This window comes from Pristiophorus japonicus, chromosome 6, assembly GCF_044704955.1.
Source record: "Pristiophorus japonicus isolate sPriJap1 chromosome 6, sPriJap1.hap1, whole genome shotgun sequence".
Taxonomy (NCBI): Eukaryota; Metazoa; Chordata; class Chondrichthyes; family Pristiophoridae; genus Pristiophorus; species Pristiophorus japonicus.
The window spans coordinates 70,037,086-70,288,059 of NC_091982.1; the positions used below are offsets into that span (position 1 = coordinate 70,037,086).

Here is a 250,974-nt window from a genome sequence, read left to right on the forward strand (position 1 = left end):
GGGGGGGAGTGGGAGTGGGGGTGGGGGGGAGGGGGAGTGGGAGTGGGGGTGGGGGGAGGGGGAGTGGGAGTGGGGGGAGGGGGAGTGGGAGTGGGGGGAGGGGGAGTGGGAGTGGGGGGAGGGGGAGTGGGAGTGGGGGGAGGGGGAGTGGGAGTGGGAGTGGGGGGCGTGGGATACCTGCCTGAGCCAAACTGATGCTGCTCCGCAGAGCCTGGGTGACCGGTCTGGGCGGGTATGAATCTGGGCCACCAGACAATGCAGCAGCCGCCGGGCACATACCCCACACACCCGGGGGGCCGGGCACGTACCCCACACACCCCGCGGGGGCCGGGCACATATCCCACACAATGCCTCACCTTAATGCCGTAGGGCGGCTCGTCGAAGGTCACCAGCATGTACCTGTCGCCGCGGCTGGCCGGGTCGCGGGCCCGCAGCTGTGGGGAGAGAGGGCAGTGAGTGAGGGTAATGGAGGCCGGGGATACGGGCCCGCCCGGCTTGCCGGCGGTGCATCTCCACATTCAATGGTTTTTATTTTACCTTCATGAAAATCTCCACAGCGCCTTTAGCGATGTCCAGGTAGGTGGTGCCCAGGGCGGTGCGCTGGCTCATCGAGCCCGACGTGTCTACCAGGAAAAGGAGAATGGGCATCTTGCGGCCGGGCCGGGGAGGGAGGCCGAAGGAGGGAGACGAGGCCGGGACCGGGTGAGGGGAAAGGGGTCGATCGAGGTGAGGGAGGCCGGGGTATTCCAGGCCGGGCTCGGGCTGTGGCTAGGCCGGGGGAAAGGGAGGGACGGGGACCGGGCCGGGGTGAGGGAGCCTGGGCCAGGCCGGGGGGAAGGGAGGGACGGGGACCGGGTCGGGGTGAAGGAGGCTGGGCTGGGCCGGGCCGGGCCGGGCCGGGGTATTCCGGGGGGGGGAAGAGAGGGAGGGACGGAGGCCGGGCAGGGCTGAGGCAGGCCTGGGTGTGCCGGGCCGCCGCCGTTCTAACTGACTCGGAGTCCACGAGGGACACGCGCGCTCGATCTCTCGGACACGCGCTCCGCCTCCCCGAGCGCGGCCCACAGAAGGGGGCGGGGTATCATTGGCGGCTGACTGCGCCTGCATATTCAGCCGAGGATTCTGGGTGTTGTAGTCTCTCACGAAACAAGACAATCAGTGTGGCACCGAGCCTCACAGGGAGAATCAGGGAGGGCTTGGGCAGGGAGGTAAGTTTTAAGCAGCGTCTAAGAGGAGGAGAGAGAGGCAGAGAGGTTCAGGGTGGGAGTTCCAGAGCTTGGGGCCCAGGCAACTGAAGGTACGACCACCAATGGTGGAGCGATTATAATCAGGGATGGTCAGGAGAGCAGAATTAGAGAAACATAGAAAATAGGTGCAGGAGTAGGCCATTTGGTACTCAAGCCTGCACCACCATTCAATAAGATCATGGCTGATCATTCCCTCAGTACCCCTTTCCTGTTTCTCTCCATACCCCTTGATCCGAGGTTCCGGGGTTTGGCGCCGATGAGGAATTCCGTCCGAACGGAGGTCAGTTTGGACGGGATCTCCCCACGTGCTTGAGCCTCCTCGACACACCTAACGGAGTCAGGGCCCAGAGCCCAACAGCTCTACAACTATTTTGAGCATACTCACAGGTGTACTCATTACACCCATAGAAAACAGGTGTGGCAGGGGAAGCCAGCCCGTTCGCTTCAGCTTGTTAAAGGTATATTGCTGTATCGCTTAGCAATTGATGGGTTTTTGCACCATTCTGTCGGATTAAAGAAGTAAGGGAAATTTTGGGAGCCTTCCTGACAATGCTGCCTTAAAAAAAAACTGTGATCAGCACATTATTTGGCACACCGCTTTATTTGCATGCGCTGGAGGGTGAGGGATCAAGTTGGCAGAGCTCTGTCGCATCTCCCGGCTTTCAGCGCACATTCGCAATCAATTGTTACAGGAGTGCGGCCTAATGGCTTATGGTACTGGACAAGCAACCAACAATCCCAGCATGGCAAGTGGTAAAACTGAATCCGAAAATGGGTCCGGTACCGGAAAATGACCTTTATGAAAGCTGACGGATTGTTGTAAAAGTGCACGTGATTCACAAACGTACGTTCGGGAAGTGAGCCTGCCACACTCTACCTGGTCTGGCCTACATGTGCCTCCAGGTCCATGCCGTGCGGTCGGCTCTTGGGACAGGCAATAGGCGCAGCTTTGCTGGTGTAACCTATGTCCCCCGAGAACAAATGAGGAAAATGAAGCATTACCAATGCATTGTTTGGCGGGACCGGTGATCTCAACATTTTCCTTGTGGAAAGCAGCCTGCAACAAGAAAGGGCCCTATACTTCCACCATGTAGCAGCATTCCCATAAGTGCATGGGGTGTGATTGGCTGCACTCATGGGGCCATACATTCCCCCTCCCCCAACCCCACCCCCCCACCCTTTCAGAAGAATGAGAGAGGATCTCATAGAAACGTTTAAAATTCTGACGGGTTTCGACAGGTTCGATGCAGGAAGAATGTTCCCGATGTTGGGGAAGTCCAGAACCAGGGGTCACCGTCTAAGGATAAGAGGTAAGCCATTTCGAACCGAGATGAGGAGAAACTTCTTCACCCAGAGAGTGGTGAACCTGTGGAATTCTCTACCACAGAAAGTTGTTGAGGCCAATTCACTAAATATATTCAAAAAGGAGTTAGATGTCATCCTTACTACTATAGGGATCAAGGGGTATGGCGAGAAAGCAGGAATGGGATACTGAAGTTGCATGTTCAGCCATGAACTCATTGAATGGCGGTGCAGGCTCGAAGGGCCGAATGGCCTACTCCTGCACATATTTTCTATGTTTCTATGATCCCCTTAGCGTTAGGGCCATATCTAACTCCCTCTTGAATATATCCAATGAATTGGCATCAATAACTCTGCGGCAGGGAATTCCACAGGTTAACAACTCTCTGAGTGAAGAAGTTTCTCCTCATCTCAGTCCTAAATGGCCTACCCCTTATCCTAAGACTGTGTCCCCTGGTTCTGGACTTCCCCAACATCGGGAACAATCTACCCGCATCTAACCTGTCCAGTCCTGTCAGAATTTTATACATTTCTATGAGATCCCCTCTCATCCTTCTAAACTCCAGTGAATACAGGCCCGGTTGATCCAGTCTCTCCTCATATGACTGTCCAGCCATCCCTGGAATTAGTCTGGTGAACCTTCGCTACACTCCCTCAATAGCAAGAACGTCCTTCCTCAGATTAGGAGACCAAAACTGAACACAATATTCCAGGTGAGGCCTCACCAAGGCCCTGTACAACTGCAGTAAAACCTACCTGCTCTGATACTGAAATCCTCTAGCTATGAAGACCAACATGCCATTTGCCGCCTTCACCGTCTGCTGTACCTGCATGCCAACTTTCAATGACGAATGTACCGTGACACCCAGGTCTCATTGCATCTACCCTTTGCTGCACTCCCTCAATAGCAAGAACGTCCTGCCTCAGATTAGGAGACCAACTCTTTTGGTTGGACACAAAATTAAACAATTAAATCAAGTGCCCCCTGATCTGGGCGACAATCGATAAGGTGCCACACAAAAGGTTACTGCAGAAGATAAAGGTACGCGGAGTCAGTGGAAATGTATTAGCATGGATCGAGAATTGGCTGGCTAACAGAAAACAGAGAGTCGGGATAAATGGGTCCTTTTCGGGTTGGAAATCGGTGGTTAGTGGATCGGTGCTGGGACCACAACTGTTTACAATATACATAGATGACCTGGAAGAGGGGACAGAGTGTAGTGTAACAAAATTTGCAGATGACACAAATATTAGTGGGAAAGCGGGTTGTGTAGAGGACACAGAGAGGCTGCAAAGAGATTTAGATAGGTTAAGCGAATGGGCTAAGGTTTGGCAGATGGAATACAATGTCGGAAAATGTGAGGTCATCCACCTTGGAAAAAAAACTGTAAAAAGGGAATATTATTTGAATGGGGAGAAATTACAACATGCTGCGGTGCAGAGGAACCTGGGGGTCCTTGTGCATGAATCCCAAAAAGTTAGTTTGCAGGTACAGCAGGTAATCAGGAAGGCGAATGGAATGTTGGCCTTCATTGCAAGAGGGATGGAGTACAAAAGCAGGGAGGTCCTGCTGCAACTGTACAGAGTATTGGTGAGGCCGCACCTGAAGTACAGCGTGCAGTTTTGGTCACCTTACTTAAGGAAGGATATACTAGCTTTGGAGGGGGTACAGAGACGATTCACTAGGCTGATTCCGGAGATGAGGGGGTTACCTTATGATGATAGATTGAGTAGACTGGGTCTTTACTCGTTGGAGTTCAGAAGGATGAGGGGTGATCTTATAGAAACATTTAAAATAATGAAAGGGATAGACAAGATAGAGGCAGAGAGGTTGTTTCCACTGGTCAGGGAGACTAGAACTAGGGGGCACTGTCTCATAATACGGGGGAGCCAATTTAAAACCGAGTTGAGAAGGAATTTCTTCTCCCAGAGGGTTGTGAATCTGTGGAATTCTCTGCCCAAGGAAGCAGTTGAGGCTAGCTTATTGAATGTATTCAAATCACAGATAGATCGATTTTTAACCAATAAGGGAATTAAGGGTTATGGGGAGCGGGCGGGTAAGTGGAGCTGAGTCCACGGCCAGATCAGCCATGATCTTGTTGAATGGCGGAGCAGGCTCGAGGGTCTAGATGGCCGACTCCTGTTCCTAATTCTTAAGTTCTTATGACACTCCAACACTTATCAAGGCCCTTTGTTGTTTTTTCTGGTTTTTTTTTTATTTTTTTGTGTTTTTTTCTTGTTTCTTTTGGGCACTAAAACATACATTATACAAGTGCCCCCTATAAAAGGGGAGGGGGACACTAAAAACCGGCAATAACACAAATTAAACTTTAAAACATGTAAAATCAAATTAAAATTTGGTTGCCGGGGGTGATGATGCACTCCAGTCCCTCCGGTGCCTACCTCTAGATTAGGAGACCAAAACTGAACACAATATTCCAGGTGAGGCCTCACCAAGGCCCTGCACAACTGCAGTAAGACCTCACTGCTCCTGTACTCAAATCCCCTAGCTATGAAGGCCAACATACCATTTACCTTCTTCACCGCCTGCTGTACCTGTATGCCAACTTGCAATGACTGATGTACCATGACACCCAGGTCTCATTGCACCTCCCCTTTTCCTAATCTGCCGCCATTCAGATAATAGTCTGCCTTCACATTTACCCACATTGTACTGCACCTGCCATGCATTTGCCACTCACCTAACCTGTCCAAATAACCCTGCAATCTTTTAGCGTCCTCCTCACAGCTCACACTGCCACCCAATTTAGTGTCATCTGCAAACTTGGAGATATTACACTCAATTCCTTCATCTAAATCATTAATGTATATTGTAAATAGCTGGGGTCCCAGCACTGAGCCCTGTGGCACTCCACTAGTAACTGCCTGCCATTCTGAAAAGGATCCGTTTATCCCGACTCTCTGCTTCCTGTCTGCCAACCAGTTCTCTATCCAGGTCAGTACATTACCCCAATCTCTTATGTGGGACCTTGTCAAAAGCCTTTTGATACTCCAAATATACCACATCCACTGGTTCTCCCTTGTACACTCTACTAATTACATCCTCAAAAAAATTCTAGAAGATTTGTCAAGCATGATTTCCTTTTCATAAATCCATGTTAACTTGTACCAATCCTGTCACTGCTTTCAAAATGCACTATTATTTCATCTTTAATAATGGATTCCAACATTTTCCCCACTATTGATGTCAGGCTAACCGGTCTATAATTACCCGTTTTCTCTCTCCCTCCATTTTTTTAAAGTGGTGTTACATTAGCTACCCTCCAGTCCATAGGAACTGATCCAGAGTCGATAGACTGTTGGAACATGATCACCACTATTTTTAAGACCACTTCCTTAAGTACTCTGAGATGCAGACTATCAGGCCCCATGGATTTATCGGCCTTCAATCCCATCTATTTCTCTAACACAATTTCCCGACTAATAAGGATATCCTTCAGTTCCTCCTTCTCACTAGACCCTCGGTCCTCTAGTACGTCCGGAAGGTTATTTTTGTCTTCCTTCGTGAAGACAGAACCAAAGTATTTGTTCAATTGGTCTGCCATTTCTTTGTTCCCCATTATAAATTCACCTGAATCTGACTGCAAGAGGAAAAGATTGTCTTCACTAATCTTTTCCTCTTCACATATCTATAGAAGCTTTTGCAGTCAGTTTTTATGTTCCCAGCAAGCTTCCTCTCATACTCTTTCCCCCTCCTAATTAAACCCTTTGTCCTCCTCTGCTGAATTCTAAATTTCTCCAAGTCATCAGGTTTGCTGCTTTTTCTGGCCAATTTATATGCCTCTTCCTTGGATTTCCCTTGTTAGCCACGGTTGAGCCACCTTCCCCGCTTTATTTTTACTCCAGACAGGGATGTACAATTGTTGAAGTTCAGCCATGTGATCTTTAAATGTTTGCCATTGCCTATCCACCGTCAACCCTTTAAATATCATTTGCCAGTCTATTCTAGCCAATTCACGTCTCATACCATCGAAGTTACCTTTCCTTAAGTTCAGGACCCTTGTTTCTGAATTAACTGTGTCACTCTCACCTTAATAAAGAATTCTACCATATTATGGTCACTCTTCCCCAAGAGGCCTCGCACAACAAGATTGCTAATTAGTCCTTTCTCATTACACATCACCCAGTCTAGGATAGCCACCCCTCTAGTTGGCTCCTCGACATATTGGTCCAGAAAACCATCCCTAATACACTCCAGGAAATCCTCCTCCACCGTATTGCTACCAGTTTGGCTAGCCCAATCTATATGTAGATTAAAGTCGCCCATGATGACTGCTGTACCTTTATTGCATGCATCTCTAATTTCTTGTTTGATGCTGTCCCCAACTACTGTTTGGTGGTCTGTACACAACTCCCACTAGCATTTTCTGCCCTTTGGTATTCCGCAGCTCCACCCATACAGATTCCACATCATCCAAGCTAATGTCCTTCCTTACTATTGCGTTAATTTCCTCTTTAACCAGCAACGCTACCCCACCTCCTTTTCCTTTCTGTCTATTCTTCCTGAATGCTGAATACCCCTGGATGTTGAGTTCCCAGCCTTGGTCACCCTGAAGCCATGTCTCCGTGATGCCAATTATATCATATTCATCAATTGCTGCCTGTGCAATTAATTTGTCCACCTTATTACGAATACTTCTCGCATTGAGGCACAGAGCCTTCAGGCTTGTCTTTTTAACACACTTTGACCTTTTAGAATTTTGTTGCAATGTGGCCCATTTTGATTTTTGCCTTGGGTTTCTCTGCCCTCCACTTTTACTTTTCTTCTTTCTATATTTTGCTTCTGCCCCCATTCTACTTCACTCTGTCTCCCTGCATAGGTTCCCATCCCCCTTCCATATTAGTTTAACCCCTCCCCAACAGTACGAGCAAACACTCACTCTAGGACATTGGTTCCAGTCCTGCCCAAGTGCAGACCGTCCGGTTTGTACTGGTCCCACCTCCCCCAGAACCGGTTCCAATGTCTTAGGAATTTGAATCCCTCCCTTCTGCATCACTCCTCAAGCCATGTATTAATCTGAGCTATCCTGCAATTCCTACTCTGACTAGCACGTGGCACTGGTAGCAATCCTGGGATTACTACCTTTGAGGTCCTACTTTTTAATTTAACTACTAGCTCCCTAAATTCAGCTTGGAGGACCTCATCCCATTTTTTACCTCTATCGTTGGTACCTATATGCACCACAACAACTGGCTGTTCACCCTTCCCCTTCAAAATGTTCTGCAACCGCTCCGAGACATCCTTGACCTTTGCACCAGGGAGGAGCGCAGACATCTCGGAGGTCTGGAGCATCAGTTGATGACTATCTTATATTTATGCCCCCTTGTTCTGGACTCAGCAACAAATGGAAATAGTTTGTCTACATGTACCCTACCAAACCCCTTCAATATTTTAAAGAGCTCTATCCTGTGTTCTTTTTTGCAGAAGATAGAGCCCCAGACTGCTCAGTCTATCCTGATCGTTGCATCCTCTCAATTCTGGTAACATCCTTGCAAATATTTTCTAGTGGTTCTATATCCTTCTTCTCGTATGGAGACCAGAACAACACACAGTGCACTGTGTGGCCTAACCAAAACTCTATATACATTTAACACTGCCTCCCTGCTTTTATAAACATAGAAAATAGGAGCAGTAGCAGGCCATTCGGCCCTTCGAGTCTGCACCGCCATTCAGTATGATCATAGCTGATCCTCTATCTCAATGCCATATTCCTGCTCTTTCCCCATATCCCTTGATGTATTTTGTGTCTAGAAATCATATCTGGTACTTTGTTTATGACCTTATCAACTTGTGTTACTACTTTAGTGATTTATGTCTTTTGATTCCCAGATCGCTTTGCTCCTCAAACCCCATTTAGTTTCTTACCTTCAAAAGAAATAATAAGCCTCCTTATTCCTCCTACCAAATTGAACCACCTTATACTTTGCAATATTGAAGTTCAGCTGCCATTGATCTGCCCACTCTGTAAACCTGTATATGTTTCCTGTATTTTGATGTAGTCCTCCAAATAATTTGCTATACCTCCCAATTCAGTGTCATCAGCCAATTTTGACATCATACCTCCTATTCCCGAGTCCAAATCATTGATGTATTTGGTGAACAACAGTGGTCTCAGCACCGATCCCTAGGGGACACCAGTTCCTACTGTTAAGTATTGAATAACTCCATGAGTCTAAGTATGGTGAGCTAGTTCAGGCCTAACCTTACTCCAGTTTATTTATTCTCAAAGAGAGGATTCAACATGGTTGCCAACATTATATACACGGCTTGCACGTGTCTGCCAGTGATCATTAGGACTCCGACAGTCGCGCCCTCCAGTGGCAGGTAAAACTCAGTTAACATACATAACGTAATTCCCCCCCAAAGTCTTTGGTACAGGTTGTATTTACAAGTTGAGACGGTCCGGGGCCTTCCGCTATCTGGTTGATCTTCTCAGTACGACCTAAGCTTGGGTGAGTTAGTAGGACCATTGCTGCATTGCGGAGCAGTCGGTCTGACAGGACTGTCGGGGATGGTAGGTTCATCTTCGTGAATGACACAAGGGTCAACTGATGGTTGGATGTGTGTTGGTTGGTCGATGATGATGTCATCTTCAATATGTTCTGGGTTGCCTATGAATCGCAGTTTGGTTTGCTCGATGTGCCTCTTGCACATTTGGCCATTTAACAGTTTGACTACAAACACCCTGTTCCCCTCCATGGCCAAAGCCATGCCAGCAACCCACTTTGGACCATGACCATAATTCAGGGCAAACACAGGGTCATGAACAGCAATGTCACGTGATACGGCTGCGCAATCGTGGTACCATTGCGGCCATTGCCTTCTGGTTTTGACATGATCATTCATTGAGATACAGGTGTACAAGGGAGAGCCTGGTTTTGAGGCCTCTCTTCATTAACAGCTTAGCAGGAGGGACCCCGGTGAGCGAGTGGGGTCTCGTCCGGTAACTAAGCAGAATGCAGGACAAGCAGGTCTGTAGGGAGCCGTGAGTCACGCGTTTTAGGCTCTGCTTAATGGTTTGGACAGCCCGCTACGCTTGACCATTTGAAAGGGGCAGATCTGACATGCTTGATGCCATTACAGGTCATAAACTTGTGGAACTCCGAATTGGTGAAACACGGTCCATTGTCGCTGACAAGGACATCGGGCAGGGCATGGGTGGTGAACATGGCCCAGAGGCTTTCAATAGTGGCTGTGGATGCGCTGGATGACATGATTACGTATTCAATCCATTTGGAGTAAGCGTCCACTATCACTAAAAACATTTTGCCGAGAAAGGGGCCGGCAAAGTCTATGTGGATCCTTGACCACGGTTTGGATGCTCATGGCCACAGACTCAGCGGAGCCTCCATATGTGCGTTACTCAGTTGCATGCAAGTATTGCACTGATGCACGCATGACTCCAAGTCCGAGTCAATGCCAGGCCACCAAACGTGAGACCTTCATCATGACAATGCCTGGGTTGGTACTGTGTAAATCTCGTACAAAAGTTCCTCTGCCTTTTTTTGGCATAACAACACGATTACCCCATAACAGACAATCAGACGGAATAGACAATTCATCTTTGCGACAGCTATAAGGCTTAATTTCATCCTGCATTTCCGTGGGAATGGCAGACTAATTTCCATTTAGGACACACCTTTTAATGCTTGACAGTACAGGATCCCTGGCTGGTCCAGGTCCTAATTTGGCGAGCCATGATGGGTGACCCCTTGCTCTCGAAGGCATCCATGACCAGCAGCAAGTCTGCGGGTTGCGGCATTTCCACCCCGGTTGTGGGCAATAGTAGCCGGCTAAGCGCATCCGCACAGTTTTCAGTGCCTGGTCTGTGGCGGATGACATAATCATAAGCGGATAATGTCAGTGCCCATCTTTGGATGCGAGACGAGGCATTGGGGTTGATACCTTTGTTCTCAGAAAACAATGAAATGAGTGGCTTGTGGTCTGTTTCAAGCTCAAACCGAAGCCCAAACAGGTATTGGTGCATTTTCCTAACCCCATATACGCATGCTAAAGCCTCTTTCTCTACCATACTATAGGCTCTTTCAGCCTTAGACAGACTTCTGGATACGTATGCAACTGGTTGGAGTTTGCCTGATACATTGGCTTGCTGGAGGAGCACAAAACCGACCCCATATGATGAGGAGTTGCAGGCCAGCACTAACCGCTTACATGGGTCATAGTGTACCAGTAATTTATTGGAACATAGCAGGTTCCTGGCCTTCTCAAAAGCTCTGACTTAAGATTTGCCCCAAACCCAGTCATTACCCTTTCTCAGCAACATGTGCAAGGGCTCCAGCAATGTGCTCAAATTGGTAGAAAGCTACCGAACTATTTGAGAAGACCCAGGAACACGCAGCTTGGTCACACTCTGGGTCTGGGTGCATTCTTGATGACCTCTGTCTTCGAGTCCGTAGGCCTGATGCCATCTGCTGCAATCTTTCTCCCCAGGAATTCGACTTTTGGTGCCATGAAAACGCACTTGGAGCGTTTTAGCCTGAGTCCCACTCTGTCCAGATGACGTAGAGCCTCTTCCAGGTTGTGCAGGTGTTCGGTGACACCAGGATGTCATCTTGGAACACGACGGTTCTCAGGACAGACTTCAGCAAACTCTCCTGCAGCAAACTGACTGCAAAAGCTTGTATAGATATGTGAAGAGAAAAAGATTAGTGAAGACAAATGTAGGTCCCTTGCAGTCAGAATCAATTGAATTTATAATGGGGAACAAAGAAATGGCAGACCAATTGAACAAATACTTTGGTTCTGTCTTCACGAAGGAAGACAAAAATAACCTTCCGGAAATACTTGGGAACCGAGGATCTAGCGAGAAGGAGGAACTGAAGGAAATCCTTATTAGTCAGGAAATTGTGTTAGGGAAATTGATGGGATTGAAAGCCGACAAATCCCCAGCGACTGGTAGTCTGCATCCCAGAGTACTTAAGGAAATGGCCCTAGAAATAGTGGATGCATTGGTGGTCATTTTCCAACATTCTATAGACTCTGGATCAGTTCCAATGGATTGGAGGGTAGCTAATGTAATCCCACTTTTTAAAAAAGGAGGGAGAGAGAAAACAGGGAATTATAGACCAGTTAGCCTGACAGTGGGGAAAATATTGGAATCAATTATTAAAGATGTAATAGCAGCGCATTTGGAAAGCAGTGACAGGATCGGTCCAAGTCAGCATGGATTTATGAAAGGGAAATCATGCTTGACAAATCTTCTAGGATTTTTTGAGAATGTAACTAGTAGAGTGGACAAGGGAGAACCAGTAGATGTGGTGTATTTGGACTTTCAAAAGGCTTTTGACAAGGTTCCCCACAAGAGATTAGTGTGCAAAATTAAAGCACATGTTTTGGGGGTAATGTGGATAGAGAACTGGTTAGCAGACAGGAAGTAAAGAGTAAGAATAAACGGGTCCTTTACAGAATGACAGGCAGTGACCAGTGGGGTGCCGCAGGGTTCAGTGCTGGGATCCCAGCTATTTAGAATATACATTAATGATTTGGACGAAGGAATTGAATGTAATATCTCCAAGTTTGCAGATGACACTAAGCTGGACGGCACTGTGAGCTGTGAGGAAACATAGAAACATAGAAACATAGAAAATAGTTGCAGGCGTAGGCCATTCGGCTCTTTGAACCTGCACCACCATTCAATAAGATCATGGCTGATCATTCCTTCAGTACCCCTTTCCTGCTTTCTCTCCATATCCCTTGATCCCTTTCGCCGTAAGGGCCATATCTAACTCCCTCTTGAATATATCCAATGAACTGGCATCAACAACTCCCTGCGGCAGGGAATTCCACAGGTTAACAACTCTCTGAGTGAAGAAGTTTCTCCTCGTCTCAGTCCTAAATGACCTGCCCCTTATCCTAAGACTGCGTCCCCTGGTTCTAGACTTCCCCAACATCGGGAGCATTCTTCCTGCATCTAGCCTGTCCAGTCCAGTCAGAATCTTATATATTTCTATGAGATAAGAACATAAGAATTAGGAACAGGAGTAGGCCATCTAGCCCCTCGAGCCTGCTCTGCCATTCAACAAGATCATGGCTGAGCTGGCCGTGGACTCAGCTCTACTTACCCGCCCGCTCCCCATAACCCTTAATTGCCTTATTAGTTAAAAATCTATCTATCTGTGACTTGAATACATTCAATGAGCTAGCCTCAACTGCTTCCTTGGGCAGAGAATTCCACAGATTCACAACCCTCTGGGAGAAGAAATTCCTTCTCAACTCAGTTTTAAATTGGCTCCTCCGTATTTTGAGGCTGTGCCCCCTAGTTCTAGTCTCCCTGACCAGTGGAAACAACCTCTCTGCCTCTATCTTGTCTATCCCTTTCATTATTTTAAATGTTTCTATAAGATCACCCCTCATCCTTCTGAACTCCAACGAGTAAAGACCCAGTCTACTCAATCTATCATCATAAGGTAACCCCCTCATCTCCAGAATCAGCCTAGTGAATCGTCTCTGTACACCCTCCAAAGCCAGTATATCCTTCCTTAAGTAAGGTGACCAAAACTGCACGCAGTACTCCAGGTGCGGCCTCACCAATGCCCTATACAGTTGCAGAAGGACCTCCCTGCTTTTGTACTCCATCCCTCTCGCAATGAAGGCCAACATTCCATTCGCCTTCCTGATTACCTGCTGCACCTGCAAACTAACTTTTTGGGATTCATGCACAAGGAAGGGGGTCGTTCAACCTGACTGCCTGGTCTTCCGCGCATACATCCGGTCCAGGGTGTCCTTGGAGATGGAGCACGCGGTGTCCACCGGTACGCTCGCGGCCTTCCGCGAGAGGTGGGCACCGGAGGGACTGGAGTGCATCATCACGCCCGGCAACCAAATTTTAATTTGATTTTACGTTTTAAAGTTTAATTTGTTTTAATTGCCGGTGTTTTTAGTGTCCCCTTCCCTTTTGTAGGGGGCACTGGGGAAAAATTGGGATTTTAGTGCCCAAAAAAAAACCAAAAAAAAGAAGAAAAAAAAAAACCCAAAAAAAGGAAACAAAGGGCCTTGTAAATGTCTGGTGTGTCACCCAGGTCGGGTGGCACGGTTTAATGTGTTTTGTTTTGCAGATAAACTCCAAAAAGAGTTTCATGCACAAGGAAGGGGGTCGTTCAACCTGACTGCCTGCCTCTCTTCCGCGCATACATCCGGTCCAGGGTGTCCTTGGAGATGGAGCACGCGGTGTCCACCGGTACGCTCGCGGCCTTCCGCGAGAGGTGGGCACCGGAGGGACTGGAGTGCATCATCACGCCCGGCAACCAAATTTTAATTTGATTTTACGTTTTAAAGTTTAATTTGTTTTAATTGCCGGTGCTTTTAGTGTCCCCCTCCCCTTTTATAGGGGGCACGGAAAAAAAAAAAGTGATATTAGTGCCCAAAAAAAAGAAAAACACAAAAAAAAAACCAAAAAAGGAAAAAAGGGCCTTGTAAATGTCTGGTGTGTCATCCAGGGCGGGTGGCACGGATTAATGTTTATGTTTTTTCAGGTAAACTCCAAAAGACTTTCATGCACAAGGAAGGGGGTCGTTCAACCTGACTGCCTGCCTCTCTTCCGCGCGTACATCCGTGCCAGGGTGTCCTTGGAGATGGAGCACGCGGTGTCCACTGGTACGCTCGCGGCCTTCTGCGAGAGGTGGGCACCGGAGGGACTGGAGTGCATTATCACGCCCGGCAACCAAATTTTAATTTGATTTTATGTTTTAAAGTTTAATTTGTTTTTAATTGCCAGTGTTTTTTAGTGTCCCCCTCCCCTTTTATAGGGGGCACTTAGAGAAAAAAATAATATGATTTTAGTGCCCAAAAAAAAAACTTTAAAAAAAAATACAAAAAAAAATGGGCGTTGTAAATGTTTGGTGCGTCCCCCAGATCGGGGGGACACGATTTAATGTTTTTGTTTTCCCCAAAAAGAGTTTCATGCACAAGGACCCCCAGGTCCCTCTGCACCGCAGCATGTTGTAATTTCTCCCCATTCAAATAATATACCCTTTTACTGTTTTTTTTCCCAAGGTGAATGACCTCACACTTTCCGACATTGTATTCCATCTGCCAAACCTTAGCCCATTCGCTTAACCTATCTAAATCTCTTTGCAGCCTCTCTGTGTTCTCGACACAACCCGCTTTCTCACTAATCTTTGTGTCATCCACAAATTTTGTTACACTACACTCTGTCCCCTCTTCCAGGTCATCTATGTATATTGTAAACAGTTGTGGTCCCAGCACCGATTCCTGTGGCACACCACTAACCACCGATTTCCAATCCGAAAAGGACCCATTTATCCCGACCCTCTGCTTTCTGTTAGCCAGCCAATTCTCTATCCATGCTAATACATTTCCACTGACCCCGCATACCTTTATCTTCTGCAGTAACCTTGTGTGTGGCATCTTATCGAATGCCTTTTGAAAATCTAAATACACCACATCCATCGGTACACCTCTATCCACCATGCTCGTTATATCCTCAAAGAATGATTTCCCCTTCATGAATCCATGCTGCGTCTGCTTGATTGCACTATTCCTATCTAGATATCCCGCTATTTCTTCCTTAATGATAGTTTCAAGCATTTTCCCCACTACAGATGTTAAACTAACCGGCCTATAGTTACCTGCCTTTTGTCTGCCCCCTTTTTTAAACAGAGGCGTTACATTAGCTGCTTTCCAATCCGCTGGTACCTCCCCAGAGTCCAGAGAATTTTGGTAGATTATAACGAATGCATCTGCTATAACTTCTGCCATCTCTTTTAATACCCTGGGATGCATTTCATCAGGACCAGGGTCTTGTCTACCTTGAGTCCCATTAGCCTGTCCAGCACTACCCCTCTAGTGATAGCAATTGTCTCCAGGTCCTCCCTTCCCACATTCCTGTGACCAGCAATTTCTGGCATGGTTTCTGTGTCTTCCACTGTGAAGACCGAAGCAAAATAATTGTTTAAGGTCTCAGCCATTTCCACATTTCCCATTATTAAATCCCCCTTCTCATCTTCTAAGGGACCAATATTTACTTTAGTCACTCTTTTCCGTTTTATATATCTGTAAAAGCTTTTACTATCCGTTTTTATGTTTTGCGCAAGTTTACCTTCGAAATCTATCTTTCCTTTCTTTATTGCTTTCTTAGTCATTCTTTGCTGTCGTTTAAAATTTTCCCAATCTTCTAGTTTCCCACTAACCTTGGCCACCTTATACGCATTGGTTTTTATTTTGATATTCTCCTTAATTTCCCTGGTTATCCACGGCTGGTTATTCCTTCTCTTACCGCCCTTCTTTTTCATTGGAATATATTTTTGTTGAGCACTATGAAAGAGCTCCTTAAAAGTCCTCCACTGTTCCTCAATTGTGCTACCGTTTAGTCTGTGTTTCCAGTCTACTTTAGCCAACTCTGCCCTCATTCCACTATAGTCCCCTTTGTTTAAGCATAGTATGCTCGTTTGAGACACTACTTCCTCACCCTCAATCTGTATTACAAATTCAACCATACTGTGATCACTCATTCCAAGAGGATCTTTTACTAGGAGATCGTTTATTATTCCTGTCTCATTACACAGGACCAGATCTAAGATAGCTTGCTCCCTTGCAGGTTCTGTAACATACTGTTCTAAGAAACAATCCGTATGCATTCTATGAATTCCTCCTCCAGGCTACCCCGTGCGATTTGAGTTAACCAATCGATATGTAGGTTAAAATTCCCCATGATTACTGCCGTTCCTTTTTCACATGCCTCCATTATTTCCTTGATTATTGCCCACCCCACCGTGAAGTTATTATTTGGGGGCCTATAAACTACGCCCACAATGACTTTTTCCCCTTACTATCTTTAATCTCCACCCACAATGATTCAACATTTTGTTCATTAGAGCCAATATCATCTCTCACTGCCCTGATATCATCCTTTATTAACAGAGCTACCCCACCTCCTTTCCCTTCTTGTCTATCTTTCCGAATCGTCAGATAGCCCTCTATGTTTAATTCCCAGTCTTGGCCACCCTGCAACCACGTTTCTGTAATGGCCACCAAATCATACCCATTTGTAATGATTTTGCCGTCAACTCATTTACTTTATTTCGAATGCTGCGTGCGTTTAGGTAGAGTGTTTTAATACTAGTTTTTAATCCATGATTTTTAGTTTTGACCCCCTCCTGCAGCCCCTTTACATTCAGTGGCCCTTTTTGGTTTTTGCCTTGGGTTTCTCTGCCCTCCACTTTTACTCATCTCCTTTCTGTCTTTTGCTTTTGTCTCCTTTTTGTTTCCCTCTGTCTCCCTGCATTGGTTCCCATCCCCCTGCCACATTAGTTTAACTCCTCCCCAACAGCACCAGCAAACACTCCCCCTAGGACATTGGTTCCGGTCCTGCCTAGGTGCAGACCGTCCGGTTTGTACTGGTCCCACCTCCCTCAGAACCGGTTCCAATGCCCCAGGAATTTGAATCCCTCCCTGCTGCACCACTGCTCAAGCCACATATTCATCTGAGCTATCCTGCGATTCCTACTCTGACTAGCACATGGCACTGGTAGCAATCCTGAGATTACTACTTTTAAGGTCCTACGTTTTAATTTAGCTCCTAGATCCCCTCTCATCCTTCTAAACTCCTGTGAATAAAGGCCTAGTTGATCCAGTCTCTCCCTGGAATCAGTCTGGTGAACCTTCGCTGCACTCCCTCAATAGCAAGAACGTCCTTCCTCAGATTAGGAGACCAAAACTGAACACAAAATTACAGGTGGGGCCTCACCAAGGCCCTGTACAACTGCTGAAAAACTTCCCTGCTCTTATACTCAAATCCCCTTGCTATGAAGGCCAACATACCATTTGCCTTCTTCACCGCCTGCTGTACCTGCATGCCAACTTTCAATGACTGATGTACCATGACACCCAGGTCTCGCTGCACCTCCCCTTTTCCTAATCTGCCGCCATTCAGATAAGGAGGATGCTAAGAGGCTACAGGGTGACTTGGACAGGTTAGGTGAGTGGGCAAATGCATGGCAGATGCAGTATAATGTAGATAAATGTGAGGTTATCCATTTTGCTGGCAAAAACAGGAAGGCAGAATCTTATCTGAATGGTGACAGATTAGGAAAAGGGAAGGTGCAATGAGACCTGGGTGTCATGGTACATCAGTCATTGAAAGTTGGCATGCAGGTACAGCAGGCGGTGAAGAAGGCAAATGGCATGTTGGCCTTCATGGCAAGAGGATTTGAGTATAGGAGCAAGGAGGTCTTACTGTAGATGTACAGGGCCTTGGTGAGGCCACATCTTGAATATTGTGTACAGTTTTGGTCTCCTAATCTGAGGAAGGACATTCTTGCTATTGAGGGAGTGCAGCGAAGGTTCACCAGACTGATTCCTGGGATGGCAGGACTGACAGATGAAGAAAGACTGGATCGACTAGGCTTATATTCACTGGAATTTAGAAGAATCAGAGGGGATCTCATTGAAACATATACAATTCTGACTGGTTTGGACAGGTTAGATGCAGGAAGAATGTTCCCGATGTTTGGGGAGTCCAGAACCAGGAGGTCACAGTCTAAGGATAAGGGGTATGCCATTTAGGACCAAGATGAGGAGAAACTTTTTCACTCAGAGAATTGTGAACCTGTGGAATTCTCTACCACAGAAAGTTGTTGAGGCCAGTTTGTTAGATATATTCAAAAGGGAGTTAGATGTGGCCCTTACGGCTAAAGGGATCAAGGGGTATGGAGAGAAAGCAGGAATGAGGTACTGAAGTTGCATGATCAGCCATGATCATATTGACTGGTGGTGCAGGCTCGAAGGGCTGAATGGCCTACTCCTGCACCTATTTTCTATGTTTCTATGTTTTTCTGAAATATGGCTGCTGCCAAGCAAATTCCAAAAGGACATCTGTGGTATATAAACAGTCCTTTGTGTGTGTTGATGCACGTCAGTTTTTTCGAAGATTCAACCAGCTCCTGTGTCATGTAAGCAGAGGTCAGGTCCAATTTGGTGAACGACTTCCCCCCCCCCCCCACTAGCATTGCAACAGGTCGTCAGCCTTGGGTAATGGGTACTGATCCTGTATCGAGACTTGGTTGATCGTTACCTTGTAGTCGCCGCAGATCCTGACCGTGCCATCACTTTTTAACACCGGGGCAATTGGACTGGCCCATTCGCTGAACTCGACTGGTGATATGATTCCTTCCCATTGAAGTCTGTCCCGTACGATCTCAACCTTCTCCCTCATCATGTATGGAACCGCCCGAGCCTTGTGATGGACAGGGCTTGCATCCGGGCCTCGGTGGATCTGCACCTTGGCTCCCATGAAGTTGCCTATGCCTGGTTTGAACGAGGGAAACGTGCTCAGCACTTGAGCACATGAACCATCATCCACTGATAATAAGGCTTTAATATTGTTCCAGTTCCATTTAAATTTTTCAAGCCAACTCCTGCCGAATAGCGTTGGGCTATTGCCTGGAATGATCCACAATGATAAATCATGCACCGCTCCATCGTACGATACATTTACTGCCGCGCTGCCAATGACTGGTATGAGCTTTTTGGTGTAGGTACACAGTTTCACATTGATTGGGCTCAGTTTGGGTCTTTTTGCCTTAGTGTCCCACAGCTTTTCGAAAGCCCTCTGACTCATTATTGACTGGCTCGCACCCGTGTCCAATTCCATGGATACTGGAACCCCATTTAATTTAACTTCCAGCATCATCGGAGGACTTTTGGTATAAGAATGTACCCCATACACTTCTTCATCCTGTACCTCAGGTTGAGTTGCCTGTACCGCCGATCATTCTCAGCCACGTGGTGTATCGCAGCACGCTTGCTCAGTTGTGGACACATTCGCTGAAGGTGCCCCATTGTTGCATAGCCTTTGCACACGTATTGCTTGAGTCGGCATTGATGGGCCCGATGATAGCCTCCGCAACGCCAACAAGGCGAGATTTGATTCACCCCCGATGGCGGACTTTGAGCAATTACAGGTCGTACTAACACGGACGAGTAGGCCCTGCCATGTGCAGCTCTGCCTGCCGACGATATTATTTTATGCACAGTACTTGCCGGTGTGTTTTGATGTTGGGAAGATATCTGTTTCGAGTTTTCGTCCGTGGACATGCATGCCTGGGTGATTGTAATGGCCCTGCTCAGGTCTAGAGATTCATCAGCCAGCAGCTTTCGAAGGATGACCTCGTGGCCAATACCAAGCACGAAAATGTCCCGCAGCATTTCCTCCAACGTAGCTCCGAAGTTGCATGGCCCAGCGAGACGGCTCAGGTCCGTGACAAATTCCGCCACTTCCTGGCCCTCAGAGCGATTGTGCTTCTAGAAACGGTACCTCGCCATGATGATGCTTTCCTTCAGTTTAAAGTGTTTCCGAACCAGCGTACACAATTCATCGTAAGTCTCATCCATTGGTCAAGTCGGTGAGAGTAGATTCTTGATAAGGCCATAAATTTTTGACCCACAAACGGTGAGGAGAACCGCCCTGCGCTTAATTGCATTATCGGTTCCTTCCAATCTGTTGGCTACGAAGTACTGGTTGAGGCGATCAGTGAAATCCTCCCAGTCTTCCCCTTCCATGAATCTCTCCAAAATTCCAACAGACATGGTTCCGTGAAAGGTCGTATTTTTAACTCGTCGCCAATTGTTAAGTATCGAATAACTCCACGAGACTAAGTATGGTGAGTTAGTTCAGGCATAACCTTACTCCAGTTTATTTATTCTCAAAGAGAGGATGCAACATGGCTGCCAACATTATATACACGGCTTGCACGTGTCTGCCAGTGACCATTAGGACTCTGACAGTCGCGCCCTCCGGTAGCAGGTAAAACCCAGTTAACATACATAAAACTTACTTTCTGCCAATCTGAAACACTTCCCTTAACTCCTACCCTCCGTTTTTTAACCATCTTTCAATCAATTTACCAACTGGCTCCTGACTCCACAACCCCCGACCTTCATCATCAGGCTCTTACATGGCACCTTATCGAAGGCCTTCTGAATGATAAAAGTGAACCAACCTGCTGTGCTGCAAACTGCTGTGGAGCAGGAGTGGAGGAAACTCCATTTTCACAGAAGCTGGCAGCGCAATGCAAATAGGCCAGTCAATGGTTAGAAATATACAGTGCGCAGACTGGAGGAATGATTTTGAAAGTATTAATTTGCACTGTCCACTATCTGAGGATTGTTCATCAGAGTGACTGTAAATTGTGTCCTTCACATTTCCTCATTGTCAGTGGACAAAGCAAGTTAAAACTTTCAAAATCATTCCTCCGAGCTTAGTATTGTTAAAGAGGCACTTAACCATTGATTGGCCTACTTAAACTGTTCCAAAAATACTGTACTGTTAAGAATCCAAACCATCTGTTGTCAGTTACAGTGACAATGCTAAAAGGATATTTTACAACACAGCCGTGTTGCATCTGTGTGACAGTTTGTACTGCAGAAGGCAAAATACTTTGCTTTTCTAAAATGAGTGCCTCATTTGTTGAGCTCCAGCGGGTGATGCAGGTATCCTGCTTTCTCGGTGCACCGAGTGACAGCAGCACCATCCCCTGTACAGTCCTTCCTGATTAATGCTGTGTCATAGGAAGAAAGGGAGAGCCTCGGTCTTTCCCTCGGGCAGCAAGGGTTAGAGTTAGGGTATCCTCCAGCAAATGTGGTCAGCTGTCGCTGAGGACTGTGGGAGCTGACTTCTGTCCCAACATGAGCTGGGGAGTTAAATGATACAGGGAAAGCCTGTATTTCAAAAATACTGCCCCTGATCCTCTGACATGATTCCTACCAGAGCAGCTTTTACTTTCCCACATGGAAGATTTACTTGCTCAGATGCAGAGGAAGTCTTTGCAACCTTGATGATTAACAAGGAGATGAAAATAAATCTTCTGCCTTCCACCCTATCACAGACCTTCCCTTTTGTTCTTTCCTCCCCTCCTGCCTTTCCCTGCACTTCCTTAAGAATCTGTTACATCTCAAACTTTTCCAGTTCTGACGAAGTGTCACAGATCCGAAATGTTAACTCTGTTTCTCTCCACAGATGGTGCCTCACCTTCAGATTCCAGCATCTGCAGTGTTTTACTTTTGTGTTGTGACGAAAATAGCTGCCTGATATCAAAAAGCACATGGTGATTACAACAACAACAACTTGTATTTATAGAGCACCTTTAACGTAGTGAAACATCCCAAGGTACTTCTGACGAGTATTATGAGATTAAAAAATTTGTTGTGACATAAAATAAAACCATCATTGCATTCAGGAAGCTTACACAACAGCTGAAACTGTCTTCTACATGTACGCAACCAAGGGAAGAACTTACCATATTTAGAATTCAACCCCATTCAACCCTGCGATTATAATTACTGAGAGATAGCATATAAAGCACAGTAACGGGAGCTTCCATCTAGGATTCTGGCCAAAGGGCAGGTGAAGCACACACTTCCTCGCTTGTTGTACAACACTCACTGCTACATTTCTAGAACTTTTCCAACTTTTGTACCCAGTTTATGGTGGTTGTTGTATCTTAAATCATTCTCAAACATAAGCTGCATACCTTTCAGAGATTTGATCCTTACCTTGAGATCAAGGTAAATGTTCAAGAAAGAAAGGAAGATTTGCATTTATGTAGCGCCTTTCTTGACCACCGGACGTCTCCCAAAGCGCTTTACAGCCAATGAAGTATTTATGGAGTATAGTCACTGTTGTAATCGCTTCTCTTAGGCAGTCCCTCGGAATCGAGGATGACTTGCTTCCACACTAAATGAGTTCTCAGGTGACTGATAAGTCCGATGCGGGAGCTACAGTCTCTGTCGCAGGGTGGGCAGACAGTGGTTGAAGTGCTTGGGTTGTCATGCGCTCCTTCCGCCGTTTGCATTTGGTCTCCGCTTGCTCCCAGCGAAGAGACTCGAAGTGTTCGGCGCCTTCCCAGATTATTCTCTTCTACTTTGAGCGATCTTGCGCCATGGATTCCCAGGTGTTGGTGGGGATATTGCACTTCTTCAAGGAGGCTTTGGGGGTGTCCTTGAAGCGTTTCCCCTGCCCACCTGGGGCTCATTTGCCACGTCGGAGCTCTGAGTATTGTTTTGGGAGTCTCAACTGTTGTAATGTGGGAAACGCAGCAGCCAATTTGCGCACAGTAAGCTCCCACAAACAGTATTGTGATGATGACCAGAAAATCTGTTTTTGTTATGTTGATTAAGGGATAAATATTGGCTAGGACACCATGGATAACTCCCCTGTTCTTCAGTGCCATGGGATCTTTTACATCCACCTGAGAGGGCAGACAGGGCCTCAGTTTAACATCACATACGAAAGACAGCACTTCCGACTGTGCAACACTCCCTCAACACTGCACTGGAGTGTCAGCCTAGATTTTTTATGTGCTCAAATTCCTGGAGTGGGACTTGAACCCACAACCTTCTAACTCAGAGATGAGTGTGCTACCCACTGAACCACAGCTGACACTCAACAATATTTCTCCCTGTGTGATTACAACGTGACACGTTTACATAGACAGTTGCAATTTTAAATGCAGACATGGGGATTTATATAATGGAAATATAAAAATAAGGTCAGCATAGAAACATAGAAACATAGAAAATAGGTGCAGGAGTAGGCCATTCGGCCCGTCGAGCCTGCACCACCATTCAATAAGATCATGGCTGATCACCCACCCCAGCACCTCCCCCCCACGCCCCCTCCACACCCCCCGACCCCCCCCAGCTGCAAGGACCACATCCAACTCCCTCCTGAACACATCCAATGAACTGGCATCAACAACTCTCCGCGGCAGGGAACCCCACAGGCCAACAACTCCCCGAGTGAAGAAGTCTCTCCCAATCCCAGCCCCAAACAGCCCAACCCCCATCCCAAGGGCGTGCCCCCCCCCCGGCTCCGGACCCACCCAACACCGGGAACACTTCCCCCGCACCCTACCCACCCCGTCCCGTCAGAATCCTTCCCAAATACCACACACCTCCGGATGTCGAGCCCCCAGCCCCGGCCACCCCGGAGCCACGCCCCCGCGACGCCAACCACACCACATCCACCAACCGCCATCTGCGCAGTCAACCCGTCCACCCCACTCTGAACACTCCCCGCACCGAGGCACAGAGCCCCTAGGCCCGCCCCTCTAACACACTTCGCCCCCCCCAGACCTCCGCTGCAATGTGGCCCCTTCTGTCCCCCGCCCTGGGTTTCTCCGCCCCCCACCTCCACCACTCTCCCCTCCATCCCCCGCCCCCGTCTCCCCTCAACTTCCCTCTGCCTCCCCGCACAGGCTCCCATCTTGGGGGCGGTAACCTTCTGGGGCAGGGACTCTTAGCCCCCAGCGTGGAAGTCCTGCTCCTGCCACAGAATTGGCCTTACCACCCCTCAATGGAAGCGGTCTGCAATTTCCCACACTCCACTTCCTTTGGGGGCAGCTACCGGGGCACGACTGGATGCTCCTGTGACAGTTGGAACTGGTGCTCTCCACTCTCCCGTCCTGTGACAGTTGGAACTGGTGCTCTCCACTCTCCCGTCCTGCGACGGTTGGAACTGGTGCTCTCCACTCTCCCGTCCTGTTACAGTTGGAACTGGTGCTCTCCACTCTCCCGTCCTGCGACAGTTGGAACTGGTGCTCTCCACTCTCCCGTCCTGCGACAGTTGGAACTGGTGCTCTCCACTCTCCCGTCCTGCGACAGTTTGAACTGGTGCTCTCCACTCTCCCGTCCTGCGACAGTTGGAACTGGTGCTCTTCAGTCTCCCGTCCTGTGACAGTTGGAACTGGTGCTCTCCACTCTCCCGTCCTGCGACAGTTGGAACTGGTGCTCTCCACTCTCCCGTCCTGCGACAGTTTGAACTGGTGCTCTCCACTCTCCCATCCTGCGACAGTTGGAACTGGTGCTCTCCACTCTCCCGTCCTGCGACAGTTGGAACTGGTGCTCTCCACTCTCCCGTCCTGCGACAGTTGGAACTGGTGCTCTCCACTCTCCACTCCACTCCGGTCATTACTTTCCCACTGGCCCAGTTAGTGCTGGTTTGTGAGCAGGCTGGGGGTGGGGCCGGTGCTGAGGAGGCAATTCCAATGTGATTGGTTTGCCCTTTCTCCTCAGAAACTGCATCAGGCAATGTATCACTTTGATATGGAGACTCAATTACATCGTCATGTCTTGATCCAGTTATCCCCCGATCTCTAACCCCTTCCTTCACCTAAAGACTACACTTGGTCATGACTGTCCATGGGCAATGTTACAGGAAATCTTACACCTGCATGCACTTCATGCCTGCACAATTTGATTTTATGTTGTCATGTTTTTGCCAGAGTTTATACATTAACTTTTTCCCATTATACATTCCTATACAAACATATGATGTGTTTTGCCGATGTGAATGTGTACGCAATCTGGTCATCAATATCCCACAAACCACTCATGCTGCTTTTTGAAAACTGTTTTATCAATAACTGAAATTTCTAATGTCCAAAATAAGTGTTTCAACAAAATTTAAAAAAATACATATTTCACAATAAGATTATTAAATTTATTTACTTATGTCTTTTAATGCTTTCATTAAAGTTTTTACTTGAAACCTCAGCCTCTCCCAAAAGCCTAGGCTTGGACTTGATATTTTTGCCTAGACCTGTGACTCTGTGACCTGAATTTGCATTGTGCAGTATACATAATTTCCCAGTGCCAATGAGTCAATTGTATGGATATAATACATTATAGAATGCATTATCACCTTCCAGTAGAGGTCACAGGGGAGGGATGTGCTGTTGAAGTAGAATTAGCAAGTTGCGGCAGTGCATCCTGTAGACAGTACACAGTGTAGCCACAGTATGCCAGTGGTACAGTGGCAGAGACACCAATGCTTGGTCCTCAGTTGTGAGGAGGGGAGATTTCAGTCTTCTGAACATTGATTGGGACAAACAACTCGGACAGCTTGTATATGAGCAGGAACTCATTGAAGTCATCCGAGGCTTGTATCTTTGTATCTAACACAACATGTGAATGAACCGATGGGGAAGGATAGATGCAATTCCGGGGGGGTGGGGGTGTGGGTGGTGGTGGGTCAATACTGGATTTGGGATTAACTAATGAGAGTGGAGGTAAGCCGTGTAGTTTTAAGGGAACATTTGGGAGCTAGTGACTATAATGTTGTTACTTTAGGGTACAGATGAGGACAGAATGTAAAAGGAAGCAGGTAAGATTGTAAATTTTAGACAAGGGAAATTTTAGACAACTGTTGTAAGGGAAGGCACAAAATTATTACAATGGGAGGAAATGTTCAGCAGAGAGGATGTGAAAGCAAAACTGGAAGTTTTAAAAGTAGATTTAAAAAAATGCAAAAACATTTGATACCTGAAATAAGTCCTGGGCAAAATAAGAGTAGAGCCAGCTGTGTAACTAAGGGAGGGATGAAAGGCAATGGGCCAGGTCCAACACCGCCCCATCCTCTGTCATCGAACTACAGTACGCGGACGACGCTTGCGTCTGCGCACATTCAGAGACTGAACTCGAAATCATAGTCAACATCTTCACTGAGGCATACAAAAGCATAGGCCTTACACTAAACATCCGTTAGACAAAGGTCCTCCACCAACCTGACCCCGCCACACAGCACTGCCCCCCAGTCATCAAGATCCACGGCACGGCCCTGGACAATGTGGACCACTTTCCATACCTCGGGAGCCTATTATCAGCAAGGGCAGACATCGGCGACGAGGTTCAACACCGCCTCCAGTGCACCAGTGCAGCCTTCGGTTGCCTGAGGAAGAGAGTGTTTGAAGATCAGGCCCTCAAATCTGCCACTAAGCTCATGGTCTACAGGACTGTAGTGATACCTGCCCACCTGTATGGCTCAGAGATGTGGACCATATACAGTAGATACCTCAAATCACTGGAGAAATACCACCAACGATCCTGCAAATCCCCTGGGAGGACAGACGCACCAACGTTAGCGTCCTCAATCAGGCCAACATCCCCAGCCTCGAAGCACTGACCACACTTGACCAGCTCTGTTGGGCGGGTCACATTGTTCGCATGCCTGACACAAGACTCCCAAAGCAAGCGCTCTACTCGGAACACCTACACAGCAAACGAGCCCCAGGTGGACAGAGGAAACACTTCAAAGCCTCCTTGATAAAATGCAACATCTCCACTGAAACCTGGGAGTCCCTGGCCAAACATCACCCTAAGTGGAGGGAGAGCAGCCGGGAGGGTGCTGAGCACCTCGAGACTTGTCGCCGAGAGCATGCAGAAAACAAACGCAGGCAGTGGAAGGAGCGTGCGGCAAACCAAACTCCCCACCCACCCACCCTTTCCTTCAATGATCGTCTGTCCCACCTGTGACAGAGACTGTAATTCCTGTATTGGACTGTTCAGTCACCTGAGAACTCACTTTTAGAGTGGAAGCAAACCTTCCTCAATTTCGAGGGCCTGCCTATGATGATGAAAGGCATTGGAAAGAAGGCAGAAGTGTATAAACCTTTAAAATGTTAAAGAAAGGAAGGGGATAGAGAGACAGGCTGAGGAATACAAAGAACAGCAAATCCTTCATGTCCGAAACAATAAGTCGGTATGGAGAAATATTGGGTCTCTTGCAAATGACAGTGGGGAGGTTGTGTTTGAGGCAGGGAAGTTGCTGAAATACTAAACCACAACTTTGCAAAAGAGATCTAAATGGAACAGAGGAGAAGATTAGTGAAGACAAACGAAAGATTAGTCAAGACAAACGTAGGTCCCTTGCAGTCAGATTCAGGTGAAATTATAATGGGGAACAAAGAAATGGCAGACCAATTGAACAAATACTTTAGTTCTGTCTTCACGAAGGAAGACACAAATAACCTTCCAGAAGTACTAGGGGACCGAGGGTCTAGTGAGAAGGAGGAACTGAAGGATATCCTTATTAGGCGGGAAATTGTGTTGGGGAAATTGATGGGATTGAAGGCCGATAAATCCCCGGGGTCTGATAGTCTGCATCCCATAGTACTTAAGGAAGTGGCCCTAGAAATAGTGGATGCATTGGTGATCATTTTCCAACAGTCTATCGACTCTGGATCAGTTCCTATGGACTGGAGGGTAGCTAATGTAACACCACTTTTTAAAAAGGAGAGAGGAAACGGGTAATTATAGGCCGATTAGCAAGAGATCAGTAATGGGGAAAATATTGGAATCAATTATTAAGGATGAAATAGCAGCGCATTTGGAAAGCAGTGACAAGATCGGTCCAAGTCAGCATGGATTTATGAAGGGGAAATCATGCTTGACAAATCTTCTGGAATTTTTTGAGGATGTAACTAGTAGAGTGGACAAGGGAGAAGCAGTGGATGTGGTGTATTTGGACTTTCAAAAGGCTTTTGACAAGGTCCCACACAAGAGATTGATGTGCAAAATCAAAGCACATGGTATTGGGGGTAATATACTGACGTGGATAGGGAATTGGTTGGCAGACAGGAAGCAGAGAGTCGGGATAAACGGGTCCTTTTCAGAATGGCAGGCAGTGACTAGTGGAGTGCCGCAGGGCTCAGTGCTGAGACCCTAGCTCTTTACAATATACATCAATGATTTGGATGAAGGAATTGAATGTAATATCTCCAAGTTTGCAGATGACACTAAACTGGATGGCGGTGTGAGCTGTGATGGGATGCTAAGAGGTTGCAGGGTGACTTGGACAGGTTAGGTGAGTGGGCAAATGCATGGCAGATGCAGTATAATGTGGATAAATGTGAGGTTATCCACTTTGGGGGCAAAAACGCAAAGACAGAATATTATCTGAATGGCGGCAGATTAGGAAAAGGGGAGTTGAAACGAGACCTGGGTGTCATGGTTCATCAGTCATTGAAAGTTGGCATACAGGTACAGCAGGCGGTGAAGAAGACAAATGGTATGTTGGCCTTCATAGCTAGGGGATTTGAGTATAGGAGCAGGGAGGTCTTACTGCAGTTGTACAGGGCCTTGGTGAGGCCTCACCTGGAATATTGTGTTCAGTTTTAGTCTCCTAATCTGAGGAAGGACGTTCTTGCTATTGAGGGAGTGCAGCGAAGGTTCAGCAGACTGATTTCCAGGATGGCAGGACTGACATATGCGGAGAGACTGGATCAACTGGGCCTTTATACATTGGAGTTTAGAAGGGTGAGAGGGGATCTCATTGAAACATATAAGATTCTGACTGGACGGGACTGGTTAGATGCAGGTAGAATGTTCCCGATGTTGGGGAAGTCCAGAACCAGGGGGACACAGTCTTAGGATAAGGGGTAGGCCATTTAGGACTGAGATGAGGAGAAACTTCTTCACTCTAAGAGTTGTTAACCTATGGAATTCCCTGCCACAGAGAGTTGTTGATGCCAGTTCATTGGATATATTCAAGAGGGAGTTAGATGTGGCCCTTACCGTTAAGGGATCAAGGGGTATGGAGAGAAAACAGGAAAGGGGTACTGAAGGAATGATCAGCCATGATCTTATTGAATGGTGGTGCAGGCTCGAAGGGCCGAATGGCCTACTCCTGCACCTATTTTCTATGTTTCTATGAAATGCCAAAGATGAAGATGCAATTTAATGGTGAGTAGAAACTCAAAACCTTAAAGATCACAAGGGAAGCTCGAAACAGATGGACCTCACAATAGGTTCCATTCTGGGCTAAGGCGATGGTGACTCCTCCCCCTGATACTTCCCATGGACCACAAGACTCCGGTTACATCCCACAGGTTTGAAAAGAAGCAAACGTGACTCCCATTTTAAAAAGGGAAAGGTAAGGACAAATTACAGATGTGTAAGTCTTATCTTGATTGCGGGGAAATTGTTTTGAGGATTAGCAGATAATGCTTCATCAATTTTTTGGGTTTCCTTGCGGTTACCAGTGGATCGAAAGGCGTTTGACACTGTCCCACATAATAGACTCCTGCTTAAATGGCAATGTATTGGACTGCATTCGAGGTTTGCTGGTTGGCAGACAACAGCGAGTGCTAGGGCAGGTATCCAGCTGGCAGCTGGTTCTTTGTTGTGTGTCACAATGGTCAGTATTGGAACCACTGCCACTATAATTTTAATAAATCATTTAGAAGATGGGTCAAAGACATTGACACCTAAATGGGAACAGTGGCAAATGCTGATTATCAATGTGACAAATCCAAAAGGATCTAAAGCAGCTGGGACTGTGGGCAAAGAAGTGTCAGATACAGTTTAATACAAAGAAGTGTGAAGTTATGAGATTTGGCAGAGGGATCATGTACTAAACGGAAATTAGTTATTTTGCCAATCACCTTAAATCTGTGCCTTCTGGTTACTGACCCTCCCACTGGAAACAGTTTCTTCTTATTTATTCTATCAAAACCCTTCATGATTTTGAACACCTCTATTAAATCTCTTAACCTTCTCTGCTCTAAGAACAACCCCAGCTTCTCTAGTCTCTCCACATAACTGAAGTCCCTTATCCCTGGAATTATTCCAGTCAATCTCCTCTGCATCCTTTCCAAGGCCTTGACATCCTTCCTAAAGTCCGGTGCCCAGAATTGGCCACAATACTCCACTGGGGTTTCACCAGTGTTTTATAAAGGTTCGCACAACTTTCTGGCTTTTAAACTCTATGCCTTTATTTTTAAAGCCAAGAATCCCATATGCTTTTTTAACCACCTTCTCAACTTGTTCTGCCACCTTCAAAAGCTTGTGTACATACAGCCCCAGGTCTCTCTGTTCCTGCACCCCCTTTAAAATTGTACCATTTTGTTTATATTGCCTCTCCTTCTTCCTACCAAAATGAATCACTTCTCATTTCTCTGCGTTAAATGTCATCCACCATGTTCTGCCCATTTCACCTGTCTGTCCTCCTGAAGCCTGTTCGTATCCTCCGATGGGGTTTTGTGGTGTCCCTGCACCCTGCTACAAAATCACACGAGGCATGTACTGCAGACACAGTCACTACATGACCTTCCTTTATTCCCAGGACCAAGAAGTGATGACCCTGTGTGGGACCTCCCTTTAAATACCTGAATGCCCAGGTGAGGAGTGTCTCCCACAAGTTCACCCCCTGTGGTCAAGGTGTGCATTTCTAGGATATATGTACAGTATGCAGTGGTTACATGAAGGTTACAGTTACATGAAGGTTACAGTTGTATGATGTTTACATACATGACATCACCTCCCCCCTCATGTCTTTTTGTGTCAAAGGTCAAGTCTTTCAGGTGGTCGACGCTCTCTTGTGGAGTGCCGCAGTTGGGGCTCTGGTGGCTGAGCCTTGGCATGCGTCTCTGTCACCTGAGGTGATTCCGGCCTGTCCGGGCTGGCCGCAGGGACTGTGCATGCTGGTGAATGTCCTTGTTGCTCATCCACTGGCAGTGGTGTGGGTGACATCTCATGCTCTTCCTCAGGTTCCTCAGTGTCTATGCTGAACCTTTTCTTTACTTGGTCCAAATGTTTGCGGCATATCTGCCCATTGTTGAGTCTGACCACTATGACCCTATTCCCCTCTTTGCCAATTACGGTGCCCTCAAGCCACTTGGGTCCCAAAGCATGGTTAAGAACAAATACCGGGTCATCCATTTCTATACATCTCCCCCTTGAGTTTCGATCATGGCACTCGGTTTGGCACTGGCGCTTGCCCTCAACAATGTCTGCCAGGGCTGGATGAATGAGGGACAGCCGCGATTTAAACGTGCATTTCATGAGGAGTTCCGCTGGTGGGACTCCCGTGAGCGAGTGCGGGGGGACCTATATAGGCCAGCAGGAGGCGCGATATGCAGTACTGAAGGGAGGGTCCTTGGATACGGAGCATGTCTTGTTTTATGACTTGGACCGCATATTCCGCCTGGCCATTGGAAGCCAGCTTGAACGGCGCTATCCGGACGTGTTTGATACCATTACCCAACATAAACTCCTGGAATTCATGGCTGGTAAAGCACAGACTATTGTCGCTGACCAGAATGTCCGGCAAGCCGTGGGTCGCGAAAACCATACGCAGACTCTCCACGGTGATGGTTGTCGTGCATGAGTTTAATATGATGCACTCGATCCATTTCGAGTATGCATCGACAACAATCAGGAATACTTTTTCCATGAACGGGCCCGTAGTCTACGTGAATACGTGACCATGCCCTAGTGGGCCAGGGCCACGGGCTGAGTGGAGCTTCCCTGGGGGCATTGCCCAGCTGGGCGCACGTCATGCACCTGCGAACCCAGTGTTCCAGGTCTGAGTCAATTCCCGGCCACCATACATGTGACCAGGCAATAGCCTTCATTAGCACGATGTCAGGGTGCTCGCTGTGGAGTTCCCTGATGAATGCTTCCCTTCCTTTCTGGGGCATGACTACCCGGCTGCCCCATAGCAGGCAGTCGGCTTGGATGGAGAGCTCATCCATCCGTCTGTGAAACGGTCTGACTTCCTCGGGGCACACCCAGTGTGCGGGCGCCCAATCCCCAGTCAGAACACATTTCTTTATCATAGACAGAAGGGGGTCTCTGTTGGTCCAGATTTTGATCTGGCGGGCTGTGATAGGGGAGCCTGCGTGTCAAAAGCCTTGACGGCCATGACCATCTCCGCGCTTTGCTCCGACGCCCCCTCCGTAGTGGCCAGTGCGAGCCTGCTGAGCGCGTGAGCGTAATTTTCGGTGTCTGGCCGGTGCCGTATGGTGTAGTCATATGCAGCCAGCGTGAGAGCCCATCGCTGTATGCGAGCTGACGCATTGGCATTGACAGCCTTGCTGTCGGACAACAGGGATGTTAACGGCTTATGGTCCCTTTCTAACTCGAACCGTCTACCGAAAAGGTACTGGTGTATCTTTTTCACCCCGTAAACACAAGCGAGTGCTTCCTTTTCGACCATGCCGTTTCCATGCTCTGCCTGGGAGAGCGACCTGGAGACATAAGCCACCGGTTGGAGTCGGCCTTCATCATTACCCTGCTGCAACACACACCCAACCCTGTAGGATGATGCATCACACGTTAAAACCAGTTTTTTACAGGGGTCGTACAAGGTCAACAGCTTGTTAAAACAAAACAGGTTCCTCGCCCTATTGAAAGCCCGTTCTTGACAGTCCCCCCAAAACCATTCACAACCTTTACACAGGAGCACGTGTAACGGCTCCAACAATGTGCTTAAGTTCGGCAGAAAGTTCCCGGAATAGTTCAAAAGTCCCAGGAATGATCGCAACTCTGATGTGTTGCCGGACCTGGGCGCACGATGGATCGGCTCCATTTTAGATTCGGTGGGCCGGATCCCGTCTGCGGCAACCCTCCTGCCCAAAAACTCGACCTCTGGGGCCAAAAACACACACTTGGCCTTTGTCAGCTGTAAGCCCACCCGGTCCAGTCGGCGTAGCACCTCCTCCAGGTTGTGGAGGTGTTCCTCGGTGTCTCGACCCATTATTAGGATGTTATCTTGGAATACCATTGTTCCAGGAATGGACTTGAGCAAGCTTTCCATGTTCCTCTGAAAGATAGCAGCCACCGAACGAATGCCAAACGGACACCTGTTGTAGATAAATAACCCCTTGTGCGTCGTGATGGTGGTCAGAAGCTTGGATTCTTCAGCCAGTTCCTGAGTCATGTAGGCCGAAGTGAGGTCCAACTTAGTGAACAGCTTGCCACCTGCCAGCATGGCAAAAAGGTCCACCGTTCTCGGGAGCGGGTATTGGTCCTGCAGTGACACTCGGTTGATGGTGGCCTTGTAGTCGCCACAAATCCTGACCGAGCCATCCGCTTTAAGGACAGGAACGATGGGGCTCGCCCAGTCACTGAATTCCACGGGCGAAATTATGCCCTCTCTGAGCAGCCTGTCCAATTCACTTTTCTCACGCATCACATATGGCACCGCTTTGGCTTTGTGGTGCACTGATCTGTCGTCCTGGGTGATGCGTATCACTACTTTGGTGCCCTTGAAAGTTCTGACACTGGGTTGAAACAGTGACCCAAATTTTTGTAGGACCTGTGAGCATGAACTTGGCTCCACAGATGAAATGGCGTGCACATCCCCCCATTTCCAGTTCATCTCGGCTAGCCAGCTCCTCCCCAAACGCGCGGGGCCATTTCCCAGGACAATCCAAAGTGGCAGCCGGTTCTGTGATTCATTATGTGTTACCACCAAGTTTGTACTGCCTAGTACTGGGATGATCTCTTTGGTGTATGTCCATTGCTGCGTGTCAATGCGTTCCAGTTTGGGCCTGCTAGCTCTGTGTGGCCATAGTCTCTCAAATTGTTGGGCGCTCATAAGTGACTAGCTGGCTCCTGTGTCCAGCTTATGTGCACCGGGATGCCATTCAATAAAACTTTCATCATCATGGGTGGCGTTTTGGTGTATGAGCTGTGGACGTCAGCCACATGAACCTGCTGAACCTCAGCATCCATGGTTTTGCCCCAAGCATCATCTTGCATTGCAGATCCCTTGTCAGTTCCTCTGTCTCATAGATTAGCCTCGCTACAGCCTTTCTGCACATTCTGGCCAAATGTCCACCGACGTTACAATTCCTACAGATAAATTGCTGGAACCTGCAGCTTTTCGCAGTATGTCTACCCCCGCACCGCCAGCATGAGCTGAGGTTGTTGTCAATTAAAGGACTGTTACCAGACATTCCTCTCTGATTGTCCCTTTGGTTGTTTCTAAGCACTCTGATGGTGGGTGTCAATGGTCCCATCACGGGACGCATTGTTCCTTGTGATGGCGTGAATTGCTGATCCCCTTTCCATTGTCCCTGTTGCGGGCCCACCCTTGAGTTTGTTGCAGCATGGGTGGTTTCAAAATGCCTTTGCCTGCCAGCGGGGTCCTGAGCCGCATTCACCATATTAACTCCCTGGTCCATCGCCACATTGGAACCAGGGCTATGCGCGTAAATTAGCTTGGTCTCCTCTTCCCCTGCTATGAAGGTCTGAGCTATCAACGCCGCCCTTTCTAAAGTCAAGTCCTTGGTCTCTATGAGCTTCCTGAAAATCCCGGCATGACTAATGCCCTCAATGAAGAAATCCCTTAACATCTCCCCCCTGCAGGAGTCTGTGAACTTACAGAGGCTGGCTAAGCGCTGCAGGTCCGCAACGATGTCCGAGATGTTTTGTCCCTCCCGACGCAGGTGTGTATAGAACCGTTGCCGAGCCATGTGTACGCTACTGATGCTCACTGATCAGCTGGCTGAGCTCTTCAAAGGACTTGTCCGCCGGCTTCTGGGGTGCGAGCAGGTCTTTCATCAGCGCATACGTCTGTGGTCCGCAGCTAGTCAGTAGATGCGCCCTCCGCTTGTCAGCCGCTGCCGCTCCCAGCCAGTCCTTCATGACAAAGCTCTGCTGGAGTCTCTCCACGAAATTGTCCCAGTCCTCACCCACGCAGTAATGTTCCTCTGTGCTACCGGTGGCCATCCTCGTGGTTCGGTGATTTCTGTTTCTCGTCGCCAAATGTGGTGTCCCTGCACCCTGCTACAAAATCACGCGAGGCATGTACTGCAGACACAGTTACTACGTGACCTTCCTTTATTCCCAGGACCAAGAAGTGATGAGCCTGCGTGGGACCTCCCTTTAAATACCTGAATGCCCAGGTGAGGAGTGTCTCCCACAAGTTCACCCCGTGGTCAAGGTGTGCATTTCTAGGATATATGTACAGTGTGCAGTGGTTACATGAAGGTTGCAGTTACATGAAGGTTACAGTTGTATGATGGTTACATACATGACACTCCTCATTGTTGATTGCAGTTCTGTGTTTTGTGTCACCTGCAAGTCCAGGTCCAGGTTATTAATATATATCAAAAAGAGCAGTGGTCCTAATCCAGACCCCTGGGGAACAGCACTGTATACCATCCTCTAGTCACATTGAACAACCTTAGAATTGGAGCTGGTCCATTCAGGGGTGATGTCAGGTAGCACTTCTTCACACAAAGAGTGCTGGAAATCTGGAACTCTCTCCCCCAAAAGGCTGTTGAGGCTGGGGGTCAATTGAAAATTTCAAAACTTAGATTTGTAAGTTTTTGTTGGGAAAGGTATTAAAGTCTACAAAACCAAAATGGAGTTAAGGTACAGATCAGCCATGATCTCATTTGTTATCTATGTATACTATAGATATACTCTCTGTGTAGTCACTGTATAGTTGCATAAGATGGAGACTTGTTTACCGGAGGTACCATCAACAAGGTTCACACTGTATACACTATGCTGGCACCACCAGAGGGTGCAACTGGTGGAGGCCCAGGGGTTACCTTTACACCACAGTTACCCAGGTATAAAAGGGAGTCCACCATGTGGTATCTTCACTCTGGAGTTATATTAAATGGACGAAGATCACTACAGTTCAAGTACAATACTTTGCCTCGTGGAGTCATTATCAGAGCATCTAAAGACGTAACATCATTGAATGGAGGAACTTGAGGGGCTGAATGGCTTCCTTTCTGAGCAGTCACTACTGCATCTGCAGAGTTCAAGCATCTCAAAACTGAACCAATTAAGATTGCAATGTGAGCGAGAGAGACTTTCGGCACTAGCAGACACTTCATTCAAGCAAAGAATCAGTTGGCAGCATCCGTGTTCAAAGTTAATTGAAGATTTTGCAGCCCAGTTTAACCTGAGCATTCGATTCGCCATGATTTCTTTCTCGCAAGAGTACAGCGTGTAATTACTTTCCAGTACAGTACGGTGATTAATGTTACTGCATTTTCCCCAAAGTTACAATCAGTAATTTTTAGAAAGGGTTACCGATTATCCCAACTAATTATTCCCATCAACCGTCCACCCTCCTTACCGCCACCCCAAAGTTCTGTCTCCTCTGCTGGTAACAAAGCTGCTGAAATAAAGCGGGCAGTTTGTTCATCGGAGATTGGCTCTGCTGCCCCCCGGCCATCTCACTGACCCCCCCCATCACACAGCTCCATTCTCCCCCCCATCACACTGCCCCCCCGCACAGTGCACTGCCCCTACCCCCCACAGTGCCCTGCCCCTCCCCCCCACAGTGCCCTGCCCTTTCCCCCGCCCCTCCCCGTGTCCTCCTCCACAGTGCCCTGCCCCTCCCCCACACAGTGCCCTACACCCCCCCCCTCACACAGTACCCGCCCCCTCCCCCCCACACAGTGCCCTGCTCCCCCCCCCACAGTGACCTGCCCCTCCCCGCGGTGGCCCAGCTGCCCAGTGACGTCAGTGCGGGAGCGGGGGTCCTCCACTATCCCGGCGGCCCCGCGGCACAGCAGCGCTGCCGAGAAGCGGAGCCCGGTAAGCGGGGCCGGGGTCGTGACAGGCGGGCGGGGGGCTCAGAGCCACGAGCCACCCACAGGCCGGCTGTGAGAGCCGGGCGAGACCGAGGAGCGGCTCGGGGACGGGAGACTGGGCGAGGGCGGCGGAGGCCCGGTGACGACATGGGCTGTCAGTAAAGCCGGGGCCTGGCAGCTCCCTCACTCGCGGGTTGGAGTCCCGCTCCCGAGGCAGTGCCGAGTGAGCGAGGGGTGTTTTACTGCCCCTCCGACAGTGCGGCACTCCCTCGGCACCGCCCCCCCGACAGCGCGGCGCTCCGTCAGCACCGCCCCCCCCCCCCCCGACAGCGCGGCGCTCCGTCAGCACCGCCCCCCCCGACAGCGCGGCGCTCCGTCAGCACCGCCCCCCCAACAGCGCGGCGCTCCGTCAGCACCGCCCCCCCCCGACAGCACGACGCTCCGTCAGCACCGCCCCCCCCCCCCGACAGCGCGACGCTCCGTCAGCACCGCCCCCCCCGACAGCGCGGCGCTCCGTCAGCACCGCCCCCCCCGACAGCGCGCCGCTCCGTCAGCATCGACCCTCCAACAGCGCGACGCAACTTGCCTTTATATAGCACCTTTTAATGTAGTAAAACATCCCAAGGAGCCTCACCGGAGCGATTATCAAACAAAATCTGACACCGAGCCACATAAGAAGATATTAGCGCAGGTGACCAAAAGCTTTGTCAAAGAGGTAGGTTTTAAGGAGCGTCTTAAAGCAGGATAGAGAGGGGGAGAGATTTCGGGAGGGAATTCCAGAGCTTAGGGCCCAGGCAGCTGAAGGCACGGCTGCCAATGGTATGGGGATTAAAATTGGGATGTGTAATAGGCCTGAATTGGAGGAGCGCAAATATTTGAGGGTTTTGTTTTTATTCGTTCCTGGGAATGCCAGTGTTTCTTGCCCATCCCTAGTTGCCCTTGAGAAGGTGGCGGTGAGCCGCCGCCTTGAACCGCTGCAGTCTGTGTGGTGAAGGTGCTCCCACAATGCTGTTGGGGAGGGAGTGCCAGGATTTTGACATAGCGACGATGAAGAAACGGCGATATACTTCCAAGTCAGGATGGTGTGTGCCTTGGACGGGAACTTGGAGGTGGTGGTGTTCCCATGCGCCTGCTGCCCTTGTCTTTCTAGGTGGTAGAGGTCGCGGGTTTGGGAGTTGCTGCCGAAGAAGCCTTGGTGAGTTGGTAGATGGTACACACTGCAGCCACGGTGCGCCGGTGGTGGAGGGAGTGAATGTTGAAGGTGGTGGATGGGGTGCCAATCAAGCAGGCTGTTTTGTCCTGGATGGCGTCGAGCTTCTTGAGTGTTATTGGAGCTGCACTCATCCAGGCAAGTGGAGAGTATTCCATCACACTCCTGACTTGTGCCTTGTAGATGGTGGAAAGGCTTTGGGGAGTCAGGAGGTGAGACACTCGCCGCAGAATACCCAACCTCTGACCTGCTCTTGTTGCCACAGTATTTATGTGGCTGGTCTAGTTAAGCTTCTGGTCAATGGTGACCCCCAGGATGTTGATGGTGGGGGAATTGGCGATGGTAATGCCGTTGACAGTCAAGGGGAGGTGGTTAGACTCTCTCGTTGGAGATGGTCATTGCCTGGCACTTGTTACTTACCAGCCCAAGCCTGAATGCAGGCAGGCATGGACTGCTTCATGATCAGGAGTTGAGAGGGCTGTCGATCAGCGGCAGGTGATTGGAGCTTAGCTACAGATCAGCCATGATTTAATTGAATGGCAGAACAGGCTTGAAGGGCTGAATGGTCTCCCATTCTTGTGTTCCTGCTCCAAATATCCCGTGCCTTCACGCCTGGCCTCATAGAAAAATAGAAATTTACAGCGCAGAAGGAGGCCATTTCGACCTGTCGTGTCCGTGCCAACCGACCAAGAGCTATCCGGCCTAAACACACTTTCCAGCTCTAGGTCCGTAGCCCTGTAGCTTCAAATGCACATCCAAGTACTTTTTAAATGTGCTGAGGGTTTCTGCCTCTATCACCCTTTAAGGCAGTGAGTTCCAGACCCCCACCACCCTCTGGTGAAAATAATTTCCCCTCAAATCCCCTCTAAACCTCCTACTAATTACTTTAAATCTGTGCCCCCTGGTTGTTGACCCTTCTGCTAAGGGAAACAGGTCCTTCCTATCCACTCTATCTAGGCGGTCACCACACGTTAAAAAAATCCACACGCAGGCATCTTCCACACAAGATTTAGTTCGGGACCTGGAATTTTCGGTCCTTCATTGAAGCACCTGTGAACTTTTTGACGTGGAAACAAGTCATCCTCGATTTGAGAGACTGCCTATGATGATGATGATCTAGGCCCCACATAATTTTATACACCTCAAGAAGGTCTCCCCTCCGCTGTTCCAAAGAAAACAGCCACAGCCTATCTTTCCAACCCAATCTTTCCTCATAGCTAAAACTCTCCAGTCCAGGCAACATCCTAGTAAATCTCCTCTGTACCTTCTCTGGTGCAATCACATCTTTCCTGTAATGTGGTGACCAAACTGTGCACACTACTCTAGCTGTGGCCTAACCAGTGTTTTATACAGTTCAAGCATAACCCCCTGCTCTTGTATTCTATGCCTCGACTAATAAAGGCAAGTATTCCGTATGCCGCCTTAACCACCTTATCTACCTGGCCTGCTACCTTCAGAAATTTGTGAACATGTACTCCAAGGTCCCTTTATTCGCTGCGCAGCAGGGTGGGAGGTGGGAACCTGTCTTCCACGTACGGACGCATCTGATGGAATCACGTGGGCCTGGATGACCAATAACTATCTAGTATTTTCATTGATAAAAATGGGAGCTCTGTATGGGCTCCCATTACTATCAATGAGAATAACCCCCGAAAACACCGAAACACAGCACAATAAATAAAAAAAACACCATGTATTTAAAATTAATTGAAACTAAATGTTTTAAAAAAAAATACATCTTAAAACACTTTTTGAATTTTTTTTTAATAGTGTTAAAAATAAAATAAGGTTTTAATATAAAAATTAATGATAAAACATAGAAAGACTAAATTTAAAGTGTTACGCTGGTAAAAGTAAGCTATACGCCTGCTTTAACTAAGCGTAAAGGTTTGAAGGACATTCGCCTGGCAAAAGTTGGGCATTGTCCTTCCTGCGGGGATGCGTAGAATCTGTCAGAAGAAATTTTGCTAGATTGGAAAAACCGGTTTTCGGCGCATTGTGCCACAAGAACCAGCTTTTGCGCACTTCATACGCACCCAGCTAGGCTGCAATTTATATTCCCTTGCCTTGTTAGCCCTCCCCAAATGCATTACCTCACACTTCTCCGGATTGAATTCCATTTGCCACTGTTCTGCCCACCTGACCAGTTCCTATATCCTCCTGCAGTCTGCAGCTTTCTTCTTCATTATCAACCACACAGCCTATTTTTATATTATCTGCAAACTTCTTAATCATACCTCCTACATTCAAGTCTTAATCATTGATATATACCACAAAAAGCAAGGAACCTAGTACTGAACCCTGCGGAATCCAGCTGGAAACAGCCTTCTGTTCAAAAAACACCCATCAACCAATTACCCTTTGCTTCCTGCCTCTGAGCCAATTTTGGATCCAACTTGCCATTTTGCCCTGGATCCCATGGGCTTTTACTTTCGTGACCAGTCTGCCATGTGGAACTTTATCAAAAGCTTTGCTAAATTCATATAATCTACATCAAACGCACTGCCCTCATCGACCCTCCTGGTTACCTCCTCTCAAAATTCAATCAAGTTAGTCAGACACGACCTTCCCTTAATAAATCCATGAATGTCATTGATTAATCTGTGAAGATTTACCCTGTCCCTCAGGATTTTTTCCATTAATTTTCCCACCACCGTGGTTAGGCTGACTGGCCTGTAATTACTCGGTCTATCTCTTTCTCCCTTTTTAAACAAAGGTACAATGTTACCAGTCCTCCAGCACCACACCTATAGCCAGAGAGGATTGGAAAATGATGCTCAGAGCCTCTGCTATTTCCTCTTTTGCTTCTCTTAACAACCTGGGATACATTTCATCCGGGCCTGGGGATTTATCTACTTTCAAAGCTGCTAAACCTCGAAATACTTCCTCTCTAACGATGTTTATTTCTTCTAATATTTCACACTCCACCTCCCTGATTGCAATGTTTGCTGTGCACCTCATGTTTGTGAAAACAGAAAAAGAAAGACTTGGATTTATATAGCACCTTTCACAACCACCGGACTTCTCAAAGCATTTTACAGCCAATAAAGTACTTTTGTAATGTGGGAAACGGGTCAGCCAATTTGTGCATAGCAAGCTCCCACAAACAACAGTGTGATGATTGACCAGATACTTTACAGACGTAAAGTATTCGATAAGAACCATATCCACGTCTTCTGCCTCCACACACCAATTATCTTTATGGTCTCTAATAGGCCTTACTCTTTCTTTAGTTATCCTCTTAATGTATTTATAAACATCTTTGGGTTTTCCTTGATTTTACTTGCTAACATTTTTTCATGCTCTCTTTGCTTTCTTGATTTCCTTTTTAATTTCACCCCGGCACTTTCTATACTCCTCTAGGGTTTCTGCAGTATTGAGCCCTCGGTATCTGTCATAAGCCTCTCTTTTTTTCTTTATCTTGCCCTGTTAGGTATGGAAGAACTCCACAAGACTGAGTACTGTGAGCTAAAACTGATGTGATCTTAGTCTCTTTAATACAACTCCAGAGTGCCTAAGCAGCATGACAGCCAACCTTTTATACTCCCTTGCACGAGGTGTGCAGGTGACCCTTGGGCCTCCAACAGTTGCGCCCTCCGGTGGCAAGTCTTACACAGTTACAATGTTTACATACATAACATCACTCACCAAGTTATTTACAAGTTGAGATGATGTGGGGCCCTACGCTCCCTGGTTGATTATCTGAGTTCAAACTCTTGGCATGGGTGAGTTGGTTGGACCATTGCTGCACTGCGGCGCGGCTGGTCTGATCGGACTGTTGGGAATGGTGGGTTCATCCTCTTGCTGGTTGGGTGCGTGTTGGTGGATCGATGATGGTGATGTCCTCTTCAGGTTGTTCCTGGTTGTCGGTGAACCGTAGTTTGGTCTGATCCAAATGCTTTCTGCACATTTGTCCATTCAACAGTTTGACTATAAACACTCTATTCCCCTTCTTGGCCAAGACGGTGCCAGCAACCCATTTAGGACCATGACCGTAATTCAGAACAAACACAGTCACTAACATCAATATCGCGCGATCGTGGCACATGTTTTGCCGGTGACGCCGGGTTTCCACATGATCATTTAGATCCGGGTGGACTAGGGAGAGCCTGGTTTTGAGTGCTCTCTTCATTAACAATTCTGTAGGGGGAACCCCAGTGAGCGAGTGGGGTCGCGTCCGGTAGCTGAGCAGAACCCGAGATAAGTGGGTCTGCAAGGAGCCTTCCGTCACGCGTTTCAAGCTGTGCTTGATAGTTTGGACTGCCCGTTCGACGCGGGCTTAAACGGGGCAGACCTGACATGCTTGATGCCATTGCGGGTCATAAACTCGTTGAATTCCAAGCTGGTGAAACACGGTCCATTGTCACTGACAAGGACGCCGGGCAAGCCATGGGTGACGAACATAGCCCGGAGGCTTTCAATGGTGGTAGGGTTGTGCTGGATGACATGATTATGCATTCAATCCAATTAGAGTAAGCGTCCACTACAACTAAAAACATCTTTCCGAGAAAGAGGCCTGCAAAATCTATGTAGATCCTGGACCACGGTTTGGAGGGCCATGACCACAGACTCAATGGAGCCTCCCTTAGTGCATTGCTCAGTTGTGAGCACGTGTTGCATTGGTGTATGCATGACTCTAAGTTCGAGTCAATGCCGGACCACCAAACTTGCGACCTGGCTATAGCCTTCATCATGACTATTCCTGGGTGGGTACTGTGTAAGTCGCGTATGAACATTTCCCTGCCTTTTTTTGGCAAAACCATGCGATTACCATATAGGAGGCAATCCGACTGGATGGACATTTCATCTTTGCATCAGTGAAACGGCTTAATTTCATCTTGCATCTCCCCGGGAATGGCCGACCAGCTCCCATTGAGGACGCAACCTTTTACAAGTGATAGCACAGCATCCTGGCTGGTCCAGGTTCTGATCTGGTGAGCAGTGACTGGTGACTCCTCGCTCTCAAAAGCATCCATGACCAGGAGCAAGTCTGCGTGCTTCGCCATTTCCACCCCTGTGAGTGGGCAATGGTAGCCGACTGAGGGCATCACCACAGTTCTCTGTGCCTGGTCTGTGGCGGATAACATAGTCATAGGCGGACAGTGTTAATGTCCATCTTTGGATGCGGGACAAAGCATTGGTGTTTATACCTTTGCTTTCTGAATACAGTGAAATGAGCGGTTTGTGGTCGGTTTCAAGCTCACACCGAAGTCCAAATAGGTATTGGTGCATTTTCTTAACTCCATATACACATGCTAACGCCTCTTTCTCGACCATACTATAGGCTCTCTCAGCCTTAGACAGACTTCTAGACGCGTATGCAAGTTTGCTCGATACATTGGTTTGCTGTAACACACAGCCGACCCTGTACGAAGATGCATCACAAGCTAGCACTAATCGTTTACACGGGTCATACAGTACGTAACTTATTAGAACAAAGTAGGTTTCTGGCCTTCTCAAAGGCTGTCTCTTGAGATTTACCCCAAACCCAGTCACCACCCTTACGTAGCAACATGTGCACCAGTTCCAGCAAAGTGCTTAACCCGACTAGAAAGTTACCAAAATAGTTGAGGAATCCCAGGAACGAATGCAGCTCTTGTCACATTCTGTGGTCTGGGTGCATTCTTGATGGCCTCCGTCTTAGAGTTCGTGGGTCTGATGCCGTCTGCCGCAATCTTTCTCCCCAAAAATGCGACCTCTGGCGCCAGGAAAACACACTTGGAGTGTTTCAGCCTGAGTCCCACTCTGTCTAGTCGACTTAGAACCTCTTCCAGGTTGTGTAGATGTTCGATGGTGTCATGACCGGTGATCAGGGTGTCGTCTTGAAACATAACGGTGCGCGGAACCGATTTCAGTAGACTCTCCATGTTCTTCTGGAAGATGGCAGCAGCGAACCGCTCGAGCCTTGTGATGAATAGGCCATGCATCAGGGACTGGATGGATCTGCACTTTGGCGCCTGTGAAGTTGCCGATGTCTGGTTCTAATAGCGACGGAAACTTGGGCGCACGAGGCATCAGGCACTGAAGATAGTGCTTTGATGTCGTCCCTGTTCCATCGAATCTTTCCCAGCCAGCTTCTGCCGAATAGCATTGGGTCATTGCCTGGTACAATCCACAGTGATAAATCATGCACAACTCCATCGTATGATACCTTAACTGTCGCACTGCCAGTGGCTGGTATGAGCTTTTTGGTGTAGGTGCGCAGCTTTGTCTGAATCGGGCTCAGTTTGGGCGTTTGTGCCTTGTTGCCCCACAGTTTCTCAAAAGCCTTCTGGCTCATAATTGACTGACTTGCCCCCGTGTCCAACTCCATTGATACCAGAATACCGTTCAATTTGACTTTCAGCATAATAGGAATCTCTTGGTGGTGAAGGTGTGTGCCCCATACACTTCTTCCTCCAGTTGAGTTGCCTCTCTTGTTTATTCTGCGTGATCCGCACCAGATCGATCATCGACTCTGCCACGTGGTGAGTCGCAGCACTCTTGCACATTCGCTGGAGCTGCCCCATTGTTTCGCAGCCTTTGCACACGTCGTGCTTGAATCGACATTGATGGGCTCAATGATTACCCCCATAGCGCCAACATGGTGCTAATGGATTTGCATTCACGCCTGATGGCGGACACTGAGTCATCCTAGGTCTTGCAGCTGCAGATGTGTAGGCCCTGCCATATGCAGTTCTGCCTGCTAGCAACGTTATTTTATGCACAGTACTTGCCGGTGAGCTTCGATGCTGGGAAGATATTATAACTCGTGAATATGAATGCCTGGGCTATCGTAATGGCCTTGCTTAGGTCTAGGGATTCGGCGGACAGCAGCTTTTGAAGAATGACCTCGTGGCCGATTCCAAGCACAAAAAAGTCCCGCAGCATTTTCCCCCAAAATCCAACAATTCGCAAGTTCCCGCAAGGGGTCTCAGGTCGGCGACATAACTCGCTACGTCCTGACCCTCGGAGCGGTGCTGCGTGTAGAAGCGATACCTGGCCATTAAGACGCTCTCCTTCGGCTTGAGATGGTTCCGAACCAGCTTACACAATTCTGAATGTGTCTTCTCCGCTGGCTTCTCCGGTGCTAGCAGATTCTTGATGAGGCCGTATATTGTGGACCCACACACAGTGAGGAGAATCGCCCTGCACTTGATCGCTTTATCGTCCCCATCCAGCTCATTGGCCACGAAGTACTGGTCAATATGCTCAGCGAAGGCTTCCCAATCATCACTCTCTACAAATCTCTCTCAAATACCAACGGCAGCCATGATCGCGTGAAAATTCGTAATCTGTTACTCATCGCTAATTGTTAGGTATGGAGGAACTCCACAAGACTGAGTACTGTGAACTAAAACTGATGTGACCTCAGTTTCTTTAATACGACTCCAGAGTGCCTAAGCAGCATGGTAGACAACCTTTTATACTCCCTTGCACAAGGTGTGCAGGTGACCCTTGGGCCTCCAACAGTTGCGCCCTCTGGTGTTTTACATACGTAACATACCCTGTATGTCCTTTGACATCCAGGGGACTCTAGATTTGTTCTTTAAGTGATCATACTTGCTCTGAACCCTCACTATCTCCTCCTTGAATGCGTCCCACTGCTCTGACACTGATTTAACTTTCAGTAGCTGTTTCTAGTCCACCTTGGCGAAATCACATCTCAGCTTAGTAAAATTGGCATTCCTCCCAATTGAGAACTTTTATTCCTGATCTATTTTTGTCCTTTTACATAACTACCCTAAATCTAACTGAATTATGATCACTAGCACCAAAATGCCCTCCCATCTTCGATGTTGTGCCGTGGGATCTTTTACCCCCACCTGAGATGGGGCCTTGGTTTAACGTCTCGCCCTGTAACATGCCACAGGAGATAACTAGTATTAGAACATTCTTTATTCAAATTGTGTTCTGTTTGGAATGATCCACCTTGTCAGATAGAGTCAAAGACGTAGGAATGTTTAGAATTCAGTTGCTCCCAAATTGGGTGTGTTTGAGAAAGAAAGACTTGCATTTATATAGCCCCAAATGTCACAACCACCGGACGTCCCAAAGTACTTTACAGCCATTGAAGTACTTTTGGAATGCAGTCAATGGTAATGTAGGATACGTGGCAGCCAATTTGTGCACAACAAACTCCCACAAAACAGCAAAGTGATAATGACGAGATAATCTGTTTTGTTGTTGGTTGAGGGATAAATATTGGCCAGGACACCAGAGTTAACTCCTCTGCTCCTCTTTGAAATAGTGTCATAGGATCTTTTGCGTCCACCTGAGAGAGCAGACGGGGCCTCGGTTTAACTTCTCATCTGAAAGAAGTATTAGAATACTAATGGGAATAAGCTTAGAACATAAGAAATAGTAGGAGTAGCCTATATGACCCTTCGAACCTGCTCCGCCATTCAATAAGATCATGGCTGATCGTCGACCTCAACTCCTTCCATGCACGATCTCCATATCCCTTGATTCCCTGAGAGTCCAAAAATCTATCGATCTCAGGCTTGAATATACTCAACGACTGAGCACCCACCGCCCTTGGGTAGAGAATTCCAAAGATTCACAACCCTCTGAGTGAAGAAATTTCTCCTCATCTGAGTCTTAAATGGCCAACCCTTATCCTGAGATATGCACTCTAGTTGTAGACTCTCCAGGCAGAGGAAACAACCTCTCAGCTTCTACCTTGTCAATCCCCCTCAGAATCATGTGCTTCAATGAAATCGCCCCTCATTCTTCTAAACTCCAGAAAGTATAGGCTCAATCTCTCCTCATAGGACAACCCTCTCATCCCAGGAATCAATCTCGTAAATCTTCGTTGCACCGCTTCTAAGGCAAGTATATCCTTCCTCAGATAAGGAGACCATAATTGTGCACAGTATAATACTGCTGAATTGTCAACACGGGTTGTTTGGTAGATGTGTAGCGAAATGGCTGCTTGTTTGAGAGCGATTGGATGCTTATGACGTCAGTTCTCATCCTGGAACTGCATCAAAAGGCGATTTAAAAATTGATCAGCATCGTTATTGTGCAATGTTCTAATATATGCCTCTGTGAATTTCATTCTAAAAACCATCTTTTTTTGTATTTACAGGCATGTCAAAATGTTCAGAGGACTGTAAAAAGCGTGAAATTTTAAAGGGGTTTAAGTGAACAAGAACATTGAAAACATTCAGCGCCAATGCAGCATCATAGGCAACAGCCAGAACTTGTGGAAGGAAATCTTCCCGTCTTTGTATTCCCAACAGAACTGATATTTTATGCGGATGATCAGTCAACACATAAACAAGTGTTGACTCTTTACAACCCTTACGAGTTTGCCTTGAAATTCAAAGGTATACCTGCATTATCATATTGACTTACGGTAAATGCCTATTATTTGGTGAGGCTACTTTAATGTGCTAACACTTTGTCCTTGTGCTTTCAGTTCTGTGCACAGCCCCAAACAAATATGTTGTTGTTGATGCTGCGGGTGCAGTGAAGCCTCAGTGCTGTGTCGACATGTAAGTGAAGACTGTTTGTCACATTAAACCGTTACTTTACTGTGGTGCTCAGGGAGCATTGGGTAGATATTAATGTTAAGGGTGGGTGTTCCAAGGCTGCAACACAGTCGAGGAGGGTTTATGGCTTAGACTGAAGGAGTGAAATCTGTTCTCTTTTTACAATTATCATTGACCATGACACAAGCCGAGACAGAACTTGCCTTTTATAGTCTCAGTAAAAATCAGGAAATTAAAGGTGCATGTAACAAGGGTAATACAGTAATCATGGGGGACTTCAATCGACATATAGGCCCCAAGTTTCCACATGATTTGCTCCTGATTTTTAGGAGCAACTGGTGTAGAATGGAGTATCTTAGAAATCGGAATTCTCGTTATTTAGTTTGCTCCAGTTCTAGTCAGTTAGAACAGTTTCACTTTGGAACAGAATTTTTTATTCAAAAGGGGGCGTGTCCGGCCACTTACGCCTGTTTTCAAAGTTTCGTCAGTGAAAACTTACTCCAAACTAACTTAGAATGGAGTAAGTGAAGATTTTTGTACGCTCAAAAAAACCTTGTCTACACTTTAGAAAATCAGGCGTAGGTTACAAATCAGGCGTAGGGAATGGTGGGGGGGGTGTTTAAAGGGAAGTTTACAAACATTAAACACTTCAGTTTTACAAATGAAGAGCCATCATCAATAATAAATGATAAATACATCAATAAATCAATCAAAAAAAATTAATAAATTTTTTTTTAAAATCAATAAATAAAACATTTTCTACTTACCGACTGCAGCACCGGGAGCCCTCCAACAGTGTGCTGGGATGCCCCCCTCAGTGTGTCTCTGTCAGTGTCTCTATCTCGTCTGTCTGTGTGTCTCTCATTCTCTGTCTGTCAGTGTCTGTGTTTCTGACAGCGAGGGGAGGAGGGGGGTAGAGGGAGAGAAGCAGGGGGAGGGATGGGGAAGAAGGGGGAGGGATGGGGAGAAGGGGGAGGAATGGGGGGGGAGGGAGGGAGAAGGGGGGATGGGGGGAGGGAGGGAGAAGGGGGGATGGGGGAAGGGGATAAAGGGGAGATGGGGGGGAAGGAGATTGGGGGGGGGGGGAAGGGGGTTGGGGGGGGGGGGGAGGCTGGGAGGCTGAACGGGCCGGGCCCGAGACTTCAAGCAGGGCCCGTCCCCAGCACCAGATTTACAGGTAGGTAGCGTTGGGTTGGGTCGGGGGGATGGTGGGAGGGAGTTCGGTTCGGGTCGGGGGGGGAGGGAGGGAGGGAGGGAGAGGGAGGTCAGGTCGGGGAGAGTGAGGTCAGGTCGGATCCAGGCGTGGGGGGGGGGGTCCGGTCTGGGGGGCGGGGGTTGGTCCGGTCCGGGTGGGGGGGGGGGAGCGGGGTGTCAGGTCCAGTCTGGAGGCGGGAGTCGAGTCGGGTCGGGAGGAAGCAGGAGCTGGCCGTGGGAGGAGCCTTATTCATGCAGCCCCAGTGAGGCCATTCGGCCAGTGCTAGGGGCTGCGTGCTTCGGCCCCTCCCACACAGTTTCGGGCGCCTGGAGCTACTGCACTTGCGCGCCCACTGTAGCGCGCATGTGCAGAGGTCCCAGCACTGTTTTCGGCGCAGGGACCTGGCTCCGCCCCCTACAGCTCCTGCTGCGCTGCGCCGAGTGCCAGAGGACCTGCAGGGAGGTGGAGAATCTGGAGGTTTTTTTTTAGGTGCACTTTGTGGCGCGAAAAACGGGTGTCCAGGTCAGGACTGCGCCGTTCTAGGCGCGGCTTGAAACTTGGGCCCATAGACTGGGCAAACCAAATATGCAGTAATCTTGTAGAGGACGAATTCATGGAATGTATGCAAGATGGTTTTCTAGATCAGTATGTTGAGGAGCCAACAAGGGAACAGGCTATTTTAGATCTAGTACTGTTCAATGAGAAATGGTTAATTAATAACCTTATAGTAAAGAGGCCTTTAGGGAAGAGTGACCATAACATGATAGAATTTTATATTGAGTTTGAAAGTGATATAGTTAAATCCGAATCTAGGGTCTTCAATCTATACAAAGCAAACTACGTGGTATGAGGGGCGAGTTGGCTAAGGTAGATTGGGAAACTACATTAAAAGGTTTGACGGTAGACAAGCAATGGCTACCATTTAAATAATTAATACATGATTTACAACAAATATACATTCCTTTAAGGCACAAAAACCCCACAGGAAAAGTGGCACAGCCATGGCTAACAAGAGAAGTTAAAAATAGTATTAGATCAAAGGAAGAGACTTATAATGTTGCCAAAAAAGAGCAGTAAGCCTGAGGATTGGGAGGATTTTAGAATTCAGTAAAGGAGGACTGAGAACTTGATAAAGGCAAAATAGAATATGAGAGTAAATTAGCGAGAGACATAAAAACAGACAATAAAAGCTTCTATAAGTATGTAAAAAGATTAGCGAAAGTAAATATCGGTCCCTTACAGGCTGAGACAGGAGAAATTATAATGAGGAATAAGAAAATGGCAGAGAAATTAAACAAATACTTTGTGTCTGTCTTCACGGAAGAAGACACACAACCAATGTATCCACTATCTCTATAGCCACCTCTTTCAAAATCCTAGGTTGTAACTAGTAGAATAGATAAGGGGAACCAGTGGGTGTATTTGGATTTTCAGAAGGCATTCGATAAGGTGCCACACAAGAGATTATTAAACAAAATTAGGGCTCATGGGATTGGGGGTAATATACTAGCCTGGATTGAGGATTGGTTAACAGACAGAAAACGAAGAATAGGAATAAACGGGTCATTTTCGGGTGGCAGGCTGTAACTAGTGGGGTGCCGCAAGGATCGGTGCTTAGGCCCCAGCTATTCACAATCTATATCAATGATTTGGATGAGGGGACCAAATGTAATATATCCAAGTTTGCTGATGATACAAAGCTAGGCGGGAATGTAAGTTGTGAGGAGGATGCAAAGAGGCTTCAAGGGGATATAGACAGGCTGAGTGAGTGGGCAAGAACTTGGCAAATGGAATATAATGTGGAGAAATGTGAAATTATTCACTTTGGTAGGAAAAATAGAAAAGCAGTGTATTTTTTTTAAATGGTGAGAGATTGGGAAATGTTGGTGTTCAGAGGGACCTGGGTGTTCTTGTACACCAGTCACTGAAAGTTAACCTGCAGGTACAGCAAGCTATTAAGAAAGCAAATGATATGTTGGCCTTTATTACAAGAGGATTTGAGTATAAGAGTAAAGGCATCTTACTGCAATTATACAGGGCCCCGGTGAGACCGCACCTGGAGTATTGTGTACAGTTTGGGTCTCCTTACCGAAGGAAGGATATACTTGCCATAGAGGGAGTGCAACAAAGGTTCACCAGACTGATTCCTGGGGTGGGGAGATTGTCCTATGAGGAGAGATTGAGTACAATTGGCCCATATTCTCTAGAGTTTAGAAGAATCAGAGGTGATCTCATTGAAACATACAAAATTCTTACAGGGCTTGATAAGGAAGATGCAGGGAGGATGTTTCCTCTGGCTGGGGAGTCTAAAACCAGGGGTCACATTCTCAGAATAAGGGGTCGGCCATTTAGGAGAAACTTCTTCACTGTTGTAGGGGCTGTGAATCTTGCAGGCTCAGTCTTTGAGCATATTCAACACGCAGATCGCTAGATTTTCGAATATTAAGGGAATCAGTGCAGGAAAGTGGAGTTCAAGTAGAAGATCAGCCATGATCTTACTGAATGGCAGAGCAAGCTCAATGGGCTGAATGGCCTACTCCTGCTCCTAATTCTTATGTTTTTATGTCCCTAAGTGCATAATCTCAGTGCAGCACTCCCTCAGTCCTGCCCCTCCAACAGTGCAATGCTCCCTCAGTAGAGACATTCTGGGGGAGAGGATGAACAGCCAGAGGTTGTAACAAGAACATCAGAAATAGGAGCAGGAGTAGGCCATTTGGCCTCTCAAGCCTGCTCCGCCATTCAATAAGATCATGGCTGATCTGATCTTGGACTCGGCTCCACTTCCCTGCCCGCTCCACAAAACCCTTTATTCCCTTATTGCTCAAAAATCTGTCTCTCTCCGTCTTAAATATATTCAAAGACCCAGCTTCCACAACTCTCACAACGTGGATTTACAACCCTCTGAGAGAAGAAATTCTTCTTCATCTCGGTTTTAAATGGGCAGCCCCTTATTCCAAGACTATGTCTCCTAGTTTTAGTTTCCCCAATGAATGGAAATATCCTTTCTGCATCCACCTTGTCGAGCCCATTCATTACCTTGTATGTTTCGATAAGATCACCTCTCATTCTTCTGAACTCCAATGTGTATAGGCCCAACCTACTCAGTTAGCCTGTCTATATCCCTTTGCAGATTTTTTGTGTCCTCCTCGCAATTTGCTTTCCCACCCATCTTTGTATCGTCAGCAAACTTGGCTACATTACATAGGTTCCTTCATCCAAGTCATTAATATAGATTGTAAATAGTTGAGGCCCCAGCACCAATCCCTGCGGCATCCCATTCGGTACTGTTTGCCAACCAGAGAATGAACCATTTATCCCGACTCTCTGTTTTCTGTTCATTAGCCAATCCTCTATCCATGCTAATGGCCCAGAAATTCCGGCCCCCCGGGTCCGCATGCACTGAAAACCGGCTTTTCCGATCTGTCGAGCTGGAGCTTGACAGATCCTCCACATCTCGGGAGCGAGGACATTCACATGGGCAAGATTGTGGGATTTGAGCAAATGTCCTCAAAACTTTCGTGCCTGATAAAAGCATGCGCATAGCCTACTTTTATAAGCATAAGAGTTTTAAAATACATAAAAACATAATAAAAAATTTTTTAAAACACGTTTTACTGTTTAAAAACCCTCCCCACTACGGTAAGTTTATTTTAGACCATAATTTTAAAAAAACATTTTTTAATTCGAAAAAATATATTTTTTTGTAATACATAAATAACTTCAATTTAACTTAATAAAAATATGTGGTGTATTCTTTGTCTTTTTTATTAAAGTTTTGTGTGTTTAGGGGGGGGTTTCTCATTCATAATAATGGGAACTCCAACTTACGGAGTTCCCATTATTATGAATGAGAACGTTCTTTACTGATTGGTTGCCCAGAACCATGTGGCTGCAGCTCCCGCCCTGCGCACGTCCTGGCGTACACGCTGCGGCGCTCAGTCAGTGGCCTCAGGACCGGGACACAGCAGGAACAGGTAGGTCCGCATCTTTTAAAACTTTTTTACCCGATCGCCCGCAGGAAGCAGCCGAGCGGGATTTCTGGGCCACTATATTACCCCCAACCCTGTGAACTTTTATCTTCTGCAGTAACCTTTTATGTGGCACCTTCGAACATAAGAACATAAGAAATAGAAGCAGGAGGAGGCCATTCGGCCCCTCGAGCCTGCTCCGACATTTAATAAGATCATGGCTGATCTGATCATGGACTCAGCTCCACTTCCCCGTCCGCTCACCATAACCCCTTATCCCCTTATCGCTCAAGAAACTCTCTATTTCTGTCTTAAATTTATTCAATGTCCCAGCTTCCACAGCTCTCTGAGGCAGCAAATTCCACAGATTTACAACCCTCTGAGGGAAGAAATTTCTCCTCATCTCTGTTTTAAATGGGTGGCCCCTTATACTCAGATCATGCCCCCTAGTTCTAATCTACCCCATCAGTGGAAACATCCTCTCTGCATTCACCTTGTCAAGCCCCCTCATAATCTTATACGTTTCGATAAGATCATCTCTCATTCTTCTGAATTCCAATGAGTAGAGGCCCAACCTACTCAACCTTTCCTCATAAGTCAGCCTCCTCATCCCCGGAATCAACCTAGTGAACCTTCTCTGAATTGCCTCCAAAGCAAGTATATCCTTTCGTAAATATGGAAACCAAAACTGTACACCGTATTCCAGGTGTGGCCTCACCAATACCTTGTATAGCTGTAGTAAGACTTACCTACTTTTACACTCCATCCTCTTTTCAATAAAGGCCAAGATATCATTGGCCTTCCTGATCACTTGCTGTACCTGCATACTATCCTTTTGTGTTTCATGCACAAGTACCCCCAGGTCCTGCTGTACTGTGGCACTTTGCAATCTTTCTCCATTTAACTAATAACTTGCTCTTTGATTTTTTTTCTGCCAAAGTGCATGACCTCACACTTTCTGACATTATACTCCATCTGCCAAATTTTTGCCATTCACTTAGCCTGTCTATGTCTGTTTGCAGATTTTTTGTGTCCTCCTGACACATTGCTTTTCCTCCCATCTTTGTATCATCAGCAAACTTGGCTGCGTTACACTCAGTCCCTTCTTCCAAGTCGTTGATATAGATTGTAAATAGTTGGAGTCCCAGCACTGATATCTGCGGCACCCCACTAGTTACTGGTTGCCAACCAGAGAATGAACCATTTATCCCGACTCTCTGTTCTCTGTTAGTTAGCAATCCTCTATCCATGCTAATGTATTACCCCCAACCCTGTGAACCTTTACCTTGTGCACCTTTTATGTGACACCTTATCGAATGTCTTCTGGAAATTCAAATACACCACATCCACTGGTTCCCCCTTATCCACCCTGCTCATTACATCCTCAAAGAACTCCAGTAAATTGGTCAAACGTGATTTCCCTTTCATAAAACAGTGGTCCATATCGGTACCAGTGACATAGGTAGAAAGACGGATAAGGTCCTAGAGGCAGAGTTTAGGGAGCTAGGAGAGAGATTAAAAAGCAGGACCTCAAAGATCGTAATCTCCGGGTTACTGCCGGTGCCACATGCTAGTGAGTACAAGTACAGAAATAGGAGGATAGAGAAGATGAATGCGGGAGGGTTTTAGATTCCTGAGGCATTGGGACCGTTTCTGGGGAAGGTGGGACCTGTACAAGTCGGACGGGGTGCACCTCTAGCGAGCCTGGACCAATATCCTTGCTAGTGCTGTTGGGGAGGGTTTAAACTAGCTTGGCAGGGGGATGGGAACCGCATTGGGGAAAGAAGCAAAGAAGGAAATGGGCAGCAGAAAAATAGAAAGTGAATTTGGAAGACAGAGGAAAGAAGGACTGGAAAATAGACAACAAGGGAGTTTGGCACCACTAAATGCTATAAACTTCAATGCAAGGAGTTTAGGGAATAAGGCAGATGAGCTGAGAGCACAGATAGACACTTGGGAGTGCAATATTATAGCTATTACTGAGACATGGCTGAAAGAGGGGCAGGTATGGCAGCTCAACATTCCTGGTTACAGGGTTTACAGACTGATAGAGAGGGGGTAAAAAGGAGTGGGGGTCACAGTATTGATTAAAGAAACAATTACAGCTGTGAGGAGGGATGGATGATATGTTACAAGGATTATCAAATGAGGCCATATGGGTTGAATTGAAGAGTTCAGAACTTGGTTTTGGGGAATGAAGCTGGGCAGGTGGAAGGGGTATCAGTGGGAGAGCATTTTGGTGCTAGTGATCATAATTCAGTAAGATTTAGGGTAGTTAAGGAAAAAGGTGGACCAGGAAAAATTTTTCTCAATTGGGGTAAAACCAATTTTGCTGAGCTAAGATGGGATTTGGCCATAGTGGACTGGAAACGGTTACTTGATGGTAAATCAGTGTCAGAGCAGTGGGAGGCAAAGAGGAGATCCTGAGTGTTCCTTTAAAGAAAAAGGATGGAGATAACCAATCTAGAGGCCCCTGAATGTCAAGGGATGTACAGGGTAGGATAAAGAAAAAAAGGGAGGCTAATGCAAGATACTGAGGGCTCAATACTGCAGAAACCCCAGGGGAGCACAAAAAGTGCAGGGGTACAATTTTAAAAAAAAATCAGGAAAGCAAACAGAGAGAGCATGAAAGAATGTTGGTAAGTAAAATCAGGGGAAACCCAAAGATATTTATAAATACATTAAGAGCAAGAGGATAACTAGAGAAAGAGTGGGGCCTATTAGAGACCATAAAGGAAATCTGTGTGTGAAGGCGGAAGATGTAGGTATGATTCTTAAGGAATACTTTGCATCTGTTTTTATAAGAGTGGGTCAATGCAGACTGGTGTGGTGCCAGATGACTGTTAATGTTAGGAGGGGGAAAATAGAGTATGAGAGTAAGCTTGCAGAGAACATAAAAACTGACTGCAAAAGCTTCTATAGATGTGTGACGAGAGAAAAATTAGTGAAGACGAATGTAGGTCCCTTGCAATCAGAATGGGGAACAAAGAAATGGCAGACCAATTGAACAAATACTTTGGTTCTGTCTTCACTAAGGAAGACACGAATAACCTCCCGAAAATAATAGGGGACCGAGGGTCTCGCGAGAAGGGGGAACTGAGGGAAATCCTTATTAGTCAGGAAATGGTGTTGGGGAAATTGAAGGGACTGAAGGCCGATTAGTCCCCAGGGCCTGATAGTCTGCATCCCAGAGTACTTAAGGAAGTGGCCCTAGAAATAGTAGATGCATTGGTGGTCATTTTCCAACATTCCATGGACTCTGGTTCAGTTCCTATGGATGGGAGGGTGGCTAATGTAACCCCACTTTTTAAAAAAAGGAGGGAGAGAGAAAATAGGAAATTATACACCAGTTAACCTGACATTGGTGGTGGGGAAAATGCTGGAATCAATTATTAAGGATGAAATAACAGCGCATTTGGAAAGCAGTGACGGGATCGGCCCAAGTCAGCATGGATTTATGAAAGGGAAATCATGCTTGACAAATCTTCTAGAATTTTTTGAGAATGTAACGAGTAGAGTGGACAAGGAAGAACCAGTAGATGTGTATTTGGACTTTCAAAAGGCTTTTGACAAGGTCCCACGCAAGAGATTAGTGGCAAAAATTAACGCACATGGTATTTGGGGTAATGTATTGAAGTGGATAGAGAACTGGTTGGCAGACAGGAAGCAAAGAGTAGGAATAAACGGGTTCTTTTCAGAATGGCAGGCAGTGACTAGTGGGGTGCTGCAGGGTTCAGTGCTGGAACCCCAGCTATTTACAATATACATTAATGATTTAGACAAAGGAATTGAATGTAATATCTCCACGTTTGCAGATGACACTAAGCTGGATGGTGGCGTGAGCTGTGAGGAGGATGCTAAGAGGCTGCAGGGTGACTTGGACAGGTTAGGTGAATGGGCAAATGTATGGCAGATGCAGTATAATGTGGATAAGTGTGAGGTTATCCACTTTGCTGGCAAAAACAGGAAGGCAGATTATTATCTGAATGGTGACAGATTATTAAAATAGGAGGTGCAATGAGACCTGGGTGTCATGGTACATCAGTCATTGAAGGTAGGCATGCAGGTACAGCAGGCAGTAAAGAAAGCTAATGGCATGCTACCTTCGTAGCGAGGGGATTTGAGTATAGGAGCAAGGAGGTCTTACTGCAGCTGTACAGGGCCTTGGTGAGACCACACCTTGAGTATTGTGTGCAGTTTTGGTCTCCTAACCTGAGGAAGGACATTCTTGCTTTTGAGGGAGTGCAGTGAAGGTTCACCAGACTGATTCCCGGGATGGCAGGACTGACATATGAAGAAGGACTGGATCGACTAGGCTTATAGTCACCGGAATTTAGAAGAATGAGAGGGGATCTCATAGAAGTATATAAAATTCTGACGGGATTGGACAGGTTAGATGCAGGAAGAGTGTTCCCGATGTTGGGGAAGTCCAGAACCAAGGGTCACAGTCTCAGGATAAGGGGTAACCCATTTAGAACCGAGATGAGCAGAAACTTCTTCACTCAGAGAATTGTGAACCTGTGGAATTCTCTACCACGGAAAGTTGTTGAGGCCAGTTCGTTAGATATATTCAAGAGGGTGTTAGATCTGGCCCTTATGGCTAAAGGGATCAAGGGGTATGGAGAGAAAGCAGGAATGGGGTACTGAAGTTGCATGATCAGCCATGATATTGAATGGTGGTGCAGGCTCGAAGGGCCGAATGGCCTACTCCTGCATCTATTTTCTATGCTGCTGCTGATGGCCCACAGCGCCTCATGGATGCCCAGTTTTGAGCTGCTGGATCTGTTCTGAATCTATCCCATTTAGCACGGTAGTAGTGCCACACAACACGATGGATGGTGTCCTCAGTCTGAAGACAGGACTTTGTCTCCGCAATGACCGTGCGGTGGTCACTGCTACCAATGCTGTCATGGACAGATACATCTGTGACCGGTAGATTGGTGAGGACGAGGTCAAGTAGGTTTATCCCTCGTGTTGGTTCTCTCATCACCTGCTGTAGGCCCAGTCTGGCAGCTATGTCCTTCAGACTCGGCCAGCTCGGTCAGTAGTGGTGCTACCGAGCCACTCTTGATGATGGACATTGAAGTCCCCCACCCAGATTATATTCTGTGTCCTTGCTACTCTCCGTGCTTCTTCCAAGTGGTGTTCAACATGGAGGAGTACTGATTCATCAGCTGAGGGAGGGCGCTAGGTGGTAATCAGCAGGAGGTTTCCTTGCCCATGCTTGACCTGAAGCCATCAGACTTCATGGGTTTTGGAGTCAATGTTGAGGACTCCCAGGGCCACTCCCTCCCGACTGTACACCACTGTGCCGCCACCTCGGGTGGGTCTGTCCTGCCCGTGGGACAGGACATACCCAGGGATGGTGATGGAGGAGTCTGGGACATTGGCTGAAAGGTAGGATTCTGTGAGTATGACTATGTCAGGCTGTTGCTTGACCAGTCTGTGGGACAGCTCTCCCTATTGTGGCACAAGTCCCCAGATTTTATTGAGGAGCACTTTGCCGGGTCGACTGGGCTGGGTGGGCTGTTGTCGTGTCCGTAGCCGCTGCCGAGGTCGATGCCGGGTGGTCCGTCGGGTTTTATTCTTAATGTTTTCTGTAGCGGTTTGTTACAACCGAGTGTCTCGCTGGACCATTTCAGAGGGCAGTTAGTCAACCACATTGTTGTGGGTCTGGAGTCACATATTGGCCAGACTGAGTAAGGACGGCAGATTTCCTTCCCTAAAGGACATTAGTGAACCAGATGGGTTTTTATGACAATCCTGTAGTTTCACGGTCACCAGAACTGACACTAGCTTTTTGTTCCAGATTTTTTAAAAAATGGAACAATTCCCCAGGTGCCAAGATGGCTACTCATATCTCCAGATTATTAGTCTCGTAACTTAACCACTATGCTACTGTTCTGCCTTTAGCTCGCAGTTGGCCCCAGTGCAGCGTGGTTTATTGAGGGGTGCCCTGATCCTGTAGTTCGCAGCCGTTAAGGATGTTTTATTCAATGAAACACAAGAACTGTTCTCTCTCTCTCGCTCTCTCTCCAGCGTTATTCGCCATAGAGACGTGCGGCCTTGCCATTATGGTGTCATAGACAAATTCCGACTGCAAGTGTCGGAACAAAGCCAGCGTAAAGCACTGGGCAAAAAGGAGGTGATTTCTGTTCTCCTCCCATCGACAAAAGAGCAACAGCAAAAGGAGGAAGAGGAAAAGCACATCAAGGAGCACCTGGCAGAAGCTGTGTTTTTTGAACAGACCTCATTTCAGCAGGGTAACTGAATCTTGTAGCTTCATCTGTCTGTGTCAACATTTTGACCGCGCTACCACAGGGAGTGGTTGAGGCGAATAGTATCGATGCATTTAAGGGGAGGCTAAATAAACATGAGGGAGAAAGGAATCGAAGGATATGCTGATGGGGTGAGAAGAAGAGGGGTGGGAGGAGGCTCATGTGGATCATAAACACCAGCATGGACCGAATGGCCTGTTTCTGTGCTTTACATTGCATGTAATATATACCGGCCGTTCTCCCCTGGCATTGTGAGCGGTACGTCAGAAGTTTAACTGGTTTATAAGTACAGGAGCCTTATACCGTGCATCACAGAATGCTGCTGAGGTGTAACGGCTAATTCTTTTATGGTCACCAGGTACGTTCGAGGCTAATTGTCATTGGGCAGGTCCTGAGCTCAGTGAGGGGCTATGTTCTGTTGTGAGGAAACTGTTTCTGTCGATTGGCAGGTGATGACAGCCCCTTGTGCCTCTTTCTCTGTCTTTGCCAATATGGTGCACAGCACACTCCTGGCTCGCAATGTGTGCACAGTATGGTGCACAGCACACTCCTGGCTCGCAATGTGTGCACAGTATGGTGCACAGCACACTCCTGGCTCGCAATGTGTGCACAATATGGTACACAGCACACTCCTGGCTTGCAATGTGTACACAGTATGGTGCACAGCACACTCCTGGCTCGCAATGTGTGCACAATATGGTACACAGCACACTCCTGGCTCGCAATGTGTGCACAGCGCACTCCTGGCTCGCAATGTGTGCACAGCGCACTCCTGGCTCGCAATGTGTGCACAGTATGGTGCACAGCACACTCCTGGCTCACAATGTGTGCACAGTATGGTGGACAGCACACTCCTGGCTCGCAATGTGTGCATAGGCACAGCCACCATGTTGGATGCTTAGACACCTGAAAAATGGGTGTGAATGCCATCAAATTTCTGAGTCGATGTAACTAAATTGCTCCATGAAAATGGAATTTCATTTCTAATGTTTTTAAGAAGATATTGTAGCTCTTTCCAGAAACTTGCAGTCGACATAAGTGAATGCTGTCCCCAGCTGATCATAAACATCACATGCTTTCAATTCCTGCCCTTTCCCCTGGGTGCTGTTACACTGCCACCCCCACCCCCCCCGTGCTTCACGCAAGTGGCCTCACACCTGAGTCAGGAAGAGCTGTGTGACCACAGGAGGCATAACAGCCAAGTCAGGTCCGGCCCTCTCCTGACAGTGACTCGTGTGCAGGGGGTCATAGAAACATAGAAAATAGGTGCAGGAGTAGGCCATTCAGCCCTTCGAGCCTGCACCGCCATTCAATAAGATCATGGCTGATCATTCCCTCAGTACCCTTTCCTGCTTTCTCTCCATACCCCTTGATCCCTTTAGCCATAAGGGCCATATCTAACTCCCTCTTGCATATATCCAACGAACTGGCATCAACAACTCTCTGTGGTAGGGAATTCCACTGGTTAACAACTCTCTGAGTGAAGAAGTTTCTCCCTAAATGGCTTGCCCCTTATCCTTAGACTGTGTCCTCTGGTTCTGGACTTCCCTAAGAGATTAATGAAGACAAACGTAGGTCCTTTGCAGTCAGATTCAGGTGAATTTATAATGGGGAACAAAGAAATGGCAGACCAATTGAACAAATACTTTGGTTCTGTCTTCACGAAGGAAAACACAAATAACCTTCCGGAAGTACGAGGGGACCGAGGGTCTAGTGAGGAGGAGGAACTGAAGGATATCCTTATTAGGCGGGAAATTGTGTTCGGGAAATTGATGGGATTGAAGGCCGATAAATCCCCGGAGCCTGATAGTCTGCATCCCAGAGTACTTAAGGAAGTGGCCCTAGAAATAGTGGATGCATTGATGATCATTTTCCAACAGTCTATCGACTCTGGATCAGTTCCTATGGACTGGAGGGTAGCTAATGTAACACCACTTTTTAAAAAGGGAGGGAGAGAGAAAGCGGGTAATTATAGACCGGTTAGCCTGACATCAGTAGTGGGGAAAATGTTGGAATCAATTATTAAGAATGAAATAGCAGCGCATTTGGAAAGCAGTGACAGGATCGGTCCAAGTCAGCATGGATTTATGAAAGGGAAATCATGCTTGACAAATCTTCTGGAATTTTTTGAGGATATAACTATTCGAGTGGATAATGGAGATCCAGTGGATGTGGTGTATTTGGACTTCCAAAAGGCTTTTGACAAGGTCCCACACAAGAGATTGGTGTGCAAAATCAATGCACATGGTATTGGGGGTAATATACTGACGTGGATAGAGAACTGGTTGGCAGACAGGAAGCAGAGAGTCGGGATAAACGGGTCCTTTTCAGAATGGCAGGCAGTGACTAGTGGAGTGCCGCAGGGCTCAGTGCTGGGACCCCAGCTCTTTACAATATACATCAATGATTTAGATGAAGGAATTGAGTGTAATATCTCCAAGTTTGCAGATGACGCTAAACTGGGTGGCGGTGTGAGCTGTGAGGAGGATGCTAAGAGGTTGCAGGGTGACTTGGACAGGTTAGGTGAGTAGGCAAATGCATGGCAGATGCAGTATAATGTGGAAAAATGTGAGGTTATCCACTTTGGGGGCAAAAACACAAAGACAGAATATTATCTGAATGGCGGCAGATTAGGAAAAGGGGAGTTGCAACGAGACCTGGGTGTCATGGTTCATCAGTCATTGAAAGTTGGCATACAGGTACAGCAGGCGGTGAAGAAGGCAAATGGTATGTTGGCCTTCATAGCAGGGGATTTGAGTATAGGAGCAGGGAGGTCATACTGCTGTTGCAGGACCTTGGTGAGGCCTGGAATATTGTGTTCAGTTTTGGTCTCCTAATCTGAGGAAGGACATTCTTACTATTAAGGGAGTGCAGCGAAGGTTCACCAGACTAATTCCAGGGATGGCTGGACTGTCATATGAGGAGAGACTGGATCAACTGGGCCTTTATTCACTGGAGTTTAGAAGGATGAGAGGGGATCTCATAGAAACATACAAGATTCCGGCGGGACAGGACAGGTTAGATGCAGGTAGAATGTTCCCGATGTTGGGGAAGTCTAGAACCAAGGGACACAGTCTTAGGATAAGGGGTAGACCATTTAGGACTGAGATGAGGAGAAACTTCTTCACTCAGAGTTGTTAACCTGTGGAATTCCCTGCCACAGAGAGTTGTTGATGCCAGTTTGTTGGATATATTCAAGAGGGAATTAGATATGGCCCTTAAGGCTAAGGGGATCAAGGGATATGGAGAGAAAGCAGGAAAGGGGTACTGAGGGAATGATCAGCCATGATATTGAATGGTAGTGCAGGCTCGAAGGGCCAAATGGCCTACTCCTGCACCTATTTTCTATGTTTCCCCAACATCGGGAACATTCTTCTTGCATCTGACCTGTCCAGTCCCGTCAGTATTTTATATGTTTCTATGAGGTCCCCTCTCATCCTTCTAAACTCCAGTGAATACAGGCCCAGTCGATCCAGTCTCTCCTCATATGTCAGTTCTGCCATCCCGGAAATCAGTCTGGTGAACCTTCGCTGCAGTCCCTTAATAGCAAGAACGTCCTTCCTCAGATTAGGAGACCAAAACTGAACACAATATTCCAGGTGAGGCCTCACCAAGGCAGTAAGACCTCCCTGTTCTTATACTCAAATCCCCTAGTTATGTAGGCCAATATACCATTTGCCGCCTTCACCGCCTGCTGTACCTGCATGCCAACTTTCAATGACTGATGTATCATGACACGCAGGTCTCGTTGCACCTCCCCTTTTCCTAATCTGCCACCATTCAGATAAATCTGCCTTCGTGTTTTTGCTCCCAAAGTGGATAACCTCACATTTATCCACATTATACTGCATCTGTCATGCATTTGCCCACTCACCTAACCTGTCCAAGTCGCCCTGCAGCCTCTTATCGTCCTCCTAACATCTCACACTGCCACCCAGCTTAGTGTCATCTGCAAACTTGGAGATATTACTCAATTCCTTCACCTAAATCATTGATGTATATTGTAAATAGCTGGTGTCCCAGCACTGAGTCCTGCGGCACCCCACTAGTCACTGCCTGCCATTCTGAAAAGGAATCGTTTATTCTGACTCTCTGCTTCCTGTCTGCAAACCAGTTCTCTATCCACATCAGTACATTACCCCCAATACCATGTGCTTTAATTTTGCACACAAATCTCTTGTGTGGGACTTTGTCAAAAGCCCTTTGAAAGTCCAAATACACCACATCCAATAGTTCTCCCTTGTCCACTCTACTAGTTACATCCTCAAAAAATTCTAGAAGATTTGTCAAGCAGGATTTCCCTTTCATAAATCCATGCTGACTTGGACCGATCCTGTCACTGCTTTCCAAATGCGCTGCTATTTCATCTTTAATAATTGATTCCAACATTTTCCCCACTACTGATGTCAGGCTAACCGGTCTATAGTTACCCGTTTTCTCTCCCTCCTTTTTTTAAAAAAGTGGTGTTACATTAGCTACCCTCCAGTCCCTAGGAACTGATCCAGAGTCGATAGATTGTTGGAAAATTATCACCAATGCATCACTATTTCTAGGGCCACTTCCGTAAGTAGTCTGGGATGCAGACTATCAAGCCCCGGGGATTTATCAGCCTTCAATCCCATCAATTTCCCTAACTCAATTTCCTGCCTAATAAGGATTTCCTTCAGTTCCTCCTTCTCACTAGACCCTCGGTCCCCTAGTATTTCCGGAAGGTTATTTGTGTCTTCCTTCGTGAAGACAGAACCAAAGTATTTGTTCAACTGGTCTGCCATTTCTTTGCTCCCCATTATAAATTCACCTGAATCTTCACTAATCTTTTTCTCTTCACATATCTATAGAAGCTTTTGCAGTCAGTTTTTATGTTCCCAGCAAGCTTGCTCTCATACTCTATTTTCCCTCTCCTAATTAAACCCTTTGTCTTCCTCTGCTGAATTCTAAATTTCTCCCTGTCCTCAGGTTTGCAGCTTTTTCTGGCCAATTTATATGCCTCTTCCTTGGATTTAACACTATCCTTAATTTCCCGTTAGCCACGGTTGAGCCACCTTCCCCGTTTTATTTTAACACTATCCTTAATTGCCCTTGTTGGCCCCGGTTGAATCACCTTCCCCGTTTTATTTTTACTCCAGACAGGGATGTACAATTGTTGAAGTTCATCCATGTGATCTTTAAATGTTTGCCATTGTCTATCCACCGTCAACCCTTTAAGTATCATTTGCCAGTCTATTCTAGCCAATTCACGTCTCAAACCATCGAAGTTACCTTTCCTTAAGTTCAGGACCCTAGTCTCTGAATTAACTCTGTCACTCTCCATTGGCTAGCGATAGGGAACAACAAGTCGGTCTGTACCTCCGGTACCCAGCACAAGCCAGGATTCACCGAGCGAGCATTGCATTCACTTACTGAGCCTGGTGAACGATGTGTAAGAAAACCTTTGTCTTTTCCCTATACCATTGCAGCATTTAAAGAAGTGGTGATGACTTTAAACACTGTGCTTGTGGAATATACCAATAGTGGGTAGGAAACTGTTCCAGACCAGGCAGGCAGGTTATCCAGTGAAACGATTAAAGCCCGAACACAATATTGATGTTTGATCTCTCTCTGTCTGTGCTGTGTAAGAATGGCCTCTGGATGATTCTATACCTTACTCTATATATCTAATTCATTTTCAGAATCCAGAACTGCCTCTTCGGGACCGAGTTTACTTACCGTCTTCCTGGGAATCATCTGCATTGCAGCATTAATGTTACCGACACTCGGAGAAGCAGAATCTCTGGTGCCTGTCTACCTCCACTTAAGTGTCAATCAGAAGTTAGTCGCTGCTTACGTTTTAGGTAAGCACATTTTATTTTAAACACAGAGAAGTAAATCGAATCCACTGGTGAATGCTATTGAAACCCGAAACAACACCTAAGATTCTAGATTTGGGTACGGCGACTTCCAACAGGATGTGACAGTGACTGTCCTCCATAAACAGGGACAATCTGTTCGCGGGTCAGTGGGAGGTGTTCAAAAATAATGTAAGGTGATACAGAACCGGTTTATACCCGAGGGGAGCTCGACTTGCCAAAAAAAACCAACCATGGATAACTAAAGAGGTAAAGGACAGCATAAAACTAAAGGAAAAAGCATACACAAATGCAAAAACTATCAGCGATCCTGGCGAATGGGAGAGATTCAGAGAACAGCAAAGGGTCACAAAACAGACAGTAAGAGCCACAGAAAGGGAGTCTGAAAAGAAACTCGCAAGGGATTTCAAAATCAACACAATTATATTAGGAAAAAGAGGGTGATCAGGAGCAATGTTGGCCTCTTTAAAAACTGAAGGTGCTGATATTGTCATTGATAATAAGGAAATGGCGGACATGTTGAATAATGACTTTGCCTCAGTATTTACAGTAGAGGAAGAGGATAGCATGCCAGAAATCCCAAGGAAACAATACTGAATCAGGGACAGGGACTCACCAAAATTAACTTAAGCAAAATAGCAGAAATGAAGCAAATAATGGCACTAAAGAGTGACAAGTCCCCAGGACCAGTTGGTTTCCATCCCAGGGTTTAAAGGAAGTAGGTGAGCACATTGCAGATGCCCGAACTATAATCTTCCAAAGTTCTCTCCATTCAGGAACCATCCCTTTCGATTGGAAAGTTGTACATGTCACTCTGCTATTTAATGGAGTGACAGGGAAACCAGGGAATTATAGACCAGTAACCCTAACGTCTGTTGTCAGGAAATTACTAAAGCCAATAATTAAGGACAGTGTGACTGAACACCTCACATTTTCAGTTGATCAGAGAGAGCCAGCATGGATTTGTGAAAGGTCAGTCACACCTGACAAACCTGATTGAAGTTTTTGAAGAGGTGACTAAAGTACTGGGCAGGGGAATGTCTATGGATGTTGTTTGTATGGACTTCCAGAAGGCATTTGATAAAGTCCCACATAAGAGACTGTAAATAAGGTCGAAGCCCACAGAATTGAAGGCAAGTTATTGACCTGGTTAGGAAGTTGGCTGAGCGGTAGAAGACAGAGAGTAGGGATAATGGGCAGGTACTCGAATTGGCGGGATGTGACTAGTGGTGTCCCGCAAGGATCTATGTTGGAGCCTCAAGTATTCACAATATTTATTAATGACTTAGATGATGGGATAGATAGCCACATATCCAAATTTGCCAATGATACAAAGATAGGCGGCATTGTAGGCCGTGTAGGTGAAAACATAAAATGACACAGGGATATCGACAGTGAATGAGCAAAACTCTGACAAATGGATTTCAATGGCAAATGTGAGGTCATCCACTTTTGACCTAAAATGGAGAGAACAGGGAGCTTTCTAAATGGTGAAAGGCTAAACACAGTGGGGGTCCAGGTACATAGATCATTAAATGTCATGGACAGGGACAGAAAATAATCAAAAGGCTAATGGGATGCTGATCCAGAGCACTAGAATACAAGGGGGTAGAAGTTGGGCTGCAGCTGTACAGAGCCCTGGTTAGACCACACCTGGAGCACTGTGAGCCGTTCTGGGCACCACACCTTCAGGAGGATATATTGGCCTTGGAGGGAGTGCAGCGTGGGTTTACCAGAATGATACCCGGATTCCAAGGGTTAAGTTATAAGGAGAGATTACGCAGATTAAGGTTGTATTCCCTAGAATTTAGATGGTTAAAGGGTGATCTGATCGAAGTTTTCAAGACATTAAGGGGAACAGATAGGGTAGATGGAGAGACACTGTTCCTGTTGGTTGGGGATTCTAGGACGAGTTAAAAAATTAGAGCCAGTCCTTTCAGAGATGAAATTAGGAAACACTTTTACACACAAAGGTGGTAGAAGTTTGGAGCTCTCTTCTGCAATTGGTGCTAGATCAATTCATTTTAAATCGGAAATAAATATCTTTCTGTTAACCAAAGGTATTAAGGGATATGGGCCAATGGCGGGTATATGGAGTTAGGTCACAGATCAGCCATGATCTTATTGAATGGCGGGACAGGCTCGAGGGGCTGAATGGCCTCTTCCTGTTCCTATGTTCTGAAATGTTTATCTGATGCCATGCTGTAAACACCAACAACTTACAGGATTAACCGTCATTGGAATTTAAATCTCTTGTCATTTTAACAGTAGTTTACACACGGGTGCCATTGTTGTATGTTTGCCTTTCGTGGCATGTGATCAAAGAATTTAGCTGTACAGAAAGAGGCCATTTGGTCCATTACGGTTGTACATGCTCTTTAACAACATAAGAATTAGGAGCAGGAGCCGGCCATTCGGCCCCTGAAGCCTGCTCCGCCATTCAATGAGATCATGGCTGATCTTCGGCGTCAGCTCCACTTTCCCGGCCAATCCCCATATCCCTTGATATTCCGTGGAGTCCAAAAATCTATCGAACTCAGCCTTGAATATACTCTGATTCAACATCCACAGCTCTCTGGGGCAGAGAATTCCAAAGACAACCCTCTGAGTGAAGAAATTCCTCCTCATCTCAGTCCGAAATAGCTAACCCCTTAGCCTGAGACGGTGACTCCTGATTCTAGACTCCCCAGCCCGGGGGAAACAATATCTCAGCATCTACCCCGTCAATCCCCCTCAGAATATTGTATGTTTCAATGCAATCACCTCTCATTCTTCTAAACTCCAGAGAGTATTGGCCCAATCTACTCAATCTCTCCTCGTAGGACAACCCTCTCATCCCAGGAATCAATCTAGTGAACCTTCGTTGCATCGCCTCTAAGGCAAATGTATCCTTCCACAGATGAGACCAAAAGTGGTCCAAATCTTTGAAAGAGCAGTCCACTTCATCCTGTTGTGAAACGATAAACACCTGGAATTTCCTACAATCTCGCAATAAAACACCAGTGTAATGACTATTTTCGCTAAAAAATTTCGAGTAAATTCTACCTAGAGTAATCTCTCTGCCTGTCCAGTGTATTCACTGACTCTCTGCCTGTCCAGTGTATTCACTGACTCTCTGCCTATGCAGTATCAAAATCATAGGCAATTCCTCGAAATCGAGGAAGACTTGCTTCCACTCTAAAAGTGAGTTCTCAGGTGGCTGAACAGTCCAATGTGGGAATTACAGGTGGGACAGACAGTGGTTGAAGGAAAGGGTGGGTGGGGAGTCTGGTTTGCTGCACGTTCTTTCCGCTGCCTGCGCTTGTTTTCTGCATGCTCTCGGTGACGAGACTCGAGGTGCACAGCACCCTTCCTCCACTTAGGGTGGTCTTTGGCCAGGGATTCCCAGGTATCGGTGGGGATGTTGCACTTTATCAGGGAGACTTTGAGGGTGTCCTTGAAACGTTTCCTCTGCACAAGGCGGACTACCTGATACAGGTAATCAACACCTCGCCCTTCGCCCTCCGTATAACGACCACCGAATCAAACAAACGAAACCTTCAGTTAACCGGCTTTATTTTGAGCAAATGCAAGGGAGAGTTCAATTGTTGAATCTTTGAAGTACAAAAGATTTCAAATATAATTTATGCAGGTTTTGGAGAGGAGCTGCCCTCCTACAAAATCATTGATAGGTCTATTGCTATCAGCGGAGTTACATTGATTTGTCGACTCTGAGTGGTACATGCAATTGTCCATCTCCCATCATATGTTATTATCTTGTTCCATGATTTGCACTTTGCCATAGTCTATATGACGCCTGAAGTAACTGTTCCCAAAATACTGGCTTTCTTATCTCTTCCTCAGAGACTTCTAATAGAAATTGTAACTGCTGACTTTGGCTGTTAATGCGTTATACGTGGGCTATACCTACATAAGCAAGTGTTACATACGTAGGCAATTCCTCAGACCCTCCTAATACTAATTGATTCACCACGTTCAGCATTGTGTTGTGACCACCTATCTGTTTGCTCTTTGCCTGCTACAATTCTATATCCCTTACAATTCCCTCTTATGGCCCTTGGCTATATGCCCAAGATAGGCCATTTCCCAATTAATTCCTCACGGGTGAGCTTCCAGGGTTGTCCTTTTGCTTGGGTAGCACTACTTCCCGAGTTGCAGGACCTATCTGCTGGCTTTCCCCTCGAGGTTATACTAAATAAGTCCTTTATGTCGGACTGTCTATATTCCCTTTATTCAATATTCTAACTATAGTATGGGCTAGGACCTGCCTCTTACGTAAGTCACACTTCTAACCGGATAATACTAGCAAGCTGAGTTCCCTTGCACTACAACCAGTACATTGAGTCCAGCATAGTTTGTATACAAGTTCTTTCTAGCCAACATTTTCTCAGTGTTCAAATTCTGCCCCACCTGGATTATCCTCTGTTTCTTTTATCTTTCCTCTACCTGGGGTCTTCTCTATGTTGTCGAATTCTCTTTCATTGTGTCCAATTCAGTCGAGCTTGTTCCTCATTCAGTTCGAGAATCGGTTTTCCTTGCGGCCCGATGGCCTTTGCATAACCACCTCGGGTAATGTCCATCATCCTTTAGTTCAGGGGTTATAATAAACCCGTTTATATCTGTCTCATCAAGCGGAGTAAAGCAGAAGTCAGTATCCATAATGGTGCATGAGGTGTTCCTTCTTCATTTCAGTTGCCGTGGTGCTTACACACCAGTCTCCATTTCCTCGTGGAACAGCGATAATTTCGTAGTCCTGTGTTAGGGGGGTGATAATCAAGGTGCACCCGTCCACTTGGTCATATCCACAGTCATCTTTGATCATTCGTAGTGGATCTCGACATAAAGCAACTTGGTTATTTTTATAATAATCATCTATGCTGAAACTCTTAGTACTGTTGTTCTCTTCAGTTACATTTCTGGTTTGTCATGGTACCGCATGCGAGTTTCTCCTACATTTCTCTCCAACAATCCCTGTAAGGTTCGTGTTAGGGCGTCGACTCAATCATCTATAGTGTTTATCGTCGCAACTCCCGCCGCGTATCCCGCGCCTACCATTTCTAGTATCCCTCTTTTTCCCTGGTCCTGCTTTTTACCTGACCCTCTTTCCACATTAAACTTCATGGTTTTTGATTCAGGGCCTTCAAGTGCTCGCAGGGTCAGGTTTTTATACAGGCTTATAGTGTTTAACCCGCAGAAGTTGGGGATGGTTATTTAGGAATACAGTAATTATTCACTGACGTACCCCGAAGTCTGCCTTATTATCAATCTCCCTTTTGCCCCAACGTTCATAGTTGGACACGTTTGTGGTGGTCGGGGCCCTGGGAGTGCTCACTGTTGCTAAAGTCGTGGGTGGGTCCGTGTTGGTGGGTCTATCTCGGGAGATACCCCTCCACCACCATTCATAGATGTTGAGTGAAATCTGCATCCCCTTCCCCCGGGGGCAGTATCTCTGTCCCTCCTGGTTATAAAACACACCGTGGTCTTATTCCCACTAATTATTGGTCACGTATTACTGGCACATCCCCAATGTTGTTTCGCTTCCTCGTTACGTTGTTTTGTGCCCGTTATTTAAGTCTACTGTTGCTCCGTGCGTCACCATCAGTGTTTTTGTTCCTTTATTAAATTAATGTCGCCCAAGTCCCTGCAATACAGGCCTTGCCGTCCCTCAACCTGTTGTCCTTGATATGAGGCTGCGTTACCCCACATTGTTTCCATGAGCACCAGAGTCCTGCAAAAAAACAATATTTCCCGGTTGTCACCAGTTAGTTAGTGACCATGCTTTTTTAACTACGCAGGTGCACATGTCCCTTACCATCCTCACCATCACCTGATTGGTCCCTTTGGGGTATTTGGACCTTCTGTTCCTTAGTGTCGTTCTCGAAGTCCTTGATTACTTGCTGATCTCTAGCCTGTGCTTTTAAGTCATGTAACTGCTTACAGAGTTCCATCACAACCTCCGTATCCTGTCCTTCGTCCTCGTTTCCTGTAACCAAGACTTCTGGAAGTCTCATTTTTGCCTAATCCCTAGTAAAGCACAGGCCCGTTTCATTATTCCCTGTGAAGTGTGTACCTTGATCTGAGTCCAGCTACAGTGGCATTCCCCATCGGGTTATTATTTCTTCTGCTAGGATCCTGGCCACGGTTTCTGCTGAACAATTTCTAGTGGCGAAAGCTTCTACCCACTTCTACCCTATTATAACTAGGCAGAATGTCTTCCCCTTGTTGCTGGGTAATGGTTTAGCAAAATCTATGTCCTATTCTGACCTTTACTTTCCCCCTGGGTTGTATTTTGCATATGTCAGGCACCTTCTACAGTGGTTCTCGATATCTCTACCCATTCCCTTCCACCACCAGCATCTGGACATCGAGCTTATCATGTTGGTTCTACCTGCATGGACATACCCGTGGTATAAATTTAGTAGGCTCCCCTGGATGCATTCCGGGGCCACCACATTCCCATCTTTCCTCCATATCCCATTGGTCCTTTGTTGGGCCCCTCTCTGCTTCCACCCCTCCTTTTCCTGTGGAGTGACTTCTCCCTGTACCTTAAGCATGTTTACTTCCTCAGGCCCGATTGTATATGCTCCGATTTGGGCTTCCCCGGCCAGTGTACCTGTCTCTGCCACCCGCGTGGCTGCTTCGTCTGCCCATGCATTCCCCTGTTGATGTTGATCGGTAATGTTTATGTGTGCTTTGACCTTTATTATCGCACACTCTTGGGGTAGGAGGGAGGCTTCCACTAATCATGCACTACTCCAAAAGCATATCGACTGTCTGTATAGATGTTTACTCCGTTTCCCCTAGCCAGCCTCAGAGCCTCGGTGAGAGCCACCAATTCAGCCACTTGAGCTGATAAGCCCCCTTCTAGCCGTCCTTCCCTTCGAACCTGTCCGCTGCTATCCCTTCCGTGGTGTCCCATATAGCGCCGAGATCCATGTCTGCCTCCTCAAGCCTGACTACTTCCCTCGTCTTCTCTTGTCGGGCTACACTGATGCTCCTCTCCCTGCGTAATGATCCACCCTGCAGGGTTGTTACAGTTGTCTTTTATTGTTACCGTCCCATGAGGGGGTAAGAGCATGCTTCCCACCTCATCCTTCGCGTGTCGGAGACCGGTTTTAGCCTTCCTGTGTTAAGCAATTCTACTAAGGTATGCTGGGTATGTGTCCCGACATTACTATGCCACTGGCCTATGCCTGTCCCCATGTAATGATCTTTACTGTGGTGGGTATAGATGTGGAAGGGCCTATTCTGGTCGGGTAATCCCAGGGCTAGAGCACTTGTAAGAGCTTGTTTTTCTTGCATAGTTGAATAGCCCTAGTACCTGCCTGACCCCTTTCAGGGTTCCTGGCCTGGGCATTAATCGAATTGCTTCCTTTCTGTCCTCTGGCATCGGTCTCTTCCCCTTGGGATATTATGTATCCTAGATATGTTACTTCGCTCCTTCCCACCTGCACCTTCCTAGGATGTATTTTTAATCCTGTGCTCTGTAGAGCTCCTCGCACTGTAGTTAAAGCTAGTACGTGTTGTTGTTCTGTACTGAAGGCAATAAGGAGATCATCCACATACTGCAAAAGGGTGCTCCCTTCTTTGCCTGTTGGGGACCTCGCCTTCTTGCACCTCCTTCCTTATTGCAGCTAAAACGGGAGCTACGTGGGGGTGTGTTTCCTCCCCCTTCGTCTCTGCTGCTACCGTCGCTGCTATTTTTGCTATCTTCTCCCTTTGTTCTGACTTTAACTCCTCTACGTGTTCTGCCCACTCCAAAGTTTCATCCCACACTCTAAATCCCAACTTAATTATCTTTTGATGGGCTTCTCCTAGCCCGTCTTTAAACATCCCGTGCTTGAGGAATTCCAATTTTTGTATTTTTTGCTATGGCTGTGCACTGCACTATCTGTCCGGTCCTGTCTTTTATCTCTTCCAGCTTATTTATCTTAGCTTCTAACTCTTTAATTTATTTTCTTTGCATATCTATTCTTCTTCTAACTATCCCATCATTTCCTCTGTCTATCAGGTGAGTTTTCTGGCTGCCATCCTTGCTTTTTCATTTCTTTTTATTAAGAAACCCAAATTAATAATGTCCAGTATAAAACAGCTGTCAGTGGAAAGGGTTAACTCCTTTGCAGGTTTGTAAGCAGGCCTGACGTCATTATGTGATTTCACGTAATTTTTTAAACCTTTCCCGATATCAGAATTTTCCCCCCAAGTCTTTGTGCCTTCAAAACGTGCTTAGAAATTAGGAATCCATTAAAACAGCAGAAATCATTAGTACAGCTGTCATTGGCTTTGAATAAAACATTCTCATCGGGAAAGACAGCATTTTAGATTAAACTCTTAATTGTTTCTAAACTTCCAATTCAAATACTTGCCAAAGGTTTTTTTTAATTGATTTAAAACGAGACCACACATTTTTAATAGCTATTTTGTTTACTGAAATCCAATTTAAAATAAAGTACTGGCAAACTGTGGCTTATTTTTCTTAGCTCTGTAAATCATAGTCAAAACAATCAGGGAAACCGCCACACTTTTTACATTTTCACACAAGCTATATACATTCCAGCATTTCGTTTAAGGTCCTGTTCACTGAGCGAATCTTATTTCTCTCAGCAAAAAAGCTAAAACTTCCATGCCGATTCCATTCCCAGTTTTTTTCCCCCTACCTTTGCTGAGTTCACATAGCTTAGATCTTTTCCCTTCGTTATCTCCAAACCCCCTCCTGCTTGTTTAGACTGTTCAGGACTTTTCCTCGATAAGCACCGTCCATTTTGAAAAGGTTTTCAAACCCGAAATTTAAATCTCCTTTACTGCAGTGAAACTTTCTCATAATTTAAAATCATTATCAACATAGTGTCTTTTATCTCTTTTCCAAAATTCACACTTCGAAACAAAGCTGAGATTTCACTGTGGCCATTATGAAAATTTGGCTTTCATTGGTTAATTACCCTCCAATTAAACCAATATCTTTTTCACAGCCAATATCAACTAGTATCCAGTAAGTTATGTCTTTTTCCATTTTAAATGTCCTTTCTTCAAATTAGTTTTTATATCTAACAAATATTTTATAGAGAGTTTGTGTCTCCGTGAATTGTAAATTTAAACTACCTAACACAATTGCAAACACTTTTTTTCCAATTCGACGTTCAATGGTTTCCTTTAGCAGCTGTAGCTTTCAAGGTTGCATCTTTTATCTTGATAAACAAGCTGTCCTTTGTGAATTCAACAGCCAAGAAAGCTTCTACGCGAGCACTTTCACTTAAAGACAGGCATTCACACCAAATACAGCTTATCCTCTGTTTTTTCAGCAACTTAATGCATGCTATTTTTCGTCAGGGTACGTTTACCCCTCTACCAGATTCCGTGTACTGTTTCGAAGCCCTTGGACCCCTCTAATGTCCGGCCGGACTAATAATACTGCTTGCCTCCCTAATCTAGTTACTCCAACTGGAAGTGTCGGTTTTATTTTTCGTCTGGGTACGTTTTTTCGTCTTTCCTGCTAGCATTTATACCCGACACCCTTTTGGTCCATCCTCAGAGACCCCCCATTGGTCTTCATTTTATCCCACTGGCCAGTTTTCCTAAACATCCTGGGGTCCCATTTTTTTAGGTTGTAGTTCTTTTTCAGGAAGTTGTTGAGGCCAATTCACTAAATATATTCAAAAAGGAGTTAGATGTAGTCCTTACTACTAGGGGGATCAAGGGGTATGGCGAGAAAGCAGGAATGGGGTACTGACGTTGCATGTTCAGCCATGAACTCATTGAATGGCGGTGCAGGCTCGAAGGGCTGAATGGCCTACTCCTGCACCTATTTTTTAAGTTTCTATCCCTTTAGCCATAAGGGCCATATCTAACTCCCTCTTGAATATATCCAATGAACTGGCATCAACAACTCTCTGCGTCAGGGAATTCCACAGGTTAACAACTCTGAGTGAAGAAGTTTCTCCTCATCTCAGTTCTAAATGGCCTAGCCCTTATCCTAAGACTGTGTCCCCTGGTTCTGGACTTCCCCAATATCGGGAACAATCTTTCCACATCTGACCTGTCCAGTCCTGTCAGAATCTTATGTTTCTATGAGATCCTCTCTCATCCTTCTAAACTGCAGTGTATAAAGGCCCAGTTGATCAAGTCTCTCCTCATATGTCCGTCCAGCCATCCCGGGAATCAGTCTGGTGAACCTTTGCTGCACTCCCTCAATAGCAAGAATGTCCTTCCTCAGATTAGGAAACCAAAACTGAACACCATATTCCAGGTGGGGCCTCAGATATAAAAACGATTTACATCTGCTTGTTTCAATGAATTCATTTTCTTCTTAATTAAAATGTTATGGATGCTATGAGTTTGCAGATACCAACATATTTCATTGCTTCTTCAGCACGTGTCCAAGTCTTTTTTTTTGTTTTTCTTCAATTTCATTATCTGAATCGCTCATCTTTTCGTCAGATTTGTCTTTATTGGTGACTAAGTTCCTCGTCCATTTAAGTTTGTGTTACATCTGTTTTGATGTCAATATGTATCCACTTAACAATGTCACCTTCTGCTAGGGATTTAAGTGCGTTTGTTTCGTGTGCACTGTAGCCCGTACATAAAACCTTCGAATTCTTCGTCATCAGAAGCACGGTCTTCGAATATGATATTGGGCCACAACTTGCGCTAACAACCCTTCAATGTAGCGTTTTTTGCTTCTCTCCATGCCAGCGAGCATGCAAAGATGGCATCTTTAATAATGTATGCTCTCTGGCAATCAGTGATTGATTGATCGCTATTAATTAATTTGCACATCAAGTTGTGACACCCTGATCCATAGGTTGAATGAGCGAGGTCACATTGGGGGGCAGATAGCATGCAAAGATGTTGCCACAACTAGACACTAATTTTGACTCATGCGGGTGTGCTCTGCAATTGTCCAGAAGCAGCACACACTTTCCATTAGGTTTGCCTGTTTTCTTCGTTTTCTCGAGCTTGAGGGACGAATTCTGTTGAAAACCATTCCATGAATATGTCCTTGTCCATCCACGCACTTTTCTGAGCCTTATAGCTAACTGGTAAATGAGCAATTCCTTTTAAAGCACATGGTTTCCTTGATTTGCCTATCACTAAAAGTGGAAGTCTATGTTCTCCAGAGGCATTGGCACAATTCAAGATCGTTAACCTCTCCTTATTCATTTTAAAGCCTACAGCTTCCTTCTCTCCTGCTACAGCCAACGTAGCAGTTGGCAAACACCACCATAGTAAGCCAGTCTCATCGGCGTTGTATATTTGATCTGCAGTCAATTTCATTTCCTGCACCATTTCAGCAAAATGTTCTTGAATAATTCTGTGCGGCCTCATTGTCTGCTGATCTTTTCTCGCCCCGACACATCCAGCTGGCGAATGCCGAGGCGATGCTTAAAACGTGTGAGCCAGCCTTCTGTTCAGTTAGATTTATTCTTATCTTGAAGTCCTTGGTCTTTGCTGTAATCATTGGCCCTGAAATTGCCACACCATCTGACCGCTTCAAAGAAAACCATTCATAAAGCACCTGGTCTAGTTTGTCAAGCTTCGGCTTTCGCAAATTCTTGTGGGACATTGCCTTGACGGAAGATTCAGAAGCATCAGTGAAACTTTCTAAATCTTTCTTTGCTTCTTGATATCGTAAATTGTTGATGATCCAACTTCATGTTCGTCCATCAAAGTACGCACACTTCTGTCAGCTTCAGACTTCTTTATCATTTCTAATTTCTGCTGAATGCTCAATATTTTTTGCTTCCTTTTCGTGTCACAAGACATTTTAAATTATACATCCGACTGCTTGAACTGCCTTCAATGCGTGTGGCAGTTGCAAAGTGAGAGAGTAGTCCACGCCTGCGTCACTTAGTGTGTAATTGAGCAACCTGTTCACGTTTGCGATAGTTGAAGTGAGTGAGATATTCACATGTGTGACAGTTATTTTAAATTCCGTTACAACGGGTTTTCCGTTACACGCGTATCCGGATAAACGAGAGTTTCCTATATATTTAATTAACTGAATTTAAATGCCCTCAGCTGCCGTGGTGGATTACTGGCCCAGTAACATAACCATGATACTACCGTACCCCATCTCCTTACCTACTTGCCATAGAGGGAGTACAACAAAGGTTCACCAGACTGATTCCTGGGATGGGCGATTTCCCTATGAGGAGAGATTGAGTAGACTAGACCTATATTCCCTGGATTTTAGAAGAATGAGAGGTGATCTCATTGAAACATATAAAATTCTTACAGGGCTTGACAAGATAGATGCAGGGAGGACATTTCCCCTGACACGAGAGTCCACATCTAGGATAAGGGGTTGGCCAGTTAGGACTGAGATGAGGAGAAATTTCTTCACAGGGTGGTGAATCTTTGGAATTCTCTACCCCAGAGGGCTGTGGATGCTCAGCCGTTGATTATATTCAAGACAGTGATCGATAGATTTTTGGATATTAAGGGAATCAAGGGATATAGGGATAATTCAGGAAAATGGAGTTGAGGTAGAAGATCAGCCATGATATTAAATAGTGGAGCAGGCTCGAGGGGCCGAATGGCCTACTCCTGTTCCTAATTCTGATATGTTCTAACATCTAAAAGGCGGTAATACAGATTGAGATGTTAAATAGTTTGATTTCTAACTAATTTCACGCTTTAATGGACAAAGTAAATCAGAATTGTACTTTAGACGTTCAGCCAATGAGTTACAAGGTGTGATGGTCATTAATATCTTGGCGTTCCACATCTGACTCCAGTCCAAGATAAATGTGCCCACCATCCAGTTGCCAATTGCCTGCCACTCCCTCACTATCTTGTCACCAATTGGTCCCACTTCATGTGCTATTGACTGTATGACAGGGAACTGTTATGTTTGTAAACATTATCAATGTGTAAGACTTGCCACCAGGGGGGGCGCACTTGTGGGAGACCCGAGGGTCACCTGCACACCTTGGGCAAACAGGTATAAAAGGCAGTCCACCACGCTGCTTCCTCACTCTGGAGTTACAATAAAGAGACCAAGGTCACAACAGTTTGAGCTTAAGATATGCAGTCTTGTGGAATTATTCTAAACGTAACAATTGGCGACGAATAACGGATCACGAACTTTCACGGGGTTATGGCTGCCGTTGGTATTCTTGAGAGATTTGTTAAGGTGATAATTGGGAAGCCTTCGTTGAGCGTCTTGACCAGTACACCGTAGCCAATGAGCTGGAAAAGGAAGAAACCGCAGTCAAGCGCAGGGCGATTTTTCTCACCGTTTGCGGGTCCACGATATATGGCCTCATCAAAAATTTTCTAGCACCGATGAAACCAACGGAGAAACGTAGAAAATAGGTGCAGGAGCAGGTCATTCGGACCTTTTGAGTCTGCACCACCATTCAATGTGATCATGGCTGATCATGAAACTTCAGTACCCCACTCCTGTCTTCTCTCCATACCCCTTGATCCCCTTAGCCGTAAGGGCCAACGAACTGGACTCAACAATTTTCTGTGCTAGAGAATTCCATAGGTTCACAATTCTCTGGGTGAAAAAGTTTCTCCTCATCTCGGTCCTAAATGGCTTATGAAGAGTTGTGCATCTCAAGCCGAAGGAGAGCATCTTGATGGCCAGTTATCACTTTTATACACACCACCACTCCGAGGGCCAGGACGTGGCGAGCTATGTCGCCGACCTAAGACACCTTGCGGGACCATGCGTATTTGCTGGATTTTTGGGAGAAGTGTTGCGAGACTTCTTCGTGCTTGGAATCGGCCACGAGGTCATTCTTCGCAAACTGCTGTTGTTAATACGGATTCTTTTTCCCTCAATCTGTTTCAGCGAATACACTGACACGAACACCTTGTTGCCTTTTCTGTAAAAAACCTTTATTGAAGATTCTCCGGCCGGGACTTGTCAAGACAAAGGAACACTCTCAATCAGAGCTTGTTCACCTCCCTCTGGACAAGCCCCTTTACAGCGCGAAAACACAGCAGTTATACATTTTTCAAAACATAACACATTTGATTAGCACTTGGTCTATCCACTCCCTTTCTGCCTCCCCCCCCCCCCCCCCCGAGTATGTCCAATGGCAGGCGAGGAAGTCTCCTAATTAGGGCTGGCCCCAAGGTCAGCTTGTTTATAGCTTCGTTACATTACCCTTCCTTATCAGTAAAAACCATTACGTTACCCTTTCCTATCCGTGATTGCTTTTTTCGCATGACCCGCGTTTAACCTCAACTCTTAGTAACCCTTTTTTTTTCTGTCGATTCTGCAATTGTCTGCATCTTGACATTTCTTTAGCTATTTTCCCATGATTCCCTATCTCCATCCCTCTGCCACATTCACAATCCTTCTGTACAAATTCTCATTCCCCCCTTTTATCATTCCATGATAACCCTGGTGACTATTCCAGGAGTATTGCATTCAGCCGTTCGCACTCTCTTTCCTGATCCTCCTTGTTGTCATCGAGTAGGTCTTTAGTTTGCTGGACCATAATCCGGGAGCCCATGGCCACAAGAGGGTTTGCTAACCTTGCCATCATGACTTTACAACAAAGGTTAAAGCAACCGATAATCAAGCAACAGGTAATTATTACTACGATGAGAATAATTGCCCCATGCATTAGATAGGATCCCCAGGATCCCCCTAATAGCTAATCAAACCAGCTCGATCCTCCTGCTGGCCTGGATAACTTCTTTACTTCCTGTCTAATGTGATCAACGAGATTTGTTATGTTTTCTGAACTATCGGGAATGTAAGTGCAACATTCAGATCCTATCAGGGCACATGTCCCCCCTTTCTCAGCCAACAGGTAATCGAGGGCCATTCGGTTTTGTAATGCTACGGTCCATATTGCTACCATTTTGGCTGTGATGTCCTCCAGAGCTTCAGCAGTATAGTTAGCTATCTGTTCCAATACCCTCTCTAGGTTCTGTACTTCATCCATGGTGCGTCCTATCCCGTATGGGAACATCATGACCCCAAAGAACCTCTCGGCTGGGGTGAGGGCTTGCCTGTGTCGGCTGGAGGCATGTGCTTCCGCCAGGGTACGTGTTTGCCGCACAAATGGCACCGCATATCCCAAATAGCAGGACCCCGTCTATCGCCTGGGTAACCAGGGATATGCCCTATGCCCGCACACAAAATACGTGCCGTTATACGCTGCCTTTTCATATATTGTGTCGGGGTCCTAAGACTGGGCCCACAGACCTCCACCTGTTTTATTCGGAAGGCAAGAGAGGATCGTGACCCGTGCGCCTGTTGTAATGTTGAGGTTGTGTGGACAATCGCTGTACCCTATGATCTGTCCCTTTCTGCTGGTGTTGTTTCGGGTTAAACATATGGTCCCGGTTGGCCTCCCGATCCCCGAGGTATTGGTCAGGACGAGGTATGGGGGTTCCTTTTTATGGTCATAGGATGGTTGGTACCATCCCTGGAACGTTTGACTAATGGGGTACCCAGCACTCTCACTCGGTGACGTCCCCGTGGACACACGGTAGCGGTATGATGCTCCTCCTGCCCTCCGTGATCCTTCTCTTGACCCGTCTTTCATCCTTCGTATTTGCATTGGCCCCCCTCCTCTCATGCTATTCTGGCTCAGAAGCCACTTGACAGTCTCAGTTAGGGTCAGTGGAACGGGGCGCAAAGGAATTCCCCCTTTGGAATGTATAGAGATATGTGGGCACACCCAGCAACTAGAAAAGTTCCCATTTCGCGCATAAACATAAGACATATACAAAAAGGTGTTTACATGGAGCTCTCGCTTCAGTCTCACTTCCCACGCGCCGCACTTGACTTACACCAACGCTACTATACAGACTGTGACACATAGACAGTTTCATCTTATCGCTCTAGGTTAACAATTACTCGAGAACAAAATGTTTCTTGTAGCATCTCTATGGACAAGGATAAATAGTTTAAATAGTTTGCTGATTCAAAGAGTTCGGTTTTCTCGCCTCTCTTCTCGGGTCACCGTCGGTGTAGCTGGTTGTCTATCACTACGGGCAGGGATTCAAACTGTTCTCCTCGGGACCCACTCGGTTAGTCAGGATGCTCCTAGGAAGAACCTTATTCAGCTATGGAGAAGAGGAAGTCTGGAACAGAAACAGGGGTTAGGACAACCAGTAAAATAGGTTCGTTATGGGGTGATAAGTTTACAGTGGTGCAGGTGAACCCAGGCGCTTCTCCCCTCACCCTTAGCTGCAGTGGGGGTAGTGAGTAACACCTGAAAAGGCCCCTCCCACCGTGGCTCTCGTCCCTTTCGAATCCATTTCTTAATCAGGACATACTTCCCTGGTGCCACGAGAGACGATTCGGGCAAAACTGGGAAGTCGAGGTGAGCATCTCGAACCTGGTTGTGGGCTATTCGCAGAGCCTGAGTCAGGGAAAGAACATAGGTAGTCATTTCCTCAGTCATGTGGTGGAATTGGACAGTGGAGGGGACATTCTGATTCCATGGGGTCCTAAGGGGCCTTCCATAAATGACCTCAGCGGGGGTCAGTCTAGCCTTACCAGCGGGGGTAGTTCGGATCTGGAATAATGCTATAGGAAGGAGTTTGAGCCAATTGAGTCCGGTCGAGGCTACCAATTTTGCAAGCTTGGTTTTAAGAGTTTGATTAGCACGCTCAACTAGTCCCGCAGCTTGGGGTCGGTAGGCACAATGCAGCTGCTGGTTAATGTGCATCTGGGAACAGAATTCCTTGTTAACTTGGCCAATAAAGTGAGGGCCATTGTTGGAACTCAGTCGAGCTGGGATACCATATCTAGAAACGATTTCCCTCATTAACACTTTAACAACAGTTTGAGCCTTATTGTCCAGGGTAGGGTAAGCCTCGATCCATTTGCTAAACACATCTACTATTACTAACACTGAACTCTTTGCAACTCAATGTAGTCCAACTGCAAGGTCTCAAAGGGACCTTCGGGTAGGGGCGTCTTACCCCAATCACAGGGGACTCCCTTCCCCGAATTATGCTGTTGACAAAAAAGGCAGCGACTACTGATGTTCTGGGCCAGCGCCTGGAGTCTAGGGTGCCACCAAGTGGCCAAAAGCGTGTCACTTGTTGTCCTTGCTCCACAATGAGTAGCAAAGTGCATACATTCAATAACCCATAGGGCCAACTCGTCAGACATGCAAGTCTGTTCCGCGGGAGTGGTCCAGAGTCTAGAAACATTGTCATAAGTACATCCATAATCTTTCCACAACAGTTTATCTTTTCAGGAGCGTCCTCCTGTGCTTTAATGACATCTTGGATGGTTGGCATTGGTTTTTCCGAGGCTAACTTATCCTTTGCAGGATTTTTAGTTTGACTCATCATTCTGGGCACCACCTGTTTGGCCTCTCTGTCAGCACAGCGGTTTCCTATGTCAACCGGAGATTTTCTGATAGTGTGGGCGGTACACTTGACAATGGCAATACACTTGGGGAGCATGAGGGCCTGCAACAAGTCTGATACTAGTTGCCTATGGGATATTTCATTTCCATTTGAGGTCAAGAATCCCCTGTTTTTCCATAATTGCCCGAATCATGGGCTACCCCAAAGGCATACCTAGAGTCGGTATAGATATTGACCTTGAGGTCTTTAGCTAAGATACAGGCTTGAGTGAGGGCGAATAGTTCAGCTTGTTGAGCGGAATAGGCGGTCTCAAAGGCGGCAGATTCCAGGACCCGATTCTCCTGGTTTACTATGGCGTATCCCGAAATTCGTCCGCCTTCTGGGTCAATGGAAGACCTTCCGTCAACATACATAATACAGTCAGGGTCCTCCATTGGTACATCAACTAAATCTTCCCTAACTGAGGTGGTCTCTTGAATTAAAGATAGACAGTCGTGACTTGGTTCTTCCTCATCTTGGGGTGGCTCGGTAAGAAAACAGGCCGGATTAATGGCAGTACAGTGCCGAAAGGTCAGCTTAGGATTATTTAGTAGGTAGATCTCATATCTGCTTTGCCTGGTAAGATGTTGAGTCTGCAGTTGACCCAGGAGTGCAGCTGCGGAGTGAGAGGTATATACAACAATATCCTGCTGGAGGGTCAGGTTAGCGGCGGATTGGAGACTATTGTAGATGGCAGTTAATATTTGAGTACAGGGTGTCCCAAGGCAACGGGGTCTATTTTGGAAGAATAGTAAGCAACGGGACTATGCTTATCCCCATGTCTCTGAGTTAGGATGGCATTGGCACAGCCCTTCAAGATCGTACAGTATAGTTGAAAGAGCCGATCATAGAGGGGTCGGCCCAAAGCTGGAGCTTGTAGCAGGGCTGTCTTTAGTTCCTTGAAGGCTTGGACGTCTGTGGCTTCTATTTCAAAGATGCCTTCCTTGGTTGTGTACGGTGTGAGGTACTTGGTCATCAGGGCAACATTAGGTATCCAGGATCTACAGTAATTGATCATCCCCAACCATTGCCGCATTTGTTTCGCTGTGCTAGGGACTGGAAACTGACAGATGGGTTCGACCCGGCTAGTCTCCAGGGCTCGATGGGTCCCTGATAGAATAACCCCTAGAAATTTGACTTGGGGCTGGCCAATTTTGACCTTCGATGGTGAGACTATGTATCCCAGGGAGGACAAGTACTTCAGCAGAGTTAGCGACTGTAGCTGTTTTTGCAGGCACCTCGAGAACAGGGTTGGGGAGTGGATGAATCCTTGGGGGAGTCTGGTCCAGGTATATTGCTGTCCTTGGTTAGTAAAGGCGAACAGGTACTGACTCGTCTGGGCCAATGGCAAGGCGAAGAAGGCGATTTGAAGGTCCATCAGTGCGAAGACCTTGGCATTTGCCGGGATCAACGACAGTATCTGTGCTGGGTTGGGAACCAGGGCGTGTAGGGGCTGGATGATGGCATTAATGGCTCGAAGGTCCTGGACCAAGCGGAACTGGTTTGGTTTGCCCGGCTTAGGGACTGCCAATATCGGTGTTTTACATGGGGAGTGACATTGAACCAAAATCCCCTGTTCCACAAGGCCCTTAATCAATTTATGAATACTCGGTATTGCCTGTGGCTTCAGTGGATACTGACGAATGGAGGGCCAGTCCGCACCGTCCTGTACTAGGATCTCGATCGGGTCGATTGGCGTATAGCCCACTTGGGAGGGGTCCTCTGCCCATACATGAGGATCCACATAGTCGGGCACGTTAGCGCCAGTGTGGTGGTGCAGTGTCGTTAGGACCACTTTGGGGTTCCTGTAAAATTGGACCGTTCGGCCATGTCCCACAATTTGCAAGTCTGGACTAGTAGGGTCAGCCTCGTCTATAGCTTGGCGTACCATGATTCCTAAATCTTTGGCATGGTGGGGAGGTAATACTTCACGAGTCACATGTGGTGCCACCGTCGGGGGCTGTCGCCACAGATTCCTATCCATTTCCACAAAATCCGCCTCCCCCTCCGGTCCAGTCACTCTGGCCCTTAAGAGGATTTCCCACTCTTCTCCTCAGTGATCTTGATAAAGGTTCTGGAGATCCTGATTCTTGCCACTAGGATCATTGGCTAGGGTCGCATGATAGGGCGCCTGGGGCAGATCCAAGGACCACCATTGAGGGGTCCGGGTGGTGTAACACTGCTGTTTAAAGGTTCCCTGTTTTACAATGATCCCATCATCTCCACACTCTAGATGTAACTGAAATTTGCAGAGGAGGTCCCTAGCCATCAAGTTACAGTCCAGATTGGTTGTGATAACAAATCGATGTTCCACAGATTCTTCCTTGTAAATTACTTTAACTGGTTCTGACACCAGGAATGTTGAGACTTGTCCCAGGAACCCTGACAGTCCCCGTGTCTCGGTAGAGGCAGGGAGTTTAAGCTTCGACTGCACAGAAGACATAGAGGCTCCTGTATCTATTAAGAAGGGTTGCCACTCATTTTGAATCTTTAAGGATATCATCGGTTCCTCATCCGAGGAGGGTCCTTGTACAGTCAAGCTACATGGTCATTACTGATGTTCGGGTGGCGGTTGGGCAAAGGGGTTGGTCTGGGAGAAGTTAGTATAAGATCCCCTCCCCTTGCCATCCTCCTCTTCCTCCCCTTCTTCTTCCTTGCCGACCGGAGGGACACTCCCTACTCCAGTGACCTTCTTGCCCACAATTAAAGCATCCATTTCGTCTTCCCCAGCCCTGACCTCTTCCCATACCAGGTCGGGGACAATAGGGCGGTCCGTAATTCGCAGGGCCCAGACCATTTGGATGTTTGGTATAACCGTATCCCTGGTTATCCACCCAACCCTGCACGCAATACTGCGGTTCCATCTGGTATCCCCTTGGGTCGGGTTTTGGTCCTTCCACCCGAGAGGGCTCTTCCTTTTTCGTTACGTATTCAGTCTTGACCCTGGTTGGGGGCGCATTTCCTCCTTCTCCCTTTCTTTCCTGCCAATAATATTTCACGGCTCTCTCCATCTGGGCCTTACTATTATCTACCCAATTCATGTTATTGGTCCGGATGGCGTGCGCCACCAAATGAGGCAAACACTGGAGTAGGATGGCGCAGAATTGAGGTGAATTATCTCCCGCCCGGAAGGCATTATCTCCCGATTGGCCTCCGTATATTTCAACGAACCTTTCCATAAATTCGTCAGCGTTTTCGTCTCGTTTGGGTTTGGTTTCTAATACATTGGCCATACTGATAGGCTTCTGAAGGGTAGTACCGAGAGCAGTAAAAACAGCGTTTTGGTCATTGTTGGGATGTGCGGCTAGCAGGGCGGCATGGTCGGCAAAATTCAAATAGGTTAAGAACCGGGCATGCTCGATAGGACTTAAAGTCTGTTGGACCAAGGACCACAAGACCCTTGATTCCGCATTGTAGACCGCAATTGTAGTTCGGAGATAGTCTACAAACTTGACAGGTTCTCTTTTGCGATCGGGCATACTGGCTAGGATAGCCATGATTTCGTTTGGCTTCCAGGGCACATATACCTGAATGGTAGGGTTAGCAGCAACGTTTGCAGGATTAGGATTTGGCATGGCTCGGACCGGGAGTTGTTGCCTAGGTTTCGGGGCAGGGGTGTCAGTTTCGGAGGCAGTTTCCCAATTTGAAGTATGTCCTGAGCCCATGGAGCTAGTGCTTGTACTGCAGCTATGAGTGCTGGGTCGTCGGCGACAGCGTCGAGGTTCTGACTTTGAGCGAGGCTTGCGAGGGCGCCTGCGTCGTCTCTCTGGACTGGGAGTTTGATCGGCCGGGCCACGATTTTCACGCTCTTTCGTTCGGGACCGAGTTCTGGCCGCCACTGGATCGGCCCAGGGACCTGTTGGGACTGGTGGGGGTGGAGCTGTCGGTGGGGGGTTAGGTGGTACCTCTCCTCCCGTGGTGGGGGTTACCGAGGAGGGGGTTGTGGTAAGGGACCAGGAGGTCTGGCTACGGGAGGCGCCGTCGGGCGCCGAATCAGTGACCATTCTTCAATTTCGTCATCAGCCTCGGTTATTGCAAGGCCAACCATTTGACTACGTAGTCTGTCAATACCCTTCTCAGAGGTCCCAGTGGAACTCTTAGTACGTTTTCCGTGCGCGCACTCTTTCTTTAAGACATCCAGGGGTTTAACATGTCCTCCCTTCGTCAATGATAGTCCTAATTTAGTGGCGTTTTCCTGTCAACTTGACAGAAGTGATGCATCTTTTAGTTTTTGACAATATTGTCTCCATGTGGCAATTAAGCTTTTATCCCTTTTTCCTCGTCCCTTTTTCCAAATTAATTCCTGTGCTCTTTTTGCCACCTCTACACTCTTAGTGCCCCCTAGGGGCCATTGATCATCTCCTAACAATTTGTTCAAGGCTCCTGATAACTGTCTAAATTGCTCAGCCTTTTCAGGGAATTCTTCGCATAACTTCTGTAGTGGGCTGCATCCGTAGTTTTTATCTAAATGATTGCCCATTCCCGCGTCGCCCCGCGGTAAAGAAATATTTTATCCTTACACAATTCCTTTTATCCTTACACAATTCCTCGCGTCGCCCTGCGATAAAAGAATACTTTATCTTACCCAGAGCCTAGGCAGACCAAGTGATATACAAGGTCGACACCGTACCTGGCATAAGTACAATTTAGTTTTACACAATTTCCCTTTCCCTCCGTGTCGCCCTGCGGTGTTCCTATTCGCGTCGCCCCGCGATAGTCTATTTAAGTCCAATCAGCGCCTAGACGGGCCAAGTGAAATACAAGATCGACGTCGTACCTGACTCGGACACTTATTTCCTAAGTTAAAAGGTATTCGCCAGATTGACCTGGATCTCGTTCAGACGCTACCTGAGAACCAGCGAGTGGCAAAACTTTCTTCAGACTTTTGGGACTGGAGGAAACCGAGGTGGTATTTAAAAGGTACTCACTCCGATGGCTATTTTCCTCCCGTCTCGTCCGAGGCTAGTTCGGCTCTTAATTCGCAAGTCCCCGGCGGTCGTCCGTTGAGATCCCACTTCTGATACCAAATGTTAATACGGATTCTTTTTCCCTCAATCTGTTTCAGCGAATACACTGACACGAACACCTTGTAGCCTTTTCTGTAAAAGACCTTTATTGAAGATTCTCCGGCCGGGACTTGTCAAGACAAAGGAACAATCTCAATCAGAGCTTGTTCACCTCCCTCTGGACAAGCCCCTTTACAGCGCGAAAACACAGCAGTTATACATTTTTCAAAACATAACACATTTGATTAGCACTTGGTCTATCCACTCCCTTTCTGCCTCCCCCCCGAGTATGTCCAATGGCAGGCGAGGAAGTCTCCTAATTAGGGCTGGCCCCAAGGTCAGCTTGTTTATAGCTTTGTTACATTATCCTTCCATTACGTTACCCTTTCCTATCCGTGATTGCTTTTTGCGCATGACCCGCGTGTAACCCTTTTTTTTCTGTCGATTCTGCAATTGTCTGCATCTTGACATTTCTTTAGCTATTTTCCCATGATTCCCTATCTCCAACCCTCTGCCACATTCACAATCCTTCTGTACACATTCTCACTGTCTGCTGAATCCCGAGATCTGAGCAAGGCCATCACGATAGCCCAGGCTTTTATGTCCACGAACGATAACACTAAACAGATATCATTGCAGCATCGGAACTCACTGGCAAGTACTGTGCATAAAATAACACCTTCAGCAGGCAGAACTGTACATGGCAGGGCCTACATGCCCGTAGAGGTCAAACCTAGGATGACTCGGAGCCCGCCGTGGGACGTGAATGCGAATCCATTAGCACCATGTTGGCGCTGTGGGGGTAATCATCGAGCCCATCAATGTCGATTCAAGCACTAAGTGTGCAAAGGCTGCGGAACAATGGGGCACCTCACAGAATGTGCAGACGTGGCAGAGTCGGCAGAAGATGACCGATACGGCGTGGATTTCGCTGAACGAGTAAGAGAGGCAACTCAACCCGAGGCTGAAGAGGAAGTGTATGGGGTATACACCTTCACCACCAAAAGCCCTCCGATAATGTTAAAAGTCAAATTAAACGGCATTCCAGTTTCCATGGAATTGGACATGGGGATAAATCAGTCAATTATGAGCCAGAAGGCTTTTGAGGAACTGTGGGACAACAAGGCACAAAGGCCAAAACTAAGCCTGATCCACACCAAGCTGCGCACTTAGACCAAAGAGCTCATACCAGTCATTGGCAGTGCAGCAGTGAAAATAGAAACATAGAAACATAGAAAATAGGTGCAGGAGCAGGCCATTCAGCCCTTCTAGCCTGCACCGCCATTCAATGAGTTCATGGCTGAACATGAAACTTCAGTACCCCCTTCCTGCTTTCTCGCCATAACCCTTGATCCCCCGAGTAGTAAGGACTTCATCTAACTCCCTTTTGAATATATTTAGTGAATTGGCCTCAACTACTTTCTGTGGTAGAGAATTCCACAGGTTCACCACTCTCTGGGTGAAGAAGTTTCTCCTCATCTCGGTCCTAAATGGCTTACCCCTTATCCTCAGACTGTGACCCCTGGTTCTGGACTTCCCCAACATTGGGAACATTCTTTCTGCATCTAACCTGTCTAAACCCGTCAGAATTTTAAACGTTTCTATGAGGTATGATGGAGCAGTGCAGGATTTACCACTATGGATTGTACCAGGCAATGGCCCTACACTGTTCGGCAGAAGCTGGCTAAGAAAGATCCGATGGAACTGGGATGACATCAAAGCACTGTCTTCGGAGGATGACGCCTTGTGCGCCCAAGTGCTAAACAAATTCCCGTCGTTATTCGGGCCAGGCATCGGCAACTTCACAGGCACCAAAGTGCAGATCCATCTAGTCCCTGATGCACGACCTGTTCATCACAAGGTCCGAGCGGTTCCATACATGATGCGAGAGAAAGTCGAGATCGAGCTGGACAGACTTCAACGAGAGGGGATCATATCGCCGGTCGAGTTCAACGAGTGGGCCAGTCCAATTGTTCCGGTGTTGAAAAGCGACGGGACGGTCAGAATCTGCGGGGACTACAAGGTAATGATCAACCGAGTCTTGTTACAGGACCAGTACCCACTACCCAAAGCGGATGACCTGTTTGCAACGCTAGCAGGGAGGGGAAGTCGTTCATCAAGCTGGATCTAACCTCTGCTTATATGACACAGGAGCTGGCTGAACCTTCAGAAAAATTGACCTGCATCAACACACACAGAGGACTGTTCATATACCACAGATGCCCCTTTGGGATTCGCTTGGCTGCGGCCAGCTTCCAGAGGAACATGGAGAGTTTGCTGAAATCAGTTCCGCACACCATGGTGTTTCAAGATGACATCCTGATCACTGGCCACAACACCACCGAACACTTGCACAACCTGGAAGAGGTTCTCAAGCGACTGGACAGAGTGGGACTCGGGCTGAAACGCTCCAAATGTGTTTTCCTGGCGTCAGAGGTCGAATTTCTGGGGAGGTAGATTGCGGCGGATGGCATCAGACCCACGGACTCCAAGATGGAGGCCATCAAGAATGCTCCCAGACCACAGAATATGATGGAGCTGCACTCGTTCCTGGGACGATTCCAACTATTTTGGTAACTTTCTATCAGGGTTGAGCACTTTGCTGGAACCATTGCACTTATTGCTACGCAAGGGTGACGACTGGGTTTAGGGTAAATCTCGAGAGACAGCCTTTAATAAGGCCAGAAACCTGCTTTGTTCTAACAAGTTACTTGTATTGTATGGCCCATGTAAACGTTTAGTACTAGCTTGTGATGCATCTTCGTACGGGGTCGGTTGTGTGTTACAGTAAGCAAATGTGTCAGGCAAACTGCAACCGGTTGCATATGCATCCAGAAGTTTATCTGAGGCTGAAAGAGCCTACAGTATGGTTGAGAAAGAAGCATGAGCATGCGTATAGGGGTTAAGAAAATGCACCAATAACTATTCGGACTCCGATTCGAGCTCGAAACCGACCACAAACCGTTCATTTCGCTGTTCTCAGAAAGCAAAGGTATTAATACCAATGCTTCGTCCCGCATCCAATGACGGGCACTAACGTTATCTGCGTATGATTATGTAATCCGCCACAGACCAGGCACTGAGAACTGTGCGGATGCCCTCATTCGGCTACCATTGCCCACCATCAGGGTGGAAATGGCGCAACCCGCAGACTTGCTTCTTGTAATGGATGCTTTTGAGAGTGAGGGTCACCCGTCACGGCTCGCCAGATCAGGACCTGGATTAGCCAGGATCCTGTGCTATCACTAGTAAAAAGCTGTGTCCTCAATGGGAGCTGGTCGGCGGTCCCAGGGGAAAGGCAAGATGAAATCAAGCCGTTCGACTGACACAAGGATGAAATGTCCATCCATTTGAACTGCCTCCTATGGGGGAATCATGTAATTTTGCCAAAAAAAGACAGGGAAACGTTTATACGCGACCTTCACAGTACCCACCCAGACATAGTCATGATGAAGGCTATCGCCAGATCGCACGTTTGGTGGCCTGGCATTGACTCGGAATTGGAATCATGCATACACCAATGCAGCACTTGCTCACAGTTGAGCAATGCACCAAGGGAGGCCCCACTGAGTCTGTGGTCATGGCCCTCCAAACCATGGTCCAGGATCCACATAGATTTCCTAGTAGCAGTGGACGCTTACTCTAAATGGATTGAATGTATAATAATGTTGTCATGTACGTCCACTGCCACCATTGAAAGCCTCTGGGCCATGTTCGCCACCCATGGTTTGCCTGACGTCCTTGTTTGTGACAATGGACCATGTTTCACCAGCTCGGAATTCAACGAGTTCATGACCCTCAATGGCATCAAGCATGTCAGGTCTGCGCCGTTTAAGCCCGCATCCAATGGTCAAGCAGAACGGGCAGTCCAAACCATCAAGCAGAGCTTGAAATGCGTGACTGACGGTTCTCTGCAGACCCGGCTATCTCAGATTCTGCTCAGCTACCGCACGCGACCCCATTCGCTTACTGAGGTTCCCCCTGCAGAATTGTTAATGAAGAGAGCACTCAAAACCAGGCTCTCCTTAGTCCACCCGGATCTCAATGATCATGTAGAAACCCGGCATCACCGGCATAACATGTACCACGATCACGCGGCTGTATCATGTGACATTGAAGTTAATGACCCTGTGTTTGTTCTTAATTACGGTCATGGTCCTAAATGGGTCTCTGGCACTGTGTTAGCCAAGGAGGGGAATAGAGTGTTAGACTTTTGAATGGACAAACATGCAGAAAGCACTTGGATCAGACCAAACTGCGGTTCACTGACAACCAAGAACAGTTTGAAGAGGACATTACCATCATTGATCCACCAACACACACCCAACCAGCAGTCGATCTCGCGGTCAACCACGAGGATGAACCCACCATGCCCGACAGTCCGATCAGACCAGCCACACCGCAGTGCAGCAATGATCCGATCGACTCACCCATGCCAGGACTTCAACTCGAGCGATCAGCCCGGGAACGCAGAGCCCCGGATCGCCTCAACTTGGAAATAACTTGTACATAAGACTTTGCGGGGGGGGTGGAGGGAATGATGTTATGTATGTAAACATTACCAATATGCAACACTTGTCACCAGGGGGCGCACTTGTGAGAGACCCAAGGGTCACCTGTACACCTTGGGCAAGCAGATATAAAAGGCAGTCTACCATGCTGCCTCCTCACTTTGGAGTTACAATAAAGAGACCAAGGTCACAACAGTTTGAGCTTAAGATATACAGTCTTGTGGAGTTATTCTAAACATAACAGGAACATCATTATTGTAGTTCATACAGTGATGTGGTGTCAGCTTGACCTAGTTGCTGGGACTTGATGGTTCGCTTGCCCTAGTACCCAGGATAACAAACCGAAACACCATCTTAGTGTTGCTTTAGCTACTGCTCCTGTCCCACATCTCCACACATCACTGAGTCTTTGAGAAAGATGATAAAAAAAAACCTTTGTCCTAAATTCAAATGGAGCTGCCAATCAGACGCACCTTAGCTAATCACACAGCATGGTTAGGTTTGAATTGTCTGGCTTGGCTCGTCCCTCAATCAGGTTGCTTAGAGGCAGTCAACTGGTCTTCAAAACCAAGGCGAGGAAATGAGGATGTGTGGCTGGTTTTGAATCTCCTTGTGGACTGTGACTGAATTAAAGGGGGCGGTATCCAGTGAAAACTGTTCTTGTTAAATGAGATGTTAAATTGAGGCCTGTCCAGATGGAACCAAGAGATCCCAGGGCACTATTCGGAGAGGAATAGGGAGTTCTCCTGGTTTCGGAACCCACACTTTCTCCCTCAACAGCACCAAAACAGATCAAGTGGTCAGTATTTAATTTGCTGTTTGTGGGATCTTGCTGTGTGCAAGTTAGCTGCCACATTTTCCTGCAGATCAATGACTGACTGTACCGGAAAAGTACTTCATTAGTCCTGAGGATGTGAAAGGCATTATATAAATGCGCCTTCTCTCTAAACAAAAACAAATCTTTATTTCAGGTCTTGTGACCATGGTTATCCTACGGACATGAAAAGGTACAGTCCAGGTGAAATGAAGGAGTGAGAGTGTGGACTGATCCATTCGTTGTTCAGAGGCACGGACTGGACCCGGGGGCCTGTCATCATTTTCAGGATCTGAAGGCAGGCAGCAGGAGCACGTGTTGCAAACTGCATGGGTTTAGCAGAATTTCCTGCATTTTAATGTTTACGCAAGACTTTGAGGCAAGACCTTCACGTGCAAAACTGCAACCTCATTGTCCCAAAACACCTAGTCAATAAGCTCTTTGTTTTAATTGCTCTGAATAAGTTTGGATAAACGGTTTCCTATGTATATAGAACTTTTATTAATTGAACATCATTTGTTACTTTCAGCTCCCTGCCTGTGGAGCTGTTCAATGTAATCATGTGGTAATGTGTCCTTCATCCCGGGCAAGCACTCGAGGAAAGGCTTTGGTCCATCAGCAAAACCAGTCAGTATTCCTGAACAACAGCACATGTAATGCTGCCAGGGATTGGCTGAACCCAGTGCAAGATGCCCAGGGATTGGCTGGACCCAGTGGAAGATGCCCAGGGATTGGCTGGACCCAGTGGAAGATGCCTAGGGATTGGCTGTGCCCAGTGCAAGGCGCCCAGGGATTGGATGTGCCCAGGGATTGGCTGTGCCAAGTGCAAGGTGCCCAGGGATTGGCTGTGCCCAGTGTAAGGTACCCAGGGATTGGCTGTGCCCAGTGAAGTGTACTGTGCTGAAAATTATTTTAAAACAAGCATGTTAATTCTGTAAAGTTGTATATGCTGTTGTGACAATGGATGCACACCTGAAACACTAACCTGTCTCTCCACAGAATCTGGTGCATCCACTGCGTAATTCTAGCATTTTCTGATTTTATTTCAAGTGCATGCGACAAATTTTAATTAGGATTGTTATCAAATAGCCTAAATTACGAATTCAAACCACCGTGTCAGTTGTGGCTCAGTGGGCAGCACTTGCCGCTGAGTCAGTAGGTCATGAGTCCAAGTCCCACTCCAGAGACTTGAGCACATAATCCAGGCTGACCCTCCAATGCAGTACTGAGGGAGCGCCGCACTGTCGGAGGGGCAGTACTGAGGGAGCGCCGCACTGTCGGAGGGGCAGTACTGAGGGAGCGCCGCACTGTCGGAGGGGCAGTACTGAGGGAGTGCCTCACTGTCGGAAGGGCAGTACTGAAGGAGCGCTGTACTTTCGGAGGGACAGTTCTGAGGCAGCGGCACACTGTCGGAGAGGCAGTACTGAGGAAGCGCTGCACTGTCGGAGGGGCAGTACTGAGGGAGCGCCGCACTGTCGGAGGGGCAGTACTGAGGGAGCGCCGCACTGTCGGAGGGGCAGTACTAAGGGAGCGCCGCACTGTCGGAGGGGCAGTACTGAGGGAGCGCCGCACTGTCGGAGGGGCAGTACTAAGGGAGCGCCGCACTGTCGGAGGGGCAGTACTGAGGGAGCGCCGCACTGTCGGAGGGGCAGTACTGAGGGAGCGCCGCACTGTCGGAGGGGCAGTACTGAGGGAGCGCCGCACTGTCGGAGGGGCAGTACTGAGGGAGTGCCGCACTGTCGGAGGGGCAGTACTGAGGGAGCGCCGCACTGTCGGAGGGGCAATACTGAGGGACTGTTGGAGGGGCAGTACTGAGGGAGCGCCATACTGTCGGAGGGGCAGTATTGAGGGAGCGCCGCAGTGTCGGAGGGGCACTACTGAGGGAGCGCCGCACTGTCGGAGGGGCAGTACTGAGGGAGAGACGTAGTGTCGAAGGTGCCGTGTTTCAGTTGAAATATTAAACTGCCTGTTGCAGTGGATGTAAAAGATAAATCAGCCCCATCAAAAAACAAATTATCTGGCCATTAATCTCATTGCTGTTGGCGGGAGCTTGCTGTGTGCAAATTGGCTGCCGCATTACATCAGTGACGACACTTCGAAAAAAACTTCACCAATGTTTGCTTCTTTTTGAACCAGTCCATATACATTGTATAAATGAATGACTGGGTAATGCAGCAGCTACCCTCATTCACTGTGCAGAGTACAAGTGGACGAGGCATGTTATTTTGAAGGGAACATTAATTTTCCTCATTGGCAATAGGTCCACCTTATATAGTTCATTGTGAGATTAGATTTAATGTGCATTTAGTTTTGAGAGAGCCAGTCGTAAGTATATGATTAGTGCAGCACTACACTGCGCATCACCTGCTAGTAGAATTAGCTTCATTATCTGAAAGGCCCGGTTCGAAGGCTCATGCTGAGGCATGTTGTCGGCTCCAGTGACTGTCTCGGGAGACTCTCGTCCGTTGCATGAGGCGCCTTCTCAGTGGGTACAGCTGAGCAATGATGTGGGTCGTAGCACTGGTTACCAGAGGGGCCCCCCATCTCTCGCAGGGTCGCCTCCCCCGGGCTCATACAGGTACATCAGTGAACCACATTCACATTGACCAGTGTGTCTCTCCCCCAGCCTGCCCACATCGAGCAGTCCTTTTATCTGGATGCTGCAGCAGGGTGTTGGCCCCCCTGAGCTTGGGAGCGGGGAAATCGGCTGGGGGTCTAATTCAAGATTGTTATCCAGAGCCCCAACCAAGGGAATGCTGGATTCCGAGTGTCAGGAGAAACTGTGATGCCTTTCATGATCAACTGTCATGCCTAGAGGCACAAAATATGGCCACTTGGCTGCGATATGTGGGGGAGAGGGCTAGTGGTGCCAATAGAATTCGATTGCCACAATCAGCAATCGAAGAAAGTGAGGAAACTGGGGTTATAAATGAAAATTAATTAACCCACTGTACTACCCCTCCTGCCCACTGCCCTTTGTGCTGGGAAAGAAGTTATACCGTTGTTTGTGCAACCTTCCTGTCGGGGGCCTGTGTCTAAACCTGTTTTCCAGTGAAGGATAGATCTGCAGCACCCCTTTAACTGCTGTCTCAGTGAGCCCAGTGCCCAGGCTGCTCCGCTGTTGGCTCCTCTTCAAAACAATGAACACATTTAAAAAGGAATTGTTTAAAACAATTGTCAGGTCTTCTGCAAAGAAATTTCATAAACTTCTGAGTTAAATTGTGTTCTAAATTGTTATGAATACCGAGGCAGATTGTGACCACTCAGTGTATGGAAATAAAGTAGGAGGCAAATTGCGAACCACGAGGGAGGCACTGCCCCATCAAGAGCTCACAGGAAGTGAACTGTGCTGTGCAAACTCACATTCTGCAGACTTTGTGTGTTTAAAGGTCATTTATGTTTTCTTTTTTTTAAAAAAGACAGTACCAGTATGACAATTTGTAAATGTTTACATCATGATTTGTACAATTTATTTAAACATTTTAATAAAGTTATTTTTGAGAACAGATTTTAATATTTTGTTTTTTCCATTATTGAGAGAATGGCACCTTTTTATTTCTGACTCCTTTAACTGATGTGTGTTAACTGATGGACTGGTTGGGCCGAATGGCCTGTTTCTGTGCTGTGTATCCTATGTGTCAGCTGTAGCTCAGTGGGTAGCACTCTTGGCTGAGTCGGAAGGTTGTGGGTTCAAGTCCCACGCCAGGGACTTGAGCACAAAAATCAAGGCTGACACTCCAGTGCAGTGCTGAGGGAGCTCTGCACTGTCAGAGGTGCCGTCTTTCAGATGAGACATTAAACCGAGGCCCCGTTTGCTCTCTCCAGTGGACGTAAAAGTTCCCACCATGCTATTTTGAAGAAAAGCAGGGGAGTTATTCCCGGGGTCCTGGCCAATATTTATCCCTCAATCAACATAAAAACAGATTATCTGGTCATTATTACATTACAGCATCGGGAGCTTGCTGTGTGCAAATTGGCTGCTGCATTTCCCACATTACAACAGTGACAATACCCCAAAACTACTTCATTGGCTGTAAAGTGCTTTGAGATGTCCGGTGGTCATGAAAAGCCCTAGATAAATCCAAGTCTTTTGTTTTTTCGATAGGATTACATAAATACTGAGTTGGAGAATTGCACCACCCAACATTACCACAAGGCGGCGGCTTTTCTAGCAAAATATACAGGACCAGATTTTCAATCTGATAAAGGAAACACAAACCCCTAAAGAAATGAGGTTCTTCAGTGTAAATACAAAGGGGAAAATTGAATCATTTCTCTGATTTGTAGGCACCACATTTCACCAGTAACAGCACAAACTGGGCTTGGCACCATTTGATTTATTCCCTGCATCTTGTTTGCTGGATTAACAAGTACCTGACACCGCAGCAGAAAACATGTGAAGAACTCGTAGATTTTAATTAAAAAGATTTCTCTTGTTAAAATGAACCACTAACGCAGTGTTTCAAAGAATGGCATGCTCCAACTCTCTGTAATGTTAGGAACATGGGAACAGGAGGAAGCCATTCAGCCCTTCGAGCCTGGTTAATTAGATCACGGCTGATCTGTATCTTAACTCTATTTACCCGCCTTGGTTAGAATCATAGAAATTTACAGCATGAAAGGAGGCCATTTCGGCCCATCGTGTCTGTGCCGGCCAACAAGAAGCTATCCAGCCTGATCCCACTTTTCAGCTCTAGGTCCGTAGCCCTGTAGGTTACAGCACTTCAGGTGCACATCCAAGTACTTTTTAAATGTGGTAAGGGTTTCTGCCTCTACCACCCTTTCAGGCAGTGAGTTCCAGGGCCCCACAACACTCAGCTTGAAGAAATTTCCCCTCAAATCCCCTCTAAACCTTCTACCAATTACTTTAAATTTATGCCCCCTGGTTGTTGACGCCTCTGCTAAAGGAAATAGGTCCTTCCTATCCACTCTATCCGGGCCCCTCACCCCTCAGCCTCCTCTGTTCCAAAGAAAACAAACCCAGCCTATCCAATCTTTCTTCATAGCTAAAATTCTCCACTCCCAGCAACTTCCTCGTAAATCTGCTCTGTACCCTCTCCAGTACAATCACATCTTTCCTGTAATGCGGTGACCAGAACTGCACGCAGTACTCTAGCTGTGACCTAACTAGTGTTTTATACAGTTCAAGCATAACCCCCTCCCTGCTCTTGTCTTTATTAACCGAGGCATAGAATACAAGTATTCCGCATGCCTCATTAACCACCTTATCTACCTGTCCTGCTACCTTCAGGGATCTGTGGACATGCACTCCAAGGTCGCTTTGTTCCTCTACACTTCTCAGTGTCCTACCATTTAATGTCTATTCCCTTTCCTTGTTAGCCAAATGCATTACCTCACACTTCTCCAGATTGAATTCCATTTGTCCCTGTTGTGCCCACCTGACCAGTTGATTGTGTGGTTGATAATGCTGTAGACTGCAGGAAGACATCAGCCAATTTTATTATCAACAAACTTCTTAATTATACCCCCTATATTCAAGTCTAGATCATTGATGTGTACCTCAAAAAGCAAGGGACCCAGTACTGATCCCTGCAGAACCCACTGGATACAGCCTTCCAGTCACAAAAACACCCATCAACCATTACCCTCTGCTTCCTGCCTGTGAGCCAATTTTGGATCCAACTTGCCACTTTGCCCTGGATCCCATGGGCTTTTACTTTCGTGACCAGTCTGCCATGTGGGACCTTATCAAAAGCCTTGCTAAAATCCATATACACTACATCATACGCACTACCCTCATCGACCTGTCTTGTTACCTTCTCAAAAAATTCAATCAAGTTAGTTAGAACTTCTCTTAACAAATCCATGCTCACTATCCTTCATTAATCCATGTCTTTTTAAATGAAGATTTATCCTGTCCTTCAGAATTTTTTCCAATAATTTTCCAATAAGGCTGACCGGCCTGTAATTACTTGGTCTATCCCTTTCTCCCTTTTTAAACAAAGATACAACATTTGCAGTCCTCCTGTCCTCTGGCACCGTGCCTGGATCCAGAGAGGATTGGAAAATGGTCAAAGCCTCTGCTATTTCCTTTTTTGCTTCTCTTAACAGCCTGGGATACATTTCATCCGGGCCTGGGGACTATCCACTTTCAAAGGTGCTAAACCCCAATACCTCCTCTCTCACTATGTTTATTTCATCTAATATTTCATACTCCTCCCCAATAGCAATGTCTGCATTCCCCCCTCTCCTTTGTGAAAACAGATGCAAAATATTCACTAAGAACCATACCCACATCTCCCGCCTCCACACACAGATTACCCTCATGGTCTCTAATAAGCCCTACCCTTTCTTTAGTTATCCTCTTGCTCTTAATATATTTATAAAACATCTTTGGGTTTTCCTTGATTTTACGCTAAGAATGTTTCATACTCTCTTTGCTTTCCAAATATCCTTTTTAATTTCACCCCTGGACTTTCTATAGTCCTCTAGAGATTCTATCGTATTCAGCCCTTGGTATCTGTATAAACCTCCCTTTCTTTCTTTATCGGACCCTGTATGTCCCTTGACATCGAGGATGATCTAGATTTTTTTTAAGGGCATATATTTGGCCTGAACCCTACAGATCTCCTTGAATGCCTCCCACTGCTCTGGCACTGATTTACCTTCAAGTCGGCGAGAGGTGAGGGGCCTACTAAAGTCCCAGCAGTGTCGGGAGCAGCAGTCGGGAGGCCGAGTGGCGAGAGGCGAGAGGCCTACTAAAGGCCCAGCGGCAAGCTACTGCAGGGAGAAAGGGCAAAAAGGAATTTAAAAGAAATTGAAAGGTGACGTCACAGCCAATGAGGTAAGTGTTTGGCTGGTGATTGGTGAGTAGTTTTTCTTTATCTTTATCTTTTTCTTATCAGTAAGTAACCTTTGGCATAGTTGCCAAGTTAAATTCATTTAAGGGTTAAGTCATGGCAGGAGAGCCCAGTCCCCTGTCATGCTCCTCCTGTGCTATGTGTAAAATCAGGGACAGTGTCCCTGACCACTGTGTGCAGGAAATGTATCCTGCTGCAGCTCCTGACAGACTGCATTGCAGCACTGGAGCTGCGCATGGATTCACTCTGGAGCATCCGCGATGCTGAGGATGTCATGAATAGCACGTTTAGTGAGTTGGTCACACCGCAGGTAAAGGTTACAAAGGCAGATAGGGAATGGGTGACCATCAAGCAGAACAGTAATAGGAAGACAGTGCAGGAGTCCCATGCGGTCATCTCCCTCCAAAACCAATACACCGTTTTGGGTACTGTTGAGGGGAAATGGCTCATCAGGGGAAGGCAGCAGCAGCCAAGTTCATGGCACGTGGGTGGCTTTGCTGCACAGGAGGGCAGGAAAAAGAATGGGAGAGCTATAGTGGTAGGGGATTCTATTGTAAGGGGAATAGATAGGCGTTTCTGTGGTCGCAACCAAGACTCCAGGATGGTATGTTGCCTCCCTGGTGCAAGGGTCAAGGATGTCTTGGAGCGGCTGCAGGGCATTCTGGAGGGGGAAGGTGAGCAGCCAGTTGTCGTGGTACATATAGGTACCAACAATATAAGTAAAAAACAGGATGAGGTCCTACAAGCTGAATTTAGGGAACTAGGAGTTAAATTAAAAAGTCGGACCTCAAAGGTAGTAATCTCAGGATTGCTACCAGTGCCATGTGCTAGTCAGAATAGGAATGGCAGGATAGCTAAGATGAATATGTGGCTTGAGGAGTGGTGCAGGAGGGAGGGATTCAAATTCTTGGAACATTGGAACTGGTTCTGGGGGAGGTGGGACCAGTCCAAACTGGACGGTCTGCACGTGGGCAGGGCTGGAACCAATGTCCTTGGGGGAGGGGTTAAACTAATATGGCAGGGGGATGGGAACCTATGCAGGGAGACAGAGGGAAGTAAAATGGGGCAGAAGCAAAAGATAGAAAGAAGAAAAGTAAAAGTGGAGGGTAGAGAAACCCAAGGCAAAAATCAAAAAGGGCCACATTACAGCAAAATTCTAAAGGGACAAAGTGTGTTTAAAAAGACAAGCCTGAAGGCTCTGTGTCTCAATGCGAGGAGTATTCATAATAAGGTGGATGAATTAACTGCGCAGGCAGCTATTAATAAATATGATATAATTGGGATTACAGAGACATGGCTCCAGGGTGACTAAGGCTGGGAACTCAACATCCAGGGGTATTCAACATTCAGGAAGGATAGACAGAAAGGAAAAGGAGGTGGGGTAGTGTTGCTGGTTAAAGAGGAAATTAATGCAACAGTAAGGAAGGACATTAGCTTGGATAATGTGGAATTTGTATGGGTGGAGCTGCGGAATACCAAAGGGCAGAAAACGCTAGTGGAAGTTGTGTACAGACCACCAAACAGTCGTAGTGAGGTTGGGGACAGCATCAAACAAGAAATTAGGGATGCGTGCAATAAAGGTACAGCAGTTATCATGGGTGACTTTAATCTACATATAGATTGGCCTGACCAAACTGGTAGCAATATGGTGGAGGAGGATTTCCTGGAGTGTATTGGGGATGGTTTTCCAGACCAATATGTCGAGGAACCAACTAGAGGGCTGGCCATCCTAGATTGGGTGATGTGTAATGAGAAAGGACTAATTAGCAATCTTGTTGTGCAAGGCCCCTTGTGGAAGAGTGACCACAATATGGTAGAATTCTTTATTAAGATGGAGAGTGACACAGTTAATTTAGAGACTAGGATCCTGAACTTAAGGAAAGGCGACTTCGATGGTATGAGGCGTGAATTGGCTAGAATAAACTGGCGAATTATACTTAAAGGGTTGACGGTGGATAGGCAATGGCAAACATTTAAAGATCACATGGAGTAAAAATAAAACTGGGAAGGTGGCTCAACCGTGGTTAACAAGGGAAATTAGGGATAGTGTTAAATCCAAGAAAGAGGCATATAAATTGGCCAGAAAAAGCAGCAAACCTGATGAGTGGGAGAAAGTTAGAATTCAGCAGAGGAGGACAAAGGGTTTAATTAGGAGGGGGAAAATAGAGTGAGAGGAAACTTGCTGGGAACATAAAAACTGACTGCAAAAGCTATATGTGAAGAGAAAAAGATTAGTGAAGACAAACATAGGTCCCTTGCAGATAGGATCAGGTGAATTTATAATGGGGAACAAAGAAATGGCAGACCAGTTGAACAAATACTTTGGTTCTGTCTTCGTGAAGACAGAACCAAATAACCTTCCGGAAATACTAGGGGACCGAGGGTCTAGCAAGAAGGAAGAACTGAAGGAAATCCTTATTAGTCAGGAAATGGTCTTAGGGAAATTGATGGGATTGAAGGCTGATAAATCCCCAGGGCCTGATAGTCTGCATCCCAGAGTACTTAAGGAAGTGGCCCTAGAAATAGTGGATGCATTGGTGGTCATTTTCCAACAGTCTATCAACTCTGGATCAGTTCCTATGGACTGGAGGGTAGTTAATGTAACACCACTTTTTAAAAATGGAGAGAGAAAATGGGGAATTATCGACCGGTTAGCTTAACATCGGTAGTGGGGAAAAAGTTGGAACCAATTATTAAAGATGAAATAGTAGCACATTTGGAAAGCAGTGACAGGATCGGTTCAAGTCAGCATGGATTTATGAAAGGGAAATCATGCTTGACAAATCTTCTGGAATTTTTTTGAGGATGCAACTAGTAGAGTGGACAGGGGAGAACCAGTAGATGTGGTGTATTTGGACTTTCAAAAGGCTTTTGACAAGGTCCCACACAAGAGATTAGTGTGCAAAATCAATGCACATGGTATTGGGGGTAATATACTGACGTGGATCGAGAACTGGTTGGCAGACAGGAAGCAGAGTCGGGATAAACGGGTCCTTTTCAGAATGGCAGGCAGTGACTAGTGGGGGGCCGCGGGGCTTAGTGCTGGGAACTCAGCTATTTACAATATACATTAATGATTTAGATGAAGGAATTGAGTGTAATATCTCCAAGTTTGCAGATGACACTAAGCTGGATGGCAGTCTGCTAAAAGGCTGCAGGGTGACTTGGACAGGTTGGGTGAGTGGGCAATTGCATGGCAGATGCAATATAATGTGGATAAATGTGAGGTTATCCACTTTGGTGGCAAAAACAGGGAGGCAGAATATTATCTGAATGGCGACAGATTAGGAAAAGGGTAGGTGCAATGAGACCTGGGTGTCACGGTACATTAGTCATTGAAAGTTGGCATGCAGGTACAGCAGACGGTGAAGGCGGCAAATGGCATGTTGGCCTTCATAGCTAGAGGATTTCAGTATCGGAGCAGGTAGGTTTTACTGCCGTTGTACAGGGCCTTGGTGAGGCCTCAGCTGGAATATTGTGTTCAGTTTTGGTCTCCTAATCTGAAGGACGTTCTTGCTCTTGAGGGAGTGCAGCGAAGGTTCACCAGACTGATTCCCGGGTGGCAGGACTAACATATGAGGAGAGACTGGATCGACTGTATTCACTGGAGTTTAGAAGAATGAGAGGGGATCTCATAGAAACATATAAAATTCTGATGGGGTTGGACAGGTTAGAGGCAGGAAGAATGTTCCCAATACTGGGGAAGTCCAGAACCAGGGGTCACATTCTAAGGATAAGGGGTAAACCATTTAGGACCGAGATGAGGAGAAACTTCTTCACTCAGAGAATTGTTAACCTGTGGAATTCTCTACCGCAGAAAGTTGTTGAGGCCAGTTCGTTAGATATATTCAAGAGGGAGTTAGATATGACCCTTACAGCTAAAGGGATCAAGGGGTATGGAGAGAAAGCAGGAAAGGGGTTCTTAGGTAAATGATCAGCCATGATCTTATTGAATGTGGTGCAGGCTCGAAGGGCTGAATGGCCTACTCCTGCACCTATTTTTCTATATTTCTAAGTAGCTGTTTCCAGTCCACTTTGGCTAAATCACATCTCAGTTTAGCAAAGTTGGCTTTTCCTCAATTTGGAACTTTTACTCCTGGTCTATCCTTGTCCTTTTCCATAACTATCTTAAATCTAACTGAATTATGGTCACAAGCACCTAAATACTCTCCCACTGACACCCCTTCCACCTGTCCAGCTTCATTCCCTAAAATTAAATCCAGAACCGCCCCCTCTCGTGTTGGGCTTGTTACCTACTGGCTAAAAAAGTTCTTTTGAATACATTTGAGGAATTCCTCACTCTCTCTACCCTTCACATTAATGTCCCAGTTAACATTAGGATAGTTGAAATCCCCTAACATTACTGCCCTATAGTTTTTGCAATTCTCAAAAATTTGCCTACATATTTGCTCTTCTATCTCCCTCTCACTGTTTGGGGGTCTATAGTACACTCCCAGCAGTGTGATCGCTCCTTTTTTGTCTTTCAGTTCGACCCATATGGCCTCATTTGATGATCCTTCTTAACATACCATCCCGCCTCACAGCTGTAATTGTTTCTTTAATCAATACAGCGAGCCCCCTCCCTCCCTCCCCCCTATCCTGTAACCAGGAATGTTGAGCTGCCCTACCTGCCTCTTTTAGCCATGTCTCTGTAATAGTTACAATATCATATTATTGCTCTACCATTCCTTCCTCCCTCTTCACCACTCCCCACCCCCCCTTGCAGCCGAGCCACTAGTGGTGCAGTGGACTTGGCTCTGGCTGCACTCCCCAGAGGCACCATCGCCCTCACCAGTACTTGGAAGAGAATACCGGTTGGTGAGTGAGATGGACTCAGGGGATTCCTGCACTACCTGTCTAGTCCTCTTCTGTCTGGCGATCACCCACTCCCTCTCTGCCTGCACACTCTCACGCTGTGGGGTGACCACCTCTAGAAACGTGCAATCCACGTAGCTTTCAGCCTCGCAGATGTACCGCCGCCACTCAAGCTCCAAAACAGGGAGCTCGAGTTGGTGCACACATGGTCATCGCAGCTCCGCGAAGCGTCCAGGACGTCCCATATGCCACAGGATGTGCAATCCACAGGACAGCTGACCTGCCATGCCTCTAGTTAGACTTGGAACTATCGAGCAGAAACAAATTCTAAACCTTAGCAAAACGCACCCAGACACTACTCAGCAATCGACTGATTTAATTAATTAGGTTTTTTTAGATTAAATCTGTAACCCTTAATACCCATACCCAACAAAAATCTCTCAATACAAAAGCAAAATACTGCAGATGCTGAAATCTGAACTAAAAACAGAAAATGCTGCAAATCTCAGCGGGTCAGGCCGCATCTGTGGAGAGAAACAGAGTTAACGTTTCGGGTCTGTGACCCTTCATCAGCACAGGAAAAGTTCAAAATCTAGCAATTTCAGTTTGGAAATGTTCAACTGACCCCCAGCCTCAGCAGCTTTCTGGGGGAAAGTTCCCGATTCCCACTGCCCTTTGTGTGAAGAAGTGCTTCCTGACATCACACTGAACGGCCTGGCTCGAATTTTAAGGTTATGTGATGGGAAGAAGGGACAGTCTCTGCCGTCTGTAACACTCTGTGCAGTGGGGTGCAAGATACTTGTTACTGGTAGATACAAGCTCTGTAATCCATCAGGCAGGCCTCTTTGCACCTTAACATCTACATGTGCAGCTATTATTCTCTGCACTTTTCATGGTTTTATTTTTAATTCCTTCAATGACTTGCAATCTTCATCACTGATAAACACGAGAGGATTCACTCTCAGAACATTATCTGCGTCGTGCGATGAACTTCAGTCTGCAGCCATTCTGTTCCAGCGATATCCCACAATCAGCCGACAGCAGCAGCCTATTTATTCTCTTCTAACTGAAGATGGAAATGTCCAGAAGATGAGAAGGCAGTTGTGGAACGCAGACAGTGCACTGGAATCTCTGCATCAGCTCGTGATCAAGGCCAGTGACAATGTAACAATCAGCACAATGTTAAATAGCAACCAGTCGCAGAAAGATTATCACAAATGCAGATCAAAGTGAAGCTACAGAATCTTTTTATATATACAATATATATATATTTTCAATCAATACAGTATTTCAGAACTCAGCAGTCCCCCTTTGTGAACCCTTGATGCAGATAAAGATGTTGCTAATCAGGATCCAGATAAAGATGTTGCTAATCAGGATCAGCCAAGTGTCCTGGGAAGCAAGGTATAAATCAGGTGGTAACTCCACACAGCAAAATGAAACACGTCTTTACACAACATTCGATCACCACATGGGCAGGGAAAGATCAGAAAATAACAAAATCAAGTTCATGGCAAGACAACAAATCGAGTGTGAGACCACTCATCATTTACTTTACCAGAAGCACGCAAACCGGTTTACGGTATCTATGAATTATACACATACCAATGTTGTGATTACTGTGATGGCAGCTTGGATAGATGTGAAGCACGGTATTAAATTAGGCCAATAGTCTGGTATGTTACACTATGCACAGTTTTGTTAATAGAGTGATTATGAAGACCCACACAGGTGCCTGACAATACAGGTAACTGCGAGACTCTGCTAAAGGTGCTTCTGCAACAATCATTCAATAAAGAAACAACTAAAGTAACTGGATCTGTACAAAAGGACGAAAGGAAATCAAACCCCTTCGATCCACACTGCCACCTCTCCCATTATAGCAAAAATACTATCACCCACTTCCAGGCTGCAATCTCACCATTAACATTTCTGTCATTCAAGCCCAGCATAGAAATCTACTCAACAACGGCTTCAAAATAAATTCAAGTCACGAACCATTTACATTTAGTGCTATTAATAAAAAGTAACACTCCTAAGTATTTGAAAAGGACTGTGTTGTGAAAGTAAAAGTCAGAAGCTTATGATTCTGGCAGGAGAGGTTTCAGAGTCTCTCGGATTCCACGTTTTGGTGCAAAAATTAAATGAACAATTGAGGGAAAAAAAATAAAAAGGGAGAAAATATTTCTCAGAACGACTACAACCAGTTCATTAACACCGACACCTTTCTACACAATGACAGATATTAATGGCACCGCACATTTTACACCAGGTTACAATTGATGCAGACTCTGCTCAGTTTCCAATCGGTCACTTTGTTGAAAGTCCAGAGCCCGCGGTGAAAGACGAGCAGGAATCAGACGTGGTCACTGGTGACTCTCTCACCACGCTGGACTTTGCCGGTGAATCCTGGCTTGAACTCCCATTGCTGCTGTTGCCGTCCAGGCAGTCTGCCGAAAGACTGAGGAACACGTCACCGCTTCGAACCCCACTGCAAAATCAACAAGACAATGGTAAAGCACAACACCAAACAATGTAAAAGTCAGCCAGCTTTTAGCAAAAGGAACCCGGCTGATTTTTCTCAAAACCCGGGGGCAGTGAGATGACCTGAACCAGGACTGAGCAGCAATGTACCCGGATCAGGCCCAGCTGATCCCCACGGAGTTTCTTAGAGTCGGATCCACAGCAGGGCAGTTTTATTCTTTATTCATTCCCAGGACGAGGCCGGCATTTATTGCCCGACCCTATCAGCCCTGAGAAGGTGGAGTGAGTCTGCTCCTAGAACCGCTGCAGTCTGTGGTGTTGCTGGTCCCGCAATAAGCCCCGTTATGCTATGCCACAGGCTGCATTTATAATTCTACATTCAGCAAAACTCCATCTGACTCCTGCTGCAACCGGGCAAGTGTCAAAGACCAGGCTGGAGAGAGACCGGAGTTAAAACATTGAGAGGGGGAAGCGAGGTGAGGCCGGAGGGGATGGCAGGCCAGGAGAGGTGGTTAGGATAATACGAACACAGGAAAATATTCATCTTAATTAAAGGTGCACAACGGAATGCACTATATAAATTTAGCTTCATGTATAGACCAGTAAACTCTATCAGGATATTTCTGTGTGTGTGTGCAAGTGTAAGTCAGGAGTGTGATGGAATACTCTGCACTTGCCTGGATGAGTGCAGCTCCAACAACACTCAAGAAGCTCGACAACATCCAGGACAAAGCAGCCGCTTGATCGGCACCCCATCCACAATTTTCAACATTCACTCCCTCCTCCACCACTGGCGCACCGTGGCTGCAGTGTGTACCATCTACAAGATGCACTGCAGCAACTCGTCGAGGCTTCTTCAGCAGCACCTCCCAAACCCACGACCTCTACCACCTAGAAGGACAAAGGCAGCAGGCGCATGGGAATACCATCACCTCCATGTTCCCCCCCAGTTACACACCATCCTGACTTGGAAATATATCGGTCGTTCCTTCATCGTTGCTGGGTCACAATCCTGGAACTCCCTCCCTAACAGCACTGTGGGAGCACCTTCACCACACGGACTGCAGCGGTTCAAAGTAGCGGTCTGAATGTGCGTGCATGGGCATGTCTCCCTCTGTTCTCGGGGCGGGGGCCGGCCGGGGGCTGGGCGAAGCAGGTCTCAGGCGAACTGGTTGCAGGTTTGTGACAGGAAGCACCAACGACTGTTGGAGATATACCAGGACAGCTGCAGCTTGTTCTGGTGCTGAATCAGAGCAGCTACATAGAAATTTACAGCAAGGAAGGAGGCCATTTGGCCCATCGTGTTTCTGCCTCTACCACCATTTCAGGAAGTGAGTTCCAGACCTCCTCCTATCAATGACTTTAAATCTATGCCCCCTGGTTGATGATCCCCTAAGGTATGTAGGTCCTTCCTATCCGCTCTGTCTAGGCCCCTCATAATCTTACACACCTCAATCTCCCCTCAGTCTCCTCTGCTCCACAGAAAACGCCAGCCTATCCAATCTTTCCTTATGGTTAAAATTCTCCAGACCAGGTAACACCCCCATAAATCTCCTCTGTACCCACTCCAGTACAATCACATCTTTCCTGTAATGCAGGGGCCAGAACTGCACACAGTACCCCAAGCAGTGGCCTAACTAGTGTTTTATACAGTTCAAGCATAACCTCCCTGCCTCAGCTAATAAAGGCAAGTATTCCGTATTCCTTCTTAACCACATTATCTACCTGGTCTGCTACCTTCAGGGATCTGTGGACATGCACTCCAAGGTCCCTTTGTTCCTTTAACTGGTAGGACACTGAGAAGTGTAATGTGTATTCCCTTGCTGGGTTCTCCGGATTGAATTCCATTTGCCACTGTTCTGCCCACCTGACCAGTCCATTGATATCTCCCTGCAGTCTACAGCTTTCTTCCTCACTAACCACACGGCCAATTTTTGTATCATCTGCAAACTTAATCATGCCCCCTATATTGAAGTCTAAATCGTTGATATATAGCACAAATTGAAAGAAAAAGCATACAATGTTGTGAAGATTAGTGATAGGCCAGAAGATTGGGAAAATTTTAGAAACCAGCAAAGGATGACTAAAAATATAATAAAGAGGGAGAACATAGATTATGAAACTAGCAAGAAATATAAAAACAAACAGTAAGAGCTTCGACAGGTATATAAAAAGCAAAAAAGTGGCTAAAGTAAACGTTGGTCCCTTAGAGGATGAGACTGGGGAATTAATAATGGGGAACAGGGAAATGGCAGAGACTTTAAACAAAAATGTTGTATCCGTCTTCACATTAGAAGACACTAAAAGCATCAATAATAGTGGATAACCAAGGGGCTTGAGGGAGGGAGGTAATTAAAACAATCACTAGAGAAAAAGTACCAGGCAAACTAATGGGACTAAAGGCGGACAAGTCCCCTGGACCTGATGGTTTGCATCCTAGGGTCTTGCATTGGTTGTAATCTACCAAAATTCTTATCTATCTCCCGAATTATAGAGTCCCCTATCACTACCACATTTCTATCCTGCTCTCCACCCCCCACTTGGACAGCCTTCTGAGCCATGGTGCCAGAAACATAGAAAATAGGTGCAGGAGTAGGCAATTCGGCCCTACGAGCCTGCACCGCCATTCAATAAGATCATGGCTGATCATTCCCTCAGTACCCCTTTCCTGCTTTCTCTCCATACCCCTTGATCCCTTTAGCCATAAGGGCCATATCTAACTCCCTCTTGAATATATCCAATGAATTGACATCAACAACACTCTGCGACAGGGAATTCCACAGGTTAACAACTCTCTGAGTGAAGAAGTTTCTCCTCATCTCAGTCCTAAATGGCTTACTCCTTATCCTAAGATTATGTCCCCATTATGTTCAATTGGTCTGCCATTTCTTTGTTCCCCATTATAAATTCACCTGAATCCGACTGCAAGGGACCTACATTTGTCTGCATTGTGGCTGTCCTTCCCGCTGTCATTCTCCTTGTCCTCACAGGTAGCGAGTACATCGAGCTGTTGGTCAGGATCAGTGTCTGCAGGACCTCCTTCTCAACCTCTCCTAAATCCCCGCTACCCAGCTCCGTAACAGGCACACCCTCCCCTACCTGAACCTGTGCTTTCCTCTGGGGTGTGACTGTATTCTGGATAAAATTGTCCAGAAATTTCTCCCCCTCCCTTATGTGTCGGAGTGTCTCCAGCGAGGACTCTGAGCCGGAGAGTTTCGAGATGGAGACATCTCGAACTATAAGGGAGTCAAGGGTTATGGGGAACAGGCAGGACAGTGGCGTTGAGGCCAAGATCAGCCATGATCTTATTGAATGGCGGAGCAAAGCTCGAGGGACCGTATGGCCTACTCCTATCTCTTAAGTTCTTACGTAAAAAGCAAGCGACCTAGTACTGGGAACCCCACTGGAAACAGCCTTCCAGTCACAAAAACATCCATTGACCATTACCCTTTGCTTCCTGCCACTGAGCCAATTTTGGATCCAAATTGCCACTTTGCCCTGGATCCCATGGGCTTTTACTTTTCTGACCTGTCCGTCGTGTGGCAAAGCCTCGCTAAAATCCATGTAGACGACATCAAACGTGCTACCCTCATCAATCCTCCTCAAAAAATTAAATCAAGTTAGTCAGACACGACCTTCCCTTAACAAATCCATGCTGACTGGCCTTCTGTTGCCTGAGCCCTAAGCTCTGGAATTCCCTACCTCCCTGCTTCTCTACCCTTTTTTTCCTCCTTCAAGATGCTCCTTAAAACATACCCCTTTGGATCAAGCTTTTGGTCAACTGCGCTAATTTCTATTTATGCAGCTCGTTGCCAAATTTTTATCTCATAATTCTCCTGTGAAGCGCCTTGGGACATTTCACTACGTGAAAGGTGCTATACAAATACAAGTTGTTGTTGTCCTTGATTAATCTACGCCTTTCTAAATGACGATTAATACTGTCCCATTTTAGGACAGATTGCCTCATCAAATCTCCCCCTCCCTTAAACCCCCAGAGGAAAAATCTTTCTGAATACCAGCTCAGAAAAAATGAATGGAATAGACAAGAGTAAGTGAAGGTGTTGTTGGTCTGGGTGCTTACCCGGAGACAAATTCTGGCGATTGAGAGACGTCAGATGACAGCATGTTGGTGGTTCCTTGGAAAAGACGCTTTGGTTGGCTTTCGGATTCCATCTCACCTGGAATTACAAATAAAGACCAATCATTGGAGCTGCAGACACCGTTTCCCTCTGCAAACAGGCTCAGCTGTGGCTCAGTGGGCAGCACTCTCACCTCGGAGTCAGAAGGTTGTGGGTTCAAGTCCCACTCCAGGGAGTTGAACATAAATCTACCTGACACTCCAGTGTAGTGCTGAGGGAGTACTGCACTGTCGGAGTTACCGTCTTTCGGATGAGTCGTTAAACTGAAGATCCTTCTGCTCTCTCAGATGGATGTTAAGAATCCCACGGCACTATTTCAAAGAGCAGTATATAAGTTCGTTCCAGTGTCATGGGCAACATTTATCCCTCAACCAACATCACTAAAAGCCATTATCTGCTCATTATCACATTGCTGTTTATGAGAGCTTGCTGTGTGCAAATTGGCTGCCCAGTTTCCTACATTACAACAGTGACTACACTTCAAAAGTATTTCATTGGTTGTAAAACGCTTTGGGATGTCCTGAGGGTGCTATAGAAATACATGTCTTTCGTTCAAATAAGTGCCAACATTGGGAAGATTACAAGTCACCATCGCAGAGTGAAAGATGAAAGATTTTAGTTATTCATTCTCGGAATGTGGACGTCGCTGGCAAGGTCGGCATTTATTGCCCATCTCTAATTGCCCCTTGAGAAGGTGGTGGTGAGTCACCTTCTTGAACCACTGCAGTCCGTGTGGTGAAGGTGCTCCCACAGTGCTGTTAGGGAGGGAGTTCCAGGATTTTGACCCAGCAACGATGAAGGAACGGTGATATCTTTCAAATTTAGGATGATGTGTGACTTGGAGGGGAACTTGGATGTGGTGGTGTTCCCATGCGCCTGCTGCCCTTGTCCTTTCAAGTGGTGGTGGTGGCGGGTTTGGGAAGTGCTGCCGAAGAATCCTTGGTGAGTTGTTGTAGTGCATCTTGTAGATGGTACACACTACAGCCACACGGTGGTGGAGGGAGTGAATGTTGAAGGTGGTGGATGGGGTGCCAATCAAGCGGGCTGCTTTGTCCTGGATGGTGTTGCGCTTCTTGAGTGTTGTTGGAGCTGCACTCATCCAGACAAGTGCAGAGTATTCCATCACATGCCTGACCTGTGCCTTGTAGATGGTGGAAAGGCTTTGGGGAGTCAGGAGGTGAGACACTCGCAGCACAATCATAGAATAGAATCATAGAAAAGTATGACACAGAATGAAGCCATTCGGCCCATCGTGTCCATGTCGGTCGAAAAAGAGCTACCCAGCCTAATCCCACCTTCCAGCACTAGGGGCTCAATTTTCCCCAAAGCTTTTTTTTGGTGTAGTTGAAGAGTTACACGTTTTTTTGGTGCCCAAGTATGCCAAAAAAACATGTTCAAAGTTTCCCCATTTGATCTCTTCATTTTGGTGCAGCCTAACCTGTCCTTTAGTTTTGGGGGTGGAACCTTGCTCTGTGCCAAAAAGATCGGGTTGCCACGGTAACCAGGGACACAATGCGGGCTGAGGTTGTAAAGTGAAACATACAGGCAGCTCATAACACATTAAAATACATTGCAGCAACTTGCCTCCAATTATTAAAGTCCCCCACCCACCCCCAGATGCCGGTGCCGATTCCCGACCCTATCCCAGGCCGAAGGGCCTCCAGGTCCACTCCCCCGTCCCTATCCCAAGCCGAAGGGCCTCCCGGTCCGCTCTCCCATCCCTATCCCAAGCTGAAGGGCCTCCCGGTCCGCTCCCCCATCCCTAGCCCTGGCCGAAGGACCTCCCAGTCCGCTCCCCCATCCCTAGCCCTGGCCGAAGGACCTCCCGGTCCACTCCCCCATCCCTAGCCCTGGCCGAAGGACCTCCCGGTCTGCTCCCCCATCCCTAGCCCTGGCCGAAGGACCTCCCGGTCCGCTCCCCCATCCCTATCCCAAGCCGAAGGGCCTCCCGGTCCGCTCTCCCATCCCTATCCCAACCCGAAGGGCCTCCCGGTCCGCTCCCCCTTCCCTAGCCGAAGGACCTCCCGGTCCGCTCCCCCTTCCCTAGCCCTGGCCGAAGGACCTCCTGGTCCGCTCCCCCGCCCCTATCCCAGGCCGAAAGGCCCCTCGGTCCGCTCCCCCGCCCCTATCCCAGGCCAAAAGGCCCCTCAGTCCGCTCCCCCGCCCCTATCCCAGGCCAAAGGGCCTCCCGGTCTGCTCCCCCGCCCCTAGCCGAGTGGCCTCCCGGTCCGCTCCCCCACCTTATCCCAGGCCAAATGGCCACCTCCCTCCCGGTCCCCGCACCTAACTATACCCGAAAGGCTTCACCCCCTCTCTCTCCCCTTTCCTGCTGCTGCTGTCCGGGCATCTGCTGCACTTACTTGGGCCGATTTTCTAACTCTCCGGAAGGTTTTTCTGCAGAGGCCACATACGCTGGCCTAAGCACAACTTGAGTAACTCTCAGCTGTCCAAACTTCACTAAACGGCCAGAATTGGTGTAGGTGGCAGGTTATGCCCCCCTTTGGCTGAAAGAAAACCTAAAAAAATGGTAACTAACAGTTACGCTGGTGCAAATTGATCGGGGAAACCGTGGTTTTTAAAAAAAAAACTTAGGCCAAAAAACACAGCCTGCTCCAAAAAAATGGCGCAAATCACTGGGGACAATTGAGCCCAATGTCCGTAGCCCTGCAAGTCACGACTCTTTAAGGGCACATCCAAGTACATTTCAAATATGATGAGAGTTTCTGCCTTTACCACTCTTTCAGGCATTGAGTTCCAAACCCCCACCTCCTTCTGGGTGACATTTTTTTTTCTCATCTCCCCTCTAAATCCTTCTACCAACTTTAAATCTATCCCCCCTGCTGTTGATTCCTCTGCTAAGGAAAATAGACCCTTCCTATCCACTCTATCTACACCCTCATAATTTTATACAGCGCAATTAAATCTCCCCTCAGCCTCCTCTGTTCCAAAGAAAACAACCCCAGCCTATCCAAGCTTCCCTAATAGCTAAAATTCTCCAGTCCTGGCAACATCTTCATAAATCTCCTCTGTACCCTCTCTAGTGCAATCACACCTTTCCTATAATGTGGTGACCAGAACTACACGCAGTACTCAAGCTGTGGCCTAACTAGTGTTTTATATAGTTCAAACATAACCTCCCAGCTTTTATATCCTATGCCTCGGCTAATAAAGGAAAGCATTCCGTAAGCCTTTTTAACTTCCTTATTGACCTTTAGGATCTGCAGACCTGCATGTCAAGGCCCCTCTGTTCCTCTACACCCCTCAGTATCCTCCCATTTATTGTGTATTCCCTTTCCTTGTTGCCCATCCCCAAATGCATTACCTCACACTTTTCCAGATTGAATTCCATTTTCCACTTTTCTGCCCAACTGACCAGTCCATCGAGATCTTCCTGCAGTCAAGAGCTTTCCTCCTCACCGTCAATCACATGGCCAATTTTTGTATCATCTGTAAATTTCTTTACTATGCCCCCTACATTTAAGTATAAATCATCAATATATACTACAAAAAGCACAGGACCTCGCACTGAGCCCTGTGGAACCCCACTGGAAACAGCCTTCCAATAACAAAAACATCCATTAACCATTACCCTTTGCTTCCTGCCTCTGAGCCAATTTTGGATCCAACTTGCCACTTTGCCCTGGACCCCTAAGGCTTTTACCTTCGTGACCAGTCTACCATTTGGGACCTTATCAAAAGCCTTGCTAAAGTCCATATACACTACATCAAACGCACTACACTCATCGACCCTCCTCAAAAATTTCAATCGTTAGTCAGACATGACCTTCTCTTAACAAATCCATGCTGACTGTCCTTGAAAGTGTAGGGGTGAAATTAAAAAGGAAATTAGGAAAGCAAAGAAAGAGCAAGGGAAACCCAAAGATGGTTTATAAATACATTAGCAGCAAGAGGATAACTAAACAAAGAGTAGGGCCTATTAGAGACCTTAATGGTAATGTGTGTAGAAGTGGGAGACGTGGGTATGGTTCTTAATGGATACTTTGCGTCTGTTTTCACCAGAGAGGGGGGTGCTGCAGACATTGCAATCAGGGAGCAGGAGTGTGAAATATTAGATGAAATAAACATAGTGAGAGAGGAAGTATTAAGGGGTAGAGCAGCTTTGAAAGTGGATAAGTCCCCAGGTCCAGATGAAATGTATACCAGGCTGTTAAGAGAAGCAAAAGAGGAAATAGCAGAGGCTTTGACCATTTTCCAATCCTCTCTGGCTTCAGGTGTGGTGCCAGAGAACTGGAGGACTGCTAATGTGGTACCTTTGTTTAAGAAGGGAGAAAGGGATAGACCGAGTAATTACGGGCCAGTCAGCTTAACGTCGGTGGTGGGAAAACTATTGGAAAAAATTCTGAAGGACACGGATAAATCAAGGACAGTCAGCATGGATTTGTGAAGGGAAGGTCGTGTCCGACTAACTTGATTGAATTTTTTGAGGAAGTAACAAGGAGGGTCGATGAGGGTAGTGCGTTTGATGTAGCATACATGGATTTCAGCAAGGCTTTTGATAAGGTCCCACATGGCAGACTGGTCACAAAAGTAAAAGCCCATGGGATCCAGGGCAGAGTGGCAAGTTGGATCCAAAATTGGCTCAGAGGCAGGAAGCAGCGGATAATGGTTAATGGATGTTTTTGTGACTGGAAGGCTGTTTCCAGTGGGGTTCCACAGGGCTCAGTACAGGGTCCCTTGCTTTTTGTGGTATATATCAATGATTTAGACTTGAATGTAGGGGGTATGATTAAGAAGTTTGCAGATGATACAGAAATTAGCTGTGTGGTTAATAATGAAGAAGAAAGCTGTAGACTGCAGGAAGATATCAATGAACTGGTCAGGTGGGCAGAACAGTGGCAAATGGTATTCAATCCAGAGAAGTGTGAGGTAATGCATTTGGGGGAGGGCTAACAAGGAAAGGGAATACACATTAAATGGTAGGATACTGAGAAGTGTAGAGGAACAAAGGGACCTTGGAGTGCATGTCCACAGATCCCTGAAGATAGCAGCCCAGGTAGATAAGGTGGATAAAAAGGCATATGGAATGCTTGCCTTTATTAGCTGAGGCATGAAATACAAGAGCAGGGAGGTGATGCTTGAACTGTACAAAACACTAGTTAGGCCACAGCTAGAGTACTGCGTGCCGTTCTGGTCATCACATTACAGGAAAGATGTGATTGCACTGGAGAGGGTACAGAGGAGATTGGCGAATATGTTGCCTGGACTGGAGAATTTTATCTATGAGGAAAGATTGGATAGACTAGGTTTGTTTTTTTTGCAACAGAGGAGGCTGAGGGGAGACCTTATTGAGGTGTATAAAATTATGAGGGGCCTGGATAGAGTGAATAGGAAGGATCTATTTTCCTTAACAGAGGGGTCAACAACCAGGGGGCATAGATTTAAAGTAATTGGTAGGAGGTTTAGGGGGGATTTGAGGGGAAATATTTTCACCCAGAGGGTGGTGGGCGTCTGTAACTCACTGCCTGAAATGGTGGTAGAGGCAGAAACCCTCATCCCATTTAAAAAGTACTTGGATGTGCACTTGGAAGTGCCGTAACCTACAGGGCTCCGGATCGAGAGTTGGAAAGTGGGATTACGCTGGATAGCTCTTTATCGGCCGGTGCAGACACGATTCTATGATTAATCTGTGTCTCTCTAAATGAAGGTTTATACTGTCCCTCAGAACTGATTCCAGTAATTTGCGCACCACCGAGTTTAAACTAACTGGCCTGTAATTATTTGGTTTATCCCTTCCTCCCTTTTTAAACAAAGGTACAACGTTAGCAGTTCTCCAATCCTCTGGCACCACCCCTGTAGCCAGGGAGGTTTGGAAAATGATGGTCAGAGCCTCCGCAATTTCCTCCCTTGTTTCTTTTAATAGCCTAGCATATATTTCATCTGGTCCTGGCGATTTTTGTACTTTCAAGGATGCTAAACCACTTAATACTTCCTCTCTTACGATGTTTATCCTGTCCAATATTTCACTCTCTTTTTCCTGAACTTCAACGTCGGCATCTTTCCCCTCTTGTGAAGATAGCCGCACATATGCATTAAGTACCTTACCCATGTCCTCTGCCTCCACACATAGATCACCAGTTTGGTCCCTGACAGGCCCTACTCTTTCCTTAGAATACCCAGTCTCTCGCCTGCTCTTGTTGCCACAGTGTGGCTGGTCCAGTTAAGTTTCTGGTCAGTTGCGACCCCCAGGATGTTGGTGGTGTCTGATTTGGCGATGGTATTGCTGTTGAATGTCAAGGGGAGGTCGACAGACTCTATTGCTGGAGATGGCCATTGGCTGGCACTCAAGTGGCGCGAATGTTACCTGCCTCTTATCAGCCCAAGCCTGAATGCCACCCAGGTCTTGCTGCAGGCGGGCACGAAATGCTTCATTATCTGAATTTTGTATTCATCTAACAGCTTTCACCTCCCTAGGAACCCCAATGAATTTTTTTGGGTGGAATGGGGGGGGTGGGGGGGAGTGGTTTGGCACTCTTGTTTGCATACAGCAAGAACGAACAAACAGCAATGAGAGAAATAATTACTGAATAGGCTTTGGTAAAGTTGGTTGAGAGATAAACTTTGGCCAGGACACCGTGGAGAAATGCCCTGCTCTTCTCCCAATAGTGCATTGGGATCTTTTACATCCACCTGAATAGGTCAAAAGACCTTCCTATTTACTGCACTGGTTTCAGACTGGATTCCGTGCTCAAGTCTCAGAGTGGGGTTTGAACCCACGACCTATTGACTCTGAGACAATCAACTGGACATTTCATGGCACTAGACAACAATAGAATCAGCATTTAAAAAAGACAAACAGGCTTGTGTTGATGGAGTTACTACCTTTCCTTTTCAAAGGCCCCAGTGCACTCGGCCTGATGCAGTTGATCGGGCTTTGGCTCCTCCTCCTGAAACCGCAACAGACAGCGATACATTAAAACTATACTCTGATCCGGCCTGACAATTTCAAAACTCCTTTATTAACCCAAGACATGAATAAAACCAGGCAATCTGCAGGAGCCCCGCTACATGGGGGCTTTGATGGGCAGTAATTCTAGGTGCAATGATTACTCTCGATTGTGAACAGGAGGAATCCCCGAGATTACAACACAGGACACGCCAGGATGTTTGTAAAACAATATATTTCAGAACTTTAAATTTAGCAATACTTTCAAATTCATTTTTGCAAAAAGGAATCTTATTCTTTGACGTAAAATACAAAATGTACAATTTACACAAGAACCTTTAGGTTCAAATATGTGAGATAATAAAGCACTGCTGTAAACTCAGAAGTCACGTGGCCCCCCAGTGATGTCACACATTACAAAGAACAAGCTGAACACTGTCCCAGTGAAAACAGGGAACTGGAATAACTATTAAATACGCTGATGGTAGATGCTTGAACTGAGTCGCGAATGCTCACAAACCTCCCCCCCTTCCCTGTTGTGTTTTTAATAACAAAAATCGCACATCAACAGGTATGTAAAAGATTGGCAGTCTTCAAAGTAGAAAAGTCACCCGGTCCAGACGGTCCATCAATGTTCCCTCTATTTTCTTGTGAGTGCGTGGCCCCTTTAAGCGGCTGCACAGTCCATTCAATTTTTCGCCCATGTGGGTTTTTCCAGTTAAAAGCCGGTGAGCGGCCTGCACGGCTTCATTGGAACATTGCAATGCATCCGAGGTTACTGAAGGAAGTAAGGGTGGAAATTGCAGAGGCTCTGGCCACAATCTTCCAATCCTCCTTGGATATGGGGGTGGTGGTAGAGGACTGGAGCATTGCAAACATGACACCCCTGCTTAAAAAAGAGCAATAAACCCAACAACTACAGACCAGTCAGTTTAACTTCAGTGATGGGGGAAACTTTCAGAAACAATAATCCGGGACCAAATTCATTGGAATTTGGAAAACTATGGGTTAATAAATGAAAGTCAGCACAGATTTGTTACAGGCAAATAGTGTTGACTAGATCGATCGAGTTCTTTGATGAAGTAACGGGGAGGGGTGATGAGGTTACTGTGGTTGATGAGTATATGGACTTTCAAAAAGCATTTGACCATGTACCACATAATAGACTTGTTCGCAAAACTGATACCCATGGGATTAAAGGGAGAGTGGCTGAGGGACAGGAAGCAGAGAGTAGTGGTGAACAGGTGTTTCTCAACCTGGAGAGAAGTGTGCAGTGCTGTTCCTCGCGATATTAGGACCACTGCTCTTTTGATGTCTATCAATGAGATGGACTTGGGTATACAGGGCACCATTTCAAAGTCAACAGTGAGGAGGAAAGTAACAGATCTCAGGAGGTCATAGACAGATCAGGGAAATAGGCAGACACATGGCAATACTGCATTCGCAACACTTCAAAGAAATATTAACAAAATATTCGTGATTCGACACAATTCTGATGAGACAGCACTTACGTGGCGAACCTTCGTGTTGGGCTGGGGTTGGGACTCGGAGGGAGGCCATTACTACTCACAAAAATCTGCAAGGAAGGCGAGAAGCATTGCTGGGGGAGGAGGAAAAGTGACAATTCATCAATCTGTAACAGGAAATCCAATCTTGCCAGCAGTGAGTAGGAAGGCTGTAGTGTGTGTAGAGGCTGAATTATATCTAAGAATGCAGACGATTGTACGAAAGGTTGCACCAAATATTCTTCCTATTAATTCAACCTCCACATGCAAATTAATTATGTCAAAGCTGCTGACATGGGTAACTTGAGATTTAATTTGGAGCTCAATTTATCAAACAGAACACCTAGCAATATTTATTGAAAGTTTGCAAATCATCTGCGTCGCAGAACAAGTCGCCAAGAGAATACTTTGCCACTGGAGTTGCCTGGATCATAATTCGGTACCGAACACAAGAAGCTCGTGCTCATCAGGCAACTATGGCTCAGTGGGTAGAATGCTCACCTCTTAATCAGAAGTTCGTGGGTTCAAGTCCCTCTCCAGAGACAGAAGGAGCGGCGCGCCGTCGGAGGGGCGGCACTGAGGGAGCGCCGCGTTGTCGGAGGGGCGGTACTGAGGGAGTGCTGCGCTGTCGGAGGGGCGGTACTGAGGGAGCGCCACGCTCTTTTGAATGAGACGTTAAACTGAGGCCCCGGTTGCCCTTTCAGGTGGACATAAAAGATTCCAGGACACTATTTCCAAGAAGAGCAGGGGAATTATCCCCGTGTCCTGGGGTCAATATTTATCCCTCATCCAACATGACCGAAACAGATTATCTGGTCATCATCACATTGCTGTTTGTGGGATCTTGCTGTGTGCACACTGGTTGCTCTGTTTCCTATATTACAACAATGACTACACTTCAAAAGAACTTCATTGACTGTAAAGCACTTTGGGACGTCCTGAGATGCTATATAAATGCAAGAATTTTCTTTTTTTAAATGATACTTTGCCTAATATTTTGCTGCCAAACAAGACAATACTAGCTCGATCAGTTGAGCCTCTGATTGTCGCAGAGTTTGCTGTGGAAAGACGGTGGAGACTGACGTGTCCATTGGCAGTTGCAGGATATCTAATGCCAAGATTGATGCAGGCACCAGGTGTGTTGCAGGCTTTGGCACACCCATAATCAGTGAAATCCTCTCTCCACGGCACTGTCTTTAGCGTGCTGGGCAATGTCAGCATGGAGCTGCTACAAGTCAGGGTGCGCTCAGAACACACCCCAGAGTTCCAGCTCTGACCCATGTTGCCATAGCAACAGAGCAGAAGCTACGCCAACCCCACAGGGGGAAGATGGGGCAATTACACAAATCCTGAGGGGTACTGGCTTGGACACGCTGTTGTGAGGCAGTTACATTAACACTGGGGATCTCGGTTGGCTGCAAGGAGCTTGGGGAGCTTCCCTGAACTCAGAATGGTCCTGGCCCACAGCAGTGCCACTGGTCAGTCACAGAGCGCGGGATGGCCGAGCGGGGGCTGGGAGAGCGGGGGATGGGAGAGCGCGGCGCACAATCTAGCTTTTCCTTGAAGTTTGGGTCTGTGGCCCATTGCTGGGGTCTTCCTCCCAATCTCCCCATCTCATCTCCCCCCCCCCGCCCCCGCCCAAATCATTACCTCCCGATCTCCCCCACCCATCACCTGATTTCCCCCCCATAACCCCTCCCCTCTTGATTCACCCTCCCCCGATTCCCCCCCAAACCCATACATCAATAATACCCCCCACACCCTGCCCCCGATATCCCCCCCACGCTCTGCCCCCCCGATCCACGCCCTGCCCGAGCCCTGCTCCCGATCCCGCCCGAACCCCGCCAACCCCCATGCCCAATACACCTCCACGTCCCGCCCCCGATAGCCCCCCCACGTCCTGCCCTCGATACCCCCCATGCCCCGCCCCCGATACCCACCATGCCCCGCCCCCGATAACCCCCCAAGCCACGCCCCTGAACCCTCCACGCCACGCCCCCGATCCCTCCCACGCCCCCGATCCCTCCCCTGATGTGCACAAAATGAAAGTGTTTTTTAAATTTTTTTACGAAGAATGGGCTGTAAATGGTAAACGCTGGGAGCAGGATTACGCGATGACATCCTGTCAGCTCCCCCTACATGTGGTTTCTGCACAATGCGCTCCTAATTACATCAGCTGGGTTCACACTTCGAAGGAAAGTTATATAAATGCCGATATTTTCTCTTTATGATCAGAACATTTACTTTCTGTAATGACTCCTACCTTTCCGATCCCTCTGGTTGGTGAAGGAGCTGGTGACACTGGAATGAAGTCAATGCGCTTTGGTGAGGCAGATTTATCCAGATCATTGTCACTCTGGGGGAAACACAACATTCACCGTGAATAAATCTATGGCAGGACAGGCCTGAACAAAGCTCCATATTCTATGTGGCCAGACAACAATCTCAGGTTGCCGCACACACAGTGCTCCCTATAATACGGCAAGGGTATTCACTGAACCAACACACAGTTCATTATACAACCCCAGCACAAGTATTTCACAGAGTACAACAAATCTCTCATTTTAAACAGATTGTGTGGTGAATGTCTCCTGGTAGGTGAACCGGGTAGGGCAGGCCTCCGGTGGTCTGGGGTACCGGGAGGAGGGGGGCGGGGAAATTGATGGGGGGTGGGGTGGGGAAGAGAACCGATGGGGAGGGGCGAGGGGGGGGCCAGACACCGATTGGGGGGGGCGGGAGAGTGACCCCCTCAGTGACACGGGGAGAGTGACCCCCTCACTGACACGGGGACGGGGCATGGGGAGACTGTCTCCTCACGGCGAGGACTGTGCACTGTACCTGTCTCAATGAGTGACCTAGTGCCTGTGCATCTGATTGGTTTCCATTTCTTTGGGGCCGGTGAACCAGGTTAATCCGACACTGCTCACAAAGCTGTGCCCATGATGAAATTGCTTGGACACTAGTCAATTTATTCCAAGGGATTAGAATAAGCGCTTTAAGCTTTCTTCCTGCCTTATCTGATCACATCTGGAGATCTCAGCCTCTGATAACTAACAGGTACAGAAGAGGAAGATTTAAAAAAAAATCTGTTACTTAAAAGAATCTAAAAAGGATGACTATCTCAAGGAGCACAGCACGCCACCAGGGGGTAGCTGCAGTTAGAGCCACCTACAAGAGCTCAATGACTAAGGACATTTCATCCACTGGTACACGGATCACTCACCAAGTTCAAGCTTTCCTCCCATGAAACGCTCATCTGCATCGCTGCCTGTACTCCCCTGTGTACAAAACAAACTGGGTCAGCACCAAATTTAGAGACAATTCAGTGGTGTTTTGCTCCCCTCCCCTCCGCTCCGGTAAATCTAAACCATACATGATACAAGAGGCAGCAATAACCAGAGAATCTGCAGCAGTTTGTAAATACAGAACACAGAGTGAGCACATAAGGATAAGAGAAAAGAAGAATAAGGAGTAGGCCATTCGGCCCCTCGAGCCTGCTCCACCATTCAATAAGATCATGGCTGACCTTCGACCTCAACTCCACTTTCCCGCAGTATCCCCATATGCACTGATTCCCTTAATATCTAAAAATCCATCGATCTCTGTCTTGAATATACTCAAAGACTGAGCCTCCACAGCCCTCTGGGGAAGAGAATTCCAAAGATTCACCACCCCCTGAGTGAAGAAATTTCTCCTCATCTCAGTCTTAAATGGCCGACCCCTTATCCGGAGACTGTGACCCCTGGTTCTAGACTCCCCAGCCCGGGGAAAGCACCCTCCCTGCATCTACCCTGTCAAACCCTGTAAGAATTTTGTGTGTTTCAATGAGATCACCTCTCATTCTTCTAAACTCTAGAGAATATCAGCCTAGTCTGCTCAATCTCTCCTTATAGGACAATCCCTCCATCCCAGGAATCAGTCTGGTGAACCTTCGTTGCACTCCCTCTATGGCAAGTATATTCTTCCTTAGGTAGGGAGACCAAAACTGTACACAATACTCCAGGTGCGGTCTCACCAGGGCCCTATATAATTGCAGTAAGACGTCTTTAATCTTATACTCAAATCCTCTTGTAATAAAGGCCAACAGACCATTTGCCTTCTTAATTGCTTGGTGTACCTGCATGTTAACTTTGTGATTGGTGTACAAGGACACCCAGGTCCCTCTGAACACCAACATTTCCCAATCTCTCACCATTTAAAAAATACTCTGCTTTTCTATTTTTCTACCAAAGTGGATAACTTCACATTATATTCCATTTGCAATGTTCTTGCCCTCTCACTCAGCCTGTCTATATCCCCTTGAAGCACCTTTGCATGCTCCTCACAACTTACATTCCCACCTAGCTTTGTATCATCAGCAAACTTGGATATATTACATTTGATGTCCTCATCTAAATCATTGATATAAATTGTGAATAGCTGGGGCCCCAGCACCGATCCTTGTGGCACCCCACTAGTTACAGCCTGCCAACCCGAAAATGACCCGTTTATTCCTACTCTCTGTTTTCTGTCTGTTAATTAGTCCTCAATCCATGCTAGTATATTACCCCCAATTCCATAAGCCCTCATTTTGTTCAATAACCTCTTGTGTGGCATTTTATTAAATGCCTTCTGAAAATCCAAATACACCACATCCACCGGTTCCCCCTCATCTATTCTGCTAGTTACAACCTCAATATCAGATTGGTCAAACATGATTTTCCTTTCATAAATCCGTGTTGACTCTGCCCAATCCTATTATTATTTTCTAAGTGCCCTGTTACCACGTCTTTAATAATAGATTCCAGCATTTTCCCTACGACTGATGTCAGGCTAACTGGTCTGCAGTTCCCCGTTTTCTCTCTCTCTAAGAGCAAGAGCAGAGTGCTGATCCTAGAGATCGGGCACTCGGTGACGTTACTAAAACACTTTCCCCTTTAAGCAACAGGTACTCTAAATGACTAAAATCTTTTGGAAATTACAGAGACTAGCTAGATTATCCTGAGTTAAAAAAATACAGTTGCAGATACTAACCAACTAGTGGTACCCAAAGATTCCAATTTTAATCCTAAATAAAGATGCAGCAACTTGCTCCAATCTTACCTCTCGTGCGCTGTCTCTCTGTTCATGAGATCCATTCCTTCTTCCTATTTAAAACAAACACAAGAAGTGCCACAAGAATGAGAGTCTATTTTGATACATTTGCAGCCACAGAGATAATAACAGGAGCGTGAGCCAACTCTCTGACGGGAGAGCCGTCTTGCACGTGAGTGTCTGCAGGTTCGATACGCAGCCAGCGCACTTCATGTGAACAAACTTCACCAAATCCCAGTCAGTCCTGCTGCTTTATTCCAACCTCTAAATGCCTCCAAAAATCTGTGCAATTAATCTCTAACTGACCTCAGGGAAGCGCAGCACTTGAACTTTGCCACCTTGAAGGGACGCGATGGGTTAGCACCTCAGCAGTAGAATCATACCAAGGTGCACCCCGTAGTGCAACATCCTGTTCTTCAGCAACGGATCCAGTCACTGACCACGAACAATGCCACAGGTTTTATATAAATTGGGGTCATCGGGAGCTGCAGTCTCAACAAGAAATCTATTCTGCAGATAGCAGCAGCTGATAACCTCCAGTGACAGGCAGATCAATGCCGGGAGACTGTCACCTTCCCTCCACATTCAAAGTGTCAGCTGTGGCTTAGTGGGTAGCACCCTTACCTCGGAGTCAGAAGGTTGTGGGTTCAAGTCCCACTCCAGAGACTTGAGCACAAAAGAAATCTAGGCTGACACTGCAGTGCTGAGGGAGCGCTGCACTGTTGCCGGGGCTGTCTTTTGGATGAGACATTAAACTGAGGTCCCTTCTGCTCTCTCAGGTGGACGATAAAGATCCTATGGCACTATTCTGAAGTAAAGCATAGGAGTTCTCCTCAGTGTCCTGGTCAATATTTATCCGTCAAAAACATCACTTGGAAAAAAAAACATTATCTGGTCATTATCACATTACTGTTTGTGGGAGTTTGCTGTGCGCAAATTGGCTGCCACGTTTTGTACATTACAACAGTGACTACACTTCAAAAGTATTTCATTGGCTGTAAAGCACTTTGAGATGTTCAGTGGTCGTGAAAGGCGCTATATAAATTCAAGTCTTCCTTTCTTGCCATCTACAAGATCATTCTAAACAATTGCAGTCTAGTGTCAAGGTTAGGAGAGAGAAGTTTCAAAATGTGGAACAGGAGAGGTTTACAGCATAGGAGGGCATTCAGCCCATGGTGTCAGTATGAGCTCTTTGCTAGAGGCGTCCATTTCTAATCCCACTGCTCCCCTTGCCCAAAAGCCCTGTATCTTCCTCTGCTTCAAACATGTATCTACTCTTCCCGTAAAAATACACAATGATTCATGCCAGTGATTGGAACATAAAGTAACAAAACTATGCTGACAAATAAAATGAAACACTGCAATTCAGCCGTAATTGGACAATACATATTGTTAATTATTGCTCTTTGACTCCAGGACGATGCAGTAACACCTCCAGACACAAAAGAACACATTAGCACATAGTTTGCCCTGCCCTCCGCTGAATTGAGGGTGTACAACACATCGTCCCTGACCCTCACCCACGTCTTCCCATATTTAATTCCTGGGCCTGTGACAATAGGAGTGGCCAGACAGCCTTCGAACACTGTCAGAATGTGAGAATACCAGTACATCAATTCCAAAATACACACACTGCCCTTTGGGTCTGTGTGTGTGGGAGAAATGCAAGACTACAGACCAGCAACAGTCCAAGCCTGGACAATAGCTGGTAATCACTCAAGCAATCAACCCATTCCTTGAATAACTGAATTGCATTTCCCCATCATGTTGGGATAAATGACCCAAGACACGCTAGCTGCTAATTAGTGGAATCCATTGAATGAGGGATTTATCTGCTGTGCAAGCCTTGGAACAGGAGGAGGCCCTTCAGCCCCTCGAGCCTGTTCCACCATTCTAATAGAAACATAGATAATAGGAGCAGTAGTAGGCCATTCGGCCCTTCGAGTCTGCACCGCCATTCAATATGGCTGATCCTCTATCTCAACATCATATTCACACTTTTCCCCCATACCCCTTGATGCCTTTTGTGTCTAGAAATCTACCTATCTTCCTCTTAAATATATTCAGTGACCTGGCCTCCACAGCCTTCTGTGGTAGAGAATTCCACAGGTTCATTACCCTCAGTGAAAACATTTCTCCTCATCTCTGTCCTAAATTTCCTACCCCGTATCCTGAGACTGAGCCCTTGTTCTAGACTTCCCAGCCAGGGGAAACATCCTCCCCGCATCCAGTCTGTCCAACCCAGTCAGAATTTTATACGTCTCAATGAGATCCCCCCTCATTCTAATAGATCATGGTTCATCTGTACCTCAACTCCATTTACGCACCTTTGTTCCATCTCCCTTGATGCCCTTACCCAACAAAGATCTATCAATCGCATGCTATCATAAACATCACACAAACAAAGCATATTTATATAAAGCTTCTGACCACCACTGCGAACGACGAAATTGTGGAACGTACAATGGCCTTCATGCTGCCCCTCACACAAGTAAATTCAGGCGGGCACTGTATTATCCTTCACACTGTGAGCACTGTAATCATCATCATAGGCAGTCCCTTGGAGTTGAGGATGACTTGCTTCCACACTAAACAGGAGTTCTCAGGTGACTGAAGAGACCAATGCGAGACCTACAGTTGTCACAGGTGGGGCATACGGTGGTTGAAGGAACGGGTGGGTGGGGTGGGCCTGGGTTGCCGTGTGCTCCTTCCGCTGTCTACACTTGGCTTCAGCTTGCTCTCGGCGATGAGACTCGAGGTGCTCAGTGCCCTCTCCTGGATGCTTTTCCTCCACTTTGGGCAGACTTGGGCCAGGGACTCCCAGGTGTCGGTGGGGATGTTACATTTTTTCCAAGGAGGCTTTGAGGATGTCTTTGAAACATTTCCACTGCCCACCTGGGGCTCGCTTGCCGTGTCGGAGCTCCGAGTAGAGCGCTTGTTTTGGGACTCTTGTGTCAGGCATGTGGACGATGTGGTCCGTCCAGCGGAGCTGATCGAGCGTGGTCAGTGCTTCGATGTTGGGGATATTGGCCTGAGCGAGAACACCGACGCTGGTGCGCCTATCCTGCCAATGGATTTGTAGGATCTTGCGGAGGCAGCTTTGGTGGTACTTCTCCAGTGCTTTCAGGTGCCTATTGTACATAGTCCATGTCTCTGAGCCATATAGGAGGGCAGGCATCACCACTGCTCTGTAGACCATGAACTTGGTGCCGGGTTTGAGGTCCTGGTCTTCAAACACTCTCTTCCTCGGGTGACTGAAGGCTGCACTGGCACACTGAAGGCGGTGTTGGACGTCGTCGTTGATGTCTGCCCTTGTTGACAGCAGGCTCCCGAGGAATGGAAAATAGTCCACGTTATCCAAGGTCTCATCGTGGATTTTGATAACCGAGGTGGCAGCACTGTGTGGTGGGAGCAGGTTGGTAGAGGACCTTTGTCCTACGGATGTTTAGTGTAAGGCCCATACTCTTGTACGCTACGGTGATGGCTTAGAGTTCGGCCTATGAGTGTGCACAGACGCAAGCGTCGTCTGTATATTGTAATTCAATGACAGAGGATGGGACGACCTTGGGTCTGACCTGGAGGCGGTGGAGGTTGAACAGATTCCCGTTTCTCCTGTAATTTAGCTCCACTCCAGCAGGAAACTTGCTGAGGGGGAGATGGAGCATTGCAGCAAGGAAGATCGAGAAGAGCGTTGGTGCGATGACACACCTTGTTTGACCCCGGTCTGAACGTGGAATGGGTCTGTGATGGATCCGTTGGTCAGGATCACGGCTTGCATGTCATCATGGAGCAGGCGGCGGATGGTGACAAACCTTTGAGGGCAGCCAAATCTGGGGAGGACACTCCATAATCCCTCACGGTTGACAGTGTCGAAGGCTTTTGTGAGGTCAAAGGCCATGTACAAGGGTTGGTGCTGTTCCCTGCATTTCTCTTGTATCTGCCGCGTAGTGAAGATCATGTCCATTGTGCCCCTTAGTGGGCAGAATTTGCTATGCGACTCTGGGAGGAGCTCTTCAACCACAGGGGGAAGGCAATTGATGAGGATTCTTGCGATGACTTTCCCAGTGGTCGACAGCAGGGAGATTCCTCTGTAGTTACCTCAATCGGACTTGTCCAGAACTCTATACTATCCTTTACACTGCACACTGTGAGCACTGTGCTATCCTTTATACTGCACTGTTTCCAATACATAACGAGGCTCCAATTTCTGGGCAATCAATATTTGGTGTCACTTGCAAGGCCATTGGAAAGAGCAGGTCTGATGATATTAGGGCCGAGCCCGGATTTCAGTGTAATCGCAGCTGGTACAAAGCTCACTTCTTCAATCTTTTTTGAATTTTAATTCAGAGAGGAAAGCTGCCAATGGTATTTAAAATCATGCAGGGTTTCAATATGATAAATCTTGTAAAACTATTTCCACTGATTAACGATATGTTTACTAGAGAGCATAGATTTAAACTCACCAAATGAACAAGGAGAGCGTTATTTGAACATTGGGTGCCTGACCAGAAGCAGAATCCGATAATAGCTTTTAAAAGGAAAGATAATGGGGCTAAAATTCCGGCCTTGCCGGGTCCGGATGAAGAGTTCATGGACCCAGTGAGGCCTCGCAAAAGCCAGTTTATGGCGCGCAATGCGCATGTGCTGAAAAGCAGCTTTTCCGATCTGTCAAAATTTCTCTCGACAGATCCTCCGCATCCCCACAGGAAGGACATCCACGTGGGCGAGATCGAGTTATTTGCCCATTTCTTGCCCAGCAAATGTCCTTAAAACTTTTACGCCTGCTGAAAGCAAGCGCATAGCCTACTTTTACCAGGATAAGAGTTTTAAAACACCTAAAAATATTTAAACACACATTTTTAGAGTGGGCGCCCTGTCCATTAAGGTGTTTATAAAAGACACAAAAAGAAATCCCAAAAATATATATTTTTTCAAAAAACATTTGATTATTTTCAATTGGTTTTGGAATGGGGGTGTTTTTTGTTGTGTTGTGATTGGGTTTTTTCCCCCTCATTGATAGCAATGAGAACTCGGAGTTACGGAGTTCCCATTACTATCAATGAGAATACGGTACCGTGATTGGTTGTCCAGGCCCATGTGATTCTCTTCTCCGTGTGTACCTGGAAGACGAGGACGCGCTCCAATGCGCGGGAAGAGAAGGCCTCCCACCGCAATTGAAGGCGCCAGGTACATTTGTAGAAAAATTTCGGGTCGGAGGAGTTTGCCCGAAGGAAGCCTCCGACTGGAATTTCAGGGCCAATAACTCTTTGTAAAAGACTTTAAATGGATGTGGGGAAAGGCTGGTGAGCAGAAGTGTCTGTGATTAACTCTAGTTCTCTGCTCCCAATATATGGCCAAGCGTGGCTCAGTGTACGTAGCGCTTGAGTCCTACAATCACAGAGAATCCACCACACTTGGTTCGAGGGATGGGTGAGAATAACATGGATGTTACAGGTGAGCCCCACCAGTTATCAGACATACCATACAGCACCTTGTAAACTCGACAGGCACAACCAACGGCAGAATATCAGGTCAGACACTATTTTAAACTGATTTCCTTTTGATTATTTCTGCATTTACAGTAGAACACTAGTTTGTAAACATAACTATTCCAAGCAGTTGGGATAGGGCTGAATATCTATCGCAAGTCTTGCACTTCCTGTCCACAAACCTTACTTCCAGATAATGATTTTTGGTTGCACTTTTCTATCACCATTTACAATTGTAAAGGACTATGTCAACATTTCCCATTGGGTTTTGCCAATGGTCACATTGCTGTTGCGGTCCCCGGTCACTAGGTGGCTCTATAGAATGAGTTTCTGAAAATTCTCTCCCAACTCTGTCACCATTGTGTACATAAAATCAACTGGTGCTCATCGCCAACCCTGGGCTATTCTGGGATTTGTTAAAGACTCAAAGTACAATATTTTACTGTCTTCAGTTAAGGCTACAAGGCTATTTTATCCCAGAAGCACGAGGGGATGTGTTACAGGTCAGTGCATCTATACAAAACAAAAACAGGTACATAAACTCCATCAATCCACCTCTGCATGCATGATTTATAGGATCTAATACACACCATCGTACATTTGTAGGATCTAATACACACCATCGTACATTTATAGGATCTAATACACACCATCGTACATTGCAGTGCACACTGATAGGTATTTTACTTTTCATCTGTAAATTAATTTTACATTTTGGGTGTCTCTTACAGATGAGAACTCGATAATAAATAGTTTACTAAACAAAAAGTCCCCAGCAAATGAATACTGTGATATCAGGAGCATCTCCCACACTCTGAAACCAGACACTGCAGCGTATGACTGAATACTTAATCCCCGTACTGAAACTGTCTTTTACAAATCTCTCGGTTCTAGTGCTGAGCTAGTGTGCACCTGCTTTACCTGTTTGATCTGATGCAGCCTGCTGCTGGGGATACGAACTGGTGATGAGGGGACAATCTAGAAAACAAAAGTAAGAGAAACACTAACAAGTGCAAATTCTTCATTACAAATTTTACAGAACTTTAACATTTCATTTTTTGAAATGATATTTTTGGGTGAATTTTTATGCTCACACTGTCAACACTGGGGGATAGAGCACTTTCTGTTGTTCGGTACGCGCTGTCATTTGCAAGCACTCGAGGTTAGGCACAGCACAGCTTCCCGAGCTCCACCCAGATCCTCTCGCTGCCCATGTCCACACCTGCCATCTGTATGTAGTCACCCTGTGCCACCGACTCGTGCCCACCCCAAGCTAATTCAACCCATGAGCCTTGTGCAGACTTTATTCCATCGGTCTCGGACATAGTGATGATTGGACAGTGTGGTGATGCAGTGCGTCACTTCATCACTTTCACCTTCATGTGCATATAATGGATGGGCCAACACGAGACAACCCCAACAGGTACCGGCTTCTCAAACATTTGACCAGAGGTTATTGGGAGCTCACACAGACTTGGACTGAGTGGATCGAGAGTCCAATGGGCAACCCTGAGCTCTTCCATAACCAACTGCATTCCCCAATTCTACTAAAGCAAGTGATGCTTTAAATCTTCATATAAAAGGGAGAGAGTTCCTTTCTTGACACAGTCCTCTTAGACTGCAGTCAATAGTTAGCTCTGCCTGACTTAGCTAAACTAGTAAATGCCCAGGGCCCACTGGTAGCGGTGGGCCAACGGTGAACTATTCCACGTCAACAAGTGGACTGAGCATCAAGTTTAATGGAGTCAGAAATGATTAGTAGATTTAACCCCATTACAGGTACACGAATCCTTCGGGATTGTTTTAACACGGTGAAATTGTAAACATCGCACAATGGCGCGCACACAGGAGATTACGCTGTTGCATTAGGTGCAGGAAGTGGCTGCTGAGTAGGCTTGTCTTTACCTGACTGTGTCGGTTCATGACAGTAGTGCTGTTCCTCCGATTGCGCAGGGCATCTGGTTGAAAAACCTGAGAGTTGTCACTAAAACAAACAAGAGAAATCATTAGTGTGATTCCCATCATCAGGCATCAACCCTCTCAGAAAGAATTGGGAAGAGATCCATTTAAATGTTGGATTTTTAAAGCAGAGTGTGTTCACATCTGTCTGAAAAGAAAGCACTGAGACAACAGGTGGTTAAAATTCTAATCGGCTACTAACTGAAATCGGTTCCCAAAGACTGAAACCAATAACTAATTAGCCGATAAACACCTGAGACCCAACAAATCCAACCGGTGCAGAACTGCATTCAACAGAGCCAACAGAATATGAAGCCATAGAGCAACAACATGTCAAAGTCACAAAACTTTACAGAGCTCTAGTTCACCCACACCTTGAGCACCGTGTCCAGCTCTGGTCAGACCCACCTTGAGCACTGTGTTAGTTCTGGTCAGACCCACCTTGAGCACCGTGTCCAGCTCTGGTCAGACCCACCCTGAGCACCGTGTCCAGTTCTGGCCAGTCCCACCTTGAGCACAGTGTCCAGCTCTGGTCAGACCCACCTTGAGCAAAAATCTATCAGTCTTAAGAACATAGGAAACATGGCTGATCTTCTACATCAACTCCACTTTCCCGCCCTATCCCCATATCGCTTGATTCTCTTAGTGCCCAAAAACTCAATATACTCAAAGACTGAGCATCCACAGCCCTCTGGGACAGAGAATTCCAAAGATCCACAACTCCGTGAAGAAATTCCTCCTCATCTCAGTCCTAAATGGCCGACCCCTTATCCTGAGACTGTGATCCCTAGTTCTAGACTCTCCAGCCCGGGGGAAACAACATCTCAGCATCTACTCTGTCAAGACCTCTAAGAATTTTATACGTTTCAATGAGATCACTTCTCGTTCTTCTAAACTCCAGAGTATAGGCCCAATGTACTCAATCTCTCCTCATAAGACAACCCTCTCAACCCAGGAATCAATCTAGTGAACCTTTGTTGCACTCCCTCTAAGGAAAGTAATATATCCTTCCTTAGGTAAGGAGACCAAAACTGTACACAATACTCCAAGTGCGGTCTCACCAGGGCCCTATATAATTGCAGTAAGACATCTTTACTCTTATACTCAAATCCTCTTGTAATAAAGGCTAACATACTATTTGCTTCCCTAATTGCTTGCTGTACCTTCATGTTAACTTTCATGTACAAAAACTCCTAAATCCCTCTTGACCCCAAATCCCTCTGAAACCCTCGAAAACTTCAATTGACCCCCCAGCCCCCACAGGCGATTGGGGGGGGGGGGGGGGGGGAAAGAGAATGCTCCTGATTCCCACTGCCCTTTATGTGATACAGTGCTTTGAGATTTCACTCCGAAAGGGACTTCAAGGCCACTCTGGATTGATGAACCAAGATGCCTAAAACTGCCTTGCTGATCTGTAAATATTCTGTAATCTAGTGAAGTAAAATAACTGATGCCCAACAGCTTCTCCCCTCGCCCCCGCCCAAAGAACATACAAACAAGAGCAAAACAAGCTCCACAAGTTAACTCATTCTGAAGTTAAGGGCAGCATCATTGGTAAAAGAAACTTTCTTGATCAGGATTGGGTCTGAATTTCCGGTCTCCAGCCATACTGCACCTTCCGGACAGCACACAGAGTGAGGAATGTGAGCCACTCGCATCATTCCAAGCTTAAAGTAGTTGTTTGTAGAAGGTGACTTCGAGAGCGTGTAACAAGCACAAGTTGGCAATCCAGTTGTCTGATCTAATCGCCCAGTCATATTCCCATGGTCACGAGCCCACCTCTTAACATACTGGCCTCAATCATAGGGTAACTGATGAACAAAGTTCAAATTATCTCTCTCCCTGACCTACATTGGCTCCTGGTCAGGCAATGCATCAATTTTAAAATTCTGATCCTTGTTTTCAAATCCCTCCATGGTCTCGCTCCTCATCTCTGTAATCTCCTTCAGCCCCACCCGAGATCTCTGCGCTCCTCCAATTCTGGCCTCTTGAGCATCCCGGATTTTAATCTCTCCACCATAGGCGGCTATGCCTTCAGCTGCCTGGGCCCTAAGCTCTGAAATTACCTCCCTAAACCTCTCCGCCTCTCTACCCTCCTTTAAGATGCTCCTTAAAACCTACCTCTTTGAACAAGCTTTTGGTTATCTGCCCTAATATCTCACGTGGCTTGATGTCAAATTGTGTTTAATCATGCTCCTGTGAAGCGCATTGGGATGTTTTACTACATTAAAGGTGCTATGTAAATTCAAGTTGTTGTTGTTATTGTCTGCCAGTTTCTGAGCCAGGAGCCAGCGATGTACCACTGCACGAGGACAGAACTTCCATAGCCAACACTATCCTCTCCTCACCAACTTGATCTCAGTTCAGCTTTAACACGGCACACAACAATCTAATGGTGTTTTTCTGCCAATTTTAATCAGGATTTAAAACATAGTGATGGTAGGAAATGTAACAAAAATCACACCCAACTCTGACTTGTTCAATCGACTGTTAGACGAACTGCAAGAATCGTCAGCAGTGAACTCTGGGAGCACTAACAAATTTTAATACAATTTGGATGAGACACTAGCCTAACTAAAAGGCTTTTAAAGTCCTAAATTAAGTTCTCAAGACTTCAGCATGCTTTTTATTAAGATGAAGGGCAGCCAATTCTGCACCATACAAGGGATAAAACTCCACAGGACCAGGTTCAACTGGCAGAGACGCAACATGAAATCAGAGCGCCTCGCACACTACAATCCACAAGTACCAACATTTCTTCACTATCAAATCTAAATTAAAACAAAGAGAATGACTTGGGTAACTCACTTACAGAACCCTCCCCAGTGAGTTACCACAGTGATTCTCCCTCGAGATTCCAAATGCACAACCAGTACAACTAGCATATTAGCAAGACTCAAATCATTGCATCCAGCAAAGGCCCATTTTGGCCGGGGATCAGACCATGCTACATCCCCACTAAGGCCATTGTTCTTTATTTCAGGGAGCTGCTACATGCAAGAGTTGAAGGGAACACATCAAATTCAACTTAAAGAATGATCCTGCCAGAGAATCGGAGTAAGCCTGTATTTGAGCTCTCAGTCCCAAGGACAGGCTGGCACTAATGCTGCCCCCAGCCACATGGCGCTGCCCAGACCCAAGGGCAAGCTGCGTGGCACTGCCCAGACCCAGGGGCAAGCTGCGTGGCACTGCCCAGACCCGGGGGCAAGCTGCGTGGCACTGCCCAGACCCAGGGGCAAGAACAAAAAGTTAACAGAACAATGAAGGAGAAAACCACTAATTGCAGGCACCTTGGACCTCGGAGAAACTAAACTGCTTCAAATAGCAGTCCTGTACTTCCCCATTCTCCATCCTGGAAGCACATGACAAGGTTGGATGCTGGGTTCGGAGTGCTCTGTGCACACCTAACCTCAGTAAGTAGGTTGGTTAATCCCTCAGTGAGGGACCTGATTACAAAAGGGGTAAGTCGAACTAGACACAGAACAAAAAAAAGCAAAATTGTTGATTCCACTAAAGCCAAAAGCTAGAAGATTGTTCAAAAATTCAACTGAAGCGGAAACTGCAGCCAACCAAACGAGCTGTCAGAGCTGTGACAAGACTGGTGCAACTGTTAGTGGGCAGAGTGCATCTCCGTCTCGAACTGCTTCACCGGACTGGAGATCCCAGACTGGTTCACATACTTGCACGCAACTGGAGATCACTGGGTAGCTGTGTGCCTGTTACACATCTGTTTAAATCCCTCCATGGCCTCGCCCCTCCTTATCTCAGCAATCTCCTCCAGCCCTACAATCCTGATCTTTGTTCCTCTGACTATGGCCTTGTACAGTCCCCCTCCCTTCAGTCGTCTGCGCCTGATACTCTGGAGTGCCCTCCTTGAACCCGTATGTTCCTCTCCCCTCTGACCAAGCTGTTGACCACCTCCCCTAATCTCTCCTTCTTTGGCTTGGCCTCCATTTCCTGTATGCCTCTGTGAAGCACTCCAAGGTGCTATATAAATGCAAGTAAGTTCCTGTAAACATGTCCTTTCCAGCATGTCCTGGTCTTGCTCTGTAACTTCAAATCTGGCAACTTGTTAAATAAAGAACTCTTGACAACAAAGTGGAGTTAAATCAGCCAGTGGAACAGAGGCCGTTAGAGAGCCGCCCCGCACCTCCACACTGAACTATTTGTGTCTCAGTGACCAGGGGGATGTGTACGTGAATCAACTTCAGAATCCACATCCAACAATCTGTAATCAGAGGTCCAAATGGGAATCTCCTGCTTCTTCCCCGGGAACATCGCTGATCCACTGGCAAATAAATTAACTGCACCTACTCAAATTATCAAACCTTCCAGAAAATCGAGTCTCGCACAACAACAGTCTGATATCGCACTCTATGTCCCCCTCTACCCATCGCCTGATGGCAAGATGAGAACACAGTCAATAAAACCATTCATAATAATACCAATTTGAACAAGACCAAAGATGGTCCTGATAACAAACTCGAGACGAGGCATTGGGGATAAACAAGATTGGTTTGAATATCCAGTATTCCCAATGCAACATCACAAGCCTTACACTGCAGGACTTCACTCCGTTTCCCGAATTACCCACTCCATGCCAATCTACACAAGCTCCATACAGGCTCTGTACCATTCGAATCAACGTGCCTGCTTCCTCCTGTTTACAACCACGCACGCCTCACTCGGCTCACTGACCAAGATTGGCTACCGATAGGATTTAAAATCCTGACACTCATGTTTAAACCCCTCCGCCACCTTGCTCCCTCACCATCTCTGTCACTGGCTCCTCCCAAAACAATGCCTTCTTGATTCCAGCCACTTGGGCATCGCCCTCCCTTTACCCCATTAGCGGCTGTACTTTCTGCGGTCGAGCCCATTCTCTGCGATACCCTCCCTCCGCCCTTAACACCTCCCCCTGAAACCCCAACCCCGCCCCCTAAACCACAACCCCTCCCCTAATCCATCCCCAAAACCCCTCCCCCCGAAACCCCATCCCCACAAACCCCAACTCCTCCCCCTAACCCCAACTCCTCCCCTAAACACCTCCCCCTAAACCCCAACTCCTCCCCCCTAAACCCCTCCCCCAACCCCCAACTCCTCCCCCCAAAACATCTCCCCCAACCCCTCCCCCTAAACATCTCCCCAAACCCCTCCCCCAACACCCCCTAAACACCTCCCCCAATCCGCAACTCCTTCCCCTAAACCCCAACACAACCCCAACTCCTCCCCCCTAAATCCCAACCCCTCTAAACCCCTCCCCCACCCCAACTCCTCCCCCTAAACCACAACCCCTCCCCCTAACACCCAACTCCTCCCCCCCAACCCCCACCCCTCCCCTCCACCGCTAACCCCAACTCCTCCCCACTAAACCCTTTCCCCTGAACCCCCTCCCCCTCCCCCCAAACCTCCCCACCCCAACCCTGCACCCTAAACCCCAACCCTCCTTCTTCTTAAACCCCTCCTCCCCAACCCCTCCACCCTCAACTGCTCCACCTTCCTAAATCAGAATAAGGGGCTGCCCATTTAAAACAGAAATGAGGAAGAATATCTTTGCTCAGAGGGCTGTGAATGTTTGGAATTCTGTACCCCAGAGAGCTGTGGAGGTTGGGTCATTGACTATATTTAAGGTGGAGATAGATAGATTTTTGAGCGATAAGGGAGTCAAGGGTAATGGGGAGTGAGCAGGGAAGTGGAGCTGAGGCCAAGATCAGATCAGCCATGATCGTATTGAATGGCGGAGCAGGCTCGAGAGGCCAAATGGCCGACTCCTGCGCCTATTTCGTATAACCCCTCCTTTCCCCGCCCCACTCTCTGCTATACTCTCCCTAACCCCCCCCAGCCCCATCCCTCTCAATCCCCTCTCCCTCAACCCCTTATCACTCACTTCGAGACCCTGCCTAAACCCGCTGCTTTGACCCAGTGATTGGCAACTCACTCCTTTTTTAGCTCAGCTTCCATTTTTCCTGACACTTCTGTGCAGCTCCTCATAACATCTCCCTACGATTAAATAAGTTGAACTATGTTAACGCATAGTGTCTTTCTCTATCTCCCCACAGTTAAAGCTGCTATCTATTTTAAAACAAGTTGTTGCTGCATAACAATTAAGTAATTTGGCAGCTCTGACATCACAAACAAGTGATGTTCTGCTGGTTACAAACATCAGATCAGCAAGGTTCAAAATCTGCCTTAAAATCACAAATCATTCTTAACTTTACCTTCCAAAACATCAATGGATGAATTGAGAATGGAAGCAATGAAGATGGTGGTCCTACAAACAATCATTTGCACCTTACTCTCTGGCACAGCACTGGGAAATATAGAATCACAGAATCATACGGTACTGCGTGCAGTCCTGGTCACCGCATTTACAGAAAAGATGTGATTGCACTGGAGAGGGTACAGAGATTAGCGAGGATGTTGCCTGGACTGGAGAATTTTAGCTTTAAGGAAAGATTGGGTAGGCTGGTTTGTTTTCTTTGGAACAGAGGAGGCCGAGTGGAGACCTTATTGAGGTTTATAAAATTATGAGGGGCCGAGATAGAGTGGATAGGAAGAGGGGTCAACAACCAGAGGGCATAGATTTAAAGTAATTGGGGGGAGGTTTCGAGGAGATTTGAGGAGAACCTTTTTCACCCAGAGGGTGGTGGGGGTCTGGAACTCACTGCCTGAAAAGGTGGTAGAGGCAGAAACCCTCACCACATTTAAAAAGTACTTGGATGTGCACTTGAAGTTCCGTAACCTACAGGGCTGTCGACTGAGAGCTGGAAAATGGGATTAGGCTGGAGAGCTCTTTGTTGGCCAGCGCGGACACGATGAGCCGAATGGCCTCCTTCCATGCTGTAAATTTCTATGATTCTATGAGAATCATTGGAGGCCCACCGTGCCTGTGCCGGCTCTGTGAAGGAGCTATCCAGTTCGTTCCACTCCCTGCTCTTTCCCCATAGCCCTGCCAATCTTTTTCCTTCAAAGTATTTATCCAATTCTCTTTTGAAAGTTACTCGTCATCATAGGCAGTCCCTCGAAATCGCGGAATTGCTTCCACTCTAAAAGTGAGTTCTCAGGTGACTGAATAGTCCAATACGGGAATTACAGTCTCTGTCACAGGTGGGACAAACAGTGGTTGAGGGAAAGGGTGGGTGGGACTGGTTTGCCGCATGCTCCTTCCGCTGCCTGCGCTTGATTTCTGCATGCTCTCGGCGACGAGACTCGAGGTGCTCGGCGCCCTCCCGGATGGTCTTCCTCCACTTAGAACGGTCTTGGGCCAGGGACTCCCAGGTGTCGGTGGGGATGTTGTACTTTATCAAGGAGGCTTTGAGGGTGTCTTTGAAGCGTTTCCTCTGCCCATCTGGGGCTCGCTTGCCGTGTAGAAGCTCCGAGTAGAGCACTTGCTTTGGGAGTCTCATGTCGGGCATGCAAACAATGTGGCCCACCCAACGAAGCTGGTCGAGTGTGGTCAGTGCTTCGATGCTGAGGTGTTGGCCTGAGCGAGAACACTGACATTGGTGCGTCTGTCCTCCAATGGATTTGCAGGATCTTGCAGAGGCAGCGCTGGTGGTACTTCTCCAGTGCTTTGAGGTGTCTACAGTATATGGTCCATGTCTCTGAGCCATACAGGAGGGCGGGTATCACTACTGCCCTGTAGACCATAAGCTTGTTACTACTGAATCTGCTTCCACCGCCCTTTCAGGCAGCTCATGCCAGATCACGTCGCTGTGTAAAAAAATGTTCCTCATCACCCCTCTAATCTTTTACCAATCACATTAAATCTGCGTCCTCTGATTACCGACCCCTGTTACTCTTATTTACTCCAGCAAAACCATTCATGATTTTGAACACCTCTATCAAATTGCCTCTTAACCTTCTCTGCTCCAAGGAGAACAACCCCAGCTTCTCCAGTCTCTCCACATACTGCCCACAACCAAGTAATATCGAGTGAGCACAGTGATTTGTCTAATATCCAGTCACTGACTAGTAAGTCAAGGAACCAACAACTTGTATTTATATAGCGCCTTTAACGTAGTGAAATGTCCCAAAGCATTTACAGGAGTATAAGACAACAAAGAATTTGACACGAGCCACACAAGGCGAAATTAGGGCAGGTGACCAAAAGCTGGGTCAAAGAGGTAGGTTTTAAGGGGCATCTTAAAGGAATGGAGAGAGGTAGAGACGTTTAGGGAGGGAGTTCCAGAGCTTGGGGCCTAAGCAACAGAAGGCATGGCCACCAATGGTTGAGCAATTATAATCAGGGATGCTCAAGAGGGCAGAATTAGAGGTGCACAGATATCTCAGGGGGTTGTGGGGCTGGAGGAAATTACAGAGATAGGGAGAGGCGAGGCCATGGAGGATTTGAAAACAAGGATGAGAATTTTGAAATCGAGCGTAGCTTAACTGGGAGCCAATGTCGGTCAGTGAGCAGGACTTGGTGCGAGTTAGGACACGGGCAGTGAGCACAGGGGGTGATGGGTGATCAGGAGTTGCTGCGAGTTAGGGCAGCCGAGCTTTGGATGACCTCCAAGTTTACGTAGGGTAGAATGTGGGAGGCCAGCCAGGAATGCTTTGGAATAGTCAAGTCTAGTGGTAACAAAGGCATGAATGAAGGCTTCAGCAGCAGATGAGCTGAGGATGGGACAGAGACGGGCGATGTTACGGAGATGGAAATAGGTGGTATAAGTTATGCTGCGGATATGTGGTCGGAAGCTCATTTTAGGGTAAAATATGACACCAAGGTTGCCAAGAGTCTGGTTCAGCCTCAGATAGATGCTATGGAGAGGGATGGAGTCAGTGGCTAGCGAACTGAATTTGTGGCAGGGACCGAAAACAATGGCTTATTTAATTGGAAAAAATTTCTGCTCATCCAGATTGGATGTCGGACAAGCAGTCTGACAATTTAGAGACGGAGGAGGGGTCGAGAAAAGTGGTGGTGAGGTAGAGCTGGATGTCGTCAGTGTACATGTGGATACTGATGTTGTGTTTTCAGATGATGTCGACAAGGGGCAACATGTAGATGAGAAATAGGAGGGGGCCAAGGATAGGTCCTTGGGGGGCACCAGAGGTAACGATGCGGGGGCAGGTAGAGAAGCCGTTGCAGGTGATTCTCTGGCTACGATTAGATAGATAAGAATGGAACCAGGCGAGTGCAGTCCCACCCAGCTGGACGATGGAGAGGCGTTGGAGAAGGATGGAGTGGTCCACGATGTCAAAGGCTGCAGACAGGTCGAGGAGGACGAGGAGGGATAGTTTACCTTTGTCACAGTCACAAAGGATGTTATTTGTAACTTTGATGAGAGCTGTTTCGGTACTGTGGCAGGGGCAGAAACCTAATTGGAGGAATTCAAACATGGAGCTGTGGGAAAGATGGGCACGGATTTGGGAGGCGACAACACGTTCAAGGACTTGAGAGGAAATGGAAGTTGGGATGAGGCGGTAGGTTGTAAGGACGGAGGGGTAGGTGTTTTTTTTTTGAGGAGAGGGGTGATGGCAGCAGATTTGAGGGAGAGGGGAACAGTAACCGAGGAGAAAGAACCGTTAACAATGTCGGCTAACATGGGAGCCAGAAAAGGAAGTTGGGTGGTATGCAGTTTGGTGGGAATAGGGTCAAGGGAGCAGGAAGTGGGTCTCATGGACAGGATGAGCGCGGAAAAGTCATGAGAGGAGATCGGAGAGAAACTGGAGATATGTGAGGTCAGGGATAGGGGAAGAAAGGGAAGAGGCAGAGGCGGCTGAACAGATGGTCTCAATCTTAGAGACAAAGAAGTCCATGAGCTCCTCACACTTGTTGTTGGAGGTGAGAGAGGAGGAGACAGGGGAGAAGGGTTTAAGACTACGGTTAGCAGTGAAGAATAGTAGCTGGGGTTTATCTTTGCATTCCAGAATGATTCTGGAATAGTGAGCAGTTTTGGCAGAGAACAGCAGGACCCGATGATGTTATACGTGCTCCAGCCAGATCAAACAATGAGGGAACAGGCTATTTTAGATCTAGTATTGTGCAATGAGACAGGATTAATTAACAACCTTGTAGTAAGAAGCCTCTGGTGAAGAGTGGTCATAATATGATAGAATTTGACATTGAGTTTGAGGGTGATTTAAGTTAAATCCGAAACTAGGCTCTTAAATCTGAACAAAGCAAACTACATAGGTATGAGAGGCGAGTTGGCTAAGGTAGGTTGGGAAACTAAATTAAAAGATATGATGGTAGACAAACAATGCCAAACATTTAAAGAAATAATTCATAATTCATAATGTATATACATGCCCTTAAGAAAAACCCACAGGAAAAACGATCTGACCGTGGCTAACAAGAGAAATTCAAGATAGTATTAAAGGAAGAGGCTTATAATGTTGCCAAAGAGCAGTAAGTCTGAGGATTGGGAGGATTTTAGAATTCAGCAAAGGATGACCAAGAAATTGATAAAGGAAGAGACATTGGCTACGAAAGTAGACTAGCAAAAGACACAGATTGTAAAAGCTTCTATAGGTATGTAAAAAGGAAGAGATCAGTTAAAGTCAGTCGGGGAGCGGCAGCGTCGAGGAGGAGCCAGCCGGTGCAGTTGCAGCAGGGAGAGTAGGCAAAAAAGTAGAAAGAAATTGAAGTGTGACATCACAGCCAAGGGGGTAAGTGATTGGCTGGTGATTGGTGAGTAGTTTTTCTTCTATTTCTTTTCCTTTATCAGTAGGTAACCTTTATCATTGTTGCCAAATTAAGTTAATTTAAGGGTTAAGTCATGGCAGGAGAGCTCAGACACGTGCCATGCTCTTCCTGTGCTGTGTGAGGACTCAGGGAAGCTTCCAGTGTCCCTGACAATTACATGTGCAGGAAGTGTATCCTGCTGCAGCTCCTGACAGACCGCATTGCGGCACTGGAGCTGCGCATGGATTCACTCTGGAGCATCCGCGATGCTGAGGATATTGTAAATAGCACGTTTAGTGAGTTGGTCACACCGCAGGCAAAGGTTACAAAGGCAGAGAGGGAATGGGTAACCAGCAGGAAGAGCAATGGAAGGAAGGTAGTGCAGGGGTCCCCCTGTGGTCACCCCCCTGCAAAACAGATACACCGTTTTGGGTACTGTTGGGGGAGATGGCTCATCAGGGGAGGGCAGCAGCAGCCAAATTCATGGCACCATGGGTGGCTCTGCTGCACAGGAGGGCAGGAAAAAGAGTGGGAGAGCTATAGTGGTAGGGGATTCTATTGTAAGGGGAATAGGTGTTTCTGTGGTCGCAACTGAGACTCCAGGATGGTAAGTTGCCTCTCTGGTGCAAGGGTCAAGGATGTCTCAGAGCGGCTGCAGGGCATTCTGGAGTGGGAGGGTGAACAGCCAGTTGTCGTGGTGCATATAGGTACCAACGATATAGGTAAAAAACGGGATGAGGTTCTACAAGTTGAATTTAGGGAGCTAGGAGTTAAATTAAAAAGCAGGACCTCAAAAGCTAGTAATCTCAGGATTGCTACCAGTGCCACGTGCGAGTCAGAGTAGAAATAGCAGGATAGCTAAGATGAATGCATGGCTTGAGGAGTGGTGCAGGAGGGAGGGATTCAAATTCCTGAGGCATTGGAACTGGTTCTAGGGGAGATGGGACCAGTACAAACCAGACGGTCTGCACCTGGGCAGGACCGGAACCAATGTCCTAGGGGGAGTTTTTGCTAGTACTGTTGGGGAGGGGTTAAACTAATATGGCAGGGGGATGGGAACCTATGCAGGGAGACAGAGGGAAGTAAAATGGGGGCAGAAGCAAAAGAGAGAAAGAAAAGTAAAAGTGGAGGGCAGAGAAACCCAAGGCAAAAATCAAAAAGGGCTACATTACAGCAAAATTCGAAAGGGACAAAGTGTGTTAAAAAGACAAGCCTGAAGACTCTGTGCCTCAATGCAAGGAATATTCGTAATAAGGTGGACGAATTAACTGTGCAGGCAGCCAAACTGGTAGCAATACGGTGGAGGAGGATTTCCTGGAGTGTATAAGGTAAGGGATGGTTTTCTAGACCAATATGTCAAGGAACCAACTAGAGGGGTGGCTATCCTAGACTGGGTGATGTGTAATGAGAAAGGACTAATTAGCAATCTTGTTGTGCGAGACCCCTTGGGGAAGAGTGACCATAATACGGTAGAATTCTTTATTAAGATGGAGAGTGACACAGTTGATTCAGAGACTAGGGTCCTGAACTTAAGGAAAGGTAACTTCGATGGTATGAGACGTGAATTGGCTAGAATAGACTGGCGAATGATACTTAAAGGGTTGATGGTGGATAGGCAAAGGCAAACATTTATGGATCACATGGATGAACTTCGACAATTGTATATCTGTCTTCACGGAAGACACAAAAAACATTCTGAAAATAGTGGGGAAACCAAGGGTCTAGTGAGAATGAGGAACTGAAAGAAATTAGTATTAGTAAAGAAATAGTGCTGGGGAAATTAATGGGACTAAAAGCCGACAAATCCCCTAGACCTGATGGCCTACACCCTAGGGTTTTGAAAGAGGTGACTATAGAGATAGTGGATGCATTGGTGGTGATCGTCTCGAATTCCATAGATTCTAGAACGGTTCCCGCAGATTGGAAGGTAGCTAATGTAACCCCGCTATTTAAGAAAGGAGGAAGAGAGAAAACAGGGAACTACAGACCATTTAGCCTGACATCAGTAGTAGGGAAAATGCTAGAATCTATAATTAAAGATGTGGTAACCGGGCACTTAGAAAATAATAATAGGATTGGGCAGAGTCAACATGGATTTATGAAGAAGAAATCATGTTTGACAAATCTGTTATTGAGGTTGTAACTAGCAGGATAGATAAGGGGGGGCGGTAGATGTGGTGCATTGGGATTTTCAAAAAGCATTTGATAAAGGTTATTATACAAAAATAAGGCTCATGGGATTGGAGGTAATATTCTAGCATGGATTGAGGATTGGTTAACTGACAGAAAACAGAGTAGGAATAAACAGCTCATTTCAGGCTGGACAGATTGTAACTAGTGGGGTACCACAAGGATCAGTGCTTGGGCCTCAGCTATTTACAATCTACTTTAGAATAGGAGCAGAAGTAGGCCATTTGGCCAATCGAGCCTGCTGTCATTCAATAAGATCATGGCCCCAACTCCACTTCGACTCCCCTATAGTTCCAAAATCTGTCTATCTCCACTTTAAATATATTCAAAGACCCAGCGTCCACAGCTCTCCGGGGCAGAGAATTCCTAAGATTCACGACCCTCAGAGAAGAAATTCCTCCGCATCTCCGTTTTAAATGAGCGACCCCTTATTCTGAAACTATGCCCACTAGTTCTAGGTTCCACCACGAGAAGAAATGTCCTCTCTGCATCTACCCCGTCAAGCCCCCTCAGAATCTTATATGTTTCAATAAGATCACCTCTCATTCTTCTAAACTCCAATGAGTATAGGCCCAACCTGCTCAACCTTTCTTCATAAGACAACACCTTCATCTCAGGAATCAAACTAGTGAACCTTCAAATGCAATTATATCATCTCTCCTTAAAGAAGGAGGCCATCTTAGACTGGGTGTTATGTAATGAGAGATAATTAATTAGCAATCTCGTTGTGCGAGGCCCCTTGGGGAAGAGTGACCATAATATGGTGGAATTCTGCATTGGGATGGAGAATGAAACAGTTAATTCAGAGACCATGGTCCAGAACTTAAAGAAGGCTAACTTTGAAGGTATGAGGCGTGAATTGGCTGGGATGGATTGGCGAATGATACTTAAGGGGTTGACTGTGGATGGGCAATGGCAGACATTTAGAGACCGCATGGATGAACTACAACAATTGTACATTCCTGTCTGGCATAAAAATAAAAAAGGGAAGGTGGCTCAACCGTGGCTATCAAGGGAAATCAGGGATAGTATTAAAGCCAAGGAAGTGGCATACAAATTGGCCAGAAATAGCAGCGAACCTGGGGACTGGGAGAAATTTAGAACTCAGCAGAGGAGGACAAAGGGTTTGATTAGGGCAGGGAAAATGGAGTATGAGAAGAAGCTTGCAGGGAACATTAAGACGGATTGCAAAACTTTCTATAGATATGTAAAGAGAAAAAGGTTAGTAAAGACAAACGTAGGTCCCCTGCAGTCAGAATCAGGGGAAGTCATAACGGGGAACAAAGAAATGGCGGACCAATTGAACAAGTACTTTGGTTCGGTATTCACGAAGGAGGACACAAACAACCTTCCGGTTATAAAAGGGGTCGGGGGGTCTAGTAAGGAGCAGGAACTGAGGGAAATCCTTATTAGCCGGGAAATTGTGTTGGGGAAATTGATGGGATTGAAGGCCGATAAATCCCCAGGGCCTGATAGACTGCATCCCAGAGTACTTAAGGAGGTGGCCTTGGAAATAGTGGATGCATTGACAGTCATTTTCCAACATTCCATTGACTCTGGATCAGTTCCTATAGAGTGGAGGGTAGCCAATGTAACCCCACTTTTTAAAAAAGGAGGGAGAGAGAAAACAGGGAATTATAGACCAGTCAGCCTGACATCGGTAGTGGATAAAATGATGGAATCAATTATTAAGGATGTCATAGCAGTGCATTTGGAAAGAGGTGACATGATAGGTCCAAGTCAGCATGGATTTGTGAAAGGGAAATCATGCTTGACAAATCTTCTGGAATTTTTTGAGGATGTTTCCAGTAGAGTGGACAAGGGAGAACCAGTTGATGTGGTATATTTGGACTTTCAGAAGGCGTTCGACAAGGTCCCACATGGATTGAGAACTGGTTGTCAGACAGGAAGCAAAGAGTAGGAGTAAATGGGTACTTTTCAGAATGGCAGGCAGTGACTAGTGGGGTACCGCAAGGTTCTGTGCTGGGGCCCCAGCTGTTTACACTGTACATTAATGATTTAGATGAGGGGATTAAATGTAGTATCTCCAAATTTGCGGATGACACTAAGTTGGGTGGCAGTGTGAGCTGCGAGGAGGATGCTGTGAGGCTGCAGAGCGACTTGGATAGGTTAGGTGAGTGGGCAAATGCATGGCAGATGAAGTATAATGTGGATAAATGTGAGGTTATCCACTTTGGTGGTAAAAACAGAGAGACAGACTATTATCTGAATGGTGACAGATTAGGAAAAGGGGAGGTGCAAAGAGACCTGGGTGTCATGGTACATCAGTCATTGAAGGTTGGCATGCAGGTGCAGCAGGCGGTTAAGAAAGCAAATGGCATGTTGGCCTTCATAGCAAGGGGATTTGAGTACAGGGGCAGGGAGGTGTTGCTACAGTTGTAGAGGGCATTGGTGAGGCCACACCTGGAGTATTGTGTACAGTTTTGGTCTCCTAACCTGAGGAAGGACATTCTTGCTATTGAGGGAGTGCAGCGAAAGTTCACCAGACTGATTCCCGGGATGGCGGGACTGACCTATCAAGAAAGACTGGATCAACTGGGCTTGTATTCACTGGAGTTCAGAAGAATGAGAGGGGATCTCATAGAAACATTTAAAATTCTGACGGGGTTAGACAGGTTAGATGCAGGAAGAATGTTCCCAATGTTGGGGAAGTCCAGAACCAGAGGTCGCAGTCTAAGGATAAGGGGTAAGCCATTTAGGACCGAGATGCGGAGGAACTTCTTCACCCAGAGAGTGGTGAACCTGTGGAATTCTCTACCACAGAAAGTTGTTGAGGCCAATTCACTAAATATATTCAAAAAGGAGTTAGATGAGGTCCTTACTACTAGGGGGATCAAGGAGTATGGCGAGAAAGCAGGAATGGGGTACTGAAGTTGAATGTTCAGCCATGAACTCATTGAATGGCGGTGCAGGCTCGAAGGGCCGAATGGCCTACTCCTGCACCTATTTTCTATGTTTCTATGTTTCTAAAACTGTATGCAATACTCCCGGTGTAGCCCAGTACAGATGTAGCAAGACTTCCCTACTTTTATACTCCATGCCCCTTGCAATAAAGGCCAACATTGCATTTACCTTCCTGATTACTTGCTCTACCAGCGTACTAACTTTTTGTGTTTCATGTACGAGGCCCCCCAGTCCCTCTGTACTGCAGCACTTTGTAGTCTCTCTCCAATAAATAATTTGTTTTTTTATTCTTCCTACCAAAATGGATAACCTCACATTTTCCCACATTATACTCCATCTGCCAAATTTTTGCCCACTCACAACCTATTTATATCCCTTTGCAGATTTTCTGTGCCCTCACAATTTCCTTTCCCACCTATTTTTATATCAGCAAACTTGGCTACATTACACTCGGTCCCTTAACTCCAGTCATTAATATAGATTGTAAATAGGTTGAGGCCCAGCACTGATCCCTGCTACACCCTAGTTACTGGTTGCCAACCTGAAAATGACCCATTTATCCCGACTCTGTTTTCTGTTAGTTAGCCAATCCTCTATCCATGCTAATATATTACCCTCAACCCCGTGAGCTTTTATCTTGTGCAGTAACCTTTTAGGTGGCACTTTATTGAATGCCTTCTGGAAATCCAAATACACCACATCGACTGGTTCTCCTTTATCCACCCTATTCATTGCATCTTCAAAGAACTCTAGTAATGACTTAGATGAAGGGACTGAGTGTAATGTATTCAAGTTTGCAGACGATACAAAGTTGGTGGGAAAGTAGTTGTGAGAAGGACGCAAAGAGGCTGCGAAGGGCTATAGTCTGGTTAAGTGAGTGGGCAAGAAGGTGGAAGATGGAATATAAAGTGGAGAAATGAGAAGTTATTTGGTACGAAAAATCTAAAAGCGGAATATTGTGTCAGCTGTGGCTCAGTGGGTACCACATTCACCCGAGTCATGAAGGTTGTGGGTTTATATCCCACTCCAGGGATTTGAGCACATAAATCTAGGCTGACACCCCTTCAGTGCAGCGCTGAGGGAGCACTGCACTGTTGGAGGTGCTGTCTTTTAAATAAGGCTTTAAACCGAGGCCCCGTCTGCCCTCTCAGGACGGAAAAGATCCCATGGCACTATTTCGAAGAAGAGCAGGGGAGTTATCCCTGGTGTCCTGGCCAATATTTATCCCCCAATCATCGTAACAAAAGCAGTTTATCTGGTCATTATCACATTGCTGTTTGTGGGAGATTGCTGTGCATAAATTGGCTGCCACGTATCCCACATTACAACAGTGACTACACTCCAAAAGTACTTCAATAGCTGTAAAGTGCTTTGAGAAGTTTGGTGGTTGTGAAAGGCGCTATATAAATGCAAGTCTTTCTTTTTAAATGGTGAGAGATTGGGAAATATTGGTGTCCTTGTACACGAATCATAGAAAGTTAACATGAAATATATAAAAATCTTCAGGGGCTTGACAGAGTAGATGCAGGGAGGATGTTTCCCCTGGCTGGGGAGTCTAGAAATAGGGGTCACAGTCTCAGAATGAGGGGGCGGCCATTTAGGACTGGGATGGGGAGAAACTTCTTCACTCAGAAGGTGGTGAATCTTTGCAATTCTCTACCCCAAAGGGTTGTTGTATATTCAAGACTGCGATCGATAGATTTTTAGATACTAATCCAGGGATCAGACGGGAAAGTGGACTTGAGGTGGAAGGTCAGCTGTGATCTTATTGAATAAGGGCCTATTTCTTATGTTCTCCCGGTGAATGAACAAAGTATTAAATGAGGCTGTAGGACTATCATTAAAACATCTCTCCCACCCTTGTACTGCCCCATCTCCATTCCCGTCTCTGCTAGAGATGCAAATTTGAATATTTACTGGTTTAGCCATTTTCATCACCAGATCTGGCTGGACCACATAAAAGCACAATCAGGCCCTGCTCTCCTCTGCCAAAACTGCTTTGCCAAAATTGATCATCCTGGAATACAAAATTAACCACGAGCTTCCCTTCTCCACTACAAACCGATTTTAAAATTCTCATCCTTGTGTTCAAATCCCTCCAGGGTCTCACCCCTTCCTATCTCTGATCGTGTTCGGAGTTCCTGAAGAGAAAACAAATTTTATTTTTTAATTAAATGCAGCCCCTTATAAATGGGACCACTGAGAGCCTTCTGTTTCCGAGGTGAAGACACCTCCCCCGGCCTGATACTTCCCGGCTACATCCATCCACCTTGGCTCCATATTCCTTAATACCTTTGTCTAGCAAAAATCTATTGATCTCAGATTTATAATTATTATTTGAGCTAACATCTACTGCTTTTTGTGTGAGAGAGTTCCACACTTCTGGCACCCTTTGTGTGACGGAGTATTTCCTAACCTCTTCTGGCTGGCCTGACTCTGATTTTCGGGTTGTGTTCCCTTGTCCTGGGCTTCCCCACCAGCAGAAAAGGTTTTTTTATCTACCGTAACAATTCCCCTCAAATCCTAAAAATCTCAATCAAGTCACCTTCTATATTCCAGGGAAAACAAGCCTAGTTTATGTAATCTCTCCTCATAATTTAACTGTTGGTGCTCTGGTAACATTCTGGTACAGCTATGGAGAGAACCCAAGCATGGGATTCGTTTTGGATTGTTCTAGCAAATGCAATGTGCCGAATGGCTAACTTGTCTCAGGGACTGGACAGGTTAGATGCGGCAAGAATGTTCCCGTTGTTGGGGAAGTCCGGAACCAGGGGACACGGTCTTGGGATAGGGGGTGGGCCATTTAGGACTGAGATGGGGAGAAACTTCACTCAGAGAGTTGTTAACCTGTGGAATTCCCTGCCGCAGAGAGTTGTTGATGCCAGTTCATTGGATATATTCAAGAGGAAGTTAGATATGGCCCTTACGGCTAAAGGGGTATGGAGAGAAAGCAGGAAAGGGGTACTGAGGGAATGATCAGCCATGATCTTATTGAATGGCGGTACAGGCTCGAAGGACCGAATGGCCTACTCCTGCACCTATTTTCTATGTTTCTGTAACCTGCTCCAACCCTTCAATTCTCCGAGATCTCTATGCTCCTCCAATTCTGGCCCCTTGTGCATCCCCAACTCCCTTCACCCCACCATTGGGGGTTGTGCCTTCAACTGGGCCTTAAGCTCTGGAATTCCCTCCCTAAACCTCTCCTATCTCCTTAAAGCCCATCTCTTAGTCACCTTAATACCCTTACCAAACAAAAACCTATCAATCTCAGTTTTGAAATTTTCAATTAACCCCCAGCTTCAACAGCATTTTGGGGGAAGAGTTCCAGATTTCGAAGACCTTTTCTGTGAAGAAGTTCTTTCTGACATCAAACCAGAACGGCCTGGCTCTAATTTTAAGGTTATGTCCCCTTGTTCTGGACTCCCCCACCAGAGAAATTGCTAGGCAGAAAAATGACAGCGGCCCATCCGGTTCGCCATTGACCCTCCTGTTGGCCATTGACCCTCCTGTTGGTTGCCGGATACGATATCAAAGGCAGAGCAAGAGCCAACCAACATCTCCAAAATAGAAGAGTTTGCATCTCTACAGTCCCTTTCATGACCTCAGGAAGTCCTGAAGCGCTTTACGGCCAATGAAGTACTTTTTGGAGTGTGGTCACTGTTGTAATGTAGGAAATGCGGCAGCTAATTTGCGCACAGCAAGCTCCCACAAACAGCAATGTAATAATGACCAAATCATCTGTTCTTTTTGTTATGTTGATTGAGGGATAAACATTGGCCAGGACACTGGGAGAACACCCCTGCTCTTCTTTGAAATGATAGACAGAAGTAGACCATTTTGGGCAATGTGTCCGTGCCGGCCGACCAAGAGCTATCCTGCCTAATCCCACTTTCCAGCTCTTGGCACGTAGCCCTGTAGGTTATGGCACTTCAGGGGCATATCCAAGTACTTTTTAAACGTGGTGAGAGTTTCTGCCTCTACTACCCTTTCAGGCAGTGAGTTCCAGACCCCCACCACCCTCGGTGAGAAATGTTCTTCTCAACTCTCCTCTAAAATGGGTCCTTTTCCGGTTGGAAATCAGTGGTTAGTGGTGTGCCACAGGGATCAGTGCGGGGACCACAACTGTTTACAATATACATAGATGACCGAGAAGAGGGGACAAAGTGTAGTGCAACAAAATTTGCAGATGACACTAAGATTAGTGGGAAAGCGGGTTGTGTAGAGGACTGAGAGAGACTGCAAGGAGATTTGGATAGGTTAAGCGAATGGGTTAAGGTTTGGCAGATGGAATACAATGTCGGAAAGTGTGAGGTCATCCACCTTGGGGAAAAAAAAACAGTAAAAGGGAATATTATTTGAATGGGGAGAAATTACAACATGCTGTGGTGCAGAGGGACCTGGGGGTCCTTGTGCATGAAACTCTTTTAGGAGTAAACAAAAAACATTAAACTGTGCCCCCCGATCTGGGGGAAAAACACCAACATTTACAAGGCCCTTTTTTTATTTTTGGGGGGTTTTTTTGGGCACAGAATCAATTTTTTTTTCTAAGTGCCCCATATAAAAGGGGAGGGGGACACTAAAAGCACCGGCAATTAAAACAAATTAACTTAAAAACATAAAATCAAATTAAAATTTGGTTGCCGGGCGTGATGATGCACTCCAGTCCCTCCGGTGCCCACCTCTCGCGGAAGGCCGCGAGCGTACCGGTGGACACCGCGTGCTTCATCTCCAAGGACACCCTGGACCGGATGTATGCCCGGAAGAGGGGCAGGCAGTCTGGCTGAACGACCCCCTCGACCGCCCGCTGCCTGGACCGGCTGATGGCCCCCTCGGCCGTGCCCAGGAGCAGTCCTACGAGGAGGCCCTCGGACCTACCCGCTCCCCTCCGCACTGGGTGCCCGAAGATCAGGAGTGTGGGACTGAAGTGCAGCCAGAATTTCAGGAGCAGCCCCTTTAAATAACAAAACAGGGGCTGCAACCTCGTGCACTCAATAAAAACATGGAACACGGACTCTTCCAGACCGCAGAAATTGCAGGCGGCCTGGGAGCCTCCTGTGCATGAAACTCTTTTGAGTTTACCTGCGAAAACATAAAACATTAAACGGTGCCACCCGACCTGGGTGACACTCCAGACATTTACAAGGCCCTTTTTTTCCCCCCCCCCTTTTTTTTTGTGTTTTTCTTTTTTTTGGTTTTTTTTTTGGGCACTAAAATCACAATTTTCCCCAGTGCCCCCTATAAAAGGGAAGGGGGACACTAAAAGCACCGGCAATTAAAACAAATTAAACTTAAAAACGTAAAATCAAATTAAAATTTGGTTGCCGGGCGTGATGATGCACTCCAGTCCCTCCGGTGCCCACCTCTCGCGGAAGGCCGCGAGCGTACCGGTGGACACCGCGTGCTCCATCTCCAAGGACACCCTGGACCGGATGTAAGAGCGGAAGAGAGGCAGGCAGTCAGGTTGAACGACCCCCTCGACCGCCCGCTGCCTGAACCGGCTGATGGCACCCTTGGCCGTGCCCAGGAGCAGTCCTACGAGGAGGCCTTCGGACCTACCCGCTCCCCTCCGCACAGGGTGCCCAAAGATCAGGAGAGTGGGACTGAAGTGCAGCCAGAATTTCAGGAACAGCCCCTTCAAATAATGGAACAGGGGCTGCAACCTCGTGCACTCAATAAAAACATGGAACACGGACTCCTCCAGACCGCAGAAATTGCAGGCGGCCTGGGAGCCTCCTGTGCATGAATCCCAAAAGGTTAGTTTGCAGGTGCAGCAGGTAATCAGGAAGCCGAATGGAATGTTGGCCTTCATTGCGAGAGGGATGGAGTACAAAAGCAGGGAGGTGTTGCTGCAACTGTATAAGGTATTGGTAAGGCCGCACCTGGAGTACTGCGTGCAGTTTTGGTCACCTTACTTAAGGAAGGATATACTAGCTTTGGAAGGGGTACAGAGACGATTCACTAGGCTGATTCCAGAAATGAGGGGGTTACCTTATGATGATAGATTGAGTAGACTGGGTCTTAACTCATTGGAGTTCAGAAGGATGAGGGGTTATCTTATAGAAACATTTAAAATCATGAAGGGGATAGACAAGATAGAGGCAGAGAGGTTGTTTCCACTGGTAAGGGAGACTAGAACTAGGGGGCACAGCCTCAAAATACGGAGGAGCCAATTTAAAACCGAGTTGAGAAAGAATTTCTTCTCCCAGAGGGTTGTGAATCTGTGGAATTCTCTGCCCAAGGAAGCAGTTGAGGCTAGCTCATTGAATGTTTTCAAGTCAAAGATAGATAGATAGATTTTTAACCAATAAGGGAATTAAGGGTTACGGGGAGAGGGCGGGTAAGTGGAGCTGAGTCCACGACCAGATCAGCTCGAGGGGCTTGATGGCCTACTCCTGTTCCTAATTCTTATGTTCTTAATCCTTCTACCAATTACTTTAAATTTATGCCCCCGGATTGTTGACCCCTTTGCTAAGGGAAATAGATCCTTCCTATCAACTGTATCTAGGCCCCATAATTTTATACACCTCAATTAGGTCTCCCTTCAGCCTCCTCTGTTCCAAAGAAAACATAGAATCATAGAAAAATTACGACACAGGCCATTCGGCCCATCGTGTCCGTGCCGGTTCAAAAAAAGTTACCCAGCTTAATTCTATCTTCCAGCACTAGGTCCGTAGCCCTGTAGGTTACGGCTCTTTAAGTGCACATCTAAGTAATTTTTAAATGTGGTGAGAGTTTCTGCCTCTACCACTCTTTCAGGCAGTGAGTTCCAGACCCCCACCACCCTCTGGGTGAAATTATTTTTCCTCATATTCCCTCTAATCCTTCTACCAACTACTTTAAATCTATGCCGCCTGGTTATTGACCCCACTCTGCTAACAAAGTGTCTTTATATAGCATCTTTAATGTAGTGAAACATCCCAAGACGATTCACAGGAGTATTATTAGACAAAAAGTTTGGGAATAGGGGAAAAAGGATCTTCCTATTCACTCTATCTAGGCCCCTCTTAATTTTATACGCTTCAATTAAATCTCCTCTGTTCCAAAGAAAACACCAGCCTATCCAATCTTTCCTCATAGCTAAAATTCTCCAGTCCAGGCAAGATCCTCGTAAATCTCCTCTGTACCCTCTCTAGCGCAATCACATTTTCCTGTAATGTGGTGACCAGAACTATACGCAGTACACTAGCAGTGGCCTAACTAGTGTTGTATACAGTTCAAGCATAACCTCCCTGCTCTTGTATTCTATGCCTTGGCTAATAAAGGCATTCCATATGCTTTTTGACTACCTTATCTACCTGGCCTGCTACCTTCAGGATTCTGTGGACATACACTCCCTTTGTTCCTCTACACTTCTCAGTGCCCTACCATTTATTGTGTATTCCCTTCTCTTGTAAGCCCTCCCCAAAGGCATTACCTCACACTTATCTGGATTGAATTCCATTTTCCACTTTTCTGCCCAACTGACCAGTCCATCGATATCTTCCTGTAATCTAAAGCTTTCTTCCTCACTGTGAAACACATGACCAATTTTTGTATCATCAGCATACGTCTTTACCATGCCCCCTACATTTAAGTCTAAATCATTGATATATACCATAAAAAGTAAATGACCTGCTACGGATCACTGTGGAACCCCACTGGAAACAGCCTTCCAGTCACAAAAACAGCAGTCAACCATTACCCGCTGCTTCCTGCCAATTGTAGATCCAATTCAACCCCAGCCTATCCAATCTTCCCTCATAGCTAAAGCTCTCCAGTCCAGGTAACATAGAAACATAGAAAATAGGTGCAGGAGTAGGCCATTCAGCCCTTCGAGCCTGCACCACCTTTCAGTAAGATCATGGCTTATCACTCCCTTAGTTCCCCTTTCCTGCTTTCTCTCCATGCCCCTTGATCCCTTTAGCCGTAAGGGCCATATCTGACTCCCTCTTGAATATATCCAATGAACTGGCATCAACAACTCTCTGCGGCAGGGAATTCTACTGGTTAATAACTCTCTGAGTGAAGAAGTTTCTCCTCATCTCAGTCCTAAAAGGCCTACCCCTTATCCTAAGACTGTGTCCCCTGGTTCTGGACTTCCCCAACATCGGGAACATTCTTCCCGCATCTAACCTGTCCAGTCCCGTCAGAATCTTATACGTTTCTATGAGATCCCCTCTCATCCTTCTAAACTCCAGTGAATAAAGGCCCAGTTGATCCAGTCTCTCCTCATATGACTGTCCAGCCATGCCTGGAATCAGTCTGGTGAACCTTCGCTGCACTCCCTCAATAGCAAGAACGTCCTTCCTTAGATTGGGAGACCAAAACTGAACACAATATTCCAGGTGAGGCCTCACCAAGGCCCTGTACAACTGCAGCAAGACCTCCCTGCTCCTATACTCAAATCCCCTAGCTATGAAGGCTAACATACCATTTGCCTTCTTCACCGCCTGCTGTACCTGCATGCCATCTTTCAATGACTGATGAACCATGACACCCAGATCTCGTTGCACCTCCCCTTTTCCTAATCTTCCGCCATTCAGATAATATTCTGCCTTCGTGTTTTTGCCCCCAAAATGGATAACCTCACATTTATCCACATTATACTGCATCTGCCATGCATTTGCCCACTCACCTAACCTGTCCAAGTCACCCTGCAGCCTCTTAGCGTCCTCCTCACAGCTCACACTGCCACCCAGTTTAGTGTCATCTGCAAACTTGGCGATATTACACTCAATCCCTTCACCTAAATCGTTCATGCATATTGTAAAGAGCTGGGGTCCCAGCACTGAGCCCTGCGGCACTCTACTAGTCACTGCCTGCCATTCTGAAAAGGACCCGTTTATCCCGACTCTCTGCTTCCTGTCTGCTAACCAGTTCTCTATCCAATCTTATAATCTATGAGATCCCCTCTCATCCTTCTAAACTCCAGTGAATAAAGGCCCAGTTGATCCAGTCTCTCCTCATATGTCAGTCCTGCCATCCCGGGAATCAGTCTGGTGAACCTTCGCTGCATTCCCTCAATAGCAAGAACGTCCTTCCTCAGATTAGGAGACCAAAACTAATGCAATATTCCAGGTTTGGCCTCACTAATGCCCTGTGCAACTGCAGTAAGACCTCCCTGCTCCTACACTCAAATCCCCTAGCTATGAAGGCCAACATGCCATTCGCCTTCTTCACCGCCTGCCATACCTGCATGCCAACCTTCGATGACTGATGTACCATGACACCCAGGTCTCGTTGAACCTCCCCTTTTCCTAATCTGCCACCATTCATTTAATATTCTGCCTTCGTGTTTTTGCCCCCAAAATGGATAACCTCACATTTATCCACATTATACTGCATCTCGTAAATCTCCTCTGCACCTTTCCAATGCAATCACATCTTTCCTGTAATGCAGTGACCAGAACTGCACGCAGTACTCTAGCTGTGGCCTAACTAGTGTTTTATACAGTTCAGGCATAACCCCCTGCTCTTGTATTCTATGCCTCAGCTAATAAAGGCAAGCATTCCGCCGCCTTATTCTGTGCTGCTCGCTGTGGGATGTGAAGCCGTGCACTGCCCTGTGACAGTCACAACACCGCCCGCTCGGGGCAGCCGCTGGGATCTTGCTATGCAGCGGTTTCCATGGTGACAGCAGGCCCGAGCCGGGCAGGGTCAGGGCCGGCCGCCTACCTCAGGCCGTGGATGATGGGCGCGCTGTTGGATCTCCGCAGGCTGCCGTCTCCGGGGCCAGGTAGCGGGAGCTCCAGCTCCATCTTCTCCTGGGCCATCCGTGCTAGGGGCGGACGGAGGCTCAACCGCTCATGCCGAGGCCCGGGCTTCGCAGCTTCGGCCGGACAAACACACCTGGCGCCGGGGCCTCGGCCTCGCCCACATCACTGGCCGACCGGCCCACCGCTCAGCTCAGCCCCAAGCCGCCAGGTCCCGCGCCGCTCCCACCAGGCCCGCCTCCCGGGCCGCGCCGCCAATCACCGCGAAAAAACCCTGACTGGCAGGGCAGTCAACCAATCACCAGGCCAGATCGGGACAAACAGCCCAACTGACCAATCAACGCGCTCGGCGCCAAGGTTGAGGAAGGAGAGCCAATCAGCGCCGGGTATAGCTGGGACTTCCGGTGCTGCGGGCAAGCGGTGCTGGTGTGAGGCGACTCGGGACCCGGGGAATGGGCCCGGGCCCCGGACAATGAGCCCGGAGCCTCATGACCTCCCTGAAACCCGCCAGAATTCCCGCTTGTGGCGCCATACCAGAATGCGCCGCCGGATGCCTTTTGCAGCCATCTTGGTGCAGGAGTGATAACCCGGAAATGCTCGTGGACAGTGACCTCCAGGGGTCATCCGGCCCATCCGGGCCCCTCGGAGAGTAATCCCCGCTCCCCCCACCAGCGCACTGTGGCGGTGCTGTAATGCCTGGGTTGTGTGTGAGGTGTACAGCCTGTCCTACAGACAATCCCTGTTACTGTAACCAGCTCTATTGCTCAGTAATGTCGGCCCGGTGCCCACACACAGATCTAGGGGTTGAAGCTGCCGCTGTGCCTGAGCTCTCTGGTTTTGGGTAAGTGAGATATGAGGGAATGTGCATTGTATAATCAGACAGAAACTCTCAGGAGCTGGGTTGGAGATGTTAAAGCGGTGACTGGGTTTCTGTGTCACTTAGCTGTGTCTGTAATAGGACAGTTATGGTGGATGGTTTTCGAACTGGAGGAAGGTGCTATGCCCTCCGCGTCGGAACTAGGACCACTGATTTTCTTATATATTAATTACTTGGACGTGGGTACAATTTCACAATTTGTAGATGATAACAAAACTTGGAAGTGTCCTTAAGTGAGGAGGAGAGAGATAGACAGGCTGGTGAAATGGGCAGGCACGTTTTAGATGAAATTTAACACAGAAAAATGTGGTGATGCAGTTTAGTAGAAAGAATGAGGAGAGAACATAAACTAAATGGTAAAATCCTGAAGGGGGTGCATGAACAGAGAGACCTGAGGGTATATGTGCACAAATCGTTGAAGGTGGCAGGGTAGGTTGAAAAAGCGATTAAAAAAGTTTGCGGGTTCCTGGGCTTCAGGAATAGAGGTATAGATTACAAAAATGTGGAAATGATGATGAACCTGTATAAAACACTGGTTCGGCCCCAACTGGAGTATTGTGTCCAATTCTGGGCACCGCACTTTGGGAAGGATGTGAAGGCCTTAGAGAGGGTGCAGAAAAGATTTACGAGAATGATTCCAGGAATGAGGGACTTAAGTTACGTGGCTAGACTGGAGAAGCTGGGGTTGTTCTCCTTGGAGCAGAGATTTGATAAAGGTGTTCAAAATCATGAGGGGTCTGGACAGAGTAGATAGAGAGAAACTGTTCCCATCGGCAGAAGGGTCGAGATCCAGATGTCACAGATTTAAGGTGATTGGCAGAAGAACCAAAGACAAGAAATAGCTTTGTTACGCAGTGAGATCCAGAATGCACTGCCTCGTAGGGTGGTGGAGGCAGACTCAATCTTATCTTTCAAAACAGAGTTGGATAGGTATCTGAAAGAAAAAGAATTTCAGGGCTCCAGGAAAAGGGAGGGGGAGTGGGAATGGGCCAAATGGCCTTCCGTACAGTAACCATGCAAGCTGTTATCAGGCAACAAGAGGTCAACATTTTAGAACTTGCTCCAATCAAAACAGACAATACAAGACAAAACAAAGAAAATAGTAAGGAAAATGTCAAAGTTCATGTTTTTTTAAAAAGAGAAACGTTAGTTCAGAGGGAATGGAGAAGAGAAGCAGAAACAATGGATAAAATGATTCATTTCCACTTCAGTTGTGTGGAGCTGAAATACTCCAGGATGTTAACTTCAGATGTTTGAGTAATTTTATTACTGGAATATTGGTGTTTGTTTCATCATCACTAAGTTGAAAACTTACAAAACAAAGACATCATTTATTTCCCTGAGCTCCTGACAGTTGCATAAGAAATAGGAGCAGCAATTCGGCCCCTCAAGCCTGCAACAGAATCATGGCTGATCTTCTTCAACTCCTCTCCCACATTATCCCTCAATTCCCATTGTTCCCAAAAATGTATCGATCTCTCTCTTAAATATACTCTCAACGACTGAGCATCCACATATCTCTCGGGTAGATAACTCCAAAGATTCACAACCCCTTGAGTGAAGACATTTCTCATCTAAGTCCTAAATGGCCGACCCCTTATTCTGAGACTGTGACCCCTGGTTCTAGACTCCCCAGCCAGGGGAAACATTTTCTCAACATTAACCCGGTCAAGCTCTTTAATAATTTTATGTATTTCAATTAGATCACCTCTCATTTTTCTAAACTCGAGGGAATATAGGCCTCGTCTACTCAATCTCTCCTCCTCGGACATTTCCCCGCATCCCAGGAATCAGTCTGGTGAACCTTCTAAGGCAACTATGTTTATTCTTCGGTAAGGAGACCCGAACTGTGCTCAGTACTCCAGGTGTGACAGTTAATATATATTTACCCGAGATTTATATCCAATTGGGGCATTCGGTTGCTGTAACATTGCTCCATCTTACATTTGTTCAAATTAAAATGTTAGTTTCCTAAATTCTTTCTGCTGTAATTCAGTATTTTTACACAGAAGTGGTGTGTTTTCAGCTCAATGCTCAAACCTAAACACTTAAAACGTGATTAGTTGGTCATGAAAGGCACTATAATTGCAAGCTCTCTCTATCCATATAACAGTGGCTGCACAAAGTACAGGTATTTCAAATTAAGTGAATAACTTTGGGACGACTGAGACGTGATTAGCCCTGTAGAAATACAAGGTCTTGCCAAAACTTTCTTAAATAACTCCCGTGGCTGAGTTAATACATTTTCAGTATTAAAATCTGCAAATAAAAGTTTAATAAGCCTCCCATTTTATTGCAAGTCTTTAAATTCCCAGTCACAAGATACAGGAGTTAATTTTCTACACTGGTCACTGCAGCTTGTTTTCAGGTCGATCCGAGTGAAGATGTCTGGCTCCGCCCGCCCCGCCCATGGTTCTCAGCATTTCCATCACAAATATCAATGTAATACAGCACTTGGATTAACTCGCTCGGCTGCACACAAACTGGACAAGCTTTATGTATTTGCTGAAAGCAACAAATTATTCCATAGTGAGACTGAATGAAACAAAATTATACGGTGAAAAGTAAATGTCTACAAATCGAGTTTGAGCGATTTTATTTTCAATGATCTGTAATTTACCTTGGATTTTTTGTGAAATGCAAGCCCCAACATCAGCAAACCCAAGAAACCCACCCTCATCCCCTCTCTCAATCACACGCAACTCCAACGTCTCGTTTTGTGCCAGTTTTTTCCTCAATGAACGTCTTCATGAAGATGGGGCATTTTAACATTGAGAATCAGAATCATTTCCAATCCCATCAAACACTCCCAGGGCAGGTACAGGGAGTTAGATAGAGTAAAGCTCCCTCTACACTGTCCCATCAAACACTCCCAGGGCAGGTACAGCACGGGTTAGATACAGAGTAAAGCTCCCTCTACACTGTCCCATCAAACGCTCCCAGGGCAGGTACAGGTGGTTAGATACCGAGTAAAGCTCCCTCTACACTATCCTATCAAACACTCCCAGGGCAGGTACAGCACAGGGTTAGATACAGAGTAAATCTCACACACACTGTCCCATCAAACACTCCCAGGGTAGGTACAGCACCTGTTAAATACAGAGTAAAGCTCCCACTGAAACCCCATTGATTCCACTCCGGCCCGTCTGGTTTTGAACCCAAGACCCAGAGTTGAAAAGCAAGAATGAAAACACATTGAATAACCCGATCCCCAGTTCTTGTTCACTCTTACCACAAGACTCCTAGCGGGAAGCATGCAGGAAAACGTTAGGAAAATGATTACTAACTCTACACAGGAAGTGGTCTCAACATAGTCCGACGTAGAAAAATTGATTTCACTAATCTGGCCACTTGAATGTATCGCAAGTAATATCTTACAATGACATCACCCCTGTTACACTGGATAGAGTGTCTCTCGGCTCTGACTCACTTTAGATTGTATCTATTTACACTGTAAAGCAAACACTCTGGTCTAACTTGGATTGGGAGGGGGCACTTGACAGATGTGACAGCACCTTTAGCCAAGACCAGTTCAATTCAGGTCACAACATTTTGAAAATGTCCAGGTGTTAAAGTTCTGCAGAAATTTAGCATCCAAAGCAAATGCGGCTCAGCTGTGACGATTGTTTGAACGGTATCAGTATGTGGCCCTGTGATTCACAAATCCCCAGTGCCAGCCACTAGATGACAGACACCAGAAGATGTGTGTTACAAGCCCAGATTGAATAACTGTGCAGCTTCCAGTGAGTTCGCTGTAAATTAAAATGTAAATCGCAACAAGAAAAGCAACAGCCAAATAAATATAAAAACCGAAAGTAAAATACTGCGGATGCTGGAAATCTGAAATAAAAAATGGTAGAAATACTCAGCAGGTCAGGCAGCACCTGTGGAGAGAGAAACAGTTAACGTTTCAGGTCGATGTGATTTCATCAGATGCTGTCTGACCTGCTGACTGTGTCCAGCATTTTCTGTTTTTATGAAGATTCTCCCAGTTAGTTGCTTCAGGACCACCCTCTGGCTATCACCTTCCCTTTACCCCTGGTCCTTGCCAATATTCAACATCCAAACCAGGTGCAAGGACCAGCTGCCAGTGCCTCGCTCCCTCATCTCCACAACAAAGATCAGAACATCTTCAGGGTGAAGGCCGGGAGATAAAACCTTAGCTTCTAGCGAGGTGTGAACCTAAGCCCGCTACCAGTGGGCTCCTGTGTATTTCCTGGTGAGTGAGTATATGTGCGCGAGCGAGCATGTGTGTGAGTGAGTATATGTGTGCGAGTGAGTATATGTGTGCGAGCAAGCGAGCGAGTATGTGTGCGTGAGTGTGTGCGCAAACAATTCTAACCAAAACAGAGCAATGCTTTTCAAATAAAAGACTGAACTATTTAAAGTATCTGAAATGAAAGTGGCAAACTGCAGCAATACTTTTAATTACTTGTTCACTGAAAACAATTGCTTTTATATTGCCAAGCAAAACATGAGCTGAATTTTAAACCGCTTCCCTTTGTCATATGGAAATCTGAAAACCCAAGCACATTGATTGGATTTTCCCGACCACACGTACACGGCAGGATCTAAAGCCCCGGTTTTGCAGTTAAACATTAATGACCCTTTAATTATTAAAGTGAATTTAGGCATCTCGTATAAAAATGTGACACTGTATGTGAGCAATTCTATATATACACCAGTTTCATGCAGTAACACATCAAAGCTTAAAATGGCTGTGGAGAGTTTTCAGTGATGCCGATTTGCACCTCGCTAAACATATTGCTAAAATGTACACCAGCAGAGAAAGTTACTGATAAATACCATAGTGCACTTCGGTCAACTGCTAAATCTCTTCTGAAGGGAGTCTTATTTAGATGGTAGTTTAAAGGTGGTGAAATCCTGGGATAGACAGCCTTCACGTCTGAACATTAATGCTTTGCACTGACATTATTTTTGCTGTCTTGAAAAGAGCTTCCAAAAGTGATACTATTCATTCCATAATTTTGTTGGGCATCTCAAGAGGCAAATATAATCGAGAGTAACATGGATGCTCAGAGGTATAGTCACAGAAAACAAATCGTCTCGGCACCTTTATGGTAAGTCTCGCAAAATAAAGAGGAACGCTGTGCAGTTGTTTGAGAACTTCCAGGGAACCACATTCAAACTAATAGTACAGTGGTCACAGGAAGTGCTGAGTGTGTTGTGATACTGTTGCATTAAATCGGACCGTCTCCTAATATTTTAAGCCTCCTATGATTACATACAAAAACTCACAAAAACAGCATTGTAATATTAGGCTTTTTCTCATGGTACTTTAAGTAGTCTCAGTGACGGAGAGCTGGGTTAAGACACAGGAGCTATACAGCAAAGACAGCAGCTGCCACTACAATAAACTGACAGGAAAACAGAAATGATAAGGGGATTGTAACTTTTCTGCACTGCTCCCCCTCTAACAAAGGCAGAGCCACAATCCCACAGCACGTTTGAGCAGGACAGGGTTCCGCGCCACTTCTCTGGGTGCGCCACAGTCGTTGCACCACGGAGCTTAGTGGGGACAAAAATCGAAGGAGATTCTTCTGTTGGTTAGCAGTGACGTGAAAGCAGCTTTGTTCTTTCTGATTGGAAGATCAGTCTGGTGTGCACACAGCTGCACTCGTTTTTTCAAGTCCGTATTTTAAGTCTGATGTTGCCTTTTTACATTTTTACAAACACATTAATTTGATTGATAGATGACCAATCACTCGCTGTACTTTATACCTTCAGAGAGAGTGTGCATTTAAAAATTAAATTCCTTTGACTGAAGGTCTGTCGAAGGGTCGAAGTTGAAAGTTCCTCCAGGTGTGGTTTCAGGAATAAGGCTGGGATCTTCATCAATCTGTCAGGACACAAAACAAAAGCAGCAGACACCCAGTGAGCTAAAACCAAATCTGAGTAATTACCAATCACATTGGTACAGCAAAACATGCGCACTAGTTCACTACACGCGCTCTGGCATTCGTTCCCGTGACATTTTACTCATTTACGACGGATTCCATGCAATGTTTCCTGTCGTTTTATCTCTGTGCGCGGCCATTCTGATCTTCGTGCATGCGCGGTTTCTCCTGTATAAAAGCCGGTGAGCGGCCTGCATGGGATCTCCAAAGACCTCTGCGCAGCTTAAAGGGAACATTAACTCCGTGTATAGTGAAATTGAATTGTGGCAGCAAGTGTCAGTGCAACAGGAACGAGGGATTGGTGCTGTGATCGGGAACGTGCTGTGATTGGGAACGCGCTGCCTGAAAGGGAATAGATTCAATAGTGACTTTCAAACAGGAGATTGGATATATACTTGGGAGAAACATTTTCAGGGCTATGGGGAAAGAGCAGGGGGAGTGGGACTAATTGGATCATGCTCTCACAGAGCCGGCACAGGCTCGATAGGCCGAATGGCCGCTTCTATGCTGTGTGATTCTATGATTAGGTAATGACGATTGTTAAGCAGCCCAGCTTACATTAGCCTGTGGTCGTTGATCCCACTGAAGCAAACATCCCACCGTCAATAGTTACAATTCTGGAAAATCTACTTGGGTTCAGCTGAACATGCAACAGAAAAGCTATACTGACAACAGCACAGTCAGTTTAAAATGCCGTGACCGAGACAGGAATCTGAACCTCGGCAGAATGTGTTTCCTCTCAGTGTACACCACGATGACTTGTAGGGTTTTACTTAAATAGTAACTGCAAAATTAGGAAGTCAAACTTCACCAGTAGATGTTGCAATAGGCTGATGTTGAAAATATTCTCACCTCCTCTCCACAGAAGTAGTGGTCGATGATCTCGTAGGCGAGTTTGTAGATGTCCTCGTTCTCATGCTGCTGCAGGGCTTCGATTTTTTCAAGTCCTGGGAAGTTGAATGTTTGAAATATTTCAGTCACGAGATACAAACAGACTGATGGGCAGTTACACTAAAAGCACTGCACTTACCGCCACACTCCTCAATCATTTCAACCAGCGTGTTTGTGTCGGAACCAGCCACCTTCAAAATGTTATTTAGACCATCGAGAACCACCTGAATGACCTGAGGATCTTTCACACCAAGCAATTTACAGAAAGGAGGGATAACATTCTGCTGGACCAGGTATTCAACCTGAAAAGCAATGAACAAAGACTTTCTTAAAATAAGATATATCTGCACACTTGGTGCATTTTTACAACTTAAATTGAATTTGCTAAGAATGAACTTACAATGGTTACAGCACTGAAGGCAGCCTTTTGGTCTATCGAGCCTGTGCCGGCTCTCTGCAAGAGCACAAATACAGTGACTTAACACATCTCAGGATGTCCCACATACAATGGATTAGTCCTCAAAATGCCGTCACTTATGTGGGTGACACTGAGAACAATGACCAGCAGTGAGATGAGTGACCAAACTATCTGTGTTTGGTGATGTTGGATGAGAGAGGCATCGCGATCCAGAGAAGGTCCTGAACAGGGAGACTGGGCCTCAGCTCCACAGGTCACCTGCAGGGCTACAGCAAGGCTGTGGCCGAGGAGTGTCGGTGACTCGCCCTCCAGTTCACACCTGTAAATGGCATGCCTGAGATCAGGATTATACAGGTGTGTCCTGAAGAACAAATATTAAGAAAAATCCAAGCAATATTCAGCTTGTGAACAGAATCTCAGAATAATCAAAATATTCTGCTTTCACAAGGTAATTGTTTACTAAAGGCAAGGCAATAGCCTCTGATGTACCGCACCACAATGGATTGGGAGAGATGGACAGCACTAAAGCAAGAAACAGTAAGGTATTGTGGGGTCAGACAAGAGAGAACACAGATGGGTTTATAGTGTATGTGTGTGAACGCTCGAAGTAGAGTAAACAAGGTTGGTGAGCTGCAGGCACAGATAGCCACATGGATAAGTACCTGAAAGAAACAAATGTGCAGGGCTATGGGGAAAGGGCGGGGGTGTGGGACTGGCTGAAGTGCTCTTGCAGAGAACTGGTACGAGCTCGACGGGCCGAATGGCCGCCTTCCGTGCTGTAACCATTTTAAGATTCTATGACATTACAGTAACCGACAGCTTCAAACCATGACAACCAGAAAGCACTCCCATATCAAGAGGCTCCTATGTCTTATGGGACAAGCAGTTGGACAGGGGAAGCAAAATGGTAAATGCTACCTACTAGTGTTCAAATTCCTGCTACTTTCTACCCAATGAATGGTTTGAACTCCCATTGCTGTCTAATATTTAAATATTTCCAATTCCGAATTGCGCTGCGTGACAGGCACACGTTACCAGGGAATTAAAAACATGCAATAAAGATTGTGTAACTTTCCTTTCTTGTCGAATAGTATGGGAATGTAATTTTCGTACTCTTCTGGGAAGTTATGTTTAGGAAAATGAAGGATGTACAGCAAAAAGTACAAGCTCCATGAGAAAGGGCGGATTATGTGTTCAGCGACACACGCACTGGCTTCTGAACGACTTGGTGCTTCAGTATTGCAAAAAGCTGCCATTACCTGTTCCTTTCTCCCGCTAATAGTCAGATTACTGATGGCCCACGCTGCTTCCTTCTGTGTCCCAAAATCTCCCTAGAAGGCACGACAACAATTTAATGAAGTTAGGTCATCAGTCATTGAATATTTAAACACAACTCACATGACGCGGTTATCATTACCCTATCCACAGACTGCTCAGGGTTAGCTCCAGACCCATTACTGGGGAACTGACCAAGTATTGTGAAGATATGGAACTAGTCGAATAATTTAAACCACTTCTTCTAAAAACAGGATAAATAAAACTGGACATAACCAGAGAAAAGAAATAATTTGCATTTATATAGAGCATCAGGACATGCAACGCACTTCACAAACAATGAATTGTTTTTGAAGTGCCACAACATAGGATTACATCGGATATATGGCACAGAAACAGGCCATTCGGCCCAACCAGTCCATGCCGGCGTTTATGCTCCACTTGAGCCTCCTCCCATCTTTCCTCATCTAAATCTATCAGCATAACACTCGCAGCAGTCAGCGAAAGCGGGAGCAGCGTGAGTGAGGCCTATAAAGGCCCAGCGGATGTTCCTGAGGCGGGAGCAGCGTGAGTGAGGCCTATAAAGGCCCAGCGGTGTTCCTGAGGCGGCGGCAGTTGGCGAGAGGCAGCAGCAGCGTGAGGCCTATAAAGGCCTAGCGGGTGTTCCTGAGGCGGTGGCAGTTGGCGAGAGCAGCATGAGTGAGGCCTATAAAGGCCCAGTGGGTGTTCCTGAAGCGGCGGCAGTCGGCGAGAGGCGAGAGCAGCATGAGTGAGGCCTATAAAGGCCCAGTGGGTGTTCCTGAAGCGGCGGCAGTCGGCGAGAGGCGGGAGCAGCGTAAGTGAGGCCTATAAAGGCCCAGCGGGTGTTCCTGAGGCGTCGGCGAGAGGCAGGAGCAGCGTAAGTGAGGCCTATAAAGGCCCAGCGGGTGTTCCTGAGGCAGCGGCAGTCGGCGAGAGGCGGGAGCAGCGTAAGTGAGGCCTATAAAGGCCCAGCGGGTGTTCCTGAGGCGTCGGCGAGAGGCAGGAGCAGCGTAAGTGAGGCCTATAAAGGCCCAGCGGGTGTTCCTGAGGCAGCGGCAGTCGGCGAGAGGCGGGAGCAGCATGAGTGAGGCCTATAAAGGCCCAGCAGGTGTTCCTGAAGCGGCAGCAGTCGGCGAGAGGCGCGAGCAGCGTGAGGGAGGCCTATAAAGGTGTGTTTGTGCAGCTGCAGCGGGGACAGAAGGCAAAAAGTAGAAAGAAATCGAAAGGCGATGTCACAGCCAAGGGGGTAAGTGATTGGCTGGTGATTGGTAAGTATGTTTTCTTTTTCTTTTCTATTTCAGTAAGTAACCTTTAGCATTGTTGTTGCCAAATTAAGTTAATCTAGGGGGTAAGTCATGGAAGGAGAGCTCGGACATGTGTTATGCTCCTCCTGTACCATGTGGGAAATCAGGGATGCCTCCGGTGTCCCTGACGACTACATGTGCGGGAAGTGTATCCGCCTCCAGCTCCTGACGAACTGCATTGCGGAACTGGACCTGCGGGTGGATTCACTCTGGAGCATGCACGATGCTGAGAATGATGTGAATAGCACATTTAGTGAGTTGGTCTTACCGCAGGTAAAGGGTCCACAGCCAGATAGGGAATGGAAGACCAACAGGAAGAGCAGTGCAAGGAAGGTAGTGCAGGGGTCCCCTGCGGTCATCCCCCTGCAAAACAGATACACCGCTTTGGGTACTGTTGAGGGGGATGATTCATCAGGGGGGAGCAGCAGCAGCAAGGTTAATGGCACCATGGCTGGCTCTGCTGAACAGGAGGGCAGAAAAAAAAGAGTGGGAGAGCAATAGTGATAGGGGATTCGATTGTAAGGGGAATAGGTAGGCGTTTCTGCGGCCGCAACCGAGACTCCAGGATGGTATGTTGCCTCCGTGGTGCAAGGGTCAAGGATGTCTCTGAGTGGGTGCAGAACATTCTGAAAAGGGAGGGTGAACAGCCAGTTGTCGTGGTGCATATAGGTACCAACGATATAGGTAAAAAAACGGGATGAGGTCCTACAAGACGAATTTAGGGAGCTAGGAGTTAAATTAAAAAATAGGACCTCAAAAGTAGTAATCCCAGGATTGCTACCAGTGCCACGTGCTAGTCAGAGTAGGAATCGCAGGATAGCTTAGATGAATACGTGGCTAGAGCAGTGGTGCAGAAGGGAGGGATTCAAATTCCTGGGACATTGGAACTGGTTCTGGGGGAGGTGGGACCAGTACAAACTGGACGGTCTGCACCTGGGCAGGACCGGAACCAATGTCCTGTTTGTCACTTGTCAGTGTCAGTGTCAGTGTTTGCTATTGCTGTTTGGGAGGAGTTAAACTAATATGGCAAGGGGATGGGAAGCTATGCAGGGAGACAGAGGGGAATAAAATGGAGACAAGCAAAAGATAGAAAGGAGAATAGTAAAAGTGGAGGGCAGAGAAACCCAAGGCAAAAAACAAAAAGGGCCACTTTACAGCAGAATTCTAAAGGGTCAAAGTGTGTTAAAAAGACAAGCCTGAAGGCTCTGTGCCTCAATGCGAGGAGTATTCAGAATAAGGTGGACGAATTAACTGCGCAGATAGCAGTTAACGGGTATGATGTGATTGGCATCACGGAGATATGGCTCCAGGGTGATCAAGCTGGGAACTCAACATCCAGGGGTATTCAGCATTTAGGAAGGATAGACAGAAAGGAAAAGGAGGCGGGGTGACATTGCTGGTTAAAGAGGAAATTAATGCAATTGTCAGGAAGGACATTAGCTTGGATGATGTGGAATTGGTATGGGTGGAGCTACGGAATACCAAAGGGCAGAAAACGCTAGTGGGAGTTGTGTACAGGCCACCAAATAGTAGGAGTGAGGTTGGGGACAGCATCACACAAGAAATAAGGGATGTGTGCAATAAAGATACAACAGTAATCATGGGCAACTTTAATCTACATACTGATTGGGCTAACCTAACTGGTAGCAATGCGGTGGAGGAGGATTTCCTGGAGTGTATTAGGGATGGTTTTCTAGACCAATATGTTGAGGAACCAACCAGAGAGCTGGCCATCCTTGACTGGGTGATGTGTAATGAGAAGGGACTAATTAGCAAGCTTGTTGTGTGAGGCCCCTTGGGGAAGAGTGACCATAATATGGTAGAATCCTTTATTAAGATGGAGAGTGACAAAGTTAATTCAGAAACTAGGGTCCTGAACTTAAAAAAAGGTAACTTTGATAGTATGAGGTGCGAATTGGCTAGATTAGACTGGCAAATGATACTGAAAGGGTTGACGGCGGATAGGCAATGGCAAATCTTTAAAGATCATATGGACGAACTTCAACAATTGTACATCTCTGTTTGGAGTAAAAATAAAACGGGGAAGGTGGCTCAACCGTAACTAACAAGGGAAATTAAGGATAGTGTTAAATCCAAGGAAGAGGCATACAAATTAGCCAGAGGACTGGGAGAAATTTAGAATACAGCAGAGGAGGACAAAGGGTTTAATTAAGAGGGGGAAAATTGAGTACGAGAGGAAGCTTGCTGGAAACATAAAAAATGACTGCAAAAGCTTCTAATAGATATGTGAAGAGAAAAAGATTAGTGAAGACAAACGTTGGTCCCTTGCAGTCGAATTCGGGTGAATTTATAATGGGGAACAAAGAAATGGCAGACCAATTGAACAAGTACTTTGGTTCTGTCTTCACGAAGGAAGACACAAATAACTTTCCTGATGTACTAGCAGTCCCAAGGTCTAGTGAGAAGAAGGAACTGAAGGATATCCTTATTAGGTGGGAAATTGTGTTCGGGAAATTGACAGGATTGAAGGCCGATAAATCTCCAGGGCCTGATAGTCTACATCCCAGAGTACTTAAGGAAGTGGCCCTGGAAATAGTGGATGCATTGGTGATAATTTTCCAACAGTCTATCGACTCTGGATCAGTTCCGATGGACTGGAGGGTTGCTAATGTAACACCACTTTTTTAAAAAGGAGGGAGAGAAAACGGGTAATTATAGACCAGTTAGCCTGACATCAGTAGTGGGGAAAATGTTGGAATCAATCATTAAGGATGAAATAGCAGCAAAGTTGGAAAGCAGTGATAGGATTGGTCCAAGTCAGCATGGATTTATGAAAGGGAAATCATGCTTGACAAATCTTTTGGAATTTTTTGAGGATGTAACTAGTAGAGTGGACAGGGGAGAACCAGTGGATGTGGTGTATTTGGACTTTTGACAAGCTCCCACACAAGAGATTGGTGTGCAAAATCAAACCGCATGGTATTGGGGGTAATGTACTTACGTGGATAGAGAACTGCTTGGCAGACAGGAAGCAGAGAGTCGGGATAAACGGGTCCTTTTCAGAATGGCAGGCAGTGACTAGTGGAGTGCCACAGGGCTGAGTGCTAGGACCCCAGCTCTTTACAATATATATTAATGATTTGGATGATGGAATTGAGTGTAATATCTCCAAGTTTGCAGATGACACTAAACTGGGTGCCGGTGTGAGCTTTGAGGGGGATGCTAGGAGGCTGCAGGGTGATTTGGACAGGTTAGGCGAGTGGGCAAATACATGGCAGATGCAGTATAATGTAGATAAATGTGAGGTTATCCACTTTGGGGGCAAAAACATGAAGACAGAATATTATCTGAATGGCGGCAGATTAGGAAAAGGGGAGGTGCAGCGAGACCTGGGTGTCATGATTCATCAGTCATTGAAAGTTGGCATGCAGGTACAGCAGGCGGTGAAGAAGTCAAATGGTATGTTGGCATTCATAGCAAGGGGATTTGAGTATAGGAGCAGGGAAGTCTTACTGCAGTTGTACAGGGCCTTGGTGAGGCCCCACCTGGAATATTGTATTCAGTTTTGGTCTCCTAATCTGAGGAAGGACGTTCTTGCTATTGAGGGAGTGCAGCGGAGGTTCACCAGACTGATTCCTGGGATGGCAGGACTGACATATGAGGAGAGACTGGATCGACTGGGCCTGTATTTACTGGAGTTTAGAAGGATGAGAGGGGATCTCATAGAAACATATAAAATTCTGACGGGACTGGACAGGTTAGATGCAGGAAGAATGTTCCCGATTTTGGGGAAGTCCAGAACCAGGGGACATAGTCTTAGGATAAGTGGTAAGCCATTTAGGACTAAGATGAGGAGGAACTTCTTCACCCAGAGAATTGTTAACCTGTGGAATTCCCTACCGCAGAGAGTTGTTGATGCCAGTTTATTGGATATATTCAAGAGGGAGTTTGATATGGCCCTTGCAGCTAAAGGGATCAAGGGGTATGGAGAGAAAGCAGGAACGGGGTACTGAAGGAATGATCAGCCATGATCTTATTGAATGGTGGTGCAGGCTCGAAGGGCCGGATGGCCTACTCCTGCACCTATTTTCTATGTTTCTATTCCCTTCTCCCTCATATGCTTGGCTAGCCTCCCCTTAAATGCACCAATACTATTCGCTTCAACTATAAATATGTGAAGAGAAAAAGATTAGTGAAGACAAACGTAGGTCCCTTGCAGTTGGATTCAGGTGAATTTATAATGGGGGAACAAAGAAATAGCAGACGAACTGAACAAATACTTCGGTTCTGTCTTCACGAAGGAAGACACAAATAACCTTCCAAATGTACTAGGGAACAGTGGGTCTAGTGAGAAGGAGGAACTGAAAGATATTCTTATTAGGCGGGAAATTGTGTTAGGGAAATTGATGGATTGAAGGCCGATAAATCCCCGGGGCCTGATAGTCTGCATCCCAGAGTACTTAAGGAAGTGGCCCTAGAAATAGTGGATGCATTGGTGGTCATTTTCCAACAGTCTATCGACTCTGGATCAGTTCCTATGGACTGGAGGGTAGCTAATGTAACACCACTTTTTAAAAAAGGGGGGAGAGAGAAAACGGGTAATTATAGACCGGTTAGCCTGACATCAGTAGTGGGGAAAATGTTGGAATCAATCATTAAGGATGAAAAAGCAGCGCATTTGGAAAGCAGTGAAGGGATCGGTCCAAGTCAGCATGGATTTATGAAAGGGAAATCATGCTTGACGAATCTTCTGGAATTTTTTGAGGATGTAACTAGCAGAGTGGACAAGGGAGAACCAGTGGATGTGGTGTATTTGGACTTTCAAAAGGCTTTTGACAAGGTCCCGCACAAGAGACTGTTGTGCAAAATCAAAGCGCATGGTATTGGGGGTAATGTACTTACGTGGATAGAGAACTGCTTGGCAGACAGGAAGCAGAGAGTCGGGATAAACGGGTCCTTTTCAGAATGGCAGGCAGTGACTAGTGGAGTACCGCAGGGCTCAGTGCTGGCACCCCAGCTCTTTACATTTTACATATATTCAAGAGGGAGTTAGATATGGCACTTACAGCTAAGGGGATCAAGTGGTATGGAGAGAAAGCAGGAAAGGGATACTGAGGGAATGATTAGCCATGATCTTACTGAATGACGGTGCAGGCTCGAAGGGCCAAATGGCCTACTCCTGCACCTATTTTCTATGTTTCTATGATTCAACCACTCCCTGTGGTAGTGAGTTCCACATTCTCACGAGTCTTTGGGTAAAGATGTTTGTTCTGAATTCCCCATTGGATTTCTTGGTGACGATCTTATATTGATGGCCTCTAGTTATGCTCTTCCCCACAAGTGGAAACATTCTCTCTGTATCCACTCTTTCATCATTTTAATGACCTCAATTAGATCAGCCCCTCAGCCTTCCTTTTTCAAGCGAAAAGAGACCCAGCCTGTTCATCCTTTTCTGATTTGTATACTTTCGCATTTCTGGTATCATCCTTGTAAATCTTCTCTGCACCCTCTCTGGTGCCCTACATTCTTTTTATAATATGGCAACCAGCACTGTACATAACATAAGAACATAAGAAAAGGAGCAGGAATAGGCCATTTGGCCCCTCGAGCCTGCTCCGCCATTCAATAAGATCATGGCTGATCTGATCATGGACTCAGCTCCACTTTCCTGCCTGTTCCCTATAATCCTGTAGTTCAAAAATCTGTCTATCTCTGCCTTGAATATATTCAGTGACCCAGCCTCCACAGCTCTCTGGTATAAAGAATTCCAAAGATTCACATCCCTCTGAGAGAAGAAATTCCTCCTCAACTCCTTTTTAAATAGGTGACCGTTGGCACATGGGAAGGAGCTGATTTGTGAGTAGCTGTTGAGTATTTTTTTTTAGGTTTAAGTTTATTTCTGCTAAGTAATAAGTTCATAGTCTATTAAATAAGGCAAGGCAGGGCAGCTCACACCCATGGAATGCACATCCTGTGCTATGTGGGAAGGCCTGGATGTTTCTCGTGGCCTGGACGACCACATTGCGGGAAGTGTCGCCAGCTGGAGCAGCTCGAGATCCTTGTTTTGGAGCTCGAGCAGCGGCTGGGGTCACTGCGGTGCGTCCGCGAGGCTAAGAGCTACGTGGATAGCACGGTTCTAGAGGCACTCACCCCTCAGCTTAAGAGTCTGCAGTCAGAGGGAATGGGTTCAGTATTAAGCAAGTTGCTTTTTGTGATATATATCAATGATCTAGACTTGAACATAGGGGGTATGATTAAGAAGTTTGCAGATGATACTAAAATTGGCTGTGTGGTTGATAATGAAGAAGAAAGCTGTAGATTGCAGGAAGATATCAATGAACTGGTCAGGTAGGCAGAACAGTGGCAAATGGAATTCAATCCGGAGAAGCGTGAGGTAACACATTTGGGGAGGGCTAACAAGGCAAGGGAATACACATTAAATGGTAGGATACTGAGAAGTGTAGAGGAACAAAGGGACTTTGGAGTACATGTCCACAGATCCCTGAAGGTAGCAGGCCAGGTAGAAAAGGTGGTTAAGAAGGCATACGGAATATTTGCCTTTATTAGCCGAGGCATAGAATACAAGAGCAGGGAGGTTATTCTTGAACTGTATAAAACTCTCGTTACAGCTAGAGTACTGTGTGCAGTTCCGGTCACCACATTACAGGAAAGTTGTGACTGCACTAGAGACGGTACAGAGGAGATTTACGAGGATGTTGCCTGGACTGGAGAATTTTTGCTATGAGGAAAGATTGGATAGGCTGGGATTGTTTTGTTTGAAACAGAGGAGGCTGAGGAGCGATCTTATTGAGGTGTAAAAAATTATGAGGGGCCTCGATTGAGTGGATAGGAAGGACCTATTTCCCTTAGCAGAGGGGGTCAACAAGCAGGGGGCACAGATTTAAAGTAATTGGTAGGAGGTTTAGAGGAGATTTAAGGGGAAATTCCTTCACTCAGAGGGTGGTGGGGGTCTGGAACTCACTGCCTGAAAGGGTGGTAGAGGCAGAAACCCTCACTACATTTAAAAAGTACTTGGATATGTACTTGAAGTGCCGTAACCTACAAGGCTACGGACCGAGAGTTGGAAAGTGGGATTAGGCTGGAGAGCTCTTGGTCGGCTGGCATGGACACGATGGGCCAAAATGGCCGCCTTCCGTGCTGTAGATTTCTGTGATTCTATGACCCCTTATTCTAAAACTATGCCCCCTAGTACTAAATTCCCCCACGAAGGGAAACATCTTCTCAGCATCTACTCTGTCAAGCCCCCTCAGAATCTTTTATGTTTCAATAAGACCTCCTCTCATTCTTCTAAACTCCAATGAGTATAGGCCCAACCTGTTCAATCTTTCCTCATAAGGTAACCCCTTCATCTCAACTTAGTGAACCTTCTTTGAACTGCCTCCAATGCAAGTATATCCCTCCTGAAATAAAGAGACTAAAACTGAGCACAGTACTCCAGGTGTGGCCTCACCAATGCCCTCCACAATTGTAGCAGGACTTCCCTGCTTTTATACTCTATCCCCCTTGCAATAAAGGCCAACATTCCATTTGCCTTCCTGATTACTTGCTGTACCTGCATACTAACGTTTTGTGTTTCATGTACCGCAGCATTCTGTAGTCTCTCTCCCATTTAAATAATATTTTGCTTTGCTATTCTTCCTACTAAAGTGGATAACCTCACATTTTCTCACATTATCTGCCAAATTTTTGCCCACTCACTTAGCCTGTCTATATCCCTTTGCCGATTCTTTGCATCCTCCTCACAATTTGCTTTCCCACCCATTTTTGTATTGTCAGTAAATTTGGCTACAGTACACTCGGTCCCTTCATCCAGTTCATTAATATAGATTGTAAATAGTTGAGGCCCCAACACAGATTCCTGTGGCACCCCCACTAATTACTGTTTGCCAACCTGAAAATGAACCATTTATCTCGACTCTCTGTTTTCTGTTAGTTAGCCAATCTTCTATCCATGCTAATATATTACCCCCAACACCACGAGCTCTCGCCTTGTGCAGTAACCTTATTGAATGCCTTTTAGAAATCCAAATACATTTCATCTACTGGTTCCTCTTTATCCACCCTGCTTGTTACATCCTCAAAGAACACTAATAAATTTGTTAAACATGATTTCCCTTTCATAAAACCATGCTGACTCTGCTTGATTGTATTATGATTTTCAAAACGTCCTACTATTACTCCCTTAATAATGGACTCCAGCATTTTCCCAATGACAGGCCTATATTCTCTAGAGTTTAGAAGAATGAGAGGTGATCTCATTGAAACATACAAAATTCTTACAGGGTTAGACAAGGTAGATGCAGGGAGGATGTTTTCTCTGGCTGGGGTGTCTAGAACCAGGGGTCACAGTCTCAGAATAAGGAGTCGGCCATTTAGGACTGAGATGAGGAGAAACCTCTTCACTCAGAGGGTGGTAAATCTTTGGAATTCTCTACCCCAGAGGGATGTGAACGCTCAGTCGTTGAGTATATTCAAGACAGAGATCGCTAGATTTTTGAATATTAAGGGAATCAAGGGATTTAGGATGGTGCAGGAAAGTGGAGTTGAGGTAGAAGATAAGCCATGATCTTATTGAATGGTGGAGCAGGCTCGAGGGGTCGAGTGTCCTACTCCTGCTCCTCATTCTTATGCTCTTATTGACAGATGTTAGGCTAACTGGCCTATAGTTTCCTGCTTTATGTCTCCCCCCTTGAATAGGGGTGTTACATTTGCTGGTTCCACTCCGTGGGACCTTTCCAGAATCCAGGGAACTTTGGTAGATTATAACCAATGCATCCACTATCTCTGCAGCCTTATAAGACCCTAGGATGCAGGCCATCAGGTCCAGGGGGTTTGTCCACCTTTAGTCCCATTAGTTTGCCTAGTACTTTTTCCTTTGGTGATTGTTTTAAGTTCCTCCCTCCCTCCATAATCAACTATTATTGGGATGTTTTAAGTGTCTTCTACTGTGAAAACAGATACAAAATATTTATTCATACAGTCTCTGCCATTTCCCCGTTTCCCATTATTAATTCCCCAGTCTCATCTTCTTAAGGGACCAACGTTTATTTTAGCTACTCTCTTCCTTTTTATATACCTGTAGAAACTCTTACTGTCTGTTTTTATATTTCTTGCTAGTTTACTCTCATAATCCATCTTCTCACCCTTCCACTGAATTTGAAATTCAACCATTCTATGATCAATCTTTCTTAGAGGATCTTTTATGAGATCATTTATTAATCCTGTCTCATTACACAGTACCTGATCTAAGATAGCCTGCTCCATGATTGGTTCCACAACGTACTGTTCAAGGAAACCATCCCGGATACACTCAATGAACTTTTCCTCAAGGCTACCTTGGCCAATTTGATTTGTCCAATCAATATGAAGATTAAAATTGCCCAAATTACTGCTGTACCTTTCTTACAAGCCTCCATTATTTCTTGATTTATACTCCGTCCAACAGTGTAGCTACTGTTATAAGGCCTATAGACTACTCCCACCAGTGACTTCTTTCCCTTATTATTTCTTATATCCACCCAAACTGATTCTACATCTTGATCTTGTGAGCTAGTATCATTTCTAACTACTGCACTGATCTCATCCTTTATTAACAGAGCTACCCCACCTCCTTTTCCTTTCTGTCTGTCCTTCCAAATTGTCAAATACACTTGAATATTTAGTTCCCAGTCCTGGTCACCTTGCAACCACGTTTCTGTATCAGATCATACCCATGTATTTCTATTTTTACCGTCAATTCATCTATCTTGTTACGAATACTGCGTGCATTCAGATAAAGAGCCTTTAATTTTGCCTTTTTACCATTTTCCCTACTCTCACCCTATTTGCTGGTGTTTGTATGCTCTGTCCCTTCCTGTCACACTGCTTATCATTAACCCCATCACTACCCTGCACTATTGCCTTCTCCTTTCTCTTCAACTTTCTAAATTTCCTCTCACCTGAATCCCGCCCCCGCCCCCCCCCCCCCCCCACCCCACTATTTAGTTTAAAGCTCTATCTACAGACCTAGTTATTCGATTCGCCTGAACACTGGTCCCAGGAAGGTTCAAGTGGAACCCGTCCCAACGGAACAGCTCCCTCTTTCCCCAGTACTGGTGCCAGTACCAAATGAATCGAAACCCATTTCTCCCACACCAATCTTTGAGCTACGCATTCAACTCTCTGATCTTATTGACCCTTATCGACTCTGATCTTATTGCGCAGTACTCCAAGTGTGATCTAACCAAGGTTTGATACAGGTTGAACATAACTTCACTACTTTTCAATTCTATCCCTCCAGAAATAAATCCGTGTGCTTGGTTTGTTTTTTTAATGACCTTACTAACCTCTGTCACCACTTTTAGTGATTTATGTATTTGTATCCCAGATCTCGGTTCCTCTACCCCACTCAGACTCGCACTCTTCAAGGAATAAGTGACCTCCCTATTCTTCCTACCAAAATGTAATACCTCACATTTATCTGTGTTGAACTTTATTTACCAATTATATGCCCATTCTGCAAGTTTATTAATGTCCTCCTGTAATTTGTTGCAGTCCTCCTCAGAATTGACTATCGCCCCAAATTGGGGTCATCCGCAAATTTAGAAATTGTGTTTTTGATTCCAAAGTCTAAACCTTTAATATAAATTGTGAACAGTGGTCCCAGCACTGATCCTTGTGGAACACCACTACCCACCTTCTGCCACTGTGACTAGCTACCCTTTACCCCCTACTCTCTGCTTTCTGTCTTGAAGCCAGCTAGCAATCCATTCTGCTACTTATCCCCTGACTCTGCAGTCTCTGACCTCGTTCATCAGTCTATTATGGGGTACCTTATCGAAGGCCTTTTGAAAATCTAGATAAATTACATCTAGTGCATTACCCTTGTCTACTCTCTCTGATACCTCTTCAAAAAATTCAATGAGGTTGGTCAAGCAAGACTTTCCCTTTTGAAATCCATGCTGACTATCAGTACTAGATGTTTGGTTTCTAGATATTCTTCTATTTTCTCCTTTAGTAGGGATTGCATTATTTTTCCTATCGCCGATGTTAAGCTGACTGGTCTCTAATTCTCTGGACATGTTCTATCCCCTTCTTGAATACAGGTATTACGTTAGCTATCAGCCAGTCCTCTGGCACTATATCTTTTTTTAATGAATTATTAAATATGTGTAGTAATGCCTCTGCTATCTCTTTCCTAGATTCTTTTAAATTGCGTGGATGCAATCATAGAATAGAATCATAGAATTGTTACAGCCCGTCAAGCCCATGCCGGCTCTCTGCAAGAGCACCTCAGGTATTCTCGGTACTCCAGGAAAGAGTAATCATAGCATGGTTGAATTTCAAATTCAGTTCAAGGGAGAGAAAGTTGGATCTCAAACCATTGTCCTGAGCTTAAATAAAGGAGATTAAAAAGTTATGAAGGCAGAATTGCCTAAAGTGTACTGGGAAAATAGAGTAAAGTGTAAGACAGTTGATGAGCAGTAGCGGATATTTCAGGAGATATTTCATAACTCCCAACAAAAATATATCCCAGTGAGAAGGAAAGGCTGTAAGAGAAGGGAGAACCATCCATGGAAACTAAGGAAATAAGGGATGGTATCGAATTGAAAACAATGGTATACAAAGTCTCCAAGATTAGTGGGAGGCCAGAGGATTGGGAAACTTTTAAAAACCAGCAGAGGATGACTAAAAAAATTATAAACATAGAAAATAGGTGCAGGAGTAGGCCATTCGGCCTTTCGAGCCTGCACCGCCATTCAATAAGATCATGGCTGATCATTCCCTCAGTACCCCTTTCCTGCTTTCTCTCCATACCCCTTGATCCCCTTAGCCGAAAGAGCCATCTCATTCCCCCTTGAATATATCCAATGAACTGGCATCAACAACTCTCTGCGGTAGGGAATTCCACAGGTTAACAACTCTCTTGAGTGAAGAAGTTTTTCCTCATCTCAGTCCTAAATGGCTTACCCCTCATCCTTAGACTGTGTCCCCTGGGTCTGAACTTCCCCAACATCAGGAACATTCTTCCCGCATCTAACCTGTCCAGTCCAGTCAGAATTTTATATGTTTCTATGAGATCCCATCTCATCCATCTAAACTCCAGTGAATAAAGGCCCAGTCAATCCAGTCTCCCCTCATATATCAGTCCAGCCATCCCGGGAATCAGTCTGGTGAACCTTCGCTGCACTCTCTCAATAACAAGAATGTCCTTCCTCAGATTAGGAGACAAGAACTGAACACAATATTCCAGGTGAGGCCTCACCCAGGCCCTGTAGAACTGCAGTAAGATCTCCCTGCTCCTATACTCAAAACCCCTAGCTATGAAGGCCAACATACCATTTGCCACCTTCACTGCCTGCTGTACCTGCATGCCAGCTTTCAATGACTGATGTACCATGACACCCAGGTCTCGTTGCACCTCCCCTTTTCCTAATCTGCCGCCATTCAGATAATATTCTGCCTTCGTGTTTTTGCCCCCAAAGTGGATAACATCACATTTATCCACATTATACTGCATCTGCCATGCATTTGCCCACTCACCTAACCTGTCCAAGTCTCCCTGCAGCCTCTTAGCATCCTCCTCACAGCTCACATCGCCACCCAGTTTAGTGTCATCTGCAACCTTGGAGATATTGCACTCAATTCCTTCATCCAAATCATTCATGTATATTGTAAATAGCTGAGGTCTCAGCACCGAGCCCTGCGGCACCCAACTAGTTACTGCCTGCCATTCTGAAAAGGACCCGTTTATCCCGACTCTCTGCTTCCTTCTGCCATTCAGTTCTCTATCCACGTCAGTACATTACCGCCAATACCATGTGCTTTAATTTTGCACACCAATCTCTTGTGTGGGACCTTGTTAAAAGCCTTTTGAAAGTCCAAATACACCACATCCACTGGTTCTCCCTTGTCCACTCTACTAGTTACATTCTCAAAAAATTCCAGAAGATTTGTGAAGCATGATTTCCCTTTTATTAATCCATATGACTTGGACCGATCCTGTCACTGCTTTCCAAATGCGCTGTTATTTCATCTTTAATAATTGATTCCAACATTTTCCCCACTACTGATGTCAGACTAACCGGTCTATAATTACCCGTTTTCTCTCTCCCTCCTTTTTTAAAAAGTGGTGTTACATTAGCTACCCTACAGTCCATAGGAACTGATCCAGAATCAATAAGATTGTTGGAAAATGATCACCAATGCATCCACTATTTCTAGGGCTACTTCCTTAAGTACTCTGGGATGCAGACTATCAGGCCCAGGGGATTTATCGGCCTTCAATCCCATCTATTTCCTTAACACAATTTCCCGCCTAATAAGGATATCCTTCAGTTCCTCCTTCTCACTAGACTCTCGGTCCCCTTGTACTTCCGGAAGGTTATTTGTGTCTTCCTTCGTGAAGACAGAACCAAAGTATTTGTTCAACTGGTCTGCCATTTCTTTGTTCTCCATTATAAATTCACCTGAATCTGACTGCAAGGGACCTACGTTTGTCTTCACTAATCTTTTTTTCTTCACATATGTATAGAAGATTTTGCAGTCAGTTTTTATGTTCCCAGCAAGCTTCCTCTCATACTCTATTTTCCCCCTCCTAATTAAACACTTTGTCTTCTTCTGCTGGATTCTAAATTTCTCCCAGTCCTCAGGTTTGCTGCTTTTTCTGGCCAATTTATATGCCTCTTCCTTGGATTTAACACTATCCTTAATTTCCCTTGTTAACCACGGTTGAGCCACCTTCCCCGTTTTATTTTTACTCCAATCAGGGATGTACAATTGTTGAAGTTCATCCATGTGATCTTTAGCCATTGCCTATCCATTTGCCAGTCTATTCTAGCCAATTCACGTCTCATACCATTGAAGTTACCTTTCCTTAAATTCAGGATCCTAGTCTCTGAATTAACTGTGTCACTCTCCATCTTAATAAAGAATTCTACCATATTATGGTCACTCTTCCCCAAGGGGCCTCGCACAACAAGATTGCTAATTAGTCCTTTCTCATTACACATCACCCAGTCTATGATGGCCAGCTCTCTAGATTTCCCTCCAGGAAATCCTCCTCCACCGTATTGCTACCAGTTTGGTTAGCCCAATCAATATGTAGATTAAAGTCGCCCAAAAAGGTACTGCTGTACCTTTATTGCACGCATCCCTAATTTCTTGTTTGATGCTGTCCCCAACCTCACTACTACTGTTTGGTGGTCTGTACACAACTCCCACTAGCATTTTCTGCCCTTTGGTATTCCGCAGCTCCACCCATACAGATTCCACATCATCCAAGCTAATATCCTTCCTTACTATTGCATTAATTTCCTCTTTAACTAGCAACGCTACCCACCTCCTTTTCCTTTCTGTCTATCCTTCCTGATTGTTGAATGCCTCTGGATGTTGAGTTCCCAGCCTTGGTCACCCTGGAGCCATGTCTCTGTGATGCCAATTATATCATATTCATAAATTGTTGCCTGTGCAGTTAATTCGTCTACCTTATTACGAATACTCCTCGCATTGAGGCTTGTCTTTTTAACACACTTTGCCCTTTTAGAATTTTGCTGCAATGTGGCCCTTTTTGATTTTTACCTCGAGTTTCTTTGCCCTCCACTTTTACTTTTCTTCTTTCTATCTTTTGTTTCTGCCTCCATTCTACTTCCCTCTGTCTCCCTGCATAGGTCCCCGTCCCCCTGCCATATTAGTTTAACCCCTCCCCAACAGCACTAGCAAACACTCCCCCTAGGACATTGGTTCTGGTCCTGCCCAGGTGTAGACCATCCAGTTTGTACTGGTCCCACCTTCCCTAGAACTGGTTCTAATTGCCCAGGAATTTGAATCCCTCCCTTCTGCACCACTCCTCAAGCCACGTATTTATCTGAGCTATCCTGCGATTCCTACTCTGACTAGCACGTGGCACTGGTAGCAATCCTGAGATTACTACCTTTGAGGCCCTACTTTTTAATTTAACTCCTAGCTCCCTAACTTCAGCTTGTAGGACCTCATCCTGTTTAAAGAGAAGGAAGATAGATTATGAGAGTAAACTAGCAAAAAATATAAAAACAGACAGTCAGAGTTTCCACAGGTGTATAAAAAGGAAGAGAGCAGCTAAAGTAAATGTTGGTCCCTTAGAGCATGAGATTGGGGAATTAATAATGGGAAACAGGGAAATGGCAGAGACTTTGAACAAATATTTTGTATCGGTCTTCACAGTAAAAGACACTAAAAACATCCCAATAGTGGATAATCAAGGGGCTATAGGGAGGGAGGAACTTAATACAATCACTATCACCAGAGGAAAAAGTACTCAATAAAATAATGGGACTAAAGGCGGCTAGTCCCCTGGACCTGATGGCTTGCATCCTAGGATCTTCAAAGAAGTGGCTGCAGGGGTAGTGGATGCATTGGTTGTAATCTACCAAAATTCCCTGGATTCTGGAGAGGAGCCAGCGGATTGGAAAACCGCAAATGTAACACCCCGATTTAAGAAAGGAGGGAGACAGAAAGCAGGGAACTATCGACCAGTTAGCCTAACGTGTCATTGGGAAAATGTTGCAGTCCATTATTAAGGAAGCAGTAGCAGGAATTTAGAAAAGTATAATACTGTCAAGCAGAATCAGCATGGTTTTATGAAAGGGAAATAATGTTTCACAAATTTGCTGGACTTCTTTGAGGTTGTAACAAGCAGGGTGGATAAAGGGGGAACCAGTGGGTGTGGTGTATTTGGATTTCCAGAAGGCATTCGATAAGGTGTCACATAAGAGGTTACTGCACACGATAAAAGTTCACGGGGATGGGGGTAATATATTAGCACGGATAGAGGATTGGCTAACTAACAGAAAACAGAGAGTCGGGATAAATGGGTCATTTTCCAGTTGGCAAACAGTAACTAGTGGGGTGCCACAGGGATTGGTGTTGGGGCCTCAACTATTTACAATCTATATTAATGAATTAGATGAAGGGACCGAGTGTAATGTAGCCAAGTTTGCTGATGATACAAAAACGGGTGGGAAAGCAAATTGTGAGGCGGACACAAAAATTCTGCAAAGGGATATAGATAGGCTCAGTGAGTGGGCAAATATTTGGCAGATGCCATGTATAATGTGGCAAAGTGTAAGGTTATCCACTTTGGCAGGAAAAATAAAAAAGCAAATTATTATTTAAATAGAGAGAAATTATAAAATGCTGCAGTACAGAGGGACCTGGAGGTCCTTGTGCATGAAACACAAAAAGTTAGTATGCAGGTACAGCAAGTAATCAGGAAGGTAAATGGAATGTTGGCCTTTCTTGCAAGGGGGATAGAGTATAAAAGCAGAGATGCCCTGCTACAACTGTACAGGGTATTGGTGAGGCCACACCTGGAGTACTGTGTACAGTTTTGGTCTCCTTATTTAAGGAGGGATATACTTGCATTGGAGGCAGTTCAGAGAAGGTTCAGTAGGTTGATTCCTGAGATGAAGGGGTTGACTTATGAAGAAAGATTGAGTAGGTTGGGCCTATACTAATTGGAGTTTAGAAGAATGAGAGGTGATCTTATTGTAACATATAAAATACTGAGGGGGCTCGACAAGGTAGATGCAGAGAAGATGTTTCTCCTCGTGGGGGAATCTAGAACTAGGGGGAATAGTATCAGAATAAGTAGTCACCCATTTAAAACAGATGAGGAGGAATTTCTTCTCTGAGGGTTGTAAATCTGTGGAATTCTCTGCCCCTGAGAGCTGTGGAGGCTGGGTCATTGACTATATTTAAAGCGGAGATGGACAGATTTTTGAGCGATAAGGCAGAGAAGGGTTATGGGGAAGTGGAGCTGAGCCCAAGATCGGATCAGCCATGATCTTACTGAATAGCGGAGCAGGCTCGAGGGGCCAAATGGCCGACTTCTGCTCTTATTTCTTATGTTCTTTTGCCAATCACCTTAAATCTGTGTCCTCTGGTTCTTGATCCTTCAGCCAATGAGAACAGTTTCTCTCTATCTACTCTATCCAGACCCCTCATGATTTGAACACTTCTATAAAATCTCCTCTTAATCTTCTCTGCTCTAAGGAGAACAACCCCAGCTTCTCCAGTCTATCCACTTAACTGAAGTCCCTCATCCCTGGAACCATTCTCGTAAATCTTTTCTGCACCCTCTCCAAGGCCTTCACATCCTTCCTAAAGTGCGGTGCCCAGAATTGGACACAATGCTCCAGTTGAGGCCAACCTGTGCTTTATAAAGGTTCATCATAACTTCCTTCCTTTTGTACTCTATGCCTCTATTTATGAAGCCCAGTATCCTGTAAGATTTGTTAACCACTTTCTCAACCTGCCGTGCCACCTTCAGCGATTTGTGCTCATATACCCCCAGGTCTCTCTGTTCATGCACCCACTTTAGGATTGTACTCTTTAGTTTATATTGCCTCTCCTCGTTCTTTCTACCAAAATGTATCACTTCACACTTTTCTGCGTTAAACTTCATCTGCCCCGTGTCTGCCCATTCCACCAGCCTGTCTGTGTTCCTGAAGTCTATCACTATCCTTCTCACTATCTGCCCTCCGACAGTGCGGCGCTCCCTCAGTACTGCCCCTCCGACAGTGCGGCGCTCCCTCAGTACTGACTCTCCGACAGTGCGGCGCTCCCTCAGCATTGCCCCTCCGGCAGTGCGGCGCTCCCTCATTACTGCCCCTCCGACAGAGCAGCGCTCCCTCAGTACTGCCCTCCCTGAGAGCAGAGCATCATAACTGCCGGCATGTATGAGCAGAGGACTGTTTACCAGGCCACGGAGTGACAGTATAACTGAGTACTGCTGGCTCCATTTCACTCAGCAAGTGTTTTTCAAACTGTAGAATTAGAAGCCCCATAATGCAGGAATGTTAATACCAAGGATTCCAAACATTTAGTAACAACTAAAAATACAGTTCATGCAGGTAACTGTTGACAAAGCAGGAATGGTACTTACTTTGGTGAGATGATGGACGATCATAGGAATGAGCCCGGCGTCTATCACCGACTGCACCTGCTGCTGGTTTCCAGCGGTGACATTTGAAAGGAACCACACTGCCTCCTGCACAGAACAGTGCCGCAGTTTACAGGACTTGCATCACATTACAGCACTGAGTGACAGCCAGCACTTTCATTCTTGGAGCAACACTCTACACCCTCACTACTGCTAATAGTACTAGAACAGAACAACTTACAGATATTCAATAAAAATCAAAAATTCAAAGGCTCGGTAGAATTTTGTTTGCTTACTTAAGCTTTAGTTTAAAGAAAAACAAATTTAAATCCCATATTTGGTGCCAACCAGGAACTGAGTTAGCCAATTTCACCCTGGGCAACACCCGGGTTAGCCTCAGCGCCCCTGGGCGAGGAAAACCTGCCCCAGTTCCTGTTCCCGATCCACAAATTCCTGCTGGAAAGTGCGTCCATCTCAATATTAGATGAGAACTGGATCAGACTCCACAGTAATTCTCTCCGCTGTAGAATCGTCAGCCAGTACTCACTGAGGATCAGGTATCGTGGGTGGGGAATAACGGGTGACAGGGAATTTCGGTCGGTCGGTGGGGAATGGCAGGCAGGACTGGGAATGGCGGGCGGAGAATGGCGGGACGGGGAACGGCGGGAGGGACGGGGAACGGCGGGAGGGACAGGGAACGGCGAGTCAGCTGATCCAGCGCCTCTAGGAAGAAAACAAATTTAAAAATCTACAAAATCAAGTTGAAGAATAAGTTACCTTATTGATCTTCTCCTTTGGATGGGTGAGGAGGTTTGGGAAGTGGGAGAGTACGTCACAGTTCAATATGATCTGCGTCTGCTCATCAGTGCCGGTGACGATATTACCCACAGCTCTCAGCGCTGCTGTCTGTGAAAGAAAGGGACGCAAACATTTCTTACATATCAAATTGTACTGGGTGTCAACACTATCACATCACATGTCAGCACACCAAGAGAGTTTGAACTCAGTGTATTGCAAGCCTTAGTCAAGGCCATAGTTACTCCACTTGACTAAATAAATATTGCAGTATCTGGGTATATTGATCAATGTATAGAATTAGGTACCGTGCCTGTCAGCTCAATGTACCTGACTGGATTTCTGTGTTATGATTGGGAGATATTCAGATTGCTCTTTGTACTCCTCACGCAGATCCCGACTAATCTCTGAAAGAAGGAAGTTTGCTTCCTGCTCCTTTTTACACTCTATCCTTTCCCTGAGGTGCTGCGAAAATGAGACTGTTCAAGGATCCCGAGCAAGCGAGGAGTCCATTTTTTATTGAGGCTCCAAAGGTTAAAAGTCTCGACAGTGCAGCCTTCACCAGTCACTAACTGCCCACTCGAGGTTACACAACACACTGATTACATTTCATCCTGAACTTTCTCTCAATTCCTGCACATCGGGACACCAACTTTTCTGTAGTGTACCCATAATCGGACACATTGCTTAGCCTGAACACCAGCCACTTCTGTGAACCTCTGGGACCACAGATGAGCGCTCTTTAGGTAGTCTAGAACATCTTGGTAAAGACTGGTTCATGCTGGTGCAGATTGTATAAGAGTCATAGAATCTTTGTGAAGTTATGCAGTGACGGCGAGATTATAAAGCCGAGTAAGAAGCAGATTTAGAAAGGAGAGTTCAATGATTAACACTTGATCTTCTACAGCTAGGCATTGCCATGGGTTCTCGGGTGTTGTGTCAGAGTATGCTCACTGAACCCTTAATAAACCTGTCAGTGTTTGACTCTGTGTCCACAACTCATTCCAGCTACATGGACAAGGACTGCAGTTTCTGTCATTCTTACAATGGCAGCATCAGATCCAACCATTGCTTCACTTTCGACTAGTGCACCAGAATAAGACGTTTGAGGGGATATGGGTTGAAGAATGAGCATTACAAATAATCTACATTTCTTGCTTCATTCTCAGGTTTCCACCACACACAAAATGGTGACCAGTCCATACACACCACTCGTCCCAATGACCCATCACTGTGCCAGTCTATACAAAGCATTAAAGCAAGACTTGCATTTATATAGCACCTTTCACGACCACTGGATGTCTCAAAAGCGCTTTACAGTCAATAAAGTAGTTTTGGAGTGTAGTCACTGTTGTAATGTGGGAAACGCGGCAGCCAATTTGCGCACAGTAAGCTCCCACAAACAGCAATGTGATAACCAGATAATCTGTTTTTTTGTTATGTTGATTGAGGGATAAATATTGGCCAGGACACCGGGGATAACTCCCCTGCTCTTCTTCGAAATAGTGTCATAGGATCTTTTACATCCCCCTGAGAGAGCAGACGGGACCTCAGTTTAACGTCTCATCCTCCGACAGTGCAGCACTCCCTCAGCACTGCATTGCAGTGTCAGCCTGGATTTTTGTGCTCCAGTTCCTGGAGTGGGACTTGAATCCACAACCTTCTGACTCCGAGGCGAGTGTGCTACCCACTGAGCCATGGCTGGCACTCAATTGTCCATCACTGCTGCCGATGGGAAACTGTGTAGTCTTTTTTTGAGCTTACCTGAACTTTTACCTCTTGGCAGCTGAGAAGTGGAATTAGATGAGGCACGACGCCAGAGTCTATCACCATCTGAATTTGTTCATTCCCACCGTCCGTCAAATAGGACAGAGCCCAGACAGTGTCAACTAGAATCTGAGGTAACAAATGGTTATTAAGGTAAGCAATTAGAGACTTGCGTCAGGGTTTGCAAACTGCAGGATGAATTTTCTAAATACTTACATTCGTATCACTGTGTTGTATTAATACACCCAAAGCTGGCAGCAACTGCAGAACAAAGAGGGTAAAGAGGTCACATATTATCCATCCATTAAAATCATTGCTGCTTTCATTTCATTAAAAACACTGCCTCAAATAGATAACAAATTCAGTAGCTTCATCACAAAATTGTTCTGCACTCACAGTATGGAAGATAAATCCTTATCCCAGCAAAAGGTTGAGGTGGCAAAGTGATAATACTCGTGTATTATCACACAACATATTCTGTTCCCATATTTTAGAAACAGGAATACTCTCAACTTAACTGGGTTTTGTTTCAATTGGTATTTACAAGGTGGCTTAAGGGAGCGTCCGGTCGGTTCTGGGGTGGTACATCATCACATCAATGCCTTCCATCAGCTTGCTGCAAATCAGTATTTCCAGGTTAACCCTTGCCACTGGATAAAGGCCTAGCTCTGTCAAGCCCGTGTGGTGGCTGGTGTGCAACGGTCACTACATGTTAAAAAAATCCACGCACAGGCATCTTCCACCCCCTCAATTGGAGTTCAGGACCTTGAACATCGGGTCCTTCATCGAAACATCTGTGAACTCATGTGGAAGCAAGTCATCCTCGATCGAGGGACTGCCTATGATGATTTCCAGGGCTCTGGGTTGGTCTGGATGCTTTAATTAACTCCAACAAGCATTTACTGTGAAATAAAAGACATCAGGCAGCAGCTCCCAGGCACTGTCCCTGCACGCCAGCCTGTGCTCAGGGGCTACAGTCAATCTGCTCAGTGCAGCTGGCAGAGTCATGCTGCCCCCACCCCAGAATCAGACCTCTAGTAATTGTTAGACTAACATAATCGAGCAGGAAAGGGGAACTGTGGAGGCACAAGGACCTACTGCCAGAGAAATAATAAAAACATGGTGAAGTTTCATGGTGAAATAATGCGCTGCCTCACAATGCAAACCGCACCGTGGCCATTATCCGATAAGGGGTTATGGGGAGCAGGCTTGGAAGTGGACCTGAGTCCATGATCGGATCAGCCATGATCTTATTAAATGGCGGAGCAGGCTCAAGGGGCCGTATGGCCTACTCCTGCTGCTATTTCTTATGTTCTTATTAACGAGAAGTGGTGTATGAAACCTACCTCCTGAATGGTCTCTGCTGGTGGTGGTGGGTCTTTATTTCTGCACAAATTTACAATTACCCACGTCACATTCCGTAAGAAGCTGATTGGGATAGAAGGATTAATAAACGAGAGCAGCGGCTTTATGACTCCTAGACTGATGACATAGTCTCTACACTGGGGACCATCGCCTGAACAGAGAGGGAAGATTCCGTTAGAGGGAGGCAAGTGTTCGATGCATTGCTGATTTACACCGCGCCTTTATGCACTCGCGCACCACATCTCTTCTGGCATAAGTCACACCAAAGTGCTTGTGATGCACACTGTCACCACTTAACTGCCTCAGTTACTTCCCAACCAAAATCTCATTTTCTTCAGCTCATTCAGGATACAAAAACAACAGGAAAAGAGCAGCAGTTCCTGCAAGCCAATCCTACAGTTTTGCTGCAACTTCTCCACACCCCCGACTCCCAACTCACACAATCGATTTCTGCTGGTTGGGGAGTTTGGGACTAGGGGCACAGTCTAAAAATTAGAACCAGACCTTTTAGGAGTGAAGTTGGGAAACACTTCTCCACACAAAGGGTGGCAGAAGTTTGGAACTCTCTTCCGCAAACGACAATTGATGCTAAATCAATTGTTAATTTTAAATCTGAGATTGACAGATTTTTGTTAACCAAAGGTATTAAGGGATATGGGGTTAGGTCACAGATCAGCCAGGATCTCATTGAATGGCGGAACAGGCTCGAGGGGCTGAATGGCCTCCTCCTGCTCCTAATCTCCAGAGAGAAGCAAAGAGAGAGAAAAAGCTTGTGGTCAATTTAGGCAAAATGTTCCTGCATCCCACAATGCCTTTCACACAAGTTCCAGTAAATGATGGTGACGGAGATATCTGCCAATACTCCAGCTATACCAGGTTACCTTGGCCACACGCAGGAACTCATCCATTGCTTGTAGTGTGCCTGCACTTACGTTGATGACTCTACGTAATAAAGCACCTCCTGATATCTAACAGCTCTTTTGCTCAGGTCATTTCTGCTTGTCCCTAACTTATCCAGCTCCAACAGCCCAGCCACATGGACTGAATCTAATCGTGGTCTTTAAACTCAGCGTTAATCTTGTGCTCTGCTCAGAACCGTTTCCAGGGCCCCTATTTCACTATGTTAGGGGACCGAAACTGGACACAGGCCTGAGGCTTTTTACTCTACAAGAGCATTGCAGAACTGTAAAAAACCAAAAGATGAGAGAGACACTGGGAAATCCCTGGAAGGGACAGCAAAACGACCCATTAATCATAGAATAGATTCATAGAATCGTACAGCACAGAGGAGGCCATTTGGGCCATCAGAGCAATCCAGTTAGTCCCTCTCGCCTGCTCTTTCCCCATAGCCCTGTAAATATATTTTTTTCAGGATTATATCCAATTCCTGTTTGCAAGTTACTGAATCTGCTCCCACCGCCCTTTCAGGCGGCGCGTTCCCGATCACAACAACTCGCTGCGTAAAAAATATTCTCATCTCTCCCTCTGGTTCTTTTGCCAATGACCTTAAATCTGTGCCCTCTAGTTACCGACCCTCCTGCCCCTGGGAACAGTTTCTGCTTATTTATTCGATCAAAACTCATCATCATTTTGAACACCTCTATTAAATATCGCCTCTGCTCCAAGGAGAACAACCCCAGCTCCTCCAGTCGCTCCACAACAACAACAACTTGCATTTATATTGTGCCTTTAAAGTAGTGAGACGTCCCAGGCATTCAATGCCTGTATCCAGCTTTCCCCCCACTCCTTGAGCTGTGGCCCGCACGGTTCAGCACCTGGGTGACAAGGGTGGAATGTGTCGAATACACAGGCAGGTCAGGACTGCCCCTACGCTATCAGTGACCTTCTCTTTCATTTCTCTGACATTATTGCTGTACAATGTGTTGAAAGTACAGAGGCTATGAAAATGCAGCCCCACTCTAACCTAATTCCAGCATTTATTCATCAACTGCAAGTTACTGGACCAACTTGCTACAGAGCAGTTGTAACTATAGGGAGAGTTTCAGAAATAGTATATGCTAAAAACAAATACAATGATTTATCCATGCAAGACAGTTAGTTTGGGAGTATCTAAGGTGAATCTGGCGCGCAGTTCCTGCCTTTAGAGGTTCGGCTCCTTAAACTTTCTACGCCTGGTAAATTAGAAAAGACTTCTCCCTGCTTGGTGGATTTAAGCCAGTGAAGGAAGCAGCCTTGTTACAGCAATCAAGAATTAACCCTTACAAGTCTTCCCGGCTTAAGGTGTTTAAAGAGTTGTGAATAGAGCTTCTGCATTTTCAAGCCTTGGGCAGCAGCAAATATAGAAACAGGAGGGGATGAAATCACAGCGAGAAGCAAGCAGCAGTGGAGTGGACTGGATCAAGCAAGGAGGCAGAACAGGACAGTGCACAACAGGGGAAGCAAACCAGACCAGTGAATTGCACAATGATGAATCAAGTACAGGCAGCCAACCAAGTTTCACAGGGAAGGTTTAGGTTTGTGTGTTTAAGAGACTTTGTTGTTTTGTGTATGGTGTGCCTGGATTTGTGTATGAATGGTTTGTATCTGGGGGCTCTCACAGTTTTTGCAAGATTACTGGTTTGGGCATCTATATCTGGCTCCCTGCTGTAAACAGATAAGCTTTCTATTTATATAATAATAGAATTATAAAGGTTTACAGCAGAGAAGGCAACCATTTGACCCATCATGTCTGTGCCAGATTCTTTTTAGTAATGTGGCAAAGCATTCTATACGACATCACTCTGCAGGTAAAGAACTTTCCCCTAACATCTGTCCTCATTCTGTTATGATTTTAAATGGATGACCCCTCTTCACTGACTCCCTAGCCGGGGCAAATGGTCGTTCTCTAATCAAAATCCTTCATCATTCTAAAAACTCATTGAACCTCCTCTGAGCTTTCTCTGCTGCATTGCAAACAGTCACAACATCTCAAATTCCTTTTAACTACAAGCTCTTTAAGATTATGAAAGGGTTTGATAGGGTAGACGCAGAGATGTTTCCATTTGTGGGGGAGACCAAAACTGGAGGATCGTAAATATAAGTTAGTAATAAATCGAATAGGGAATTCAGGAGAAACTTCTTCACCCACAGTGCCCGTGTCCCGGGCCCCACAGAACCTTTAGTGCCACTCTGTTAACTGGTTATATTTCAATACGCACCGATTATGTTCCCCAGGGCCCAGACTGCTTGTTCACAGACGTTTTGATGTGGTGAGTGCAACAACCTTAGGAAATAAGGCACCGCATCTGTAATAAAGCATTGAGGCACAGTCATTACAATGTCCAAGCGGTGTACTGTCAGTCCCTTTAGATGCTGCATTTTATTCTCGTTATTATTGAAACAATTACAGGAGATGAGTCCTGTCTTGCAGATTCTCCCAAACCGATAATAAGATGGTTCAATATCACTAAGTAGATGGCAATTAATTTAGTACATCAGAAAACTGGGAAAACTCTGGTGCAAATTAGCTGAAGCTATTAAATCTAGAATTAGCAACAAATCTTAACTATAGACAAAAACATTTCTTAAATACAGCCTTCTGATCCATTCAAAACAAACGTTTTCACCACAGCCGTCTTCAGTGCCCCATCGGTCAAACCCCAACATCTCCCATGGTCCAAAGAGTTTCAGTTCTTAAAATCCTGCAGCACCCCCACCCAGAGAGTCAGTATTTTACACAGAATGAGGTGTGTGGGACAGTGGCCAAATAGCAAACCCCAAGAGGCAGATTTCCTAGTAAATGGCCGCCCTACAACAGCAGGCAACATACATGTTGTTTGGTCACTTACTTGCTTTGACTACAGCCTGTGTTTGGGCTGATGTTCCTGATGCTATGTTGGTCAATGCCCATGCTGCTTCAAATTGGAGCGAAGGGCTGCACAAAAGAGAACAAAGGAGAATTGCATGGGTTACTATGAAGAATCTCTTGCATTAAATATTTCTCAGTCAGAATTTGTAATTTGTGCCCCGTCTGCCCTCTCGGATGGACATAAAAGATCCCACGGCACTATTTTGAACAACAGCAAGGGAGTTCTCCCCGGTGTCCTGGCCAATATTTATCCCTTAGCCAACATCACTAAAACAGATTATCTGGTCGTTAACTTATTGCTGTTTGTGGGAGCTTGCTGTGTGGAAAATGGCTGCCACATTTCTACATTACAGTGACTACAGTTCAAAAGTAATAAATTGGCTATGATGCGCTTTGAGACGTACTTAAAATGGTGAAAAGTGTTATAGAAATGCAAATTCTTGGTTTCATTTGATGAACATTTATAAAATACAACCAACGTAAACAACTGAATGTAACTTTAGCATTACTATGCCATAGTCCTCCAATTTATAATGCTAAAGAAAGGTCAACATTCCTGTTGTAGTTAGAACGGATATTTAAGGTGCAGGGCTGGCTCTGCACCCTGCAGCAGGCCCACAGATCACCAAGTATTTACCGTGTGGGACAGAAGGGAAGGTGAAAGAGGAATGATCCTGGGCCATGCGCCTGTTGCCAGCGGCTGGTTGCAGTAAGGCAATAGCCTGGCAAAAACACATGCACGGGACTAAGCACATCTTCAACAGAGGGTAAAAAACATTCTAAATAAAGTCATGAAAGATTGTTCATGAATATTTAAAACCCCACGCACACTTTCATACATCTTCATACATGCAACATTTTGCGGCAGTTACTAAAAAGGCAGCGGATACAGGGGCAAAAGTGTGAGCAGAGGGGACGTGACAATGCAGGAAAGCTGGCACTCGCACTCGCACTCCCACAACACACACAGCCGAATCTTCACAAGCAGAGTATGTACTTCTCATCTCTTTCAAGACATTGCACGAGGATTGGCAAGATTCCAGAGTTGATTAAGTCATCAATGGGGGGATTCCGGTCACTTGACAGAAGCTTTCTGCAATGAAAATTTAGCATAAATGTATTAAACTTTGAAGATTAATACAAATTGAATTTAGATTCCAGTCAAAACAGAACTTCAGCATAAATCTAATTTACTGTAATATACCTTCGTTTCCAACAGTCCAGTTCTATGTACGATACATGTTAACCTGGCTCAAAGTAACTTTTTCCCATTGATACTAGGATTTTCACACCACCGCGATCCTAAATCTTGCAAAATTCCCATGACAGATCCATCCATCCTTTACCACACCTGATTGCGTTGCTTCCACTCAGTTACCCAGAGCAGTGCTATGGCAGTGGATTACTGGTGGGGAGAAGTGTTGAGTCACGATACTCTGGCCATCATGGTGTGTGGAGCAGGCTTGATGGACCAACTGGTCCTTTCCTGCACGCTAGTCTCATATGTTCTGAACACCAATTTTGGAGATGAAGGGACAACGATCAGGCACGGACCTGTGAGGGAGCAGCGGGAATATAAACTGGGAGCAGGAGGCCGAGCGATGTACAGTGCGGTGAGGGAGCGGGAGGCACATTGGGGAGGTAGGCGAGGGAGCGGGCGGCCGGGCGGGAATGGGTGACCGCCAGGCAGAAAAGGAGGAGTAGGCAGGTAGTGCAGGAGTCCCCTGAGTGCATCTCACTCTCCAACCAGTATTCTGTTCTGAGTACTGGTGAGGGCGATGGTTCTTCTGGGGAGTATAACCAGGAGTTGTGGTCCTCGTGGTACCAAGGACAAAGGTAGAAAGAGGGATGAGGTCCTGGAGGCAGATTTTAGGAAACTAGGAAAGAGACTCAAAAGCAGGACCTCAAAGATAGTAATCTCCAGATTACTCCCGGTGCCATGTGTTAGTGAGTACAGAAATAGGAGGATAGAGCAGATGAATGTGTGGTTGGAGAGATGGTGTAGGAGGGAGGGCTTCAGATTCCTGGGGCATTGGGACTGGTTCTGGGGGGGGGGGGGGGACCTGTACAGGCCGGATGGGTTGCAACTCTAGAGAGCCGGGACCAATATCCTCACGGAGGGTGGGGGTTGCTAGTGCTATTGGGGAGGGTTTAAACTAATTTGGCAGGGCAATGAGCACCAGGATGTAACATTAGAAAGGGGAAATAAAGTGCACAAGGGATTGAGAGAGGCAGAGAGCACTACAGTAAAAAATAGTAAGGTATTAGGTGGGGCCAGACTAAGAGAGAATATAGGATGGTGTAAGATGGGTTCACAGTGTATGTATGTGAATGCACGAAGCATGGTAAACAAGATAAATGAGCATCAGGCACAGATAGCCACATGGGAATATGATGTTGTGGCATTAACTGAGACCTGGCTCAAAAAAGGGCAGGATTGGAGATTAAATATTCCTAGTTATAAGGTTCAGGAAAGAAAGGGAAGGGAAGGAAAGGTAGGAGGTGGTGTGGCAGTATTGGTTAAGGAGAATGCTACAGTGCTAGAGAGGGAGGATGTCCTGGAGGGGTCAAGGGCAGAATCTATATGGCTAGAGTTAAGAAATAATAGAGGTGCCATTCTATAGACCATTAAATAGTGGGAAAGATATGGAAGAGAAAGTTTGCAGAGAAATTAGAGGGAAAGGTAGGGCAACTAAAGCTAGAGCTGGATGATGAAAGAGATAGATGGAGTATGATGGAGCAGACAAAGTGCGCGTATGACAGATGTCAGGTTGAATATAGAAAGGTCAGAGGAGGTGAAAAAGAAAATAAGAGGGGCAAAAAGAGTGTATGAGAATAGAATATAAGCCAACATAAAAGGTCATCTAAAAGTCTTCTATAGGCCTGTAAATAGTATAAGAGGGGTGGGGCCGATTAGAAACATAGAAAATAGGTGCAGGAGCAGGCCATTCGGCCCTTCGAGCCTGCACCACCATTTAATAAGTACCCCTTTCCTGCTTTCTCTCCATATCCCTTGATCCCTTTAGCTATAAGGGCCATATCGAACTCCCTCTTGAATGTATCCAATGAACTGGCATCAACAACTCTCTGCGGCAGGGAATTCCACAGGTTAACAACTCTCTGAGTGAAGAAGTTTCTCCTCATCTCAGTCCTAAATGGCCTATCCCTTATCCTAAGACTATGTCCCCTGGTTCTGGACTTCCCCAACATTGGGAACATTCTTTCCGCATCTAACCTGTCCAGTCCCGTCAGAATCTTATACGTTTCTATGAGATCCCCTCTCATCCTTCTAAACTCCAGTGAATAAAGGCCCAGTTGATCCAGTCTCTCCTCATATGACTGTCCAGCCATGCCTGGAATCAGTCTGGTGAACCTTCGCTGCACTCCCTCAATAGCAAGAACGTCCTTCCTCAGATTAGGAGACCAAAACTGGACACAATATTCCAGGTGAGGCCTCACCAAGGCCCTGTACAGCTGCAGTAAAACCTCCCTGCTCCTATACTCAAAACCCCTAGCTATGAAGGCCAACATACCATTTGCCTTCTTCACCGCTTGCAGTACCTGCATGCCCACTTTCAGTGACTGATGAACCATGACACCCAGGTCTCGTTGCACCTCCCCTTTTCCTAATCTGCCGCCGTCCAGATAATATTCTGCCTTTGTGTTTTTGCCCCCAAAATGGATAACCTCACATTTATTCACATTTTACTGCATCTGCCATGCATTTGCCCACTCACCTAACCTGTCCAAGTCACCCTGCAGCCTCTTGGCGTCCTCCTCACAGCCCACACCGCCACCCAGTTTAGTGTCATCTGCAAACTTGGAGATATTACACTCAATTCATCTAAATCATTAATGTACATTGTAAAGAGCTGGGGTCCCAGCACTGAGTCCTGTGGCACTCCACTAGTTACTGCCTGCGATTCTGAAAAGGACCCGTTTATCCCGACTCTCTGCTTCCTGTCTGCCAACCAGTTCTCTATCCACGTCAGTACATTACCCCCAATACCATGCGCTTTAATTTTGTACACCAATCTCTTGTGCGGGACCTTGTCAAAAGCCTTTTGAAAGTCCAAATACACCACATCCACTGGTTCTCCCTTGTCCACTCTGCTGGTCACATCCTCAAAAAATTCCAGAAGATTCGTCAAGCATGATTTCCCTTTCACAAATCCATGCTGACGTGGTCCGATCCTGTCACTGCTTTCCAAATGCGCTGCTATTTCATCCTTAATAATTGATTCCAACATTTTCCCCACTACTGATGCCAGGCTAACCGGTCTATAATTACCCGTTTTCTCTCTCCCTCCTTTTTTAAAAGGTGGTGTTACATTAGCTACCCTCCAGTCCATAGGAACTGATCCAGAGTCAATAGAATGTTGGAAAATGATCACCAATGCATCCACTATTTCTAGGGCCACTTCCTTGAGTACTCTGGGATGCAGCCTATCAGGCCCTGGGGATTTATCGGCCTTCAATCCCATCAATTTCCCTAACACAATTTCCTGACTAATAAGGATATTCTTCAGTCCTCCTTTTCGCTAGACCCTCGAACTCCTAGTATTTCCGGAAGGTTATTTGTGTCTTCCTTCGTGAAGACAGATCCAAAGTATTTGTTCAATTGGTCTGCCATTTCTTTGTTCCCCATTATAAATTCACCTGATTCTGACTGCAAGAGACCTACATTGGTCTTCACTAATCTTTTTCTCTTACATATCTATAGAAGCTTTTGCAGTCAGTTTTTATGATCCCTGCAAGCTTCCTCTCATACTCTATTTTCCCCCTCCTAATTAAACCCTTTGTCCTCCTCTGCTGAATTCTAAATTTCTCCCAGTCGTCACGTTTGCTGCTTTTGCTGGCCAATTTATATGCCTCTTCCTTGGATTTAATACTATCCTTTAATTTCCCTTGTTAGCCACAGTTGAGCTACCTTCCCCGTTTTATTTTTACTCCAGACAGGCCTGTACAATTATTGAAGTTCATCCATGTAATCTATAAATGTCTGCCATTGTCTATCCACTGTCAACCCTTTAAGTATCATTTGCCAGTCTATCGTAGCCAATTCACATCTCATACCATTGAAGTTACCTTAAGTTCAGGACCCTAGTCTCTGAATTAACACTGTCACTCTCCATTTTAATAAAGAACTCTACCATATTATGGTCACTCTTCCCCAGGGGGCCCCGCATAACAAGATTGCTAATTAATCCTTTCTCATTACGCATCACCCAGTCTAGAATGGCCAGCTCCCTAGTTGGTTCCTTGACATATTGGTCTAGAAAACCATCCTTAATACACTCCAGGAAATCCTCCTCTACCAATTTAACACAGAAAAATGTGAAGTGATGCATTTTAGTAGAAAGAATGAAAGGACATATAAACTAAATGGTACAATCCTAAAGGGGGTGCATGAACAGTGACCTAGGGGTATGTGTGCATCAATCGTTGAAGGTGGCAGGGCAGGTTGAGAAAGTGGGTAAAAAAAGCTTACAGGATCCTGAGCTTCATGAATAGAGGCATAGAGTACAAACAGTGAAAATTATGATGACCCTGTATAAAACACTGGTTCAGCCCCAACTGGAGCAGTGTGTCCAATTCTGGGCACCGCACTTTAGGAAGGATGTGAAGGCCTTAGAGAGGGCGCAGAAAAGATTTACGAGAATGATTCCAGGGATGAGGGACTTCAGTTACGTGGGTAGACTGGAGAAGCTGGGGTTGTTCTCCTTGGAGCAGAGAAGGGTGAGAGGAGATTTGATTGAGGAGTTCAAAATCATGAGGGGTCTGGACAGAGTAGAAAGAAACTGTTCTCATTGGCGGAAGGGTCGAGAACCAGAGGACACAGATTTAGGGTGATTGGCAGAAGAACCAAAGGCGACACGAGGAAAAACATTTTATGCAACGAGTGGTTAGGATCTGGAATGTACTGCCTGAGAGGGTGGTGGAGGCAGATTCAATTTTATCTTTTAAAAGTGAATTGGATACGTAACCGAAGGAAAAAAAATTGCAGGACTACGGGGAAAGGGCGGGGGAGTGGGACTAGCTGAGAGTCGGCACGGGCTCGACGGGCCAAATGGCCTTCCGTGCTGTAACCATTCTATGGTACACTGTGTCCCAATCAGGCGATACTCAGCACCATGAGATCTTCAGAAAGATGGGAACATCAATACACAAACCCAAGTGAATATGTGACATACAATAACCTGTCCATGGCCAGATAATGCTGCCCCAAGCACTTGCATCTGCACTACAAGTGTGACCACAGCACTTACCCATTTTACTTTCCCCCTCCGGAACTAAATAATTACTTGATAGAAAATGGAGATGTTACTGAAGTAACATTGTTGCCAATTTAAGTGTATCTAAGGGTTAAGTCATGGCAGGGGAGCTCGGTCACGTGATATGCTCCTCCTGTACCATGTGGGAACTCAGGGACACTTCCGGTGTCCCTGACGACTACGTGTGCGGGAAGTGTATCCGCCTCCAGCTCCTGACTGACCGCTTTGCGGAGTTGGAGCTGAGGGTGGATTCACTCTGGAGCATCCACGATGCTGAGAACGACGTGAGTAGCACGTGTAGCGAGTTGGTCTTACCGCAGGAGAAGGATCCACAGCCAGATAGGGAATGGAAGACCAGCAGGAAGAGTAGTGCAAGGAAGGTAGTGCAGGGGTCCCCTGTGGTCATCCCCCTGCAAAACAGATACACTGCTTTGAGTGCTGTTGAGGAGGATGACTCATCAGGGGAGGGCAGCAGCAGCCAAGTTCATGGCACCATGGCTGGCTCTGTTGCACAGGAGGGCAGGAAAAAGAGTGGGAGAGCAATAGTGATAGGGGATTCAATTGTGAGGGGAATAGATAGGCGTTTCTGCGGCCGCAACCGAGACTCCAGGATGGTATGTTGCCTCCCTGGTGCAAGGGTCAAGGATGCAGGACATTCTAAAAAGGGAAGGAGAACAGCCAGTTGTTGTGGTGCACATTGGTACCAACGACATAGGTAAAAAAAGGGATGAGGTCCTACGAAACGAATTTAAGGAGCTAGGAGCTAAATTAAAAAGTAGGACCTCAAAAGTAGTAATCTCGGGATTGCTACCAGTGCCACGTGCTAGTCAGATAGCGCAGATGAATACGTGGCTTGAGCAGTGGTGCAGCAGGGAGGGATTCAAATTCCTGGGGCATTGGAACCGGTTCTGGGGGAGGTGGGACCAGTACAAACCAGACGGTCTGCACCTGGGCAGGACCGGAACCAATGTCCTCGGGGGAGTGTTTGCTAGTGCTGTTGGGGAGGAGTTAAACTAATATGGCAGGGGGATGGTAACCAATGCAGGGAGACAGAGGGAAACAATAAGGTGGATGAATTAACTGTGCAAATAGATGTTAACAAATATGATGTGATTGGGATTACGGAGACGTGGCTCCAGGATGATCAGGGCTGGGAACTCAACGTCCAGGGGTATTCAACATTCAGGAAGGATAGAATAAAAGGAAAAGGAGGTGGGGTAGCATTGCTGGTTAAAGAGGAGATTAATGCAATAGTTAGGAAAGACATTAGCTTGGATGATGTGGAATCTATACGGGTAGAGCTTCAGAACACCAAAGGGCAAAAAACGTTAGTGGGAGTTGTGTACAGACCTCCAAACAGTAGTACTGATGTTGGAGAGGGCATCAAACAGGAAATTAGGGTTGCATGCAATAAAGGTGCAGCAGTTATAATGGGTGACTTTAATATGCACATAGATTGGGCTAACCAAACTGGAAGCAATACAGTGGAGGAGGATTTCCTAGAGTGCATACGGGATGGTTTTCTAGACCAATATGTCGAGGAACCAACTAGGGGGGAGGCCATCTTAGACTGGGTGTTGTGTAATGAGAGAGGATTAATTAGCAATCTCGTTGTGCGAGGCCCCTTGGGAAAGAGTGACCATAATATGGTGGAGAATGAAACAGTTAATTCAGAGACCATGGTCCAGAACTTAAAGAAGGCTAACTTTGAAGGTATGAGGCGTGAATTGGCTAGGATAGATTGGCGAATGATACTTAAGGGGTTGACTGTGGATGGGCAATGGCAGACATTTAGAGACCACATGGATGAACTACAACAATTGTACATTCCTGTCTGGCGCAAAAATAAAAAAGGGAAGGTGGCTCAACCGTGGCTATCAAGGGAAATCAGGGATAGTATTAAAGCCAAGGAAGTGGCATACAAATTGGCCATAAATAGCAGCGAACCCGGGGACTGGGAGAAATTTAGAACTCAGCAGAGGAGGACAAAGGGTTTGATTAGGGCAGGGAAAATGGAGTACGAGAAGAAGCTTGCAGGGAACATTAAGACGGATTGCAAAACTTTCTATAGATATGTAAAGAGAAAAAGGTTAGTAAAGACAAACCTTTATTCAGAATCAGGGCAAGTCATAACGGGGAACAAAGAAATGGCAGACCAATTGAACAAGTACATTGGTTCGGTATTCACTGAGGACACAAACAACCTTCCGGATATAAAAGGGGTCAGAGGGTCTAGTAAGGAGGAGGAACTGAGGGAAATCTTTATTAGTCGGGAAATTGTGTTGGGGAAATTAATGGGATTGAAGGCCGATAAATCCCCAGGACCTGAGTGACTGCATCCCAGAGTACTTAAGGAGGTGGCCTTGGAAATAGCGGATGCATTGACAGTCATTTTCCAACATTCCATTGACTCTGGATCAGTTCCTATGGAGTGGAGGGTAGCCAATGTAACCCCACTTTTTAAAAAAGGAGGGAGAGAGAAAACAGGGAATTATAGACCGGTCAGCCTGACCTCAGTAGTGGGTAAAATGATGGAATCAATTATTAAGGATGTCATAGCAGCGCATTTGGAAAGAGGTGACATGATAGGTCCAAGTCAGCATGGATTTGTGAAAGGGAAATCATGCTTGACAAATCTTCTGGAATTTTTTGAGGATGTTTCCAGTAGAGTGGACAAGGGAGAACCAGTTGATGTGGTATATTTGGACTTTCAGAAGGCTTTCGACAAGGTCCCACACAAGAGATTAATATGCAAAGTTAAAGCACAAGGGATTGGGAGTAGTGTGCTGACGTGGATTGAGAACTGGTTGTCAGACAGGAAGCAAAGAGTAGGAGTAAATGGGTACTTTTCAGAATGGCAGGCAGTGACTAGTGGAGTACCGCAAGATTCTGTGCTGGGGCCCCAGCTGTTTACACTGTACATTAATGATTTAGACAAGGGAATTAAATGTAGTATCTCCAAATTTGCGGATGACACTAAGTTGGGTGGCAGTGTGAGCTGCGAGGAGGATGCTATGAGGCTGCAGAGTGATTTGGATAGGTTAGGTGAGTGGGCAAATGCATGGCAGATGAAGTATAATGTGGATAAATGTGAGGTTATCCACTTTGGTGGTAAAAACAGAGAGACAGACTATTATCTGAATGGTGACAAATTAGGAAAAGGGGAGGTGCAACGAGACCTGGGTGTCATGGTACATCAGTCATTGAAGGTTGGCATGCAGGTACAGCAGGCGGTTAAGAAAGCAAATGGCATGTTGGCCTTCTTAGCGAGGGGATTTGAGTACAGGGGCAGGGAGGTGTTGCTACAGTTGTACAGGGCCTTGGTGAGGCCACACCTGGAGTATTGTGTACAGTTTTGGTCTCCTAACTTGAGGAAGGACATTCTTGCTATTGAGGGAGTGCAGCGAAGGTTCACCAGACTGATTCCCGGGATGGTGGGATTGACCTATCAAGAAAGACTGGATCAACTGGGCTTGTATTCACTGGAGTTCAGAAGAATGAGAGGGGACTTCATAGAAACGTTTAAAATTCTGACGGGTTTAGACAGGTTAGATGCAGGAAGAATGTTCCCAATGTTGGGGAAGTCCAGAACCAGGGGTCACAGTCTAAGGATAAGGGGTAAGCCATTTAGGACCGAGATGAGGAGAAATTTCTTCATCCAGAGAGTGGTGAACCTGTGGAATTCTCTACCATAGAGAGTTGTTGAGGCCAATTCACTAAATATATTCAAGAGGGAGTTAGATGAGGTCCTTACTACTAGAGGGATCAAGGGGTATGGCGAGAAAGTGGGAAGGGGGTACTGAAGTTGCATGTTCAGCCATGAACTCATTGAGTGGCGGTGCAGGCTAGAAGGGCCGAATGGCCTACTCCTGCACCTATTTTCTATGTTTCTATGTAAAGTGCATGAATATTTGGAGTAAACCCATTTGTGCCCCAGCAGCGGTGATCTGTTCAAATATTGGCCAACTTGTCAAGTAACTCAACCCAACCAAGTTTAAAACACTGTTGGCTCCGTGTGTTTGTGAGGCTCCTGCGGTTTCACAGTTGTGGCCACCGTAGTTACCCGCTTACAATCTGTACACATAATGGGGTCAAGTTTCGCCTGAGTTGCTCCTACTTTTTTGGAGCAACTAGTTTAGAATGGAGTATCTTAGAAATTGCAATTCTCGGCATTTAGTTTGCTCCAGTTCTAGTTAGTTAGAACAGAACAGATTTTTTTTCCAAAAGGGGGCGTGTCCAGCCATTTACGCCTGTTTTGCAAGTTTAGGCAGTGAAAACTTACTCCAAACTAACTCAGAATGAAGTAAGTGTAGATTTTTGTACGCTCAGAAAAACCTTGCCTACACTTAGAAATCAGGCGTAGGGAAGAGAGATGGGGTGGGGGAGGGAAGTTTATAAACATTAAACACTTCACTTTTACAAATAAAGAGCCATCATCAATAATAAATAATAAATCAATAAACCAACCAATAAATCAATCAAAAAAATTAAAAGTAAAAACATTTTTAAAATCAATAAATAAAAAATTAAGTTTCTACTCATCGACTGCAGCACCGGGAGCCCTCCAACAGCGTGCAGGGACGGCCACCCCCCTCCCCCCAACAGTGTGTCAGAGGAGGGGAAGGAGAGGGGAGAGGAGGAGAGGGGAGAGGAGGAGAGGGGAGAGGGGAAAGAGGAGGGGGGGGAGAGGAGGGGAGGGAGAGGGGAGGGAGAGGAGAGGGAGAGGGGAGGGAGAGGAGGTAGAGGGGGGAGAGGAGGGAGGGGGTGAGAGGAGGGGAGAGAGAGGAGGGGAGGGAGAGGAGGGGAGGGAGAGGAGGGGAGGGAGAGGCGGGGGGAGAGGAGGTGAGAGAGAGGAGGGGGGGGAGAGGAAGAGGGGGGGGAAAGAGAGGAAGAAGGAGGGGGGGAAGAGGATGTGGGGGGAAGAGGAGGGAGTGGGAGGGGGGGAGAGAGAGGGAGGGGAGAGAGGGAGGGAAATAGAGGGAGGGAGGGGGAGAGGAAGGGAGGGACAGGGAGGAGGCTGAACAGGCCCGGCCGACAAGAAGCCGCCGGGCCGAAGACTTCGGGCGGGGCCCGCCCCCACAAGATGCCAGGCGGGCGGGCCCCGCCGAAGACGTGAAGAGGGAGTGGACTGGACCAGGAAGGGGGTGGGGTGGGGCGGGAGCGAGAGCTGGGGGAAAGTGGCAGGCAGCGGAGCAGGAGCTGTGGCGGGGGGGGCGAGAGCCAGAGCAGGAGCTCAAGGAGGGAGGTGCAGTCCAATCTTCGCTCTGGCAGCCCATTCAGCCAGGACTAGGGGCGGCATGCTTCAGGCCCCTCACACACAGCCTCAGGCGCCTGGAGCTAGTGCACATGCGCACACACTCGAGCGCATATGTGCAGAGGTCCCAGCACTGTTTTCAGTGCCGGGACCTGGCTCCGCCCCCCCACAGCTTGTGCTGCGCTGCACCGAGGGCCTGGATCGACCTGAGGGAGTGGAGAATACCGAGGTAAGTTTTTGAGCGTGGAAATCAGGCGTGGCTCGCGGGGCTGCGCCGTTCGAAGCGCGGCCCGAAATTTGACCCCTGTGATCCCAGTTCATCGTGAACTAAACATCACCCGTGTGACTTCTCCTAGCCATAACTCTCACACTAAAAATAAAAACTACTCACAACTCTGAAATCGCAACAATTAGAGCAGAAAGATTCCTCACAGGATAACACACCACATTCAGACTTTGCTCGTTTCTACCAGTGTGTTCGGACAGCCGGAGTGTGTTTGGGATATTCGGACAGTCGGAGTGTGTTTGGGATATTCGGACAGTCGGTGTGTGTTTGGGATATTCGGACAGTCGGTGTGTGTTTGGGATGTTTGGGATATTCGGACAGTCGGTGTGCGTTTGGGATATTCGGACAGTCGGTGTGTGTTTGGGATATTCGGACAGTCGGACTGTGTTTGGGATGTTTTGGATATTCGGACAGTCGGAGTGTGTTTGGGATATTCGGACAGTCGGTGTGTGTTTGGGATATTCGGACAGGCGGAGTATGTTTGGGATGTTTGGGATATTCGGACAGTCGGAGTGTGTTTGGGATATTCGGACAGTCGGAGTGTGTTTGGGATGTTTGGGATATTTGGACAGTCGGAGTGTGTTTGGGATATTCGGACAGTCGGTGTGTGTTTGGGATATTCGGACAGTTGGAGTGTGTTTGGGATATTCGGACAGACGGAGTGTGTTTGGGATGTTTGGGATATTCAGACAGTTGGATTGTGTTTGGGATGTTTGGGATATTCGGTGTGTGTTTGGGATATTCGGTGTGTGTTTGGGATATTCGGATAGTTGGAATGTGTGTTTGGGATATTCGGACAGTCGGAGTGTGTTTGGGATATTCGGTGTGTGTTTGGGATATTCGGGATATTCGGACAGTCGGTGTGTGTTTGGGATATTCGGACAGTCGGAGTGTGTTTGGGATATTCGGACAGTCCGAGTGTGTTTGGGATATTCGGACAGTCGGAGTGCGTTTGGGATATTCGGACAGTCCGAGTGCGTTTGGGATATTCGGACAGTCCGAGTGCGTTTGGGATATTCGGACAGTCCGAGTGTGTTTGGGATGTTTGGGATATTCGGACAGTCCGAGTGTGTTTGGGATATTCGGACAGTCGGTGTGGTTTGGGATGTTTGGGATATTCAGACAGTCGGAGTGTGTTTGGGATATTCGGACAGTCGGAGTGTGTTTGGGATATTCGGACAGTCGGTGTGTGTTTGGGATTTTCGGACAGACGGAGTGTGTTTGGGATATTCGGACAGACGGAGTGTGTTTGGGATATTCGGACAGTCAGTGTGTGTTTGGCATATTCGGACAGTCGGAGTGTGTTTGGGATGTTTGGGATATTCGGACAGTCAGAGTGTGTTTGGGATATTCGGACAGTCGGTGTGTGTTTGGGATTTTCGGACAGACGGAGTGTGTTTGGGATATTCGGACAGTCGGAGTGCGTTTGGAATGTTCGGACAGTCGGAGTGCGTTTGGAATATTCGGACAGTCGGAGTGCGTTTGGAATATTCGGACAGTCGGAGTGTGTTTGGGATATTCGGACAGTCGGAGTGTGTTTGGGATATTTGGACAGTCGGAGTGTGTTTGGGATATTCAGGATATTTGGACAGTCGGAGTGTGTTTGGGATGTTTGGGATATTCGGTGTGTGTTTGGGATATTCGGTGTGTGTTTGGGATATTCGGATAGTTGGAATGTGTGTTTGGGATATTCGGACAGTCGGAGTGTGTTTGGGATATTTGGACAGTCGGAGTGTGTTTGGGATATTCAGGATATTTGGACAGTCGGAGTGTGTTTGGGATATTCGGTGTGTGTTTGGGATATTCGGTGTGTGTTTGGGATATTCGGATAGTTGGAATGTGTGTTTGGGATATTCGGACAGTCGGAGTGTGTTTGGGATATTCGGTGTGTGTTTGGGATATTCGGGATATTCGGACAGTCGGTGTGTGTTTGGGATATTCGGACAGTCGGAGTGTGTTTGGGATATTCGGATGGTCCGAGTGTGTTTGGGATATTCGGACAGTCCGAGTGTGTTTGGGATGTTTGGGATATTCGGACAGTCGGAGTGCGTTTGGGATATTCGGACAGTCCGAGTGCGTTTGGGATATTCGGACAGTCAGAGTGTTTTTGGGATATTCGGACAGTCGGTGTGCGTTTGGGATGTTTGGGATATTCAGACAGTCGGAGTGTGTTTGGGATATTCGGACAGTCGGAGTGTGTTTGGGATGTTTGGGATATTCGGACAGTCGGTGTGTGTTTGGGATATTCGGACAGTCGGTGTGTGTTTGGGATTTTCGGACAGACGGAGTGTGTTTGGGATATTCGGACAGACGGAGTGTGTTTGGCATATTCGGACAGTCGGAGTGTGTTTGGGATGTTTGGGATATTCGGACAGTCAGAGTGTGTTTGGGATATTCGGACAGTCGGTGTGTGTTTGGGATTTTTGGACAGACGGAGTGTGTTTGGGATATTCGGACAGTCGGTGTGTGTTTGGCATATTCGGACAGTCGGAGTGCGTTTGGAATGTTCGGACAGTCGGAGTGCGTTTGGAATATTCGGACAGTCGGAGTGCGTTTGGGATATTCGGACAGTCGGTGTGCGTTTGGGATATTCGGACAGTCGGAGTGTGTTTGGGATATTCAGGATATTTGGACAGTCGGAGTGTGTTTGGGATGTTTGGGATATTCGGTGTGTGTTTGGGATATTCGGACAGTTGGAATGTGTGTTTGGGATATTCGGACAGTCATAGTGTGTTTGGGATATTCGGACAGTCGGAGTGTGTTTGGGATATTCGGACAGTCGGAGTGTGCTTGTGATATTCGGACAGTCGGAGTGTGTTTGGGATATTCGGGATATTCGGACAGTCGGAGTGTGTTAGGAATATTCGGACAGTCGGTGTTTGTTTCGGATGTTTGGGATATTTGGACAGTCGGAGTGTGTTTGGGATGTTCGGACAGTCGGAGTGTGTTTGGGATATTTGGACAGTCGGAGTGTGTTTGGGATATTCGGGATATTCAGACAGTCGGAGTGTGTTTGGGATGTTTGGGATATTCGGACAGTCGGAGTGTGTTTGGGATATTCGGACAGTCGGTGTGTGTTTGGGACATTCGGACAGTCGGAGTGTGTTTGGGATATTCGGACAGTCGGAGCGTATTTGGGATATTCGGACAGTCGGAGTGTGTTTGGGATATTTGGGATATTCGGACAGTCGGAGTGTGTTTGGGATATTTGGACAGTCGGAGTGTGTTTGGGATATTCGGTAAGTCGGAGTGTGTTTGGGATATTCGGACAGTCGGAGTGTGTTAAGGATATTCGGACAGTCGGAGTGTGTTAAGGATATTCGGACAGTCGGAGTGTGTTAAGGATATTCGGACAGTCGGAGTGTGTTTGGGACAGTCGGAGTATGTTTGGGATATTCGGACAGTCGGAGTGTGTTTGGGATATTCGGACAGTCGGAGTGTGTTTGGGATATTCGGACAGTCGGAGTGTGTTTGGGATATTCGGACAGTCGGAGTGTGTTTGGGATATTCGGACAGTCGGAGTGTGTTTGGGATATTCGGAGAGCCGGAGTGTGTTTGGGATATTTGGACAGTCGGTGTGTGTTTGGGATATTTGGGATATTCGGACAGTCGGAGTGTGTTTGGGAAATTCGGACAGTCGGAGTGTGTTTGGTATATTCGGGATATTCGGCCAGTTGGAGTGTGTTTGGGATGTTCGGACAGTCGGAGTGTGTTTGGGATGTTCGGCAGTCGGAATGTGCTTGGGATATTTGGGATATTCGGACAGTCAGAGCGTGTTTGGGATATTCGGACAGTCGGAGTGTGTTTGGGATATTCGGACAGTCGGAGCGTGTTTGGGATATTCGGACAGTCGGAGTGTGTTTGGGATATTCGGACAGTCGGAGTGTGTTTGGGATATTCGGACAGTCGGAGTGTGTTTGGGATATTCGGACAGTCGGAGTGTGTTTGGGATTTTCGGAGAGTCGGTGTGTGTTTGGGATATTTGGACCGTCGGAGTGTGTTTGGGATATTCGGGATATTCGGACAGTCGGAGTGTGTTAAGGATATTCGGACAGTCGGAGTGTGTTTGGGACAGTCGGAGTGTGTTTGGGATATTTGGACAGTCGGAGTGTGTTTGGGATATTCGGACAGTCGGAGTGTGTTTGGGATATTCGGAGAGCCGGAGTGTGTTTGGGATATTCGGACAGTCGGAGTGTGTTTGGGATATTTGGGATATTCGGACAGTCGGAGTGTGTTTGGGATATTCGGACAGTCGGAGCGTGTTTGGGATATTCGGACAGTCGGAGTGTGTTTGGGATATTCGGGATATTCGGAGTGTGTTTGGGATATTCGGGATATTCGGACAGTCGGAGTGTGTTCAGGATATTCGGACAGACGGAGTGTGTTTGGGATATTTGGAGTGTGTTTGGGATATTCGGACAGTCGGAGTGTGTTTGGGATATTCGGAGAGCCGGAGTGTGTTTGGGATATTTGGGATATTCGGACAGTCGGAGTGTGTTTGGGATATTTGGAGTGTGTTTGGGATATTCGGACAGTCGGAGTGTGTTTGGGATATTCGGACAGTCGGAGTGTGTTTGGGATATTCGGGATATTCGGACAGTCGGAGTGTGTTAAGGATATTCGGACAGTCGGAGTGTGTTTGGGACAGTCAGAGTGTGTTTGGGATATTCGGACAGTCGGAGTGTGTTTGGGATATTCGGGATATTCAGACAGTCGGAGTGTGTTTGGGATGTTTGGGATATTCGGACAGTCGGAGTGTGTTTGGGACATTCGGACAGTCGGTGTGTGTTTGGGACATTCGGACAGTCGGAGTGTGTTTGGGATATTCGGACAGTCGGAGTGTGTTTGGGATATTCGACACCAAGTGTGTTTGGAATATTTGGGATATTCGGACAGTCGGAGCGTATTTGGGATATTTGGACAGTCGGAGTGTGTTTGGGATATTTGGACAGTCGGAGTGTGTTTGGGATATTCGGTAAGTCGGAGTGTGTTTGGGATATTCGGACAGTCGGAGTGTGTTTGGGATATTCGGGATATTCGGACAGTCGGAGTGTGTTAAGGATATTCGGACAGTCGGAGTGTGTTTGGGATATTCGGACAGTCGGAGTGTGTTTGGGATATTCGGACAGTCGGAGTGTGTTTGGGATATTCGGACAGTCGGAGTGTGTTTGGGATATTCGGAGAGCCGGAGTGTGTTTGGGATATTTGGACAGTCGGTGTGTGTTTGGGATATTTGGGATATTCGGACAGTCGGAGTGTGTTTGGGAAATTCGGACAGTCGGAGTGTGTTTGGTATATTCGGGATATTCGGCCAGTTGGAGTGTGTTTGGGATGTTCGGACAGTCGGAGTGTGTTTGGGATGTTCGGACAGTCGGAATGTATTTGGGATATTCGGACAGTCGGAGCGTGTTTGGGATATTCGGACAGTCGGAGCGTGTTTGGGATATTCGGACAGTCGGAGCGTGTTTGGGATATTCGGACAGTCGGAGCGTGTTTGGGATATTCGGACAGTCGGAGCGTGTTTGGGACAGTCGGAGTGTGTTTGGGAAATTCGGACAGTCGGAGTGTGTTTGGGATATTCGGGATATTCGGCCAGTTGGAGTGTGTTTGGGATGTTCGGACAGTCGGAGTGTGTTTGGGATGTTCGGACAGTCGGAGTGTGCTTGGGATATTTGGGATATTCGGACAGTCGGAGTGTGTTTGGGATATTCGGACAGTCGGAGCGTGTTTGGGATATTCGGACAGTCGGAGCGTGTTTGGGATATTCGGACAGTCGGAGTGTGTTTGGGATATTCGGACAGTCGGAGTGTGTTTGGGATATTTGGGATATTCGGACAGTCGGAGTGTGTTTGGGATATTCGGACAGTCGGAGTGTGTTTGGGATATTCGGAGAGTCGGTGTGTGTTTGGGATGTTTGGGATATTTGGACCGTCGGAGTGTGTTTGGGATGTTCGGACAATCACAGTGTGTTTGGGATATTCGGGATATTCGGAGTGTGTTTGGGATATTCGGGATATTCGGACAGTCGGAGTGTGTTCAGGATATTCGGACAGTCGGAGTGTGTTTGGGATATTTGGAGTGTGTTTGGGATATTCGGACAGTCGGAGTGTGTTTGGGATATTCGGGATATTCGGACAGTCGGAGTGTGTTCAGGATATTCGGACAGTCGGAGTGTGTTTGGGATATTTGGAGTGTGTTTGGGATATTCGGACAGTCGGAGTGTGTTTGGGATATTCGGAGAGCCGGAGTGTGTTTGGGATATTTGGGATATTCGGACAGTCGGAGTGTGTTTGGGATATTTGGAGTGTGTTTGGGATATTCGGACAGTCGGAGTGTGTTTGGGATATTCGGACAGTCGGAGTGTGTTTGGGACAGTCGGAGTGTGTTTGGGATATTCGGACAGTCGGAGTGTGTTTGGGATATTCGGGATATTCGGACAGTTGGAGTGTGTTAAGGATATTCGGACAGTCGGAGTGTGTTTGGGACAGTCGGAGTGTGTTTGGGATATTCGGACAGTCGGAGTGTGTTTGGGATATTCGGACAGTCGGAGTGTGTTTGGGATATTCGGGATATTCGGACAGTTGGAGTGTGTTAAGGATATTCGGACAGTCGGATTGTGTTTGGGACAGTCGGAGTGTGTTTGGGATATTCGGACAGTCGGAGTGTGTTTGGGATATTCGGAGAGCCGGAGTGTGTTTGGGATATTTGGGATATTCGGACAGTCCGAGTGTGTTAGGGATATTCGGACAGTCGGAGTGTGTTTGGGATATTCGGAGAGCCGGTGTGTGTTTGGGATGTTCGGACAGTCGGAGTGTGTTTGGGATATTCGGACAGTCGGAGTGTGTTTGGGATATTCGGACAGTCGGTGTGTGTTTGGGATATTCGGACAGTCGGTGTGTGTTTGGGATATTCGGACAGTCGGAGTGTGTTTGGGATATTCGGGATATTCGGACAGTCGGTGTGTGTTAAGGATATTCGGACAGTCGGAGTGTGTTAAGGATATTCGGACAGTCGGAGTGTGTTAAGGATATTCGGACAGTCGGAGTGTGTTTGGGATATTCGGGATATTCGGCCAGTTGGAGTGTGTTTGGGATGTTCGGACAGTCGGAGTGTGTTTGGGATGTTCGGACAGTCGGAGTGTGCTTGGGATATTTGGGATATTCGGACAGTCGGAGCGTGTTTGGGATATTCGGACAGTCGGAGCGTGTTTGGGATATTCGGACAGTCGGTGCGTGTTTGGGATATTCGGACAGTCGGAGTGTGTTTGGGATATTTGGGATATTCGGACAGTCGGAGTGTGTTTGGGATATTCGGACAGTTGGAGTGTGTTTGGGATTTTCGGAGAGTCGGTGTATGTTTGGGATATTCGGACAGTCGGTGTGTGTTTGGGATATTCGGACAGTCGGAGTGTGTTTGGGATATTTGGGATATTCGGACAGTCGGAGTGTGTTAAGGATATTCGGACAGTCGGAGTGTGTTAAGGATATTCGGACAGTCGGAGTGTGTTTGGGATATTCGGAGAGCCGGAGTGTGTTTGGGATATTTGGACAGTCGGTGTGTGTTTGGGAAATTCGGACAGTCGGAGTGTGTTTGGGATATTCGGGATATTCGGCCAGTTGGAGTGTGTTTGGGATGTTCGGACAGTCGGAGTGTGTTTGGGATGTTCGGACAGTCGGAGTGTGCTTGGGATATTTGGGATATTCGGACAGTCGGAGTGTGTTTGGGACATTCGGACAGTCGGAGCGTGTTTGGGATATTCGGACAGTCGGATCGTGTTTGGGATATTCGGACAGTCGGAGTGTGTTTGGGATATTCGGAGAGTCGGAGTGTGTTTGGGATATTCGGACAGTCGGAGTGTGTTTGGGATTTTCGGAGAGTCGGTGTGTGTTTGGGATGTTTGGGATATTTGGACCGTCGGAGTGTGTTTGGGATGTTCGGACAATCAGAGTGTGTTTGGGATATTCGGAGTGTGTTTGGGATATTCGGGATATTCGGACAGTCGGAGTGTGTTCAGGATATTCGGACAGTCGGAGTGTGTTTGGGATATTTGGAGTGTGTTTGGGATATTCGGACAGTCGGAGTGTGTTTGGGATATTCGGACAGTCGGAGTGTGTTTGGGATATTCGGACAGTCGGAGTGTGTTTGGGATATTCGGTGAGCCGGAGTGTGTTTGGGATATTCGGAGAGCCGGTGTGTGTTTGGGATGTTCGGAGAGCCGGTGTGTGTTTGGGATGTTCGGACAGTTGGAGTGTGTTTGGGATATTCGGACAGTCGGTGTGTGTTTGGGATATTCAGACAGTCGGAGTGTGTTTGGGATATTCGGAGAGCCGGAGTGTGTTTGGGATATTTGGGATATTCGGACAGTCGGAGTGTGTTTGGGATATTTGGAGTGTGTTTGGGATATTCGGACAGTCGGAGTGTGTTTGAGATATTCGGACAGTCGGAGTGTGTTTGGGATATTCGGTGAGCCGGAGTGTGTTTGGGATATTCGGAGAGCCGGTGTGTGTTTGGGATGTTCGGACAGTTGGAGTGTGTTTGGGATATTCGGACAGTCGGAGTGTGTTTGGGAAATTCAGACAGTCGGAGTGTGTTTTGGATATTCGGACAGTCGGAGTGTGTTTGGGATATTCGGACAGTCGGAGTGTGTTAAGGATATTCGGACAGTCGGAGTGTGTTAAGGATATTCGGACAGTCGGAGTGTGTTAAGGATATTCGGACAGTCGGAGTGTGTTAAGGATATTCGGACAGTCGGAGTGTGTTTGGGATATTCGGACAGTCGGAGTGTGTTTGGGATATTCGGAGAGCCGGAGTGTGTTTGGGATATTTGGGATATTCGGACAGTCCGAGTGTGTTAGGGATATTCGGACAGTCGGAGTGTGTTTGGGATATTTGGAGTGTGTTTGGGATATTCGGACAGTCTGAGTGTGTTTGGGATATTCGGACAGTCGGAGTGTGTTTGGGATATTCGGTGAGCCGGAGTGTGTTTGGGATATTCGGAGAGCCGGTGTGTGTTTGGGATGTTCGGACAGTTGGAGTGTGTTTGGGATATTCGGACAGTCGGAGTGTGTTTGGGATATTCGGACAGTTGGTGTGTGTTTGGGATATTCGGACAGTCGGAGTGTGTTTGGGATATTCGGACAGTCGGAGTGTGTTAAGGATATTCGGACAGTCGGAGTGTGTTTGGGACAGTCGGAGTATGTTTGGGATATTCGGACAGTCGGAGTGTGTTTGGGATATTCGGACAGTCGGAGTGTGTACAGTCGGTGTGTGTTTGGGATATTTGGGATATTCGGACAGTCGGAGTGTGTTTGGGAAATTCGGACAGTCGGAGTGTGTTTGGGATATTCGGGATATTCGGCCAGTTGGAGTGTGTTTGGGATGTTCGGACAGTCGGAGTGTGTTTGGGATGTTCGGACAGTCGGAGTGTGCTTGGGATATTTGGGATATTCGGACAGTCGGAGTGTGTTTGGGATATTCGGACAGTCGGAGTGTGTTTGGGATATTCGGACAGTCGGATTGTGTTTTGGATTTTCGGAGAGTCGGTGTGTGTTTGGGATGTTTGGGATATTTTGACCGTCGGAGTGTGGTTGGGATATTCGGACAGTCGGAGTGTGTTTGGGATATTCGGACAGTCGGAGTGTGTTTGGGATATTCGGGATATTCGGACAGTCGGAGTGTGTTAAGGATATTCGGACAGTCGGAGTGTGTTTGGGACAGTCGGAGTGTGTTTGGGATATTTGGACAGTCGGAGTGTGTTTGGGATATTCGGACAGTCGGAGTGTGTTTGGGATATTCGGAGAGCCGGAGTGTGTTTGGGATATTTGGACAGTCGGTGTGTGTTTGGGATATTCGGACAGTCGGAGTGTGTTTGGGAAATTCGGACAGTCGGAGTGTGTTTGGGATATTCGGGATATTCGGTCAGTTGGAGTGTGTTTGGGATGTTCGGACAGTCGGAGTGTGTTTGGGATGTTCGGACAGTCGGAGTGTGCTTGGGATATTTGGGATATTCGGACAGTCGGAGTGTGTTTGGGATATTCGGACAGTCGGAGCGTGTTTGGGATATTCGGACAGTCGGAGTGTGTTTGGGATATTTGGGATATTCGGACAGTCGGAGTGTGTTTGGGATTTTCGGAGAGTCGGTGTGTGTTTGGGATGTTTGGGATATTTGGACCGTCGGAGTGTGTTTGGGATGTTCGGACAATCGGAGTGTGTTTGGGATATTCGGGATATTCGGACAGTCGGAGTGTGTTCAGGATATTCGGACAGTCGGAGTGTGTTTGGGATATTCGGAGAGCTGGAGTGTGTTTGGGATATTTGGGATATTCGGACAGTACGAGTGTGTTAGGGATATTCGGACAGTCGGAGTGTGTTTGGGATATTCGGACAGTCGGAGTGTGTTTGGGATATTCGGTGAGCCGGAATGTGTTTGGGATATTCGGAGAGCCGGTGTGTGTTTGGGATGTTCGGACAGTTGGAGTGTGTTTGGGATATTCGGACAGTCGGAGTGTGTTTGGGATATTTGGGATATTCGGACAGTCGGAGTGTGTTAGGGATATTCGGACAGTCGGAGTGTGTTTGGGATATTTGGGATATTCGGATAGTCGGAGTGTGTTTGGGATATTCGGACAGTCCGAGTGTGTTTGGGATATTCGGACAGTCGGAGTATGTTTGGGATATTCAGACAGTCGGATTGTGTTTGGGATATTCAGACAGTCGGAGTGTGTTTGGGATATTCGGACAGTCGGAGTGTGTTTGGGATATTCGGACAGTCGGTGTGTGTTTGGGATATTCGGACAGTCGGTGTGTGTTTGGGATATTCGGACAGTCGGAGTGTATTTGGGATATTCGGACAGTCGGAGTGTGTTTTCCAGACAGGTGCATTGTATTATCGGTGTGTTACTGTTGGTGGTTTTTGCTGAAGTGAATGTCCTCCCGATTACTGGTGCCCGAGGAGGCTGCTCGCTCACGAGGTTATATTCTTGTGCATTCAGCGAAAACAGGCACAATTGGCAAATTCATGATAAAACGTAACTACATTTAAAATTTTACAGGGGAATCAAATCTTTTCATACGCTCACTAGTTTAATCAATCAATATTCCTATAATAGAAATAGCTGAGCATCACACAGCTTTCGCTCCAGCCCCTCCTCCCCGCCCGTCCGCCCCAGTCGCTCCAGCCCCTCCGCCCCTCCTCTCCTCCCCTGCAGCCCCGCCCGAGTAGCTCCAGCCTCTCCCCCCCCGTCCCTCCTCCCCAACGACCCCGCCACAGTAGCTCCAGCCCCTTCCCGTCTCGCCCCAGTAGCTACACCCCCTCCCCCATGTCCCGCCTCCCCCAACGGCCCCACCCCAGTAGCTACAGCCCCTCCTCCCCGTCCCAGTAGCTCTGCCTCTCCCCCGCAGGAGTGATTTGCACATTAAGGGAATCAGTGTTCGTGGCCAAGACAGAAATTACATTTACGATTTCATTACACTGCTTTGGAAAATAAAACAAAACCAAACACACAAGATGTCGAGATGGAGCAAAGTTACCTGGCTGCTTGAACTGCGCTGAGCTGGATCACGGGATTGTCACTCGAAGCACCCTAAAAAATTCAGGACAATTCAACTTAAAGACTGATGCGTTAAGAAATGACCTGAATTAAAATGTTTTAAAATCTATATACGTTTGCTTTTACACATGGTTGTGCTGAAGTGAACATACAGATTACAGAAACAGGATAATAATTGTGTGTAACTGAAAGGTTATATAGTGAGATCCCCACACTGACCCAGTGCTGCACTCACCTGCACAATCCCCGACAACGTGATTGATTGCTGCAAGAGAACAAGAGACTTATTTGCACTTCTGCCCAATGTACAGGTTTCATTTTAAAAGAAGCTTTTCTAAAGAAATTACATTATTTTAAAGCAAATTAAAAATCTCAGCAGCCTGCTAACCACAGACTGATAGGAACATCGAGACTACTGTCCCATTATAGTCAGTTCCCGGACCCCTCTCCATATCACTTCATACTTCTACTTTCCAACTTAGTGGGGCCAAGTTTCGGCCTGAGTTGCTCCTGTTTTTTTGGAGCAACTGGTTTAGAATGGAGTATCTTAGAAACTGCAATTCTCGGCATTTAGTTTGCTCCAGTTCTAGTCAGTTAGAACAGTTTCAGTTTGGAACAGATTACGCCCATTTTGAAAGTTTAGGCAGTAAAAACATACTCCAAACTAACTTAGAATGGAGTAAGTGTAGATTTTTGTACACTCAGAAAAACCTTGTCTACACTTAGAAAATCAGGCGTAGGTTACAAATCAGACGTAGGGAATGGAGGGCGGGGGGGGGGGGGGGAGGGTTTAAAGAGAAGTTTACAAACATTAAACACTTCAGTTTTACAAATAAAGAGCCATCATCAATAATAAATGATAAATACATCAATAAATCAATCAAAAAAAATTAATAAAATTTGTTTTTTAAATTAAATATCAATAAATAAAATATTTTCTACTTACCGACTGCAGCACCGGGAGTCCTCCAACAGCGTGCTGGGATGGCCCCCCAGTGTGTCTCTGTCTGTCTGTCTGTCTGTCAGTGTCTGTGTTTCTGACAGCGAGGGGGGGGGGTTGGGGGGGAGGTGGGGTGTGGGGGAGGGGGGGTTGGGGGGGAGGTAGAGGGGGGTAGAGGGAGGTAGAGAGGGAGAGGGGAGGGAGGGAAGGGGAGGGAGGGAGGGAAGGAGAAGGGAGGGGCGAGGGGAGGGAGAAGGAAGGGGAGAGGGGAGGGAGAGAAGGGAAGGGAAGGAGGAGAGGGGAGGGAGGGTGGGGAGGGGGAGAGGGGAGGGGGAGAGGGGAGGGAGGGGGAGAGGGGAGGGAGGGGGAGAGGGGAGGGAGGGGGAGAGGGGAGGGAGGGGGAGAGGGGAGGGAGGGGGAGAGGGGAGGGAGGGGGAGAGGGGAGGGAGGGGGAGAGGGGGAGAGGGGAGGGAGGGGGAGAACGGGCCGGGCCCAAGACTTCGTGCTGGATTTACAGGTAGGTGGCGTCGGGTCCCGGCTCGCGGAGATCGGGGGAGGGAAGGGAAGGAGAGGGAGGGGAGGGAAGGAGAGGAGAGGAGGGGAGGGAGGGAAGGAGAGGGGAGGGAGGGAAGGAGGGAGGGAAGGAGGGAGGGAAGGAGAGGGAGGGAGGGAAGGAGAGGGGAGGGAGGGAGGGAGGGAAGGAAGGAGAGGGGAGGGAGGGAGGGAAGGAAGGAGAGGGGAGGGAGGGAGGGAAGGAAGGAGAGGGGAGGGAGGGAGGGAAGGAAGGAGAGGGGAGGGAGGGAGGAGAGGAGAGGAGAGGAGAGGAGAGAGAGAGAGAGAGAGAGAGAACGGGCCGGGCCCAAGACTTTGGGCAGGATTTACAGGTAGGTGGCGTCGGGTCCCAGGTCCCGGTTTTGGGGGAGGGGGGCGGTCGCGGAGGTCTGGGGGAGGGGGGGTCGCGAAGATCGGGGGGGAACGTGGAGATCCGGGATGGGGGGGTTTCGGATGTCGGGGTGGGGAGGGGAGAGTCACGGAGGGGGGGGGGCGGGGTCACGGGGGGTCGCGTAGGTCGGGTCGCCAGGGGGGAGCGGAGGTCGGGTCCAGTCTGGGGAGGAAAGAGAGAGCAGAAGTCGGCTCGGGAGGGAGCTGGGCGTGGGAGGCGAGTCTTATCCACGCAGCCCCAGTGAGGCCATTCGGCCAGGGCTAGGGGCTGCGTGCTTCGGGCCCCTCCCACAGTTTTGGGCGCCTGGAGCTACTGCACATGCACTGTCGCGCGCATGTGCAGAGGTCCCGGCACTGTTTTCAGCACAGGGACCTGGTTCCACCCCCAACAACTTGTGCTGCGCCGCACACCCAGCTCCAGAGGACCTGCAGGGAGCCGGAGAATCGGTGAATTTTTTTAGGCGCACTTTGTGGCGCGAAAAACGGGCATCCAGGTCCGGGCTGCGCCGTTCTAGGCGCGGCCTGAAACTTGAGCCCAGTATCTCTTTGCCTTTTACACACCTCATTTGATTTTGCATCGATGATCCCTTGATTCATTGTGTTCCACATTCTCACAGAAAAGGATATAGAGGCACTGGAGAAGGTGCAAAAAAGATTCACAAGGATGATAGCAGAACTAAAAAGTTCTACCTATCAGGAAAGGATGTACAAGCTGGGGCTCTTTTCTCCAGAAAAGTGATGGCTGTGGTCTTTAAAATTATGAAAATGTTCGATATGGTAGACGTAGAGAAAATTTTTCCACTTGCAGTAGAGTCTAAAACTAGGGGCCATAAATATAAGACAGTCACCAATAAATCCAATATGGAATTCAGGAGAAAGTTCTTTACCCAGAGAGTGGTGAGAATGTGGAACTCGCTGCCACAGGGAGTGGTTGAGCTGAAAGCAGAGATACATTTAAGGGGAGGCTCGATAAACATTGGGTAGAAAGGAATAGAAGGATATGGTGATGGGGTGAGATGTAGAGGTGGGGGAGGCGGCTGGTGTGGAGCATAAACACCAGCACGGACCTGTCTACTTCTCCATTCGCTGGTGATGGAAGATGTAGTTCTGGGAGTGGGAGAGATCCCATTGAACAGAATCATGCTGGGTTTTATATGCAGAAGAAAGGATTTCACTAAAGTATCTACAGGGAAAGGTTCATGAATATTTGGAGTAAAACCTATTTGTACCGCAATAGCGCTAATCTGTTGAAATCTGTGGCCAACTTGTCAACTAACTTGACCCACCCAAGTTTAAAACATTGTGATCCCAATTCAAAGTGAACCAAACGTCACCCGGGTGACTCCTGCTAGCTACACCTCTGACACAGAAAATATAAACTACTTACGACTCTGAAATCGCCATCAATATCAGAGTCATCGAGACCCTCTTCTTGTGGTACGTTTCTTCTCTTTAACAGGTGTTCATCTCGCTTATTCTAGAGGAGGAGGAGATTCGACATAAAAAACAGGTAGAGATACTGTGATGAGCCCTTTATCAGCACATCACTAACAGAATGTTTAACACAAAGCCTACTTGGGGGGAAAATTGTTCATAGCAGAACTATTAAAATGGGTGATCTTCCACCAGACTGGATTGTTAGCTAATCCCCAGCAGTTAACTCATTAACTAAATCAGGCCAACTGTCTTTTAATTGCCAAAGTAACTCTCAATCAACATTAGTCTCTGCACTAATACCACTTAAGTTACCACAATCACAGAGATTGCATTTATGCCCCGTGTCAGAGCCTCAAGTGGCGTTTAATGGCCTTAACCTTGGCATGAAGCACTCAGAACAAACCCTTACCTCGAGTTATTACCGGTACTTCTGTTGGCAGACCTTATTTTGTATTTGATCTCAGAATGTGAGCATCACTAACAAAGCAGCATTTACTGCCCTGACAGTATGGCAAGTCAAGCATGCAGTATGGGACTGGAGTCACATGTAGGCCAGATTGGGGAGGGGTGACAGGCCCCACCATCGAACCATTGATGTTTACAGTACAGGAGGCTAGTCAGACCATTGTGTCTGTGCTATTCTTTGCTGGAGCAATCCAAAACTAATTCTACTGCCCCGCTCTCTCCCCATGGCCCTACACCTTCCTATGCTTCAATGCTTAGGCCGGTGTCCTGAACATGGGATGGGGGAATATTGCTGCTTTCTGGAATTCTGAAGCTCAACTTGCAGGTGACCACACAAATATTCCGAGGTGCATTGCAAGTGTCTCTCAGTAATGTGCTCACTTCCCTTCTCCAATTCTGGCATCAAGCAACAGGTGCCGATCTTACTGAACTTAGTCAGCATTTGTATTGGACAGAGTCTCATTAAATGTGTATTTATCTTGTATTTTATTCCAGCTTTATTTACACCACTAAAACACCAATTCCCGTGCCCTTCGGTCACACAAGTGGGAAAAGATGCACACTTAATCTTTCCGTGTTTGTCTACCCGATGAGTGTTTTCATTAAAAACAATGTGTTCTAAAGCACTGAGAACTCCACTTCTCCTTTAACAGGTAGCTTTTTCCCCCAGGTAGAAAAGCGATCACCTGTTCCTGTTGCACAATTATTTTTAGTAAATAGTTTACTGATATTAAAGTACAACTCACTTAGAAATGAAGCCCTCATTTTTAAATATACAGGAACAGAAAGTTTGCAAAATGATGGAACTCACCAGACCAGTTACTAAAGGCACATTAAAAGATCAGAACTTTTTTTCATTAAATGGTTGATTCTGCTTAAAACGTAAGGGACAGACCTTACAGGATGGGCCAAAGTTGGTCAAATGAGTTCTGGTGAAAAGTCTAATCCACAGCTAAGTGTGACATGCAACCTTGCCCGGTGTGTCTCAGTGTTACTCTTGCTGCCACTCCGAGCTGCACAAGGCCCTCCACTGGCTGAAGTCATATCTAGCACAAAGGAAGATGGTTGTGGTGGTTGGTGGTCAATCATCCCAGCCCCAGGGCATCGCTGCAGGAGTTTCTCAGGGCAGTTTCCTAGGCCCAATCATCTTCAGCTGCTTCATCAATGATCTTCCCTCCATCGTAAGGTCAGAAATGGGGATGTTCGCTTATGATTTCAGTGTTCAGTGCCATTTGCAACTCCTCAGATAATGGAGCAGCGCATGCAGCAAGACCAGGACGACATTTAGGCTTGGGCTGATAAGTGGCAAGTAACATTCACACCACACAAGTGCCAGGCAATGACTTTTACGAACAAGCGAGAGTTTAACCACCATACCTTGACATTCAATGGCGTTACCATCGCCGAATCCCCCACCATCAACATCCTGGGGGTCACCATTGACCAGAAACTTAACTGGACCAGCCACGTAAATACTGTGGCAACAAGAGCAGGTCAGAGGCTGGGTATTCTGCAGCCTGGATGAGTGCACTCAAGAAGTTCGACACCATCCAGGACAAAGCAGCCCGCTTGATCGGCACCCCATCCACCACCTTCAACATTCACTCTCTCCACCACCGGCGCACTGTGGCTGCAGTGCGTACCATCTACAAGATGCACTGCAGCAACTCACCAAGGCTTCTTCGGCAGCGCCTCCCAAATCCGCGATCTCTACCACCTAGAAGGACAAGGGCAGCAGGCGCATGGGAACATCACCACCTCCACGTTCCCCTCCAACTCACACACCATCCTGACTTGGAAATATATCGTCGTGACTTTATTGTCGCTGGGTCACAATACTGGAACTCCCTCCCTAACAGCACTGTGGGAGCACCTTCACCACACGGACTGCAGTGGTTCAAGAAGGCGGCTCACCACCACCTTCTCAAGGGGCAATTAGGGTTGGGCAATAAATGCTGGTCTTGCCAGCGACGCCCACATCCTGTGAACAAATTTTTCAAAACTGGATTTCTTTGCTACCCCAAACTTTGAACAGGCACATGGAGTTAAACTTACACACTTCTATCTCCCTCTCCCACTGCCTGAGGCCAACAGTGTATTACACTGGGCACAGGTACAAAACTGAAGGACAGTCATGAGCACTGCTAGCATTTGACATTCACTCTTCATCAAGCATACAGCTGTGAGGGTCCTGGGGACCACAGCCTCCAGTGCAAGCTGCCTGTACAGCGACGTACACAGTGAATCTCTTCAATGTTTCTTACTTTATGCATTTGTTCATATTTCTTGGGTCGATAATGGCTTCGGATTTTGAAGTTACTCAAATAAGTTCTTTATTACAAGAAACTTCTCTTAATAATCAAAGAGTGAACGGGAGGGATTCCCCATCAGAGCAAATTGGGGGGGGGGGGGGGGGGAGGGGGAATTCCCCAGAGTGAATGGGGCTCCCAGGGCATCACTCTGCTGGGACCAGGGCCTCACTCTGCTAGGACCACTGTTGGGAGCAGTGCTGGGACCAGGGCCTCGCTCTGCTGGGACCACTGTTGGGAGCAGTGCTGGGACCACTGTTGGGAGCAGTGCTGGGACCAGGGCCTCACTCTGCTGGGACCACTGTTGGGAGCAGTGCTGGGACTACGTCCTTATTCTGCTGGGACCACTGTTGGGAGCAGTGCTGGGACTACGTCCTTATTCTGCTGGGACCACTGTTGGGAGCAGTGCTGGAACTAGGGCCTGAATCTGCTGGGACTCTGCAATTTTTCCTCCAAGCTGTCCAATAGCCAGGAACAGGTCAGCACCTTCAACGGCCAAGGGAGAATTAATTTCTTGCTTCAAGAGTACATTTTTGCAACAGTCTCATTGGTGGTTGAGAGAGCTGCATGAGCTTGGTCACTGTGTTGAGATCAGGAACAGCAGTGTTGGCTAAATGTCTTTACTCTCATTAAAGGTTATTCTATGCAGCTTCTGAGCGACACTTTGTCAAACAGTAAAGATGCCGATAAGGTTGGCTGTCAATGGGAAGTTCAGACTGGCAGGACAGGAGGGGTAAACTGCCCCAGGAACAGAGACACAGCCAATGGTTACAGGAGATTCAAGAGATTAAGAGACAGTGGGAGAGAAAGTTAGCAAAAAGAAACAACGGGCAACAACAAAAGTTCTGCTTACATCAGCAAGAGGACAGTTACAGGCAAGGTAGGACCAGAGGGTCAAAGGAGACAAGCTTGTCACACAAAGTAAGGAAATAAATACACTGCCTCAGTTGGCAGAGGAAGTGAATGTTGTGATTCTAGACCCACCAGATGTGGGTGTCGACCAGTTAATGGAGAATTATTGAGCAAGGTGGGACTAAAGAAATGATTGAAACTGAAGGTAGGTCCTATGGGATGCTGAGTGACTGAAGCTCCAATACTTGCCTTTCGTAATTCAACTGTGATTTCATTGCGCTGTTTTCTCATAGTCTGTAATATTAAAGGGAAAATAACACATCATTCAGTGATTACACAAACAATACATTTCCCCAAGTGAGCTTACAGCTTAAATGTCCCTCACAGTAACATGTTCATCACCTGCAAAATGTGAAATCCAGTTTCTTAAATCACAATTTCAGCAATCTCGACAAGTACGAACCAATATATTTCGGCACTTGTTAGCGGCTGCCTGGTGAAAGGCCAGGTCACAATCCCAACATAACCGGCTGTATTAAAACCCTCAGTTCCACTATTCCTGGACCGCACGGTCTACTTTAAATCCATTTTGTATGTTTTAGTTCTTTAAGCTGTGCAGGGAGAGGGTACCTGCCGTGTGTGTGCGTGTGGGGGGAGGGTACCTGTCATATGTGTGTGTGTGTGTGTGGAGAGGGTACCTGCCGTGTGTGTGTGTGTGTGTGTGTGTATGTGGAGGGTACCAGTCCTGTGTGTGTGTGTGTGTGGGGAGAGGGTACCTGCCCTGTCTCTGTGTGTCTGTACATGTGTGTGTGTGTGTGCGCATGTGTATATATACATGTGTGCGTGCGTGTATCTGTTGGCTGATACACTTTCCCTCTGGAATAGGCTGCTTTTTCTTAACAAATAAGACCCTAAATGGAGACTGTCAGATGGATCCACATTCAATCTCTGATCGCTGAACCCAGCTAGTGAAGTAAACTGTCTCGTACTGACAGAGCTTCATCTCATCTCAGAGATGCCTCAAAGTGCCCGACACACAAATAACTATTTCTTTATGATGTGCAGTGGCTTATGTAAACAAATGCAGACACCATTTTCACAAAGCGAGAATCCACGAACAGCACTGAGATAAATGATCTGTTAGTCTGTTTTTGACGGTATTGATTTGAGTCAGAAATATTGGCCAGGACACCGGGAGAACACCCCCGCTCTTCCTCCAATAGTGCTGTGGGATCTTTGACATCCATCTGTGAGGGCAGATGGGGCATCGGTTTAACATCTCCCTCAGTACTGCTCCTTCAACAGTGCGGCACTCCCTCAGTACCGTCCCTCCAACAATGCAGCACTCCCTCAGCACTACCCCTCCGACAGTGCAGCACTCCCTCAGTGCAGCCCCTCTGACAATGCAGAGCTCCCTCAGTACTGCCTCTCCGACAGTGCAGTGCTTCCTCAGTACTGCCCCTCCGACAGTGCAGCGCTCACTCAGTACTGTCCCTTTGACAATGCAGCGCTCCCTCAGTACTGACCCTCCGACAGTACAGCATTCCAGGGGAGGGAAGAGAAGGAGGGGGGGGGGGGGGGGGGAGGGGAGGGACGAGAAGGGGAGAGAGTCGAAGCGAGGGATGAGAGATGGGGAGATGAGGGGGTTGGGACGAGAGGCAGGAGGGAGGGGATTTGAGGGGGTTGGGACGAGAGGCAGGAGGGAGGGGATTTGAGGGGGTTGGGACGAAATGCAGGAGGGGACGGGAGAGAGACGAGGGGGAGGGGAGAGAGACGAGGGGGAGGTGAGAGGGACGAGAGAGAGACGGGGGGCGGGGGTGGTGAGGGACGAGAGAGAGACGGGGGGGGGGTGAGGGACGAGAGAGAGATGGGGGGGGGGGTGAGGGACGAGAGACGAGGGGGGGGGTGAGAGACGAGAGAGACGAGGGGGGGTGAGGGACGAGAGAGACGAGGGGGGGTGAGGGACGAGAGAGACGAGGGGGGGTGAGGGACGAGAGAGACGAGGGGGGGGTGAGGGACGAGAGAGTGACGGGGGGGTGAGGGACGAGAGAGACGAGGGGGGGTGAGGGACGAGAGAGACGAGGGGGGGTGAGGGACGAGAGAGACGAGGGGGGGTGAGGGACGAGAGAGACGAGGGGGGGTGAGGGACGAGGGAGGGTTAGGGACGAGAGAGACGAGGGGGGGTGAGGGACGAGAGAGAGATGAGGGGGGGGGTGAGGGACGAGAGAGACGAGGGGGGGGGTGAGGGACGAGAGAGACGAGGGGGGGGTGAGGGACGAGAGAGACGAGGGGGGGTGAGGGACGAGAGAGACGAGGGGGGGTGAGGGACGAGAGAGACGAGGGGGGGTGAGGGACGAGAGAGACGAGGGGGGGTGAGGGACGAGAGAGACGAGGGGGGGTGAGGGACGAGAGAGACGAGGGGGGGTGAGGGACGAGAGAGACGAGTGGGGTGAGGGAAGAGAGAGACGAGGGGGGGTGAGGGACGAGAGAGGGTGAGGGACGAGAGAGACGAGGGGGGGTGAGGGACGAGAGAGACGAGGGGAGGTGAGGGACGAGAGAGACGAGGGGGGGTGAGGGACGAGAGAGACGAGTGGGGTGAGGGAAGAGAGAGACGAGGGGGGGTGAGGGACGAGAGAGACGAGGGGGGGTGAGGGACGAGAGAGACGAGGGGGGGTGAGGGACGAGAGAGACGAGGGGAGGTGAGGGACGAGAGAGACGAGTGGGGTGAGGGAAGAGAGACGGGGTCGGTGTGGGGGAACGAGAGGTGGTGGCAAAGCCCAGGGAGGAATGTGTGGTTGAAGCTCAGAAGCACTGACCACAGTAGTTGGACTAAAATGGGAAGGTGGCGAGAGATTAAATCTATCTAATGGCGAACTTTGTATTCTATCCTGCCCTGGAGGGAGGGGCTCTGCGTCTCACCGGAGAAGGGAGAGAATTGAAGGCTTGGACAGACTTGGGATTTATAGAGTGAGAATTGCTGAGGATGATCGAGGGAGCTTGAGTAAAGCTGGAGGTGCGAGTTTGTTTGATTCGGAGATGACGACGAGTCCCAGAATGTCGGAGGAGGAAGGAGACCTGAAGGTGGAGCTATTGGGGGTAAGGTGTAGGAATAACTTGGCAGAGACATGAAGCCAGTGTCTTTGTGGAACAGCAATAAATCTGAGGCCATCTCCAGGTGCAAGTCGAGCATTTTCCAAGCAGCCTGTCTTAGACATGGCTCCTCTGCTGGAATTTAACAAAGAGCGCTGGCCTCTGGGTCCAAAGGATATCCAGGCATTGGAGAGGGAGGGCATCGACAGAGATCGGCCAGGATTAACACCTATGTTAGAGCCTGGCTGCAGGAGCTGGGAATGTTTACACTGGAGAGAGGGCTCGCGGTAATCGTATAGAAGCATTCAGGACCCTGAAGACCTAGTCAAAGAGCTTGCTCATTCCACCTTCCTTGGAAAGCTTCTCACCGTGCCTCCAAGCAGCTCCCCAAACCGCTCTCCCAATTGCTGCTTATTTTTGGCCTGAAGTGATTTTGGGCACTGCACTGCAAGTAGCTGCTTCTGTCCTCAGTTGTGCCAAGAAAGAGGCCAGCCAAGCCTGGAAAGAACCACCATCTAAAAGATGAGGGATCATGGGTTTGGGGTACTATACCAGCATGGAGTGAGGATTAGATAACGGACAGAAAACAGAGCGTAGGGATAAACAGGTCATTTTCGGTTAGCAGGCTGTAACTAGTGGGGTGCCGTGACAGGAGCCGACGGCTGCTGGTCGGAACACCGCCTAATCCGTTCCCTCATCAACATTAAGATAGCCCCAAAGCGGCAACGGCAACAAAAACAATGCCGCAAAAAAATCAATGCCAGGGCACTCAAAGACCCAGTTAAGAGAGCCCTATACTGCCAGCGCCTCACTGCCAACCTGGCGACCCTTGATGACCCCGAGACGCAGAGTGCCCACAGCGCCTGGTCTGCCCTCCAGGCTACCACAACCTGCGAAGAGACGCTCGGTCACTCGACCAGGAAACACCAGGACTGGTTTGACGAGAATGACCAGGAGATCCAAGAGCTAATAGATCGCAAGCGCAGGGCATTTCTAAGACTTAAACAACAACCCAATTCAGGAACAGCAAAGCAGCTCTACAGACGGCTGAAGGTCGAGGTCCAACAAAAAAAAACATCTAAAGAGTAGATGGTGGGTGGAGAAAGCACAGGAGATCCAGCAGCTGGCTGACAGCCATGACGTGCGAGGATTCTTCACTGCAGTCAAGTCCACCTACAGCCCAAGCACCCAAGGTCCGACCCCACTACTGGCCAAGAACAGGGAGACACTCATCATGTACACGGAGGCAGTCAAGACCCACTGAAAGGAGCACTTCGAAGATCTCCTTAACTGAGTTTTTGACTCGAGTGTCCTCGACTCCATCCCGCAGCATGCTACCCACCACCATCTCAGCAAAACCCCAGCCCGGCACGAGGTGGAAAAGGCCATCCGTCAGCTCAAGAACAACAAGGCTTCAGGAGCAGATGGAAACCCCGCTGAGGCACTAAAGTATGGCGAAGAGGCACTATTGGCACGAATACACGACCTCATCTCTCTCATCTGGAAGGAGGAGTACATGCCGGGAGATCTCAGAGATGCCGTAATCGTGACCATGTTTAAAAAAGGGGACGTCCGACTGCGGCAACTAGAGGAATCTTCCTGTTATCAGCCACTGGGAAAGTTATCACAAGAATCCTCCTCAACCGTCTTCTCCCTGTGGCTGAGGTGCTCCTCCCGGAGTCACAATGCGGATTCCGTCCACTATGGGATACAACGGACATGATCTTTACGGTGCGACAACTGCAAGAGAAATGTAGGGAACAGCACCAACCCTTGTACATGGCCTTCTTTGACCTTAGAAAGGCCTTTGACACTGTTAACCGCAAGGGACTATGGAGCATCCTCCTCCGTTTCGGATGCCCCCCAAAAGTTTATCACCATCCTCCGCCTGCTCCACGACGACATGCAAGCCATGATCCTGACCAACGGATCCACCACAGACCCAATCCACGTACGAACTGGGGTCAAGAAGGGCTGCGTCATTGCTCCAACCCTCTTCTCGATCTTCCTCGCTGCCGTGCTCCATCTCACTCTCAACAAGCTGGAGTGAAACTGAATCATAGAACCAGTGGGAACCTGTTCAACCTTCGTCGCCTCCAGGCTAGATCCAAGACCATCCCATTCTCTGTTGTCGAACTATACTACACGGACAGCTTGCGTCTGTGCACATTCAGAGGCTGAACTCCAAGCCATCGTCAACATCTTCACCAAGGTATACAAAAGCATGGGCCTTACACCAAACATCCGTAAGACAAAGGTCCACCATCAACCTGACCCCATCACACAGCACTGCCCCCCGGTCATCAAGATCTACGGCATAGCCTTGGACAACGTGGACCATTTCCCATACCTCGGGAGCCTACTATCAGCAAGGGCAGACGACGGCAAGGTCCAACACCGCCTCCAGTGCGCCAGCGCAGCCTTCGGTTGCCTGAGGAAGAGAGTGTTTGAAGATCAGGCCCTCAAAATCTGGCACCAAGCTTATGGTCTACAGGACTGTAGTAATATCCCCCCTCCTGTATGGCTCAGAGACATGGACCATGTACAGTAGACACCGCAAGCCGCTGGAGAAATACCACCAACGATGTCTCCACAAGATCCTGCAAATCCACTAGAGGATTGATGCACCAACGTCAGTGTTCTTGATCAGGCCAACATCCCCAGCATCGAAGCACTGACCACACTCGACCAGCTCCGTTGGGTGGGCCACATTGTCCGCATGCCCGACACAAAACTCCCAAAGCAAGCGCTCTACTCGGAACTCCTACACAGCAAGTGAGCCCCAGATGGGCAGAAGAAACGTTTCAAGGACACCCTCAAAGTGTTCTTGAGAAAGTGCAACATCCCCACCGGCACCTGGGAATCCCTGGCCCAAGACTGCCCTAAGTTGAGGAAGAGCATCTGGGAGGGTGCTGAGCACCTCGAGTCTCGTCGCCGAGAGCATGCAGAAACCAAGCGCAGACAGCAGAAGGAGCGTATGACAAACCAGACTCCCCATCCACCCTTTCCTTCAACGACTGTGACGGAGACTGTAATTCCCGTATTGGACTGCACAGTCACCTGAGAACTCACTTTTAGAGTGGAAGCAAGTCTTTTGAGGGATTGCCTATGATGTCACAGGGTTCCGTGCTGGGGCCTCAGCTATTTACAATCTATATTAATGACTTGGATGAAGGGACCGAGTGTAATATAGCCAAGTTTGCTGACAATACAAAGCTAGATGGTACAGTAAGCTATGAGGAGCCAGCGCCTGCGAAGGGATATAGACAAGTTAATTGAGTGGGCAGTAAGGTGGCGGCGGAGTATAATGTGGGGAAATTTGAGGCTATTCACTTTGATAGGAAGAATAGAAAAATAGAATATTTTTTAAATGGTGAGAGACTATTAAATGTTGGTGTTGAGAAATTTGGGTGTCCTCGTACAGGAAACACAGAAAGCCAGCATGCAGGTACAGCAAGCAATAAGGAAGGCATATGGCATGTTGGCCTTTATTGCAAGGGGGTTGGAGTACAAGAGTAAGGAAGTCCTGCTACAACTGTACACCTGGAGTACTGTGCACAGTTTTGGTCGCCATATCTAAGGAAGGATATACTTGCACTGCGAATGCTGGAATCTGAAATAAAAACAGAGAATGCTGGAAATCTCAGCGGGTCAGGCAGCATCTGTGGAGAGAGAAACAGAGTTAACGTTTCAGGCCGATGACCTGCCTTGGAGGCAGTGCCACCAGGGCAGATTCCTGGGGAGAGGGTTGTCCTATGAGGAGAGATTGAGTAGGCTGGGCCTATACGCATTGGAATTCAGGTGATTTCATTGAAACATAAGATTCTGAGGGGATTGACAGGATAAATGCTGAGAGTTTGTTTCCTCTGGCTGGAGAGTCTAGAACTAGAGATGAGGAGGAATTTCTTCACTTATAGGGTTGTGAACCTTTGGAATTTGAAAAGTGTCAGCTATGGCTCAGTTGGTAGAACCCTCATCTTGGAGTCACGTGTCCCACTTCTGGGACTTAAGCACAAAAATCTTGGCTGACACTCCAGTGCAGTGCTGCACTGTTGGAGGTGCTGCTGTTAAAGTAAGGCCCCGTCTGCTCTCTTAGGTGGTGGTAAAATATTCCATGGCACTATTCCAAAGAAGAGCAGGGGAGTTCTTTCCAGTGTCCTAACCAATATTTATCCCTCAAACAACTTCACTAAAAACAGATTATCTGGCCATTATCGCATTACTGTTTGTGGGAGCTTGCTGTGCGCAAATTGACTGCTGCGTTTTCTATATTACAACAGTGATTAAATTCCAAAAAGTACTTCATTGGCTGCAAAGCACTTTGGGACATCTGGTGGTCGTGAAAAGCGCTATAGAAATGCAAGTCTTTCTTTTTCTTTTACCCCAGGGGATGCTGAGTCGTTGCGTATATTCAAGGTTGACATCAATAGATATTTGGAATCTGGCGGAATCAAGGGATATGGGGTTTAGATGGGAATGTGGAATTACGGTCGAAGATCAGCCATGATCTTATTGAATGGCGGAGTAGATAAGTCACCAGGACTGTATGGGATGTATCCTAGGACGCTGAGGGAAGTAAAGGTGACAATTGCAGAGGTACTGGCTATAATCTTCCAATCCTGCTTCGATACAGGGGTGGTGCCAGAGGACTGGAGAATTGCAAATGTTACACCCTTATTCAACTAAATTGATTGAGTTTTTTGATGAGGTAACAGAGGGTTGATGAGGGTAATGCGATTGATGTGTACATGGATTTCCAAAAGGCGTTTGATAAAGTGCCACATAATCGGCTTGCAGCAAAGTTGAAGCCCATGGAATAAAAGGGACAGTGGCAACATGGATACTGAATTGTCTCCATGACAGTGGGGAACAGTTGTTTTTCGGACTGGAGGAAGGTATACAGTGGTGTTCCTCAGGGGTCAGTACTGAGACCACTGCTTTTCTTGATATATGTTAATGACTTGAGACTTAGGTGTACAGGGCACAATTTCAAAATTTGCAGATGACACAAAACTTGGAAGTATAATGAACAGTGAGGAGGAGAGGGATAGACTTCAGGAACACAGACAGGCTGGTGGAATGGGCGGGCACGGGGCAGATGAAATTTAACGCAGAAAAGTGTGAAGTGATACATTTTGGTAGAAAGAATGAGGAGAGGCAATATAAACTAAATGTTACAATCCTAAAGGGGGTGCATGAACAGAGAGACCTGGGGGTATATGGGCACAAATCGCTGAAGGTGGTAGGGCAGGTTGAGAAAGCCGTTAAAAAAAGCTTATGGGATCCTGGGCTTCATAAATAGAGGCATAGAGTACAGAAGCAAGGAAGTTATGATGAACCTGTATAAAACACTGGTTAGGCCTCAACTGGAGTAGTGTGTCCAATTCTGGGCACCGCACTTTAGGAAGGATGTGAAGGCCTTAGAGAGAACATAAGAAATAGGAGCAGGAGTAGGCCATTTGGCCCCTCGAGCCTGCTCCCCCATTTAATACAATCATGGCTGATCTGATCTTGGGCTCAGCTCCACTTCACTGCCCGCTCCCCATAACCCTTTACTCCTTTATCGCTCAAAAATCTGTCTATCTCCACCTTAAATATATTCAATGACCCAGCCTCCACAGCTCTCTGGGGCAGAGAATTCCACAGATTTACAACCCTCAGAAGAAATTCCTCCTCATCTCAGTTCTAAATGGGCGACCCCTTATTCTGAGACTATGTCCCCTAGTTCTAGTCTCCCCCATAAGTGGAAACATCCTCTCTGCATCCACCTTGTCGAGCCCCCTCAGTATCTTATGTTTCAATAAGATCACCTCTCATTCTTCTAAACTCCAATGAGTGTAGGCCCAACCTGCTCAACCTTTCTTCATAAGTCAACCCCCTCATCTCAGGAATCAACCTAGTGAACCTTCTCTGAAAAGCCTCCAATGCAAGTATATCCCTCCTTAAATAAGGAGACTAAAACTGTACGCAGTACTCTTGGTGTGGCCTCACCAATACCCTGTACAGTTGTAGCAGGACTTCTCTGCTTTTATACTCCATCCTCCTTGCAATAAAGGCCAACATTCCATTTGCCTTCCTGATCACTTGCTGTACCTGTATACTAACTTTTTGTGTTTCATGCACAAGGACCCCCAGGTCCCTCTGTTCTGCAGCACTTTGCAATCTTTCTCCATTTAAATTATAATTTTTTATTTTTTCTGCCAAAGAGGATAACCTCACATTTTACCACATTATACTCCATCTGCCAACAGAGGGGGTTGATGAGGGCAATGAGTTGACGAGGTGTACATGGATTTCCAAAAGGCGTTCAACAAAGTGCCACATAATAGGCTGGGCAGCAAAGTTGAAGCCCATGGAATAAAAGGGACAGTGGCAGCATGGATACTGAACTGGCTCAGTGACAGGAAACAGAGAGTAGTGGTGAACGGTTGTTTTTCGGACTGGAGGAAGGTATACAGTGGTGTTCCCCAGGGATCGGTACTGGGACCACTGCTTTTCATGATATATATTAATAATTTGGATGTGGGTGTACAGGGCACAATTTCAAAATTTGCAGGCAACACAATTCTTGGAAGTATAGTGAACAGTGAGGAGGATAGTGATAAACTTCAAGAACACATACATCATAGGCAGTCCCTCGGAATCGAGGAAGACTTGCTTCCATTCCCAAAGTGAGTTCTTTGATGGCTGAACAGTCCGATACGAGAACCACAGACCTTGTTACAGGTGGGACAGACATTCGTCGGGGGGAGGGGGTCGGTAGGGCTGGTTTGCCACTGGCTCCTTCCGTTGCCTGCGCTTGGCTTCTTCATGCTCTTTGCGTTGAGACTCGAAGAGCTCAATGCCCTCCCGGATGGACTTTCTCCACCTCGGGCGGTCTGCAGTCAGGGTCTCCCAGGTGTCAGTGGTGAGGTCGCACTTTAGCAGGGAGGCTTTGAGGGTGTCCTTATAACGTTTCCGCTGTCCTCCTTTGGCTCGTTTACCACGAAGGAGCTCCGTATAAAGCATTTGCTTAGGGAGTCTCGTATCTGGCATGCGAACAATGTGGCCTGCCCAGCGAAGCTGATAGAGTGTGGTCAGTGCTTCAATACTGGAGATGTTAGCCTTGGTGAGGACACTGATGTTGGTGCGTCTGTCCTCCAAGGGGATTTGCAGGATCTTGCAGAGACATCGTTGGTGATATATCTCCAGTGACTTGAAGTGCCTTCTATATATCGTCCATGCCTCTGATCCATACAGGAGGGCAGGTATTACTACAGCCCTGTAGACCATGAGTTTGGTGGTAGATTTGAGGACCTGTTCTTCAAACACTCTTTTCCTCAGACGGCCGAAGGCTGTGCTGGCGCACTGGAGGCAGTGCTGAATCTCCGCATCAATGACTGCCTTTGTTGATAAGAGGCTCCCGAGATATGGGAGATGGTCCATGTTGTCCAGGGCCGCGCCGTGGATCTGGATGACTGGAGGTCAGTGCTGTGCGGCGGTGACAGGCTGGTGGAGGACCTATTTCTTACGGATGTTAAGCGTAAGGCCTATGCTTTCATATGCCTCAGTGAATAAATTGACTATATCCTGGAGTTCAGCCTCTGAATGTGCACAGACGCAGGCGTCGTCCACATACTGCAGCTCAATGACAGAGGTTGGGGTGTTCTTGGACCTGGCCTGGAGGCGGCGTAGGTTAAACAGCTTCCCACTGGTTCTGTAGTTTAATTCCACTCCAGCAGGGAGCTTGTTGATTGTGAGGTGGAGCATGGCGGCGAGGAAGATTGAGAAGAGGGTCGGAGCGATAACGCAGCCCTGTTTGACCCCGGTCCAGACATGGATTGGGTCTGTAATGAATCCGTTGGTAAGGATCACGGCCTGTATGTCATCGTGGAGCAGGCGAAGGATGTTGACAATTTTTGGTGGCATCCGAAATGGAGGAGGACGCTCCATAGACCCTCACGGTTGACAGTGTCAAAGGCCTTTGTAAGTTTGAAAAAGGCCATGTATAAGGGCTGGCGCTGCTCCCTGCATTTTTCCTGCAACTGTCGCGCTGCAAAGATCATGTCTGTTGTGCCCCGTAGGGGTCGAAATCCGCATTGTGATTCCGGGAGGAGCTCCTCGGCCACAGGGAGAAGACGATTGAGGAGAACTTGAACGACAACTTTCCCAGTTGCTGAAAGCAGGGAGATTCCCCTGTAGTTGCCGCAGTCGGACTTGTCCCCCTTTTTAAAAATGGTCACAATCACTGCATCTCTCAGATCTCTCGAGAACACAGACAGGCTGGTGGAATGTGCGGTCACGTAGCAGATGAAATTTAACACAGAAAAGTGCGAAGTGATACATTCTGGATGTAGGAAGAATGAGGAGAAGCAATATAAACTAAAGGGTACAATCCTGAAGGGGGTGCATGAACAGAGAGACCTGGGGGTATGTGTGCACAAATTGTTGATGGTGGCCGGTTGGTTAAAAAAGTTTACGGGATCCTGGTCTCTATGAATAGAGTACAAAAGCGTGGAAGTTATGATGAACCTGTATAAAACACTGGAGTATTGTGTCCAATTCTGGGTACTGCACTTTAGGAAGGACGTGAAGGCCTGAGAGAGGGTGCAGAAAAGATTTACGAGACTGGTTCTAGGGATGAGGGACTTCAGTTACGTGGATATACTGGAGATCAGTGCTGGGACCCCAACTATTTACAATCTATATTAACAACTTGGAAGAAGGGACCAAGTGTAACGGAGCCAAGTTTGCTGACGATACAACGATGGGAGGAAAAGCAATGTGTGAGGAGGCACAAAAAATCTGCAAAAGGACATAGACAGGCTAAGTGAGTGGCCAAAAATTTGGCAGGAGTATAATGTTGGAAAGTATGAGGTTATGCACTTTGGCAGAAAAAAAATCGAAGAGTAAGTTATTATTTCAATGGAGAAAAATTGAAAAGTGCTGCAGTACAGCAGGACCTGAGGGTCCTGGTGCATGAAACACAAAAGATTAGTATGCAGGAAGGCAAATGGAATGTTGGCCTTTGTTGTAAGGGAGATGGAGTATAAAAGCAGAGAAGTTTTGCTACAGTTGTACAGGGTATTGGTGAGGCCACACCTGAAATACTGCGGGCAGTTTTGGTTTCCACATTTAAGAAAAGACTTGCTTTGGAGGCAGTTCAGAGAAGGTTCACTTGGTTGATTCCGGAGATGAGGGGGTTGACTTGTGAGGAAAGGTTGAGTAGGTTGGGCCTCTACTCATTGGAATTTAGAAGAATGAGAGGTGATCTTATCGAAGTGTATAAGATTATGAGGGGGCTTGAGAAGGTGAATGCAGAGAGGATGTTTCCACTGATGGGGGAGACGAGAAGTAGAGGGCATAATCTTAGAATAAGGGGCCGCCCATTTAAAACTGAGATGAGGAGGAATTTCTTCTCTCAGAGGGTTGTAAATCTGTGGAATTCGCTGCCTCAGAGAGCTGTGGAAGCTGGGACATTAAATAAATTTAAGACAGAGATACAGTTTCTTAATCGATAAGGGGATAAGGAGAGCAGGCAGGGAAGTGGAGCTGAGTCCATGATCGGATCAGCCATGGTCGTATTAAATGGCGGAGCAGGCTCGACGGATCGTATGGCCTACTCCTGCTCATATTTCTTATGTTCTTATGACACAGATTTAAAGAATTGGCAAAAGAACCAAAAGCGACATAAGGAAATATTTTTTTACACAGTGAGTGGTTAGGATCTGAAATGCCTGGAAGGGTGGTGGAGGCAGATTCAATCACTGCTTTCAAAAGGGAATTGGATAAGTACCTGAAAGAAAAATAATTTGCAGGGCTATGGGGAAAGGGGAGTGGAGTTAGCCGAGGTGCTCTTGCAGAGCGCGGTCATGGGCTCGACCGACAGAAGAGCCTCCTTCCACCCTGATCCATGATTCTATGAGGGGCCTACTCCTGCTCCTATTTTTTATGTTCCTATGTGGGTGTCGCTGGCAAGGCCAGCATTTATTGTCCATCCCTTTGAGAAGGAGGTGGTGAGCCACTGCCTTGATTTTTGCAGTTCCTATCATTAAAACTCGCACTATAAACAAAGCTTAGCATTGCCGCTGAGAAATGATATTGTTCTATGGTAGATTATTAGTTATATATTACTCCTACCGTCACAACATTGAAATGTCCCAAACCAAAGTCACAAATTACATTCTGCGACGATCCCTTCTCCAGCTATATTGCTGGGACCCACCATCCTCCTCCGTCCCCTGCCCACCCTTGTCCAGCACGGTGGGCCTACCCTCCCTTAGCTCCACTCGTACCTGCCCGATCCCAGCCAGAGAATCCTCTCCCTCACACACACTGTTACCCCCAGGTCCCATTAGGGGGAGGAATTGAGAAAGGGGGCAAAAGGAAGATTAAAAGATGGCAGGGGGGGGGGGCCCTCGAGAGCGGGTTGGGGAGAGGGGAAGAGGGGCTCGAAGGGGGGTGGGTTGGGGGGAGCGACCAGAGGGGAGGAGAAGACCCCAAGGAGGATGGGGCTGGGATGCGGGAGGAGGAGCCCAAGGGGGGCGGGGCCTGGTCGGGGGGGGGTAGGGGGAGGGGCGTTAAGGCGGGCGGGGTGACGGGCACGGCGTTGCCCCCCTCCCCAGTCCGGCCGGTATTCCGGATTACAGGACCCTGATGTTGTCTGGCGGCCACGGGGCTCTGGCCGGGTGAGCCAAGGTGTCGGGCCCGGTGCCTGAGGCGGGAGGGAGGCCGCACAGCTTCGGCCTCACTCAGTCCCGGGGCTCCGCGGGCCACTCCCGGCACCGCCGCCGATCCGGGCCTGGGCCTGACTCCGAGCCCCGCGCTCCCGCTCCCCGGCCTCGGTACCTCCACATCGCGGCCCTTGTTCTTGAAGTTGCGGATGCGGTGGTTCTCCAGCCGCTCGGGCTCCGACATGGCGGCCGCTCCAACCCCGTCCCCGCGCGGCCCCGACACTCGCACGCGCACGTGCCCGGGGCGCGCCCGCCCGCCGTGCGCGCCCCCGTCATCTCATCACCCGCCAGCACCCCATAATATCCACCAGTGAGGAGGCACCCAGTGATCTAGAGCACCCAGTGATGCTGTAATCATGACCATCTTCAAGAAAGGTGACCATCGTTTGCAGGAAGTACAGGGAAAGTCATCATAAGAATCGCCTTCTCCCTGTGGCTGAAGAGCTCCTCCCAGAGTCGCAATACGGATTCCGCCCACTAAGGGGCACACTACACATAATCTTCACCGAGCGGCAGATGCAAGAGAAGTGCAGGGAGCAGCACCAACCCTTGTATGTGGCCTTCTTTGACCTCACAAAGGCCTTCGATACTGTCAACCGAGAGGTTTTATGGAGCGTTCTCAAATTCGGCTGCCCTCGAAAGTTCGTCACGATCTTCCGCCTGCTTCACGATGACATGCAAGCGGTGATCCTGACCAATGGATCCACCACAGACCCAATACACATGTGGATTGGGATCAGGCAAGGCTGTGTCATCGCACCAACGCTCTTCTCAATCTTCCTCGCTGTAATGATCCATCTCGCCCTCAGTAAGCTCCCCGCTGGAGTGGAGCTAAATTACAGGACAAGCGGGAAACTTCAACGTCCATCGCCTCCACTCCAGATCCTAGGTCGTCCCATCCTCTGTCATCGAATTACAGTACGCAGACAACGCATACGTTTGCGCACACTCAGAGGTCGAAGTCCAAACCATCGTCAACATCTTCACCGAAGCGTACGAGAATATGGGCCTTACACAAAACATCCATAAAACAAAGGTTCTCTATCAATCTGACCCTGCCACACAGTACTGCCATCGATTGTCAAGATCCACGACAAGGCCTTGGACAACATGGACCATTTTCCATAGTTCGGGAGCCTACTGTCAACCAGGGCAGACATCGCAACGAGATCCAACACCGCGTTCAGTGTGCCAGTGCAGCCTTCGGTCGCCTGAGGAAGAGGGTGTTTGAAGACCAGCACCTCCAACCTGGCACCAAGCTCATGGTCTACAGAGCAGTGGTGATACCTGCCCTCCTATATGGCTCAGAGACATGGACGAGGTACAGCAGGCACCTCAAAACACTGGAGAAATACCACCGACATCCGCAAAATCCTACAAATCCATTGGCAGATAGGCGCACCGGTGTTCTCACTCAAGCCAACATCTCCAGCATCGGAGCACTGACTACACTCAATCAGCTCTGATGGATGGGCTACATAGTTTGCGTGCCCGATACTAGACACCCAAAACAAGCGCTCTACTTGGAGCTCCGACATGGCAAGTGAGCCCCAGGTGGGCAGAGGAAACGCTTCAAGGACACCTCATAGCCTCTTTCAAAAAGTGCAATACCCCACTGACACCTGGGAATCCCTGGCCCAAGACCGCTCAAAGTGGAGGAACAGCATCCAGGAAGGCACTGAGCACTTTGAGTCTCTTTGCCGCGAGCATGCTGAAGCCAAGCACAAACAACGGAAGGAGCGCACGTCAACCCAGGCTCCCCACCCACCCGTCCCTTCAACCACCGTCTGCCCCACCTGTGACAGAGACCATAGTCTCTGTACAGTCACCTAAGGACTCATTTTTAGAGTGGAAGCAAGTCTTCCTCAACTCCGAGAGACTGCATATGAAGAAGACCACCCAGTGATCGGGGCACCCAATGAGGGAAGCACCCAGTAATTGGGGCACCCAGTGATCAGGGCACCCAGTGATCAGGGCACCCAGTGAGGGGACAGACTTTGCAGGAAGATATGGCCAAGCTGCTCCATGTGTTCTGAGCAGACAGAGAAGCAGATCAGGGTGAGAGGAATGGTGACGAGTTATGACGCAGGCCAGCAGGAACTGAGCAGCGAGCACGGTCCCTGCCCAAGGCATGCCCGACATTGGGCCTCAGCCCATAATATTTGTAATTTATGTCCTGGCCTCAGGAAAACAGCCAGGACTAAACCAACATCCAGACAGAACAATCGTCAATTTATTGAGAAGGGAAGAGTTACAAAACAAACTAGTATATAAGTAATGTGTTAACTTGCACACAACTAGAGAGAGGGGGGAGAGGGAGAGAGGGAGACGGACAGAGAGAGAAGAAGAGGGAAAGAGACTGAGAGAAAGAGGCTGGAGAGTGTGAGAGAAAGACTAAAAGAGAGAACATAAGAACATAACAATTAGGAACAGGAATAGGCCATCTAGCCCCTCGAGCCTGCTCCGCCACTCAACAAGATCATGGCTGATCTGGCCGTGGACTCAGCCCCACTTACCCGCCCGCTCCCCATAACCCTTAATTCCCTTATTGGTTAAAAATCTATCTAGCTGTGATTTGAATACATTCAATGAGCTAGCCTCAACTGCTTCCTTGGGCAGAGAATTCCACAGATTCACAACCCTCAGAGAAGAAATTCCTTCTCAACTTGGTTTTAAATTGGCTCCCCCGTATTTTGAGGCTGTGCCCCCTACTTCTAGTCTCCCTGACCAGTGGAAACAACCTCTCTGCCTCTATCTTGTCTATCCCTTTCATTATTTTAAATGTTTCTATAAGATAACCCCTCATCCTTCTGAACTCCATCGAGTAAAGACCCAGTCTACTCAATCTGTCATCATAAGGTAACCCCTCATCTCCGGAATCAGCCTAGTGAATCGTCTCTGTACCCCCCTCCAAAGCTAGTATATCCTTCCTTAAGTAAGGTGACCAAAACTGCACGCAGTACTCCAGGTGCAGCCTCACCAATACCCTGTACAGTTGCAGCAGGACCTCCCTGCTTTTGTACTCCATCCCTCTCGCAATGAAGGCCAACATTCCATTCGCCTTCCTGATTACCTGCTGCACCTGCAAACTAACTTTTTGGGTTTCATGCACAAGGAACTGCTCCTGGGCACGGCCAAGGGTGCCATCAGCCGGTCCAGGCAGCGGTCGAGGGGGTCGTTCAACCTGACTGCCTGCTTCTCTTCCGCTCTTACATCCGGTCCAGGGTGTCCTTGGAGATGGAGCACGCGGTGTCCACCGGTACGCTCGCAGCCTTCCGCGAGAGGTGGGCACCGGAGGGACTGGAGTGCATCATCACGCCCGGCAACCAAATTTTAATTTGATTTTATGTTTTAAAGTTTAATTTGTTTTAATTGCCGGTGTTTTTAGTGTCCCCTTCCCTTTTATAGGGGGCACTGGGGAAAAATTGTGATTTTAGTGCCCAAAAAAAAAACCAAAAAAAAGGAAAAAAAAAAAAACCCCAAAAAAACAAAAAAAAGAAAAAAAGGGCCTTGTAAATGTCTGGTGTGTCACCCAGGTCGGGTGGCACGGTTTAATGTGTTTTGTTTTGCAGATAAACTCCAAAAAAGAGTTTCATGCACAAGGAACTGCTCCTGGGCACGGCCAAGGGTGCCATCAGCCGGTCCAGGCAGCGGGCGGTCGAGGGGGTCGTTCAACCTGACTGCCTGCCTCTCTTCCGCTCTTACATCCGGTCCAGGGTGTCCTTGGAGATGGGGCACGCGGTGTCCACCGGTACGCTCGCGGCCTTCCGCGAGAGGTGGGCACCGGAGGGACTGGAGTGCATCATCACGCCCGGCAACCAAATTTTAATTTGATTTTACGTTTTAAAGTTTAATTTGTTTTAATTGCCGGTGCTTTTAGTGTCCCCTTCCCTTTTATAGGGGGCACTGGAAAAATTTGATTTTAGCGCCCAAAAAAAACCCAAAAAAAAATGAAAAACAAAAAAAAGGAAAAAAGGGCCTTGTAAATGTATGGTGTGTCACCCAGGTCGGGTGGCACGGTTTAATGTTTTATGTTTTTGCAGGTGAACTCCAAAAAGAGTTTCATGCACAAGAACCCCCAGGTCCCTCTGCACCGCAGCATGTTGTAATTTCTCCCCATTCAAATAATATTCCCTTTTACTGTTTTTTTTTCGAAGGTGAATGACCTCACATTTTCTGACATTGTATTCCATCTGCCAAACCTTAGCCCATTCGCTTAACCTATCTAAATCTCTTTGCAGCCTCTCTGTGTCCTCTACACAACCCGCTTTCCCACTAATCTTTGTGCCATCTGCAAATTTTGTTACACTACACTCTGTCCCCTCTTCCAGGTCATCTATGTATATTGTAAACAGCACCGATCCCTGTGGCACACCACTAACCACCGATTTCCAACCTGAAAAAGACCCATTTATCCCGACTCTCTGCTTTCTGTTAGCCAGCCAATTCTCTATCCATGCTAATACATTTCCTCTGACTCCGCGTACCTCTATATTCTGCAGTAACCTTTTGTGTGGCACCTTATCGAATGCCTTTTGGAAATCTAAATACACCACATCCATCGGTACACCTCTATCCACCATGCTCGTTATATCCTCAAAGAATTCCAGTGAATTAGTTAAACATGATTTCCCCTTCATGAATCCATGTTGCGTCTGCTTGATTGCACTATTCCTATCTAGATGTCCTGCTATTTCTTCCTTAATGATAGCTTCAAGCATTTTCCCCACTACAGATGTTAAACTAACCGGCCTATTGTTACCGGCCTATTGTTACCTGCCTTTTGTCTGCCCCCTTTTTTAAACAGAGGCGTTACATTTGCTGCTTTCCAATCCGATGGTACCTCCCCAGAGTCCAGAGAATTTTGGTAGATTATAACGAATGCATCTGCTATAACTTCCGCCATCTCTTTTAATACCCTGGGATGCATTTCATCAGGACCAGGGGACTTGTCTACCTTGAGATCCATTAGCCTGTCCAGCACTACCCCCTTAGTGATAGTGAAATTCTCAAGGTCCTCCCTTCCCACATTCACGTGACCAGCAATTTTTGGCATGGTTTTTGTGTCTCCACTGTGAAGACCGAAGCAAAATAATTGTTTAAGGTCTCAGCCATTTCCACATTTCCCATTATTATATCCCCCTTCTCATCTTCTAAGGGATCAACATTTACTTTAGTCACTCTCTTCCGTTTTATATATCGGTAAAAGCTTTTACTATCTGTTTTTATGTTTTGCGCAAGTTTACTTTCGTAATCTATATTTCCTTTCTTTATTGCTTTCTTAGTCATTCTTTGCTGTCGTTTAAAATTTTCCCAATCTTCTAGTTTCCCACTAACCTTGGCCACCTTATATGCATTGGTTTTTAATTTGATACTCTCCTTTATTTCCTTGGTTATCCACGGCTGGTTATCCCTTCTCTTACCGCCCTTCTTTTTCACTGGAATATATTTTTGTTGAGCACTATGAAAGAGCTCCTTAAAAGTCCTCCACTGTTCCTCAATTATGCCACCGTTTAGTCTGTGTTCCCAGTCTACTTTAGCCAACTCTGCCCTCATCCCACTGTAGTCCACTTTGTTTAAGCATAGTACGCTCGTTTGAGACACTACTTCCTCACCCTCAATCTGTATTACAAATTCAACCATACTGTGATCACTCATTCCGAGAGGATCTTTTATTAGGAGATTGTTTTTATTATTCCTGTCTCATTACACAGGACCAGATCTAAGATAGCTTAGAGTCTGTTAGTGAGAGAGAAAGAAAGGAAGAGAGAGACTGAATGAGGGAGTGTGAGAGATAGCGAGAACGAGAGAGGGGGAGAGATGGAGAGAGAGAGAGAGGGGGACAGAAAGACTATGAAAGAGAGAGTGTGAGAGGAGGTAATTTGCCTCCCTGGTGCCAGGGTCAAGGATGTCAGTGAGCAACTACAGAACATTCTGACGGCGAGGGTGAACAGCCAGAGGTCGAGGTCCATATCGGTACCAATGACATAGGTGGAAAGAGGGATGAGGTCCTGCAAGCATATTTTAGGGAGCTAGGAAAGGGATTAAAAAGCAGGACCTCAAAAGTAGTAATCTCCAGATTATCCACGGTGCCACGAGCTAGTGAGTGTAGTAATAGGAGGATAGAGCAGATGAATGTGTGGCTGGGGAGATGCTGCAGGAGGGAGGGCTTTAGATCCCTGGGACATTGGGACCGTTTCTGGGGGAGGTGGGACCTGTACAAGCCAGACGGGTTGCACCTCTATAGAGCTGGGACCAATATCCTCGCCGGGAGGGGTTTGCTAGTGCTGTTGGGGAGGGTTTAAACTAATTGGGCAGAGGGATGGGCACCAGGATGTAGCATTAGAAAGGAGAAACAAGGTGCACGAAGGATTGAGAGAGGCAGAGAGCACGAGATTAAGAAATAGTATGGTATTAGTGGGGCCAGACTAAGATAGAATACAAGAAGGTCTAAGATAGGTTTACAGTGTATGTGTGTAAACGCACAAAGTGTGGTAAATAAGGTTGGGGAGCTGCAGGTGCAAATAGACACATGGGAATATGATGTTGTGGCGATAATGGAGACCTGGCTCAAAAAAAGGGAAGGATTGGGTTCTAAATATTCCTGGATATAAGATATGTGTTAAGTATGGAGAAAGAGTCAGACTGAACATTCCAGAGTGCCTCTCCAACCTGTGAGGCCTCCTTAAATACCTGTGCTCCCAAGGGATTATGGGATCCCTTGGGACTCCAGGGGATGAGCCTCTGGTGGCTATACAGAGTAAATACAAGTTTACATATATAACATTTCCCCGCTCCCCCCCCCCCCGCAGTCAATAGTGTAACTACAATGTGAGTCGATTTGGGGCCCTTCTTGCCCTGGTCGATTGTCTCGGTGTGAAAGCTGGTGTTGTTGAATCATTTGTTGGGCCCTCACTGGGCTGCTGTGCAGCTGGCCTTGCTGGGCTGCCTGGTGTGTTGGGTCTGCTTCGTGGTCAACCGTGGTGCTGGTTGCCACTGGTGTGTATGTTGGGGGATCAAAAAAGGTAGGGTCCAAGGTGGGTTGCTCAGGATAGTCCGTAAATCTGAGTTTGATTTGGTCCAAGTGTTTCCGGTGAATGAGTCCATTTGAAAGTTTGACCCGAAACACCCTGCTCCCCTCTTTGGCCATGACTGTGCCGGGAAGCCACTTGGGACTTTGTCCATAATTCAATACAAATACAAGATCATTGATTTCAATCTCACGTGACACATTTGCGCTATCATGGTATGTAATTTGTTGAAGCCGCCTGCTCTCTACCTGTTCATGTAGATCAGGGTGAACTAACGAGAGCCTTGTCTTAAGTGCTCTTTTCATGAGCAGTTCAGCAGGTGGGATCCCAGTGAGCGATCGGGGTCTCGTGCGGTAGCTAAGCAGGACTCGGGATAGGCGAGTCTGCAGTCAGCCTTCAGTTACCCTCTTCAAGCCTTGCTTGATGGTTTGCACTGCTGTCTCTGCTTGACCATTGGACGCTGGCTTAAACGGGGCAGATGTAACATGTTTGATCCCATTGTGTGTCATGAATTCTTTGAACTCAGCACTGGTAATACATGGCCTGTTATCGCTCACCAAGACATCGGGTAGGCCGTGAGTGGCCCGCCGGCTTTCAGTAGTGGCAGCGGACGTGCTAGTTGACATTATTTCACATTCAATCCACTTGGAGTACGCGTCTACAACCACAAGGAACATTTTACCCAAGAACGGGCCTGCATAGTCAACATGCACCCTGGACCACGGTTTGGAGGGCCAAGACCATAAACTTAGCAGCACCTCCATTGAAATGCAAGAGCCAATCAAGCCGTTCCAGCGGCGAAAGGACGAGCTGTCCATTCAGGCAGACTGCCTGTTGTGGGGTAACCACGTAGTGCTACTCATGATGGATTGGCTAGCACCAGTGTCCAGTTCCATGGCTACGGCTAAGCCATCCAATTTTACATTTAGCATTATAGATGGACATTTCGTCGAAAATGTGTGCACCCCATGTACTTCAGCATCTGCCTCCTCTCTCTCAGGCTCGAAATTGCTTTGACCCACCATGGACCGATCTTCCTCTGCCACGTGGTGGTTAGCAGGTTTTGCAGAGCTTGCAGCTCGTTGGAGGTGCCCCATTGTTCCACAGCTCTTGCAAACATCCCCTTTGAAGCGGCATGAATAGGCTGAATGGAAGCCTCCACAACGCCAACAAGGTGTGAATTGCCTTACATTCAACCTTTGTTGGGGACTCTGCGTCATCTAGGTCACCTGAGGCCTGCTGGCAGTTGCAGACTCATGGTTTCTGCCCTGTACATTTCTGCTCGCAAATACAGTTTCAGTTAATTTATGAACATTGCTAGCATTTGTGTGCTGAGAGATTTGTTTGGTGTTATCACTGGTGGACATAAACGCCTGTGCTATCGCAATGGCCTTACTGAGGGTCGGTGTCTCTACAATCAAAAGTTTTCGTAAGATGGTCTTGTGGCCAATGCCCAGTACAAAAAAGTCTCTGAGCATTTGCTCCAAGTAGCCATCAAACTCACGTTGTCCTGCAAGTCGCCTGAGCTCGGCGACGTAGCTCACCACTTCCTGACCTTCAGATCGCTGGCACATGTGGAACCGATACTCCCTGGTGGCGGAAAATGGGAGTGCATGCTTTACAGATACACAACACAGCGTATCTTTCCCAGCCAGCTCCTGCCGAGCAGCGTGGGACCATAGCCGAGTACCACCCAGAGTGGTAGCTTGTGCACCACTCCATCGTAGGAGACCTTTATGGTCGTACTGCCGATTACAGGAATCAGTTCTTTAGTGTAAGTTCTTAGTTTCGTGCGAACTGGAGTTAAGACTGGCCTTGAGGCCTTGTTGTACCACAATCTTTCAAAAGTTTTTTTGCCCATGCTGGACTGGCTCGCGCCCGTATCCAGCTCCATTGACACCGGGAGTCCATTTAGTTCAACATTCAGCATTATCGGGGGACAATTCGTGGTGAATGTGTGCACCCCGTGTACCTCTGCCTCCTCAGTCTGAGGCTCTGGTTCGTCGTGATCCTCCATGGATCTGTCCTCCTCTGCAACATGGTGGTTTGCAGGTTTAGCGGGGTTTGCAGTTCGCCTGCACATACATTGGAGGTGTCCCATTATTCCACAGCCCTTGCAAACATAACCTTTGAATCGGCATGAATGGAAACGATGATCACCCCCGCAGTGCCAACAAGGTGTTAATATCCTTGCATTCATCACCCTTGATGATGGACTCTGAGACATCTGCAGACGTGCAGCTGCAGGCATGTGTGACTTGCCCTGTACTTAACGATTCGAAAACAAAATCACTTTGTTCACAGTACTTGTAGCAGCACTTGTGTGCTGAGAGGTTTGCTTTGTATTGTCACTGGTGGCAGTGAATGCCTGGGCTATCGCTATGGCCTTACTCAAGATTGGGGTCTCTACAGTCAAAAGTTTGCAAAGTATGGTTTCAATGCCAAGTACAAAAAAGTCTCTGCGCATGTGCTCCAAACATCCTTCAAATTCGCAATGTCCTGTAAGGCGTCTTAGCTCGGCGACATAACTCGCCACTTCCTGACCTTCAGACCTTTTATAGGTGTAGAACCGATACCTCGCCATCAGAACGCTTTCCTTCGGGTTCAAATGCTCTCAGACCAGTGTATATTATCATGCGATTTCTCCGTGGGTTTCGCTGGAGTGAGCAGATTTTTCACGAGGCCATATGTTGGTGCCCCACAGATGGTGAGGAGGATCGCCCTTCATTTGGTAGCGTTTTCTTCCCCATCTAGCTCATTGGCCACAAAGTATTGGTCGAGTCGCTCCACAAAAGTTTCCCAATCATCTCCCTCTAAGAATTCTTCCAGGATGCCCACTGTTCTCTGCATCTTTGGGTTCGTTATCTGTATCTCGTTGCCAGTTATGAATGGAGAAAGAGTCAGACTGAACACTGTGACCTTAGTCTTTTATTTGCAGGTGAGAGAGAGAGAGAGAAAAAGGGGGAGGTGAGAGAGAGAAAGATGGGGAGGTAAGAGGGGGAGGTAAGAGGGGGAGGTGAGGGGGAGAGAGAGAGGGGTGAGGGGAAGAGAGAGAGGGGTGAGGGGGAGAGAGAGAGGGGTGAGGGGGAGAGAGAGAGGGGTGAGGGGGAGAGAGAGAGGGGTGAGGGGGAGAGAGAGAGGGGTGAGGGGGAGAGAGAGAGGGGTGAGGGGGAGAGAGAGGGGTGAGGGGGAGAGAGAGAGGGGTGAGGGGGAGAGAGAAAAAGAGGTGAAGGAGGGAGAGAGAGAGGTAAGGGAGAGAGAGAGAGAGGTGAGGTGAGGGGGAGAGAGTGAGGTGAGGGGAGAGAGTGAGGTGAGGTGAGGGGAAGAGAGAGGGTGAGGGAGAGAGAGAGGGGTGAGAGAGAGAGGGGTGAGAGAGAGAGGGTGAGAGAGAGAGGGGTGAGAGAGAGAGGGGTGAGAGAGAGAGGGGTGAGAGAGAGAGAGGGGTGAGAGAGAGAGAGGGGTGAGAGAGAGAGGGGTGAGAGAGAGAGGGGTGAGAGAGAGAGGGGTGAGAGAGAGAGGGGTGAGAGAGAGAGGGGTGAGAGAGAGAGAGGGTGAGAGAGAGAGGGGTGAGAGAGAGAGGGGTGAGAGAGAGAGGGGTGAGAGAGAGAGGGGTGAGAGAGAGAGGGGTGAGAGAGAGAGGGGTGAGAGAGAGGGGTGAGAGAGAGAGGGGTGAGAGAGAGAGGGGTGAGAGAGAGAGGGGTGAGAGAGAGAGGGGTGAGAGAGAGAAGGGTGAGAGAGAGAGAGGGGTGAGAGAGAGAGAGGGGTGAGAGAGAGAGAGTGGTGTGAGAGAGAGGGGTGTGAGAGAGAGGGGTGTGAGAGGGGTGTGAGAGAGAGGGGTATGAGAGAGAGAGGGGTGAGAGAGAGAGGGGTGAGAGAGAGGGTGAGTGAAGAGAGGGGTGAGAGAGAGGGGTGAGAGAGAGAGGGGTGAGAGAGAGAGGGGTGAGAGAGAGAGGGGTGAGAGAGAGAGGGGTGAGAGAGAGAGGGGTGAGAGAGAGAGGGGTGAGAGAGAGAGGGGTGAGAGAGAGAGGGGTGTGAGAGAGAGGGGTGTGAGAGGAGGGAGAGAGGGGTGAGGGAGAGGGAGCGAGTGAGAGGGAGAGAGGAGAGAGGGGTGAGGGAGAGGGGAGAGAGGGGTGAGGGAGAGGGAGAGAGGGGTGAGGGAGAGGGAGAGAGGGGTGAGGGAGAGGGAGAGAGGGGTGAGGGAGAGGGAGAGAGGGGTGAGGGAGAGGGAGAGAGGGGTGAGGGAGAGAGAGGTGAGGGAGAGAGGGGTGAGGGAGAGGGAGAGGGGCGAGGGGGAGAGAGAGGGGCGAGGGGGAGAGAGAGGGGCGAGGGGGAGAGAGAGGGGCGAGGGGGAGAGAGAGGGGCGAGGGGGAGAGAGAGGGGCGAGGGGGAGAGAGAGGGGGAGAGAGAGGGGCGAGGGGGAGAGAGAGGGGCGAGGGGGAGAGAGAGGGGCGAGGGGGAGAGAGAGGGGCGAGGGGGAGAGAGAGGGGCGAGGGGGAGAGAGAGGGGCGAGGGGGAGAGAGAGGGGCGAGGGGGAGAGAGAGGGGCGAGGGGGAGAGAGGGGGCGAGGGGGAGAGAGAGGGGCGAGGGGGAGAGAAAGGGGCGAGGGGGGGCGAGGGGGAGAGAAAGGGGCGAGGGGGAGAGAAAGGGGCGAGGGGGAGAGAGGGGGAGAGAGAGGGGTGAGGGGGAGAGAGAGGGGTGAGGGGGGGAGAAAGAGAGGGGGAGAGAGAGGGGGAGAGAGAGAGAGAGAGAGAGAGGTAAGAGAGAGAGAGAGGTGAGGTGAGGGGGAGAGAGAGAGGTGAGGGAGAGAGAGGTGAGGGAGAGAGGGGTGAGGGAGAGGGAGAGGGGCGAGGGGGAGAGAGAGGGGCGAGGGGGAGAGAGAGGGGCGAGGGGGAGAGAGAGGGGCGAGGGGGAGAGAGAGGGGCGAGGGGGAGAGAGAGGGGCGAGGGGGAGAGAGAGGGGCGAGGGGGAGAGAGAGGGGCGAGGGGGAGAGAGAGGGGCGAGGGGGAGAGAGAGGGGCGAGGGGGAGAGAGAGGGGCGAGCGGGAGAGAAAGGGGCGAGGGGGAGAGAGGGGGAGAGAGAGGGGTGAGGGGGAGAGAGAGGGGTGAGGGGGGGAGAAAGAGAGGGGGAGAGAGGGGGAGAAAGAGAGGGGGAGAGAGAGAGAGGTAAGAGAGAGAGAGAGGTAAGAGAGAGAGAGAGGTGAGGTGAGGGGGAGAGAGAGAGAGGTGAGGTGAGGTGAGGGGGAGAGAGAGAGAGGTGAGGTGAGGTGAGGGGAAGAGAGAGAGAGAGGGGTGTGAGAGAGAGGGGTGTGAGAGAGAGGGGTGTGAGAGAGAGGGGTGTGAGAGAGAGGGGTGTGAGAGAGAGGGGTGTGAGAGAGAGGGGTGTGAGAGAGAGGGGTGTGAGAGAGAGGGGTGTGAGAGAGAGGGGTGTGAGAGAGAGGGGTGTGAGAGAGAGGGGTGTGAGAGAGAGGGGTGTGAGAGAGAGGGGTGTGAGAGAGAGGGGTGTGAGAGAGAGGGGTGTGAGAGAGAGGGGTGTGAGAGAGAGGGGTGTGAGAGAGATAGGGGTGTGAGAGAGATAGGGGTGTGAGAGATAGGGGTGTGAGAGATAGGGGTGTGAGAGATAGGGGTGTGAGAGAGAGAGGGGTGAGAGAGAGAGGGGTGAGAGAGAGAGGGGTGAGAGAGAGAGGGGTGAGAGAGAGAGGGGTGAGAGAGAGAGGGGTGAGAGAGAGAGGGGTGAGAGAGAGAGGGGTGAGAGAGAGAGGGGTGAGAGAGAGAGGGGTGAGAGAGAGAGGGGTGAGAGAGAGAGGGGTGAGAGAGAGAGGGGTGAGAGAGAGAGGGGTGAGAGAGAGAGGGGTGAGAGAGAGAGGGGTGAGAGAGAGGAGGGGTGAGAGAGAGAGGGGTGAGAGAGAGAGGGGTGAGAGAGAGAGGGGTGAGAGAGAGAGGGGTGAGAGAGAGAGGGGTGAGAGAGAGGGGTGAGAGAGAGGGAGCGAGTGAGAGAGGGGAAGGGAGAGAGGGGTGTGGGAGAGGGAGAGAGGGAGAGAGGGAGAGAGGGAGAGAGGGAGAGAGGGAGAGAGGGAGAGAGGGGTGAGGGAGAGGGAGAGGGGAGGAGAGGGGAGAGGGAGAGGGAGAGGGGAGAGAGGGGTGAGAGAGAGGGAGAGAGGGGTGAGGGAGAGGGGGGTGAGGGAGTGGGAGAGGGCGAGGGGAGTGGGAGAGGGGCGAGGGGGAGAGAGAGGGGTGAGGGGGAGAGAGAGGCGTGAAGGGGAGAGAGAGGGGTGAGGGGGAGAGAGAGAGGGGTGAGGGGGAGAGAGAGGGGTGAGGGGGAGAGAGAGGGGGGTGAGGGGGAAGAGAGAGGGGTGAGGGGGAAGAGAGAGGGGTGAGGGGGAAGAGAGAGGGGTGAGGGGAAGAGAGAGGGGTGAGGGGGAAGAGAGAGGGGTGAGGGGGAAGAGAGAGGGGTGAGGGGGAAGAGAGAGGGGTGAGGGAGAGAGAGAGGTGAGGGAGAGAGGTGAGGGAGAGAGGTGAGGAGAGAGGTGAGGGAGGAGAAAGAGAACAAGAGGGGTGTGGGAGAGAACAAGAGGGGTGTGGAG

The 250,974-nt window shown here is 47.2% G+C and overlaps 4 protein-coding genes across 14 annotated transcripts in view; 1 reads left to right on the forward strand and 3 right to left on the reverse strand.

Moving 5' to 3' along the window:
• Positions 1 to 1,053, reverse strand: part of ints6l (integrator complex subunit 6 like) — a 157,540-nt gene extending 156,487 nt beyond the window's left edge. For all 7 annotated transcript variants that reach the window (XM_070882922.1, XM_070882921.1, XM_070882926.1 and 4 more), the window contains exons 1-2: positions 538 to 1,053; positions 357 to 434 (exon numbers count right to left, since the gene is read on the reverse strand). In XM_070882922.1, the coding sequence (XP_070739023.1) occupies positions 357 to 434; positions 538 to 648 (189 nt within the window). In that variant the 5' untranslated portion in view covers positions 649 to 1,053. The remainder of the gene's footprint in view (positions 1 to 356; positions 435 to 537) is intronic.
• Positions 1,054 to 36,587: 35,534 nt separating this feature from the next.
• Positions 36,588 to 93,866, forward strand: mospd1 (motile sperm domain containing 1). 4 transcript variants are annotated; one of them, XM_070882070.1, is made up of 6 exons: positions 36,588 to 36,672; positions 46,949 to 47,189; positions 47,282 to 47,357; positions 58,557 to 58,780; positions 64,465 to 64,626; positions 92,464 to 93,866. In XM_070882070.1, the coding sequence occupies exons 2-6, from the start codon at positions 47,036 to 47,038 to the stop codon at positions 92,493 to 92,495; spliced, it is 648 nt and encodes a 215-aa protein (XP_070738171.1). In that variant the 5' UTR covers positions 36,588 to 36,672; positions 46,949 to 47,035; the 3' UTR covers positions 92,496 to 93,866. The 4 variants fall into 4 exon arrangements, with proteins under 4 accessions (XP_070738171.1, XP_070738170.1, XP_070738173.1 ...); XM_070882069.1 differs by lacking the exon at positions 36,588 to 36,672 and adding an exon at positions 37,140 to 37,383; XM_070882072.1 differs by lacking the exon at positions 36,588 to 36,672 and adding an exon at positions 37,426 to 37,863.
• Positions 93,867 to 105,172: 11,306 nt separating this feature from the next.
• pabir2 (PABIR family member 2) lies at positions 105,173 to 157,189 on the reverse strand. Of its 2 annotated transcripts, none has more exons than XM_070882935.1 (10): positions 156,895 to 157,189; positions 131,442 to 131,520; positions 130,458 to 130,514; positions 124,057 to 124,100; positions 122,198 to 122,252; positions 121,238 to 121,330; positions 118,981 to 119,045; positions 117,406 to 117,470; positions 110,508 to 110,604; positions 105,173 to 106,433 (listed from the first exon to the last, which is right to left on the reverse strand). In XM_070882935.1, exons 1-10 carry the CDS (start codon positions 156,990 to 156,992, stop codon positions 106,253 to 106,255), a joined length of 834 nt encoding a protein of 277 aa, XP_070739036.1. In that variant the 5' UTR covers positions 156,993 to 157,189; the 3' UTR covers positions 105,173 to 106,252. The 2 variants fall into 2 exon arrangements, with proteins under 2 accessions (XP_070739036.1, XP_070739035.1); XM_070882934.1 differs by having other exon boundaries at positions 118,981 to 119,069.
• A 5,008-nt stretch (positions 157,190 to 162,197) lies between these two features.
• Positions 162,198 to 237,603, reverse strand: LOC139265686 (importin subunit alpha-4-like). The gene is made up of 17 exons (XM_070882929.1): positions 237,479 to 237,603; positions 223,811 to 223,855; positions 219,886 to 219,975; positions 216,852 to 216,881; positions 216,597 to 216,649; positions 194,250 to 194,345; positions 193,233 to 193,318; positions 192,603 to 192,689; positions 189,426 to 189,595; positions 188,296 to 188,340; positions 188,077 to 188,208; positions 186,295 to 186,423; positions 185,521 to 185,625; positions 166,296 to 166,367; positions 164,758 to 164,920; positions 164,580 to 164,674; positions 162,198 to 163,669 (listed from the first exon to the last, which is right to left on the reverse strand). Exons 1-17 carry the CDS (start codon positions 237,545 to 237,547, stop codon positions 163,571 to 163,573), a joined length of 1,566 nt encoding a protein of 521 aa, XP_070739030.1. The 5' UTR covers positions 237,548 to 237,603; the 3' UTR covers positions 162,198 to 163,570.
• Positions 237,604 to 250,974: the final 13,371 nt, after the last annotated feature.

Bases quoted from the DNA above. Each gene is read 5' to 3' on its own strand.
- LOC139265686 (XM_070882929.1), bottom strand. From the start codon at position 237,547: ATGTCGGAGCCCGAGCGGCTGGAGAACCACCGCATCCGCAACTTCAAG. The intron at 219,976-223,810 runs GCAAGTATTGGA...CTCCTCCTCTAG, and splicing joins TCACAGTTGAATTACGAAAG to AATAAGCGAGATGAACACCT. The intron at 188,341-189,425 runs GTAGGTTTCATA...TTTGTTCTGCAG, and splicing joins CAGCAGAGACCATTCAGGAG to TTGCTGCCAGCTTTGGGTGT.
- pabir2 (XM_070882934.1), bottom strand. From the start codon at position 156,992: ATGGCCCAGGAGAAGATGGAGCTGGAGCTCCCGCTACCTGGCCCCGGA. The intron at 110,605-117,405 runs GTAGTAACTCCA...TTGTAATTCCAG, and splicing joins GGGGCCTTTGAAAAGGAAAG to GTGAGATGGAATCCGAAAGC. The intron at 106,434-110,507 runs GTAAGCACCCAG...TTGATTTTGCAG, and splicing joins TCGCCAGAATTTGTCTCCGG to TGGGGTTCGAAGCGGTGACG.
- mospd1 (XM_070882070.1), top strand. From the start codon at position 47,036: ATGCAGCATCATAGGCAACAGCCAGAACTTGTGGAAGGAAATCTTCCC. The intron at 47,358-58,556 runs GTAAGTGAAGAC...CTCTCTCTCCAG, and splicing joins CCTCAGTGCTGTGTCGACAT to CGTTATTCGCCATAGAGACG. The intron at 58,781-64,464 runs GTAACTGAATCT...ATTCATTTTCAG, and splicing joins ACAGACCTCATTTCAGCAGG to AATCCAGAACTGCCTCTTCG.